This window comes from Vulpes vulpes, chromosome 12, assembly GCF_048418805.1.
Source record: "Vulpes vulpes isolate BD-2025 chromosome 12, VulVul3, whole genome shotgun sequence".
NCBI classification, from domain to species: Eukaryota; Metazoa; Chordata; class Mammalia; order Carnivora; family Canidae; genus Vulpes; species Vulpes vulpes.
Window position 1 is genome coordinate 178,829,638 of NC_132791.1, and position 216,346 is coordinate 179,045,983.

The 216,346-nt window shown below is 40.3% G+C and overlaps 5 protein-coding genes, 1 long non-coding RNA gene and 1 other non-coding gene across 11 annotated transcripts; 3 read left to right on the forward strand and 4 right to left on the reverse strand.

Moving 5' to 3' along the window:
• Positions 1–6,528: 6,528 nt before the first annotated feature.
• Positions 6,529–14,750, forward strand: LOC112929493 (MARVEL domain-containing protein 3). Its single transcript, XM_072731578.1, has 3 exons — positions 6,529–6,980; positions 9,751–9,878; positions 13,995–14,750. The coding sequence occupies exons 1-3, from the start codon at positions 6,598–6,600 to the stop codon at positions 14,603–14,605; spliced, it is 1,122 nt and encodes a 373-aa protein (XP_072587679.1). The 5' UTR covers positions 6,529–6,597; the 3' UTR covers positions 14,606–14,750.
• A 468-nt stretch (positions 14,751–15,218) lies between these two features.
• Positions 15,219–20,070, forward strand: LOC140594800 (MARVEL domain-containing protein 3-like). Its single transcript, XM_072731579.1, has 2 exons — positions 15,219–15,322; positions 19,281–20,070. The coding sequence occupies exon 2, from the start codon at positions 19,316–19,318 to the stop codon at positions 19,916–19,918; it is 603 nt and encodes a 200-aa protein (XP_072587680.1). The 5' UTR covers positions 15,219–15,322; positions 19,281–19,315; the 3' UTR covers positions 19,919–20,070.
• Positions 20,071–22,909: 2,839 nt separating this feature from the next.
• PHLPP2 (PH domain and leucine rich repeat protein phosphatase 2) lies at positions 22,910–96,398 on the reverse strand. The gene is made up of 19 exons (XM_072731577.1): positions 96,261–96,398; positions 89,306–89,574; positions 77,966–78,099; positions 62,728–62,918; positions 55,659–55,784; positions 54,208–54,362; positions 51,868–52,014; positions 51,255–51,485; positions 49,833–50,035; positions 46,784–46,844; positions 43,196–43,291; positions 41,203–41,358; positions 38,171–38,371; positions 35,155–35,317; positions 34,809–34,939; positions 34,082–34,192; positions 33,073–33,267; positions 31,210–31,441; positions 22,910–28,034 (listed from the first exon to the last, which is right to left on the reverse strand). The coding sequence occupies exons 1-19, from the start codon at positions 96,357–96,359 to the stop codon at positions 26,880–26,882; spliced, it is 4,056 nt and encodes a 1,351-aa protein (XP_072587678.1). The 5' UTR covers positions 96,360–96,398; the 3' UTR covers positions 22,910–26,879.
• Positions 96,399–103,097: 6,699 nt separating this feature from the next.
• Positions 103,098–179,967, reverse strand: AP1G1 (adaptor related protein complex 1 subunit gamma 1). 3 transcript variants are annotated; one of them, XM_026011631.2, is made up of 23 exons: positions 179,461–179,967; positions 157,061–157,264; positions 144,488–144,612; positions 137,014–137,155; positions 135,133–135,229; positions 133,695–133,771; positions 130,111–130,206; positions 129,586–129,666; positions 129,086–129,184; positions 126,615–126,670; positions 125,424–125,537; positions 121,444–121,584; positions 120,630–120,684; positions 116,880–117,002; positions 116,617–116,706; positions 115,905–116,032; positions 114,463–114,567; positions 113,664–113,805; positions 113,344–113,470; positions 109,779–109,886; positions 109,537–109,697; positions 106,393–106,491; positions 103,098–104,387 (listed from the first exon to the last, which is right to left on the reverse strand). In XM_026011631.2, exons 2-23 carry the CDS (start codon positions 157,259–157,261, stop codon positions 104,286–104,288), a joined length of 2,469 nt encoding a protein of 822 aa, XP_025867416.1. In that variant the 5' UTR covers positions 157,262–157,264; positions 179,461–179,967; the 3' UTR covers positions 103,098–104,285. The 3 variants fall into 3 exon arrangements, with proteins under 3 accessions (XP_025867416.1, XP_072587681.1, XP_072587682.1); XM_072731580.1 differs by having other exon boundaries at positions 179,206–179,484; XM_072731581.1 differs by lacking the exon at positions 179,461–179,967 and adding an exon at positions 157,730–157,762.
• LOC112929548 (small nucleolar RNA SNORD71) lies at positions 125,063–125,147 on the reverse strand. The gene has a single exon (XR_003236944.1). It is a non-coding gene; the product is annotated as a small nucleolar RNA SNORD71 (small nucleolar RNA).
• A 7,762-nt stretch (positions 179,968–187,729) lies between the features above and the next one.
• LOC112929509 (uncharacterized) lies at positions 187,730–191,641 on the reverse strand. The gene is made up of 3 exons (XR_011996128.1): positions 191,471–191,641; positions 188,494–188,539; positions 187,730–187,898 (listed from the first exon to the last, which is right to left on the reverse strand). It is a non-coding gene; the product is annotated as an uncharacterized lncRNA (long non-coding RNA).
• A 12,389-nt stretch (positions 191,642–204,030) lies between these two features.
• Positions 204,031–214,957, forward strand: ATXN1L (ataxin 1 like). Of its 3 annotated transcripts, XM_026011614.2 has the most exons (4): positions 204,048–204,179; positions 206,086–206,153; positions 206,961–207,048; positions 207,289–214,957. In XM_026011614.2, exon 4 carries the CDS (start codon positions 207,406–207,408, stop codon positions 209,467–209,469), a length of 2,064 nt encoding a protein of 687 aa, XP_025867399.1. In that variant the 5' UTR covers positions 204,048–204,179; positions 206,086–206,153; positions 206,961–207,048; positions 207,289–207,405; the 3' UTR covers positions 209,470–214,957. The 3 variants fall into 3 exon arrangements, with proteins under 3 accessions (XP_025867397.1, XP_025867399.1, XP_025867398.1); XM_026011612.2 differs by lacking the exon at positions 206,961–207,048 and having other exon boundaries at positions 204,031–204,179; XM_026011613.2 differs by lacking the exon at positions 206,961–207,048 and having other exon boundaries at positions 207,286–214,957.
• Positions 214,958–216,346: the final 1,389 nt, after the last annotated feature.

The window sequence follows — 216,346 nt, forward strand, 5'->3', positions numbered from 1 at the left end:
GGCCCCTCCCCCTGCTCACAGGCATGCACGCACACAGGGTTGCTGGCTCTCGCTCTCTCTCTCTCAACTAAACAAATAATGGGATCCCTGGGTGGCGCAGCGGTTTAGCGCCTGTCTTTGGCCCAGGACGTGATCCTGGAGACCCGGGATCAAATCCCACGTCGGGCTCCTGGTGCATGGAGCCTGCTTCTCCCTCTGCCTGTGTCTCTGCCTCTCTCTCTCTCTCTCTGTGACTATCATAAATAAATAAAAATTAAAAATAAAAAATAAAAAAGGAAAAAGTCTCATTCACTTAGGAGTCCACACAGTGCCTGATAAATAATGGGACAGTAGTAACAGCAAATACTTTTATAGCACTAATATATCCAACCACTGCTTCATGTGTTTTACACATATTTACACATACTTACCTGATTTAATTCTAGGAGATGGATACAATTACCCCTATTCTGCAAACAAGGACACTTGAACACAGAGAAGTTGAGAAATTTCCAGGTCACTTATTATTCAGGGAATACTGAACTAAACTGAACTGTTTGCTTTCTGTATCACACCTGAGATGAGAGAAATAGAGTTACCCAGGCCCAGGTGGGCAGGGAAAGGCTCAGGCTGAGGAACAGGGACATGCCGGGGAGGCCCCAACCTGAGCCTGTGCTGCCGCCTGCTGGCCAGCTCTGCCCTCGCTGCAGGCTTAACCAGGTCACAAGTCCCTCCGCCACCTGAGCTGGAGTCTGGAGTCTGGTGACCAGCATAGGATGTTCTAAGAGGGAGAGGGAGCCAGGGGATCATGCAGCGACTATGCAAGGATTGCCTCTGGATCCACTCACCTGAAGGACTTCCTCCTGTTAGGGATGGCTGAAAGAAACCACTCAGAGTTAAGAACAGAATTGGCAAAGTAAACCCTCTGCTCCAAATTGCCTTAAAAGGTACCCCAAACCAACAGAGATGTTTATTTTTGTTTATTTATTTTTAAAGATTGTATTTATTCATTCATGAGAGACACAGAGACAGAGGCAGAGACACAGGCAGAGGGAGAAGCAGGCCACCTGTGGGGAGCCTGATGCAGGACTCAATCCCAGGACCCTGGGATCACGACCTGAACCGAAGGTAGATGCTCAACCACTGAGCCACCCAGGTGTCCTGAAATGTTTATTTTTTAAGAAAAAATTTAGGTGAGAATTTGGATTAGTCTCGCATTAGGTTAGGCTCTCCTTTAGGATGGAAAATTGAATGCTAATTTATATTAATAAATTAGTTCTCAAATGGGATGCTTCATGGAACTATTAAAAAATGCAGACGCACAAAAAAAAAATGCAGATGCACAGGCTTTTGTGAGCCTGCTAAGTCAGAAGAGGCCGGGTGTACCATTTCTCCTCAGGGCTAGCCTCTCAGCTACATTTTCCCAAACCCACAAAGCATCCCACTTTCCCAGTTTAAGTGGAGGCAATGCCCTTGCCTTTGTGCTTCAGCAGAAAACTGTTATTTTACAACTCTGCATTGCAGATAATCGATAGCAATGCAAAAGAAAAAAAGTTTTGCCTATAGAGATGCAAATTCTATTTTGTCTGGTAAAGATTCAACTGATTTTCCCTTTCTTCCTTGCAAGCAATCAGTTTTGCCTCCTTCGTATGCTCATTTATCATTCCTGATCTACACTGGGCATGTTCTTCGGATTTTCTTTTGAATCTGTTGTAACACCTGCCTGATTCCCTCAGTGATGACTGAGTTACATAAAATGTTTAGCATGTGTCCATCTTATATCTGAATGAGAACTGTGATCTTACCTTTTTGGGACATTTCTTGTTAACACACCAATGGCAGGTACTTTCTTTTTCTGCTCTTTGGCCGTCTGCTCATGGTGCTCTTTGCTTTGGTTGAACAATCAAGAAGTTACCTCAGAAAAGGGCTCCCATCCTTGTTACCTTCCACCATGTGCATAATGTCAAGGGTTCTGGGAACACGGTAGATAACCCAAAGGTTTTACACTTCTAACTAAGGCAAAAGAGATGTCAGAGTATTGGTTCCTAATCTGTCTACAAAAACAAGAACATACACTAAACTAAAATTAAATAAACTCATCAGATTTTCATTGGGCTCTCACTCAGTCACCTTACTTACTCTTTTCCTCACTTGTGTGGTTGACTGATTTATCAAAAATTACACGTAGTTGGAAACTGTTATGCAGATGCTATGAAACATAAGGTCCCTGTCATCCTTCTCAGAACACAGATTCATCTGTAAGAACTAATGTTATTTATCAAACGATTAGTTATTGAGCAATGCAAATTCTCTGTGCAATGAAAATGGCAAAAAACATGGGCAGCCCCAGTGGCTCAGTGGTTTAGCGCCTGCCTTTGGACCGGGGTGAGATCCTGGAGACCCGGGATCAAGTCCCACATCGGGTCCCTGCATGGAGCCTGCTTCTCCCTCTGCCTGTGTCTCTGCCTCTCTCTCTCATGAATAAATAAATAAAATAAAATAAAAACATATCATTCCAGGGAGTTGACTGGCTAGGGAGACAGACTATACAAATAAATGTAAGTTTTCAAATAAAATGCATGTATTGAACCAAAACTGCAACAAATTTTTCAATTCAAAAAACTTCCCTACTCAGAAAAGGGAGAGGCCAAGATGAGCTGGAGTCAAGGAATGGACACTGGTTATCCTCTGCTAAGTAACAAATCCAATTTCTCCCCCTTCCCAACTTTGAAGCATAAGACAACCATGTTCATGGATCCTGTGGGTCAGGAATTTAGAAACAACCAGTGAAGATGGCTTGTCTCTCCTTCACAACTGAGTAGGAACTGAGCAGGAAAATTCAAAGGCTGGAGGTGATTCAAAGACTAGGAAGGGAATCATTGAGCCTTCATTCAGGAACCCCTGGCAGGTGACATGGGCGATCAGTTGGGACCACAGCTGGGGCTAACAGCCACAACACCCACACATAGCTTTTTCATGTAGCCTAGGATTCCTCACATTACTGTGACTGGGGTCCAAGAGGCAGGATTCTCAGAGAACCAGGAGGAAGCTCCATGGCCTTTTATGACAGGCCCTAGAAGCCATGTTGTCTCTTTTGCCACATTCTATTCAGGGCCAGCTTCACAGGATGTGACCCACTCAGTCACCTAGGACCCCATGCTTAGAACAGCCCCATCCCTGGTTTAATACTCTGCCTTTACCATCTTGAAATTCCTATTAATATTTACACAAAGGGCTCCCCATTTGTATTTTGCACTGGGCCCCACAAACTACATAGCCAGCCCTGAATCTCTTCATCCAGGTAATCACAAAGGCCTGCACAGGCTTGGGGTGGGGGCATCATTAGATAGAGACTTTCTTTTTTTTTAATATTTTATTTATTTATTCATGAGAGACACACACAGAGAGAGGCAGAGACACAGGCAGAGGGAGAAGCAGGCTCCATGCAGGGAGCCTGACATGGGACCTGATCTGGGGACTCCAGGATCACACCCTGGGCCGAAGGCAGGCGCCAAACCGTTGAGCCACCCAGGGATCCCCTAGATAGAGACTTTCTGTCTTGATGGAGCAGTGGCAAGGTTCTGGAAGAGTATGTGGGACTAGAGTTGTGACCTTTTTTAGAAAAGGTAAATTTGCCATAAAAGTTTTGTGGAGAAGTTAAGGCACTATGTGGACTTTGGAAAGACTTTGCTCCACAGCCTCCCACAAAGATATATCCAGTCCTCCTCGTTCCACAAAGCATCCAAGGAGAGTAAAAAAGGAATACTTATCTGTCCATCCTTCCACTCAGCAAACCCTTACTGAGCACATAAGGGGGAACATTTACAGGTGACTCTTAGAGACCTCAGTAGACCCGGTGTTCAGAGTGACAGGGTCTGTGAAGGCAGAAGAAAAAGCAAAGGGTGAATCACTGCTTAAAAAAAAAAAAAAACAGAGAGAGAGAGAGAGAGAGAGAGAGAGAACTAGGGGCCCCTGGGTGGCTCAGCGGTTGAGAGTCTGCCTTTGGCTCAGGTGGTGGTCCCAGGGCCCTGGGATCAAGTCCCGCATCAGGATCCCCACAGGGAGCCTGCTTCTCCCTCTGCCTGTGTCTCTGCCCTTCTCTGTGTCTCTCACGAATAAATAAATAAAATCTTTAAAAAAGAGAGAGAGAGAGAGAAAAAACCCAAATTGGAGTCATCTGCCCCCCCTCCCTGGCCTCCAGTAACAGACCAATAAGAAGTGGATCAAGGTAAAGATACAAAACAAAACAAAAACAAGGGAAATAAAAAGGTGAGGTGGCAAGGGCATTGGTTTATTTGAAAAGAGGGTTCCAGGGCCCCAGCACTTTGCCACCTCACTAACCATTCTGCGTCTGCTTGTTCGCCAGGTCTCCTACACAGTCACACCTGTCCCAGGCTCAGAACAGGCTGCTGCTGGAATAAACCCTGGCGGGAGGCCCTAGGATCTGGCCCCCCAGTGCTTCTCTAAGATAATGTCGGGCAGGTAGGCCTGGGACCACCCCCTCCTGGGGTTCCTCCTCCGTCACTCAGCACTTCTTAATCCTTTTCCAGTTTAGCTCCAAGGGCCCCATTTCCCTGGGGCTCTGCCCGAGGCCTTCCTAGGCATTCTAGTTCCTCCCTCAATAGGCCAGCACCTTTACAACCGCGGGAGTACCTCGCCCGCCCTGACCCGCTCCAGACTCCTTCATCCATCCCTTTGCCACCGGACGTCTACACCGGCATGAATCCTAGCCACATCGAATTTAGCACGTCCAAAATGAAACTCCCCACTTTTCCCCCTACCTTCTTCCCTCGGGCTTCCCATTTTGGTAAGCAGTTGCTGCCACCGCTCTCACTCCTCCACATACTTTAAGTTCTTCCTCCAAACCACAACTAGGATCCACTCACTTCTCACCAGCAACTGAGTCACTATCTCCCCTCACTCAGTTGCTCTGGTAACTTCTTAATTTTATCTCTTGCTTCTAAGCTTGGCTCCTTACCATTCAGCCTCTACACAAAAGCCAGACTGGTGTTTAAAAACCGTAAATCAGGGACGCCTGGGTGGCTCAGTGGTTGGGTCTGCTTTTGGCACAGGTGTCATCCTGGGGTCCTGGGATTGAGTCCTGCACGGGGCTGCCCCGGGGGGGGGGGGAGCCTGCTTCTCCCTCTGCCTGTGTCTCTGTGTGTCTCATGAGTAAATAAAATCTTTAAAAAATAAAAATACAGAAATAAAACCATAAATCAGGGGCACCTGTGTGGCTCAGTGCAGTAAGTGACTCTTGACCTCGTGGTCATGAGATAGAGCACCTTCGAGCTCCATGCTGGGTGCGAAGCCCGCTTAGTTAGGATCGTCACTCTCGGGCAGCCCGGGCGGCTCCGCGGTTTGGCGCCACCTTCAGCCCAGGGTGTGATCCTGGAGACCCGGGATCGAGTCCTGCATCGGGCTCCCTGCATGGAGCCTGCTTCTCCCTCTGCCTGTGTCTCTTTCTCTCTGTGTGTCTCTTGTGAATAAATAAATAAAATCTTTAAAAAAAAAAAAAAGACAGTCTCTCTCCTTCTCCCCTTCTCTAAAAAAACAATAATAATTTTCTAAAAAGTGAATCAGAGCAAGTCACTCTCTTGCTCGAAATCCTTGTGTTTCCCCCTTACTTACTGAATGGAAATGTGGCCTCTTCGCTGTGGAGACCCTATACGACCTGCCTGCTCTCACCTCTCAGCCTCATCCTATTCCCCCTGGCTCCCCTGGAACCTCGTTTCAGCTCTCTGCGTTACTCAGCTTCTCTTTCTGGAACATTCTCTCAGCCATCCCCACGGCTGCCCTCCGGGACTCAACTCAAAGATGCCTTCTCAGATCTGCAGAAAGAAACCCGCCTTCCTCGTTAACTTCTGGACAGTCTCTTCCCTTCGTGCCTTCTCGCTTCTTCTCGCTTTTCCCACACACGCTAAGAGGGAAGCTCCTCGCAGCCGCTGGAGGCCGCCACTGCGTCCCCGGGGCCTGCTGGGGGGCGCTCGCGCGTTCTGGTCTGAAGGATCAACTAACAGGCGGTAGTTCTGTGCGCTTCCAAATGTCCTCACCTGGCAAGAAGGGCGAGCCGCGTGTCCTGCGTAGGCGTTTTAAAAGTCTAACACTGTTGTAGCAGATGAACTGGCCTCAGGCCCCCTGGACGACGCAGTTAGAAGGATGGGGGGGGGGGGGGGTAGCGGGGAGGGGGAGAGCGAGAGGAAAGAGACGGCTGGGGCCGGGGGCAGAGAACTGAGCGAGGCAGCGCATGGGCACGCCCCGGGGACGCACACGCCCGTCCAGGGCCGTCCCTATGCCGCCCACCTTTCGGGGTCACCGAGAGGATGCGCCAGGGAAGACGAGGCGCGGCGGGCGGAGAAGCGAACCGGTCCCCGGGCCCCGCCGCGCGCTCGGCCCCCGCGCGCCCCCTGCCGGCGCGCGCGCCCAGGTGAGCGCCTCCGAGCCCTTCGCGCCGCTCGCACGCGTGCGCGCAGGTGAGCGCCCCGGCCCGGCCCGCCCCGCTCGGGCCCGCCCCGCCCCGCCCCGGCCCGCCCCGCCCCGGCCCTGGCCACCTGCCCGGGAAACTCGCGGTGGGTTGTTGCCCTCGGGCGCTCCGGGGCGCGGACGCGGAAGCGCGCCATGGGGGATACGCCGGGGGCTCGCGAGCCCCGGGCCCGGCCGGAAGAGCGGGACCCCGAGCGGCAGCCCCGCCCGGACCGAGGCCGTCACCCCGAGCGCCAGCGGGACAGACCCGGGGACCGGCGCCGGGAGAGGAACGGGGCCGAGCGCGGGGACGGGCACCGGGGCAGGGGCAGGGGCAGGGGCAGGGGCAGGGGCCGGGACCGGGACGCTCGCCAGGACGGCGGCCGCGGAGCCGGGGAGAAGGCCCGCAGGAGCCGGGCGCGGGACGCCCCCCGGAGCCCCGCCTGCGCCGCTGCCCCGCCGCCCTGGCCCGCGCCCTGGGAGACCCCGGCGCCGCCGCCCCAGAGGAAGGAGCGCCTGGGGCCCCGCGGCCCGGCAAGGTGAGGGGGGGTGAGGGGGGGTGGGGTGAGGGGGGTGAGGGGGGGTGAGGTGAGGGGGGGTGGGGTGAGGGGGGGTGAGATGGGGTGAGGGGGGGTGAGGTGGGGTGAGGGGGGTGAGGGGGGGTGGGGTGAGGTGAGGTGAGGGGGGTGAGGGGCGCCCCGGCCCGCGGCCTACGAGGTCAGCGCCGCTGCTCCTTCTGGCACTTAGAGGCGGCCTGGAGGGACGCAAGGCCTTACGACGCCCCCGCTTCTCGACCCGAGCCCGATTAACAAAGTAGAAACCACGGCTTTTAGCAGTGGCCGTGCGGGGCACCGGTAAGGAGGAAGAGAACCTCAGCACGGGAAAGGGAGGGGTGGAAGGAGGTTAGGCAGGTGGGGTTAACCTGAGGCTCCTCCCGACCTCCCCACACCCCACCCCGACGCGGCCCTGGGACTGCCCGGGGGCCTCAGACCCTTGCCCTGTGCTCCGAAACCAGCCTCCCGAAGTCCTGGCAGGGCCTGATAAAGTCAGCCCAATGAGGGGTTGATAATAACCAGGTGTACCCTCTTCTAGGGGCAGCTGGGAGAAACGACATTAACCAAAGAACTAAATCTCCCTAAAACTCTCCACTGAAGGACAGAGATTCCCCACCTTTGTCGGAGAAGTCTCTCTGGGCAGCCTCGTTCAAACCCCAAGATTGTCTCAGATCCCACTCCTCTGAATGGACAAACTGCCATCTCTATCTTGTAAAGCACAGAACTCCCTTAGGGCCTTGCGAGGTGAATGCATCAGCTGTTCTGGAAGACTCAGTGAGCGGGTGAGCGTAGGGATGGAAGGGAAGAGAGGAGGCAGGCCTCGGCTCCACGCTCCCTTGGAAAGTCCATCTTTTTTCCATCAAGCATTGCATCCAACTCCGCAGATGTTACCGAAGGCCCAGGCTATGTGCCAGGCCAGTAAGGAGACAGGTACTGGAGTGATGACTGCCTTCTGGCTTTTGACACCTGCCCTCTTCTTTAAGGAAGAGTCAGGCTCCTATCTGCTGTAGGGATTTGGAGGCTTAAGCTCAGTCTCTTTCCATGTTGTGTCCACACAGCGGGAAAGCTGTTATCCTGAGTTTATGTTACATTATCTAAAACCAACTAGCCAGACTTGACAGAGGTTGTGCCCGGATACAGTCACAGGCACTACCTGTTGTTCATCCCTCACCGAAGCCACATTGCATTAGTAGCTCCAGAGCTACCTTTTGAATTTCCTTATAAACCAGGGTCCTAATCCCCCCAGCCCCAAGGTGAGTGAAGGGAATGCTTTTGCTTTTTTGGCTCATAGCCAGTTGGTGGTTTGAAACCAAAGGACAATTTATCTCCACCTTTCTTCCACACAATAAGCTTTTATTTAATGAGCAGGATGAAGGGGCTAGGGCTCCATTACTTAATGGGTGAGATCTACTGACAGAGTCCACACTCTGGTAGGAGGCTGACAGGTAAACATGCCACTGCAGGGGAAACAGATTTGGAGAGAACAGATCCCCTGCCTGAGATCTGGAAGATTTCCTGGAGGATATTGACTTCAAAGCTGAGTTCTGGAAAAGGAGTAAGAATGGGAAGATCAGGAGAGGAAATGAAAGGAGTTCCAAGCAGAAAAAGAGCTTCAGTGACCTAGAGCATGGGAGTGTAGGTCATCTTTTGGGGGTGGGGAGAGCAGTTCTCTGTGACTGGATCTGTGAATGTCAAGTTGTGAGTGAAGAGAGATGAGCCAGGGCCTCCTGTGTTGTGCTAAAAGTTTGGACTTTATCCAAGGCCACGAGAGTTTAAGGATTTCAAATCCAAGAGATCCATAATGAGAATACTGGAAGGATCCTTGGAGCCCAGCAGATAGAATACAGCCCCCACCACTGCATCCCAGACAAAGCTCAGGGTATGCTGGACAAAGAGGGGGAAGGAAGGAAAGTGCTAGCACCAGCAGAGGAAGAGGGAGAGAGAGGAAGACATCCAAAGGTGTCTGTGTTGCCCATATGCCTGGAGAGTTATTGTGGATTCAGCCCTTTCCAAAGTAACAAGAGAAGGAAGACAATGTCAGCCTGGGCATCAGAGCCTAAATAAAGCCTAGCTTTATTTTATTTTATTTTATTTTATTTTATTTTATTTTATTTTATTTTATTTTATTTATTTTATTATTTTATTTTATTTTATTTTATTTTATTTTATTTATTTATTTATTTTTTTTATTTTTTTTTTTTTTCATAAACTAGCTTTAAAGAAGGCCTGGTCCATGCCGAACCGAAAAGTTAGGCTCACAAAGGTGGGTCCCTGGTTACCTGGTTAGATAGCTCCTGCAGGCGGACAACCCATCATCCAATCAGTGCTCAGAATTATTAGCACAGTGTCTTAGCAGTGTTGGGCCCCGTGTTTAGATGCCCTCTGGGGCCACTAAACCAGAGAATTCTCTGGAATACAAAATGCAGCGGCAAATTTTGTTTCTGTTCTGCACGTTTCTTTCTTTCTTTTTTTTTTTTTTAAGATTTTATTTATTTATTCATGATAGAGAGAGAGAGAGGCAGAAACACAGGCAGAGGGAGAAGCAGGCTCCATGCCGGGAGCCCGGAGCGGGACTCGATCCAGGGACCCCAGGATTGTGCCCTGGGCCCAAGGCAGGCGCCAAACCGCTGAGCCACCCAGGGATCCCTGCACATATCTTTAATGTCTGGGCGCAGCATGAAATGTTCAGTGTTCCAATACTGAACAAGCTATTGAATTTGAAACCCGTAATGGCCGTGTGTGTTTTTGGTTATAGTGAACCCACTTCAGGGAGATACCTGCCCTCGAACCCCAGGTCTGGACTAGAGGAAGTGGAATATTACCAGTCAGAGGCTGAAGGACTCCTGGAATGCCATAAATGCAGATACCTGTGCACTGGGAGAGGTGAGCCATTTGGGAGGCATTTTGACGTTTTACTGTTTGCTGATGGTTCTGGAAAGAGTCTGAGCTGGTGAAGCAAAAGTTCAAGCAGACTTCACTTTTGGGTTCTAACATTTTTATTTCTTTTTTAAGATTTTTTTTTTTCATGAGAGACACAGAGAGAGAGAGAGACAGAGACAGAGACACAGGCAGAGGGAGAAGCAGGCTCCATTCAGAGAGCCCGATGCGGGACTCGATCCCGGGACCCCAGGATCATGCCCCAAGCCGAAGGCAGGCGCTAAACTGTTCAGCCACCCAGGGATCCCCCTCATTTTTATTTCTAAAACAGGAGGTTCTCATTTAAAAAAAAAAAAAAAGGAATATCTGAAAGGTACAGGTAGATTTCCAGTGCTGCTTTTCAAATGTGCCCTGGGGGCTGAGGGCTGGGGGTCTGGTGAGGCAAGGAGCCATGCGAAGGCTTCAGATTCAGGTGGAACTGCAGGTAGAACCAGCTTTGAGCTGCCAGCTGTAGGAGGACTGAGTTAGAGATGGAAAGCCACCTGGAGGGGCAGCCTGGTAGCAGTTCATGCCACAGATGTCTTAAAATTTGTTGACTGAGATCCATAGTAAGAAATATATTTTAGGTTAAGACCAAGTTCATACACATACGCACGTAAAACGGTACTTTAACATTATTATATGCCAAGTATATGGGTAATTTCTACCCTCTTTCATTGAGAACAAACAAAAACAAAAAACCAGTTTTTAGAATGTGCACAGTTTGCAAAAACACATAAATAATATCATGTGTTAATTCCAAACATGGTACCCTGAGTTCCCATCCAAGCACAAGTCCTGGCCTTGCCAGCAAAGAAGAAAATCTGGTTTGCCAGGGTGAGCCCTTGTTGCTCACATGATTTGGTGAGAAATTTTTCTAGACTGCATATGACTAAGGGGGAAAACCTCTCAGCCTAAGGGAGAGAAATCAAGGAACTTGTACCTGTAAATCTGTTGTAGGATGATTCCAATGGTGCACATAATTAAGGGATTTTGTGGACCTTCCGTTAAAGAGCTCTAGGCAATCCAGATACCAGAATCTGCACTCTAATTTATACTTATTGGTACAACTTAATTGCTTCTAATTTGCTCAATAATTCCTGAAGCTCAGAGAGGTTGTAAGATAACCAAAGCCACACAGCTATTTAGAAGAGCTGGAATTGAAACTTAGAGCCTAACTCTAAAGCCTGAAACGGTTTACTTGCTTGACCTTTTTTTTTTTTCTTGATGATAAAAATAATAGGAATAAGCCAGAGGCTGGTTAACAGATTTCTCAGTAGAAATATGTTTTCCTCTGTGTTTATTTTACCAAGAAGCGAGGGAGGCACTTGAGACTCCTGACTAAAACACACTTTGATTTAGCTTTGACTGCTTCTGGCTATTTGGCTTTGGGCCTACAGGTTGTTTCTGAGTCAAGATAGTGAAAGGCTGGTTTAGCAGTCAGAAGCTAACCATTGAAGGCTTACAGAGGACTCTGGATGTTCAGAGACTCACATCAGGACACAATACTTGGTGTTGTGTTCAGAGAAACAGTCACTGAACACCAGGAACTTGTCTCTAGCAGGAAATGCATGCCTGGGTAAAGGTCACCCAAAGATTTTCAGCCCTCTTAGAGCAGATCTTTTGTGACTCTTTTTTCCTTATCGGTGAGATCATGTCCTCTTCCAACAAACTGGTGGAAGCAGGAGGCAGCCTATGGCCCTCCCTGACTTCCTAGGGAGACCCTGAAGTTTGGGCAGTGAGCCATACTTTTGGAAGTTCAGTGAAATAGGACACTGGTACTTACGAGCAAGTCTCCTCAGATACTAAAATCTTTAGGGGTTGAGGCTAATGATCAGATTAAAAGTATGTACAACTGTCCACGTGTGCATATCAGATCCGCAAGGGATCCTGTGCGTGTACAAGTTGTGCTCATTTATTATTTGGAGGGATGGGTGAGGAGTTGCAGGTTCCTTGGGAAGAAGGTGCATTTCCTGCTCCCCTCCTTGGCTCCCTGATTTGGTTGGAACAGTTTCTTTTTCACCTTTGTTCTTTCCTTTTCCCTTTCGACTGGTAGTGTTCAAACCATGATGTTTGCGTTCAGATTGTGGCCTGAATTGCACATCTCCCCCAGCCCTGCTTATTCTTTCCTAGTTTTATTAAAGTTAAAACAGGAACAAGGGGTTGTAGCAGCTCTGCCTTCCCCACACTGTATTAAAAATATATATATATATTTGTCCCCATACAACAAGACATTGGGAAAACTCTAAGTATCCTTTATCTTGGAATTATTTAAATTCATTGTGGTGTTACTATACTTCCTTTAAAGATATGAAGTATATTTATATTTGCTGAGATAGAAATGTTCATACTATATTCTTTTTTTTAATCACTTAGTTTTTTGGTTTCTTTTCTTTTTTTTTTTTTTTAAGATTTTATTAATTTATTTGACAGAGAGTAAAAGCAGCGGGAGCAGCAGGCCAAGGAAGAAAGAAAAGTAGGCTCCCCCGCTGAGCAGGGAACCCAACGTGGGGCGATCCCAGGGATCATAACCTGAGCCAAAGGCACGTCACTTAACTGACTGAGCCACCTAGGTGCCCCCATACTATATTCCTTAGTGAAAAAATAGATTATATAATAGTAGATAGGGTAGGACCATATTCTTCACCTACAAGCAAAAAACAGCAAAAATTATGCATATATGACAGAAGTCCAGAAGAAAAAATAATGGTCACAGCAGTTATATTTTTAATTGGTTGGATTTTAGGTAATTGTTACATTATATACTTTTGTCTGTATTTTTTTTACAATCAGTATATATACCACTTTTATAATTACAGAAAACAATAATGCTCTCTGCATTTTGAGGAAAAATCGAAGAGTGTATAGACAATACTTGAGAGCATATCATTCTGATTGGAGAATGTGTAGATGTAGCACAGCTTCATATGTAGACCAACTGGACAGAGGCACAAAATCTGGTTCTCTAAACATCAGGAAGCTGCTAACAGTCTACTCCGTGTCAGCTGACCTCCTAGAACTGTTCGGAGCATATACAATTTCCAGCTCAGAAGCACCCAGCTTTATAGAGTCCTGAGAAAAGCCACACACAAAAGAGTATGTAACTGTATGATTCCATTTACATGAAATTCTAGAAAGGCTAACCTAATTCCTAATGGCAGAAAGCAGATCAGTGATTGTCCCAGCAGGAGGGTAAGGGATTGACCACAAAGTCTCTTGGGAACTTTCTGGGCAGAAGAGCATGTTCTGTATCTTGACTCATTGTGTGGCTGGTATATTTGTCAAAACTCAACAAGCTGCACACGTAACGGTCCTTTTGTTCCATAGCAGTTATATCTCGAAGTTGCTTTTAAGGAAAGCAGCCAGCTTTGGTGCAAAAGCTGCAGCACTGTCATCCAAGACAAAGAAGCCGAGGGTCCCCAAGAGAATCTAGCCCTGTGAAAGCCTCACAGCCCAGATTTGCTCTTTGGGGAAACTAAAAGAAAACAAGTTAAATTTTAAGCAGACCTACTTAGTTGAAATCTAAGAACAATGAAACCAATTTCATTTAATTCAGGAAGCCCTGTGTGTTCAATTAACTTAATCTTTCCTGTTTCTGATGTATGTCAACCATGGTTAACAATTTGTTGTCCCTTCCATGCTTTTTTCCAACTTCACTGTATACTTTAAGCTCTGTGTCATTTCCTTCAAACTTGGAGAAGTTTCCTCTCTCAAACGGGAGAAAGCCACAAAAGAGGAGGTCACCCTTTCTTAAGTCTTTTTGGCAGGGAAGGCCTGGGGCGAGGATGTGCCTGCCTTCCATGTAGGGTGCCTTTCTTTCTGGGTGGTAACTGGCCCGATCCCTCCCACTGCCTCCCTGGCCCGCAGCAGGGCAGGTGCTCTTTTGAGGGTCACTCTTCTTAGCCCAGAGTCCCCGCACAGACATCCTTTCCAGAGACTTCGGGGAGGGTTCCCCGCTGCATCTCAGGCCTCCCGGGGCGGAATAGAGGGCCTGCGAGCTCCCGCAGGGAAGCTGAGCACCCCGGCCGCGTCTCCGGGGACCCAGGGGACCCCTGAAAGTGGTAACGCGCCCTTCTTTTGCAGCCTGCTGCCAGATGCTGGAGGCGCTCCTGAACTTGTTGGTCCTGGCCTGCAGCTCTGTGTCTTACGGCTCCACAGGGGGCTACACGGGCCTCCCCAGCCTGGGGGGCATTTACTACTACCAGTTCGGAGGGGCTTACAGTGGCTTCGACGGCGCGGCTGGGGAGAGAGCGCAGCAGCTGGACGTCCAGTTCTACCAGCTGAAGCTGCCCACCGTCACCACGGCCATGGCCTGCAGCGGGGCCCTCATGGCCTTCTGCTGCCTCCTCGTGCTCCTGGGCGTGCTGCGGGTGCCGTGGCACTGCCCCCTGTGGCTGGTGGCCGAAGGCCTGCTGGACGTGCTCATTGCCGCGGCCCACGTCCCCGCTCTGTACTTCTACTTCCAGCGCCTTTCGGCCGCCTACGCCTCCCCCGTGTGTAAAGAGAGGGAGGCGCTGTACCAAAGCAAAGGCTACAGCGGCTTCAGCTGCAGTCTCCACGGGGGGGACATAGGAGCTGGAATCTTTGCTGCCCTGAGCACTGGGGTCTTTGCCGTGGGGGCCGTGCTGGCCATCAGGGGTTACCGAAAAGTCATGAAGCTGAAGGAGAAGCCTGCAGAGATATTGGAGTTTTAGGCTTTTTAGACCGTCCTGCCCCGTGGGAGTGGTGGAAGTTACTCTCAGGGAGTGCTTTGTGGCGGGACTTGCCAGCACGTGCAGTGACGCGCCAATCGGGCATCCTGGGTGAAGCTCTGGGTTACACGGGGCAGGATTCTCTGATGGAGCAGGCCCTGGTTCTAGAGCCCTCTGTTGGTGAGCGATGAAGCAAAATGATTGAAACAAAGCAAAACCAGAGGTCAAGGCGTGGGCTGCAGCAAAAGGCCCCTGTGATTAACTCGAGGGAGAGAACCAAGTAGATCTGAAGAACTTTATCTTCAAAGTCCATGAAAAGCCATATACCCAGGAGACAACATTCCAACTTGAACTTTTCTAAACACAGCTGTCTGAAGCAGACGAGCTCCAGAGTTTTTCCACACTGAGGCCTCCGATCCTTCACCTCCTTACTGCTCTGGATGCAGGGTGTAGGGAGGCTGGGAGACTCTGCCTGTAAGTTGGAGGTAGGCGTGGGCCAAGCAAAGAGGAATCAGATTAATTCACTGGATTGCAAAAAGCTATTCTAACAAGCCCCTCACAGTGGCTTTGAAAACTCAGTAAGTGTTTTGTACCTCTTGTAAATGTACCATTGTATGAAGAATTAAACCTGACATCTGGAATTCAGGATCCATCCATTATAAAAGAATGAAAAATCTGTTCCAACAGAAGAATGCTACTTTTGGCCAGACAACTTCACGGGTCCGTATTGCATGTTAAATTATGACTTCTGGAACATTACAATATATTCTTGGTAGAAGTGAATATGTTCTTTGCTTTACATGAATCTTCTCTTTACTTCTCTTTACTAACACTCTACCCTTAAATACAGGCAACTTGTCACATTTAAAACGTGAATTCCATTTCGGTCTAGAGAATGAAATAAATGCTTGTATATGATTAGGCAATTTTTTAAAGAATCCTTAAGAAAGTGTGAAGAGTATTTGTTTCCAAAGAGAAGGAGATTTTATTTTTCATTTTAGCATAGCTTGACTGCATGTTTCAGTTTTATTTTATTTTTTATTTTTTTATTTTTAAAAAGATTTTATTTATTTATTCATGAGAGACACACAGAGAGAGGCAGAGACATAGGCAGAGAGAGAAGCAGGCTCCCTGTGGGGATCCTGACATGGGACTCAATCCCGGGACTCCAGGATTATGCCCTGGGCTAAAGGCAGGTGCTCAACTGCTGAGCCACCCTGGAATCCCTATCTATCTATTTATTTTAATATTTTATTTCTTTATTCATGAGAGACACAGAGAGAGAGGCAGAGACATAGCCAGAGAGAGAAGCAGGCTCCCTCTGGGAAGCCCAGGTTGTGGGACTCCATCCCAGGACCCCCAGATCACATCCTGAGCCAAAGGCAGACGCTCAACCATTGAGCCACCCAGGTGCACTTCAGTGTTATTTTAGATAAATAAGAACATTGATTTATTCCCCTCTTTTTTCATATTTACAAAGGCAGAAGTAGATGTATAAGCAGAGTATTACATGATCAGCCACAGAACCAGCCTCACCCAGAAAGATCCCATTTATAACAGAAATCTCATGTCTGCTCATATCTGTTCTGGCCTCCACTTCCCTCTATAGAGCCCTCTGCTCCCTTTCTGGACACTTGTCCCATCCTGCCATCGAGATAAACTGCCAGCGCTAGCAGTCACCCTTGTTCTCTTCTGAGAGCTGTGAATCATTCCGCATTAACAGCAAGGGCGGAAATATGTGAGCCTGTTTGAGGTTAGTAGCGAAGCCAGGTACTGTGCTGATCTTTAGTGGCCATATTCCTTCCACAGACCCAAGAGCACTGGACCCGGCGACAGAACATTAATCCTCTCAACTGTTGTAGCTAGTGGGGTAGTTGACAACATCTAGATTTATTTCATTTCAGCCTAGTGGATACATGCATGGATCATGACTCTACTGTTTTGGCAAAATCTGTCCCAGAAGGAAGACAAACGTTCAGCTTTCCCCATCTTGTAGTAGGACAGTATTCCCATCTCCCTTTGAGGGTGAGACGTTAACATGTTTGCAGAAGGAAAACCTAGGCAGGGACGCCTGGGGTGGCTCAGGGGTTGAGCATCTGCTTTTGGCTCAGGTGGTGATCCCAGGGTACTGGGATCAAGTCCCACATCAGGCTCCCTGCATGGAGCCTGCTTCTCCCTCTGCCTGTGTCTCTGCCTCGCTCTCCGTGTCTCTCATGAATAAATAAATAAAATCTTTAAACACACACACACACACACACACACACACAACCAAACCAAAAAACCCAAAGTAGAGAAAGATATTGGATGTAGGGGTTAACTACTCCCCCTGAATTCGAGTGATGTTTGGGCCAAGTCATTGGCTCTGCTATGGGGAACAAGTGGCCTGTCACGCTGCCTGGGTAGAGAGTGGGCACTTCTGATGTTATTTTCTGATTTAGCTTAGAGGAATGTAGCTCCTCAACTGTCAGGGCCTTTGGCTGCTGTGTCCCGTGGACCTCCTAGGAATTTGTGTGGGCCCAGCAGGAGTTAGAATCAGCAACCCCAGGAGCTGGTGCCCCTAAGTACGTTAGAGAGCTGGATTTAGCTGCCCAGTTTTTAAATGTTGAGGTACTCCCTAGGGTGTTAGGCTTCCTGATTTCTGAGAAACCACACTCCTCATTTGTCCCATTTCTTAAATCTCCCCCTAAGCCCCTTCCATTGTACAAAGGTTACAGAGTAGCATCACCATCCCCTTGTATTAACGTTTTATGATTTTCCAAGTATTTGCATGTACTTGCTTTCATTGGGGCACCCCAGCCCCTCGGGATAAGACAGGCAGCCACTACCTTCATTCGCCAGGTGAAGTGTGTAGACCCTCGAGTCCGTGACGGAGGCAAGATCACCAGCAGTGAACCGTTGGGGACGTGAACCTGGTGTTCCCCCTCTAGGGTCATATGCTTTTCTTTTCTCATCTCTGAATCCTGGAGAATGACAGGAGACAGGAGACATTCTAACAGAAGTATACCTAAGCCAAGGCCAGGGCCTCTGTCAGTGATGAATGAAAGCTGACCTTGGACAGAAGATGATATTCAATCTCCATTCACCTGTTGGTTCCTTAAACTCATCAGAAACCCCCAGGTGAACAGCCCGCATGCCCATCAGTTGCATAGACTGGTCCATCCACATAGTGGCATTGGAGCCCACGTAACAAAGTCTGTGGACACTGTAGGACCTGATCTGAAAACATCTCCAGGAACAGTAAATAAACAAGACTCGGAGCAGTGCCTGTGCTATGCTTCCTGGTGAAAAACGCAGGGAAAGGGAGATGAAATGCAGATTTGAGTGTGCTTTTATTTGCATAAAGGAACACTGGAAAGTTACTTTAGGAAGTAATGAAAGCGGGTGGGGGCAGAGAACAGGATGGACAGGGACAAGAATGATTTTTCTCAGTTCATTCCTTTTTTATGTCATTTTTTTTAGTTTTTAAAAACTTGAAACTCTGAAATAATTTTAGATTCACAAAATGTTACAAAACTAGCACAGAGATCTTGAGTATCCTCCACCCAGTTTTTCCACAGAGCTCACAGCTTGCATAACTATGGTGCGGTACCACCAGCAGGGCATTGACCATCCATAGAGCTTTAGGTTTCACCAGTTTTACATGCATTCATGTCGTCACCATGATCAGCTGTCCCATTGTCAGGCATGGCTAGGGCTTCCCCCTTATAGTCACCTGCAACCCCTCCCTGCTTAGCCCCATTCACCGACAACCATGGATCTGTGCTCTATCTCTGGAATTTTGTCATTTTGAGACTGTTACATAAATGGAATCATACAGCGTATAACCTTTGAGACTGGCTTTTTTTCTGCTCATCACAATTCCCTTGAGATCCATCCAAGTTGTGTGTATCCATAGCTCCTTCCCTTTTACTGCAGAGTAGAGTTTTCCATGGTACGACTATACCTGTTTAACCACTCGCCTACTGAAGGACATTTGGGTTTCTGATACTAGGCTATTACAAATAAAGCCACTGTGGGCTTTCATGTACATGGTTTTGTGTAGACTTTTTTTTGTTTGTTTCTTTAGGATAAATACCCCAGGAGTCCAGTTGCAGGGTCACAGGGTAAGCTTATGTTCAGGTTTTGAAGAAACTGACAAAGTTTTTTCACAGTGTCATTTTGTTTTTCAAACATGAATATTAAAAATAAAAAACTGGGGTTCCTGGGGCACCTGGATGGCAGTGGTTGAGCATCTGCCTTTGGCTCAGGTTGTGATCCTGGGTCCTGGGATCGAGTCCCATATCGGCCTCCCCTGGGGAGCCTGTTTCTCCCTTTGCCTACATTTCTGCTTCTCTCCCTGTACCTCTCATGAATAAATAAAATCTTAAAACACACACACACACACACACACACACACAAAAAAAAAAAAAAAAAAAAAAAAAAAAACCCTGGAGTGCCTGGCTGGCTTGGTTGGAAGGGTATACAACTCTTGATTTCAGGTTCTTGAGTTCAAGCCCTACATTGGGCTTGGAGCCTACTTATAAATTAATTAATTTGTTTAAAAAACAGAAACCAAGGATGTTAATGTTGAATCAGACCATGTCCTTAAAATCAGGGCACCGGTGGTACTTCTGTGGTCTGACCTAGTTTTCCTGGGTGAGTGATGTCAGTGTTAAATCCCGCATCTCTCTCCTCCTAGGTGTGGTACAGATAGTGGAGGTGATACTGAATGGGATGGTTCTCATGTGTGTCGTGGCCTCCTACTTTGTCCTTGCTGGATTCAGCGCCAGCTTCACCAGTGGTGGCGGCTTTGGAAACAACTACTACTCCCCATTTGAGGGCACGGAGCTGGAGCAGGTTCGGCAGCTGGACCAGCAGTATACGGTCCTCCGGGCACCTCTGATTTATGGTGGCGTGGCTGTGTCTCTGGGGCTGGGTGTCCTCACTATGGGTGTTTTACTCCAAGGAGCCAAAAGCCTAACCAAACTGTGGGGGAAGTGGCTCCTCCTGGAGGCCGCCTTCAGCCTCCTGGCGGCTCTGAGCTACGGCGCAGGCATTGGCATTTACCTCCACGTAGCCTTGCAGATCAATTCCACCGACACTTGCAGAGCACGAGCGAGGCTCTATGCCCGCAAGGGTCTCACCTGGATGAACTGCGAGCTGGCAGGCACGGACGGAGCAGCAGCCACCTTTGCCTGTCTCCTGGTGATCATGTATGGGGCCAGCGTGGTGCTGGCGCTGCGGAGCCACCGGGAGCAGCAGCGCCGCAAGGAGGGCCAGGCGCAGCCCCGAGAGTACCATGAGGGCCCGGAGTACCTGTGGTCAGGAACTCTCTGAGACCTTCTGGAGCCCAACTGGCAACCCACCTCCCTTGTTTCTCTCCAAAAGATGTGACCCTTACAATGACACATTAGACAACCGTGGCTTCCGCATCCTTGAGTTTCCGTACGTTCCCTTGGGTCCCAGCACGAAGCTAGATGATCACATCAGTCTTCTATCAAAAAGTCTTTGTTGGCTGAGACCTTGGAAAAAATACCTCCACCTCTGCAGCAAAGAGCAACATCAGAAGCCCGGGGCCGCCCCGTGGTGTGGCTCCCCTATGGGATGGTAAGATGATAATGACACAGAACTAAGGAGTCGGGCATTCGGAAAGGGAGGCTGCACGTCAGGGGTAGGCAGGCCCCACCGCAGAAATAGCGGGCCTGTCCTATCAGAGTCACCCAAAGAAACATGCCATTGCTCCCTGGTGTTTGGTCCCAGGGGAATGATTTTAAATCGGTTGTATGACTGACTTCTGAGTAATTACATTCTGACACTCCTAGAAGGAAACTGGCCTGACTGCCTGGCTGCCAGGGAGCCTTCCTCCCTTAGAGACGGGGGCGATGCTTGGAGGCGATGCTTGTCCCATGCATGTTCTCCCTCCCGGGCTCCTGCATCAGGGCAGAGAGAAAATGCGGTTTTGCCAGCATTCCAGGTTCCTTTTTTTGTTGCAAGTCATTCATTTGGATTTCACACTCCAAAAATATGTTTTAATTTCCTTAAATGAGGCTTTCAGAGAGCAAGAAAATTCATGAACTTCTTAAATGCATTATTCAGTTGATTTCAAAATAAGAACAGTTAATTTTACTAGACTAGGAGGACGTATCAGAGGCTTCCTCATTTTTGCCTGCCCTCTAGAGTAGGCAGGGTGTGATCTCTCATGACCCTGGATTGTTTTTGTAATATAACAGATCATTAATGCTGAATAATAAAGTTCTTTCAATGATTTTAATCTCAAGTTTTATAGCTGTTCGTAGACTTTTACAACTGGTCTCAGAACTTCAGTTCACGTCGGACGCACCTCAAAATTCAGATTATCATGAAGTTTTCCCCTAATTGCCCTCTTGCTTTTCGATACCTCATCCTTTTTTATTAAAACAGTAATATCACTGTTTTACTTTCATATTATAAATGAGGCTAAACTATAAATAAACTCAAATATTTAGTACATCTCCAAAAACAGTATTTCCACAATGCAATTTTGACAATTTCAGATTTTCTAAATATAGTAAGAAACTAGCAAACATAAGCTCTTTCAACATATACCAAAATGGCTGTTAAAAGAAAATTAAGTCACTGTCATCCCCTACCCCCTAACTGCTCTCCCCTCTGGAACATATTACCTCTCCTCACCTCTCACATCCTTTCAAAAGCTATTGCTCAGAGAATATATCCAAGCCAAAAGATCAAAGCTAAACGTCATGCAGAAATGGGAAAATATCTAATTCTACTTCTATAAAAAGTAAAGCTTGGAGGAAAATAATCAACTGAAAATCTACATTATTAGGTTAACATACAAACGTGCCACAGAAAGTTGCTTCTGCTGTCACCATCAACCTTGAGGCAGTGGCCAGCGTCCCACAGTTTTTACCAAGTGGTAGACAAGGAAGTTTAACAGCAGCAAAACCCAAACAACCCATTCCTCATACACCCCCAGAACAGAGTATCTTCCTCTCCACCCTCCCAACTATTTTCCATCTGGCATTATTCCCTGAGACATGTCCCTATGAGAGCTTTACCTACGTCTGGGTCTTCAGCTTGATAAAATGCGGACTCTGGCCTATCCAAACCCCAAGACTACGCCCAGAGCAGCTATGCTACTGCTCCAGAGTTTCCTGAGGGATCAGAGTCCCCTGAGGGATCAGAGTCCACCTGTCACCATAATCATAACCTTCCACCTGTGGAGTTTCAAGTCCAAGGCTTGAGCAAACTTCGTCTTATTTACTATCACTTGTCTGATACACAAGTCAGGATTTATTGTTCACTTGTTACAGATGAGGAGATGAAGGTTCGAGGTTAAGCGGCTTACCTAATAGCTGGCATTTTATTGGCTGCTCACTGTATGCCAGGTCCAGTACTGGGCTGAGGCAGCATTTGCACCACCATCTCATTCATGCTCACAACTGATGGGAGATGGTATTATATCCATTTAGCAGTTGAGGAAAACTGAGTCTCAGGCTATTTAAGTTCCCTGAAGTCAATAAAGTCAAATCTTTTCTTTTTTTTTTAAGGGAGGGAGGGTAGGGCAGAGGGAGGAGGAGAGAATCTTAATCTTAATCTTATATGCCTAGCTTGGAGCCTGATGCAGGGCTTGATCTCAGGACCCTGAGATCATGACCTGAACTGAAATCAAGAGTTGGGACGCTTAACTGACACTACAGCCCACCCTGGGGCTCTAGTCAATCTTTTAGGTAGTAGAAACAAAACTTATCCATAATATTCAGAACATGTTCTGAGAGACTTATGTACTCTAAGTGGTTTTTGGTGAAATAGGGAGTATCACGTGAGCTAGAGAACACACTCAGAGGATCTGACTGCCATCCTGGTGTAGAGGGGAGTCTCAAAGTCTTGAGGCATCAAAGCATATAGACGGTGACTGAGTCCAGCACATTTAAGGTGCTCACAAACAGCTAATGTACCAAGGTTTTAAAATGTCGTTCTGCTAGATAAGGGAGAAACCTAATCTTGCTTGGAAACCCAGAGATTATAGGAGACAACCTGCAGGGAAGGGAGGGAGTGGGAGATAATTTAGAGGCTTAGCTGGATTTTAAGTATTTTGTGAGTCAAAACGCATCCCAACATCTGAAGTTCTGACACCAAACCTTTACATTAGGACAAACACAACGGGTAGATTATCCAACTGGCTCCTCTGTGTCATCATCTGCTCTAATTTAGGAGCTGTAAATTACTTACGATAGAGTTTCCTTTAGTCAGCTAACAACCTGCGTGCAAATAAGGGCCGTTTCCTGTCTTTAAGATTTCTTTAAACATATAAGTCAAGTCAAAATGTTTCTTAACATGAAAAAATCTTTATTGCTATTTCAGCTGAAGAGGTGATCAAAAATATTTATTCTTGCTGTAACTCATAGCTTCATAGAGTTTCATGGAATGTGGTTTCATTTATTATTTTCCTCTAAAGCAAGAAGAAAAAGGGCAAAAAAAAAAAAAAAAATCCTAAAGGTGCTTTTGGTTAAGAAACTAATTCTGTATACAAGGTTAGAGAAAATTACAGTTTCATGCCAAAATAAAGTATTTATAAAATAACAGGTATTCCATTTTAAAACAAAGCCATGAAAAAGATATTCCATTTTATTTAATTTATTATTATTGTTATTTTTTACAAACAATAGATTTGCTGCAACATGCTCTGGCTCATATTATTGAATTAAAAAATTTAACACATTTCAAAAATATCAAAAATACACTATAATGAGTCTTAGGACTACAATACAACAATGATTGCACAAAACCGTAAGATATGGACTCACTGTCTGGATGATATCCACTGGCAACAGTGAGAAAAACTCTATAGCATCTGGGAGAATTGCGTGAAATTGAGAATACAAGGAGCTTATGTGTGATTGAATGGTCACCAAATGAAAGGAACAGCGGGGTTTACTGTAGCTGTTTTTCTCAATCTAGGAAGTGCTTACCCGACTAGGGGGCAAAAGTCACTAACTAGAGAGAAAGATGAGCTTGCCTCCAGGACTGGGGGAGTCTGAAAAGGCCCCGCCCAGAGGGAAGTAAAAAGTGACGCGACACAATTCTCTAGTGATGCTGCAGGCATCACCGAATGGCTTGGAGACTAATTATTTAATAATTGATACATTTATCGATAACAGCCAAATGCTCCCTTATGGAGGTCTCTTTGTTAGTAATTATTGAGTAGATAGAGAAGGTGAGCCTGTGGCTTCCAAGTACCTGCTTTTGCTGAAGGTCTACAAGGGAAGAGCAACGTTTGATAGTCAGTAGATAAACCAAACCTAACTGGCTCCATCTCCTGGAAAATAGCACTCACGACAAACAACTATAATAGCACCCAGTGATTACCAAGCTGCTTGTGTTGGCTCTTCCATATGCCAAGAAAATGAATTCATCAACTTATTGCACACATACACTCTACAGTAGTAGTACAAACACCCTCGTTTGTAGTAGGAGTGCCAATTCAATGACTCTACGGTAGACTCCTAATGACATAGTGGCACTCAAGTTTTCAAACATACTTCCAATCCATTTGGATAAAAATAAGAATACCATGGCTGCCAAGACTCATGTATTTTTCTTTTTTCCATGGGACTCCCAAACTGCTCCCAGAAGGAGTGATACCCTTTCACAAATTCTCTTAAAAGTTCTCTACGAAATGGGAGGTACTCACAGAGACCTGAGAATCCTGCAGAGGCCAGACTCTCTGGGCCAGAGATCAATGGAACTCTGCCCACCTGGGGGAACACAGCCTCTGGGTAAAGTCCTGGGAAGCAGATTACATTCACCTGGAGACAGATTCCTGGATTTCACCACCTGACAACCTAATCAGACCACACAACTGTAAATGACCTTATAGGTCAAGAGTTCTGTATGGTATTTTTGGTAATGGACTATGGCCTTTTTACCTTGTATCTTAATACAGAGTAATTATAGAGGGAAATGAATGAAAGGAAGTTAGAGAACAGAGTGGTTAGTCTGGTACAGCTTCTATGAAAGGTTTTCAATGCAACCTAGTGTTTCTTGAAAATAAATCTACCACGTAAAAGAACATACGGAATTTTAGAGTTCTTCTGATGAAAGGTAAATACGTTTACTTTTGGTAAAGTCATTTCAGAACTGGGTTTCATGTCCAATAAGTAGGGTGGGAAACAAAGACAAGAAAAGTGTTCACAGAGAGAAAGGACGATTTTAAAGAAACTATACTATGAAAGTGGTACATTCCCAAAGTAACTTCTGCAGACAGCACCAGTGTTCGGTAACTCAGAGATTCTGCTGTCTGGGTAGCAAGACGTTTCACGTCACCCGTCACTATTAATTATCTTGGGCTTTTTATTCATTTTCATTTCTCTTTCATTTTTTCCTCCCATTTCCCCATATAAAGATAGGGCAGCAACACACAATTTGTTCCCCTTTTTCTAACGGCACCTAAACCTTGTATGAACCATTATATCCCCCACTTCAAATCAAGACCAGAGTTCTAAAACTTTTTAATAGCTGACCAGTAGTTTGATATAGAGAAGTCAAGAATTTTCCTGACAATATAGGACTCAAAGTCAGATAGTTGCTGGAGTGGCATGGAACCCCTCAAGAGTGTACCACACACGCCATGCGTGCATGTGTGCGAGCATGGGGCCTCTGAAATGAGGATACACAATCATTTGTGGACAGGTCATCTGGTTTCCTACTGTTGCTTTAACAAAAACTTCAAAAACCCCCTCAAAGATATAAATAGATGGACAGATCTATATATATCTCAACCCTATCTTTAACATTTTGTTTCTCAGAAAGCAAATTAATGGTTCCACACTAATTTTCTTTTTAATTGTGAAAGTATTCTAAAAATTCAAAGCACATTCCCCACTGGGTAAAATCAAGCAATGTCAAAATTTTATAGGAATAAGTAGGATTCGTTTCCTAAGTAAATCTTTTAAATGGAAAAGGCAACAGAACAGAAATAAGGAAGGAACTGCATTTTGCTAGGGTCATGTGGAATGTGCAAACAATAGAGTAAACCAGGTTTTCTGTAAGCTTAAGATTTTCTCAATTAAGTCTTTCTTCTATTAGTAATTGAGCCCAGTACTCTGAAACCATGTGATGTGGATAAGCAGATTCCAGAATAGTACCCTGTTCAGCGTTAAAGACAAACTCAACTCCTCTCTGACACTTTAGAAAACCATCCCTCTGCTCTGGACTAAGAGAAGGGACGTGTCTAACCCACAAGCTCTGTCCATCCATCTGCTCTCATTCACCTGAGTCTGTGCAGAATCCCCTGCTACGCTCAAGGCTGCTTGGATTCGAGTAGCATCAGCCATGGCCCTACACCTGAGGAGGATGGCTGCCAACTCCATCACCCGTCATGGGAAGAGGCCAGTCCCCAAATACTTCTCCGGTGATCTGCTGGGCAATTCCTCCCAGTTGTCACATTTGCCAAGGAGTTAATTCTCTTTTTCTGATGGGGGTTGGGGAAAGCAAACTTAGTCTTCTCTCCTTCCCCATCTTCATCCTCAAAGATCCCACCCCTTCAAGATTCTCAGGAGCTTTCCCAGTCTGACCTCCAACAGTTCAAAGATTTCCCAGGGCCCTTCCTAGCACCCTCACAGAATGCTCCAACACCTGATGATCATTCTGTCTACAGACAAAGGTGCCGGGCTGCCTTTAAGAAGATTGGCTCGAGTGCAGATTCAAAAATAAAAAGTTCACAGTCAATGAAAAGTGCTCTCATTACATTACATACATAAATTATCTGTTTGATTGGTTCTACATTTCCAATAAACATCATTTCGAAAGGCTATATTCTCGTAGAGAAGAATGAAAAGCCATGTGACTAGTCACATCACATCCCATCAGTTAGGTTGAGATATAAGGTGATTTCTCTGTCACAGAGATCCATCAGCAGCAATTAGTAAAGAGAATCAATCTTCAGTTATTTCCTCCACAAAAAGAGTCCCTTTCCTGCCCAGGCAGGCAAATTCTCAAATTATCCTAGGAGAGAAAGGGTTAATGGCAGGTGGTAGGACTGATACAGAACAACATCTGCTTTCTTCCCAGTAACTCTGGGAATTCCAACGCAGGTTACACGTGAAACTTAACACTGATGGTGTTTACTAGCTTATCCGGAGCAAGACCTTGACAGCTCTCACCATGTTGGCTCCAAGTTCTACACCCCCCTCCCACCCCAGCTATGGTTTAGAAATGCAGAGGCAAAGTGCCTCTGGAAGGATCCCTACCCCAACACTACACAGCCTTCCCTAATGCTACAGCTCCTAGGGGAGGATTACAGTGCTGTGTCAAACTCCTCCGGGAGCTCGGTCCGATCCTCTTCGTTGGGCTCAGGCTCAGGCCTGCTTTCCTGGTGTTGTTTCATTTGCTCTTTCACTTCCTCTTCCAGGTCACGAGGTACGACAAACTGATCCTCTGGCTCCAGCTGAGTTGGGGCAGCGAAGTAGCCAGTTTTCTTCTTGGGTGCTTCTGTGGCCACTTCAATGAGGTTCAGGCTATCTTCTAGGGGCACAATAGAGCCATTGGAGAGTTTCTTTCCATAGAGACAGGAAGTGGAGGGGGACTTCTGCAACTCCATCCTGTCCTTGCTCACTGGCAGAAGTATGCCACTATTCACACTGTTCTGTCTTCGGATCCCAAAAAATGATCCTCTAGCATGTTCCTCAGGACATGGGGTGGGAGAATTCTCTGTAAGAGTCGGGGAGTTCTCGAGATCCCTGCCCCTACAGCAGTGGATATCTACTTCTACTTCTACTTTGCTGCCATTTGTTATGACACCTTCAACAGGCTGGTCATCATCACTGTCCAGGCCATTGTCAGACTGGTTACTTGAGAAAGTTGCACAAGAAGGCTGGCGCTGAAAAACCCCCGAGGTGGGTGTTGGATGGAGGCTGCAGCGCCTCTCTGGCCTTGGAAGCAAGCCAGCATCCAGCCCAACAGTGTTGTGTTCATCAGAAGCCGTGGACCCCACCTCGCTGCTCACCTCTGAAGTGGACATCTCGCTGCCGAACTCAGAGGCAATGCCACTACTAGAGGAAGGAGTGGTTGGCTTCGGTGGGTCCTTGATGATGGTGGTGGAAGCAAAGCCCACAGGACCCGGGAGGGTGAGCCCATTCATTTCACACGTGCACCCTTCCTCACCAATGTTCAAATAAACCACCATCGCCCCCACATTGTCCTGACAACCATAGCTCTGGGCTAATGTGCACAGCTTCTTGGCAGCTGCTAAGGGGTCTTGCACATGGCGTACTGCGTTGACAGCTTCTGTATATGACAAGTGTTCCCACAATGCTTTGTTTCCCAGAATCAGCAATTCATCTTGAATGGTAAGTGGAGTGGCACATATGTGAGGTTTAGGGAGGATCCAAGGGTAGAGGTATGTACAGCCCAGCATCCGGGTACAGCAGGTTACCCCATTCACTTTGTTGTCCTAGAGACAAGCAGAATACAAATTCTGAGACACAAGCAACAAGGTCATATATATTTTTTTATCTTTCTAGATCACAGTGCCTAGGGCTCTACAGTAAAAGAAAACAGACTTGTTATATGGTTTCCCCTCAGATCTCTGTAATTTAAGTGGACTTACAAAAATGAATGTACAGAATTCTTAAAGGACAAGATATCATGTGGTTAGTAAACCAAAGAGTTCACAGGACCTAAGTTAAAAAAATTACATGGCTAAAAGTTTAGCACCTCCATCTCACATGAAGTACAGGCCTCAGCATGTCCTTAAATAGAGAAACATTTGTTAGAAAAACAATAGGCGGAACTATCATTAATTCTCCATCACCAGTATTCTCACAGAGGCCAAAACTCAGGTGGGTCACCAAAAATCATCTCTCATTGGGGCACCCTGGTGGCTCAGTTCATTAAGCAGTTGCTCAGGTCATGATCCCAGGGTCCTGGGATTGAGCCCCATGTAGGGCTCCCTGCTCAGCAGGGGTTTGCTTCTCCCTCTGATCCTCACCCCTGCTTGTGTGTGCAAGCTCTCTATCTCTCTCTTTCTCGTTCTCTCAAAAATAAATAAAATCTTAAATTATTTCTCATTAAAGGCACAGTTGGGACAGAAAATGGCTAAGAGAATTTTCACTTTTTTAAAAGATTTTATTTATTCATGAGAGACACAGAGAGAGAGAGGAGAGACACAGGCAGAAGGGGAAGCAGGCTCCATGCAGGGAGCCCGACGTGATACTCTATCCCGGGTCTCCAGGATCATGCCCAGGGCCAAAGGCGGCGCTAAACTGCTGAGCCACCCAGGCTGCCCTAAGAGAATCTTCATAACTTTAGCATAACTAAAACATCTCCAAAGCTATTTAGCCTAGAAAAGTAAAGTCTGAAATCCATAGCATAATATAGCTGATCTGTAAGGATTGTCCCAGGAATGAATAGTAGATCAAGTCACAACGGATATAATTCTAAACTTAGAGGAAAAGGAGTAATACTGGTCACAGGTTGGGAATGGTCATCTGCCAAATACTTTGTACTGATTTCTTTTCAAGATAAAATCATACAAAACCTCTAAAGCCATCAATATATTTGTTTCAGAGTTGTGGTCATTCTCTGGGTGAAAATCTTAGTTCTCTCATTTACCAGAATTTGTCACAAACTCTAAATTCTATTTTCCTCATCTGTAAAATGGAAATAAAAGGACTTCCTTCATGGGGATTATTGTGAAAATTAGATAAAATAATAGGAGTCAAGTGCTTAGCAAACAATAAATGCCTGTGGTTAAACTGATATTTATAAAAATAAATCCTGCTTGCCTACGACACCCCAAGAAAACTAAAACATTATCTAAATTCTGGAAAAACAGATTAATCAAACAAAAACTTATCTTTTATCTTGCATTTGTTTTGACTGAAAGACCTTCCTGAGACTACTGCCCCAGCATTCCAGAATCTTCTTAGTATCAACCCACATTGTAACGGTACTTTTTTTTGGTTTTGTTTTCCTTGGGTGGAATCTAATCTGGGTATCCTTACACAGGATTCTGAAAGAACAGACAGCCCAAATATGGACCCACACAAATATGGTCCACTGACCTTTGCCAAAGGAGCAAAGGCAGTTCAATGGAGAAAGGGCTGTCTGGTTAATGAGTGCTGCTGGAACAGCTGAATAGCCACACGCAAAAAGGGAAAAGGAATCTAGACACTGAGCTTACATCTTTCACAGAAATTAATTAAAAATAGACCACAGACCTAAATTAAAACATGAAACTTCTAGAGGATAACACAGAAGAAAATCTAGGTGACCTTGGGTTTGGCAATGAGTATGTAAACACCAAAAGCATGAACCCGTGAAAGAAAAAAATATTTGGTAAATGGGACTTCGTTCAAAGTACAAACTTCTGGGGATCCCTGGGTGGTTCAGTGGTTTAGCGCCTACCTTTGGCCCAGGGCATGATCCTGGAGTCCTGGGATTGAGTCCCGAGATCAAGTCCTACATCGGGCTCCCCAAACGGAGCCTGTTTCTCCCTCTGCCTGTGTCTCTGCCTCTCTCTGTCTCGTGAATAAATAAATAAAATCTTTAAAAAATAAAAATAAAAACTTCTTGGGGTACCTGCATGGCTCAGTCAATAGAGCATCTGACTCTTGATCTCAGGGTCATGACTTCAAGCTCCACATTGGGCATGGAGCCTACTAAAATAAAATTTTTTTTAATTAAAAAAAATTCATACTAAGAACTGCTTTGCAGACAACACTGTTAAAAGGGTGAAAAGACAGACACAGACTGGGAGAATGTGTGTACAAAACACTTATCTGATAAGGACTTGTATCCAAAATACACAAAGAACTCTTAAAACTCAACAACAAGGAAACAATTAAAAATGGGCAAAGCATCTGAGCAGAATTCTGCTTTGCAGTAAACAATGTGTTTTGTTTTGTTTTTTAATTTTTTTTATTTATTTATTTATTCATGAGAAACACAGAGAAAGACGTAACATAGGCAGAGGGAGAAGCAGGCTCCATGCAGGGAACCCGATGTGGGACTTGATCCTGGGACTCCAGGATCACGGCCTGGGCCGAAGGCAGGCGCCAAAACCACCGAGCCATCCAGGGATCCCCTGCAGTAAACAATGTTAAATGCAATTGCTTAAAGTCTCTTTGAAAGCAAAAATGTGATGCTAATTTTACTAAAAAGGAGACAAGCTATAAATTACTAGAGATACTGATGCTTCATTATTAAAAACAAACAAAAAAAAAACCTAAAAGCCACCAAAGCATACTAAGACTTACATAATATAAACGGTTAAAATATTTTGAAACTTTTCATTTCAGAACAGGATTTCAAATTGTAGAATTTTTTCTTTTTCTGGTTAGAATAACAAAACAGAGGAGTTGGAAATTAACCAAGGGAGACATTTACAATCATTTTACATGCCAGCTATACATCTGAAGGGTCCTAAATTAGGATTTTTAGTTTCTAACTTGCCTTTTTTTTTTGTTAGTCATTACCTATTTGTTAGATTTTCTTCTAGTACTATTATCTGGATTGGATACAATTTACAAGGCTTGATAGGAAGAAAATGAACCTTTACTGCCTGTACACAGAACAGCATTCACTAGATTTGGGAAGCAGAAGTAACTAGTGGGAGCAAGATTCACCTCTGTTATGATGGCTTTCTGGTCTTTCACCCTTTGAGCCTCCTCCAGGTCCTGTTCTAGGCTGAAGACTTTTGAGAGTGGCACTGGTTTCCCACTGCGGCACAGGACTGCCTGGCATGTGCCAACGTTGGCTACAGTCAAGCTAAAACTACTCGCTGGGTCGGCAGTGTCAGGGCGGATATAACAAAGGAGAGCAGAGGAGCCCAGCTTCTGGCCAGCCATTCCCAATTTCCTGTTTAGAAAAAAAAAGAAAACAAAGACGTGGTAGCCAGAGTTTTAGAAGTAGCAGTTCTTCATGCCCATGATTTCCTTGTTTCTCTGCCACAGGACTATGAGCCAGCCTCACCCATATTCACCTGAAGGCTGCCTCTTACTACAGGAGATGATGGTGAAGAGTTTTGCCTTCCACGCTTAGCTGACCGAGAAAAGACATTTTATAAAAAGATTGAGGGTAGGGGAGACAGTGAAGACACATCTTTCTCTACCGCTCCTGCCTGTGTCTGATCATGGACTGCAGTGACCTCATTCAGTCATTTTTCAGCTTCAGCACATCAGTCACCTAGAGGGCTCATTCAGAGTTTTTGACTCAGGGGTAAGGGGCTAGTCCAGTAATTTGCACTTCTAACAAGTCCCTATTGATGAGGATGCTGCTCCTAGAATAACACTTAGAGAACCACTCACTTAGGCTGTAATTTTCTCAAAAGAGGGACCACACTCTTCCCTATCTATCTCCATACACATGGCATCCATCCCCTAGCACACAGCATACAATGCTAAGCACAGAGCACATACTATGAGTAAGAGCTGGTTGCAAATTCCAGCTCCCCCATTTGCTCACTGCAGATCCACAGTGAGATATTTCTCTGAGAAACTTTTCTAATAAAATACCCACTTCTTTGGCTTGTTTGGAAAATTAAAGATATGGTATGAGAAAGGCAGATTCGCTTCTGCCCAGCTCTTGGGGGGTGCTTCATAAACTGAGTTTTCTTTCCCAAACTCTTTATTTTGCCAAGTTCCTAGCTCAATTCTATTACTGAAAAAAGGCATCCTTTCCCCACATCTTCACTTTGTGTTATAATGAGAGATAAGACCAGCTTGGGCTCCAGGCTATTCCATCCCGACCTCGACCTCTCATTTGCATGTGTCCTTCATGCAGCCCACCTGATGTACATGACGCTCCATTAGCTACTAAGAGGTTTTCAATAGTTTGGTTATATATAGTTTTTGCCCTTACGTGGCTGAGAAGATTAATTGGTAAATCCCCAATACTATGTATTCTAAACACATGAATCTGATCAGTGCTTAACCTTTTGAAGGTCACTGCTCTTTGTGAAGAATCTTACAAATGCGTATACCACCTTCCTTCCCCTAAATGTACAAATGCACTTATACATACACAACCTTCTACACATGATTTCTGGGTTCTCCGGATCCTCAGCAGCCTCTGAGTTCAACAGGGAAAAGAGATGGCTTCATAGGCTCTCTAAAGGACCAAAGTCCCCAGGTGCTTCGGTGGCTCAGTTGGTAAAGTATCTGCCTTCAGCTCAGACTGTGAGCTCAGGGTCCTGGGATCGAGGCCCAAGTTGTTGGGCTCCCTGCTCAGCGCGGGGGTTGCTTCTCCCTCAGCCTCTGTACCTCCTCCCACTCATGCATGCAAGCTCTCTCTCAAATAAATACAAATCTTAAACAAAGGACCAAAGTCCCCACATTCCTCCATGCTGATATAGAGACCAGTCATAGCAGAAGGAGCAAGATCTCACCTTGATCCTGTACCTATAAATTTAGACCCCAACCTTCTGACTTAGCAAGATTTATTTTCCGAAAGTAGAACTGAGTTAGGGATTATTCAACCCACCTGCTTACCTGTGAGATACCAAGAAGGTGTTAGCCATGAAAACTGTGTCATTTGTTGACTGCTGGACTTCTTCCAAAAGCACATCTGCCATGGTACACTGGAGGAGGCGAGGGAGCTCCTCGTTTCGGTCCCCATCAAACATGCCATATACAGCTCCCACCCCCTCTGCACAGTTATCCACGGCTAGGGCAGATACACATAGCCTAGAACACAAATATGAGAGAAACAAACATCAAAGAAAGTTATGGTAAAAGGATTATTCTCCAGGGAGTCTTCTTTGAAAAGTATTAATCGAGGGTGGAAAGAACAGTAGTAAATTCTAATCTACACATGAAAAAAGTATTAGGTAATTAAGTAGCACATGAGAGAGCTGATGTCGTAAGACCTGGAGGATTTCAGCCATACTCAAGAACAGTAGGTAGGAGCTGTGCAATGCTGCCAAAGGCTGGAAAGATTCAATGCTTTCCCTTAGTGACTAAGGACTAGTACAGTCAACGTGCTTCAGCCAAAGAGCCCCAGGGGCACAACTACGGTGGAACAAGCTGGGTTTATTATGCCTTGCAGTAAGAGAGAATGCATACCATGGGATTCTGGGGTGAACAGGTAAGAGTGTGGAAAGAACGCATTACAGGATTTGGGTTTTGGCTAGGTCATTTTGAGGAAGGTATAATGAAGTGCACCAAGATTAGATGCTATCGGAAAGTGGAGCCATTCTATGGTTGGGTATCTCAGTAAATCTTATCTACAGGGAAAGAAGATTAGCCTGTGGATAAAGCTGTAACTGGTCAAGAAAGTAGCAGTCACCATTTTAGCCATGAGAGGCGGTGTTTGGTATTCTGTGGTCTGTGCATTCCCATCTTGTTTGTGACTCACTCCATCATGGTCTGAGGGATTTTCTCTGATGCTGGCATTCAGTGATGTGTTTATGTCCCACAGAACAGGATGGCCTATCTTGTAGCATCAGATCAGATGTTAGGTGCTGCCTTGTAAATTTCTCTCCATGGCCAAGATACTCACTTATTTCTCTGCCCTGCCATCTCAGCCAGTCCATGGCTCCAGAAGGTTGATGTAACAGTAGAATCAGTGGTTGGTAGAGGTTTCTGATCAATTTTCAAGGTTGTGATATGGCTGTGAGAAGTGCAGAAAGGGAAGATTAGACCGCATATGCTTCTATGTTTCACAAAAACTATCCCAACAGGAACATGTGTTTATATAAAATCACCTGTTGACAGACCAAGGTTCATTTCCAGAGAGACTAAAGGAAAGTAGTGTGTTGATCCACCAGCCAAGGAGGAGGAGAAAGAAAAGAAGTAGGAGGAAGAAATAGGGCCAAATATTTTGACAACTGATACTATTAATCTCAATGTAAAACCAAGCACATCCAAAGATTTCAAAGTCTTAATCAATTGTCTACTTAAATATTCTGATACAATGAAGGCTTGGTACAATGAGTGAACCTGCATCATCTCTGAGACGATGTAATGTAATGTGATCTATGGCACCTAAAATGTCTATGTAAAAATATTCAGTGTGTGACTGAGCAGTACCCATGACACGGAGTTCTGATATAAATAGACTATCTACTATCTATCCAGTAGATATCTATCCAGAACTGAATTAAATAAAAGAACTGAGGAGCTCTATGGCCTAATTCATTCTATTCCTTAAACAGACTTTTACGAGATCCATACATGGCAGGTGGAACTAATAGCACATATAGACTCAATTTCAAAACTTTTCCTACCTAAATGTGTCCAATGTCTTGTGTTCCAAAACCAGATTTGTATTTCCAGTTAGGTCAAGGTCTTGTAAAGTGGCAGGCAGTGCCTCCGGAATCAGGATTTCTGTCAAGTCATTGCAACTTAGGTCTACAAACTGGGAGGAAAATGGGGAAATCAAAAGTAAATACATCACAACGACTGAATTCTTAACTCCCTAATAGTCCCCTACAATATCCTCAAAGGAAAGAGTATCTTCCCAGGAATCAATTAAATCTGTTGTGATCCCAAACTGCCACCTTATTTTTTTCTGTGAGAAGAGAAATACCTGCCATTTCCCCAGGAGGACCCCATTCCATCACACAGAAGTACCTGGATCTGGGGCAACTGCAGTATTTCTGGGAAGATGCTGATGTTGTTGGAGTGTGCCACAAGGGTATGAAGCCTTTTGCAGTTGGCTATGGTCGTGGGAATGGTTTTAAGCTTGTTGCCACTTAGGTTCAGTTCCTCCAATTGCTCCAATTTATTTAGTTTGCTGAAAAAAAAAAAAAAAAACAACACAGAGTATACCACACTCAAGATGAGCAGCTGCCAAGCCAATTTTACAGCAGCCACAAACAGAGTACAGTGGTGAGCTGGTCCACTGCCAGAGGGCTGGTCAAAATGAAACAGCCAGACACTGGCAGGGGGAATGGCTCCCCAAAGGGAATGCTCTCCTTGGGTCTCAGTCTAATCTGTCTCTCACTGGGTTTCAAGGACGGAAGCTTCCCTTGCTTCTCTTACAGCTGTTGGATCTTGTGAATATGAACATCTTCCTGTTACTTGACTTACAAGAAGAGACTAAATCAGTGCTGGCCTATGGTTACATTATTATAGTACTTGCTTGGGCACTAACTGGCTGAAAGATACTGCAGGATTTATTGTCAGTGGGCATCAACCTCCTCAGCTGTAAAATAGACAAAGTGTACTAAATCATCAATAAGATTCCTTTCAGTGTTAAATTTCTATAGTTCTCTATTTATAAACATAATTCATCTTAAGTAAATATTTCATGAGTGCTTACTATGCATACAGCGATGTGCAAGTGACTGTGATATGAGTCGCATTGTTCTGTGGGACTAAGCAAAGCTTTCTACACAGAAAGCAAAGTATCTTCAGACAGCCTAACATCTTTATCTATATAATTACAAATTGTTCTGGCTTATTTATAATTTATTAATTAAAAATTATAATAATAACAAACTTCTATAAAATGGAGAGAAAGTTTGGAAAATAAAGAAAATAAATAAATCAACAATACCACCAATCTGAAATTACTATTACTTCTTTTGCTAAATAAAATGCATATTCAGAATTTTCATATGTCTATGTTTTACATAAAACTTATATCCTGCCCTTTCCAAGTATAGTTTCTATTGCTAGAAAATTAATAATTTTTAATTACTAAGTTTAGTCAATTAAAACTGTTTTTTCCTATTACAAAAGTAATGCATATTCATTGAAAAAAACCTGAAAAGTAGAGATGAACAGAAAAACATCCTTTATTCCTACTACCAGAGATGATCTCTCATAACAGTCTGGGGAAGGTATTCTTGACCTTTTTAATGCAATAAAAAATTATATTTTTCAAATTAAAAAAAATGTTATATATGTTGTTAATAACTTGCCTTAAAAAAAAAAAAACCTAACAGTACATTTTATAAGTGGTCTCCTGTCCAAATCTCATGCTTTTCTATTATCCTACTCCTTGCTTGGATCTAACTCATAAACAGAAACACAGGATCCCTATCTCAGCCAGCCTCTTACTGAGCACCCAGGCCTATACCGGATTCCGAAAGCAGTCCAAAAGAAACAGAAGATTTGGACTGTGCCTTTGTAATTAAACACTGTTCAGGTGATGACTTGACAGTGGGTTTATTATTCACTATAAAACAAACATTTTCTTTAACATACTGTTGCTAAATTCCATTTAGTTTTATTATCTGTATTCAGAGTACTGTAATTTTGTGTCACCTCCTATTAATTTTTATCTTTACTTCTAACCTATTTTCATAATCTTTGATGTTTTAAAGTTTTGTATCAGTCTGCTTTTAATACTTCCAGTAAGAATGTCATCAGATTAGGAGGAATTCATCAGCTCCAGGGCATTCCATCTGTGATCTCCCAAAAGCTTCATAAAACCAATGATTTGTCACTGTCTGTTGTTTCCCCTTTACAGGAACATATCTGAGGCCAATGGAATTTATCTGACAGGATTTCAAGAGATCTATCACATGCTGAAATTAAGATTCTGCCTACACGTTAAAAGCCACCGTTCAAATTCTTTGAAGGAAGCAATCCAGTTTATCCTGCTTGTTTTTTATATAAGGTCCAAATACCTCATTTCATAAACATTAACAAAATTATCATCTTTATAAATTTTCCTAAGTTTATCACATTTCTAAGAAGATCTGTAAAATAAAATTAGAATCAAAATATAGTTTTGTTTTCAAATTATATCAAACATATAGTTTCAAATTATAGCAATCATAATATAATTTTATATGACATGTATAATTTCATTCAAATTATGTCAAATATCATTTCCCTATAGTCTTCATTTTCTAAAACATCACTTTTAATGACTACTTTCATGGTTTAGATGGATTCTTCTGACATTAAATTTTCCAAAAAAAATTTTTTAATCAAATGTATTTTGGAAGATACTTATTTCTCCACTGACACTGTTTAAAACTTTGACAGTATTAAATCTCTCTCTTATGTTTTCTTATAGGTATAGTGTAACTACTAGTAGTTAACTACTATTCACCTTTCTCCAGGAAGGCCAACCCCAGACCTAGGCCCTATGCAGTGCAGCTAGCTACCCTTGTGTCTTTAACATTCTGCATTTATTACACTGCACTGTAATTGCCTGTGACTTGTCTATTTCCCCAATTTGACTGTAACTTATTTGAGGACAGAGACTGCTAACCTAACCACCACTGCTTTTCCAGAACTTATACACAGTACTTGACATACAGGTGTTCAAAAACATATATATAATGAATAAATTAATGGACTCAACAGTATATCATAAAACAGTGTTGACAAGGGAAAAGAAAAAATTGTTTTCAAAATGCATTTCTTAAGCTTGTAGTTTTCTAGGTTGAAAATTCTCAGACCATTATTAAATCATTGTAACAAAGAATTAAATGCATTTTAGCTACCATTTCTCTGGTTACTGATACTCAACTGGGTATAGATTTTCTTCATTCAACTAGTGGAATCATAGCACCACCAAGCTGCTCAACATAAAGCAAGAGGATCCAGAAAGAGAACTGTAATGGAGACTGGTAAATGCAGATTTCATGCTGTGTATCCGAAATGACCAGTGTCTGCATTTGCTTACCTTGCAGGAAAGGTCTGTAGCTGGTTGTTCGCAAGATGCAAGATTCGCAGGTGCGGGTGCCCCACCAGAACGGGCACACACTGGTCTGTCAGAAGGTTGTTGGTCAGATAGAGCAGCTGCAGAGCACTCAGACTCTCCTCTCCAGCACTAGCAGATGGCAAAGATTCCAGACTGTTTGCAGATGCATTCAAGTATCTGAGACTGACAGAACACATACACAAATCACCATTTCCTTACGGTTGTTACCATCATACTATCTCAGTACAGGACACTGCCATTTCATACTCCCAAACTTATGACAAGTAATTTCCTCCAGGATTTTTTCTCTAATTGATTCTATCCACCCAACCAAAGTTCCTTTATTCAACTCATGCAATTGAAGCAGAGAGGAAAGAATTCAGGCTTGTTTGTGTTCCCAGGCTTTTGTAGTGGTCTGATTCTAAGCTAGTGTCCTCTTTTACTGTCTACTGTGCACAGAATTGTTGAATGTCATGTTCACTAATATCTCACTTGTGAAGGCACCTTTCAGAAAAGCTTTTGTCTAACTTTAGCAGGATCATATTTATTTAGCCAATCCACTTATAGTCTTCAGACAATAGCATATAGGCTGTTGGCAACTATTTACTATTACAGACATTGTGATGCACAACTTTGTGTCCTTATCTAATTATTCCTTTGGGTTATATTCCCAGATGCAGAATTTGTAGGGTCAAAAGTACATTTATCTTTAAGATTTGTATATATAAATATTATCAAACTGAATCCCAGAAAGGCTATACCAAGTTATACCTTCCACAAGCATAATATAAGAATGTTTGCTCAATCTTCTGTCAAAGCTAAGTATCATACTTCATTTTAATCTCTGCCAATCTAACAGGTAAAATATGGTATGATTTAAAAATTTTGCATAGCATGGTGTTTGGTATATGTGAATATGCTCAATAAAAGACAGCTATTATTATTAACCTTGTGTGCTCTTAAGTCTTCTTAATATTATGTGATTCACATCCCTCATTAGCTTTTTAGCTGTTGAGGGTACTATTTACGTGTGTGTGTGTGTGTGTGTGTGTGTGTGTGTGTGTGTGTATGTGTGTGTTTGTCCCAAAAGTGTTCTGGGCAGAGTTAGTATTAGATTAGTTTCATTGATAGTTTGCTACAGCTACTAAGTAGCTTCCTTACTACAAATTATAAGGTTGTAAACTAATTTTATTCAGGCTATCATTAGAAATAAATGCAATGAAAAATAAAGAGCTACACCTGGCTGGTTCAGTCTGTGGTGTGTGTGACTCTTGATTCTGGGGCTGTGGGTTCAAGCCCCATGTTAGGTGTAGAAACTGCTTAAAAATAAAAACTTAAAACACACACACACACACAAAAGGACGCCTGGGTGACTCAGTCTTGATATTGGGGTTGTGGGTTCAATCCTCACATTGGGTGTGGAGATTCCTTAAAAATAATATGTAAAAAAAAAAAAATGAAAAAAAGAAAAGTAAAAAGAAAGCGTCTGGGTGGTTCAGACAATTAAGCATCTAATTCTTCATTTCAGCTCAGGTCAGGATCTCAGGGTTCTGAGATAAAGTCCATGCTGGGCATGGAGCCTGCTTAAGATTCTCTCCCTCTGCCCCTAACCCCCCTCTCAAAATTAAAAAGGGGGGGCTAGAGGCAGTGTTATACATTACTAACAAATACTTGTTAGTTACCAAGTTAAATGTTACTGCATTAAGATCCCATATAAACTTTCCAAAAAGAAAATTTCCCTCAAATATTTTCTAAAATTTCCAAAGATTCTACTTTTAGGAAAATCCAACCAAGTATATTATACATTAAGAGATACATAAAACTGCCAAAGAACATGCCAGACACCTGTGAGCTACATGCTTTTTGTATATATCCTGTAGCCTTATGTTAAATTACTACTGCTTATCTCTGTTTTCTCCATTTTTAAACTGAAGACAATAGTACCTTCTCCCTATTGCAGAAGACTATAATTAAAACTAGTTTTCACTTAATGGTGACATATGCATGAGATAAATCTGGCTATAGGAAGTAATAGGAAGACACACTATCTATTGGTTAATTCACAATGAGAACACAAACACCTTTTGGAACAATGTTTCCTTTAAATGCTCAGTTTTCAAACTAGGTAGTAAAAAAACACTGCACATTAAGAATGTAACTTGATGATAGCTTGGTAAACAAAGCAAGAAGCAAAAATAAATTAACTTTAGTGATAAGTCTGTCCTCTTTCCCCAAATGCAAAAGCTAAAAATCGCTCAAGAAAGCTTTATCAGAATGCTATAATTATTTTTTATGAGGCCATGAATATATTCATTTTTGGAGATGAAAGCCTGTTTGAAATTTCCCAACCTGCTCGAAAACTGTCTACAACATTAAAACTTAAGTATTTGATGGTTATTTCAACTTTTGAGTGAAAGACTACTGCCTCATCCAACAGTGTCATCTTTTATTTCCTATAAATTACCCGTATAAGTCAGTCTCCACCCACACACAGTTGGACCAGGAGGCAAACAATGTGAATATAGTTCCAAAGATCACTCCAATGACCAGTCAGTATAGTTGGTTGTGTTGGACCCTGGCTCACGGGTGCCAACGTGTCCCGGTGGACGCCCCAGAGACTCAGACCCCAGACAGGCAGATGCAACAAGCAAGAGGGTTTATTGGACGTTTGCGCAAACGGGCTCTCCGCCTCAGAGGTGGCAGAGCCCCGATTAGCAATTACAGGCATCTTTTAAAGGCAAAAAACTGCGGGAGTAGCATAGCATTCGGGTTATGACATGATTGATTTCTTTGAAGGTCAACACGACCATGTTCAGGGACTTTTCCAGTCAGGGCGAGGGGGGATAGTTTTTTTATCTTGGAAAAACAGAATGTTTTTGTTGCTTGAATTCATGGGAGGCGCCTGGATGGGCTGCCTCTGGGTTAGGCCTGGTCCCACTCACGGGGGCGGGGGTGTGGGGTTTCTTCAGTTGCACCAATGATTCTCTCCTCTAAATAAACTTGGTGGCACTTACTTTAAGGCCTTGGAGAAGAGAGTATCTGGCAGCCTGGTGAGTAAGTTATGCTGAATATCCAACACTTCCAGAGGGATGTGCTCCACCAGCATGGGCAGGCTCTGCAGCTGGTTGTGTGACACTGTCAGCTTCCTAAGACTCAAGCTACTAAGGATTCTAAGGGAAACAGTACAAAGAAATAAATGAAAAACTTACTTAAATCATTCTTTCTGAGTCTGTCCTTGGCCACCTCCCTGAAATGAGTAAACTAACAGCAGCATATTCTAGACAGTCTAATCACTGGCAAGCACCTGGGCCAACAGAGCAGCCATGACCATATGCTTATCCACCACCCACCAGGAAGAAGTCATTATAAAGTCATTTTGGGAAAAGGTGACTTTAAAGCAAACAATACAGAAGAGATCTAAACCAAAAAAGCCATTTCTAGAATAAACTGATTTATATTTTAAGTCTAGACAGTACCACAAATGCAGTGAGTTTATTAATATACAGTTTATCCTTGAACAACCTGGGTGCGAACTGTGTGGATCCACTTACATGTGCATTTTTTTTCTAACTTCAGTATAGTATTGTAAATGTATTTTCTCTTCCTTACAATATTCTTAATGAGATTTTCTTTCCTCTAGCTTACTTTAAGAATAGAGTATATAATACATTTAACATACAAAATATGACTGTTTATGTCATCAGTAAGGCTTCCAGTCAATAGCAGGCTCTTAGTAGTTAAGTTTTAGATTGAGTCAAAAGTTACACGTGGAATTTTGACTGTGCAGAGGTCAGGACCCATAACCCCCATGTTGTTCAAGGATAACTGTAATTGATGTTAATAAATAATAAAATATAACAAAATATACCACTTATTTAGTGCTTATAATGTGCTAGGCCAATTTTACTATTAAGTTCAGAAGGGTTAAGGGGCTTTGATTTGCCAACAATCTCACACTGAATGTGAGAAAGAGTATGGTCAGGACTTGAACTGAGGTCTGACTCCAAAAGCTGTATTCACACCTTGTACACTGCAAGCCTCTAGTTGTTTTTTTTTTTTTAAAGACTCCACTAAGGGACTACACATTTTACATCTCAGTGATTTTGAAAATCCCATTCCCTCACCCATAGCACCTTCCTCTCGCCCCCTCACACTCAGAAATCTTACCATCCTATAAAAAGGTCAATTCAAACATGCAAATCTCTCAGAAAGCATTCTATAATTGTTCAAAGTTGTAAATTTCTACATTTGATTCATACAGTGTAATAATGAAAAATGAAGGCTCTGGAGTAAGAATGACTACATTCAAATGTCAGCTCCCAGCATTTCTAGTCAAGTGTGACCTTGGGCATTACCTAACCATGGCAGGCCCTCATTCCCTCATTTGTAAGATGACCATAAGAGGGTCTACCTAATAGATGGTTAAAGGATTAAGTAAGATAATAAAAGCAAGGTTCTTAGAATACTACTCAGTTCATAATAACTTATCCAATACAAAATATCTATTATCACAATCAGATCCCTGATCTATGCCAATAACTCTTGTTACGTTTTATCACAGTTATCTGTGCGCAAGTCATCTCAACTATCCACTTACCAGTTCCATGTAGGCGGAGACCGTGGATTAGCCATTACTGTATTCCTTACGGCACTTCACACTGCCCTGCACTCAGTTAAGTACTCAATATTTAACAAACAAATGAATGAAAGTACCTTTGTAAAGCAACCCAAGGGGTGCCTGTATGGCTCAGTCAGTTAAGTGTCTGACTGTGGCTCAGGTCTTGATCCCAGGGTCCTAGGGTTGAGCCCCATGTCAGGATGACATGGGTGAGGAGCCTGCTTCTCCCTCTGCCTCTGCCCATCACCCTGCTTGGGCTCCTCTGTCTCTCAAATAAACAAAATCTTTTTAAAAGGGGGGGGGGGCGCAACCCAAATCTAGGAAAATAACTGCACACACATACATGCAAATACACGTAAGACTACACACATACATTAACATACACATACCTCATGGGAACTTCTGTCAGAAGATTATAGCTCACATCTAATATTTCCATCTTCTTTGCTTCACAGGCCCAGTCAGGGACACATTCTAGCAGATTTCTAAGAAAATAATTAAAAGGCATTGCTGAAGATGACAAGTTGAACTCATTTCACTGGTCTGTAATGTATGTTAGCCAGCCCGTGAGCTCCTTGAAGGCAGGAGCACTCTCCCAAGGCATCCCTAGCATACTACCTGGAATACAGCAAATGCTCAATGAATGTTGTTGACAGGCAGAGAGAGACAAACATACAAACATGTAATAGTATATTGGATCAATTATGCTACTCACTCAAAGAAGACACAGAGGTGTTATGCAGTAAGGAAAGCATGAGGTAGAGAGATGGCATGAGGAAAGACAATGAAAGCAGGGGCATTTTAAACAAATTTTCAGAGACAAGTAGGATTTGCACAGGTAATGAATGCCTGAAGGAGAAGAGAAGGAAATTGTGGAGAAAATGAACCAAGTGAACACAGGTGAGGAAGCAGGGACAAAAGGTAAGTGGTGGCAGAGTCTACAAGCCACTCATAACGTGAGCCCAGCCATTTAGTAGGGCACCAATCAGGCAGATACTTAGCAAAAGCAATTCTACGTTCAGATGCTACTTAGCTTTGCTAAGGCTTAAAGTGTCTACTGATCAACAGATTACACAAGGCAGGAAAAAGCAGGCACTGAAGCAGGGGATGCACAGAGGCTGTTAAGACAGCCACGTGAAGGGACCACCTTGCCTGACATGGATCAGGGCCAGCTCCCCAAGAAATATGACATCTAGGTCAGAATCTGAAGAATGCTGTCCAAAGACCCAAGATGAGGAAGACATACTGAGGAGGAGGTGACAACATGAGCTAGGGTAGAAACAAGAAAAGAAATGGCTTGGTGGGGCAGCCCTGGTGGCGCAGTGGTTTAGTGCTGCCTGCAGCCTGGGGTATGATCCTGGAGACCTGGGATAGAGTCCCATGTCGGGCTCCCTGCATGGAGCCTGCTTCTCCCTCTGCCTGTGTCTCTGCCTCTCTCTCTCTGTGTGTGTGTGTCTCTCATGAATAAATAAATAAAATCTTTAAAAAAGAAAAAAAAGAAATGGCTTGGTGTGTATAAGGGATAATAAACAGTCTGGTGATACCAGAGCAGCATATATGGAGCCAAAGGTAAAAAAAACGACCTGGAAAGACCTAAAGACCTAAATCATGTCTATAAGGGTGTGACTGTATCCTGCAGGTATACCGGGATCACCGAAGGAGTTTGTAAGCAGTGGGAAGACTTGGTCAGTTTTGCATTTTCAACAGCTCACTCTGTGGATACCCAGAGGTCTGGCTGAGGTGCTTATATTAGTAAAAGAAAGCTGTTACGGAATTCTAGCCACAAAATGATATGGGCTTCAAAGGGGGGTAATTAATACACATGGAAGGGAGGGGAGGGATATCAGAAACCCTTAGGAAGCAAATATCAAACAACTTGGAGGTGAATGAGATGGGAGTAGAGCAGAGGGAAGAATAAAAATGATGTTTAGGCTTCTTGCCTAGACAGCCAGGGAGAAAATCATATCCAGAGAAAGGACTGGTAGGCTCCAAATGAGGTTGAAAATTTGAGTCACGAGTGGTGTCCATCTGATAACGACTATCTTACAATAATGCCCAAGGCTGAAACAGACACAAAACATCAAGCAAAGCTAGGGTTGGAGGAGTGGATAAGGAGTTTCATTCTGCACATGTTTGAGGTACTTGGAGACCGGCAGGCCAAAAATGCCTAATGCAAAACTGGACATGTGGGTCTGAGGCTAGAAGAAGAGGTCTGGGCTGGTGACCCAGGTGATGCTGGTGCTGAAGTGTAGCTAAAATCACTGGACCAAATGAGACCGTCAAATGAAATGTAGTAGGCAAGGACAGACCAGAATAAGTGACCTGTAAAAGGCTGGCTGAGGAAGAAGAGTATGTGAGAGACAAGAGTGGTCGGAGAGGCATTAAAAAAAAAAAAATCAGATGGTATTAGCCAGCTGAGGAAAAAGCATGCTTAAAGAAAAGAGATCAAGATCAACACTATCAATATAGAAAAGTTCCATATGAGAGGGTCAAAAGCAAGCTGTGATGGGATAAACAAATGGGAACTGTGGAAACTGAGCCAACAATGAAAATACTGAGAAACTAGGACAAAAAGGAAATGAGAAGAATGAGGTAGTACCTCAAGGGGCTGCAAAATAAAGCAAACTCTGTCAAGACAGAAGAGGTGTGAGTGTACGTAGACTGAGAAAAAGGAAGACCCTGACCATACACGAGAGGGGAGAAAGTGAGGACTCACAGAGCAAGGTCTGGAGCAGGGCAGGGGATGCCACCCTGAGCCCAGAGGCAGGATTGGACTTCCCAGAGGAAAGAAGCTGAGAATGGATATGGATCTACATGCAAGGTGGTAGGAAGCTGAGCAATGTGGAGCAGATGCCTAAGACGCTGGAAGGAGCTGACAAAAGAAAAAACTGATAAGCTCCAGATGAGGATGGAAACTGATTTACAGGGGTGTCCATATGATTATCCTTAGCAAGGATCAAGCCCAGAGGAGAAGGTCAATCTTAGTATTGACCCATGCTGGGGTTTTGTGGGGAAGATATGAAAGAAATCTAGAACAACAGCTTAATAATCATGGTAACAGGGATGCCTGGGTGGCTCAGTGGTTGAGCGTCTGCCTTTTGGCTCAGGAAGTGATCCTGGGGACCAGAAATCAAGTCCTGCATAGGGCTCCAGGCGGGGGGCCTGCTTCCCCCTCTGCCTATGTCTCTCATGAATAAATAAAATCTTCTAAAAAAATAATAATCATGCTAACAGAGTAACAACAACAAAAAGAAACCTGGCTACAACAGTTAGTATTTCCTGGAAGACTATTTTATGCCAAACACCATGCTAATACTTTGCATTTGTTACCCCATTTAATCTTTATAATAACCCTGACCATATAGGACCCTTTCTCTTTTCTACCTCTCTATAATCACAGCATCTAATAAGCTACCCTGTAACTGCTTATTTGAGTCAAACTCTTCATTAGGCCATAAAACTCAACCACTGAATCCCGAATGTCCAAGAGTGTTAAAAAAGAAGGAAAGAAAGCAAACCTCAGTTATCTTTGTCCTGACCACCAAAGGAAGTAATAAAATCCTGAATATAATTAGTATCTCTCCAACCATCAGACCAACACAGGTCATAAGAATACCCCAAAAATTAAGAGAATAAAATTAAAAACAAAAACAAAAACAAAAACAAAAACAAGAATTATCTGATTTCAGTCAGCAGAAAGGAAATCACTGCCATGAAGGAGATAAAAGGTCTTTGTTTGCATCTCATTCTAAATCCCCAGACTTTAAGAATGAGTAATTCACAGGCACCTTTCTGTTTCAAGAAGACCCTTCCTGAAATAGATGGTATTCTTCTACTCATCCTTTCTCCCTTCTCCAGGCTATCCAAATATTTCAATGTATTTAGATCTCTTCTACCTCAAAATTACCGGAAGTATCCACATCCATCTCTTAAATATTAAGAATCAAACAGGCACCATTCTCATGAGACACACTCACCGGGAAAGTTCTAGAGAAGTGAGTTGACTGGGTACTGGATAGACATTCACTGCTGTCAGCCCTAATCAAAAAACAAATAGGTGTTAGTGACACTCTCCAAAGAAGAAAGTAACTGAGAGTAAACAAGGGCAGAGTGGTTCGGTGAGATCACCAGGAGGAACACTGATGTCATCTACTGAGATGAACTGAAGACAAAAACCTGGGTAGCTCAAGATGACTAACTTTACCAGATCCTGATCTGAAAACCAAATAAAACAACTAATTGAAGGATCCTGTGTACTGGTCTAGATTCACCCCAGCTCAAGCAGTTGTTAAATGTTGGCAGTGACTACGAAGCTTTCAAACTTAAAAAAAATAAAATAAAATAAAATAACAATTGGATTTTTACTGGCAAATCTTACCTTTTAAATAAAGTAAAACATAAATGCAAGTGCAGAATCTTAAGAAAAGTGCAAAAATCTTAAGTGTATAGATGAACAAATTTTTACAAACAGAACACTGTGCAGTTACCAGTACCCAGATGAAGCAACAGAGTGTCACCAGCTGCTCCCGAGTCCCCCCTTACCATCACTTCCTAGCTGGGCAACCCCGCCCTGACTCCCAACACCACAACCACCTTTGCCTCCCTATATAAATACAGTCTGCATACTGTTCTGCCTGGCTTTATTCACTCCACACTGTGATTGTGAGATTTGGTCATAGACTACACATGCTGTAGTTCATTCATTTTCATGGCGATATCAAATTTTTTATGTAAATATACCACAGTCTATTTAACCATTTTAGAGTTGGTGAGCACTCAAGTCTTTTCCAGTTTGGGATTACTCTGATACTGACTGCTTCCATGAACGTTTTTTGTCCATGTCTTTTGTGGATTAATATAATCAGCATTTATCTGAAGTATAAACTAGGAGAGAGAGAGTGTGGATAATTCCACGGTTTTCCAAAGCGGCTGTACCAATATACACTCTCCACAGCAGACACTGGTGTTGTCAGTCATTTCCATTCTAGTCAGTCTGGTGGGTGTGCAGTGGCGTCACGCTGGGGTTTTAATGTGCACGTCCTTTTCCTACATTAACTGATCACTTGGATAACCTCTTTTGCGAGGCTGAGTTCTTTACTTCTGAGGCATCCGAGCTGCAAGTGTTGGTGTGAACTCTCCCAGGTTGTAGAACTTACGGATTCTTCCTTCCCATCCACAGTGGCTAACTTCAAACAAGCCCCATTTAGTGCAGTCCTGTGAGGGAATCTCAGCTCCCAAATACAGCGGGTACCAATGAGGCCTTTTCTAACAGGCCACTCATTCAGGTTCTCTAGATACTTTAGAATAGAGAAGGGGCCTGATAACAGATATTTACATGACAAAAGACTGACCACCACCTCACAGTAATACCTATAAACAGCACCCGGTGACAGTCAACTTTAACACTGTTTTGATCTAAGCAATTATTCTAAGCTACAATTGGAAACTTCTCTAGCATGATAAAAGACAATGAAAAGTTCTTAACTTTTATCCTAATAATATATTTTAGAGATATTGAAGAGAATAAAAAAATGAACATTCTTTCAACTCATCACCCAGCCTTTAACAAATCTTCACGTTCTGCCTTATATGCTTCAGAATTTTTTTTAATTAAAATATTGCACATACCAAGAGGTAAACATCATCCTGAATATGATTTTCATCCTTCCCATGGGTTCTCTTAACTGTTATGGCATACATATAGCTAAGGAAATAACATTTCTGTGTGTTGGAATATTTGATACAACTATCTTGGTGTACATAAAATTATGCTTTTTCCCCCCTCACAAAATGTTTCTAAGATTTATCCATATTAATACACAAAGCTTTAGGGCATTCATTTCCATTGCTGTGCAATATTCTATTGTATAAATATGTCACTGTTTAGTTTACAAATCTTCCTATCAATAGTCGTATTTTTTCTTATTTTTTTTTTAGCACAAATAACAACACTGGGATAAACATTCCTCTACACATCACTTTATGCACATGCGAGCGTGCCCGGGAGACATCCCAAGCGGACGAACTGGTAGAACGTGAGCTACATCCATCTTTGACTTTTCCTAACACTAATTGCTCTCCAAAATGAGTTGACGTACTGACCCTCTCTCATTGACAATGTAGGAGAGCTGCTTTTCCACATATTCAGTAGCACTCAGCATTATTTTTTAAAAAATTGATGAGTATACAGTGGCATTATCAAAATTTGCATTTCTCTGACACTTAATGATATCAAACATCTTTCCCCATCCCTTCCTTAAACAGAGAAAAAGTAATCACAATTTCCTTGGTAAGTATGCTCCATAAAAAGAATGGCCCCAACAGATATGGGGACTTTTATACTGAGAAATACTTCTGGAGCAAATCACTACTGAAATAAGGGGCTTCTCTTAGAACTGAGGCTGCACAATATTTTTGTCTAGAGATGAGCAAAGGTTTTCTGTAAAGGTGTAAACATATAGTAAATATTTTAGGCTTTGCAGGCCCTCCGATCTCTCTTACAGCTACTCCATTCTGCCATGGTCTTGTGAGATCAGTAATATATAAAGAAATGACTGTGGGTATTATTTCAATCAAATTTTATTCACTGGTATTTGAATTTCACAGAACTTTTCCAAGACCAAATCATTCTTTTGATTTTTTTTAACCCTACCCTAAAAAAAATGTAGAAACCCATTCCTCAAGGGCCAGGTGGAAGGCCAGATCTAGCCCCTGGGCTGTTGTTTGTCAACCCTTGTTTTAGACTATTATTGATACTCTATTTTGAACACGCTTGCCCTCCCTCCTACCCCTTGTTATTTTGCAAAATGCTTCTTATCATGCTCACTTGGCGAATCTAGCGAGGTCTTTTTATGCATGTCTCAACCATTTGAATGCTGACAGCAAACTTAAAAGACAAAGCTGATCTCAATGAGCTTCAAATCACACTTTGCAGAGTGGCTGAGCAAAACCACAGATGCCACTGTTCTTAGAAAGCTCTGGCGAGAGCTACAAAAGAAAAAACAGGAGGCTGGAAGGAGAACTCACTGTTGGAACTGGCGTAGAGAGTCCGAAGGGAGAAGCCACTGAGTGTCAGCTCTCTCAGCTGGTTCCGCTCACAGTGCAGCTGCTCCAAGCTACACAAGGAGCTAAGATCTAAGTCAGCTAGTTGATTGTCCCGCAAATCCATGTGGGTGATGTACTTATTTCCCTCCAGATTTTCAGTAACTACAGTTTTCAAATGGTTCATCCTTAAATATTCAGAAATAAAGAGATCATAGAAATAAATTATACTAAATACACTTACCAAAAGAAAAATAGGAATGATTCCTTTCTTTCCTAAACAACTCGAAAAGTTCACTATTAGCTTCACTTTGCAAGGTATTACATAATCACAGCCAACTCTACCTTGAGTTGTTTATAAACTTAGACAATCCAGACTTGCAAATACAAATACAAATTAAATAAAGAGAAAGGGAAAAGGGACCATGCTTACAAGTTGTTGGTTAAAAACTTAAATCCAAATACTTAATAAAGTTAGGCAGGGGCGAAGAAGCAGGCCAAAGGAACAAGAAGATGAACATAACCTTTTAGGTTAGGGAGTAGCAAAGCAGTCATGGTGTATCATGTGGAGAACAAGAGGAAGCAGCCATATTTTCTCCCGTTGCTCAGCCTACTCTTGTGCTAAGATTTACTTTACGTTTATTAATGGAAGGGAAAATAATCTGTATCTATATGGAAATGTTCAAGGGAAAATTACAGAGTATGGCTTCTTGGTTCTCTACTTTACTTATAGAGAACACACAGGCATGTTCTCATTCCCCTGTATTTCAGTACATTTTCCTGTGACTGTTTCTTTACAAGGAATGTCAATGGCTTAGTGTAAATGACAGAACACTATGCATATGTGTCTTTTACCAGCTTTCTTTAGGAAAACATTATAACTAGAAAATAAAAACTATAAAAAATTCATAGCAAAACCTTTAACATTCTAATTGCAATACAACAGATATCAAGAAAAAACCCAAAGATTCAATAGAAAAATGGTCAGGTTTAAGGAAAAATACAAACTACCAGTGAGCATATTAAAAAGATGCTCAACCTCACTCATAAATAAATGCTGATTAAAATAAAACACTGTTTTCTCCTAGGACACTGACACAACGAGGAAAAATACTGCTAAAATCCAACATTGGCAAGGACGAGAAGAAATGGGAATTCTATAAAATGTTACTGGGAGGGTAAGTCAGAACAACCTATGTCAAAGGTAATGTGAAAGTCTCTATCATGTGGTACACTTACCTTACTCATAATGTCTCTGCTACTGAGTAAAAAATGAAGCTTTACTACAGTTTGGAAAACATACACTGTTCTAAAATCCATATGTTTTAGAGAAGTCTTAGTAAAGAGAAAACATAAAAGACCATCAGAGGTCGATTTAAAGGAAGACATGGTGGAGAATGGCCTCACCTTAAATCCACATGTCTGATATGGCTCATCCTGTTCAGCACCCCAAGGTTTAGGACTTTCAGGCAATTTCCTGCCATAACCACTTTATCTAACATAGTGAGCTTCCCATAAACTTCAGGTATTTGACTAAAGTTGTTGAAGGAAATTCCCAGGGAAGAAAGCTGTTGCAGATTTCCCAATTCTTCAGGTAAAGTTGTCAGAAAGTTGCCATCAAGACAGAGGGTTTGAAGACTGTGGAAGAAAACAGAACGACACTTTGTGAGAGCTTTTAATCGGAATGGACAGAATTAGAGGGATGGACTCTGATTTATGCCACTAATTCATTAATGAATGAATCCAATAATGATAAAATACCCTATCTACAGAGACTCAACGACACACATCACTGACATGGATGGTCCCTCCAACATCAAAAATTGTCAAAGCTTCTACTGTTGAAACTGAGGGACTAACTGGTCACTCGTGCAAGCAAGTAACAGCTGCTGACTAGAATCCTCATAATTACATGATTTATTTCACTGCAAGAGCTCATGCAACTACATGCATTCCAAATCCCAGACAAGCTCCTTATTCTGCAAGTAAAACACCAGCCCAAAAGAAGTCAGACACTTACTTTAGCAGACTGCCAATCTGACTCGGCAGGTCGTGAAATCCATTACAGGAGAGGTTGAGCTCAGTCAGGGTAGAAATCTCACATAACAATACAGGAAACAACCCAAGTTTATTATGGGACAAATTCAGCCCCTTCAGCTGAGAAAATCTAAAAAGCAAACACACAAATTCTAGTACTGAATGAAAATGCCATCTGCTTTAAACGTCCACTGTAGAATTTGTTTTACAAATATCTATTGAGCACTCACTACACGCCAAACATTGTGCACAGCACAGAATGTGGAGATGCCTAACAGAGGCTCCATACCAACAAGGAAATCGGGTCTAGGGCAGTGGAGTTCTTCTCTCCTCTCTTTAAAAAGGCACAAAATCTTAAAGAAAATTCATGCTGGTATAATTATATCAAGTCAAATCATCTTTGAAATCGCTTCACCAAATTTCTACATATAAAATAAAAGACCTTAGAACTTACAAATACATGATATGGAGTTTTACATAGAAAACATGAAATAGTAACTTTTAGTGCTTCTGCTTCATTCCTGAAGGAAAAGTATACTGTCTTACTCAGAGACAGTATCATCATACACTGGATCCACAGGAATCACTCTGGGAATTTTACTTAAGAGTATTACACTTATGATTAAACTAGTGCAAGAGGCTAAGGCTGAAGTGGTGTTCTCCACGATGATGATATGTACCACCTGCTTCTAGAATGGAGTCATTGGTACCTCATTCTAATGCTCCTTTTTCAAATTTACAACTTTTGATTTCCAATTTTCCTGACCTTGAGTACTGATTGTTCCTTTGGCTTGGTGCCTTGACTTCGGAATTCCTAATCCAACCCTCAAATTAGATTAACCCCATTTCCATAGTCACTCAGAAGAAAATGCTAGAAACCCACTTCCTTAAAATTATAGCTTGTGTTGTTTTTACATACCAATAATTATTCCAGAAATATCAGTTATTAAGTAAAATATGTAACTTTAATGTGTATTAACCTTTTTTTTTTTAAAAAAAAGATTTTGTTTATTTATGAGAGACACACAGAGAGGGAGAGAGAGAGAGATTGAGAGAGAGAGAAAGTGAGAGGCAGAGACACAAGCAGAGGGAGAAGCAGGCTCTACGCAGGGAGTCTGATGTGGGATTCAATCCTGAGACTCCAGGATCATGCCTTGGGCCAAAGGCAGGCGCTAAACCGCTGAACTACCCAGGGATCCCCTGTATTAACCTTCTTAAAAAGATCTTATTTATTTATTTCAGAGAGTGAGCAAGCAAGAGCAAGCACGAGTGGGAAAGGGGCAGAGGGAGAGGTACAGGAACAAGCAGGCTCCCCACTGACTGCAGAGCCTGACACAGGGCTGGCTCCCAGGACGCAGAGATCATGACTTGAGCTGGTCAGAACCTTAATCGACTGGGTCACCCAGGCACCCCATGATGTGTAGTATCTTTTTAATCACCATTTAATTTGAATGCTTTAATTTCCAACTTCTCTTCTGCTCACAGGAAACCCACACAATTACTTCTATCAAATATTAATTCACTTCCATCTACTTTTAAAGGGAGGGGGGGAGGTAAGGTGGGTGGAAGGTAGGAAGGGGGAATATATTCTAACAAAGAAATTGGAAAATAGGGATGCCCGGGTGGTTCAGCAGTTTGGCACCTGCCTTTAGCCCAGGGCATGATCCTGGGAACCCAAGATCAAGTCCCACATGGAGCTCCCTGCATGGAGCCTGCTTCTCTCTCTGCCTATGTCTGCCTCTTTCTGTGTCTCTCATGAATAAATAAATAAAATCTTTAAAAAAAAAAAAAAAAAGGAAAATATATGGGCCATAGTCCCTTAGGAGTGAAATGATTCTTTTATCATAAAAGAGAGGTTTCATAGCTGTCAAAAGGCTTAGAAGTTAGCATTAGCAGGTACACAGGAAAGATAAAAGCCCTGAACTGGGAGTGGAATTCTTAAAATTAGGCCTATTTCCTTTAAGTTATTTAAATTTGACACTTATGATCCAAAAACTTGCCATATACTCAATCTCTCAATTTACCCTGGCTTCAGATCATGCATCAACTGCCAGTGATTTATGTAACAAGAGTAGCCAGATCAATGGCAGCTCAACTTTGCCTCTATAACAGAACATTTGCATCTATCTTCTGTTTCATGGAGGGGAAAGGGAATACTAAAAAAAAACTGTATGAATAAAAAAATTTACTTCCTCTTCAAAATGGAGAGGAAATTTTCAAATATATATGATGGTAAACATGCTCACTTCCAGGTACAAATGACTAAGACAATGATCACAACTTAGTTTGAGTAAGTTAGTCTGGAAACCCATTCTCCACATACCTGTACAGAGTGTCAAGGCCCCCCGGTCTTTCCAACTGCATGAAGTTGTGTCGCAAATTGAGGTAGGTGATATCTTGACTGTAGAAGAGATGCTCAGGAACCTCCTCAAGGCTGTAACATGAGAGGTCAACAGTGCTGATTCGCTGGGACACCACCTGAATACAGTCAAAGACAAGAGCCATCTGAGCTAGCACCAAATGTCTCTCATCCAGCACAGGAACAAATAACATTTACACAAAAAAGGTGGTAATTTTAAAAATGGGAAAGAGAAATAGGTAATGACATCTAATTATTCATTTATAAAAATCCGTTTTTGTTTTTCCTAAAACCATAACCTGCGTGAAACACACAATGGTGTAAGTTACAGTGCCTATAAGTAAAAACTCAAAAAATACAAATCATAAAAATGGAAAGTTAACATTTCACCCAAGAAGTTGACAGCATTAAAAATAACTACACAAAACTTTGGGAGGCAGTGTCATTTTGAAAGCCATGGCCTTCTGTATCCACACGACTCTGCTATTTACTAGTGCAGTTTCTGCATCTGGTGTGAGGATAAAATTAAATAATCCAGCATACAGTACATTGCTCAGTATGCAAAAGATGCTCAAAAAATATTAACTTCTCTTTGTAAGGTCAACAGAATGGAATGGCTACTTAAAATTGAAACTAGTTTTATTTTGAAGAGATTTTATTACCACTACAATATATGTACAGAAAATTCAATAAAACCAAAACAAGTTTTTATTTCTATAACGGCATGCTTATAAAAGATGGGTTGTGAAAATTGGTCTAAAAATCAAAATAACACTGGAAAAGTCGTTCATGTTTTATGGCATCTCATTACACAAAATGATCCTTTATGTAACTATTTAGCTCCAAAAGGAAAAATGTGCTAAAATTCTGCAAAGATAGCTAGGAGAACAAGAGAATTTGAAAGTGCAACATAATTTTAGAGCACTTCATCTTTAAAGATTAAAAAAGCAGAAATGATGTTGAAAAGCTAATCATCCTCAGCATACAGAACAATGCTTTGTGACAGGAGCACAGGTCACATCCCATGATAAGTCCAAATTTAAAGGGGTTCGTCACAGCTATGCTAAATACATACAGGCTGAGAAGCATGAGGCTAGGAATGATGAAATGGCTCCATCTATCACTGACCACAGTGGTTCAGGCAGTCAATTCATTCAAGACCCCATATTCTTATCACAGAGATGGAGGAAAGGTAAATGTACCTGGAAACACTTTTAAAAGCTTTTTGTACTACGCAAATATAACTAATTAGGACCTATGGATTTCATTATTTCAGCCATTACATACTTACAGGGACCTAAAGTAAGATACATAAAAATTATATTTCACACTCTTGGGAGTGAGTTCTGTTTCAAAATACATTTCTACTGGACTTTCACATTCTCCCCACAACAAGATGTCTGACAGCTTATCACCTTGGATGCCTGTCGCTGCCATCTCTGGCACTCAGCCAGAGTCTCAAAGCTGACATGATAGGTCTGAGCTTGGGCTCCAGCTGAGCTGAATGCGAGGGAATGCTGCCGCCGCTTCACTTCTTCTACCTGAAGAGGAGGAGGGAAGAAAACCAGAACCAAGAAAAAAAATACTAGTCAGAGAGCAAAGGACAAGACAAGTCAATTTTTTAAAATAGGCAAAAGATGTGAATAGACATTTCTCCAAAGAAGATTGAGAAATGGCCAGTAATGACGAGAAATGATGTTCAACATCACTACTTATTAGATAAATGCCAATCAAAACTGAAAGATACCACATCACATTTGCTAGGATAGATAGAATTTAAAATAGTAAACAACAAAAGTTAGATGACAAGTATTAGCAAGTTATGTGGAGAAACGGGATCCTCCATACACAGCAGTGGGAATGTAAAACGGTGCAGCTACTTTGGAAAACAGTCTGGTAATTCCCCAAAGGGTTAAACGTAGAGTTACCATGTGACCCAGAATTCCACTCCTAGATATATACTCAAGAGAACTGAAAACATACACCCACACAAAAACTTGTACACGAATTAGAGCAGCAATTTCCTAATAGCCCAAAGGTGGAAACAAACCAATGTCCATCCATCAACAGGTAAATATACATACAAAATGTGGTATATTCAAACAATGGAATATTACTTAGCCATCAACAGAAGTTACTGATGCACACTATTATATTAACACATGTGAACTTGAAAAGATTATGTGAAGTGAAAGTCACAAAGAACAGTATACTGTGATTTCATTTATATGACATATCCAGAGTCAGCAAATCTGTGTAGACAGGAAGTAGATGACCAGGTGCCTCAGGGCTGGGGAAAAAATGGGGGAGATGATGGCTAAGGAGAGCAGGCTTTCTCTTCAGGATCATGAAAGTATTCTAAAATTGATTGTGGTGATGGTCACAAAGCTCTATGAATATACTAAAAGCCACTGAATTGTACCCTTTAAAAAAGCAAATTATATGGTATATAAATTACGTCTCAATAAAGCTGTTTAGAAAAAGCAAAGGCATACTTAGCAAGTATGTCAAAGCAACAGAACTCGGGGCATACTCATAAATGTAAATGTATTTATTAATTCTTCTGTAAGTCACAACATAATCTCAATTTGATAATTAAATATTTGTTGTGTGGATACATTCTACTGTTCTGTGTGCTGGGAACAGGCAGGGGAAAAACAACAAAGCCCCTGCCCTTGGTGGAGTTTGTATTTGAGAATAAACAAACACTCTAACACCAAAACAGTAACATAATGTAGCATAACATATGAGTAATCTCAAGAAAAAGAAAACAGGGGAAAGGCTTGGAGAATAGGGCAGTCAAGGAAGGACTCACTGAGATAACACGTGAACAAAGATGCTAAGGGGGTCGGGGTGGAAAGCTCCTGGGCAAGGAACATTCCATGCATAGCAGCAGCAAGCATAAGTCCCTGTGATGCAAGGCCTCATGCCATATTTCAGAACACAAGAGTCTCTAGACCCACGTGGCAAGAGCCAAAGTTTCCACTGCAAAAGGAAGACAGTTCCAACCCTCTCCACCCACACTGCAGTGCCATGGAGGTAGCTGCCTACCTGCAGAGTGCCCTGGTCTGCTTTTTGCACTCCTTTCCTCTCTTACTTAGCGCTGGGCTAGATGTCATTTTTTACTTCCTCCAGGGCTGAAGTAGAAGGGGGAGGAATGACAGGAAAGAGAAAAGCCCAAAGGTTCTTACTAGACAAGCAGAGTCATAACCTGACTTCACAGATCTGGCCCTAGCAGATTTTAAACGGAGGTTTTTCCTCAATAGGTCTTTTTAAGGGTTCTTTTGGTCACCCCCACCCTAATCCAAACAACAATGGCTTCTCACTTACAGATCCCTTGACCTGGCTAATGTATGCTATTCCAGCAGTTGACTACTCCCTCCTCAGACATGAAGGAATCCAGTAGTCCACTGACAGCCTGTCCTCAAGGGAAGTCTATTTCCCCTTCAAGATGGACCTACTAGACAAGTTCTAAGAGAATCCACCCACTGGCCTTTTTTCTCTCAACCCATCTGGGTCACATACTAACAAACCCAAGGAGCACACAATGATCCCAATGGTGAGCTAGGTTCTTAGGCTACCTGGCTGCTCTGGTGACAGACTCATGTCTTGGCCTCAAGACTTCTTGGTCAGAGGGCAGGATACCAATCCACTATGGCCCCCTTACTTCAGGGTACCCATATTTAGCTCTCATGAGTTCTGCTGAAACCTCTTTCGCTAGACTGAAGAAAAAGGCAGAAACCTCCTCCATTTCCATTGAGGTGGCTATAGGGATTCATAGCACAATAGTCGTTCTCTTCAAAACAATTCTCCCCCCAAATCCAACAACCCAATTCACATAGCTTTGATGAGGATGAAGTCTTTATAGTTATGGAACCACTTACATCTTTGTCTGACATCTCACTTTGATATGTCGTAACTATTGAATCTTGATGAGTCAGCTGCAAACTTCCAAATTATACTCATAAATCATTAGGTTTCTGGTGCCAAGTAAAGACTGAATCAAATAGTAGAAACAAAACAATTTAAGCAGAAAAGATCCCAATAAGGACGACCTGGCTCTGTCAGTGAAGCATCTGACTTTGGGGATCCCTGGGTGGCTCGGTGGTTTAGTGCCTGACTTTGGCCCAGGGCATGATCCTGGGGTCCCGGGATCAAGTCCTGTATCAGGCTCCCTGCATGGAGCCTGCTTCTCCCTCTGCCTGTCTCTGCCTCTCTCCTCTCCCTCTCTCTCTCTCTCTCTCTCTCATAAATAAATAAATAAAATCTTAAAAAAGAAAAAAAAAAAAAAAAACATCTGAATTTGGCTCAGGTCATGATCTCACCAGGGTCCTGGGATGGAGCCCTACTTTGGACTTCGTGTTCAGCAAGGAGTCTGCTTGTCCCTCTCCCTCTGTCTCTCCCCACCACTCTTGCATGCACATGCTTTTTCTCCAATAAATAAAATCTTTAAAATTAAATAATAGTCATAACATTCAATTGCAATGCTCACAATAGGATCATTTTGTATTAGTAATAAATCATGCAAATGAGTGTCAAAATAAAGGATCTTATTGAAATGAAGAACAGATACTAATGACTGTTTTAGAACAATCTTTTAAATATTTTACTATGGGATATTTGACACAGAAAAATATACTCATAAAATCAAATACTGAGAAAGGTTTGTAAATCTGAGATTCTCTTTCTGCCTTTCCCTCTGCTTCCCCCCACTCCTGCCCTTGCACTCACTCTCTCTGTTTCTTTTTCCCTCTTTTGCACACACGTGCTTCTAAACTAAATAAGTAAATCTTTTAAAAAAATGCTTTTGAGATTCATCCTTATTTTGATGTATATCAGCAGTTTATTCCTTTTTATTGCTCAGTAATATTCCATTGTGTGGAATGTGCCACATTTGTTTATCATTTTCACCAGTAGTCAATGAACATATGGTTTTTGACAATTGTGAATAAAGCTGCTATGAACATTCACTTAAAGTCTTTGTAAAGACAGATGTTCATTTCCCAATACCTAGGAGAAATGCTGGGCCATCTGATATGCATATGTTTAAGTTTATAAGAAATGAAAAACTGTTTTCCAAAGTGACTGTACTCCCACCAATGATGTAGGAGCATTCCAGTTGCTCCTCATCTTTGCTAAATTTGGTACTCATCAGTCTTTTTAGTTATCCTAGCAGTATAGTAGAATCTCTCTGTGATACTGACTTGCATTTCCCTAATGACTCATAATGGTGAGAATCTTCCTATGTACTTACTTGCCATCTGAAGATCTTCACTGGTAAAGGATCTGCTCAACTCTTCTGCTTTTTTACTAGGTTATCTGACTTTGTCTCACTGTGGTATAAACGTTCTTTATGTATTCTGGAGACAGTCCTTTGCTGCAGATAAACTCTCATAAAAATGTTTTGTATGGAGACATCTGGATGGCTCAGTTAAGTGTCCGCTGTCTGCCTTCCACTCAAGTCATGATCTTGGGGTCCTAAGATCAAGCCCTGTGTAGGGCTCCCTGCTCAGCAGGGTATCTGCTTCTCCTTCTCCCTCTGCCCCTCCCCTGGCCCATGCTCTCTCTCTCCCAAATAAATAAACATCTTTTTTAAAAAATGTTTTGTATGATGTTAATATAACCAATTTTCTTTTGGTTGCTATTTGATTAGCACAATTTTCCCACCATTTCACATTCAATCTTCTAAGTGTTGGGAAGATCTCTTGTAACAAGTACTGGGATTTTATTTTATTTTATTTTTTAATTTTTTTTTTTTTTTTTTTTTTATGATAGTCACACAGAGAAAGAGAGAGAGAGGCAGAGACACAGGCGGAGGGAGAAGCAGGCTCCATACACCGGGAGCCCGACGTGGGATTCGATCCCGGGTCTCCAGGATCGCGCCCTGGGCCAAAGGCAGGCGCCAAACCGCTGCGCCACCCAGGGATCCCAAGTACTGGGATTTTAAATGACAACTTGACAATCACAATTAGTATGATTACTGATATATTTCGATATGTTCCTGTCACTATAATTTATGATAATTCATCACCTAATCATTTTGTTCCTTTCTCTCCATTCTTTTCCTGTCTTCTTTTAGGATTACAAATTTTTGATATTTTCTTTTCCCACTCTACTTTTAGTGGCTATCCTATAAAGTTTTACATTCATACTTAAGGTTTTTCCTAATAAAGTTAAAAGTTACTTGGTGTTTCTACTCTCTTATTCCAAGACTGTATCACATGTTACTCACTGAACATACCACTACATCTTAAATATCATTCAGGGTAGTTTGAGCATTAGTAGCTTAAATTATATTTAAAATACAAAAGAGCTCTTGGGTGGCTCAGTGATTGAGCATCTCCTTTTTGGCTCAGGTCGTGGTCCTGAGGTCCTGGGATCAAGTACCACATCGGGCTCCTCACAAGCCTATATCTCTGCCTCTCTCTGTGTCTCTCATGAATAAATAAAATCATTTAAAATATATAAAAATAAAAAATAAATAAAATAAAATAAAATATATAAAAATAATAAAATACAAAAATTTAAACTTTTTACAATCAGTATTAACTTTACCACTATATTTTATCAATATCTGCACTCATCACTGTTTCTTTTTTTTTGTACCTTCCCTTTGAATTTCCTTTCCTTTGTTGTATCCTTTTCTTTTTGGGGGGCAGGGGGCTGTCTTTTTTTTTTTTAACCTATTTTTTTCATTCTATCTTTTAGCCTCCAAGACTAAACCAGGTTCCTGCCCCCTGGTTGATACTGGAGTATGCACATTCATTCAGTGGGGGCTTGTTCACTTCCTGGTCACAGATCTGGTCACAGATCACATAACTGAGTCCTTCCACCTCTCTAGGACCACAGCTAGAACAAGACTTGGTTCCAGTAAGTGGTTAACAGCAGTTTTGGGGCTGGTTATTCTTTATTTTTGTTATCTCCAGCATTCCTTTGGGAGCAGAGAATCTACCATTCATCTCCTGTTCAAGGAATAAGCCTAGTCCAGGTTCCTCTCATGAACAGAGGACTTTTAAACCCAAAAACTTATATAAGACTGGCACAACCTTTCAGGCCCAGAACCCAGGAGGCCCTCAGATTCAGACCCACTCACCACATACATTTCTATTTTATATTCTATAACCTAGCTATGTCTTTTTATATATTTACATTTTGAATATATTTTATCTATATTGCTGTGCATCTGGACCATTTTGGACATCTCAAAGCATAAATTCACTAGGTCACTTTGTCTGGAAGTTCTCTAAAATTCAGACTGTTTTGTGATATTCAACATGGAAAATAAACAAAATGATGTATAGCTTCATATAAATATTAACATATCTGTTTCCAGTCATCTTTCAGTTTGACAGACTTGCAAGTGAACTCTCTGCCTAGGATGGGGAATTCTCTAGCACAGTCCAGAAATAGACTAGAGAGGTCTAGAGAGGTGCTTGTGACCACTCCTGACTTTCAATTTTATTCTAATGAGGAAAAAGGAGAAGCTGGAAAGAATCTGTTTTGGGGATGGATGTGGCAGGAGGTTGCAAGTGGCAGCACACTATCTGGGTGTAATCAGTGCCTACCTAGCAGTAGAGGCAGAGGTATCAACAAATGGGTTCCACAGCAGAATTTGGGGTATGGACAGACTTTGGACCTCCCAGAAAATCTATGACATAAATAAACTTGTTTTATGTTTAAATTAGCCTGAGTGGGTGGCATGCCTGGGTGGCTCCATCGGTTAATCATCTGACTTGGTTTCAGCTCAGGTCATGATCTCATGGGTCTTGAGGTTGTGAGATCATGAGATTGTGAGATTGAACCCAGCATTGGTTCTGCACTCAGCAGGGAGTCTGCTTCTCTTCTCCCTCTCCCTTTGCCCTCTCCTTGCTTGCACACTCTCTCTAAAATAAATAAATAAATCTTTTAAGTTTTTCTAAAGATTTTATTTATTTATTCATGAGAGACACAGGAAGAGAGAGGCAGAGACATAGGCAGAGGGAGAAGCAGGCTCCCCAATGTGGGACTTGATCTCTGCACCCCAGGATTACGCCCTGAGCTGAATACAGACACCCAACCACTGAGCTACCCAGGTGTCCCAATAAATGAATCTAAAAAAAAAAATTTAGGGGCAGCCCGGTGGCTCAGCAGTTTGGCGCCACCTTCAGCCAAGGGCGTGATCCTGGAGACCTGGGATGGAGTCCCATGTCGGGCTCCCTGTGTGGAGCCTGCTTCTCCCTCTGCCTGTGTCTCTGGTTCTCTCTCTCTCTCTCTCTGTCTCTCATGAGGAAATAAATAAAATCTAAAAAAAAAAAAAATTTAGCCTGAGTAGGTTTCTTCTGGTTAAACCTAAGAACTCTAAAAAACAAACTTTATAATGCAATCTTAAATAATATTAATTCTGGCTTCTTTAAAAAGATGTGGGTAAAGTGCTGAAAAGCAAATGTGATTTAAATTAAGAAGATCAAACAAATGAAGAATAATTCATTTTTTTATGAGTCTTACCTTTCCCCCAACCAGAGGCAAAATGTGCATCTTTCCAGTCTGACAATCCTTCACTGAGGAAACGATGAGGCAGGTGCCACAGAGAACAACTAGGCGTTCAGCCCACTTATGCAGCTGGGTCTTTCCCTTGCGTACGTTATAGATGCCAGACAGAAGGATTCGATCCAGATGATCCATCTGGCATGGTTTCTCTACAAGAAAAAAGAACTTCAGAAATCACCATTCAAGTAATAGACTCTTGTAAGGAAAAAGAAAGTATTGTGCATCAACATTCAGCAACTTTGTTTACAGATTTAAGTTATCAAAGCAATATAAATGTTACAAAATAAGATCTCAGTCCTAAAATGTTATCCATCACTGAAGTTATACAATGGAAGTACTGTGGATTTAGTGCTAGGGACCAAGATTTTATTTTGGATGCTACTGTTAATTCTTCTTCCAACACAGTCCCACGTACAGAGAAAGGCATAGACTTGGGGGCCAGATATGCAAACCTGAGTTTGAATTCTGGTTCTGACACTTAGCTTTGTTTCTCTGAACTACTTAACATAATCACTGAGGTTGACTTTCTTCACTTACAGTTTGGATCATAATACTACTTTAGGGTTTTCTTATTTTAAAAAATTAGGATAATTAATGTAAAGTACTGAGCATAGTTCTAGGTAACAAAAGTCACTGAAAGGGACACCTGGGTGGCTCAGCAATTGAGCGCCTGCCTTCGGCCCAGGGCATGATCCTGGAGTCCCGGGATCGAATCCCACATCAGGCTTCCTGTATGGAGCTTGCTTCTCCCTCTGCCTGTGTCTCTGCCTGCCTGCCCACCCCCTCTCTCATGAATAACATCTTTTTTTTTTTTAAAGTACTGAATAAATGACCGTCACTATTGTGATTAGTCTATTCTAGAAGGAAGAAATTAATAAGTATGGGAGCTTTCTGGTTCTGTACACATTACTCCATTTTCCTGTTCCTTGTGAGGAAAAGCTTATGGCTGATATTTCAATCCACTATCCCAGTCATGGTGGCAGAGGCTCATATGTGCATTCAAGAGCTGTTTTCTTTTTGTATTTCTTAAAAATCTTTGTAAGGCTGAGATAAAGTGAACAAAACAGCACATGATGACAGAAGACAGGTTCTTGATTAAAGCCCAGCTAAAACCAAACTAACTCTACACAGAAATGAATACGAGCAGCACATTAGTATGAGGTGGTACAAACAGCAATAAACTGGGAAGGGAGAAAATCACATTGTACTTGATATTATTAGAGAATTGATTACAGAGCCTGGGCATCAGGTTGCTCTTTTAGGTATGTGTTTCCCATATATAATCTGAGGAAATGGGTTAGATGGCTTCAGAGCTTTCAAACTTTGTATGCGATCACTAGCCCTAGGAGAAAACCAAGTCTCCTTGTATTTAAGTCCAGTTCTTTCATCTATATTCCAAACACCACCTTTCTCAGGGAGTTTGGTTCTTCTCTCTTCTCACTCTTCAACTCCACCCTCTTCATTGTTCCTGCCAAAGCTACAAAAACATTCGTGTTTTCTCCCATGCTCTCTCAGGCTCAACTGTGGAATTCCTTTAGTCAGTGACTCCAATTTCTGTGTGCCTAAGACTTACTATGTGAGAACAGTTTAAAATGTGAGACACGGGCAGCCTGGGTGGCCTAGCAGTTTAGTACCGCTTTCAGCCCAGGGCGTGATCCTGAAGACCCGGGATCGAGTCCCATGTCAGGCTCCCTGCGTGGAGCCTGCTTCTCCCTCTGCCTGTGTCTCTGCCTCTCTCTCTGTGTGTGTCTCTCATGAATAAATAAAATCTTTTAAAAAATTAATTAATAAAAATAAAATATGGGACACTGACATCCACCCACAGACAGTCTAATCCACAGGGCCTGGGATGGAACACAGGAAAATATATTTTTAACAACTATTCCAAGTAGTTTAAATGCAGGTGGTCCACAAACCATATTTTGAAAAACTATAAGCTTACTCTTTTGAGGCTCTTTTCTTCTCATTTGTCCCTCTATAGTAGCTAGCTGTCTCTGTTATCTCACCTCCAATTTACTCAATTTTTTTCAATCTGGCTTCGAGCCTCTAGACTGCCCTATCCGAAAGATGATAATGGCCCTCAGATTTCTATCTCCTGCCTCAGTCTTCCCTTGGTTCCAAACTCATATATCTAATTCTGTCCTGGACATGTCCAACAGATGTCCCCATTCACCTCAAATTTCCAGCATCAGACTGGAAAGAAACAAAACTATCTTTATTTGCAAACGAAAGGATCTTGTATGTAGAAAATCCTAGAGCCACAAAAAACACAATTATAACCAACAAATGAGTTCAGCCAACTTGAAGGATATAAAAATTTTTTTTGCTGTATTTTTTTTAAGATTTATTTTTATTTGAGAGACAAAGGGTGAGAGAGAGAGAGAAAGAGAGAGAGAGAGAGAGAGAACACCTGAGCGGGGGGAGGGTAAAGGGAGAGAAATCCTCAAGCAGACTCCCTGCTGAGTACTGAGAGCTGGATGCATGGCTCAATCCCAGGACCCTGAGACCTGAGCAGAAATCAAGAGTTGGAAGCTTAACCAACTAAGCCACCCAGGCGCCCCAGATAACAAACATTTTTAAAAAATCAATTGTATTTCTAAGCACAAGGAATAAACAATTCAAAAGTAAAATTAAGAAACTAACTGCATCTAAGATAGCATTAAAAACAATAAAATAAAAATAGTATAGTAAAAACTACAAAACATAGTTGAAGGAAATTATAGACCTAATTTCAAAACTATAAAGTATGGAGCAAGCACACAAAGTACAGTACTTAGGGCACCTGATTTTTGACCTTGGGGTCATGAGTTCAAGCTCCACATTGGGTGTAGAGATTACTTTAAAAAAAAAAGTACAGTACTGACATAAGGATAGACATAGAGCAATGGATTAGAATTCACAAATAAAGCCCTACATTTATGGACAACTGTTTTTTGAGCAGGGTGCCAAGATAACTCAATGGGGGAAATAAAAGTCTTGGTAAATGGTGAACTGGAGCACCAAAGGCAAAAGAAAAAAGTCAGATCCCTAACCTCACACTATATACAAAAATTAATCCAAAATGTAAGAACTAAAACTATAAACTCTTAGAAGAAAACATTGGAATAAATCTTACGATCTTAAGTCAGTAAAAGGTTTCTTAGGTATCAACACAAAAAGTTAAAGTGACATGGGATGCCTGCATGGCTCAGTTGGTTAAGCATGTGCGTTTGACTCAGGTCATGATCCCAGCCTGGGATTGAACCCTGCTTCAGGTTCCCTGTTCAGTAGGGAGTCTGTTTCTCCCTCTGCCCAAACCCCACCCTCTGCTTGTGCTCTCTCTCTCACTCTTTCAAATAAAGAAATAAAATCCTTTTATTTTTTTATTTTTAAAATATTTTATTTATTTATTCATGAGACACAGAGAGAGAGAGAGAGGCAGAGACACAGGCAGAGGGAGAAGCAGGCTCCATGCAGGGAGCCTGACGTGGGACTTGATCCTGGGTCTCCAGGATCACACCCTGGGCTGAAGGCAGGTGCTAAACCGCTGAGTCACCCGGGCTGCCCAAGAAATAAAATCCTTTTAAAAAATAAATAAAATTGACAAAAAATAAAATACAGAAAAATGTATTTCATCAAAAATAAACTTATGTGCTTCAATAGACACCATCAGAAAGTAAGTAAAACAATGACTCACAAAGTAAGGGAGAATATTTGCAAATCATAAACATAATAAGAGACTTGTATCCAGAATTAAGAACTGTTACAATTCAGCAATAAAGACAAAGAACACAATTAAAAAATGGGCAAAGAATTTGAATAGATATTACTTCAGAGAAGATATATAAAAGGCCAACAAGCACATAAAAAGATGCTCAATTTCATTATTCACCTGATAGATACATATCAAAACCACAATAACAGTTCACAAGCAATAGGATGACTATAATTGAAAAAGACAAACACTAAGAAGTGTTGGCGATGATGTAAACAAACACTGCTGTTGTGATAATAAAATGGTGCAGCCACTTTGGAAAACAGTCTGGTAATTCCTCAAAAGTTTTAACATAGATCCACCATATGATCCAGCAATTCCACTCCTACACCTATATCCAAAAGAACTGAAAACACATGTCCACACAAAAACTTGTACACAGGTGCTTGTTCATAGTAGCATTATTCATAATAGTCAAAAAGTAAAAATAGCCAAAATGTCCATCAACTGATGAATGCATAAACAAAATGTGGCATTATCTACACAATGGAATACTGTTTGGCCATAAAAAGAAATGAAGAACTGATAATATACTACGACATGGATGAGCCTTGAAAACATTAAGTAAAAGAAGCTAAAGCCAAATATATATGATTCCACTTAAACGATTTGTTCAGAAAAGGCAAATCCATAAAGGCAGGAGGTTCATCACCATTAAACAAGATGTGGGGTCTCGTTTTATGGTGATGAAGCAGACTAAAATCAGACTATGGTGATGGCTGCATAAATCTCCAAATATACTAAAAAGCACTGAATTGTACACTTTTAAAAGGGTGTTATAGGATATGAATTATGTCTCAATAAAACTGCTTTTAAAAAATCTCATTATTACCCCCAAACATGCCAATGGCTTTTATATTCCCCATCCTGGTTAATAGCATCACCTACCACAAAGTTGGCTAAATTATGTAAAAAAAAAATGGGACTTCATATGGTTTACCATGCTTTCAAATTGCCTAACAGTCTTTTTAAAAGTTTACATGAAACATGTAACAAAGATGTTCTTTCTATCTTATAGTGGATATATAATTCTCTGAGTATCTTCTTTCTTGGCCTTATTTCTTTATATTTTATTACAGAAAAACTCCTAAATCGATCCATCACCACTCTCAGAAGGGAACATTCAACTGTGTTCTGGATAATTTATTTGTATATGAAATAACATGCTGCTTGTTAATTTTAGGGTTTGCTAGACATTCAGAGGGCCTCCAGTCTCTGATCTTCTGAAAGTGATTTTAAAAAATTAATTAATTAAAAAGAAAACAAAAACAAAACAAAACAAAAAAAACAGAATGAGGGGCACCTGGGTGGCTCAGTTGGTTGAGTGTCCGACTCTTGATCTCAGGGTCATGAGTTCAAGCCCCACACTGGGCTCCAAGCTGGGCATGGAGACTACTTAAAAAACAAAAAACAACAAAACGAGAATGAGAAAGTTCTAATATTCAGAACGTGTAACAGTTCTAATTAAAAAATAGTTTCAAAAGCCAAGGTTCTAAGTGGAAAATTAAGGGTAATTTTAATTTCCTTATATATTTATATGTCCAAATGTTCTATAAAGAAAATGGAATGTTTCTGTAATTTTAAAAGTTGCTAAAGAAACAATCAAGGGCAACCCTGTAGCAATGAGTTCCTTTACTGCCCAGAGTACAATCTCTAAACATCATTTTTCATTAAAATGAATCAGGAGTCCTTAGAAAAAGAGTTTATTTCTGGTCTGAGCCAGACAATGAAAAGATGAGCTTAGGACATCTTGTTGTGCCAGAACTTAATGGAAAATCCAGAATGCTATCAAAAAATCCTGGAATCATGCTGGAAGGAGAGTAGCCAATGTAAAGAGCTCCCACTAGCTGAGATGGGACAAACTGAGCAACAAAAGAATACTGGCTGTAATGAGTCAAAACAAACAGATACAAGTCCATGAGCTCACAATGATAGACAAAAAAATTTTTAAATAGAAATCATACAGACTGTAATGGAGCAGCTATACAAGGAGCCCAAAAAGTAAACAGCTGCAGGCAGATTAAAGAAGAAGAACACAATTCAAAATACCACCTAAGCAGTGGCAAGCTTCCCACTGTTTCCTCCTCTGACCTCCCCCAGCCCAGTAGAGGCAGGTGCTGGTGTGGACAGAGAGCTCTAGGAGAAGCCCTCAGGTTGTGTCTTGAGGAATAGAAAAGGGGTCTCCTAACACTCAGAGAGAGTGGAAGAAATTCCTCATTTTTTGCTTTCCCTCCCCTTTTCTTCATTTTCTTATGTCCCAGCCCCAAGGAGTGGGGACATAGGCACCTAAAACTCTGAGGGGTGTGAACCTCCCTCTCTTATTGGAAGACGTGCAGTCCCAGTCCTATGAGAGCAGAGTGAAAATCTGTTAATTTCTGGTTTCCTCCTCCCATTGGCAGCCCTGCAGGGTGGATGCCCTTGAGGGAAAAGCCCAACAGGGCAGGCTTTCTAAAGCCCCAGGAAATCGAAAAGAGGAAGGAGCTCTGGAAAATGACCCCTGTCAAGCTGTCTAGGAATTCCTATGCTCATGCTTGAGGTATACAAATGTGGCTGGGACCCCAAGCAGCATGCCAAAAACGCTGAAAACTGAACTAATAGGTAGTGCCAAAGGTAGAGAAGAAATGCTGAAAAATTATTTGAAGAAATAGAGGAAAACTCCTCAACTGAAAGATACAAACTTATGGATTCAAGAAATTCAGTGAACTCCAAACAGGCTAAACCCAGAGAAATTCTAGCCTAGAGACTATATAATCAAAGTACTGAAAATTAAAGACAAAGTCTTGAGAGAGGCCACAGAAAATGGAAGCACTACTTCTACCAGAACAATTCAAATGACTGCATGAAGGACCTGCAGGAGCTCTCTCTACTAATCTCCCAACTGCTCTGAAGATCTAACGTTAGTTCCAAATAAAAAGTTAAACCAATAAATATTGGCTGATACATTACGAGATAAAAATGAAGTATCTACTTACATTTAAAGAACAAAACAGGAAATTTCACAATAAATTTCAAACTTTCAACAGGCTCTCATACAAAAAAAAACAAAAAAAAACAAAAAAAAAAAAACAACTATTTGAAGTATTTCACTAGAACACCTGGCAAATCAGTGGTGGCTAAAGTAATTCCATCATCCAGTTTCATGAATCGAAACAAATCCTTACGTCTTCCGGTCTTAGTTTCCTGAGTTTAAGACCAAAGAATTGGATTGGATGATCCCCAGCCATTCTCAGTTCTCATTTTATGGATTCTTCATCCTCCTCGACACTCTCTCTCCAACAACTAAAAGGCGGTGTATCTTAGATGTTAAAAGGATAAGGTTTAGAAGCAGACAGGTGTATCTGTTTCCTGGTTCTGTTATTTGACTGGGACATAGCATAGCCTCTCAGGAATAATAACATTCATCTAGAGGGTTGTAAATATCACCCAAGACAAGGTATACAGAGTGCTCAGCACGTGAGAAAGTGCTCAGCATACAGTAAGGGTATAAAACAAATGCCAATTATTATAATGAAAACTGCTCTAAGCCTCCTTTTCCTACATATAAGAATTTCTTTCAAAGATATCATAACAACTCTTACAGCTTTAACATCCCCGTTTACCCTACTCCCATATCTGTATGTCCTGAGCTCTAGTTCCCCATTTCCAATGACCTGCCAGACATCTCCAACAGGATACTCACCAGCACTTAAATCAAATATTCCCAAAACCAAGTCAGCACCATCCCCACGAACCAGGTCCATCTCACAATTCAAGTCCTGACATTCTCCTGATGTAATCCTGGCTCCTAAGTTCAGGGTCAGTGTCAACTCTTAGGTTTTCTTCCTCAACTCCCCTTTTCATTTATATGAAAGATCTTTATTTTCTTTTGAACAATATTAAAACAAATAAATTATTGTGAAGTTCAGTAACACAATGGGCACATGTCAGAGTGAACCTCGTAAAAGTCATTTCCGGTGCAATTACAATAAAGCAATAGATAATTTGATAGTTATTTATCTTACCACCTTATAAAATTGCCTGCTCATTTCACATTGTTCTTTTAATGTTCTTCAGTGAATTGTTGCATTTAAAAAAAAAAAGTCAAAGTTCCATCATGAAATGTACTTCTGCTGATTGACGTATCACCAGTGAATCACATTTTTTTGATTTAAATTCAATTCACCAATGTATAGTATAACACCCAGTGTTCATCACACCACGTGCCCTCCTTAATGCCCATCAACCAGTTACCCACCCCCCCACCTCCCTTTCTGCAACTGTTTCCCAGAGTTAGGAATCTCTCGTGGTTTGTCTCCCTCTTTATTTTCCCCACCCAGTTTCCCCTCCTCTCCTTATGGTCCCTTTCACTATTTCTTATGTTCCACATATGAGTGAAACCATATGATAATTATCTTTCTCTGACTGACTTCTTTCACTCAGCATAATACCCTCCAGTTCCAACCATGTCAAAGTAAACAGTAGGTATTCATCCTTTCTGATGGCTCAATATTATTCCATTGTATATAGAATACCACATCTTTATCCATTCATCTGTCAAAGGACACTGTGGCTCCTTCCACAGTTTGGCTACTGTGGACACTGCTGCTGTGAACATTGGGGTGCAGGTGTCTTGTCATTTCACTACATCTGTACCTTTGGGGTAAATACCCAGTAGCACAATTGCTGGGTTGTAGGACAGTTCTATTTTTAACTTCTTGAGAAACCTCCATACTGTTTTCCAGAGTGGCTATACCAGCTTGCATTGTCACCAACAATGCAAGAGGGTTCCCCTTTCTCCACATCCTTACCAACATTTGTTGTTTCCGGTCTTGTTAATTTTAGCCATTCTCACCGGTGTAAAGTGGTATCACATTAAGGTTTTGTAGTTCCCTGATGGCAAGTGATGTGGAGCATTTTTTCAAGTGCTTGTTGGCCTTGTGTAGGTCGTCTTTGGAGAAATGTCTGTTCATGTACTCTACCCATTTCTTTTTTTTTCCTTCAATAATTTTATTTATTCATGAGAGACACAGAAAGAAAAGCAGAGGGAGAAACAGGCTCCTGGAGGGAAGCCTGATGCAGGACTCAACCCCAGAACCCCAGGATCACAACCTGAGCCAAAGCCAGATGCTCAACCACTGAGCCACCAGGTATCCCTCTTCTGCCCATTTCTTGACTGGATTGTTTGTTTTTTGGGTGTTAAGTATGACAAGTTCTTCTTACTTTGAAGAAAGATTAGTTGACTATAGAGTTGAGGATCCATTTCTAGGTTTTCTATTCTGTTCCACTGATCTATGTGTCTGTTTTTGTGCTGGTACCATGTTGTCTTAATGATCAGGGCACTATAACACAGCCTGAAGTCAGGCATTGTGGTGCCCTCAGCTTTGGTTTTCTTTTTCAACATTCCTCTAGCTATTCAGGGCCTTTTCTGGTTCCATACAAATCTTAGGATTATTTGTTCCAATTCTGTGAAGAAAGTCCATGGTATTTTGATAGGGATTTCATTAAATGTAAAAATTGCTCTGTGTAACATAGACATTTTCACAATATTTATTCTTCTACTCCATGAGCATGGAATGTTTCCCATCTCTTTGTGTCTTCCTCAACTTCTTTCCTAAGTGTTCTGTAGTTTTTAAGAGTACAGATCCTTTACCTCTTTGGTTAGCTTTATTCCTAGGTATCTTATGGTTTTTGTTGCAATCGTAAATGGGATCAATTCCTTTTCTTTCTTCAGTCTCATTGCCAGTACATAGAATATCTGATATCTGTATCCTGGCACACTGCTGAACTGCTGTCTTGAGTTCTAGCAATTTTGGAGTCTTTTGAGTTCTCCATATACAGTATCAAGTCATCTGTGAAGAGTCTGACTTCTTAGCCAATTTGAATGCCTTTTATTTTTTTGTTGTCTGATTGCTGAGGCTAGGACTTCTAGTACAATGTTGAACAACAGTGGTGAGAGTGGGCATCCCTGCTGTGCTCCTGACTTTAGGGAAAAAGCACTGTTTTTCCCCATTGAGAATGACATTTGCTGTGGGCTTTTCATAGGTGGCTTTTATGATATTGAGGTATGTTCCCTCCACCCCTAAACTCTGAAGAGTTTTAAGTAAGAAGGGATGCTATATTTTGTCAAATGCTTTTTCTGCATCAATTGAGAGGATCATAATGGTTCTTTTCTTTTATTGATGTGATCTATCATGTTGACTGATTTACTCATTCAACTCCCCTTTTCAATCAGCCATCAACTCATACAGATCATTCCTTCAAAAAGTCTCTCATATGAATAATTCCTTCCCACTCCTCACTTCAGACCCCTATCAATTTACATCCATATTATTATCCACACTGGTGCCAGATTCACCTTCTCTGGCTCACTTGGAACCTGTCACTTCCTGCTGTCATCTACCAAATGAAGACTAAACTCCCGATATGGCACTCAACGCCCAGAACAATCTGGACTCAAATTATCTGTGATTCATAGGACATACGTTGAAATGTCTAATCTCCCATCCCATGTCCTCCTTTTCCTTTCTGCTAAATGAAATCCTGTCAATTTTTTAAAAACCAACTCAAATACTACTTCTTCACAAAGACTTCTCTGATTCTAGAGATCTCCCTGATTTTTCAGAGAACAGTGATAAGGTACTTCCTTACCAGCTATCAAAATATATCATATAGGCATATTAACTAAAATAATTTTGGTATTAGCACAAATTGGCCAATGTAACAGGATAGAATCTAAAAATAGACCACTGCCTGTGTAAGAACTTAAAAATAATAAAGATATTTCAGATCGTAGGAAAAGGATAAGCTATTCCATAAATGTTGCTGGGACAAATGGCTGTCTACCTACAGAGAAAAAGTAAAGTTAGATCCCGATCTTATGCATATTTTAAGAATATCAAAGTATTGGGCAGCCCCAGTGGCGCAGTGGTTTAGCGCCACCTGCAGCCTGGGGTGTGATCCTGGAGACTGGGGATCAAGTCCCACATCGGGCTTCCTGCATGGAGTCTGCTTCTCCCTCTGCCTGTGTCTCTGCCTCTCTCTTCACTCTCTATGAATGAATGAATAAATAAATCTTTAAAAAAAAAAAGAATATAAAAGTATTGAAAATACTGAATATATTTATGACCTAGGAAAAGGAAGGATATAAATGCATTAAAAGAAAGGACTCATCAAATCTAAATAGGACTTCTACACAATAAAAAACAATAAATTTAAGGATAAGTTATAGGCTGAAAAAAATTTTGTCACAAATATAGTAGGCAAAGGATGTGTACTAAGAATAAATACAGAAGTCCTTTAGATCAATATGAAGGGACACCTGGGTGGCTCAATGGTTGAGCATCTGCCTTTGGCTAGGGCGTCCAATGTCTCTGCTTCTCTATATCTCTCATTGAATGAATAAATAAAATCTTAAAAAAAAAAAAAAGAAAGGAATATGGTATAGAAAGAAATGCTCAGGCTGGGACTTATTCTGAGGCACAGAGCCCTAGAACTACAACTTCCCTAGTAAATCACGCTTTCTGGACTCCTTTTTTTCATACACAAATCAAGAGTTCACTGATGTGCTCTCTTAATCTCTGACTGATCATGCTACCTACTCATCTTTAGTCAATTATGTTATTTCCACAGCTTTTACCATGAATTTCCACTGAGCAGTCATCCCACTAACTTCACTTTTCCCCAGAACTCCCTTTCCAGAAAGACTGATAATGAACATTTGCATAAGAGCTGCTCAGCATACTGGGTACCTTTTAGATCCAGCAAGCACAGCAACATTAACTGGTTTGAACTTAGGCCCTAATGACTCTGGCCTCATTAACACTATATTCTAGCTAACTTACCAGACTCTATACATAAAATATTTAAAGCTGACTACTAAGCTGTTTGCTGCTAAGAGAATATTTCACAGATATTTTTCCTTCTGTTAACAATGGTTATCTCTGGATTTGGGAAACTGAGAGGTGGGAGGATCAGGTGAGAGGGAAGCATTCTTTTTGTGACAGTTTTAAGATATGTCCACAAATTCTTTGATAGTGCTCTCTCTAGAAGGTAGGGCCAAATTAATTTCCCTCTCTATTGGGTGGGCTGTAAATGGTGGCTCACTTCTACTAAACAGAAGGTGGCAAAAATGCCAATAACTTATGAGGCTAGGTCATAAAAACACTGAGGCCTGTGTGTGTGTGTGTGTGTTTGCATGGCCATCTGTCTGTCTCTTACCGACAGAAGCTAGTTGTCATGTTATAAAGACACTCAGGCAGTCTTAAAAAAGAGGTCCACAAAATGAAGAACTGAGATCTCTGGCCAAAAGCTGGTAAGCCATTCAAGTGAGCCATGTTAGAAATGATTCTTCCAGCCCATCAAGCTTTTGGATGGCTATACCTTCAACCAACAGAGTGAATATAATCTCATTCAACCCAAACTAGAACCATCCAACTAAATTACTCCTAGATTTCTGACCCACAAAAACTATATGTGATAATAAATATTTATTATCATTTTAAGTCACAAAGTACTTTTTTTTTTTTTAGGTTCTTATTTATTTATTCATTCATGAGAGACACACAGAGAGGCAGAGACAGAGGGAGAAGCAGGCTCCTTGCAGGGAGCCTGATGCAGAACTTGATCCCAGCACCAGGGACCACACCCCGAGCCAAAGGCAGATGCTCAACCACTGAGCCACCCAGGTGTCCCCACAAAGTACTTCTTTAAAGTTTATTTATTTATTTATTTAGTAATCTCTGTGTCCGACATGAGCTGCATGTTCTACCAACTGAGCCAGCCAGGTGCCCCGTAAGTTACTTAGTCTTTTTTTTTTTTTAAGATTTTATTTATTTGAGACAGAGAGAGAGAGAGAGAGAGAGAGAGGGAGGGAGGGAGGGAGGGCATATGCACACAAGCAGGGGGAGGGGCAGAGGGAGAGAGAGAGAATCATAAGACTGAATAGTGAGCACAGAGCCTGATGCAGGGCTTAATCTCAACCTTGAGAACATGACCTGAGCTGAAACCAAGAATCAGATGTTTAACCAACTGAGCCACCCAGGCACTCCCATAAGTTTTGAGGTAATTCATTACATAGGTAAGAGATAATTAATACACTTATTGATATATATGTTTTTTTATTTTTGTTTTTGGTACCATAAATATATACTGTCCAGTTTCAAAAATAATCAGCTTTATTTATTTTTTTTAAAAGATTTTATTTATTCATGAAAGACACACACACACACACACACACAGAGGCAGAGACACAGGCAGAGGGAGAAGCAGGCTCCATGCAGGGAACCCGACGTGGGACTCGATCCCAGGTCTCCAGGATCACGCCCTGGGCTGAAGGCGGTGCTAAACCACTGAGCCACCCGGGCTGCCCAAAAATAATCAGCTTTAAAACCTCTTTCTTAAAACATAATTTTTTCACTCAAATTATACTAAGCTTCTCTAAATTAATAGAGCCCACTTTTGGAAATGTTCTCTTAAAGACCCTCTTCCTCCCAAAATATAGTATGTACTACAAACTGGTACTCTTTTATACTCTACTAGAAATATCTTAAGGGTATATGAAGACCCTGGGCATACAATTTAACAAGTGGTGGCAGAAAATTAATGAATCAGTGCCAACAGTTGTACAATATACAACTGAGTGCAAATGTGTCTCAATGGTTCAAAAGGAGTTCACTGGCACTTTAAGGCTCATCTTTCACCATAGAATAAAACATACAATGAAGAACTCACTTTCAACTACAATCACAAAAGGAGCAAGTTACTGCTTCAAGTTGTTCTTTTTTTTAAACCAAGTTTTATAGGCTTAAACAAGCTGTGCTCCTCAAATTAATTTTAAAGGATTCTCCTATTTAATTTTTTTTTTTTTTAAGAGGGGGCTGAGCAGGGCAGCCTGGGTGGCTCAGTGGTTTAGCGTTGCCTTCAGCCCAGGGCCTGATCCTGGAGACCCGGGATCGAGTCCCACATTGGGCTCCCTGTATGGAGCCTGCTTCTCCTTCTGCCTGTGTCTTTGCCTCTCTCTCTGTGTCTCTCATGAGTAAATAAATAAAATCTTAAAAAAAAAAAAAGTGGGAGCTGAGCAGAGGGAGAGAGAGAATCCTAAGCAGGCCCCATGCTTACCATAGGGCCCAATATGGGGCACAATCTCACAACCCTGAGATCATGGCCTGAGCTAAAATCTAAAGTCAGGTGCTTAACTGACTGAGCCACCCAGGCACCCCATAGATTTTCCTATTTAATTTCAATCTAGCAACTATTTCTCTTCCATGAACTAGCAATGAAGAAAAATTAATGGAAATAAATGAAAATCAACTTTTAAGGAACATGTCACAAAATAGTGTTATGATGAAAAATTAAACATAAAATCTTCTGTGAGGTACATTAAATAAAGCCAGCTTGTGATATTATGTCACAAAAGTTGTATCAAGAAGTATACAAAGAGGCCTCTGGGGGCTCAGTCAGTAGAATGTGCTACTTTAGATCTCAGGGTCATGAGTTCAGGCCCCACACTGGGTACAGAGATTACTTAGAAATAAACAACAACCAAAAAAACCCCAACAACAACAAAAGAAGTACACAGAAATTTAATCAATTTGGGAAATGAGAGCAGGGAATTTTAGTAAATGATTTTGCCTACATACACTAATCATTTAGTTATTAGTTTAATTGTTTGATAAATGAGTTATATTAATTCAAAATTGTTAAGTGTTAAAGGGCTTTGTCATTTACTAGCTGTATGACTTTTAACAAGTTGCTTAAGTTGTCTCAGTTTCCTCATCTGTTAAATGAGGTAATAGTTCCTACAGCATAAGGTGGTTGTAATAAACTGGGTAATTCACAAGTATAAAAGCACAACAGTAAACAATCAATGGTACTCAATAGGAGTAGTATTAGTAGACTGTGTATATTTGGAAAGCAATATTCAGAAAGTATTTAGCTTAAATAAGTCTAACTACATTATTGAAGTGTCCAGTGAAAAACAGTGGATGGGGGGAAAATGCACGAAGAGGAGACAAAATTTAAAAATTCTAGATTTAACAACATGTATAGATTTGACAAATGTATTCATCAAATGTCAAGTCATGTGATGACAACCACCTAGCTCTCAACATTCTTGAGCTATCCAGAAGTTCATGGTTCTTACAAGGAGCTTGAAAAGAAACTGATACTGAAAAGCATAATTTGATCAAGATTCTGACAAAGGGATATGATTCTAGTAAATTAGCAAAAACACTACAACCAAAAGAGCAAAAATATAAAGGGGAAGGTATTTTAGCTAATACTTCTAAGTCTTCCCTGAACCACACCACCTTCTTGTTTCTGTTGGGTTTTTTCAACCACATTAGTTAACTGGCTTAAAAATACCTTTTGCTAAAATACTTTTTAAAAGCTGAAGACAGAGAGAGGCACAAATGATCAACTTAAAAGCAGTTAAACATATTCACAAAGCCACTGATAAATTCTTACCACCATAAAATCGAAGCATACAGCCGAGGTCAGGATCTGTTGCCTCCTCCTGTATACGCACAGGGTCATCAAATCCCAGCCTGGACAAGTAATCATAAACGATCTGAAGAGGTCGTTCCGTAGGTTCTAGTCTCCTGCTTACACAATTAAAAGAAAAGTATTTAGTAAAAATAAAAATGTTTCATTTTTAAAATCTTTTAATATGTTCTAGATTATTACTTCTGTATCGAGATTTTCTTTAATATCATATGATACAACTAATCTAAACAAGAGGACCCCCAAAGAGCTTTTATTTACATGGGGGTATATCTGCTGATATTTACTGAATAAGAAAAACAAATTAATAATTTCCAAATGGTGGGGCACCTGGGTGGCTCAGTCAGTTAAGTGTCTGCCTTTGGCTTAGGTTGGGATCCAGTCCCACATCAAGCTCTCTGCTCAGAGAGGAGTCTGCTTCTCTCTCTCCCTCTGCCCCTTCCCCTGCTCATGCTCAAACACACACTGTCTTATAAATAAATAAAATCTTTAAAAAAAAAAAAGGTCTCAAGGAGCATTAGTCTTTAGGTTTTAAAAGGATTGTTTAGAAAACTTGAGGAATGCCTGGCTGGCTCAGTCAGTAGAGAGAGCAACTCTTGATCTAAGGGTCATGGGTTCGAGTCTCATGTTTGGTACAGAGATTACTTAAAAATAAAATATTTAAAAAGAAAAAAGAAAACTTAAGAATTGTATTAATTAGAAGAAACATGGTACACCTCTCATCAGTGTAAAAAATATGAAGGCCATCTGTATTTCATGGTGAAAAGAGAAGAAAATACAGCTGGCAGTAAAATTTAAGTAAAAATAACATGAAATAGTAATATTCCAAAGCTGAAGATAAACAGCTCCAAACTTGTAGAGGCTATCTTTAGGCAATAGCCCTGAGCAATGGAAACCTGAGCAAGGTGAAAGGGCCCACAGCAACCAAGCTGACACTAACAGACTCATTAAGCCACAGGCCCTCACCAACCAGCCAATGGGTCACTTACAGCCAGACGCAGTTTTTTTTTTCCTTTTTGATTTAATTTATTCATTTATAAGAGACAGAGAGACAGAGGGAGAAGCAGGCTCCCAGTGGAGAGCTCGATGTGGGACTCCATCCCAGGACCCCGGGATCATGCCCTGAGCCAAAGGCAGATGCTCAGGTGCCCCAGCCAGGCATAGTTCTTAAGATTACCAAAAAAAGGTAAGTTCCATGAGTCCCATGTTCCCTCATTCCAACCTATAACTATAACCCCGCACCACCACCTTGTGGTAGAGTCTCTCCTTTGCTCTCCTGCCCACTACTCCCTTGCAGTGTATTCAGTAAATTTCTACCTTTTTTGCTCTGCCTTGGTTGAATTCTTTCACGGGCCCACCACCAGCCCCCATCAAATCAGAACGCCCCACAAAAAAATGATAATTTAGGAATGTATATCATAGTGATGAGAAAATACAAAAATAAAACAACCACTTGGCCCCTCCTGACTGCTCAGTGCAGACTTTTATCCATAAACTCAGAATTGCTACATGAAGAATGACCAAAGAACTAAAACCCTAAAAAGACAAATAAATACGGAATTTAACAGAAACAGAATATAAACTTTACGAAATAATTACAACTAATCTCCAGGCAAATAAAATAAAAATTCACAAAGGGCTCCAGCAGTATTAGACATTTTCCCAGTATACCAGTAGAATTCTTCTAAGGAGAATATATTTTAAGAGAGACTTCTAATAACCTGTATTCTAGATGGGTCAATTAGCCATGTAACCTGAACACTGAAGGATTAACTAGATGACAAGGGCATAAGGAGCTATCTCATCTTCCAGTGTCAAGAAGGATTAGACTTACTCTGGATCACTCTAAAGAATAGGACTAGGAACAATGAAAAGTTGCACAGGTAAACCTGGATCAAAAATGAGGAAGAGAGAAAAAAAAAAAAATGAGGAAGAGGGATGCCTGTGTGGCTCAGTGGTTGAGCGTCTGCCTTTGGCTCAGGGCATGATTCTGGAGTCCAGGATTGAGGCCCACGTCAGGCTTCTTATGAGGAGCCTGCTTCTCCCTCTGCCTGTATCTCTGCCTCTCTCTCTCTCTCTCTCTCTCTCTCTGTCTCTCATGAATAAATAAATAAAAATCTTAAAAAAAAAATGAGGAAGAACTTTAATAATTAGAGATGCCCAATAATGAAACAGACTGCCTCTCAAAAGAGCTCATGGAAAGCTAGAGAGCCATCTGTCACACACATTTAATTTAGATAAAGAGTCTCCTTAAAAAAAATCAGGCTGAGAGGTGTTTGGGTGGCTCAGTCAGTTACATCTGACTCTTGACCTCAGCTCGAGTCTTGATCTCAGGGTTGTGAGTTCAGGCTCCACACTGGGCTCCATGCTATGTGTGGAGCCTAGTTTAAAAAAACAAAACAAAACAAAACAAAACAAAACAAAACAAAAGAAAGAAAAGAAAAGAAAAGAAAAAAGAAAAAAGAAAAGAAAAGAAAAATAGAAGAATCAGGTTGGGACAGATGATGTTTAGGGTCTTTTTAGAACTCAAGGGTCAATGAGATATCCAAGATACCTTCCTAATGCAATACAAATTCTGCCTGAATCCTGCTATTATTTTTAGATACAGAGTTCAATGTACTTAAATATCATAATTCCACATAATGATCGCATAGCCAAGACCAAAGAAATAAAACTTTCAGGATAACTCTCACTAGTTCAATTTTTCAATTTCTGTCTAGAAAACCAAAAGAAATGGAAACATCCTAATTCTGACACATTTTACTTGATCAGCTTTCCCTCCTAAAGAGGCTCTGTAGATTCTGAAACCCTCTTTATACATTTCCACCTAATGAAAATATTTTTCCTGGTAGGACAGAAAAAAAAAAATCAGGAGAATCTCAACATCTGCTCTTATTACTTTAGCATAAACGAGTAAACAAGAACTATTTCAAGAACTGCAAAAACAAGTAAAATGGGGGACTAATTCTATTTACTCATTAAACTCACCTGCTTAAGAGAGTAGAGAATATGGGGGGGGGGGGGGAATGGTATTATCTGCTTATAGATCAATTTTATGTTTCAAAGTTCCCAAACTTTAACAAGCTGGTACTTAGCTATTTGTTAAATCTCTCACAAATCAAAGGAAAATTATATACTGCTAAAAGAGGTGTAGGAGAAATATTGGTCAATGCAAGGTTCTATTCAGCATTTGAAATACTTCTGCTACTGCTTTAAGGAAAGACAAAGCAGGTTATAGTTTTAGTTTGCTTCTAAGGCTTCTAGGAGCTACTAGGGTCCCTGTAAATCTGAATATATACAGTTATTTCTCTCCAAACCAACCAACCAATACCTTAATGCTATCAACAGCCATTTAGAGCTTTTAGCCAGGAATAGCAGTCAATAGTTATTCTAAATGATGCCCACAGGTAAAACACAGATAAAACTACATTTCATTCCATGTATCTTTTCACAAGAATTCTAGTTAACAGGGGGAGGCAAAAGTACACATTATTAAAATATAATACGGGTAATAGTACAATGTATCAAAGACCCTAACAAAGCACAACAGCATTCTCTACATTCAGATTAAAACTCAATCTCTGGCCACCTAGAAAGGTAAAATCTACAGATGTTAAGATCAACAATACAGATAATACAAACATCAATAATAAGGATACTTCAATAAATATCTATTTCATGCCTGACACTATGCTGAAAAGTGCTCAACATTTTATAAAGCTATGCCTGTTTTGCAAATAAGGAAAATGAGATCCAGTCATACCATTAGTACATTGTGGCATCAAGGTTTGTTGGTTTCATTACAAAGCCTAGTTTCTTTTAGGTAAACCGCATTATTTTATATAATTAAAATAATTTATGCAGAAGAGAGCTCAAAACACTTTATATTTTAACTTTGCATGGAAGAACCTAAAAAGTAATGTTTTTAAATTACTGTATTCCAGTTTAATACACCATCATTTGAAAGATACATTATTTTGTGCCTATCATTGTTGTATAATACAGAATCTTACACTAGTCTTCGTTCCTGATTCCTGGAGGGAAATTTTAAAGCCTTGGAATTTCCTGAATATTAGGAGTGTCTTAGTCATTCATGAGCCCCTGGCATCACCCCTAACAGATGAGATGACTCAAGATAGGGACTGGTAACCATAAAGATCAACCAAGTGAAGAGAAGGTTGGGGTTTGGAGCCAGCCTGAATACATAGGGAAGGAAGAGAGAGTTGGAGATCAAAGGCCAAGCATGTGGTCGTTGAATCAATCAAGCCTACTCAACGAAATGCTACTAAAAACTGTACTGAAGGGGTGCCTGGATGGCTCAGTGACTGAGCATCTGCCTTCGGCTCAGATCATGATCTTAGGGTACTGGACGGAGTCTCGCATTAAGCTCCGCACAGGGAGCCAATTTCTCCCTCTGCGTAGGTCTCTGCCTCCCATGAATAAACTAATAAAATCTTAAAAAAAAAACAAAAAAACAAAAACCAACTGTACTGAAGTTCCATGGAACTCTGTGGTCAGTGAACAAGGGGAGATGTGCTGGGAAGATGACAAGGGAGAGGGCATGGAAGTTCTGTTTATCACCCTCCCAGACCTTGCCCTATGTGCGCCCTGCTCATTAAGCACATATATTCCAATAACACGAATGAAGCATTGCTCATCATTCAACCTCTCCTCAATAACCATTTATACCGCTTCCTATTTAATTTCTCCAATTTTTGTTAAAAATTTGTACATGTTTGTCATGGAACTTTGATGAGACACATAAGTACAGCAAGAGGAGAGTAATCTCATCCTTCCTGGCACCCGAGCTCAGGGACTTCGCACACAGATTTGTAACCACGTGGCCAATTTGATGGATAAGCCTTTTTTTTTTTTTTTTTTTTTTTTTTACATCGTCATGATCATTTCTAATGTAACAGTATCGGCAGGGTCCTTTCTAACCAGGCTTATTATTTTTTTTAATACTTGTCATTTCTCGTGGTAGTGGGTTTGGCTAGTTCTGATTTGTACTTTCTTTTTTTTAAGATTATATTTATTTATTCATGAGAGAGAGAGAGAGAAAGAGACACAAGCAGAGGGAGAAGCAGGCTCCATGCAGGGAGCCAGACGTGGGACTCGATCCCGGGTCCCCAGGATCATGCCCTGGGCTGAAGGCAGGCTCTAAACTGCTAAGCCACCCAGGGATCGATCCCTGATTTGTATTCTTTATTATCCTTTACTAAAACTGTAATCATAATTACAACACTTTTTTGAGTCTGAATCATTCTAGTAAATTATTAAACCTAAAAGGGTCATGGGTACCCCCATGACCAACCTCCAGTTGGTCAGAAGTGTGGCTATAATCTGAAGGGCAATCTTGTTGGGGACCATGACCTTTAACTTGTGAAGTCTGTGAAAAGTTTGGGTGGTTAGTATCAGAACTATACTGTAGTAAACCAAATGGTATTGCAATAACCATTAAGAAAAAAACACTGCCAATTAAACTATGACCCATCAACAACTATAAAATACAAGCTGATTTCATTAGTATTAAAATGTAAAAACGGGCAGCCCAGGTGGCTCAGCGGTTTAGCACTGCCTTCAGCCCAGGGCGTGATCCTGGGGACCCAGGATCGAGTCCCACGTCTGGCTCCATGCATGGAGCCTGCTTCTCCCTCTGCCTGTGTCTCTGACTCTCTCCCTGTGTCCCTCATGAATAAATAAAATCTTTAAAAAAAAAATAAAATGTAAAAAAAATTAACAAAAATAAATGTATAACAGATTTTTAAGTTTTAAAATATCAGAAATATGAAGCAAAAAAAAAAAAAAAAAACCTCCTTTCCTTCCTCAGTAGCAATCAAGGTCAGTACATATCCTGAAACAGTATCATTCACTCCACTTTTACAATGTCAAAATATGGTAAACAGGATTTTAGTAACCTGCACAAGGTCACTCCGTTGGGTCAAGGACAGAAAAGTAATTAGAATGCAGGATCCCAAACCCCAAGGGTATTTTCTGTTATAAAAATCTTACTGTCTCCTAGCTTATCTTAAAAGATAGTCTATCAAACACAGAAATCTTACTCAGTTTGAGGACTAAGAATAAAAGTAAATATATGACCATGAACCAAGGGACACTCCACTGTTGTCATATATGATCTAGTTACAAATTTTCAGGTAGAAGGCAATGATTATACTAAACTTCACTAGTGAATCAGTTATCACTCAAACAGTTCAATAAAAAAACAAACCAAATATTATCATCTAAGAGTAATGGACTAGGACAGCAGCAGACCAGGCAGCGGGAGGAACATTCTATCCCCCCACCCTTTCCAGGTCTGTTTCACATTTATGAAACAACGGGAAATGGTCTGTTATTCCCATTGGGAAGTTACTGGCCTTTTGGGCAAGACAATTCCTGGTTGTAAAAGTCTATCCCACATATTGAAGACATTAAGCCTTTGTGGCCCGTGCCCCGCTAAATGCTGGCTACTCTCCCTCGTAGTTGGGACAATCAGCAAACCCTGCCCCAGATATATTTCCAAATGGTGAGGGCAGGGGGTGAGGGGTCATGAAGTTGAGTAGACTAGACTTTGTCTAATAGAGGACCTCTTCAGGTTCCTTCAAGTGCTACAATTCTATAAATTAGCAATCCTTCAGTTTTACTGAAGTGACAAGTCCATGACTGAAAAACAGTACGGAAATAAGGGAAATAAGGAAGTCATGGGTGATTTAGAAAAAAAAAAAAACATGCGGTAAATTTCATCCCAGTAATCCCATTTCTAGCACGGAGCCCAGGGAGATCAACAATATAAAGATTCATGAACTAAGGTTTAGTCATCACAACACTACTTCTAAGATTTGAATGATTTGAAACAATCTAAAGAGGTAACATGCACTGAGCACTTACTGGGTGTCAGACATGATAGTCAGCACTTTACTTCCTTGCCACCCAAAGTGAAGCACATTACTTAGAAGCTTAAAACAGAATCTCAGGCCCCACCCAGACCTTCTCAGTCGGACTCTGTATCTTAACAAGCTCACCAGGTAAGCATCATAGAGTTTAAGAAGCACTATTTTACAAATATTAATTCATTTGATCTTCACAAGGTGTAATTAATTTCCATCATGATAGCTCTATAATGTAAATACAATTATCCTCCATTCTACACATTAGTAAACTAAGGCATAGAGCATCATGTAACTTGCAGAGTGACTGCCAGGGCCAGGATATGAACCCACACATGCTTGTTCAAGAATCCAAGCTCTAAATCATCACTGCCTATTATTTCTCAATTTTTAAACAAGTTACAGTATTTCTGTAAAATGGAATACCCTGTAGCAAATAAAACTGATGTCTAAAGAATTTTTCATGACACAGGAAATTAACTGAAGTATGCAGTAAATAAAATTGAATATATGGTATGGGCCCCAAAATCTAATTTTTAAAAATTACATACACGTTCACTTTGAAAAAGATCGGAGTGGCAGGGGTGGGGGGGAGTAAGTATGGGGAGTCAATATAGGAGATCTGGTGTCAGAACACAAGAGTTCAAATTCCAGCTCCACCGCTCATTAGCTCAGTGAGCTTTGAGGTAACAAGCTCAAGCAGTGGAAGCTGAGTAAGGAGGAAGGGCCCATAGGGACCACGGGGCTGAACACAAATAGGCGATGCAAACAGGCTCAGAAGTGACCCCCCTGAAATAACCATAGGCCCTAAATGACCAATTACAGCCAGGCACCCTTCCTAGATCACCAAGAAAGGGAAAATTCTTTTTTTTTTTTTTGAAAGGGAAAATTCTATATGCTCCCATCCTCCCTCACTCTGCCCTGCAGCTGTGGGCCTTCACCACTGCCTTGGGGCAATCTCTCTGCTGCTTTCACTGCTTCCTTGCAGTGTTTTTAACCAACTTTTCTCTCTTGTTCTGCCTTGAGTGAATTCTTTCACAGCCTGCGCTGTAGATCGGAGCACCCCACATCTGGTGGCTCCCCCATCTGACTGCCACAAGCGATCTTGGGTGAGAGGGTTTAACCTTAAAAAGTTTCTTCACCTATGAAAAGAAAATTTTCTTCATCTATGAAATGAAAATAGTATCTACCTCACAAGATCGTTGTGAGGATTAAGTGAGGTAATCTACAAAAAGCACAAACACTGAAGATTATTATTTCTCTTTATACTTTTTCATTTGGCAAAATTTCTACAATAACTATACTTCAGTAAGTAGCAAAAAAAAAAAAAGTGCCTTATATTGTCAACTATCTCACAGGCTATTATGAAGAAAGTATCTATTCTTCTGATTAGATAACACAAGACTGAACTCAAGCAATAACAGTTGAGTAAGAGATCTAAAAAAAGATCTTTAAATCATAAGATTAAGGAGTGAAACTGAGTAAAGGACACAGTACTAGTTCCTCTCCTGGAGGGCCTTTCCTCGAACAAAGTTCACCACCTCCTTAGTCCAACTCCCTGGCAGTACCTGCTTGACCTTGAACAGGTTGTAGGACCTCTTGCAAAGCCTCGCTTTTCCTCCTCTGAAAGAAAGGATGCAACTGCTCTTGGAATTAATTACTGTGAGGATTTAATGAGATTACGTACATAAAGAACTAAGCACACTGGACCTAGCAAAACGAAGCCCTCGATGTTAGCTCAAATCTATCCTCATCACCAACGTCATCTTTCTGGCTGAGTGACGATACCTCTTGAGCTTCTCCTCCAGCAATGAGAACATACTCATTCTTTTCAAAGAGCAGTTCAATAGTGTTTTAATTATTTTCTTTTTTTTTGTTTTGTTTTCATTATTTTCTAATCAATTAGATCTATGAAGAGCCATTTCATTACAAAATTATCAAGGCCACAGGGCTAAAAAGAAACAAACTCTCAAAAGAAAAAAAAAGAAAGAAACAAACTCTCGGGACCCCTGGGTGGGTGGGTGGCTGCCTTCGGCTGAGGGCCTGATCCTGGGGTTCCAGGATCGAGTTCCACATCGGGCTCCCTGTGTGGAGCCTGCTTCTCTCCGTGCCTATGTCTCTGCCTCTCTTTCTGTGTCTCTTATGGATAAATAAAAATCTTTAAGACAAACTCTCCATTTTAAGTAACTTAGATTCACAAAAATATATAATTTCACATTTGGATTAACTACACAATTAGTAGTAGCAAGCAAATTCAGATAGGAGTTTCGTTCTAGTATCTCTGTATCAAATACATTAGTATACAAATGAGTAAGTCTTAGGTTTAAATACATGAACTCCATCAGTCACTACCAGCTCTAATGTAGGTCAAGGCTTTCCACCTGATAAAATTAGATCGGAATCAGTGTTAAGATTTAGAAAAGCCTAAGGATCACCTAGTCTGATCCTTTCGTTTTGCAAATGGATTTAGGAAATGTAGTTAACTGGTGAACAAAGAAAACATTCAAATGCTAATCTACTTTTTCAGGAATTAGTCCAAATCCTAAAAGGAACACATAGTAAATAAAACTCAGTTTAGACTTTTAAAATTACATCAATTTTTAGCTCAGCTAAAGGTGTTACTATTATTACCACATTTTGAGATGTAAGTGGGAGCTTCCTTTCTCACTTTCAAGAGTACTGAATCTACAGCTTTGAATTCTGTTTCGGGACATTTATTTATTACAGGGAAGAGTGAGGAGAGAAAGTCAATGGTCAGTTGCATTAGCTCTTATTCGATGTCTAATTCAAAAAATAGTTTTGTTTTGTTTTTTAACATTGAAGCAAAGAGTTCATAAGCACAGTAAAAGATACTATGAGAACATTCTCCTTCAGTCATATAAAAATTTTTAAAGGAACACAAATGGCATTTGAACCTATGAAAATATGCTCTACTGGGCACCCGGATGGCTTAGTGGGTTAAATGTCTTTGGCTCAGGTCATGATTCCAGGGTCCTGGGATCCAGCCCTGCAGCAGGGTCCCTGCTCAGCAGGGAGTCTGCTTCTCCCATTATCTGCCCCTCCCCCCATTTGTCCTCTCTGTCAAATGAATAAATAAAAATCCTTAAAAAAAAGATTTGAAAATATGCTCTACTAAGATAAATGTAAATTAAAATGACAAAAATAAAATTCCTATCAGATTTGCAAGAATCTAAGTCATTAGGCTAGAAAAAAGATTTGTCCTTGGAATGCTGACTTTATAATTCTCTAATTTAAAAACCACTAACAATCATTTCTACCCACAAGCAAGTATCATGCATGAGTATGTATCTATATTTATATATAAAATTTAATGCTAACATGTTCTGGAGAAAGGGGAAAACAGTCATACTTTCATATTATTTGCTGAAGTTTAACTTCTACAAAAAGAAATGTTGACAATATGTATCAAAATTATAAATGCATACATCCTTTGACCCAGTAATTCCACTTCCAGGAGTTTTATTTTACAAGATTACTTCCACAGAGGCGAATTATCATAGGTAAAAGAATATTCACTGCAGCACTGCTTGTAGAAGTTAAAAACTGGTAACAACCTGAATGTTCATAAATAGGAGATCCACTAAAATGATGTAGCCTCATAAAATGGAATATTATGCAGCCATTAAATAAATGAAAATTAGATGGAAAGATCTCTAAGAGATTTCAAGTCAATAATGTGCTGCATATAGCACCATTGATTCTTTTTTTTTTTTTTTTTTTTTAAATTCATGAAAGACACAAAGAGAGAGGCAGAGACACAGAAAGAGGGAGAAGCAGGCTCCCTGCAAGGAGCCTGATGTGGGACTCGATCCCGGACCCCAGGATCACACCCTAAGCTGAAGGCAGGCACTCAACTGCTGAGCCACCCAGGTGTCCCTAGCACCATTAATTTTAAATTTATATATAGTCACATACTTATTTATGCACGAACCTCTATACTTATTCTATTTCTTTCCATACATTTCAATTTCATTCAATTTACACATATTATTTTTTAAAATAACTCTTTTAAACAGGTTCCATTCTCAGGTGTTGGGGCTTAAACACATGACCCTGAGATCAAGACCTGAGCTAAAATCAAGAGTCAGACACTTAACCAACTGAGCCACCCAGGCACCCCTATTTTTTTAAATAACCTTAAAATATTTATTTTAAATTTAGATATTTGACCCGTGTGTAACCCAAATGAAGTAACTATCAAATTTTCCTTCACTGATAGCTTTTAAATTCAAAACCATAATTTCAGCATGCCAAGGACAAGTCTTTATTTCAAGTCTAGTGACCCATAATCAATTATCAGTTCTAAGCACAATTAAAGTCCTAAAGCCCACTTCCAAGCAGAAATGGAGATTACTTACACTGCGACAGAGTTAGAGGGGTAAAACTGAGACCTTACCTGACTAGGTCTCCATGAAGCTGTAAATAAAGACTTTCCCTTCCCTCACCAGCACAGATTTCTGATGCTGGTGTCTCCACGGTGCACAGGACAAGATGTAAGTCAGAGGAGGCGGAGGCAGAGGTGGTTGTGGCGGCAGTGGTCGTGTCTGCTCCATAAAGGTAAACACAACCTCTGTTGACATCTTCTCTCAGCCAGTCTCTTTCTCGAGAACCAAACCTACTTCGCCTAGTCAAACAATTCCTGCTCCCATTGCGTTTCATATTTCTCTAAAAAAAACATCAAGAGAAAGAAATCATTAGCTAGAATGTCTGGCTGAGTTAGACATGTTTAGTCCCCAACCCACCTTTCCACTCTCTATCCACTACCACCTCCTGTCATGAGGCCTTCCACACCTGCCATGCCCATTCCTAAGCTTGAAAACAGTTTTCTCCCCTGCCAGCTGCTTATGGCTCTGTCCAACACTTTGTCTAACCCTTTCTTGTTCTTATATTTTCAGAAAAATGTAAGAATAATAAAACATCTGTTTACCTACGACCTAAGTTTCATAAATTTTGTCATATTTATTTCCATATTTAGATCTTTATTCTAAAGAACATACACACAATATATTCCTACACATTTAGCTCAAGTCACCTAATACCCCACCTAAGTCTCATTTCCTTCCCTCTCTCCCCAGAAACACTCTACTGTATTTGTTTTCACCATTCCATGCATTTTTATATGTTCACTATATAGGTACATATCTATAAACTAAACACAATTATTTTCCATGACTTAGAACTTTAAATCCTACCATACTTATGTTTCACCCTGCCATTTTTTAGATTTGGTTCAACACTGGTCATGCTAATACACCCAGCTCACTCATTTGAATAATATCCCATTATATGAATACACTGCAATTTATTCATTCTCCTGTTGATGGCATTTAGTTTGTTTCTAATTTTTCACTGTTAGAAATTATGCTGCATTAAACATTTTTGTACATGTCTCTACAATGCAAATTGCAAGTTTCTCTAGGGTCCTGACCCTCTGCCTCAGATCCCAAATAAGTACAGAATACTGCACAAATATTCTTTCCATTCTCATCATTTCCAAACAAATTAGTGTTGCATCTGATAATTTAGGTATGTGAAATTCACACACACTGTGGTTATCCCAAAATAAAAACAATTGCTACAGCAATATGACAAATCTCTAAAGATCAGTATTGACCTGCTCTATTTTTATGATGGGCTATTTCTGTTCCCTTTTCTTTTTCAAGATTTTATTTATTTGAGACAGAGAGTGAGCAAGAGAGGAGGGAAGGATGGAGAAGGACAAGCAGACTCCCCGCTGAACACGGAGCCCTGCACCTGCTCACAACTGAGATGATGACCTGAGCTGAAACCAGAAATCCCACGATTAACTGACTGAGCCACCCAGGGGCCCCTGTTCCCTTTAATATAAAGACATTTCCTCTAATACACTGCTGTACTTCTCTATGTCATTCTCCATACCTATCACTGCTTCAGTCATATCCCGCTTTTAACCCTCCCAATATACCACGATTCCACAATTCTGTGACTTGTCTGAAATGTCCTTCTCCATCTTGTCCACCTGACTAGATAGCCTTCAAAACTCTACTCACGTGTCACTCTTCCCTGTGGGGCCTTCCATGTCTCCCATCCCCATTTTCTCTGCATACCTAGAATTAGTGACTTTCTTTACTCTCTCCACAGCAGAACCTCTTCACGTTGAACCCCCATGTTTTCTACTACAGGGATCACAATGTGTTTTAACCATGCATTTGATGTTTCCTCCTCTCTTCTACACTGAGAATCTATTACAGTCCTGCCTTAATACTTGAGTGGCACACTGATGCACACAGAACTCACAGAAATCACATCACATCACATCACATCACATCACATCACATCACATCACATCACATCACATCACAGAATGTATCCCCAGTCTGTACTTTAGCCCAATTTGCTCTGGCAAGAAGTTGAACAAACTTGGGGGGAAAGTCTCCTTTTTATACAGAGAACCCTAAAATCTTTTTACCAACCACAAAGTAAAAAAAAGATTTTTGCTACTATTCCTCATTGGAAGTCAGAAATACCTATAAATAAAGCAAATATTATTTTTGTGATTACTGAGATTATGTACTTGAGGGTAATTGTGGCATCTTAAATTCAATTTCTAATATGATAAAGAAACATGAAGGAAAAGTGAGAAGGTATTTCCACGTGGGAATAAAGAAAAATATGAGTGAGAATGGCTTCGTTGTTTAAATTAAGGATAACAGGCAAATCCACTGTTTTACAGATATTAAGGATTTGAATATAGCTATTCAAAACCATGAGGATTATTACTGATTCTAACTTTAGATTAAGTAGGATAAACCCCTGTTACAGGTAGGAACTAGGTCTCTCTTCTCCACAAAAGCATTTTCTCAAAGCTGAACATCTCAGAATTAACAAAGGGATTTCAAGTACTTTATATAAGACAAAGGCCATCATATTTGTATCAAGTAATTTTAGCTACTGAATAATTTATCACTGATTTTAAATATTCCTTCTTTTTTAGTCTTTGGGAAAGATCAACTGGCCCATCTAAAACAGTATTCTACACAGTACAGTAATATTTATACAAAGAAGCTCTCCATTCTGCACTGAGCAGAGAGAAATTTTGCTCACTATTACTGAGAACAAGTAGATAACTATTCCACAGAACCACCAAAAAGCTTCTTTTAAAAAACTTTTTAAGGTCAAATAATGGCCCAATGATCTTCTCAATCTTAGAAAAGTCAAGAAAAAAATCCCAGGAAGTTATTATATTAGTTCACCCATGATTTTTCTTCTGTGAGGATCTTTAAAGTCATTTTTAGGGGCACCTGGGTGGCTCAGTTGGTTAAGCATCTGCCTTTGGCTCAAGTCATGATCCCAGAGTCCTGGGATGGAGTCTGCATGGGACTCCCTGCTCAGTAAGGAGGGAGTCTGCTTCTCCTTTTCCCCCTGCCATTTCCCCTGCTTGTGCTTGTTCTCTCGCTCAAATAATAAAATCTTTGAAAAAAGAATTTTTTAAGTCATTTTTAAATGTGTTTAAAGGGGTGCCTAGGCGGCTCCATTGGTTAAGCAGCAGACTTTGGCTTGGCTCATGGTCTCGAGGTCCTGGGATCCAGCCCCATGTCAGGCTCCCTGATCAGCAGGGAATCTGACTGTCCCTCTCTCTCTGCCCCTCCATTGCTTGTGCTCTCTCTCTCTTTCAAATAAATAAATAAAATCTTTAAAATGTGTTTCTCCATTTTCCTTAAGACCATAAATCCCTTAAAAAAAAAAAAAAAAGGCGGCAATAAATCCCTGGCAGCTCTTTGTGCCCATGGGTTCTGTCCCTGTGCTTTAATAAAAACGTTTTTTGCACCAGAAAAAAAATAAATTAAAAGACTATAAATTCCTTAAGAACTTTACTGAAACACATGTGTTGTTGGTCAAAGAATGTATCTCCTATTTATATGATATATTCCATCCTTTAAAGATAAACTGCTGAGTTAGACCTTTAGTTGGTATCATTCTCTTAAACCTGCTCAATGGGCATTTTAAAAAGGCCTAGATACCAAGCAAGCATAGCCTTCTGGCAAAGATCTAGATGAACTGTTCAGCTATTACTAGCTATTGCTGAATTACCTAGTGCTTCCTTCTCCACTGTGTAAAGCATCAGATAACTGCTGGAAAGGCCAGTACTGTCCTGATGCTTTCAGCTTTTAGAATCACTTTTCCACTGAAATTGTTAAGATTTTAAGAAGATTCTCTTGCTTCCCTTACTCTTACATAAAAACTGTTGACAAACTTTTCTAAAAGGAACAGGTCTATAATCACCTCTCACATCAAACAAGTGTAAAAGCACATTTAAGGTTTAAAATAGGGGCATCTGGGTGGCTTAGTTGGTTAAGCACGTCTGACTTGATTTCAGCTCAGGTCCTGATCTCAGGATGGTGAGAGGGAGCCTCATCAGGCTCTGCACTGCTTGAAATTCTCTCTCTCCGTCTCCCCTCCCCCACACTCTCCCTTAAAAAAAAAAAAAAAAGATTGAAATATAGTTCTAAAAACTGCAAGTCTTTAGAAGCCATGAATAAAGTACCCACTTCAGTTTTAAGCTTTTAACTCTCTAAAAATGAAAATAACATGAGGGCTGTGATCAGTTCAAAGGTGATAAACTATTAAACACCCACATACAATTAACTCTAAGATATGTATGGGAAAAAGTCTGCTCAAGTAACTCTCCCTACTGAGTTCTATTAGAATGTGAAATACCGTAAGGTAGGAGATATGCTCCTGCATTCAAAACTTTAAAACAATATGGGCTCATCTCTAGGAATAGACATGTTAAGCAATATTTTGGAAAGAGTGGGATCAGGTAAGGAGAAGAAGAATATTTCAGTTTATTAAAAATCTTGGTATTGATTTTTAAAAACCATAAACGCACATTATTTGGGTACAAACTTGAAACCAGTACTGACAAAAATGGATTTCATGGCACTTGCAGTCCAGTTTATGATCTATCTTCTATAGTCTAAGTAAAAAAATAATCCCAAAATTGTAGCAAACATCTGGAAAATTATTCTTCAAAGTTACTCCCAATAATCTTAAGAATATTACAAATACTACACCTATATTCCAACCACAACAGTAAAGGAGTACACTCTAATTAGTAATTCACTAAATACATCTGGAATTAGATTTTGAGGTTAACTTTCCAATACCCCATATAATGGACCTAGATCTAATCTGGCTAAATTATACTGGCTTAGTTACAGTAGCCTTTTTATGAAGATCTATATTACTTGACAATAATGCTCATGACTTCACAGTTAGTATAAAAGCATTACAAAAAAGAACGATAAGCCTTGTCCAAAGAGTCTTCAAAGAACAGGTAGGAAATTATGACTTCTATCCATATATTCTTTTCCAGCTTCATCTGGCACAAAATTCAACCACTCAGCTACTTAAGGAAACTTTTGTATGTAGAACATGCAGCACCTATTCTCCATAGCCAATCCCATTTATTTGCAAGGATTATTTAAAGTGTTGACCACATGCAATAAAGCAAGAGATGTAAGAGCATTTAGACACTATCAACCTCCCATAACACCAACTCAGTACTATAATCAAGATCAATTTCTGGAATCTTTGTAATGGTTCCCACATTGGAACCCAGGGAAACCAGTGCTAAATCTAACCACTTCCTGAAAGTCTAGGAAGGCAGGACCCTTGAATCAAGAGCCTCCTTTCTCAGTTCCTTCCACCTCTCATCAATTCATTCCTTCCCCCACAAAAAGTTGTCATAAAAAAAGCCAAGGTTGTTTATCTTCTAGTCCAGAGGCCATTACCTATCTCTCAGTCCTGCCATATCCTGATAAGCCACAGCAGAACTTTTTTTTTAAGTTCACTGACAATTTACATTTGATGACCTTATAGTTTTAAATAAGTATCCAAAAGGCTTAAAGTCATTATATTTTAAACTTATGGTTAAATAAGTTAAAATAAACATGTACAAGGTTTAGGCAGAAGTAAAGAATAAACTATGAAAAGTTACTGCTTTAAGTCTGCATTAAGACTGGGAGATGACAGCAAAAAAAAAAAAAAAAAAAAAAAAGTCTTATATTTTACAGAGCTCTATTTTATGTTGTTTCATGGATGGGTTCACCAGATGCTTCACATCCATTTTTTTTTTCCAGTGTTCCCATGTTGTAGTAGTGTCCTACGAATAATCTCAATGTACAGGGCTCATCCTTAATTCCAACTGACAACTATTACTTAATTTTTTTTTTTTAACATCGTGTATTTTCACTGTTTTTGCAAAGTATTTCTGAAAGACACCAAAACCTCTAAATGTTCTTTTCTCTCTTTCATCTCGGTGGCCAAGTTTTAAATCCTGCTCATTTCCTCTTCTAGAACTCTGTTATCATCAGGACATCTTGTTTACACACTTGACCTACAGAAAAATTCCTCTCCCACTATTTCAGAGGCCAGCAGAAAACTCTACCCAGTTGGTCTCCCTACAACTCCTTTAAGCCATCTTTACTGTCGCCCTCCCGACCCTACATTTCTTGTGCATCGAAACTTCTTGCCATCCCCTCCAGGGCTCCACCGCTCCGCGCCCCGCCAACATCTGCTTTCATTTTCCTCCCCCCCCCCCCCAGGGCCTGCCCCCAGGCCCCGCGGGCGCCTGTTGCATAACCGCTCCCCCACCGCCGCCTCCCGGCTCCCGCACGCAGGACTGCCCCTTCCTGCCGAACCCCTCCTCCCTGCAGCGACGCGCGCGGGGCCTCCCCGAGACCCGGCTGCTGCGGGGATCCTCTCCGCAGACGGGCAGGTGGAGCCTCGGCGCGGCGGCCGGGTCCTAACTCGCGCGGCGAGCCCCGCGGCAGAGCCGGCCCGCTCCACCCGGCGCAGCCCCGAGCACACGGCGGCGCGCGGCCAATCACCGCCGCCATCCTCCCGCTGGGGTGATGTCTTCAGGTGTCCGCGGAGAAAGCCCTGCGCACTCCCGGCGCGCTCTCGGGCCCGCGCGACGGCCCCCGGCCCCGGCCCCGGCCCCGGCCCCGGCCCCGGCCCCGGCCCCGGCCCCCAACGAGCCCGAGGGCGGCCGAGGCGGGCCCCGCTCCCGCGCAGCCGGGTGGGCGGCGGCGGCCGGGCGGACGGCGGACCGAAGGCGTGGGCCTGCGAGGCGGGTGGCGCGCGGCCAGGGATGGGCAGCCGAGGGGCCGGAGGCGGCTGCGGCCTCGGCGGGGCGGGGCGGAGGCCTGGGCCGGGGCCGCGGCGCCCCCCGCCGGACTGCGGGGCCGCGGGCGGCGAAGCGCACAGACTGACGCGGCGCGGGGGTCGCCGGCCGCCCTGCCTGCGCGCGGGGCGGGGGCGGCCTCTCCCCGCCCCGGGGTCCTCCCCAGCCCGCCCGTCCGCCTCACCTTCAGGACCCGAATCCCGCCCGGCCGGCGGCTCGCGGGCGCTTCGGGCGGCTCCGGGGGCTCGAGCGGGCCCGCGGGCCCCGGCTCCACCTCCCCCATCGGCGGCGGAGGCTGCACTGGGACGCCGGGCGGGCGCGACGGCGCGCGGAACCTCGGCGGCGCGCGCGAGCAGCCCGCGGCCCCGCCCCGCCCCCGGGCCCCGCCCCGCCCCCCGGGCCCCGCCCCGCCCCCCGGGCCCCGCCCCGCCCCCGGGCCCCGCCCCGCCCGCAGCCCAGCGGGACCAGCGTGGCTGCGGGCCCCGCGCAGCCCCGGCTCAGCTCGGCGAGCCGCAGCCCGGCTGGGCGGCGGTGCAACCCCGGCGGGCGGAGCCGGGCGCCTGCACAGGCTGGGCCTGCGCCCCCAGCCGCCCTCCAAGCCGAGGCGGCCGGGAGGGTCATTCGCTGCTACCACCGCCTCCGAAGTACCGGCTGGACGGACTAGGGGCAGGGGGGAGTCTGCGCCAATTAGTAGTGGCCGGACGCTGCCTGGCGCTCAGGGTGGCTCTCGTAATTTACCTCTCCCTGGTGTTTCCTCTTTCTGCGTCGAAACTGGCCTGTCACCCTCACATGCAAAGCCACGGAATGGATTGTTGAGGATATCCCTTAGCAGGGCCTTTTCTCTTCCTTATTACAGATGCTCACGATGTTCTTTAGCAAATTCGACCCAACCTCGTGTGCAAGATGTCAACTCACCGCCCAGCCACATTTTAATTCACTTTTCTCCTCCTTTCGGTAAAAGTACCAGAATTCCTTACTCTGCCTCAAGCCATAATATGGTCCAAGACCATTTTATTATTTGCAAGGCTAATTCAGAAAATCCTTAAAAGCTAATTATTTTAATTCCTGCAGTGATGGTACTTTTGTGACTAGCCAGACTGCCAAATTCGGAGTCAGACAGCCTGATTCCAGACCTGAGCTCTACCTCTTATTACACCTATACTCTTGTGCAATTTACTTGATTTGAGCCTTTGTTTCTTAGCTGTGAAATAGAAATGAGTAGCAGTTACTATCAAGATTTTTTTCAATGTACACAAAATGCTTAGTAGGGATTCATAGGAGCCATTATAATTCTGATCTTCCAAATTCAAGATTTACTCAGTTTCTCAGGTGGAGGAACTCTTCTATTCTTAATTCTACTCTAAATTTTCCTAGGAAACTTTTTAGACTTCTGGATTTTAGGGCTTTCCCTCTTACACAGGTGTTAATAAATCTTCAAGCAACATGTAAGAAATTAAGCACCAAATAATCTGTAATCCCCTGACCTTTGAACAATTGGTAAAAATGGTTATCACCTATCCACTGCTCCTGCTTGCCTCGTCCATACCAACTGTATGTTTAAAATATTTTAATTATAGGCTTAGTACAAGAGAATTTGAGATCTAACAGTCAGTCTGTGTCCCCTCTCTACTATAGGATATGTATCCATTTGGAGATCTTTTAAATCCCAAGACAAAATTTGACTCCTGTAGATTCCAATTCGATACAAGTTTGGTCACTACTTTCTCCCTTCACATGAGCTACTTTGCCTATACCAAAATCCCGATCTCCAGTAGTCTTCGTTAGTCTCATTTTAAAATTAAAAATGACTTCTGTGAGTCTATAAAGTGAAAAAAGCTCTTAGGTTGACTACCTCCTGGGTCTTCCTTCTTCTACCTTGAAACTACTTTTAAGAAAGCTACTTAAAGGAGTTGATTCCCGGGCAGCCCTGGTGGCCCAGTGGTTTAGCGCCACCTTCAGCCTGGGGCGTGATCCTGGAGACCCGGAATCAAGTCCCACATGGGGTCCCTGCATGGAGCCTGCTTCTCCCTCTGCCTGTGTCTCTGCCTCTCTCTCTCTCTCTCTGTCACTCTCTGTGTCTATCATGAATAAATGGGTAAAATCTTAAAAAAAAAAAAAAGATTGAAAACAAAAAAAGTTGATTCTCATTTCAATGATTCCTGGATAACTTCTTCCAGCAAGAACACTGGTATACAAGCTATAGGTACCCATATGGGATGAGAAGTGGACTTTGACCAAGGGCAGAGCGGAAAGACCAAAATATGGTCCAGAATTAGTGTTTCTAAAAGCCTGTTTCCTGAGGTTTTATACATTACATTTTCCTGATCTTATAAGAAGCTTTTTATTGATTGATCACCTGCACGAAAAGGATTTTATCCCAGGACCAGCATTTTGAGTTCGTGCTGGGGAATAGTGGTGGTAGATTGGTTTTCTCCATTAATGTAATAAAGGCTAATGCATCAATTCAGAATACAAGCATATGCTGAAAGTTATGTATTCACTACTTCTTCTTTCATCAACAACAGTAGTACCTTTCAAAAGGAAAACCAAAACAAAAAAACTACCAGCCCAGATGCTGCGGGAAATCATATGATGTAGCTCTTTAAAGGTCTCCATGTTTTAAGATCCAATTCAGGAATCAACCAATTGATTCTTTTTTTTCAAGTCATGTACTGCCATTAACATTTTATACTGTTTCAAAGGTCACATATTCATGTTCTTCCCCAGTTCAAGGCAATGTGCATTATGTATGCCAAGGGTTATGTAACTACAATTTCTGGAAATGGTAAACAGCTGAGACTAACCCTAAAAATAAATTCCTCTGGGAATTTCTGTGCAAAAATCCATCTGCCCTCACTGCAGGTTCATCGTTACAAAAATTACTGTTTAGATCAAGCCAAGAGACAGAGAAGTCATTACTGCCTCCTCTTCTGTATCGTTCCTGTAAGCAGCTGCACATACCTCTCCCTCCACAGAGAGGAAAGGACATACATACGTTTTATCACAGGAGCTTTTCCTAACCCTCACTCTAAAATCAAAAGAAAGTCTGGAGAAGAAAAGTTCATCTGCCAAAATGTGGTAGAAGAGCCATAAGGTTTTACCACATTCACTTATTTATAGCTAGTTCCCACTCCTTTAATGATCACAAAGTTATCTTTAAGCCTAAATCTCTTATTTCTACCACAGATTAAACAGATTTAGATGTTTTTAGTTCCAAAGAAACAGGTAGTATTTACCTGGCCTCAGGGTTTTAAAGAATATGTTTTCAAAATATGGGGACAATTGAACTAAGAGAGGAAATAGCATGGAAAACCCTGAAAAGTGATAAAATTAATTCGGTCCTTCTGGAATAAAGTTCGAATCTGAACACTATTCTCTGTATTTGCTGAGTAAATGAAGTCTATTACTGGTTGAACTTTTCTATTGTAGTTTTTATATTTCCTGCTACATGAAATTATATGCAGATAAACATGTTAACTAAATTTAATATTAGAAACAAAGATGAATTTTAACTAAGCCACATACAAGGAAAGATTACAGAAATGTCAGTTATCAAACAGTGCCAAAGGGCACTCCTGCATAAACTAAATAAATGCCAAGGCTTCGCTTTTTCTCCTCACTTAGGGGGCTTTCACACGCTCTGCCCCTTCACAATCAAGGGAAATCAGGGATCACCCCTGATGGATAGAAAACCTACATCCAACCACTTTTACTTCTATGGAAGAATTCATATAAAATAGATCATGAAATAGAATTAATTTTTTGGCTGGTCAAACCTTCTTCCCAGTCACAGATATACTTAAACATAATTTACAAATAGAAACTTGTAACTAAAAACCATGGCCACCCCTAAATACACATTTCACCTTGATACAATTTCTTTGCCTTGTTTGAAAATTTACCCATGTGGAGAAGTAAGCATTATTTAAAATTCCCAATTGCACTTTTGACTGTAAACTGCAAGTATTTTTTAGGTTGCTCAAATTTCTCTAGGTGAGATTTCTGTGTAAAAAACGTTAACAGGTAAGTTTAGGTCAAAGCTCTGGAATAAGAATTCATTCAAGGCTTCTCTAATGCACTTGTAAGAAGCAAGGAAGCAAATTTTAAATCATTGAGTATTGACTTTTTATTATTAGTCACTGTTCATAATTTGTTTCAACCAAAAGACAATACACACAGCAGAATTCTAATGCATCCCAATGTAAATGTTTACATCCATTTTATTCCTCACTCACCTCTAAGACTTATCATTTAATTTTAAATTTTTTTTACATCTCAAAAATATGTCTGCAATAATTAGAATTAGCCGTCCCACTTAGAAACAGCCTTTTAATATTTTTACAGTAAAGAAGATGTGATGGGGCTTAATGAAAATGTAACTTACAACAATTATGAAAGAAAAGGGACTTTACAGGGACACAATGGGAGTTCACAAAGGAAAGAGTTCAGAAACTCTTTCCCATGCGCCCTGCCCCCCCAAATTGAAAACAAAAACAAAACACACAAAGCGCAACAGCAGGTTCCAAAAACAAAAACAAAAAAACTCCAATGCTCCATCCCGAGGCCAGAATCAGCCTCAAGGAAGTTCATGAAGCAACTGTGCAAGCTGCTTCAGCACGTTCTTCTGTTTAGGTGTCCTGGGTCCTGGAACCCTGCAGATGGAGCCCACTCACTACTATTGCTTGAAAAAGAGTGATTGACTTCCACTTCTACAAGCAGCCCCACCCTCCTGAGCCAAAGCTGGTCAAAGTGTTTTCAACTTCAGGACTTTCCTTCTTCAAGTGACCCTCCCCACCCCCAAACACTTGAGTATACAGTCCTGTACCACCTCTCTACCAACCACAAATTCGTGACTATCCATTTTTTGCTCTAATTCTCACTCGGTGTAGGACAATGTAGATAAAATACATTCACTAGGAAAAAATATTCACAAACTCTTTCTTCCCCCTAGTTGTCATGGCCCAAGTATTTTCCAATGCAGAAAGTAATAAAGTTGAACCTCAAAAACAGTATCCCCTAACTTCCAACCTCTTCTAAGAGAACTGAAAATGAAAAGCATGTTATACAGTAGATGGAAATACTCAAACTGTTAATCCTGAACAGCTTAAAGGTCTACTCTCTTTTATATGAATGGGACAAAGGGCATGTACCACATCTTTAACCAGTAAGAGGAAAGAATTCCCTCCTAAAAGTTACACTGAGGAATGTTTCTTTAAATGAGAAAGACCTTAAAATGAACAGATGACCACTACACACAGCATAAAACATTCCATGACTGTCCAAATCACCTCAAGGTAACAGCCCTGCAGAAGCCCCAGCCATACTGTGGGAGAAGCTTCTCGGGTAGAGCACCCTTCCTACAGTTTTTTTTTTGTATTACTTAGATGAATTCTCCCTTAGGATTACTTGGGTGGAGGGGTTGGGAGTGATAGGATACACTACTCTGAAAGAAGGGGGGAAAAATGAGGTAAAAGTGCATGTGTAATTGTCCAAGTATGTGGAGGCTCACTGCTTATCACCCTAGGGTTATTAAAACAGCCATGGAAATCACTCTTTCCTTACAATGGCTCTGATGCTGTAAATCTATCCAAATTTGCTCCCCCTTACATGGTCATACCAGGGAAAGAAAATTACTGAAATGTGTTAAGTATTCATAGAAATTAAGAGATTTCTCCTTTTAGCAGCAAGGCCAAGCACAAGGAGAACTAATTCTGATCCTAGAAACTAAGGCACGCTGAAGCCTTCAAAGATCCGATCATTTGCAAAAGTCTTCACAACTGTCAGGATCCTAGGCAGCTTTCTGGCTGCTAGTTCTTCAGTGTGGTGCTCAGCTTCACTCTCCAAAATCACTTCAAATATTCTATGCAGCACCCTTTGCGTTAAGGCCATGATTTGTATTCTGTCTAGACAAAGCCATGGATAATCATAGAACTCCACCTCAAAAAAATTATAATCACCCACGGAGATGCTTTGTTACTAGAATAGACCCTTTCTAGCTCTGCTAGCTAGCACTGTCTGATAGCATGCATGGTCTTCGGCAGATTTCTGATATTCAATTCAGTCCAACTAAAGAAACTTGAGCTGGTCAACTATTAACATGAGAGAAAATAAAGCCTCTAACCCAGAGGAATGTTAGATAAATTCTACTCGAGAAATCCACCAATATTATGTTAATCCTATCATGTTTCACAGCATTAAGTATCCATCCAATGAAATCAGTCTGCAAAGAATTCTTTAAAGGCTATTGTTCATTGCACAGGCAGAGCAAGTTGTCTGAAACATACACTAGTCCACACTTGCCTTTACTGAAATCTGTGCACAAGATAATATCCTGTTCTTGACTCAACCATTTGCCCAGTAGAGTAAGTTTTTGGAAATCTTGCTCTTTTATACACTTAAGACCAGAAAGTTTCCCTTTGGAGCCTTTTAGCTCAATCCCAGTTTGTCAAATGTTAGAAATAACCTAGCATCTGATACAGAGCTAGATATGACAAGACACTGATTTTAAGTAAAGGCTTGGTGAAATGGGGGGGGGGGGGTATCTGAATCCAAGTTTAAGACGAAAGCCAAAGTAGTCAGCATACTGTACTCAATACAGTAATGACTGCAAACATTTTAAGAGCAAGGTGGACCTGACTTTTCCTTTCTTCTTTAGTACATGAGACATGGTGCCCGTGTACCTGAACATACGCAGTACATTCACCATGTGCCACCAGTCACCTTACCTCATTCTAGTAACTCGGTGTTAAAGTTTAATAACACGAGTCCTTTCTAAACAGCACTTGGCACTCTCACTAGTTTAAAAAACTCCAGACCTCAGGTCTTTGATGCAGATATTCATGAAACTGGCCTCTCATGAGACCAACTTCTCAGACTCAGGAAAGGATATGACTACTGTATGGTGTCCCTTTTTTTTTTTTTTTTTTTTTCCATATGGTGTCCTTAAGGACTTCCTCTCACACTGGGGGCAAGGAAGCTACAAGGCTTCATTCCAACACCATAAAGTACAATATAGGAAAGATTTCTTTAACCGCGTGGTCTTTATTTCAGTGCCAGTGTTACAGATACAACACAAATGTTCCAGTTAGAAGAAGGAATTCAAACGGAATGCCAAGGTCCAAGCCAGGCTCAGGAAATAAAAAGGAAGATTTGGAGTAATGGAGAAGATGACTCCAATATGCTCTAGGGTGAGTCTGATACTCTTCCTATGGGCAAAGATGCTTTTGTTAAGGAGTCTGGTCTTAAAAAGCAAACTCCTCTTTCCACCCATTTACCACAGTTCAACAGGCAAGTTATGGGCTTAGGAGAAACTTTAAAATCTGTTGTGGGAACAGGGGCATTAATAATTATTAATATACCTTTTAGAAGTTGTCCACTTTGCACTTTCAGGGGAATCAATTTTGAAAATCATGGAGAGTATTTGTGACTACAGCTAAAGTATGGAGAGAAAGGGGAGCTGGAAGAGCCTTGGGAGTTTCTATTACAAATAGAGCACCATATCCTTCATGCCAAATCTCTTTTTAACTCCATCTGTCCAGTGTTTACAAATAACCTCTCCAGGTCTGCCCAGGTCTTGGTAACAAACATACATACATGTGTGTGTCTGTGTGTATACAGCAATGCACAGAAAAGGCTACCAGGAGCCTAATGCCTCTTTCAAACACTGGGGGAACCAGTAGAAAAAGGCAGGGCTCCCTAATGTCCATTGTTAACATTTCCATTCTGAATGCCTGATGTAAAAAGCGCCTGAAGATGGTAACCCAGCTAGTGAGGAATGAATACCCCACCTCGCCCAGTCCACAGAACAACACAGTAGAAAGAAGGGATAACTCTTTGCTGCAGAGACAGAGTGAGTGTTTTCTTGCCATGGATTCCAGTCCTCTCCTCCAGACCAGCTGCTTATTTCCTCAGGGGCCCAGGGAATGTTGATTCTGGCTGTAAATGTGGGAGGGGTGGAGAAGTGCGGACAAAGGAGAAGAGGAGGAAGAGTGCAAAGTAGCCTCCAGAAGCAGCCGGCCTCAACAGTGGAGGAGAGGAGATTCGTCTTTGACAATGCTTTAAGGTCAGCAATAACTTCAGGAAAATCCTCAACAGTTCTCTTCAGCTCCTCATGCCCATGGTACAGTTGGGGGGGACTTGCCAGCGATCACAACCTCCTTCCCAGAGTTCCTTTGATTGAGTGGGACAAGAATGAGAATGGTGCCAGCCCTCATTGCCAGGACTGAGGGGGAAAGTTGTTCACCTCTGCTAGATCTTGCATTGCTGAGCCCTTGTGGTTATATGTGAGCTTGATCCGCATTCGCAGCTGTTGCTATAGAACAGAGAATCACAAATTATGCACTGAAAGGAAATCTCTAGAATCTGTGTGGTCCACAAATAGACTTTTAATCTCAGAGAAATTATTTTAGGGCAAAGCGGTCTCTTAAAAATGACACACAGACAAAAAACCATAACCACCACCACTACTGCCTAGTACTCTGGCCAACTCCATGCAGTCAAGTAGAGAAAACATATTTACAGAACACATTGTCAGCTTCAATCCTAAAACTGCATAACAGGACAGAACCACTCAGGAGCATTTTCAGAGTAATGCTGGCTAAGTGCTTCTCAAAAAGATTCAACAATTGTATCCAAGTTTTCAGGAAAATGAGGTAAACATACTCATCTTATGCTCTACACTCAGAAATACTGTTGCTTTGTCTGTAAAACCAATAGTAAATGTGAACATAAACTTATTTTGTTGCCAAGACATAAAGAGTTAACTTAGAGTAACAGAATTTGTTTTAAGAGAACTAATTATAAATCCTTTTAACTTTATGTGGCAGATTTCAAACATTAATGCACTAAGGAAATTTTTACTCTATGTATCAGGTCATCAAAGGAATCTGTGCTTGTACTACAGGCAGATACTCAAAATACAGTGACTAGCAGAGGAAAGGCAAACTGTTATAAAAGGAAGAAATCATACTGGGGTTATGAGACACTGCTAGAAATCTTTCAAAGTGAAGAAATTCTCTGAACCATTTTCAAAAACTGAAAACTAGTCGATTGCTATTAAAAGTGGAGTCAATTTACTTCTTTGAGAAGATATAATGAAAATATTGCTTCATCTCAGTTTCTTCCTTTTTTAAAAGATTTTACTACAGAGGAAGAGAGAATACAAGCACATGCAGAAGAAGAGGGAGAACCAGGCTCCCCACTGAGCAGAGAGCCCAACATGGGGCTCAATCCCATGATCTAGAGATCACAACCTGATCCGAAGACAGACACTTCACTGACTAAGCCACCCAGGCTCCTCTTAATTTGTTTCTAAAGCTACTTTTCATTTGGCTAATACATTTAAAATGCCTCCATTTTTACTGTGCACACATAATAATTATAGTAGTAAATGTAGATATATGGGGACCTACAGATACTCTTTACCCTAGATTGCAACTTGTGTAAAGACTAAAATGTCTAAGGGGCATTTGAGTGGTGTAGTTGGTTAGGTATCTCTTAGTTTCTGGTCAGGTCATGATCTTAGGGTCATGAAATCAAGCCCTGTGTCAGGCTCTGGACTCAGTAGAGAGTCTACTTGAGATTCTCTCTCCCTCTTCCCCTCCCCCATGCACACTCTCTCTAAAATAAATTAATAAATCATTTTTCTTTTAAAGATTAAAATATCTAAGCTTTCCCTCTTCTACAAAAAACTAGACCTTTAGCCTCTACATAGACAATTCCTTAAAGCAGCATTTTAGTGGTGCATGGGTGGCTCAATCAGTTGAGTGACAGACTCTTAAGTTGAGGTCATGAGATCAAGCCCCACACTGGGCTCTGTGCTGGGTGTGGAGCCTCCTTAAGATTCTCTCTGCCCCTCTTGCCCCCTCCCTCTCAAAAAAACAAAGAGCTCCATTTAAAAAAAAAAAAAAAAAGAGCTCCATTTTAAAGCTACCACTAAAATAATTTCAAGTGTCTAGGTTACATTTATTATCTAATCTACAAAAGAATAAAGAAGTTAGACTAGACATTTCCACATATTTCTTCTACAACTATAAGTCAGAAAAAAACCTAGAGGGATCCCTGGGTGGCGCAGCGGTTTAGCGCCTGCCTTTGGCCCAGGGCGCAATCCTGGAGACCCAGGATCGAATCCCACATCGGGCTCCCAGGCATGGAGCCTGCTTCTCCCTCTGCCTGTGTCTCTGCTTCTGTCTATCATGAATAAATAAATAAAACCTTTAAAAAAAAAAAGAAAAAAACCTAGAGAAACAAAGCAGAATTTTATTTCAGGAAATATGTTTACACATCACTCAGATACTGTCTTCAAATGTGCTACTCACCTTCTGTGGGTTCAGGACTTTAATGACTTGTGTGATGGTCCCCGTATTAAATGCTGGGACAATGCTGCTGCTAGGAGACAGAAGCTGCAGCTGGAATGTCTGTGGGGAACAAAGGGCATGCTTCAGAAAAAATAATACACTCAACACTATGTCAGAGATGTCAACAAATATAAAAGTCAAGTAAAAGATTGACCTACTACTACGTTGTTTGTTTTCCAGATTATCAACAATTCATAGCATGTGACTATAATCTTCATCTTATTTTAAAAACCCCACTGTTAGAGGAGGTCTTTGATCATGAAAAACTAACAATGAGCCACTCACTGTCTTTCAGGCAAAAGGAACTTTAGCCTACCATTTTTCAAAAGGTGACCAATTCTTGTTCTGGCAACCTCACTTAATAGTAACTGATCAACTATGCAGGTAAAAAAAAAAACGGGTGTATGAGGCTAAAAAAAAGCCAGAAAGAAATGAAAAACAGAAAGTGCTTTCTAGAAATAACCAACCAGCATACCAATAGCCAACTACAGGCCTTTATGCTTGTATATATCTGGATGGTTGGGGTAGGGAGACTTAAAGTTTTGTTTTCTCATGTCAACATAATCTGGAATGTGTCAATGGCTACATGACAGAGGTAAGGAAAGGCTGCAAAGAGCCAAGCTGTTAATATGTATGTGAAATACATCAAGATCTCTTCATCAGCGTCACAGGTCTTAAGTGAACAATTTCATGCAAAGCTAGGCTATACAGCAAAAAACCTGGAAAAGCCAATTGCCATAATGTGTAGTGTCAGTGGGTTTCATTTGTTTGTTTACAAAGAAGAGAAACAAAAGTGCTATCAGCAAGATAGGCAAACCATAACTGTTGGCACAATGTAGTACATATGTAGCTATTCTACATACTAAGATTTTACTTTTTTTTTTTTTTTTTTTAAAGTAGGCTCCATGTCCAGCACGGAGCCCAGTATGGGGCTTGAACTCATGACCTTGAGATCAAGACCTGAGCTGAGATCAAGAGTCAGACACTTAACCAACTGAGATACCCAGGCACCCCCATACTATGATTTTAAAAAATCTCTCCTGAAAGGGTAGTCTTCTAAAATAATTGAGAGTGAGAAGAGAAAAGAGAGAGGGGAAGAGAAGCAGAAGGAAGAAGAAAGAGTAAAGGAGAAAGGGGGGGGGGAAGGGGGGGAGAGACAGAAAGATGGGCGGGGAGCAGGGTTGGTGGAAGACAAGAGGAGGAAAGTCTATCCAGCCTTCTCTTAGGACCAAAATTGTAAGAGTAAAGAGACTTAATATCAACTCACAGACTTACTATGTTGGGTCTTATCGTAATTCTATTGTCAAGATATATTATATAAGCTGAAATATTAATATTTACATTTATTTAACCAAATGTACGATGTCATTAGTTGTTTGTTCCCACCATCATTTTATGTACCACTGAGAAAGAAAACAGGCTACCAACTAAACTATGACAAATCATCAATTTTATCTCAATTTCAGAGACAATAAAAAGTAATAGTAGAATCTATGAAATATGATATTTTGAAGTTCAAGATACATGACATGCAAATAAGTATTGTACAGTATAGCACCAAAACTAAGGCCATGCTTTAATGGCATAGATGCTATGTTGCTAGAGTATAGACTAGAGCAACAAATGTAAAACCCAAAGTTGCAGGAGTTAACATTTGCTGAGCAATGAACATATGAAAAGTACAGTATACAGTACATAGAATGCATCTATTCTTCAAAGGAACTCTAGGAAGTAGGTATCACTATCACCATCCTCCCTTTGTAAATGAAGAAACTGAGACATAGAGGTTAAATAACTTGCCTAATGTCATTCAACTAATATTGAAACCACCCCATTCTAGTGATTCTGAAACATCTACATCATTCTGGCTCCTAAAAAAATGCAAGTAAAGGAGGCTGCAAAGTCAGCAGTAACCACAAATAAAAGGTCTTCAATTCCTGAAAGTGTGCTGTTTGAGTTATCATATCTCACATGGTACTGCAAAAATTAGATTAGCTTAGTCTAAACCAAGGGCTGGCAAACTATGGCCCATGGGCCAAGAATGACCCAACATCTGTTTTTATAAATGGTTTTTTGGAACAGAGCCACATTCCTTCATTTACGTATTAACTATGGCTTCCCCTCCCCGCCACTATACCAAGAGATATGAGTAGATGTAACAGAAACCATATAACCTAAAATACTTACTATCTTGTCTTTTACAGAAAAACTTTGCCCACTCTTCATTCTCAGTATTTCTTTATACAAAACTTTTCATTATTCTAAGACAGACCATAAATATTCCTTAAACTAAGGTTTCATATATAAACAAACCTTCAATTTATAAAAACAAGCAATCATTATATCAATACTAAACTAGATACTAATGAAGAAGGAATGTTTCTTTCACTTAAATAAATATCAAGAAATAAAAACGTTTAATTCTGATCTAATGACTAAAGAGAATACCAAATAGATAAAGTCTTCATCTTAATGACTTTTGATTCCATGTTAGATTTTGTGTTTTTTAGGTTTTTATCACTGTATTACTGAACCCCAACCCATCCTTTTTTTTTATAGGTTTATTTTTTTTAATTTTAATTTATTTATTTATGATAGTCACAGAGAGAGAGAGAGAGAGAGAGAGAGACAGAGACAGAGACAGAGACAGAGACAGAGACATAGGCAGAGGGAGAAGCAAGCTTCATGCACCGGGAGCCCGACGTGGGATTCGATCCCGGGTCTCCAGGATCGCGCCCTGGGCCAAAGGCAGGCGCCAAACCACTGCGCCACCCAGGGATCCCATCCCCAACCCATCCTCAATGGCCTGAGCATTAGCAGACCACCTTGCAGAATTCTGCTGTCTCACTATAGCTACTACTAGAATATACTTTCTTTACCCTATAGTGCTAACTATAAGAATATTTCTGACGAAGTAAAAGGCTTTCATTAAAAATGACATGCTTCAATGAACCATAATAGTTACATTATTGCTAATTTGGGTTAAATCTGCAAAATCACTTTAACCTCTAGACATTAAAATGTATCCCTTGCCAAGTGCATGAAAGAAAAAAAAATCAACCCATCTTTAATCAAAGGAAACAGGCAAAGAAGACACTGTAGTACCTTTGGTACTGCAGCCTGGAAAACAAAGTCTGTCATGTCCAGCTCTGTGCTGTTAGAGGCCTGTATCGTTATCACTGTGACGCTAGGATTGGTATTTGACCGTTCAAAGGTGAATTCTATCTTCAAGCCATTCTTACTGTATGCTGTGATGGAGGGGATGCCTGGAAAGTACAGAAAGATCAGTCTAATTGCAGTCAGCTTAATGCTTACAGAATTACACCTCTCACTGATGGTAATCCTACCTGTAGTGATGTCATTGAAGAGAGGCTGTGATGAAAGCCCATCCAACAAGAAGGGGGGCTGGGATATCTGTGGGACTGAGGCAGGGGCAGGAGCAGCAGCTGGAGCACCTAAATGAAACATTCCAATGGTAAATCAAATAGCCAGCATGACATAGCTCACACACACACAAAAAAAATACAGGAGATAATTATTTCATCTCAGGTTAAGAGAAGGACTCCTTAAACAAGATGCAAAAAGCATAAACCAGAGGCATCTGGGTGGCTCAGTAGGTTAAATGTCCAACTCTTGGTTTCCGCTTAGGTCAAGGTCATGAGACCAACCCCCCACATCAGGTTCCAAGCTAAGTGCACAGAGCCTGCTTAAGATTCTCTCTCCCAAAAAAAAAAAAAAAGATTCTCTCTCCCCCTCGCGCCCTCTGCCCCTCTTCCTCCTAATACTCTCGAATAAATGAATACATAAATAACTACTCCTCTTTTTTAAAAAAGCATAAACTACAAAGGGAAAGAACTAAATATTCAAATACTTTAAAATGAGTAACTTTTATTCATTAAAAAATACTATAATAAGATAGACTACAGGCAGGAGAAAATGTTTGCCACAAAATAGCAAACAGATGAGTATCCAGACCTATAAATATTTTCTATAAGTCACTAAGAAAAAAAGATGGTAAGAGAAAAAGATAATAATAAAAGTTGTAAGAGACAGAAACAAGCAATTCACAGAAGAGGGGAACCTGAATGAAAAGAGAATCAGTTATAAGAGATAGTGAATATTACCAACAAGATACTACTTCACACTAATAGAATGGTTAAAATTTCAATGTCTGAAAATACCAGATACTGTTAAGAATATGGAACAATGGGGACTTCTAACCTCTGCTGTTAGGATACAAAGTAATACAAACCTGGAGAACAATTTGCAATAGGAGAGTTGAATAGGATTATACCTCTAAAGTTCCTCAACCTCAAAACTAATGAAATTTTATGCTAATTATTTGCTGTAGGGGGCTACCCTGTGCTTGTAGGATATTTACCAGCACCCCTGGCTGGTACCCATTAAATGATAGCAGCAATCCTCCCAGTTGTGACAATCAAAAGAATCTCCACATAGTGCCAACTGCCAACCCCTTGTGGGCAAAATAATATTTTAATAATAGTAATAATTTAATAAGATTTCATTTTATAAGCTAAGTAGATCAAAGCATTTAAATTTTATAGATGTTAAATACTGCATACTAAAATTTTAACACACATACACATTTAAATACCCTGGGAGAGGTGGTATGAAGTGGAGGAAAGAAATCACCAAATTACCATCTTTATTTGATCCCTCCAAATAAGAACAAGTTGAGAATCATTTAAGTGATAGGAAATGATCATGAACTGAGAGAAATCAGGATCCCAAGAAGAGGCATAAGAAAACACAGTAAAATAAAGAGTACATTTTAGGTTTAAATATATTTCAAACTACTTATAAAATTATCTAGAAAATATACCAGTTTTAAAAGGATTAACAAAGTGAAGTAAGGCTAAAATAAAAAAAAAAAAAACCCAAGTACACAAGAAAAAAAATGACATACTAAAAATTAGCAAAGAAGGTAAAAATATACATGGCTAAGCAAAACTCAAGAAGCTGAAACAAATGCGAACAACATTACAAGTGTAGTAAAGCAGAATACCAATAAAGGATACAAAAAATATTCATACAATTCTAACTTTTATAACTCTAATCTAGTAATTTTCCCACAATTTCCATTTCCAGAACAATTTTAGAAATGCATTCCTATGGAAAATCAGAGGCTACTCAAAACAAGGTGGCAGCATATGAGTCCTTAAATCCCTCAGATTTTAGCTCTTTTCTCCTGTAAAGGAACAGTAAGTAGTTTTGGGAAATAACAAAAACTCACTGCTCCAGTTCCCCTAAAAGCACACATTAAATTTATTTCCTAATTTCTACTTACTTAAATTACTCTGCATTAGGATATATGACTGTAATGATGGCTTAAAGAATGTAAAACTCAAAAATGTTTAACCTAATAAAGAAAATGTGTTTGTTTTGTTTAAGATTTTATTTACTTATTTGAAAGAGAGATCATGAGCAAAGAGCAGAGGGAGAAGCAGTCTTCTCACTGAGCAGGGAGCCCAATACAGGACTCAATCCCAGGACCCTGGATCATGACCTGAGCCGAAGGTAGATGCTTTAACCGACTGAGCAGCCCAGGTGCTCAGGCAAAGGTATTTAAAACACACTGTGAATAAGGAAAATCCAGGCTCTTTAACATTTTATTAGTCTTCTTCATATAACAGTAGGAAAATAAAGTAAAAACAAAAACAAAACATTAAGACCTCCTGACAGGGCGCCTGAGTGGCTCAGTCAGTTAAGTCTCTGCCTTCTGCTTGGATCATGATCCCAGTGTCCTGGGATGGAGCCCCGCATCACATTGCAGTGCATTGGGATCCCTGCTCTGCAAGGAATCTGCTTTTCCCTCTGCCTCTCCCCACTGCTTGTGTACATTCTTGTCTGAAATAAATGAATAAAATCTTTAAAAAAATGTTTTAATTAAAAAAATTACAATTGTGAAGATTATGAACTAACATGGAAATGCTAATATATTAATAAGTATATCATCTATACACTATGTTTTAACCAAGGAGTTATTTTTGCTTTTCCATGTATCTAGTAGAGCTGTGGCATCTGGGGGATTGAAACTATTTGTGGAAAAAAAAAAAAAAGAAAGAAAGAAACTATTTGTGAATGTCTCAAAAGTGTGTAACAAGTAACATTTTGAATTTTATTAAGACATAAATATAAACCATAAGCTCTGGGAGGAAGCTGTTACAAAAAATCACTTAACCTCTGATAGCCAGGCTAGATAACCGTCCAAAATCCTTATCCTATGGCTATTTTCTATTTGAGGTCATAATACGTAGTAATTCACCATTATACTTTTAAAGAAATCGCTTTAGAAATTATGTGCTACAGTGATACACTTGGACTCAGGGGTTCATAATGTCACTGAATACATCAACAATTAACTAATGTCTACTACATATAAACAAACATGAGAAAAAAACATTCCCAAATGTAAAGTTGTATTTGAATATCATCATCAGGGACAATTTTTCCCTTCATTGCTTTATTAAGAGGAAGAGAGGAAAATACCTTAATATCTCTCTTCCCTCCACAAATGGCCTTGGCTCCTGAAACCAAATTATGAGTAGAAAGAAACATAGAAAAACTGATGTTTTAGGACACTAACCAAAAGCAGAAGTGACTTGGGATATATTTCTTTTTAGCCTGAAAGTCCTTTCTATCCTAAATACTATGAGAGCAATTTATCCTCCCGACATTAAATACTGGACTTTAAAGAATCTCTGTGAATTATCTCTAGAATACCAGCATGATAGTTTACATTCCAGATATTGTGAAGATTCTCTTCCCACTTCTGACTCAGCCTCCCCACTCTTTAACTGATTCATGTGCCAGGAAGTCTATGTTCACTGTAGTTTTTCCCCAAGGCCTTTATCTCCAGCCAAGCATTAAATAACTCCAGTTTGGTCTCACCTGTAAGGTTGATGTCTCCCAGCAAATCAAGAAGTTCTCCACCAGCAGAAGCTGGTTTGCTTGTAGGTGCAGTTGGAATAACAGGTGTTATGTCATTTCCTCCCAACAAATCCAATAAATCATTGGCCTAAACAAGGAATAATATCTCAATTCATTAGTCATTTATCTAATCTGCATCTAAGGCAAAGCTCTTTCAACACTTAAAAATAAGGAAGAGAATCCTCAATCAATCCAGGAACATGGAAGGCAATCAGCTGAGATACAGGTTATAAGGAACTGTAAGATCATGAAGATTCCCAGATAAGCAAGTGAAAAGCTACCTGGCTGGTGGGCTGTGGCCCAGAAGGTGGTGGTTTGGTCTCTAGTGGAGCAGGTTCTGTTTCTCCATTTGTCTGCACAATCTCAGTAGGGCCATTTGTGGTCACTTTTTCCATGACAGGCATTCTCTCAAGCAGGGCAGACCTGGAAGAATCTGAAGTGGTTAAATTCTAGGCAGTTAACCTAGATTCCCTACCCAAGACAATCAGTGTTACTATATTAGAGTCAGACATGGACAGTTATCTCTGCTCCCCACCCTCTAAAACACACACTAGAATAGAAGGTGGATTACAAGAATACATGACCTAAATTCCTGACTGGATTAAGGGCAGGCGAGAAACCCTGAATAGACAAACTGTCCACCTAAATCCTGAGAGACGGGGATTTCTCAGAGGTACAGAAATTGGAATGAAAGAAAGGTAAATAAGTAGGTATTAGCCATTTCCAATCAAGAAGACACTGCATAACAGAAGTGGAAAAAAGACCGTGCATCACAAAGTTAAATATTAGGATGAGATTCTCTTGAAAAAACACAACTCCCACTTCTTAACCAAATAACATGGAAAATGAAGCAAATATTTCACACCAAAAGAAAGGGGAAAAGGTGAATGAAAGGACACAGATAATTTACAAGGTAGACAGAAGAGAAGATGGACAAATAAAAGCAGACAAGCAATTAGGATTAAACAGAGTTGTGAAGTCCAGTAATAAAGCATGAGGAAGGAGTCTCCTTTGTGGATTATCAAGACAATCTGTTCACATGCTAACAGCCATATGCATTGATTAGTTTCTTCCACTTACCTCATATGGTCATATTTCTTAAAAAGTGCATTATATTCTACTGCCCTCTGTTGGAGTTCCACATCAATGCTGCTCCCATAGATGGAAACCACTTTCTTAATTCGGCTTTGGGATAAAATGACAAAAAAATTCAAATACCCAAAAGAAAGTTCGTAAACAAGCAGAGAGAACAAACAAACCAGAGTTTTCTGTTTAAAAATCTGAAATACTCCTCTTTCCTTAATTTACATATATTTTCAAAGCCAAAACACCTTTTTTAAAGGTATATTTTTCTGTTGGAGTTCAATTTGCGAACATACAACACTCAGTGCTCATCCCTCAATTGCCCACCCCCGTCAATTGCCCCCCACCCAGTGCCCGTCACCCAGTCACCCCATCCTCCCCCACCTCCCCTTCCACTACCCCATGTTCATTTCCCAGAGTTAGGAGTCTCTCCTGTTTTGTCTCCCTCTCTGATTTTTCCCACTCATTTTCTCTCCTTTCCCCTATAATCCCTACACTTTTCTTTTATCTTCTTACATCCAACATACACCTGAACACCATCATCTACCACTAGTACTTGTTCTGTTAGATGTCCCATACCTAAAATTTGCTAGAAAAAAGTATCAATTATTAATTTGTTACAAAACAAGTATATTAATGTTCATTCTCTTCTTTAACAACCTTACAATAAGCTTTTATCAACAAAAGGTTATTACCTGACAACAAATTCTTCTAGTTCACCATTTAAAGGGTTAGTTTTCACAGCATCTACAGAAAGTCTAAGAGAACTAAGTTTGCTTTAAATATGTCTGGCTGAGAAACTAATCCAATTGACTTTCATTCCAAATAGTGAAGAGCAGAATTTAAACATTTAACGAACCACCCAAACCTTTGTGATTTTCTTCCTCTTCAGATACCTCAAAATATTATAACAAACCAGAACCCTTATAGAGGGAAGTAACTACTCTACTTTAAAAAGAGAAAAGGCATTAGATATCTGATTTTATTTTTTGTAAGATTTTATTTATTTATTCATGAGAGACACAGAAAGAGAGAGGCAGAGATACAGGCAGAGGGAGAAGCAGGCTCCAGGCAGGCAGCCTGACAAGGGACTTGATCCCAGGTCTCCAGGATCACGCCCTGGGCTGAAGGCGGCACTAAACCGCTGAGCCACCCAGGCTGCCCAGATATCTGATTTTAAAAACAAAAACAAAAACAAAAACAAAAACAAACCATAACTTTTTACCTTTAAAATAATAAATGATGGGATGTGGGAAATAAGGGAGTAAAGTATAGATAAAATAAGGATGAACCATAAATTAATGATTATTACTGTGGAATAAGAGTTACATATGATTCATTTTACTACCCTATTTTGCCTTTCCTTTAAATTTTCTATAATAAAGAGTGTTTAAAAATTACAAAATAACATGTTCATCCTACTTTTTCTCCATACTCACTTTACAGTACAGGTGAATCGGGTAGAAAGCTTCATAATGGCAGTGAGAGCATAACCTCGGGTCACAGAGGTGGACATATTAGAGATTAGAACACTCTCTAAAATATCCAACACTTCATCTTCTGTTACCTGGGGAGAAAAAAAAAGTCAGTATCTAAATCTGATATCAAGTCACAGGATGCCACCAGAAAGACAACCCTACCATCGTTACTAAAACTCTAACAACTATCTGTGCTTTGCCACAGTAACTGTCCAAGCTGATCCATCAATCAGAAGCAGGTAGGAGATTTAAAAAAAAAAAAAAAAAAGAGAGTGGAAAATACCCACTGGAGGCTGAGAGCCATATTATATTAATTGCAAGAGGCAGAAGTAAAGAAGAAAATAAAAAGATAGAGTACAAGTGTTGTTGCTACCACATCTCCTAAAACCCAGTCTTTTAATAAGCAAATGCTGATATGGATAGGTCTCATTTCTTATCAAGCCACAGCGTAGGAGAAACAATATAATTCAGTCTCATATGGTAAGGAGTAGGTTCTATCCCGACACAGTAAGGATAGTAAGTTCTATCACAAAAACTGCTAAGTTTCCCAATAGAATTCTGGCATTAACTTCTTTAACAGGTTTCCACGGAATCGACCTCAACTCATTAAACATTATCCTCCTATAACCAAAAACACTAGTTTCTCCCCTCCTGAGAGAGTAGCAAAGGGTACCTGAATAGGTTCTTCCTCTTCACACTGGCCTGATACAAGAAGATCTCCATATTCACCTATACACCATGCAGCCACTTGTACCAAAGGTTGCTGTCAAAACAAAGACACCATTTGTCAAAGGCTTTCAATCCTTGCAAAGATTAATGCAAATCCCAGGTCATCTAATCATAAAGGTCAAAATCAAGGCACATCTAGAGTGTTAGTAACAAGAACACACCAGGAACGTAATGGGTAATTTCCCTACCAAAGCAAAAAGTACCTACTTGAGAATAATCACCAAGAATTGCTTTGTACAAGCGCTGGACAGTATAGGCATGCATCTCCACACTATTGGTTATTAACTGGATCAAGTTGGGGACTGCATCATCACGAACGTAGCTTCCTGCCTAAAAAGAAATGCAGTTATCCTTAAAACACACTACAATGATAAGAAATGTTAGCTATTGCTTTTATTCAAAGAAGACTACTACGAAATATCCTCAAAGATAAAACGGGTTCCGGTTCTCAGGTTCATATGCAGCTCAAACTTCAAAGTCTTATTCAGATGACTTCCTTATTTAAATGAGTATTCTAAGTTTTCAAATTTTAAAAAAAGTAAAAAAAAAAATCTCCTTTGTAAAAGTAAAAAAAAAACAAAGGATTACAATTTTAAGAACTTTTCTATTTCAAAATAGATTATTAGGTTTAAGATTTCAAAAATGTAAGAAATGCAGTAACTGGGAACTTAATTACTACAACCTCTCCCATCTCACAACTCTTCAACACAGTTAAAATCATATGGGCTAGCTACAGAAACCAAACTACTCTGGAGGATGGAGAGGAGAGTGTACGTCAACAGTCCAAAAGGACAGCATGTTAAAATAAGAATTAAATAAACTGTAACCTTTTTAAAACATCGCACTGTCCTTTAGAACTATAGTTTATAAAAATTACAGAACCATTCATCCCAGAAAGGTCAAAAATATTTTGTATTTAATCATCCACACTTTAAAAACAAAAACAAACCTAGTCTCTTTAATGTCCTCTTTACTAGTAGAATCTAAGATACTATTTGCAACCATGGAACAAAGTAAAGTTATTCAACCTGTGAGGAAACTAAATCTTGGCCTTGTCAGAGCATTATGATAACCAAGTTGTATAGGACACAAACAGTGGAATCTGTGCCTGATATCAGCCCACCTTGATCAAGCTCCCATTACTGGACAGAGGAACAGATCTGATTTACAAGAATGAGACCAGGAAAAAGAAAAGGAAAAGGAAAAGGGGAGATGGGGGGGGGCGGGGCAGAGAAGAAAAAGAAAAAACCTCAGGTGACTGGGATGCCCACACCTATTAGAAAAACACAAAGAGGAAGAAGTTTGGGAAAATGGTCAAAAAGGAACAGAGAGAAGCTAAAAAATACGTAATTTGTTTTATATTCTTCCCCAATGGGAAAAAGTAGTGTTTTAAATAAGAGAAAGCATCAATATGATCTAAATGACATTTATACACCACTTTATCCAATAGCAGAAAACTCCTTATTCTCAAGCTCCAATGGAACATTCACTAAAGACAGACCACATTCTGGGCCATAAAAAAACCCATCTCAAATTTATTTAATTTATTTAATTAAAGTAGGTTCCAAGTCCAACATGGGGCATGAATTCATGACCCTGAGATCGAGAGAGTCACATGCTCACTGACTAAGCCAGCCGGGGATCCCAGAAACATCTCAAATTTAAAAGAAAAAAGCTGAGGGGCACCTTGATGGGCTTAGTTAGCTAAGTGTCGGCCTTGGGCTGAGGTCATGATCCCGAGGTCGATTAAGCTGGCAGATTGGGCTCCCCACTCAGCAGGGAGTCTGCTCCTCCCTCCCCCAGCTTGTATTCTCTTCTCCCTCTGCCCCTACCTCCCCCAGCTTGTATTCTCTTTCTCTCTCTCAAATAAATAAGTAAAATCTTCTTAAAAATAAATAAAAGAATAAAAGTCATACAGGACTTAACTAGAAATCAAAAACAAAGATAGCTAAGAAACCCCAAAATATTCGGAAATTAAACAACTAAACAACACCTTAGGTCAAAGAAAATTATAGACCAGTATCTCTCATGAATACGGATGCAAAAATCCTTAAAAAAAATATTAGCAAATCAAATACAACAATGTATAAAAAGAACTGTACACCACAACCATCTGGGATTTATTCCAGGTATGGAAGGTTAGTTAGTTCAACATTCAAAAATCAATTAATTTTTGATCCAGCACATCAATAGGTTAAAGAGGAAAAATCACAAGACCATAATAAGATTACCTAAGTCAACTGGAAAAATGAAAAGTAGGAGCATTAAAAAAAGAATGGTTTAAATTTTGACAACACTTTTCTTCAGGAGCTCTAATTGTTCTCTTTTGAGCCTTACAAAAACTAATAAACTGTATCCTGATTCATAGCTTTTGTTAAAATATAGTTTTCCCATTAAGTGCATTTATTAACTTTTTCACAAAATTAATTCAAATAAACTAGAAAACTAGCATGTCACAGACAGAATTCCACAGCAACAAGCATACACACACAATTTTAACGATATCATTCCTTCCTACAGATGTTTTATAACTTGCTTAACCAAGGCCCATTTGCAGACTTGTAGTTTTTCCCAGTTTTCTCCCATTAAAAAACAAGATTGGGATGAACATCTTTGTATATACATTTTGGTTACTTATTGTCCTTGAATTTTTCCAAGATAAATTCCTAAAGAGAATTGAGGAGTTAAAAGGTACAAAAAAAAAAAAAAAAAAAAAGGTACAAACTAGGGGCACATGGGTGGCTCAGTGGGTTAAGTGTCTGACTCTTGATTTTGGCCCACGTACCCGAGTATAATTCTAGAAAGGTGGCAACATTTTATACCCACTATGAAGTGGAGAGTACTGCCTATTTCTTCATTTCCTAATTAACACTAGGAATTAGATTAAAAAGTATGACAAGTAAAAAAGGATACCTCACTTATAATTTTACTATTTCTTTATTAATAAGGGTATTTTTCAAAGTTAATTAGCCATTTCTTCTTTTGTGAAATGTCTGTTGAAATGTCAATTTTTCCATTACAATGTTTGATTTTTCCTATTAATTGTAAATTATTTATAGATTAAAGATATTAACATGCTGTCATATGTTACAATGTTTTTCCCCTAATTGTCTTTTGCCTTTTAACTCTGTAGGTTTTTTTTCCTTTTGCTATGTGTGTTTCAATTTTTATTTTTTTATTTTTTTTTTGTTTCAATTTTTAATGTGATAAATCTGTGAAAGTTTCCCTTTATTGTAGCTATTCCTGGTGGCAACAATTACACATAGCAGTTATGTTTTCTTTAAATGCCACTATTCTTTCATTTTGATTAAATCTGTAATCCCTATTAACTGAATGATAAACAGGGAAGCTCTAAAACTCTGGACAACTGCCAAAGAAAGAATATCTTATAAAACCATAATTTTAAATCCAGAATAAATTTATTCATTCAAAACCCTCCAATGGCTTCTTATATACATTTTTAAAAAAACAAAAAACAATTTCCAAACTCCTCTGAGGACCTATATAATCTAGTCCCTGCTTCAGTCCTACTGTTCTCTGCCTCTCATGCTACTGGCTTCATTCATTTTCTTAAAGCTCTCCAAGCAGGCCATACTTGTTGCTACTTAAGGGCTTTGTAACACTTGCTGTTCCCCCAAACCTTAGCATGGCTCCTCATTTCACTGAAATCTCTCCTCAAGCGTTTCCTTTTCTGAGTGACATGCCCTAACTTCTCCACCTAAAAAACTTGGCCCAATTCCCCATATTCTTACTCTCCCCACCATCGCTGTAGTCCTTCACGCCGCTTCAGTGTTTCTCACAGTATTTTTTTTCCTGCCTAACAGGATACTACATATTTCCCCATGAATTTCCTACTCCCTCATTAGAAGTAAAATGTGTAAGTTTCATGAGAACAAGGGCTCATTAACCAGTACATCTAGTGCATAGTATATGTGGACTAAAAAAAACACTACTTACCGTTGTCAGAACACGCATAATCGTGTCTATATGCCACCGTTTGGAAGGTGCATACCTGGGAAAATAATTGCACCAGATGAAACAATTGAAATCTGGGAACTATTCTATGCTCAGTGACTTTCAAAAGTCCTGTCCTATATCTTCTTTAGGTTGACTGGTAAAGTGATTATTTTTGGACACATTTTATCTTCAAATCTAGCAGCTACCTCATTTCAAAGGGTAATGAAATGGTACAGAAACTCAGAAGTTTCACATTATAACTGCAAGAGGAGTTACTGAGCTGAGACATGGGACTCCATCTCCACTTTTTCAGAAAACAAATCATAACAATAAAGCAGGAGGGCAGAGAAGAAAGAAGAAAAAGGACTGTTCCCAAACCCAGGCAACACTAGGACTAGAAACTCAGTCCCTTAAATTCATAGGGCAGAAGGGAAAAAGAAATAACCATTCTACTAAAATTGAGGTACTTCTTCCTAAAAGTTTTACAAAAAACCACAATTTAGGTGCTATGATGGTATAGTTCTTCTATTCTCTACCAAAAAAAACACAAACAAAAACTTTTCTATCCTCTCTTCATAGATGAGAAATTAAAGAATATAAAAGATTTTATAAAAGTAGAGGTTTTTGGTTTTACTTAAAACCAAAGCATACTTAAATACTGACTAGAATGGCCTTCTAATGAAGCAAATTTCTAACTGGGAGCCTGAAATAAACATTACACATTTTAAATAGGTTTACAACATTTCCCCCCATGTTGTAAAGGTGCTTTCCAAAAGTTCCAAGCATCTTTTACCAATAAAAGTAAAAATCTTACTTTTCTGCAGCAAGAAAGATTCCAGATGCACAGTCTGCTTTAAATTCTGGCTCACATGAATCCAGAAAATAAAGTAATTCCTTCATCATGCCTCGTATATTATTCCCATTTACCAGGGCAAAACTCAATTCCATAGCACGCCTTGCAGAAGGAAAAAGTAAAAAATAAAAAGTTATGATATTTATAGTAAGAAAGAAAAAAAGACCCAGGTGTGTTATTTCTGAACATCAAGTACTGGCAGATGTATTGGATGTTCTTCCACGATCTTGTGATTCCAATCTCATACACAAGATAACCTAAGTTATCAAAGTTAGTTTTAACATTTTGAATTTTCATTCAACACTTTTCTTCAAAAAGCTCTAAAAGATACCTAACTCATGACCAAAAACCTAATTTAGGTTCAACAGTCTATACTATGAAGCGGAAATTCAGAATAGTTAAAAGGCTCAAAAAGAGAAGCAACAAAATTACCCAATGATAATACCTCTTTGCATTATTCCTTAAAAATGTGATAAAGCCACCATATTCTCCTTTTATTACACCCACTTCTGTTTAAAATTATAGTCTACATCAAGATATAGAAAATTGGAATAAAAAGACACCTTGAGGACATTACGGCAAGCAAAATAAGTCAGAGAAAAACAAATACTGTATGATGTCACTTACAGCTAGAAGCTAAAAAAGCCAAAAGCACAGAAACAGACTAGAATGGTGGCTAATTACCAAAGTCTCAGGGTGAGGAGAAAGAGGACATGTTAGTCAAAAAGTATAAACTTCAGCTACAAAATGAGTAAGTTCTGGGGATCTAATGTACAGCATGATGGCAAAATTTAATAATAATAATACTAATGTATTATATACTCAAAGTTGCAAAGAGAGTAGATCTTAAATATACTCACCACAAAAAAGAACTATGTGGTATTACACAAGTGTTAATTAATGCTATGGTGGTAACTATTTTACAATATATATCAAATCAATGCAATGTACATCTCAAACACAATGTTGTTGTTGTTGTTGTTGTTGTTTTTTTTAATTTATGATAGTCACACAGAGAGAGAGAGAGAGAGAGGCAGAGACACAGGCAGAGGGAGAAGCAGGCTTCATGCACCGGGAGCCTGACGTGGGATTCGATCCTGGGTCTCCAGGATCGCGCCCTGGGCCAAAGGCAGGCGCTAAACCGCTGCGCCACCCAGGGATCCCTCAAACACAATGTTTATGTTAATTTTACCTCAATAAAGCTGCAGGAGTGACAATGAAAGTGAAAATGAGGGCCATGGCAAAGGGAAGAAGGGCATGTGCTATGTGGGCAAATAAGAGTTTCTGTAACTGCCTATCAAACTTGGCTACCAAGGCAAAACAGAAATGTTTAACATATAAAAGAAGATTACAGCATGCATCTTTTTATATTTGGTTAATAATTTCAAACATGGTATATAAAAAGGCTTTCAAAATACCAATTCAGGGATGCCTGGGTGGCTCAGTGCCTTTGGCTCAGGGCATAATTCTGGGGTCCTGGGATCAAGTCCCACATCAGGCTCCCCGCATGGAGCCTGCTCCATGAATTTATTTATTTATTAGCACCTTCATATTTATTCTCTCATGAATAAATAAATAAAATCTTCAAAAAAAAGGGTGGTGGTGGGGGGAACACCTGGATGGCTCAGCAGTTGAGCATCTGCCTTTGGCACAGGGCATGATCCCGCGGTCCTGGGATCAACTCCCACATCGGGCTTCCCTGCATTTAGCCAGCTTCTCCCTCTGCCTACGTCTCCAGCCACCCCCCCCCTCGCCCCGCACCTCTGTTTCTCATGAATACATAAATAAAATCTTTAAAAAAATATACCAATTTAATAAGTAGGAAATACTTTCTAAGCTCATCTATAAATAACATTCAATCTTAACAGGAATATAATAGTAGCTAATTCTCACATAATGAACAAGTACTTTATATATAATAATCTACATAATCCTGCATAACCTTTACAAATGGGTGCTCTTCTATTTGCATTTTACATATGTGAGGCAGAGAAAGGGTAAGCAACCAAACCAAGTTTAATAAGGACAGAGCCTGGGATGCCTGGGTGGCTGAGTGGTTGAGCGTCTGGGTTTGGCTCAGGGCATGATCCTAGTTTGGGGATCGAGTCCCACATCAGGCTCCCTGTGAGGAGACTGCTTCTCCCTCTGCCTATGTCTCTGTCTCTCTCTGGGTCTCGAATGAATGAATGAATGAATGGACAGAACCAAGATTTGTAATGAAGCACCTGGGATCCAGAGTCAGAGCTCCTTTTTTTTTTTTTTTTAAGATTTTATTTATTCACTAATGAGAGACACAGAGAGAGAGAGAGAGACAAAGAGAGAGGGCGGGGGCAGGGGTAGAGACACAGGCAGAGGGAGAAGCAGGCTCCATGCAGGGAGCCCGACATGGGACTCAATCCAGGGTCTCCAGGACCACATCCTGGACCGAAGGCAGCGCTACACCGCCTGGCCACCTGGCTGCCCTTTTTCTTTTTCTTTTTGTTTTAAAGATTTTATTTACAGAGTCAGAGCTCCTTAAATAGACTGTCAAGAAGACACAGGTTTTACTTTTGAAAAGCAAAGCCCCGTCACAAGTAATAGAAAAACAACACAGGAGTCAGAAGGTCTAATTTTTATTCCCAGGTCTGCCCCATACAGGGGGGCAGGTTTAGAGGAAATCATTTGATTCCTTTGGGACTGTATTTTAACTAATCTGTTAAGTGGGGGTAGAAGTAATTGTCTGATCTGTCTCATTGGCTTGCTCTGAGAATCAACGGACAGGCTTATAAATCCTGAGCAAAGCACTCCCTACCCCAAAAAATCCTGGGGCACCTGGCTGGCTCAGCTGGTGGAGCATGCAAGACTATAGGGTTGTAGGTTCAAGGCCCACAATGGGTATAGCGATCACTTAAAATCTTTAAAAAAAAAAAAATTTTTTTTTTTTTAATTAAAATAAATCCTATGCAAAGCACTAGGTGAGTTAATGTTGCTGAGTTTAGGTCTACCTTTTTTTTTTTTCTTTTAGTTTAGGTCTATCTTTAAATTGCTCACACACTTAGCATCTGCTTTCTAAAAATAAAAGGAGGGCAGCCCCAGTGGCTCAGCGGTTTAGCACTGCCTTTAGCCCAGGGCCTGATCCTAGGGACTCAGGATTGAGTCCCATGTCGGGCTCCCTGCATGGAGCCTGCCTCTCCCTCTGCCTGTGGCTCGCTCGCTCTCTCTCTCTCTCTCTGTGTGTGTCTCTCATGAATGAATAAATAAAATCTTTAAAAAAAAATAAAAAATAAATAAAAATAAAAGAAAAAAAAATAAAAGGAACTCAATATCAATAGATATTTGTTAAATGAATGAGTTCAGAGATCATTCCAAATCTAATTTATTCTGAATTTGAACACAGAACCAAAAGTTCACTGAAGCCAACTCTAACTAGGTTTTACAAACATCTCCAGTTCTTCCAATAGAATCAATAGAGTTAATCCATCCAGGAAAAGAATTTATGCATTTTCAAATTGCCACCTGCTGCCTAACAGTCATTCCTAACACACTGTCCTAAAAAACATGGCTGCTTCTAGTATCTTGGGGTGTGAGTACTGTGAGAAAATGTGTGCTGTCAGCAACTGAGTTTCAGCATTGTGATAAAACACTTAGCCGATGGATCACTCCGTATTTTCATCCTCCAGCACACAGAGCACAGCACCTCTGTTAGGCAGACTTCTGCCAGCTTATCTGTACCTGTTTATCATAAAGAACGAAGGCAGACTTTAGTGTGCACTTCAGTATTCCTGATCGGCTCCTTCACTGACCTAACCTCCTACTTGCCAATCCTTTCTTAAAAAGAATTTACTCAGCAGAGTTCATCTGTGAAAATAATGACTAAATAAACAAATGTCAACATCTTCATTCTTAAAACTATTATGAAGTTATCAGGTGGAGGGGGGGAAGAACTATCAATAATCTGTTACCGTTTTATTGAGACATCCAAATCCTTTAAACAGTCCACAATTGTGCTTCTGTGCCTCTGTACTGCATTATGATCTGTCTGCACAGTCTTCAACAAAGATGTCAAAGCTACGTATCTGGATGAAACAAAGTTGTAGAAGACAGAATTAAAATGTAAAATTCAGGATAGTTCTTCTCTATTTAAATAATGACAAAGATGATTTAAATATATTTTAAGCATTTAAAAGACAAGACAGAATTAGAGAGTATAATGGTAACATCTTAAAGGCATAAAAGACATTATAATATAAAGTTGTGGTAACCAAGAGGATTTAGATTTGCATTCATGGTCAAGTCCATTTAAATTCTAAAAGTACATGATTCCATTCTTTCAAATTCTTCCAAGTAGTACAAGAAAAGCACATAGTATGCCTTTCCATAGCCCCAAAATGCAAGAGGAATTGATTTCAATGTTACCATTTGTATTTTCTTTCCTTTGATGCTAGCACCAAAACTGCCCCTATTAAATCTGAATTTAAGATTCAAGTATTTAAAAATTCTTTTGGAAGGGGGAGATAATTCAGGGTATCATAATGATTATTTACACATTTTTAAATGCTCAACATGATAAGAAACAACATTTTCTCCTGATTAAAACAGGAAAAAGGGCAAGCAGGGTATACTACACAAAGTAACAAAATAAAATACTGATAAATTCACCTACTTAAAAAAATTAGCTGGAGTTCACAAACACATTCCAAGTCTGTGACACAAAATGTTATATTTTTCTTAATTTGCAAGCCACAGCCTCAACCTACAAGACTCTAGCCCCTCTGCTGTATGGTTCTATAAATGAGTTTTTTTGGAACACAGTCATTCATCACTTACATAGTCTATGACTGCTTTCATACCAAGATCCAGAGTTTTGAATAGTTGCCACAGAAACCCTAAAGCCCACAGAGCCTAAAATATTAACCATCTGGTCTTTCACAGAAAGTTTGCTGACTCCAAAATTGACAATGTAAACAAAAGTAAGAGTTAAGTCATAAGGCATATCCTCAAATTCTTTATAAAATAGTAGTTTTAAGACCAAAAATAAAAATCCTGAGTTGAAGTTCTAGATATGTCACTCAATACATGTGCAATCTTGAGCAAAGTCACTCTTGAAAATACCATGTAATACCAAGATACACAATATTTTCCAATTGACTTACCTAATATTCTTGTCGTTGTTCAATAAGAAACGACCCAGGATATTTATGGCTAGGACCTAAAGAGAAATAGCATAGGTTAAAAATCTAAGAAAACTAAACATTTATATTGTTTAAGGATCACACCTCCTGGCCTCTGATCGTGCAAACTATTTAAAAGTGAAATAGATGCTATTTCTATAGATGGCTAGCACAAAACAAAACAAAAAATCCGAAGGCAAACTCTTAAAATCATATTCTATTTCAACAGTAATTGCTGGAAGATTATGTTTTAAATTCTTGTTAGTGGAGGAATAATATTGGCAAAGCCTCACTGGAGAAAAATCTGGCAATAATTATGCATATTCTGAGTATCTCCTCTGCTTCAACAATTCCACTTCTAGAAATTATCTGACAAACACACTTGTACATATGCACAAGAATCTACTGCAACACTATCTGTAATCACAAATGATTGGGGACATCTTAAGTGTCCATTTATAGCAAATTTGCTAAGTATACCATGGTACATCCACACAATGGAATATCATGCAGCCATTAGGATTCTGACACATGCTACAACATGGATGAACCTTGAAGACATCATGATTAAGTGAAAAGTCAGCTACAAAAGGACAATACTGTATGATTCCACTTACATGAGGTATCTACAATAGTCAAATTCACAGAGACAGAAGGTAAAATGATGGTAGACAAGGTGTTGAAGGTAGGGAATAATGGAAAGTTATTGTTTAATGGATACATAGTTTCAACTTGGGAAGACAAAAAAGTTGAGAAAATAAACAGTGGTGGTGGTAGTGGTTGCAAAACAATGTGAATATACCTAATGTCTCTGAACTACAGACTTAAAAATGCTAATTTTTATATTATGTATATTCCACCATCATTTTATTTTAATGGGAATGGTCTCTATAACATGAATATGGACTAGCTCCAAGATAATGTTAGGGAAAAGAATAAGGTGCAGGACAATATATATGATACATTATCATTTTCCTTGAAAGGGAGGGAGAGGAAGAAAACTAACCTAAGTAATTTTGGTTATTTGGATACTGGAATGTTAAAGACAAAAAGAACTGTATACAAATAATGGACTGTATTTAGTAAATCTGTTTCTTACAAGGCTATGACTAGCAATTCTTATATCCATTAAGTGATTAAGTGATTGAAAGAACAAATAAATTCATGAGGGCGAATTCTCCTTACAGAAAAATTCCAATTATTTAATGAGGAATAAATAAGGTGAATAGAAAAGTATCATTGGAACACCACCCTAATAACTACAGCAGACAAGATTCTCTGATGGATACTAAAATTGGTGGGCAAAAAGTCTAAGACCAGGGTATTTGCATAGTCCAAAGTGTCTCCCTCAAAGTATTTTTAACTACAAAGGAGAAAATAATAACTCTACAGTGGAGAGACACAAGAGACACCACCTTAACCAAATGATCAAGGTTAATATCACCAGTAATGAGAAAGATAGATAGCATGTACCTCCTGATATGATACTGAGAAGGGCACATCACTTCTGTGGTGGTCTTGCCAAAAAAAGCATAACCTCAATCTAATTATGAGAAAATCAGAGAGAGCCAAATTGAGGACATTCTACAAAGTAACTGATCAGTACTCTTCAAAAGTGTCAAAGTCATGAAAGGCAAGGAAAGACAGAGGAACTGCTGCATGTTGGAGGATGCTAAGAAGACGTGACAATTAAATGCACCGTGGGATCAAGGACTGGCTCCTCAAACAGAAAAAGGGCAGAAGTAGGCAAATTGTTGAAATCTGATTAAATTCTGTAATTTAGTATGGTACCAATATTAACTTATTAGTTTTGATAATTATCTCTAGTTATGCACAATGTTAACACTCATGAAACTGAGTGAAAGATATATGGGAACTCGGAACTATTTTTGCAACTTTTCTAGAACTCTAAAATTATTACCAAAACAAAGGTTTTTAAAAGTGAGGAAGAGAATATACATATACAGACACATTTTTAAATTTCTGAAAAAAAATACATGAGAAAAGGATAACTGTACTCCCCACTAGAACATGAAAGCAACCAGCAAACATTTCCCTCCCTACATACCTTTGTTACTGTTTAAGTGTTCATTTCTTTAAAAAAAAAAACACAAATACTTATGAAAAACAAATTAGCTCAAATATGATGTCTTGTTTGAAGTGATGAATATAATTCAAATCATGGCTCTAGTAAAAGCTTCTTTGAAATATTCCCTTCACCCAATAGTTTGTATATATCTAACTATATGTAAGAGCTTCCAAACTTTATTATAATCAGTATTAAAAACCGTCAATGGAAGAAATGTTACTTCAAATACCAAAACACAGCATTATACATTCTGCATCACTTTCTTAAAAGATAATTTCCAAATGCAATTCATTTCTAAAGTACTCATGTCTAAGCTATTTATTTTAATTGAAATGTTTAGGAAAAAAGTTAAAAAAAGACTTACTCGCAGTCCACTCTCTGACTTAATATCCATGATAGTCAAAACCGTTTCATAAAGAATAGCATTTCCTACATTTTTACTAGTCTCCGTATTTGTGGCAACCTGCAAAGTCACAAGAAGGCAGTATATAAGTGATAAAAAAAAAAAAAAAAACACTTCCGAAAAATATCCAGAAGTAACAAGAGCCATTTTGTGACTGATTACAGCCACCAATCAAGAAAGACAAATATTGTTCCATCCAACCACCATCGCTCTACTTCCCGCTCCACTAATATGAAGATTTAATATAATGCAGATTGAGGGATGCCTGGGTGGCTCAGCAGTTGAGCATCTGCCTTCAGCTCAGGCCACGATCCTGGGTCTGGGGATTGAGTCCCACATCAGGCCCCCTGTGAGGAGCCTGCTTCTCCTTCTATGTCTCTGACTCTCTCTCGGAGTCTCTCATAAATGAATAAATAAAATCTTTAAAAAATAATAATATAATACAGATTGAATCTACTCACCTGTGCTAATATATCATTCATAGCTTCACTTGAGTCATCATCATTTCGTCCTAAAATTCTTAATAACCGCAAAATTCGTACCTAGTATGCAAAATATGATTAGTGTTTACTAATTATGGCTGGCACAAAGGAACTGACTTGGTATGAAACTCAAATAACTTAAATGAAGTCTTAGATCTCACTAGAAATGGTCATAATTCAAACAGAAGAATTTTAATTATTATCTTTAGAGAAATAATATATACTTCTATGTCTGAATGAAGTAATTAGACAACCCATATTTTATCACTCCACAGCTAAAGTATACTACCACCTGTAGACATATCATATTGATAAGTCAAGTCTCTATGCAGCACTTATTACATATTACTTATTTTATTCTATTAATGTAGAACTGTCACTATTTACTATATCAATGTAATTAATCAGTTAACTACCAAATTTCTGACACAAACTTAAGACGAAAGAAACAGTCTATTCCAAAGGTATTACATTCATTTCTCCAAAATTTTCTTACAACCTCACCTGCAAAAAGGGGTCACTGATACCAGAAACATCATGTTCTGGTGAATATCCCGACATGATGAGGTTCTTTAGAATACGAACTAATTGGGGCACAAGCTGCAGAAAAGAAAGATGCATCAAATAACAGTGAACATCAAAGAATTTCTCATGAATAGGCTTTTAAAAAGGGTCAAGGGTTTGAATCCAAAAAATTCTACTGATACCATATGCTGGTATACTGCTGATGCTTGATAAATATAACTTAGGAGTATTTAGGCCAAGAACTCAAGAAGGAATATGTATTTTATCTCAAGGAAAAACAAACGACTTTTTTACTCCAGAGTTATATATACAAAGAAACTACAAATAACAGGAGGTCAGAAAGCCTATGGAAACCAAGTCAAACAGATGCCTACAGGGCATACTGCATTTCTACTTCTACAGAATTTGACATACCTAGGTAACACAAACATGTTCAGTTTTTATCCAAACATCTGAATATAAAAAATTATTACCAAAAATACTGATGATCTTATTAAAATTACAGTCTAAAAATAAACTTCTCTTAAGTTAGGGCTAGTTATATTCTTTTCCAACAAACAACAGGGAATACAAAAGCCTCCAACACTAACCAAATGGAAAAGACACATGAAACATTCTATTTTTCACCTTAAGAAGATACCAAGGCCATGAACAATTTCCTACTCTTAACACATAAGATACAATTTTTGGTAAAATTTTATTTCAGCACTGAATTATACACACCCTGTTGCCTGCTTTCTTGTCTCATCTTGTTAATGATATACATTCTTTACAGTCAGAATTCCCCTCCTGTCCTTTTACTTTGCCCTTAGAATCTTAACACATGGTAGTGGCGATTTTATGGCTACGCTGAATTTTTTTAAATGCTTTAAATATTATCATTCATTTCATTCTGTTAATCAAGTGCTTATTAAACTCTATTCCAAAATGTGCCACAATAGAAACGTACAGGCTCTAACTAAAAACTCAACTGAGCTATGTTTATAAAAACTCTAATCACCTAAAATTAAGAAAACAAGTGTCCAAAGTGAAGCGAATAGCATCTCTTTTGGAGGTTATCAGGACAGCCCCAACCAATTTGCGGTAACTCAGTTACTTCTTCTGTGTTCTGGCTCTGTTCCTCTTTACTGCCCAACTCTAAAAGGGGATCACAATTGAAACAAAGACCAAGGTATGCACTCACAACATTGAGGCCACTTTTAAACATAAGAGAACATAACCTGTATGAATTTAAAGAAGTATATTCATAACATTTCAAAGTAAGTGATCCATAAGCCATTCAAACAAAATTCTAACTTCAGTAGCTCCAAGATTAAAACAAATCTAAGTTATGGTGGTGACCTATAAATTCTAAACAGAATCCCCATGAAATCTGCCAACTGTGGGGAGATTTATATTAGAGGTAAGAATAGTATAAATTTGCAAACTCCTTTACAATGTAATAAAGCCTGGACCACCTAGTTACAAAGCTCTTCACAAATAGTGGCTCACTCTGCATACTTCCCAAAGGTCTACTTTTTTGTATTACACATATCCCTAATTATTTGTTTAATCTGATTTCTTGGAGAAGTCTTTTTTCCTTGGGCTATTAAATTTAGGAAGTTTTTTTATTCACTGACAAAAGACCAGCACACCACATAAAGTTGCCCTGGGACAAAAAGCACAAATGTCTAAATGCTTAGCATACAAATTCTTGGAACCCAGCTTTATTTTTCAGACAAAAATGCAAGTTACTAAAACTGATGACAAGACAAACAAAATAAGAGGACAAAGGGAAAGGCTGCAGCCATGAAAATCAGTTGATGCCCACCCACTCTACCTCAAGATCCTTTTCGTATTTCAAAATTTCCAGGCAGATTAAGTGTAGGTAAGGGGGAAATAAAAGCTCTAAGTCTGAACTGAGGGATCAGAAGTACATACAGAGCTTTTTATAAAGTATGAGGTTACCCACACATGGCTCTAAAATATCTACTTCAAAAAGAAGCAGAGTTTTGTGCCAAGGCTCCAAACTGATCTGGAATTGCCATCACCAAAGACACTGGGAAACTGTTCAAAGTTTCTCAAGTGAAGATGAAGAAAAGGCAGAGAAGGAGGCTTAGAATTCAGGAAAGGCTGCAACTGAAATCCAAGGCTGACTTTGGAGTGAGAAGTGACAAGACAAACTGGACTAGGGAGTTAGCCAAAAATGCTTGAACAAATAACTCATAGTATTAAGCACAGCTTCAGCATTAGTATATTTTTAAAAGCCACATTTGTGGATGGATGCACAAAAGCTACTAAGGACCTAATGCCAGCATGCACCATCTAGAAGAGGGTTAATTCTTACCTTTTCATTCTAACATACAGCAGGATTCCAAACAGACAACAGGAACAAAACATACAAAGCAAGCATTAGGGACAGATACAGGCCTCATACTATTTTACAATAATTTAATAAAGACATGAACATCTAAGGGGGGGAAAAAAAGCCAAAAAAGAACTGCTTTCAGAATCTCATTAGATCTCAAATACAAAGTAATCCCCATTGACTGAGTGATCAGCACCTTATAAAAGGAATTAAATGCATGTCACTACCCAAAGAACAGTCTTTCCCAGGCCTCCTTACTACTGTCTTCAAAAGCCAGTGAAAAAAACAAAAATTTCCATTTTATAATGCTGTAAAAAAAGGGAAGAGGAAACTTGGAAGAGCCAGACTTCCATCACTAGTCAACAGCCTAAAATGAACAGAGAGTGACCCTGTGTTACATAAAAGTAATGTCAAATTTCACTTTGCACGGGAAGCCTGGGTGGCTCAGCGGTTTAGCGCCGCCTTCAGCCCAGGGCGTGATCCTTGAGACCTGGGATCAAGTCCCACATTGGGCTCCCTGCATGGAGCCTGCTTCTCCCTCTGCCTGTGTCTCTGCCTATCTCTCCCTGTGTCTCTCATGAATAAATAAATAAAATCTTTTTTAAAAAATGTTTAAAAAAAGGGATCCCTGGGTGGCGCAGCGGTTTGGCGCCTGCCTTTGGCCCAGGGCGCGATCCTGGAGACCCGGGATCGAGTCCCACGTCGGGCTCCCGGTGCATGGAGCCTGCTTCTGCCTGTGTCTCTGCGCCCCCCCCCCCCCCTCTCTGTGACTATCATTAATAAATAAATTAAAAAAAAAAATGTTTTTAAAAAAAAAAACAAAAAACAAATTTCACTTTGCAGTTTTCACCTTTAAAAAAAAAAAAAACCTGCCTTTAAACACACACACACCCACACACACAATTCCTGCTTGTAATTTGACCTCAGGTTACATTTCCTGACTTCAGCGTAAAAACAGCAGATAAAGGACATGAGAGCTTGGTAGGTCTGCCAACACTGAGAGAAGACTTCTATTATGAAAGGGAAAACAACTGTATTACTGCCAGTTCTTATATGCCTAAACCTGGCTTCCAGCCCTACCACACAGCAGGGCTGGTCAAGTCCTTTATTCAGCTCTGTAACTTCCTTTCAAAAGAAAATTCATAAGTGAGGAAAATCATATACTTTTCAGAAAAATCATTTTTCAATCAAGAAAGGCATAGAGAATGATACCTACCTTTCTGAAATGTGCAAGCATGTCTGGGCTTCGTTCACACATTTCTGTGAGGAGGACTACAGATGTGTGAAGGACACCTGAAATAAAAGAGCAAACAAAAACTAAAAATGAGGCTATATATTATTCAACTTCATAGAACAAGGCTTTGAGTTCTGAAGGTCAATTCCAAAAGGGTAATTGCTACTTTTATTAATTCCCAAAGAAGCTAAGCATTGAGGCGAATACAAAGGAAGTATTTAATAGATGCCTGATTTAATACTGGTCAAGTCAATCAAATCAGAATATTTTTAACAATTACGTGAGCATAACTGCTAAAAAATGAAAACCAACACAAGTGTCTCTCCATCAGAGAATATCCATAAAGACATGCTCACAGTCCCTATAAGCTAGGTATCATCTGGCCCATATTTAATAAGCTATTAGCTGAGATCTGATCACTTAAAAAGCAAAAATCTTAATAAGATTTTAAATTTCCAGATAAAATCAATCAAAACTCCAAGGTAATTATGGATTACAAAGTGAATATGCTTGTTCCAGGGTGAGTAAAAAGGATCTCACAATAGTCTCCACTAATAATAAGTACCCTAACCATTTATTTGTTCAACAAGTTTATTCTGAGCCTTCTAGGCACAGGACTGAATTAATCAAATTATATATACCTTACCATTTTTTTCTCTTAGCATTTAGTAGGACACACGCATTTTCTTTTCACTAACTTGTTTCACTAACTTCAAAACAAGAATAAAATGTTTGAGGGGTGTCGGGTGGCTCAGTCAGTGAAATATCTACCTTTGGCTCAGGACAGGATCTCAGGGTCCTGGGATAGAGCCCCTGTCAGACTCCCTGCTCAGCAAGGAGTATGCTTTTCCCTCTCACTCTGCCCCTCCCCCTGACTCATACTGCCTCTCCTGCTCTCTAATAAATAAAGAAAATCTTTAAAAAATAATAATAATAAAATGTTTGGGAAAGGACATCCATGTTCCATTTAATTTCTCTCATTTTATATAAATATCTGAGTGCCCATTATCAATTCCTATTACAAGTAACACAAAGGATTTTCATCAATCTTATACTCCTACAATGCAATTAAAAAATAACGTTTTCTTCTATTATAAAACAGCCAGGAAATCAAAGTGTTTTACATATGGAAATCAAGGCTAGGATCACTTATTAGTTACACTGAGGATTAGCAACTTAACACAGTATTTTTAATATAGTAAAAGAGGACCGAAAATGAAAACTGAGTTTACTATGAAGGAATCAATCTCTAATTATAAAAATAGGATATGAGAAAACAAAGATTTGACCCATCAGCCCTTCCTGGAAAAGCCTAAGCACAGTAAAAAGGCAAGTCCACTGCACTGAAATAGAAGGCCAACACTGCCTGAGCCTTTCTCTTTTCCCTTAATACTTCACAAGTGCATCCAAATCACATTACCATGGTTCTTTTCATTCAATAAATTTTTTGTTGCTGGTAAAAACATCTCCATAAGTTCAGGAACCTTCCTGATGACATGAACAGCACATAGTGCTGCCTATAAAAAAAATAAAAAGGACAAAAGATTTATTTCAATTAAGTCAGGGCAACTAATCTTACAAAAAAACACCAACAAAAAACCTTATCATCTAGTTCACCTACTAAAAAGAATAAAGAAGAATGAAGTTAGACATCAGATTTATTATATATTAACTGGTTAGGGCTTTCCAATTTATACTATTTCATGAATGAGAACTTTTAGCTCACCTGTCCCTTTGCTCATAAATCCACTAAATAAGTGGACAAAAAGTTCCTAGACTATGGTTAATATGAATTTATCTAACAAATTAAATATAACTTATGTGGAGTTTCGCACAGTAAAAAATAGACTTAATCTGTGATACTCATTCTTCTAAGATGACCAAAAGGTTTCATAAAAACACCATGCAATTGAATGACATATTACTGCTGTTACTTTTAATAATATCTATATCTACCCCAATTCATTCTTTGCTGCTATCAAGAAAATCATTTGATAATTAGATAGTCTCTACTAAAGAAAAGGATGGTTTTGGTTTGTTCACTGGAAAGAAAGGTACAAAGACTGATTTTGATTATGCCGGCCAAAAATTAGTTTAGTTACTATTTGCTGGAGTTATATACCACAAAACTTTAGATATAGTAACAAGAAAGTATTTCAGCTAATTCTCCCCTAGTTATATTTGTGGGAAAAATTTTTTTTCCAATCCACAAAAATGTTTTATTTAATGAAATAATGTACTTTCTGAACAAGAGCAGCCCACTGATTCTTTAAGAGAAAGCACTAGGGATCCCTGGGTGGTGCAGCGGTTTAGCGCCTGTCTTTGGCCCAGGGCGTGATCCTGGAGACCCGGGATCGAATCCCACATTGGGCTCCCGGTGCATGGAGCCTGCTTCTCCCTCTGCCTGTGTCTCTGCCTCTCTCTCTCTCTGTGATGACTATCATAAATAAAAAAATAAAAAATAATTAAAAAAAAAATTAAGAGAAAGCACTAGCGGTGGTTTACAATCATCATTAACAGTCCATGATCCTGGAAAACAGCATGGCCCTTGCAACATCTCATCAAACACCATTAATGTGGAGGCACAGTGAGTATCAGCCAGGCAATAGTAAGTGTTCACTTCTTCAGAGTTCTATATTTTACACCTCTTGTTTACGGAGATTACAGGGTTCAAGAACAACTTTCAAAAACAAAAAATGTTTCTATCGACATATAAAAGCATAAGAGTAAGATCATTGTATTCCATTACTATTCCATTTAAATACATCAATTTAGAAAGTGTATTCTAGATCATTCTCTAATAATTATCTAGGTCCCAATGGAACTGCACTTCCAGAGATTCAAAGGCACTAATACAAAGACATAGGCACTAATTAGAAAAAAAGTAAATTCTTAAAATTCTGTTATCACTTTGTTTAATACTGTTTAGAATCTAATAAATTAGGAAATAATCAGGTATCTAGGAAATTCAGTAACATTTGCTTGTTTATAAATCATTTCCTCGAAAAAAAAAAAAAGAGGAATGAAGAGAAGAATTAAAGTGTTCACAATTATCAACTGAAGTTAAACACCAATTAAAAAAACCCACCTCCAAAATTAGTATAAAAATAGATTTGTAAACACTTGATTCATATATAATTATTTAGAATATATTTACTGCAGAGAAAGATAGGTTATATCATCAGACCTCTCAAAAATAATTTTGCCTCAAAAAACAAAAACCAAAAAACAAAGAAAATTTGCCTCATCTCCATAATATTCCCTAATCCAAATGCAGACATTTGTTTTCATTAAAAGTTACCTTTTTTCTTAAGTAAGAATTGGAGGTTTTCAGGAGTTTCTCTACCTCTCCTGCAAGATCTCTGCACATCTCTGAAGAGCCCATGCAGCCGAGGGTACAAAGTGCTAACCCCTGTACATATTGCGTGCTATGATTAAGATCACTGCAAAAGAAAGGAAAAAGGTAGAAATGAATATGCTTTGCCTGGTGCTCAGCATAAAGAAGCTTCACAATCTAATGAGGTAGCTCTGAGTGATTCACAATTTTTCCAGTAAAGAAAATAATGAATACGATTATTTTGCAAAAACATGTTTAACTTAATTACAAATCACCAATACAGTGAACTGACTGACAGTGCCTCCTACAGGCTTACAACTCCACGTTTCCAAATACCAAAGATAAATTAAACAGCATGTTATCTGTTGAAAACTAGCTAAAGAAAAGAAAAGAAAAGAAAAGAAAAGAAAAGAAAAGAAAAGAAAAGAAAAGAAAAGAAAGAGAAAGAAAGAAAGAAAGAAAGAAAGAAAGAAAGAAAGAAAGAAAGAAAGAAACTAGCTACCTTCAGAATATTCCGCAAACCACTGAAAGTGAAAATCAACAAAGACAGAAATGCGAAACACAACTGTGTATTGTTTGTTTAAAAGATCCGTGGGGCGTCGGGCTCCCGGTGCATGGAGCCTGCTTCTCCCTCTGCCTGTGTCTCTGCCTCTCTCTCTCTCTCTCTCTCTGTGACTATCATAAATAAATAAAAATTAAAAAAAAAAAAAGTACATGGTACATTAAAAAAAAAAAAAAAAGATCCGTGGGGGTGCCTGGGTGGCTCAGTAAGTTAAGCACCTGACTCTTGATTTCATTTCATGTCATGATCTCAGGGTTGTAATATCAAACCCTGCATCAGACTTCACACTGAGTGAGGAGGCTACTTAAGATATTCATTCTCTCTCTCTCTCTCCCTCTCCCTCTCTCTCTCTCTCTCTCTCTTCCCTCCCCTCTCCCCCAACACCCCCTCACTCCCCAACCCCCACGTGTGAGTGTGAACATTATCTCTCTATTAAAAAAAAATTAATATGCTCTACCACTTGGACACCTGGGTGGCTCAGCAGTTGAGCATCTGCCTTCGGCTCAGGGTGTGATCCCAGGGTCCTGGGATCGAGTCCTGCATTGGGATCCCTGCATGGAGCCTGCTTCTCCCTCTGCCTATGTCTCTGCCTCACTGTGCCTCTCACAGAAAAAATAAATAAAATCTTAAAAAAAAAAAGCTCCACTACTAACTACCAAAAAATACGACAATATATATACATGAACCAAATCTTAAAAAAAAAAAAAAATTCAGAAAACACGGTCCCTACTACTAGAGAAAGCATACTTAAATATCCTAACAGAAATACTCTGAAACCTCTAACCTTATGGTATAGTATTAACCTTGATGTCTTAATTTTTACACTTTTATTTTTTGTAATCAAGAGGAAAATATTATTAACTAGAAAAAAATTGGCTGGGCAGCCCAGGTGGCTCAGCGGTTTAGTGCAGTCTTCAGCCCGGGGTGTGATCCTGGGGACCTGGGATCGAGTCCCGCGTCAGGCTCCTTGCATGGAGTCTGCTTCTCCCTCTGTCTGTGTCTCTGCCTCTCTCTCTCTCTCTCTCTCTGTGTCTCTCATGAATAAATAAATAAAATCTTAAAAAAAACTGGCTAATTAAATCATCTTTAACAAACCACGCTAGATATTTAGTGAGGCCCTGTATCTGGTAATACAGATATACAAGGTTCTATTTCTAACAGACATTGATTACTGTATAAAATTATTTAACAAATCAGCCAGGAAGTATACCTTAAGAAAAGCTGAAATATTAAAAGCTTGAACTAGTAAATTCATTACATATTATAATCAACTTTTACTATTCAGAAGGTAAATTATTGTATGAGTTATGCTACTTCTATCAGCTTTAAGAGCATTTTAGTATCCTTTAGTTAATGGTCCTTAAGGATTTCAGTGGCTAAGGATCTCTGGAAGCCCTAAGACAGTTTCATGGGGTCCAGGAGAGCCAAACCATTTTCATAATACTAACTCCAATACATTTGCCAAATGTATTGACAATTGAACTAATGATGCAAAAGCAGTGGTGGGGAAATTACAAAAAATTACATTACAAACCAGAATAATGGCACTAAACTATACTAGTAGTCATTGTATTCACTACCACACAAGCACAGAGGATGGAAGGAAGAGAAGAAAGGAAAGAAGGAAGGGAAGGAGAGAGAGAAAAGAGGAAAGGAATGTGTCTATTTGTTTCACTTAAGACTGTCTGTGACAAAGCAGCAAAAAAGATTATTTTATTAAATCCTGACTCAAATGCATACTGTTTAATATTATGTGACCAAATAGGAAGCATGCATAAAGAACTTCTGCATCCTCAAGTGATGATCTGAGAGAAAAGTACTTGTGCACTTGCAAACTAAACTATGAACTTTTCAAATGTGTATGCTTTTTAAATGAAAAGTAACTGACAGACAACTATAATTATTAAGATTTGGGTATCTGATAGACATCTTCTGGAAAAAGAGTCAAGTTTAGCCTTCACTTCAAGAGCAAAAACCAACAATATTTGTTGCCAATGATAAAATCCAAGCTTTGAAGTAAGAGAATTTTGGAAAATTTGTATTGCCATAATGAAATTCACAGTCTATCAGTACTTTAATTCATGAGCCAATTTTTTCCAAATGACTTAGCCATGGTGTTACAAACCCATACATGAGTAAAAGATCCATTCAAAGTGTGAGACAGAACAATGGGTTTTAATATAACAAAGTACCAAACTTCACTGATACAGTTTGAAATTCTACATTGTAACTAATCCTTAAGGAACTACCACTTATGGAGTTTTGGTATAGTATCAAAGAAGAATATCCAGTTATTTGAAAGGCTATTAAAGTCCACAAGATATTGAAAGCAGAGGCAGGGCAGCCCCGGTGGCTCAGCAGTTTAGCGCCGCCTTTGGCCCAGGGCGTGATCCTAGAGACCCAGGATCGAGTCCCACGTTGGGCTCCCTGCATGGAGCCTGCTTCTCCCCCTGCCTGTGTCTCTGCCTCTCTCTTTCTCTGTCTCTCTGTCATGAATAAATAAATAAAATCTTTTAAAAAAAAAATTAACAGTGACCTTGACTTAAAAAAAAATAAAAAGAAAGCAGAGGCAAATATGATATCTAGCTATCTTCCACTAGGCCAGATGTATAAAAGACTTACAAAAATGTGAGATAATACTATTTTTCTCATTTGAATAGTTTTTGTTTTGGACATTTTTTTTTTTTTTAAGATTTTATTTATTGGGATCCCTGGGTGGCGCAGCGGTTTGGCGCCTGCCTTTGGCCCAGGGCGCGATCCTGGAGACCCGGGATCGAGTCCCACGTCGGGCTCCCGGTGCATGGAGCCTGCTTGTGTCTCTGCCTCTCTCTCTCTCTCTCTCTCTCTCTCTGTGACTATCATAAATAAATTTTAAAAAAAATAAAAGTTAAAAAAAAAAAGATTTTATTTATTCATGGGAGACACAGAGAGAAAGGCAGAGACATAGGCAGAGGGAGAAGCAGGCTCCCCAAAGGGAACTCAATGCAGGACTAATCCCAGAACTCCGGGAACACAACATGAGCCAAAGGCAGATGCCACTCAGGCATCCCTGGAAAATATTTTTTCATTAAAAAGCATTACTGATGTTACCATGTAAGGTGTTTGTTACTGATCATTTTATTTTTTTTTTTATTTTTATTTACTTATGATAGTCACACAGAGAGAGAGAGAGAGGCAGAGACACAGGCAGAGGGAGAAGCAAGCTCCATGCACCGGGAGCCTGACGTGGGATTCGATCCCGGGTCTCCAGGATCGCGCCCTGGGCAAAGGCAGGCGCCAAACCGCTGCACCACCCAGGGATCCCCTGTTACTGATCATTTTAAATGAAATAATAAACAGTTTTAATCTTCCCTGAACAAAGAAAGGAAAATAAAGAAAAGCATAAATTAGCCAGGTTTGCTACTTTGTAAGAATTTGAATTTTGAAGACAAAAATTACTGGTCAGGGGTCCCTGGGTGAGTCAGTCAGTTAAGTGTCCAACTCTTAATTTTGACTCAGGTCATGAATCTCAGGCTCATGAGATCAAGCTCCAAGTCAGTTTCAAGCCTGGCATGGAGCCTGCTTAAGATTCTTACTCCCTCTCCCTCTACCCTTCTGCACCCTATCCCCACCCCTACTTGCTCTCTCTTTCTCTCAAAAAAAAAAAAAAAAAAAAGTTTTCTTCTGGTAAAAATGTTTAAGTCTTAACTATGATTTTATCATTTTAGGCTCCCAGTTACCAAGATATTTAGCTGACTTTTTTTTTTTAAGATTTTATTTGTTTATTCATGACAGACACAGAGAGAGGCAGAGACATAGACAGAGGAAGAGGCAGGCTCCTTGCAGAGAGCCCAATGTGGGACTCGATCCCGGGACTGGGACCACACCCTGAGCCAAAGGCAGATGCTCAACCTCTGAGCCACCACATGTGCCTTAGAGCTGACTTTTCATTCATTTTTTTCAATGATTATGAATGTTTGGGCAGCCCGGGTGGCTCAGCGGTTTGGCACCGCCTTCAGCCCAGGGCATGGTCCTAGAGACCCAGGATCGAGTCCCACGTCGGGCTCCCTGCATGGAGCCTGCTTCTCCCTCTGCCTGTGTCTCTGCCTCTCTCTCTCTCTCTCTCTCTTAAAAAAAAAAAAAAAGAAAAGAAAAAGTTTGCATTAATACGGGTTCTTAAAATATCATATCCAATTTTTAAAGATTCCAAGATCTTTAATCACTTGGAGCTTTTCTAGGCCAATGAACAATGAGGGAAACGTTCATTAACATAAAAACTGCTGGTACACTATGATGCCCTATAATACAAACAAAAAGCAAACACACACACACACAAACAAAAACAAAAACCACTGAACAAAAAAACTCTTACAAAACAAAGAAACCCATTTGTTAACAAATATTTTTTAAGGGACACCTGGGAGGCTCAGCAGTTAAATGTCTGCCTTCAGCTCAGGCATGATCCTGGAGTCCCGGGATCGAGTCCCATATTAGGCTCCCTGCATGGAGCCTGCTTCTCTCTCTGCCTGTGTCTCTGCCTCTCTGTGTGTCCCTCATGAATAAATAAATAAAATCTTTAAAAATACATAATTTTTAAAAAACAAAACTAAAAAACAAAAACAAAAACAAAACTAAATGATCCAAAGTCAATTAACTGGAGCTTGGACTAAAGTGCAGATCATTTCCCAACTATTAGTTCTCTCTCAAAAAGTTCATTTGGGGTCTGGCTAGGTCTCATTAAAATTCAAAACAAAGGGGTGCCTGGGTGGCTCAGTCAGTTAGGTGTCTTCCCTTGGATCATGTCATGATACCAACTGGGATCAAACCTTGAGTCGGGCTCCCTGCTCAGCCAGTAGTCTGCTTGTCCCTTTCCTTCCCTCTGCCCTGCTCGTGCTAATAAATAAAATCTTTTTTAAAATTCAAAACAAAGATTTCTTCTTTGCCTGTGTATCTCATTCTTCAATTTTTATCAAGCTACAAACCTATACTTGAGTTTGGTATTAACTCTTTAATATGAACCTGCTGTAAGGCAGAACTGCCAAATCATCAGCATGTGATTGAAGGCTGAAGTAATGAGGGCAACAGAGCATGCAAGAAAAAAATTAAAATAACTCTCAAAGGCCTAGCCAGAGTAAATGTATAAAAGAGTCATGCTGAACATGTAAAATGTAACCTCTACGATACCAAGGATCTCTGCCCATTTTTTTTCATTCTCCCTCCCTAGAGCTTCTAATAGCTCCTGGCTGTTAGAAGGAATACAATAATAATAGGTATACAATAATACTTGTTGAATAAGCCAATCAACTTAGTATTTTCATTAGTATTTATCTCAAAGCCATAAAATAAAATTTTCCCAAAATTAAGTTTATAGACTCAATGTATTTACATGACACACACTACATTTACAACTAAATCATAATTCTCATTTTGGAATTTTCCATTATCCATTGGAAAATTTTTAAAGTAGAATGTTATTGACCACAGAAAAGAAAAGTGTAACAGTTCAATAACTACAAATGTGATCACCTATATTCCCTGCTTCTACTTTGTCAAACAAATAGTGCAAACAAAAAAGAAATCTACAAAGGAGAGGAAATCAACAGACACACCAAAATCATAAAACAAACCATAAAGTACTTTTAACCAGTAAGGCCATCAGAACTTCCATAACTTTCTAATAGACATTTGCTGGAAGAAGGATGCTAGAACTAATTCCCTGCTTGGCCACTCCTCCATACAGCAAGCATTTCTCAATTTGTAAGTTCAACAAACATGACTGGACTAGTAAAGTACCCATGAGAGGAAAAAAGACACAAAAATTCACAGGGCTAGGTATAATTTCGTGCAACTGAAATCTTGAATTGGACCACTGACAGGCAAGACCTCTCCTTCTACCTTTCAATGGTATTTTTTTTTTTTAATATTTTATTCATCCATTCATGAAACACAGAGAGAGAGAGAGAGACACAGGCAACGGGAGAAGCAGGCTCCATTCCATGCAGGGAGCCCGACGTGGGACTTGATCCTAGGTCTCCAGAATCATGCTCCGGGCCGAAGGCAGGTGCTAAACTGCTGAGCCACCCAGGCTGCCCCCTTTCAATGGTATTTACTCAGAACATACACTGGTGATTCTTTAATAAATGTAACATTTTAATAAAATGGTATTCAAGGACCTTATAGTATTCAAGGTCCTGGAAATGTAAGAAAGCTCTGATATACCAATGCTTTTTCTATTATTCTATGTTAGCCCAAATTCTTGTTTCATTACTAAACTATGTTCCTATGATTGAAGATGTATAGCAATGCCTTCATTTAATTAAATTATTCCCTACAGGTGCACCTGGGTGGCTCAGTCAGCTAAGCATCCAACTCTTGATTTTGGCTTTGGTTATGATCTCCAGGTGGTAGGATGGAGCCCTGTATCAGGATCTGCACTCAGCACATGAAGTCTGCTTGAGATATTATCTCCCTGCCCCCAGCCACCCTGTGCTTGCTCTCTAATAAATAAAATTTTAAAAAATAATAATAAGGGCAGCCCGGGTGACTCAGCAGTTTAGCGCCGCCTTCAGCACAGGGTGTGATCCTGGAGACCCAGGATCAAGTCCCACGTCAGGCTCCCTGCACGGAGTCTGCTTCTGCCTGTGTCTGTGCCTCTGTGTGTGTGTGTGTGTGTGTGTGTGTCTCTCTCATGAATAAATAAATAAAATCTTAAAAATAATAATAATAAATATTCCCCTACAGAAATTTTAATCCTTTGCTTATCCTCTTTACATATAAATAAGAGCAATTCAAATATATTCTAGATAGTAAATAAAAACAATAAATAGAAGCCTTGATGTCATTAGAAAACTTTAAAAGCACAAAGCAGTCATTAAAAGAAGGAAAGGTAAGACTTACTTCTTGATACAGTTGGTCATAAGAAGATGGACATCTTGTCTTTCATCTAACAGCAGCATTGCCCCTAAATAACCAATGCGTTTGTCTGTGAATTTTTGAGAGGCGATAAGCTTGAGGCACTCCAACTGCAAATTAAAAAAAAAAAAAGAAAGAAAGAAATTGCTACCACAATCCGGAAAACAGTGTTTTTAACCCAGAGTCAGTGGATGGCTAAAATAAGTAGTTACCAAATTGCCTAAATAAAAGGCAAATAACTAAAATCTTTAGATACCTTAATAATAGATAACCAAGTTCCAGAATTACCATCTCATTAAGGTCCTGTGATATATGCTATCCAAAATAATCTGTGAAATTTACCTTACTTCCACAGATTGAAATAAATATTAACTAGTAAAGTATTATAATCAAATATAACTCAATTCTTAATTTAATCCTCAGGCTGTACTAAATTAACACCTAACTTATGTGTATATTTAAGGTCTGTTTCCTATTTTGAATTAAAAAAACCCATAACTGGAAATCCTTCAAACTGCCAAACACTATCTTAGACGTCAGGAATATACAACTGAAAAGCAGAGACAGACAACAACTAACTTTAATGTGGAAAGTGTTACATTTAGGGCTTGCATCAAATAGTAGGGAAAGTAAGACTTTAGGATATGAGGAATAAAAATACAGAGAAAAAAGCCAAAGGAAATTTCAGGAGTGGAATTAACCTAAAATGTTTTATATGATTTTTTTCTTTACATAATTGATAAAAATCCTCAGACCTCAAGACTCTTTGTAGTTAAACAGTCTCTCTACTTAGCCTTTCTTGATCACAATCATTTTGATATACTTTATCATTCCATCTTGACTAACATGGAAAAGGCCAAATGTTCCCTCAATAGCAATTGTTTTCAAAGGGTGTACATAAGTTAGACTCTCTAAGAGGAGTTTTGCAAACTATGCTCCCATTTAGAACCACCCCATCCCAAGGAAAGGAGCTCAAATGCAGACCCGTGTACAATAGCCTAAAATCACGTGAGACTACTCTCCATCTGAATTTGCCTTAAGTTCATAAATGAAATTGAGGAAAGTAAAAGAATTTACAAATAAAACTTTTCAAGCTATTTAAAAATTGCTCTCTCGATGTATCTCCATTAAAAACACCTAAAGTTAGCAGAATGACTATACTATCATGAAATCAAAGAAGCCTCCAAGAATAACCATATCCAAAAGGGAAACTGAAATGCCTTCTAAAACTGACAGAGATTATATAACAAGCCTTCCCTTCCTTCTATGCATTCAATTTAAATTTTAAAGAACAATTTCTGAAATAGAAGATGAAGAAAGTCATTTTTACAATGTCAGCAGAAAAATCACTGCTGAGGTGAATGAGAAAATCAGGAACTAAAATACCATCAGAAAATCTTACTTTTTTCAACAAAAGGGTTTTTAATCTTCCTATTTAATAATCCTATAAGTGAGAATTTTAGCAGTGAAAAAAAAGTTCTAAGAATCAGTTATTACTGAAATTTTTATCATCCTTAGAATCATGCTTTCAAAAAGTAGGCATTACACAAAAAGAGTAACCAAAAATTTGTTATTAAGATACACTAATAAGAAGACAGGCTTTACTCTTAGGCATTAATATTACTTTGTGTTTTTTAGAGCCAAGTTTTAAGATAGTCACACTAAAAGTCATTAGTGACTAGTGAGTACAATTTGTTGCTTTTTGTGGTACTTGCTTAAAACTTGCCCAAAAGTAAAACAGAAAAAGAAAAACCACAATTTAAAAGGACAAACACTAAATTAATTCTTTTTAATATTCCCCATTGGTACAGTGACTTTGCTTCAAGAATAAACATTTGCTTTATAAAGGTGGCAAATCTGAGAGGAAATACAAGACTAAAGACTGGAAATACCATTTGAAAACCACCCTCCACTGAAGGATTAACTCTCATCATACTCTACAGGTAGGTGTCGGTAACCAGCAATAGGCTAAGAAAGGACCATGTTTCATCTTTAAGAATATTATCAAAGGGGCAGCCCAGGTGGCTCAGCAGTTTAGCGCCGCCGAAGATCCTGGAGACCCAGGATCAAGTCCCACATCGGGTTCCCTGCATGGAACCTGCTTCTCCCTTTGCCTGTGTCTGTGCCTCTCTGTCTCTGTCATGAATAAATAAAATCTTACATTAAAAAAAAGATTATTATCAAAGTTTTCAGATGTTAAAAAGGATGAAGGGGTGTTCAATGGGGTTATGAGTAAATACGAGGGGAGGGCATCTATTTTTGAGCATCAATCATTAAAAATACAACTCTGGTGTGAGTTACAGAAGAAAAACAGTACAACTTCAAATCAGTACTATTTCCTTCTCACTTAAAGCTACTTGAAAATCCCACTTGAAACATTGCTAACCCACAAATCTAGCATATGCTTTAAGACCACGGTAAACAGTCTAGCTTTTATATTCACACAACCACAGAGACAAAAAATAACGTTTGCTTTTACTCCAAATTCCGTGAACAAAGTCAAAAATGACAAACTTGGAAAAAATATTTGCAACTCATTTCACAGATATAACAGGATTCTACAAATTGATTTTCTTTTTTTTTTAATTTATTTATGATAGTCACAGAGAGAGAGAGAGAGAGAGAGAGAGAGAGAGAGAGGCAGAGACATAGGCGGAGGGAGAAGCAGGCTCCATGCACCGGGAGCCTGACGTGGGATTCAATCCCGGGTCTCCAGGATCGCGCCCTGGGCCAAAGGCAGGCGCTAAACTGCTGCGCCACCCAGGGATCCCTACAAATTGATTTTCAAAGACCAACAACTCAATATAAAAATGGATAAAAAACATGGGGAGTTCTAAGAAAACAAAAATAATCCAAACCTATGAAATGGGTTTCAACCTCCTCATAAAACAAATGCAAACCCATCTAGGTAAATTTACTTAAATCACTGAACTGGGGGCACCTGGGTGGCTCAGTGGTTGAGCATCTGCCTTTGGCTCAGGTCATGATCCTGGGATCCCAGGATGGAGTGCCACATCAGGCTCCCCACAGGGAGCCTGCTTCTCCCTCTGCCTGTGTCTCTGCCTCCTTCTCTGTGCGTCTCTCATGAATAAATAAATAAAATCTTTTAAAAAATTAAGTAATACAGTTGAATAATAACCATTATTTTGCACATTAATACAAAGGTAGTGTAAGTTCCTAAAAGTGGAATTTCTGAGTCAAAGGGTACGTGTATTTATAATTAAGATAGTCCAGATCTTTTCTCACTACAGCTTTTGTCAGTTTACATCCAATCACTAACGTCCTCGCACTGTTATGACTAACTTTGCTAATATAATAGGTTAAAAAGTAGTATCTCAATATGGTTTCCACGTGCATTTCTTTTTTTTTTAAACTTTATTTTTTTAATTTTTTTTTAATTTTTATTTATTTATGATAGTCACAAAGAGAGAGAGAGAGGCAGAGACACAGGCAGAGGGAGAAGCAGGCTCCATGCACCGGGAGCCCGACGTGGGATTCGATCCCAGGTCTCCAGGATCGCGCCCCGGGCCAAAGGTAGGCGCCAAACCGCTGCGCCACCCAGGGATCCCTCCATGTGCATTTCTTATGGATCCTGGGATCATGCCCTGAGCTGAAGGCAGATGATAGAGTCGATTAGTCAATAGAGCATGTGACTCTTGATCTCAGGGTTCTGAGTTCGAGCCTCACAACAGGTATGGAACCTGCTTAAAACTTTAAAAAATAAAATAAAAAATAGATACATAGTAAGATTGGAGAGAAATGTCCATTAACAAGGCATCAGTTTAATAAATTATGATTCATAACATCATGATTCATAAACATCAAGGAATACTATACATTACCATGAGTATGTCAAAAAGCTGGAAAAAGAATGAGGGCATGGGCTAATCTTCAAGACAGATTATTAAGTAGACAATGTACACAGTGTGATACAGTATGTATTTTACAGTGGAGGGGCATTTCCATTGCCTAGAAATGTATAAAATATCTCCGGAAGGATGGACATGGACAAAAAGCAGAGTTTTAATCATACATTCTTTTGTACCTTTCAAATTTTAAATGAGTGAACTGTCATTATCTATTTCCAAGATAAATAATATTGAGCTAGCAGGAAAAAGTTTGAAACTTCAGGATAAAGGGAAGTTACATTTAACTTGTAGTTAGAAAAGTTAATATAATAATATTATCATTTAAAAGGGGGTATGGGGATCCCTGGGTGGCTCAGTGGTTTAGCGCGTGCCTTTGGCCCAGGGCGCAATCCTGGAGTCCCGGGATCGGGTCCCGTGTCAGGCTCCTGGCATGGAGCCTGATTCTCCCTCCTCCTGTGTCTCTGCCTCTCTCTCTATCATAAATAATAAATAAATAAATATTTTTAAAAAATAAAAAAATAAAAGGCGGGCAATTATTCCCTTCTCAAAATTGAGTAGTATGTAATTTCAAAAATTAACAAAAATGCATGTAAGTCTTAGGATTGTTTAGGAAAAGATTAAAGACCAAAATCTTATGAAAATACAACTCAGTAAATGAAAACAATCAGTCCTTTTTAAATAACTTAAATTCATAATGAGTGATTATTGTGCTATTCTATTATACCTCTAATGCTATATGAGCTTAAAAAGTATGTCCATTCTTTTTTTTTTTTTTTTTAAGATTTTATTTATTCATTCATGATAGACACAGAGAGAGAAAGAAGCAGAGACACAGGCAGAGGGAGAAGCAGGCTCCATGCAGGGAGCCTGATGCAGGATTTGATCCTGGGACTCCAGGATCAACGCCCTGGGCCAAAGGCAGGCATTAAACCGCTGGGCCACCCAAGGATCCCCCCAAGTATGTCCATTCTTTACCTCTAATCCCCACAATGGCTATGCTTTCTTCTGTTGGCATTTGTATTTTTCACTATCAGTTTCTTCCTTATCAACAACATTCTTATAATTGGCTTTCTAACAGCAACCTTCTCACTGTCCCTACTATCTTCCATCCCAAAGGTCTGTTTGCAGTAACTCTTAGCTATTCACTGATTTCCTTTGTATTTACTTTCCAATTGTTTTTGAGATGCTGTGGTTTTGCTTTAACTTCATAAACTCCTGCTACGTAAAAACCAATGTGCTAGACATTCTCACTGATACCCAGTTAAAGGGCACACAAAAAGAAACCAACATTTGGATATATATCAGAAGTATGATACATATATATACATCATATATCACATATATATATACACACACATATTGTAACAACTATGCACAAGCTACTGTGAAAACAAGTCAGGAAGGGCACTCATTCAGGTGAGAAACAGAAAAAAAATCAGAGAAAGATTCCTATCTCTTTACATAACACATAGTGGAATAGAAACGATTTGATTTAGGAGCCCTAATCCCGGTTCTAGCTTAAGAGACCTAAGCAAGGGGCACCGGGGTGGCTCAGTGGTTGAGCATCTGCCTTCGGATCAGGGCGTGATCCTGGGGTCCTGGGATTGAGTCCCACATCGGGCGCCTGCATGGAGCCTGCTTCTTCCACTGCCTGTGTCTCTGCCTCTCTGTCTCTCATGAGTAAATAAATAAAATCTTTAAAGAAAATTTTTTAAAAAGAGACCTAAGCAAGTTACTTCACCAACCTGGGCCTCATTTTCCTCTTCACTGAGATAACTGGGCCACATCATGAAAGACAACCCTAAAGCGGCCCTCCATTCTCTGCTTTCAAGGCAGAGACAGTAGTCACTAATTCTCTACAGCTGACTCTTGAAGTGACCTAACAATTTTTCTCAGCAGAAACATTCAGGCAGCCATTAGCAACAAGCCTAAGAGAGTGAAACTATGGGGTCCCTTTGGAATAAATATAATGTCTTAAGGAAGTGGCTTCCAAACCTGACTGATCAAAATCACCTGGGAGAGTTTTGAAGTATGTAGGTCACCCCCAAAATATCCTGATGGAGTAGGTTTCAGGTAAAGCCTGACAATTTGATTTCTATAAACATTTTCTAAATGACTCAATATTCAAATTTTCTCCAAGTTTCAAAGCAATTTTTTTTAAAAAAGGATTTTTTGGCCTTGTTACATTTTTCTAACGGAGTAAAATATTGCTCTTTATCAACATTTAATCTGGTTGCCCTTGAAAAAAGCCGCACCTATTTTGTTAGCTTTTAGAACAATTTCCCACAAGGTCAAATGCATATATACATTTGCTTTTATACTGAACATTCTGCTTTATGATGTGATCAATTGTCTTGATGAAAAGATACAATTAAACATTAATGCATCTACAAGTGATTGGTTAGGTCTTTTAAAAAGTTACCTTTACTTCAATTTAATATTCAGAAATAACTTTCTAGTCTACACACACACACACACACACACACACACACACACACACTTGAAGAATAAGCTTGTAACTTGCTTTACACACTATGTAGTATGGCAACATAAAAATCCATATGAGACCAGTCTGTTTTTTCATTCTTCTGGCAGAGGGGACAAAAAATAAAACACTAAACATTGCTATTGCATCCCATTTTTCCTCGAGAAAATTATGAAATATTTCACTCAAAAATACACAAAAATCATGTAACACTCATTGAGCCACCAGTCAGCTTTATCAAATCATTCATTTTGTCCTACTTATTTTTACATTTTTTAATATTACAAATTCAACTGAAGCACTCTGCATACTCTGCCTCAATCCCATTTCCCTTCTCTCCATCCCAGGAATAACCAAAACTCAAAATTGCAGTTTATCATTGCCATATGTCTTTACTACATATGCTGAGGCAATTGTTTTAAGCTTTATATAAGTATCATACCATATGATACTTTTCATTCAACGTCTTTCTGTATTGCTCACATTCAGACAAGAAATTCTAATACAGCTATAGTCACTGCTAATACAGTGACTTTGGTATATACCACAACTTACCTATTCTTTTTGTGGATAAATTATTCCCAAAGTTTTCAGATTAGAAACAATGATGCAATGAACTCTGATAAATGCCCGTTGTTAAATGGACAAGATTGTTGATTAGATTCAGGTTTTTCGGTTTTTATTTTGATTTAGCAAATACACTTCATAGGTGGTAGTATGAACTTTCATCAGGAAGTATATAGTTATTTCTGGTGTTTGTCTCTCTTGTGAATTGATGATGACCATCAAGGATTACAAAATGTATGTAATATTCTAATTCTTTTATTCTTTCTTCATTTATCAGCTGTACTCTAAGGAGCAACTACTCTGTACATACTGTTGGGTTACAAATAGTTCCTTCAGAAGAAACTACTGGTAGGAAAGGGAGGATAAATGTTTCTTTCCTTTTATTTATCAGTTTTCAAAATAAGTCCCTAGGATTCTCCAAAGATGATCAATGGAGTTGTTTGTTTTTTTAAAGATTTTATTTATTTATTCATGAGAGACAGAGAGAGAGGGGCAGAGACACAAGCAGAGGGAGAAGCAGGCTCCATTCAGGAAGCCCGGCGGGGGACTCGATCCGGGGTCTCCAGGATCACACCCTGGGCCAAAGGTGGCGCTAAACTGCTGAGCCACCCGGGCTGCCCTATCAATGGGGTTTTTTAAAGTTTAATACTTATGAACTCACTGGAACGCCTAAGTAGCACAGTTAGTTAAGCATTTTAGATCAGGTCATGATCTCTGGGTTATGAGACGGAGCCCCATGTCAGGCTCCACGCTCAGTGAGGAGTCAGCTTGCAATTATCTCTCCCTCTCTCCTTCTGCCCCTCTCCCTGCTCACTTATGCTCTCTAAAATGAATAAAACCTTTAGATAAAAAAAATTATGAACTCACTGATATAAACTTACTTGGTATTTCAACTACAATTATTCTTATTAATGCGCAAATTTTCTTATTTTGGGGCACAACAAAAAGCCCCTTCTGATGGCTACTAAATCCTTTTAACATGACTTCTGTAGTTTTTCCTCTGTTCTGGAACAGTAAGACAGGCTTATTTTGGGCACAATCTGGCCTTAAGGGTGCTCAAGACAAGGATGCCTATTATCACCATTCAATTACAGGTATGGTGCAGTAAAGAAACAAGAAAAAAAATGATTACAGGGATCCCTGGGTGGCGCAGCGGTTTGGCGCTTGCCTTTGGCCCAGGGCGCGATCCTGGAGACCCAAGATCGAATCCCACGTCGGGCTCCCGGTGCATGGAGCCTGCTTCTCCCTCTGCCTGTGTCTCTGCCTCTCTCTCTCTCTCTCTCTCTCTCCCTGTGTGACTATCATAAATATATTAAAAAAAAAAAAAAGATTACAGATAGAAAGTTAGGGAATTATCACTGCTTACAGACAACAGTACTGACTATATGGAAGAAATGGGTCTATAGGAACTCTTGGAACCAAATCCAATAATGTTGCAAAAATTATTTATTTTCTGTATATAAAACCTAATTATTGAAGTTTTAAGAGTGCTATCTGCAGTAAGTAGAAGAGCTCCACAGAACCTATAAATTTCACCAAAAGTTTTTAAGACCTTATAGAGAACACTGTAAAACTTTAAAGAGCAGGGATCCCTGGGTGGCACAGCGGTTTGGCGCCTGCCTTTGGCCCAGGGCGCGATCCTGGAGACCCGGGATTGAATCCCACGTCAGGCTCCCAGTGCATGAAGCCTGCTTCTCCCTCTGCCTGTGTCTCTGCCTCTCTCTCTCTCTGTGACTATCATAAATAAATAAAAATTTATTTAAAAAAAAAAAACTTTAAAGAACACAAGAAGTGGAGTGCTATCCTGTATTATAATTGGAAGGGAAGCAGGATGCCTGGGTGGCTCAGTGGTTAAGCATTGTGATCCTGGGGTCCCAGGATTGAGTCCCACACTGGGCTCCCTTCATGAAGCTGCTACTCCCTCCGCCTATGTCTCTGCCTCTGTGTCTCTGATGAATGAATAAATAAAATCTTAAAAAAAAAAAATGGAAGGGAAGAGTACTGTGGATGGGTACCTGGGTATAGCAGGCCAGTTTGGAATGGGGAAGAAATAGACAATGCAAGCCCAGCCTAAAGAAGGTCACCAGCCTACCAGTGCCATGGAAAATGTGGATCCAGTGTTGTCAAATCATCTGATTTTCTAAGAGAAACTAGAAATCCAGATTTCCACGAAAAGTTCCTTGATTTTTGTATCAGTAGCAAATTCAAAACAATTGAACATATAGTGCAAAATACATCTGTGGAAGAATCTGGCCCCCAAGCTACCATTTTTTACTTCTGCAATCTACCCACTTCTTTAGATACTCAACTTTACTTCTGGATCATAGTTAAGCTGAACACATGAAAGGTTACAAATTCTACAAGAAATTTATCACGGCTTTTGCTGTAAAAGTGTTGAGGATACAGTCTTTTACATTATTAAGAGACTCCTAGATAAAAGACCCCCATAAGAAAATCTATTTCAGAGGTGCCTGGTTGGTTCTGCCAGAAGAGCATGCAACTCTTGATCTTGGGGTTGTGAGTTGGAGCCCCATGTTGGGTGGGAGATTACACACATACATATGTAAATATATAAATAAATGGAAATCTATATTAGAATTCAATGATTTTTCAAAAAAATATTTTGCTGTCTTTGAGGAACCAGTAAAATCAGTAATATTTGAGATTTTAATGTATAAAACATAAATGTTTAACATTTACTAATCTAATTATTAATGTTCATAACCCTATACAGTGGTATGAAGACTGTCCCTATTTTACAGATGAGGAAACCGAGAAAAGAAAGGTTAAGGATCTTGCTCAAAATCATAGATAGTAAAATAACAAAGCCAGAATTCACATCCAGGAAGTCTGGTTCCTGTAGCTGCACTCTTAAATTCTAGTTTTAACAAGCACATAACTGAATTCTTTTTCTTGCCTTAGCTGCCTCACCAACAGCAAGTACAGTCACTTTGGGTTCTGAATTCTTTCTTTCCCCAACTCTTATTTTCTACTATTATTTTTTTCTTTTTTTTTAAATAGATGTTGGTAATGTATGTCACCTCAAATCCTCTGTACAGCAAGTCAGGGCTAAAGTAATTAAATAGTTAATAAACTTATTTACAGATTTAAACATACCCAAAGAATGAATAAGTTTTAGAGTTACACAAAGTTGAGCTCTAATCCTCGAATATTTGTTAGCTGTGTAAATTTAAACAAGGCCCTTAATCTCTGAATCTCAGTTTCCTCATCTGCACTTTGAGAATATTACCTACTTCATGGGTTTTATCATAAAATTTGAAAGACTTTTCGAAAGTGGCTACTAGAAATTTTTAAATTATACATCTGGCTCATATTTTTATTTCTATTGAACAGCATCATACTAGATACTGCAGTAAAAATTAAAGAAACAGATGAAATTAGTTTTAATAATGTATTTTATTTAACCCAATAGCTCTAAAATATAATTTCAACATATAATCAACACAAAAATTATTTTACATCTTTTTGTACTAAGGCTTCTAAATACAGTATATATTTTACACTTACAGCACATCTCAATTTGTATACTACATAACTGTCTGTATTTAGACTTCATAAAATTTACAATTGATAGATTCACATACCCAAGTTGTCTAAAACATAAGTTTTCCAGTAACTGCATCAAATATCTTCCAAAATTTATTTTCCTTTAATATTCACCTCAGTTGAACTAGCCACATTTCAAGAGACCAGTGGCTACGCAGTTACTGGCTATCATAAACAGCAGCAAAGTCTAACAAATCTAATAAAATGCAATAAACAGTAGCTGTTGTTACACATACTTAAATGAAAATGGCACTGTGAGAGAATGCAGATTGGAATCTTTTTATGGGTACATTATAAAGGAAATTCTGATGGGCAGGGTACCAAATACTGACTGGATAGGACCCTGACTTATTCAAATAGAGGAAACATATTAAGGGACTTTAAAATTATGATTCCTATTCCCACTCAGAAAAATATTTTAAACTGTACAATTTTAACCAAAAAAAAAAATAATAAAATAAACTGTACAATTTTAGTACAGTTTCCTTGAATAGTAACATTTTCCACCTAAGAATTAAATATTTTATCAAATAGTTAAATTCCAGAACACCCAGAAAACACCATCTAGTAAAGCTGGAAAGCCCATTTTATTTAAACATAGTATAGAAAAGACTTTTAGAAATATAGACTGATCTTTCACAAAATAAAATATCCTGTCTTAAATCTATCGTATATTTTAAATTCAACAGTTGGTCTTTTTAGAACTCCTTTAACTCCATGATGTTAAATAGTGGTTATCTCTGAATGTAGGCATTAAGAGTCTCCCCAAACCCTTGACTATCTTTTACAGCCCAATATATCAGATTTCTGTAAATCTAACCTAAATGTATCTACTTAAAATCAACCAACAAAAATATATGAACATCTATTTACTTTATACTATGACACGCAATAAATGTATATCTACCTGAACTGCTTTTTGATGTGGTAAAAGCATATAACGTGTTTATTCAGAGGAAACAGCTGTTGTTTTTGTCTGCCTAGTACCTGGGTCCTCCTTTCCTTTGATATTAACACCTCAATTTTCCTTTGGGAAATTAATGCTCTCCCACTCTCAATCATGTATTTCCAGAGAAAGTGATCTCATTCCCAGCCCCAAAATAAGCATAAAACTAACCCAAGTCAGTCTGATAAGATTCAATCCCATTACTGTTTTAACTCAGAGATGGGGGCATCTTTCACTGGACTTACTAAGCTGAATAAAAGATACACATGGCCATCTTTCCAGGTAAATTAAATATATCAAAACATTAACAATAGTTATCTTTGAATAATGGAAACATGGGTGGTATTTTTCTCCTGCCTAATGTTGCACATTCTTTCAATTTTGCAGTCTTTTCCTTAAAAAGACTCTTTAGCATATAATTCTGAAATTGAGATAAAATTTAATAGCATTAATAAGAATTAAGAACAACCCGCTATACTCTTTCTCTGTAACTCATTCTCCCTTATCATTTATAAACATGGAAAGAAGAAAGCACTTATCACCAAGAGTATTATTCTCAGAGCCTAGACTGGCTATATATAAGAATATGCATTTGTGTGTAGAAAAAAAATCAGGAGGCAGACCTACACAGTGGCTATAACAGTCAAGTAATGAACTAATTATGACAAAACCCATAAACGCCATTATGTGGCAACCACTTAATTTGTTTTACTTAAAAACATGTTCTCAGTATTCCTCCTTATTATCATTGTGCATACAGAATATAATTAAGAAAACATTCAGCAAACATTTCTTAAATATTCATTATCATCCAGCCCCTGTGACAGACCAATCACAATCTACTGGTTAATCTTGATCAATCTCTAAGCAAGCTAGATGCCACCATCAAAACATACTCTAATACACATAATAAGAGATTTCCAATGGAAAGCACAACTGACACCAATATGATGCCTTTCCAGGTCTACAACTTTCTTAATTCTACTCTTGATTCCACAATGATGGGACTATATGGCTATCAAAAGTATCCTATCCTCCTTGACAAGAAAAGATTGACCCTCCCTGAGCTACTGTCATTCAAACAAGAGAGTACCCTTGCTAGATGTAGTCTCAGCCCAGCCTACCTGTCCAAAGTGAGCAGGGTAGCCCAGCATGTGCATATATAGTAATTTTGCCACATTCCGACACCGGTATGTATTGTCTTCTTCTCTAAAAGATGATCGAATTGCAGCACATTCTTTCTGGATCATTTCTCGTTCTTCTGCTTGGGTTCGGGCTGTCCGGATGGTCCGGATCAGCTCCCGCAATCTGATGGGGGCTGGCATCCTCTGGATATGGAAAGACATTAAATAAAAATGTTCATATTTTTTACTACCAAAACTATTCACAGAACTTCTAATTTTTAAGAATTCAAGATTTGCAATGATACAAAACTTCAGCAAAACTATTACATATATAATCTCAACTCAGGAAATTTCTGGAAAGAATACAAACAAAAGTATTAAGTATCAAGTAAAACAAGATAAGACACAGAATATATCAATGTGTAAAATCTATCATTAATATCAAAATATCTTACGAACAAACTCAACCCAAATCTTAGGTAGGTCAATCCTTAAAGTAGTAAGAAAAGGTCTATGCCTAACCTTAGGGAAGACAGGTATTTTCTGCTCAACTGTGAACTCAATATAACTCAACAAATTATCAGATGAATACTGAATATGATCACAATCAAAGTTCAATTCAACAAAATGAGCAATTAGGAGAGAAGACCAATTATCAGACTTAAATACTTTTCCAAGAAACAGTAATCATCTCAGGACTGGGCACTCTGAAAATTGTGATAAGGAAAAAATAATAAACCAATCTTAGAGTATTTTTTAAGTTATAGTCATAGTCTCATGAGTTGTTTTTAAGTTAATAATAATGAACCTATAGAAGCCAAAACAATTAAGGGAAAAAAAAAAGAACAAAGTTAAGAGAAACTGCACTATTTAATTTCAAGAAATACTATAAAGCTACGGTAATCAGGACAATGTGGAATTGAATTTAAGGGTAGACTCAGAGAATGGAGCAAAATTGTTTAGGAATAGACCCACACAAATAAGCTCAAATTATTTTCAACAAAGAGGCCAAGATTAGTCAATAGAACAAAGGATATTCCTTGAACAAATGGTTCTGGCACAACTAAATATCTATGAAGAAGAAATTAACCTTGGACCTTAACCCCATATAATATACAAAAATTAACTCAAAATGAGTCACAGCCCTAAACAATAAAGCCAAAACTAAAAATCTTCCTTTAGAAAACGAAGGAGGAAATCTTTCAGAACTTTTGTTAAGCAGAGATTTCATATATAACAAGCACAAAATATGAAAGAAATAATAAATTTAACTTTACAAAAATTTAAAACTTTTGCTTTTCAAAAGATGAAAATAAAGCAATCCATGGAAAGAGAAAAAAATAAAATTCCTATCTTACAAAGGACACATATTCAGAATATTACAACTCAATAATAAGACAATACTATTTAAAAATGAGTAAAAGATTCGAAGAGACACTTCTCAAAGAAGATGTAAGAATGGCCATAAACACATGAAAACACACTTAACGTCATTAGTAAACAAGAAAATGCAAATTAAAACTATAAGATACCACTTTACACCATTAGGATGGCTAAAACTTTAAATCTAAAGACTGAGGATGCCTGGGTGGCTCTGTGGTTGAGCGTCTGCCTTTGGCTCAGGTGGAGATCCTATAGTCCCCAGGATGGAGCCCGCTCCACAGCCACTCCACAGCCACTCCCCTGCAGGGAGCTAGCCATGGGACTCGATCCCAGGACTCCAGGATCACACCCTGGGCTGAAGGTGGCACTAAACTGCTGAGCCACCCAGGGATCCCCAATAAAATCTTTTAAATAAATTAAATTAACAAAATAAAATGAATAATAATGGTATACCCACATAAATGAATACTTTTGAGAATAGAACCAACACAACAGGGAAGAGTTTCAAAAAAATTACGCTGAGCAAAAGAAGAAGGAACAAAAAAGTCCACACTGTATGATTTCACTTATATGAAACTCCAGGAAAGACAAGGCTAATCTGTAGTCATGCTAAAGAGATCAATGATTGCCTGCAGCTGAGGATGGGGCTGGGGTGAACTGGGATGCAAAGAAACCTTCTAGGATGACAGAAATGTTATGATGGATATGTAAACCTCTCAAAATTCATTGAACTGATGAACAAGTGCATTTTACTACATGTATATTATACCTCAATAATGTTAATAAAGATGATAAAAATTAGATAAAAACATCATTACTCTCATCATCAGTACATACAAACTGTGGAATCCTTAAACCAATAATTCTCAGTGTCATTCTAATTGCAAAACCAGGATGATATCCCAGTCCCATTAGTTCACTATGGCATCACTCCTCAAGACAGGGATATAGTATATTAGGAATTAGAAAAGTTCTCTAGGTATTCGTTATGTTCCTCCCTATTGAACCTCTTAAGACCCCATGTACTAAACTATATAAAGCTACCTGTATAACATTTTGTTACTTTTAATAGTAATATTGTGGGCCTAGTGTTTGAACATTTGTACATTCACTATTTTCATTATTTCATTTGTTCCAAACCATTATGAAAGGCAGAGATCATTTGCCTTTCAAGAAACCTCAAGTCAGAGCAATTATGCAACCTAAGATCACAAAGGTGGTAAGTGATAGAGCAAGTAAGTACCTGATCACCAAGGCTAGACTTCCTCTCAATACTTCAAAAAGGAACATTATCTTTACAGATAAAATTATATGATTGCTAGGATTTGTTTCAAAATACTCCAGGCTGGGCAGCCCTGGTGACTCAGCGGTTTAGCACCACCTTCAGCCCAGGGCCTGATCCTGGAGACCAGGGATCGAGTCCCAGATCAGGCTCACTGCATGGAGCCTGCTTCTCTGCCTGTGCCGTGTCTCTGTCTGTCTGTCTCTCTCTCAGGAATAAATAAAATACATTAAAAAAAAAAAAATACTCCAGGGTGTGATCCTGGGGACCCTGGATTGAGTCCCACATCAGACTCCCTGCATGGAATCCTGCTTCTCCTCTGCCTGTGTCTGTTCCCCTCTCTCTCTCTGAGAGAACAAAAGATGTGTGGGGAACAAAAGATGACTATGGCAACTAAAATCAATCAAGATTAATCTCTGCTGGAAAATATCTTTTCTCTATGAAGACCTCAATGTTCTATAGGGCAAAAAAGACCAACAGAAAAAGCCTAAATCTAGTCCGAAACACTTAGTCCAACAGGGGGAAAAAAACTTAAGAGTTTAAGCCAGCTGAGAGAAAAACAAGTTACCAGGAGCAATTTCTCAGCTCTGCCACAGAATCACAGAAATAAAGATTATGCCACTAGCTTTTTATGGAGAAAATTGAGGATCAAGGCTGCTAACTACCTTGTACAAGGTCAAAGAATTAATCACTGGCCTGACTCACATCTTGCGATTCCCCCAATCAGCACTCTTTCTCTAGGACCAGGCTACCTCTAGAGGAAAGCAATAATTTTTTCCCTTGGCTATGACAAGTTCTACTTATTCTTTTTTAATCACAAGAAAATGTATTAGTAGGCATAAACAGAAAAGTTAATTTACATGACAAAGAACCCGGTATATTTCAAAATACATTAAATTCAAAACTAAACAAAAAGTTCTAGTTCCAGGGGAGGATGGAGTAAACACACTCTATGGAGACTTCTGTCTCTTCCTCTAACCATAACAGTATCCTGAATAAAATGCATGTCACAGCTACCCAAGGACTCTGAAAAGTAAATGACAGCAAACAGATTCAAGAAAAAGAACAGAATTTGAAGTTCCATCAAAAAAGGCAAGACGTTATCACTTTTCCTCCACTACTGCCCAACTTTGACACAATGGCAGCTCAAAACCCAGAAATGCTCATATAGTACAGAGGAGGAGCTCTAAGAAAAACCCTCTCTCTCTCTGGTCCAGGAAAAGGAAGATGGAAGAAATTCTCTCTTTTGGCCTTTTATTTTTCCCCTCCCTCCACCCCTGTCTCTACACAACACTGCAATGGTGGCAGCTATGGCAGAAAAAGTAATGGCAGTAACAGCCAGGCAGGCATCTAAAAACTGAGGAAGGGGATCTTCTTTCTGACCAGAGGAGCTGTGATTCTAAGAGTATGGAGTTAATCTCTTTATTCTCCCACTGCATGATAAAAAGAGTGAATTTGCCAAAAAAAAAAAAAAAAAAAAAAAAATACAATTCTAATTGCAAATGTACATAATAGAGCTAAAAGGTATATAAAGCAAAAATTAACAGATATCAAAAGAAGAATAAACTTCCAATTATAGAGACTTCAAAAAAAAAAAAAAGACTTCGGGATGCCTGGGTGGCTCAGAGGTTAAGCATCTGCCTTCAGCCTAGAGTGTGACCCTAGAGTCCTGGGATGGAGTCCCACATTGGTCTCCCTGCATGGAGCCTGCTTCTCCCTCTGCCTATGTCTCTGCCTCTCTCTGTGTGTCTCTCATGAATAAATAAAGTCTTTAAAAAAAAAAAAGTAGACTTCAACATGCCCAAGTAAATGATAAAATTAGAGTATCAGCAAGAATATTAAAAGACCAGAAAGCCGTCATCAACTGACTCTAACCAATATTTATAGAACACCTCAACTAACAGCAGGAGAATATACGTTTTTCTCAGGTGCATACAGAACACTCACCAAAACAGACCACGTTCTGGATCATAAAAAAAAAAAAAAGTTAATAAATTAAATAGAAATCATATAAAGTATAATCTCTGACCATTAACAGAATTAAACTAGAAATCAGTAACAGAAAGCTCACTGGAAAACTCTCTATGGACTTCAAAATTAATACATTCCCAAATAATCCATTGGTGAGAGAGGATATCAAGGAACATTTGTTAAGTATACAGAACTGAACAAAAACATAAACACATTAAAATTTGTGGTACACACTAAAGTAGTGCTTAATGGGAAATGAACATTAAATGCTTGTGTCAATAGAGAAGAAACATCTCATGCAATCTAAGCTTATATTTAAGAAACTGGAAAAAGAAAAATCCAAGAGAAGTAGAAAAAAGCAAGAAATAAAAAAATAGAAATCAATGAAATTAAAAACAGAAATTAGGTCAAGTCAATGAAAGCAAAAGTCAGTTATTTGAGAAGACTAAATTGATAAACCTCTGGTTACATGATAAAAGATAACACTAATTACTAGTATCAGTAATGAAAATGGTATCACCACAAACATTAAAAAGATAATTAGGTGATACTATAAACAATGTACATCACAACTGGACATACATATCATACATATGCAAAAAGCCCTGAACCTCGACCTAAATCTTTTTTTTTTTTTTAATATTTTTTGGGGGTTAATTCTTTGACCTTTATATTTTTTTAATTTTTTTTTTATTTATTTATGATAGTCACAGAGAGAGAGAGAGAGGCAGAGACACAGGCAGAGGGAGAAGCAGGCTCCACGCACCGGGAGCCCGACATGGGACTCGATCCCGGGTCTCCAGGATCGCGCCCTGGGCCAAAGGCAGGCGCCAAACCGCTGCGCCACCCAGGGATCCCCCTCGACCTAAATCTTACACCTTATACAAGTATTAACTCAAAATGGAGCATAGCTCAAAATGTAAAACATACAACTATAAAATTGTTAGAAGATAACAGGAGAAAATCTTCCTGACCTGGGGTTGTGCAGAGTTTTTGGTCATTATATCAAAGTCATACCCATAAAAGAAAAGATTATACAACTAGACTTCATAAAAATTACAAACTTTTGCGCTATGAAAAACATTAAGAAAATGGAAAGATAAGCTACAGACTGGGATATTTGCAAATTGCATATCCAACAAAGGAATTGGAACCAGAGTATAAAAAGGAACTCTCAAAACACAGCAGTTAAACCCAATTTTTAAAAATATGCCTTAAGGGACGCCTGGGTGGCTTAGCAGTTGAGCATCTGCCTTTGACTCAGGGCATTATCCTGGAGTCCTGGGATGGAGTCCCACATCTCCCTCTGCCTGTGTCTCTGCCTCTCTCTGTCTCTCATGAATAAATAAAATCTTTAAAAAATAAAAGTAAATAAAAATTAAAATATGACTTAAGGGGCACCTGGGTGGCTCAGTCAGTTAAGCATCTGCCTTTGGTTCAAGTCATGATCGCAGGGTCCTGGGATCAAGGCCTACAACTGGGCTGCCTGATCAGCAAAGCCTGCTTCTCCCATTCTCTCTGCTATTCCCTCTGCTTGTGCTGCTAAATAAGTAAATAAATAAATAAGGCACCAAGGTTTGAGAATCTTGAATTCAGAAAGCAGTACAAAGCCTTTCATCAAGAAAACGAAAAAGTTTAACAAGTTCAGGGTTTAACAGTGCAGGGTCAACTAACTACAGCCAACAGAAAAGACAGTATCATAAATGATACCAACATAAGCATCATTTATATCCATTTCAAAGGGAAGAGGAAGAATGTAAAAAAATATGGAAGTGAGCTTCATGCATCTCTTTTTTTCCTCCTCATTCAGTTCAATTCGTCACACTATTCCATAGATGACCTAAATAAAAGGGAAACACACCAAAAAGTTGCCAACCACTCATTCAACAAATATTTGCTAAGCCTTCTCTATGTCAAGCATTTCAATAAATGCTGGCAACTGCCAAGGTCATGATCCCTACCCTTAAGAACTCAAAATTCTAGGAAGGAAAACAGATTTTTACAATTCCGGCATTATAAAAAAGTAGCAAAAACTGCCTTTGCTGACCAATGACAGAACATTTTATTTATAGGTAAACTAAGGCTCACTGCTGAGCACCCCCCATCACAGGAAATTGTCACCACGCAGAAGTGGAGGGCCCAATGCTCTCCATTCATCCCATTTTCCAAGGAAAAGTCAGTACTTTTATCTCCCGGTTTCAAACAGTTTTCCAAAATAATGTGTGGGGCAAATAAACATGTCTAAGAGCACCATTTTGTCATTTCCAGTATAAGAGATGGAGTGACTCTCTAGGGTAAATGTGGGGGAGGGGGACGGATGCCACAGTGGACATCTGGACAGTCACTCAAGGGAGCAGCTGATGGGAGCAAAGGCGGTGGTAGCTCTAGCTAATACTAAAAATAAAAAGACATGATTCACCTAGTTACCTGCAGAAATGAACACACAAGCAGAATTGCCCAATTAAAAAGGAAACTGACCATGACAGAAACCCACTTATTATTTACTGAAGAAGGCAAAAACTTCATTTAAAACTGTGATTTCCTGTTTTATTTGCTATTCACTTTTCCATTTTTAACTCCCACAAGTTCTTGTACTGTCATATTTGCCAGCATTAAAAAACAAAAAAACATTAAAGAGCACAAGGTCTGCTCTTTAATGTCCTGTAACTGCTGTTGCAACTTTTGCACATCAGCATTGACATTGGTATTATCCTTGTCCTTTTGTAACACTGGAATATTTCCACTTGAGATGTCATCAGTGGCATCTTCTGAACTTTTCCCTCCACAACTCATAATGAAAGCACTCTTCGTTCAACTACTGCCCGACACTGCACACACTTTTTCATCAGGCTAGCACAGTTCTCACAAGCACACGTGTCCACAAGGTTGAAAAGTGTGTGTCATGACCAAACTAATTCAATATATTTAGAAATTTTTTCTTTTGCAAAATTAAGTGCCTTCTGGATCAGGCCAACAACTCCAAAATCCCACATAGGAAGAGATGTGTAGTGCTAGTCCACAATTTCTCATCCAAAATCCTTAAAAACATAACTCAGAATTTTCTAAATTTTAGAAAGGTAATACAGTGCATATTATAGGTCATAATGTCTGAGGCAACAGTTCCATTATCAAACACTCTTTCTGCAACAACATATATGAACATTCACACCAAATGAGAAAAATCAATACTACAGCCTCATGTTTAGTCACGACAGATTTTTAACACCAAAGGAATTCTGAAGAATGCCTGGGTTTTTGTTTTTGTTTAATTTCAGAAACTGAGTTAAAGGATTGTAGAGCCTTACCCTTATCCAATGACCCTAATCGTTGTTTAAAATGACGACCCTGGAGTAAAATTACCTGAGTTTGAATCTCAGCTCTACCACTTATCAGCTGTGTGTCCTGAGCAAATGACTTTAACATCCCAGAGCTTCAATTTCCTCATCTGTAAAATGGGGAGTACCTACCTCAAAGGACTGCTACCAGAATTAAATGAGAATACATGTAAAATTCTTATAGCACAGTGCTACACACATAGAATCCACTAAACAAATATTGGCCATAATTGCTGGCTATCCTTGAATAAATTAATCTTGAGCAAAAGTAAGTTACAGGAAAATACAGTACTTGTATTTCATCAAGGTTTAAAATGTGTAAAAGAATCGTTCTTTAGAGATACAAAAATGCACTAAGAGAATAAGAACATCCATGTGAAATACAAAGATCAACACAGAGGCACACTGGGGAGAGGGGAATATGATGAAGAACAGAGTACTACACAGGAGGCTTCAACCATATTGGTGATGCTTTATTTCTGACACTAGGTTGTGGGTAAATTGAGTATATATCATTATTTTCTCCATATACTTTATGTGTGAAGTGTTTCATATTAAAAATTAAATTCAAACATATATATGTAAGTGAATGCCATAGACCACATAATCTGGAAAACAAAACCTACTTGCTCTTATTACAATGTTGAGGATTTCTTTACTTTTTAAGAGTTTTTACTTGCCTTTCAAAATACTCAAAACCCATAAGATTCCTTAAAATACAACCTTTTAGGGACACTCGTGTGGCTTAGTCGGTTAAGCATCTACCTTCAACTCAGGTCATGATCCCAGGGTCCTGGAATAGAGACCTGCATCAGGCTCCCTGCTCCTCAGGGAGCCTGCTTCTCCCTCTCCCACCCCCCCTGCTTGTGCTCTGTCAAATAAATAAATAAAATCTTAAAAAAAAAAAATACAACAGCTTAAATATCTATTATTAGTAACAACTATCCTTTAAAAAAAAAAGGGCATGAATATGATGTATACTGATGACTCAGCTAAACAGGACATAGCTGAGAATCCAAAACATATTTTTATAACTTCATGAAGCATTACAGAGAGCATCACATCAACATACTAAAACATCTACTTTACTCTATTTGCAGGCTCTATTTTTTTTTTTTTTTTTAAGATTTTATTATCTACTCATGAGAGACACACAGAGAGAAAGAGGCAGAGGGAGAAGCAGGCTCCATGCAGGGAGGGACTCAATCCCAGGTTTCCAGGATCACGCCCTGAGCAGAAGGCGGCACCAAACCGCTGAGCCACCTGGGCTGCCCTGCAGACTCTAATTTACAAATTAAAAAACTGGAGGGGAAATAACGGAGGGTGGGGACAAGGAGACAGGCTGTTTTAGGGAAGAACACTGACAGTCATCAAAATGTCATCTAACGATAAGAAACAGAAGTAACAAAGCAAACAAAACCCATATATAGCAGAAACAAGTATCCAAACAACATACCAGCAAGATTAATATATTCTACAGATTTGATATACAACACTGACCCTAGAGACAACAGTACTGTATCGTGCAACTAAAAATTTGTCAAGAGTAGAAATCGACTTGTATTCCTACCACAATTTTTAAAAGTTTGTGCCCTTTAAATCATAGATTTTTATTTTATAAAAATGTTTAAATGATTAATCAAAAAGAAAACACATCACTGATAATCTCTACCTCTGAGTTCCATAATCTTAAATTATAATTTTTTTACAAATCCAAAATTAAAGTCTTTATCTTAAATACACACACACACAGAGCATAGTAACTTGAGCTTATTTAGTGTACTAGCAAAAAGCATTTGACTCTCCCTAAAATCTTAAGAGTTTTAAATAACAAAGAGTACCATAATTAGTTTTTATAAGACCCTGATTACCAAGAAATGGTTCCAGAACTTCAACATTTAACATTTAATGCAAAGGATAGAAAACCCTGAATATAAAATTGTACCCTAACATCAAACTACATACATTTTGTGCATTCCTGCATTTATGTATATATTATATATAATTTATAATCCAATCCATAATGCATTTACAATCCAATTATAGGCATTTTATAAATACTGTGCATACCTCAATAAGGCTGTTTTTAAAAATTAAAATGACAATTACATGAAAACAAAAACTGTACTTATGGAACAACCAATTTCTAAAAATTACATAGTTCAGAAACTGTTTGCTCTTATTAATTACCTGACCCATCCACGTCTGAGAAAGGTATGTTCAAGTCTACCACTATAGGGATGCCTAAGTGGCTCAGTCAGTTAAGCATCTGCCTTCAGCCCTGGTCATGGTCCTAAGGTCCTGGGATCAAGCCCTACGTCCAGCTCCCTGCTCAATGGGGAACCCGCTTCTCCCTCTCCCTCTGCCCCACCCCCGCTTGCACTCTCTCCCAATCCCTCTCAATTAAATAAATAAAATCTTCAAATAAATAAATAAATAAGGGTTCCTTGGTGGCCCAGTCAGTTAAGCATCTGCCTTCAGCTCAGGTCACAATCTCAGGTCCTGGGATTGAGCCTCACACGGGGCTCCCTGCTCAGTGGGGAGTCTGCTTCTCCCTCTCCCTCTGCCCCTCCTGGGCCCTGTCGTGCTCTCTCCCTCTGTCAAATAAGCAAATCTTTTTTTTAAAAATTTTTTTAATTAAAAAAAATAAAGCCTACTACTACAATTGTGGTTCTGTCCATTTCTCCTTTTATATTTATTCACATTCAGCATTTCAATACTTTTATTCAATCCCTAAGTGTCCCTCTGTTTTATATTTACATGGCTTGTACACTTCATAAAAATAAGACATCCTTTTTTGTCCCAAAATACTTACTAGGGCAAGGATGGAAAAGGAATACAGAACTATTAAAATTTTGACTTGTTAAGATACAGAGATTATGGATAAGTGTATTTATTTCATTAATGGTTACCTGATAAATAATCCTGATCAGTTAAAGAGATGTGTGTGGTAAAAAAAAAAAAAAAAAAAAAAGAGATGTGTGTGGTACCTGAGTGGGTCAGTTGGTTGTGTCCAACTCTTTTGAAAGTTTTTATTTATTTGAGAGAGAGACAGCAGAAGAGCACAAGCAGGGGAGCAGCAGAGGAAAAGGGAGGAGGAGAAGCAGGCTCCGCATAGAGCAGGGAGCCCAATGTAGGGCTGATACCAGGACTCTGCGATCATGACCTGAGCCAAAGGCAAACACCCAACCTACTGAGCCACCCAGGTACCACACCAATCTCTTTGATAAAGATTTTCTTCATACTGCAGTACTAATCTCAGGCCATGAATTACCTTTTTTTTTTCCTTGGAAATGTGTATTTTTCCCAAATATAAGCTCCTAAAGGCCAGATCCTTGTTAGTCTTATTACTCTTGTATTCCCCTTATGTAAGGCTAGGAATTTGATAAATACTGTATTTAACTGAATTCTAAATGCTAGAAGAGTTTTAGATAAAATGCCCTTGTCCTTTCCAAAGCAAACAAAGTAAAGGCGCACTGGCTACTTACCAATGGCCATGGGAAAGGCATCAGGCCTCAATCCGGTCCTAGATTCTACCCTGCTCAGTTAACTTTCTACTATTGAGCTCATACTACCTGGATGTGAGCTCTGAACCACTGACAGCCCAGTTAAGAACATATAACCAAAAAGCTGGGGCTCTTGCTGTATGATGTCCTTCCTCCCCTAAACCTGAAGCTATGTGAGCTCTAATCTAAAAAGAAACCCTAAATTAAAAGCAATTTCTCAATATTAAAATTTCCTCCTTTTCTATCACAAAATCTATACTTGAAGTGTTTCTTGCTAAACAATGAGATTCAAGAAACTAGATTTCAATTAACTTTGCCAGTGATTACTGTCTAACATCCAGTCACAGATGTAAGTATGGCTAAGAACACTCAAGGGACGTAAGTTAACACTAGGCAAACCCTCCAAAAGAAGTTACTGCACTCTCTCACCCACATTCTCCACAAGGCCTTTTTTTTTTTTCAAATTAATAACAGCAGTGCCTTTATTCTGTAAAAGATTTTATTTATTTATTTGTTCATATGAGAGGAAAGGAGAGGGACAAACAGACTCCCAGCTGAGCACAAAGCCAGGTGCAGGGCGCAGGGCTTGATAGCACGACTCTTGAGATCATGACCTGAGCCAGAATCAAGAGTCAGAGGCTTAACCGACTGAGCCACCCAGGCTCCCCTCTCCACATGGCCATATTTTTTAGATTATGCTCCATACAGAAACCCTATTTCAGATTTTTATTCCATGTATCTGAATTGCTTTAATGCATTTACAACTTACAAAACACTAAAACCGAAAGAGTAAAGCTTACACCAAACTGGCCCACAGTATTAAAAGCTTTGATCAGACCTTTACTTTCCAGTATATCTTATAGATACCAGCTGTCATTAATCTGACTTAGATTCTTTTCACCGTCTTTGTGGATTTCTTTCGGGGGGGGGGGGGGGGGGGGACAGTACACATGTATCTTCCCTGTATGAAGAAATGTGCTTAGAGAAGGGAAATGTTCTACAGAGTGAAGAAAAGGGGAGAGTGCTGTTAATACATCACTGTTTGAAAAAGAGAGATTAAATCTGAGGATAAGTATTTTGGTCACTGCAGAGGTAAACACCATTGTGGAACAGGGATAGTTCTTTCATCAGGACCTACAGAAATGAATCATTCAAGACCATTCAACTTTATATGCTGTGGTTTCAGGCTCATAATCCAACTTTGTCATTATCAATTGTCTTCCCAAGTATCTTGTCTCCCAAATTCCTCCACACAAGGAAAGAGGTGACCTGGAAATCAGACAGGTAATTCAGAAGAAAAGCATAGCCCCTTGGGAATTACAACACTGTTATTCTAGTTCACACATCAGTGAGTTTGATTAGGCTAAATCATCCCTAGATGTAATACTAAAATGGAATTTTTCCATCTCCAAGGCTAAGCAACAGGCTGTGAAATGTGTGACCACATCAAGATACCACCACACCCTGTCTAGGCAGCCAGCTGGCATTCTTCTAAGAAGTCTTAAGCTCAATTCTCCCTAAAATGCGAGGGTAATTACAAGAATCTTCTTTTAAAAGTATCCATAACCAAAATTCACTGAAACTGAGAAAAAAAAAAAAAACCAGATGTATATAAATGCAAATATGCCTTCTGAACAGTTCAATGGCATAAAGATGCAGAATATAAAGGCCAAATAAGGGGTGCCTGAGCGGTTCAGTCGGTTAGGTGGCTGACTCTTAATTTCAGTTCACCAGTCGGTTAGGTGGCTGACTCTTAATTTCAGTTCACGTCATGATCTCAGGGTCCTGGGATCACGCCTTACATCAGGCTCCACACTCAGCAGGGAGTTTACTTGAGAATTCTCTCTCTCCCTCTCCCTCTGCTCCTCCTCCTCTCACTTGTGTGCACTCTATCTAAATAATTTTTTTTAAAAAGGCCAAATAAACAAGGATAAACACAATCAGTATCTAATTTGACACTAATAAAAAGCAATATTCCACTCTCATCCCTAATACTATTAGCAAAAACGTCCTAAGGAGCCCACAATTATGAACAATTGTCACAAAATTTTCAAAACAAAAATTTTGTTTTAAAAAAAAAAAAAAAATTTGTTTTTAGAGCTATGCCCCAAAGGATATAACAAATAAACGTTAAGGGAGATAGACTATCTGTGCCTTGTATAAATACAGATGCCTTTTAAAGTTCTATATATTTTCTGCTACCTTTTAAGTAACAAACATTTATTTGAGCAATAAATCTTGATTTAAAAATTCAAAAAAATATAAATCAATAATGGATTAGAAACGAAAACTATGAACTTTCCAAATAAGACAGCATTCATCCTGAAAGGACAGTCACTTTTACCTAATGGCATTTTCTACAGGATGACATTAGAAAGTTTATTAGAAAGTTATGAGAAAATGATTTCATATTAAGATAATAAAGTTTCCCTAGCATATTCTTCATAAATCCAAGTTATGTTAGTTCTGGATACCAAGAAAGGAAGGGAGGGGGATCAGGTCCAAAATTAAAGATCCATTTTTTTTATTTAATTTTATTTATTTATTCATGAGACACACACAGAGAGAGGCAGAGACATAGGCAGAGGGAGAAGCAGGCTCCCTGCAGAGAGACTGATGTGGGACTCGATCCCAAGACTCCAGGATCACACCCTGAGCCAAAGGCAGATGTTCAACTGCTGAGCCACCCAGGCATCCCTAAAGATCCATTTTTAACCCACGTTTCTGACATCAGTTAGAAATAGAGGAGGAAGGGCCACATGGATGTCTCAGTCCATTAAGCATCGAACTCTTGATTTCAGATCAGCTCATGATCTCGGGGTTGTGAGGTCAAGCCCCATGTTGGGCTCCACACTGGGCAGGAGTCTGCATAAGATTCTCTCCGAAAGAAGAGAAAGAGAGAGGGAGGGAGAAAGAGGGGAAGTGAGGAGCTGAGGGAGAGAGGGAAAAAGAGAAAGAAAGAAATTAAGAAGAAAGAAAAAAGAAAGAAGAAATAGGGACACCTGGGTGGGGCTCAGTGGCTGAACGGCTGCCTTCAGCTCAGGGTGTGATCTCGGGGTCCTGGGATTGAGTCCCACATTAGGGTCCCCAAGAGGAGCCTGCTTCTCCCTCTGCCTCTCTGTGTGTCTCTTATGCATAAGTAAAATCTTGAAAAGAAAGAAGAAATAGAGGAGGAAAAGTCCCATTGACAATAGTATCAAAAACTATAAAATACCTAGGAAGGCCTAAGAATTACATGAAAACTATTAAATTTATGAAACTTTTATTGAAGGACTTAAAACTGAAAAAGGACCTGAATAAATGGAAATTAGTCATAAGGAAAAATTAAGATAATTAAAAACATCAGGCCTCTCAAAATTAATATATGAATATAGTGCAATTCCAAACAGTGGGCTTTTTCTGAGGTTTTCTGAACCCAATAGAATTATTTTGAATAAGGCAGCTCAAGTGGCTCAGCAGGCTCAGCAGTTTAACGCCACCTTAGGCCCAGGGTGTGATCCTCGAGACCCGGGATTGAGTCCCACGTCGGGCTCACTGCATGGAGGCTGCTTCTCTCTCTGCCTCTCTCTCTCTCTCTCTCTGTGCCTCTCATGAATAAATTTTTAAAAAAAGAATTATTTTCAATCAATAGATATAAAAATGAATGTTTAAGACTGTCAAGAAAATGAAAAATGGCAGTGATAGGAGCTTTTCTTAACAGAGTGCAACTTTTTACAAAGTTATCACACTCAAAAAAGTAAAATAATAGTACAGAGAAAAAAAGAACCAGAAATAGAGCAAACATATATGGAAACAACATATAAGATGGCATTTATTTGGGGCACCTCATCGGCTCAATTAAGCATCTGCCTTTGGCTCAGGTCATCATCTCAAGATCCTGGGGTCAAGTCCCCACATCAAGCTCCCTGCTCAGTGGGAAGTCTGCTTGTGCCTCTCCTGCTACCCCTCTTTCTGTATATGCTATCTCTATCTCTCAGATAAATATTTTTTTTAAAAAACGGCCTTTAATTCACTGAGGAAAGCAAGATTTGTTTAATCCTCATGTAGCTGGCTCTCTCTACAAAGCAAAACCATAAAAGACCCACTGCTTTTTATCATATAAAAGTTAATTTCAGATGAATAAATACAGGTGTCATACAACAAAGAATATACCAAAAGGTGTTCCTAGAAGATAAAGGGGACAAACCACGTAAAAGAAAAATGAACTAAGGACATGAACAGAAGATTTTCAATAAAGGAAATCCAAACAGCAAAAACCACAATAAAAAAAGGCTAGCTCCAATAATGGCCAGGAAAATTAAGACAAACTGAAAAAGGATTCATCATCTAGCAGACCACTAAAAATTATTTACATCTAATGATATGATGATACAGAAAACCCACTATTAGTGGAGGTGGACACTACTTAAAGTAGGTGACGACCTACTTAAAGAATAATATGGCAACAAAAACATTTCAGGGGGAAAAAAAAAAACCACATTTCAGGGACACCTGAGTGGGTCAGCATCTGCCTTCAGCTCAGGGCATTATCCTGGAGCCCTGGGATCGAGTCCCGCATCAGGCTCCCCACATGGAGCCTGCTTCTCCCTCTGCCTATGTCTCTGCTTCTCTCTCTTGGTCTTAAAAATAAAATCTTAAAAAAAAAATTTTTTCAAGTATATTTCCTTTAACCCAGAAATCCCACTTTGGAGAATCTAATATGTAGAAATTAAAATAGCAGCAAATAAGGTAACATGTACAAGGATGTTTACTGTATCACTGTTTATATTAACAAAATCTTAAAACAACCTAAATGTTCATAAGAAAGTAACTGAATAGGAGCCCCTGGGGGGCTCAGTCAGTTAAGTCTCAGAATCCTTTTCAGTGCAGATCATGATCCCAGGGTCCTGGGATCAAGTCCCACATTGGGCTCCACACTCACCTAGGAGTTTGCTTGAGAATTCTGTCTTTTGTCTTTCCTCCCCGACCCCACTCCCCACACTACCTCTCTAAAAATAAATAAATCTTTAAAAAAAAAAAAAAAAGGAACTGAATAAATTCCATATAGTACACATCCATGCTGAGACATAATAGAGATGTTTAAAAAACAAGATCTAATTATATTTACTGACCAGGATGTGTTAAGAAAAGCTTATTACAGAGGCGCCTGGGTGGCTCTGTTGGTTAAGCATCTGCCTTTGGCTCATCCTGGGATTGAGCCCCAAGTTCATCTCCCTGTTCAGCCGGGAGTCGCCTTCTCCTCCTCCCTCTGCCCCTCAACACCTCTCATGCTCTCTCTCTCTCTCTCAAATAAATAAAATATTTAAAAATAAATAAAAATAAATAAAAGCTTGTTACAGAGTAAAATAAAAAGTATGATCTCCCTTATGTATGTGCATATTTGTGTTACTATATACAACACTTGACCAAACATGGGAGAGAAATACTGAAGTATACCCATAACCTGGTAAAATGGCTAGGGAGTAACAATGAAGAGATTGAGAGAAATTAATAGCTCTAAATGTTTTTAGATTTTTTAGCACTATATAAAAGTTTATAATTCAAACAGGAGGAGAGAAAATAACAAATCATTGAACTGTATCAACCAATTTTCATTAGCGGGGAAAAGACTGAAGTTCTCAACTTACTATCAGTTTCTTTACCATAATGAATTACAAATTAGATATTCAAAAGAAAGAGCGAAAAGAGTGATTTTTTTTTTAATTTCTTTGCTGCCACTTGAAACTTTTGCAAAACAAAGAGTCCGAGTAAATCACAAAGAGAAAAAAGAATGATGTCAATTTCAAAGTTAAACATCTAAATAATATTTCCAAGGACAAAGACACAAGGTTTTATGTTTTCTAAATCTGAAAATAAACTTCCCTGACATCAACTCTGCACTTCACAAGTAAATGACTTGCAGTAGCTTGTCATAGCTCAGGATCCTGACTGCTATTGGCTCTGGTACCAACCAATTATCATATCCCTGAGTACTTGAACATTTTCCCCATATTATTTTCATTCATATCATCTATTCCATGGAGTAGATAAGGGCCAGGCACTGTGCTATGTACTACGGATGTCAAAATGAAATAGTCCTTATCCTCTGAAAGTTCAAGGAAAAGTAGACAATTCAAGTACTTTAAAGAAAATGGTACACCCCTTTGCCTGGGGGTGAAGAGGAAGGAAGAACATGTTCACTAGGTAGAAGGGAAAAAAGAAAAGCATTCCAGGTATAGGCAGAACAGGTACAAAGAAAATGAAAGAACATGAAGTATTGGAGAAACAGTAAAAAGTTTAGTGTGCATAGAGGCGCCTGGCTGGCTCCACAGAGCATGTGATTCTTGATCTTGAGGTTGTTGAGTTCAAGCCCTACACTGGGTGGAAAGCTTACTTTAAAAATTTTTTATTTGTTTTTTTTTTTTTTTTTTTTTTTTATAAATCTTTTTTTTTTTTTTTTTTTTTAATTTTTTATTTATTTATGATAGTCACAGAGAGAGAGAGAGAGGCAGAGACACAGGCGGAGGGAGAAGCAGGCTCCATGCACCGGGAGTCAGATGTGGGATTCGATCCCGGGTCTCCAGGATCGCGCCCTGGGCCAAAGGCAGGCGCCAAACCGCTGCGCCACCCAGGGATCCCTAAAAATTTTTTAAATAAATAAATTTCAGTGTATGTAAATAAAAATAACAACTAAAAGCTAGTAAGCTACTTCCTCATTCTACTTTCTTAAATATTCAACACCATTTATTATGCTTTTGCCATGGGATGTTTCTAAAGAAAATAAAAAGCTCAACTTCCACTGGTAGAAACAAACACACGTTTAAAAAACAGGGCAGCCCCGATGGCCCAGCAGTTTGGCGCTGCCTTCAGCCCGGAGTACGATCCTGGAGACCTGGGCTCAAGTCCCACATCAGGCTTCCTGCATGGAGCCTGCTTCTCCCTCTGCCTGTCTTTCTCTATCTCTCTCTCTCTCTCTCTCTCTGTCATGAATAAATAGAATCTTTAAAAATAAAAAATAAAAAAAATCACATATCCAGTGTACTATCTGAAAAAAAAAGCTCTTCTCACAACAGCTTACCTTCAATAAATCATACCCAAAACCTAGTTTCTACAAAAACTTTGTCACTTAATTTCTCTATTCATCTCAAACCAGTATTTTCAGCATATTTTAAAAGGATCGTGTTTTCAAAAATTTTAAAAAGTGGGAAGGACACCAAATCCTTTGTGCAGACTTTAAAAAGGAATTTTAAAAAATTACTTCCCTTCCTTTTCTTCAGCTTAAAACAGAATAATTTCCCAATAGTGAGGTTTAGTAAATAGCTTCACTAAAATGAGCTGTAAAAATACTAATAGAATTCCTTTTGGGTTGTACAACTATATGATCATTTACTAAAGCTAGCTCTTTTAACCCAATAGTGTACATCATCTATTTTGTCAGTCTCATTTTTAACTCAAAGATTTATAAGAAAAGGGGAGTGCAAAGATTTTACAGCCTCAAAGACCTAAGATCATGTCATTCTAATGTTTGCTCTTCCCAGAAGTCCATAACATTAACCTCAAGGCCAAACAAGCTGAAAAGCCTACAATGCTCAGTAAAACATAATCACAATCAGCTCCAACAAGAAAGCTGGAGTGAGCAAAGCAACTACTTATCAGGTTACACTTTGCTGCACTGTATCAACAGAGAAAGGAGGTAAAAACTACTTGCCTTTAAAATGTCTTCATTTATTTATAAAGTACAAAAGTCACATATGTTTCCATCATCTTTTTAAAAACTATGATTTTTTCCTTTGAAATCTATTTTTCATTGACAACATTTATCCCTTATCTTCCCTCTCCAATTGTGAGTAAGCCAAAACACAAAACCTCCAAGTACCTAGTGAAAAAGCATTTCTCGTGTCAACCATATTATCTTAAACCTTGTCCTTTTTACACATAAAAAGTGTTAGTTAATGCTGACTCAAATGTAAAGTTCTGCGTTGTTTCTTTTACTTCTGGACTCTTCAAACTTTGAAGAGAGATTATTGTAGTAACCAAAACTCATGCCAAATTAAGTGTTTTGAAAAAAAAATTAAGTATTTTGTGTTACTCCTTCAGTGAAGGGGGCAAAAAAACTTTACATGTATTTTCAAGAGAGAAATGAATGCCTTCACGGATATAAAATTTTCTATACAAAAAAAGCAAATGGGAAAATCCTAATACTTTTTGAAAAGGTACAATTTTGGAAACCTAGAAGCCAAGAAATATGAGAGCTTACACAAATCTCTATGTTCTCTTAATTTTAAAAATAATTGTTAAATCTTATCCTGCATGAAAGAAACTGAATAAAAATAAGAGATGAAAATGCCAAAATCAAGAACTCTAAACAATTCATAAAGCTGAGAATTAATGAATTTTAAGGACCAAAAATAGCTAAACAAGTAGTTGCAGTTTACAGAAAGGGAAAGTAATAGTTTTTAGAGTCTCTGAAGTTAAACCCAAGAGTTTTAAAGTTCTATTAGTTAAGTCCTGCTTTATACACAAAATTTTTAAATCCTCATCAAATGCAAGTAAGAGGATTAAGCATTTTGAAAATCTGTTTTGGTATGTAGTTTCCTAATTCTTTTTTTTAATTAAAAATAGTCTTTTGGAAAATATTCAACTTTTTCAGTATGTAAAGAGTTTTTATAAATCACAAAAAACTTGAGGGTGCCTGGGGTAGCACAGCTGGTTGAGCATCCAACTCTCGGTTTCAGCTCAGGTCGTGATCTCAGGGTTGAGTTCCAGCCCCAAGTTGGAGGTAGAGTTCACTAAAAAAATAAAATTAACTCTCAAATCTACAAGGAACAAGCAACTGCTCCCAGAAGAAAATGAATTGAGATATCCTAAATAATGTTTCTTACAAGTATAATCCCACCACCTTAGACAAAATAGACATTCAAGTATGTGATTAATCAACAGTGCAATCAACAGCACTTTGCTTATAATTTGTAAGGCAAAAGGACACTCTCCAATTGAATGTAAACCACTTAAGAATGAACGACGTTTAACTACCAATAATTATAACAAAATGAATGAGTTGGGTAACACCTGATATTTCTTCCAATAACCTTTTAAAAAATTTAACTCAGAAAAAAATATATATAGCTCAGAAATGAACATTTCAATAACTACATGGGGATACTTGGTAAATGAGTTAGGTATCCCATACACGTTCAGGGGTTCGACAGTTCCTTCAAACCAAAAGAGAAATTCCCTATCTCAAGAGTAAATACACAAATACTAACATACTTTTGAAAAGTCTCTTTAAAACAAAGAACACTATTTACAATGAAAACATTCAGTCTTCTATTGAAACATCATATGACCAGTACAGGAATTTATCTACCTGATAAGAACAATGCACTTAGACATGGCTTAGAAGTATTAAAATGTTTGATTCAAGTTATGTTTTTTTTTTTTCATTTTCCTCTTCACTCCCTACATCGAGTCCGTCAAGTTACAAATTTAAATTTCAGCAGTCCCTAGACTGTAATCTTAAATTATTTGTCTCTCGCAGATTTTAAAACCCAGGCTGCGATAAAATAGAGGGGATTCAATCACACTCGCCTAACTTAAAATGTAGGAAATAATCCGTGAATTAGTGTGAAATGCTTTTTACTCAAGCACGCTACACTGCAAACATACTTTAAGAACAGCATAAAAGTAATGAGATCATGGACACCTGGAGAGCCTATATTTTTAAGCCAAAAGGTTAAGGGTATAGTATAGTCTGACAAGTATTATGGGGAACAGTAGAAGCGAACATTTAAAATTCAACGAGCTCCCCCCCCCCCAAAAAAAAGAAAAAAATCCCACACACGAGGTCTAAGTATTTTTAAGAATCAGCAAAGATCACTGCCGTACGAAACACCTGCAAGTTGAGACCACTAAGAAATCTTCCGTCCTCTCTTCTGTTAACTAATCGCGACAGGAGCCAAAAAAAAAAAAAAAAAAAGTTACTTCCCTTACTACGGAGGTCGGATTAAGATCCTTCCTTCTCAGGCAATTTCCCTGCCCCGGGACATACACCACACCAAGACAAGTACAGAAGTGTCAATAAACACCCCCTCCCCCCCCAAAAAAAGCCAACTGTTCAGCACAGGAAGAGAATTCACAAATGAGAAACCTCTGACAGCCTTCTCCCTATCCCTCCCCAAAAGCCATTCAATCAGCTTTAAAACTGCTCAAGTGTGCTCCGAGCGAACGGCTCGACGGACCGCCTTCATCAAACCTTAACAAGGAAACATAAGCAATCGTCCCGACTCGTCCAGACAGTCGAGAAGATGGAATTAGTAGGAACTGACGTCCGCAGGGTCAGGGCTTTGCGAGAAGGCTAAGCAGTGGGACTCGCGGGTGAGTTCGGGAGTTGGGGAGGGACCCCGAAAATCGGGAAAGAAGTTGGTGGGAAGGTTAGGGAGAGGCGAGGCCGACGTCCGGTTCCGAGGGGCCGGCACTGCGGGGCAGACAGCGACTAACGGAGCCTCCGAAAGACCTTTAGAGAGTTCTACGAAAGACCTGACCCGAGTGCAAGACACGAGAACGCTGATACGTAGCTCCGAGACGACACGCGGGGGTGGGACCCGCCCCGCTAACCCCGGGCTCCCTGAACGAGCCCTCAAGAGAGGATCGAAGCCCGAGAAAGTCAATGGGTCCAGAGGAGGCCCGCACCGGCCGGGCAGCGCCACGACTCCGAACGCAGCCGCGCGGGGAGCCTCCGGGTCCGAGGCCTCGGGTCGGCCCTCAAGAAGTCGGAGCAGCCCCTGGGACTCCGCGCCCCTCCTGGGCCAGCCTCTGTCCTCTCTTCTCGCCCCCCGAAGCCGAGGACCGGACCTCCGGTGTTGACAGGAAGCTTCCGGCCGAGCGCTCCCAGCAGGCGCGGGGCAAAAGAAGCAATATGTTCGTAGCGCCGCGAGTGACACTCACCGGCCCGAAACCTCGAATGAAACCAGCAGCTCCGGGGGCGGCGGCAGCAGTGGCAGCAGGAACCGAACATCCAAAATGGCGGCTCCCTCGGCCTCACCACCGCTACTGCAGGCGGAAGGATCCTCTTAGGAAGCGAGGAGTTTCTAACTAACTTCGCGCAGTACTGCAGAAACTTGGGTCTCTATCCCCCTCTCCTTGTCGATTCCGTGTTCCCTAGCTGCAACTTCTTCTACCTCCCCTCTCCTATTAACCAAGAACTCGGACCCCGCCGAGGACTATTTGCCAAGGAGGAGGTGACTGCTCCTAGCAGAGCGACGCAAAGCGTAGCAAGGTACGGGGCGGTCACTGATGACGAGAGACGCTGCTGCCGAGTCACCGCTGCGAAGAGTCTGAGCGAGAAAGATCCGGCTGACCCTGAAAAGCCTCCGAACATTGGTTCCGCGGGCGGGGGGAGGAGCAGGCTGAGCTACCAGGAAGCGGCGGGGGCCACCGAAAGGGGGCGGGACTACCGCGGAGGAAGTGGGCGGGGCGAGGCCAGGCAGGTGGGGGGGCGGGAACTTAATACACAAATAGCCCAAACTGCTTCCTCCGGTGTTTTGAGACCTCACCTTTCTAACTTGAGGGACACGCCCCAAGTGGTATTGGGTTCTATACTTTTGTGGTATCTCTGCAAAGTATCTTATAAAAAGAGCAAGAGGATGATACAGAAGAATGGATTCCAGACCCAGTACCAGCCCTCAACCTCCTGCATTGGACAAGTCATTGAATCTCTCAGGGCTTCAGCTTCCACGTACGTAAACACAAAGGACTTGGACTAGTGATCCAGATTGGGCTTTCCTCACTGTCTCCATCAGCTAAGGACCTGAGCCAAAGAGAGTCTACCCAGACAGTCCCTGGCTTGATAAATAATTACTAACACCTGACACAACTATTTTCCACGTGAACTTGCTAAAGAGGGTCATGATTATCTTAGCCCATTTAAGGGAAAGGTGACTTACCTAAGCTAAAATCCTTCAGGTAGATTGGCAGTAAAGTTGTCCTGAAAGTGAATAAAGCACAGCACCTGGCTAGATGCCAAAAAGAACCCAAATAACCATAAATCTGGAGTTTAGGACCTGTCAGAGACAGGAGGTTGCACTGTCTTCCTTCGACAAGCCCTTTCATGCAGAGATTTCAAAACATTTTCCAGAAATTGAACTGAGGAGGTCCGCCTGTACAGTTTTACTCCTTAACTACTAGGATTTAAAAAGTGACTGGACACAAAGGCCTGGGGGCGTGATGGTAGTAATTATCACTTTTTATTATCAAATATATCATATTTTTTATAGAAGCATCTTCCTTCTGTAATCTAATTTGACCCTCCCACCAATCTCCTGAATCAGACTAAACAAGCATAACTAACTTAGTTTCACAAGTAAGGAGACTGAGAGTCACAAACTATTGCTTACTGCAAGACCCTCCTCCCCTCCCACATTGGGATTCTGCTGTTCAGGGCCACCTCCTGAATTAGAAAAGGGTACACACCTACCCACCCACCCTCACACTCACACTCGGGGGAATCAGCCCAAATGGAAATGATCTGAGGAACAGAATGCTTATGGAATTCAGTTGCCTCCTACCCTGCAGTGCACTACTGTCCAATGCAGCCTTGGTTCACGCAACTACTAAGCAGTAGCATAGAACTAGAACATGATGGGGCGCCTGGGAGGTTCAGTGGTTGAGCATCTGCCATTGGCTCAGATGGTGATCCTGGGGTCCTGGGATTGAGTCCTACATCCAGCTGCCTGCATGGAGCCTGCTTCTCCCTCTGCCTGTCTCTGCCTCTCTCTCTGTCTCTCATGAATAAATAAATAAAATCTTTTTTTAAAAAAACTAGAACATGGGCAGCCCTGGTGGTGCAGCGGTTTGGCTCCGCCTGCAGCCTGGGGTGTGATCCTGGAGACCCGGGATCGAGTCCCACGTTGGGCTCCTGGCATGGAGCCTGTTTCTCCCTCTGCCTATGTCTCTGCCTCTGTGTGTGTGTGTCTATGAATAAATAAATGTAATTAATTAATTAATTAATTTTAAAAACTAGAACATAATGTGACAGCATATTCCTCTGAAGTATAGCTAGACTTGAACACACATTAAGAACAGCTTGGGGCTGGGGATCCCTGGGTGGCTCAGCAGTTTAGCGTCTGCCTTCCGCCCAGGGTGTGATCCTGGACTCTCTGGATCGAGTCCCACCTCAGGCTCCCTGCATGGAGCCTGCTTCTCCCTCCGCCTGTGTCTCTGCCTCTCTCTCTCTCTCTCTCATAAATAAAAAATCTTAAAAAAAAAAAAAACAGCTTGGGGTTCCCATGAGAATAAGGAGTTTGCAGGTTGCAAAGTAGTTGAAATGTTTTGTTTGCAACATCACAGAAATTTGCTCAGAGGTTTAATTTAAGTGTTTGCCACTGCAAACCACAAAAGAAAAATTATCTTCTTCAGAAAGAGGAAGGAACTTTTCTAGTACCATGCCAAGTCATATATCTCCCCTTCATGTATCTTTTTAATTATGTTTATCTTTATAATTACCAAACTCCAATGCAACTGAAAAATTAAAGCAATTGACCCAGTATATTAGCATGGTCACCATTATCCTAAGAGCTTTGGTTTCTGTGGTTAGCCATTAAAGTTAGGGAAGACTTACTACGCATCTAGTTAAGCATAATTCTTACTACCAGATAAATTACAGCACATCAATAAAATAGAATGCTATGCTGCCAATAAAAATGAAGCTATAGCTCTATTTTTATTATCATGATATGACATATTAGAAAAAACAATTGTATTATATATTATATTTCATATAATAATTATTATATATTATAATAATGTAAATTTATTTTTTAATATTTATTTATGATAGGCATACAGTGAGAGAGAGAGAGGCAGAGACACAGGCAGAGGGAGAAGCAGGCTCCATGCACCGGGAGCCCGACATGGGATTCGATCCCGGGTCTCCAGGATCACACCCTGGGCCAAAGGCAGGCGCTAAACTGCTGCGCCACCCAGGGTTCCCTAAATTTATTTTTATTATGATATAAACATTTCAATATTTGTATTTAATATTATTTTATTATTTGTATTTTATATTTACTATTATATAATACAATATAATAAATTATAATAGTACAATATTGTAAATTTATTTTACATTATATTATATATTATATATTAATATATAATAATATTGTAAAAAGTGTATATAGGCGTGTCTGGGTCAGTTAAGCTTCTGCCTTTGGCTCAGGTCATGATCCCAGGCTCCATCCTGGAATCCAGCTCACTGCTCAGTGGGGAGCCCACTTTTCCCTCTCCCTCTGCCTGTTACTCTCTCTGCTTGTGCTTGTGCTCTCTCTCTCTGTCAAATAAATAAATAAAATCTTTTTTTTTTACAGTGTATATATATATATACACAGAAAAAAGTTGAAGGATAAAAGTAAAATATGAAAATGGCTACCTTTGGATGGTAGGATTATGGAGGATTTTTACTTTATTATGTTTTGTTTTTGCAATGAACATACTGTACTTTTTGTGGGAAAAAGGCATACTTTTTTTAAAAAATTCTTATAATCAAGTTTTATAGATCCAAATGCTAAGGAGATCTTTGTTTTATTTATTTTAAAGTTATTATTATTATTATTATTTTTTGGTAAAACTGTATACCCAGTATGGGGCTGGAACTCACAACCCTGAGATGAAGAGTCACATGCTCTTCTGACTGAGCCAGCCAGGCATCCCAGGAGATTTTGTTTTTATACAGCAACATCCTGAAGGAATTAACAAAACTTTTAGGAAGAAAGAATGCTGGGAGAAAAGATCATTATTTTTATAGTTTTGTTTACTATTAATAACTCATATATCAAATTTAACAAATAATAACAAAAAACAAAAACTAAAAAGGCATCAGCCAGGAGTCAGACCATTCACATGCCAATCCTGGCTGGGTTACTAACTTCATGCTCTAAGAAAGGTGTTTAACATTTCCTGTTACTTCAGCTGTCCAATATTTATTTATGACTAGCCTTGTTCGAAAATGGATTCAAAGTGGCTTATTGGCAGGCTGGGTTGCTCAGCGGTTTAGCGCCGCCTTGGGCCCAGGACATGATCTTGGAGACCCAGAATAGAGTCCCACTTCTGGCTCCCTGCATGGAGCCGGTTTCTCCCTCTACCTGTGTCTCTGCCTCTCTCTCTCTCTCTCTCTCTCTCTCTCTCTCTCTCTGTGGGTGCCTCTCATGAATAAATAAATAAAATATTTTTTTAAAAAGTGGCTTATTATCCAAAAGGATCAAATATGTGAAAGTACTTTGGAAAGTATCAAGGATCATTAGAATGTAAGTGTAAATACTTTTTGTGCCACCAAATAATTCACCTAAGCCATTTATTGATTGTCCACTACAAGTCACAGTAGTGCATTGTGTCTTACAATTTACAAAAGTGTTTTTATATACATTGATTCATTTGCTCCTCACCTGTCATGAGCTTGTAAATTATACAGGCATTATACCACAGTAGTTAAAAGTGTTGGTTTCTGGTGCTAGATTCCCTGGGTTTAAAAAGCTGCTCTTGGGGCAGCCTGGGTGGCTCAGCGGTTTAGCGTGCCTTCAGCCCAGGGCCTGATCCTGGAGACCTAGGATCAAGTCCCACCTCAGGCTCCATGCATGGAGCCTGCTTCTCCCTCTGCCTGTATCTCTGCCTCTCTCTCTTTCTGTGTCCCTCATGAAAAAAATAAATAAAATCTTTTTTTTTAAATGCTGCTGCTCTTCCTCTCTTTATTGTGTGACTTGCAGCAAGTTACCTAACGTATCTGAGGATTTCTGAACCTCATTGTACCCATCTATAAAGTGGAGTGAATAATAGTAGTGGCATTGGCATCTTAAAGCTGGTGTCATTATCAAATGAGCCAATACACTTAAAGTACTAAGAACAGTGGCAGGCATATAAATAAATGAGCTCAATAAATATGAGCTTTCTCTAGGATAAATATCTAAATTTTAGCATAGTTCTCAGGGAACTTGGCAGGGCCACTCTCACTGTTCGGTGTGCATGCTGCTTCTGTAAAAGCTCACTGAAAAACAAACACTGAATGCCATTTTCACTTTTCACTTTTTTTTTTTTTTTTTTTTGGTCGAAGTGAAAATCTTCAGATCTCCTTTGGTTATTGAAAACAGGTACTAACATAGGTCATTCATAAAAGTGAAGTGGTCTAATGTGAACTTTTGAAAAGTGAGTGGTAACTGTATATCTTATAGCATATAATCATTTAATAAATGTACTGCCCAAGACTTTTCACTATACCACATTGTCCTAGGTGCACAGAATCTGTAATAGACTTTTCAAAAGAGACTGTCATACCTCTCTTAACCTCACTAAGGAAAACTAGATTTAAAAAAATCCTCAAACACAAAAATATCATGATATTATCATTCAGCAGATAAATCCTAGTCTTAAAAGAAGCAGAAAAATGAGGTCATTGGGCACCAAAACAGTGAAAGAGGTCTTTTTTAAAGACATCTGTGGTACCAGAAGGGGACCTTCTTTTTTGGGCTTAGATGTAGTGGGGTTCTCAAATGACTCAGTATCAGCAGCTGAAACCATACAATTTTACAGCAGATAGGGAAAGCTCTCCCTGCAGAAATGTGGTGAACATCTTTCATGAGGAACTTTTCCTGCTTCTCCACGTGCCAGAGACCTCAGCCGAGAAAGGAGAGTGAAGGAGATACAACCCTGTAGGAAATACAGTGACAGTGACGTGAGTCAAAGAGGCAGCTCCACTCCTTTGAGTCACCCGAATCTATAAATAAACCTGAAAGTCAGAGAGAAATTAGTCCCTCTGTTGTTTATGTAATGTTTTCACAAAAAAAGCATTTTTACAATTCTTTTAAGCATGGTTCCCTACTCACAATTTATCCTGCCTTGAGAAAAGGCTTTAGGAATTAATCTTTCAGTGTAACAAAAGAGGTAGAAATGATGTAAAAATTGAAACCCTAATAGCCAACTCCATATGGTCTTTGACCTCCTACCAAGACCATTAGGAAATGTAGTATATACATACTCCTTCAAAGTAAAGACCAAAGCCCACAGGATACAAGGTTCACCCAAGCTCCTTCTTTGCTTTAGACATTTCTTAAAAGAGGCAGTCCAGAGGACCATTCAAGAAGTTTCATGTCACAATATTTTCTTTTTTGTGGAGTACTTATATTTGGTGTAAATGATTCTGTATTATGTTGGCACTTTTGGAGTGAAACTCTCACCAGATATGTGAGATTGCAACCAATTCAAACCCCAACTTGAGGAAATAGTGCCATTCTCTAGTTTAGGAAAGACAAAACTGTGGCCGCCAGAGAGGGACGCACCGTCCAGAAACACAGCAGGGCTCTGACTCATTTCCTACTCAAGTAATTTTAGTTTCTTAATATGGGCACCATTCTCAGTCCTCCCTGAGAAAAAGAAAGAAAGAAAGAAAGAAAGAAAGAAAGAAAGAAAGAAAGAAAGAAAGAAAGAAAGAAAGAAAGAAAGAAAGAAAGAAGAAAGAAAGACAAGGGTGCCTGTGGTTCAGTTGGTTAAGCATCAGACTCTTGATCTCAGCTAGGGAGTGAGCTGGAGCCCTGCACTGGGCATAGAGGCTGCTAAAAACAAAAGCAGCTGTACAAGAACCAGAATAATTAATCTGACCATCTAGTTTTCTCAGCCTCTCCTTTATCCAATCTCATAGAGTCACTAATATTTAGCCCACTAGAACTTAGCAAATAGAAACTGAAAAGGAAACTAATATCTATTGAGTACGTACTAAGTGCTAAAGAGCTTTACATACATTATTTCTTTTCATTCTCATTATTGTCTCCATTTTACAGGTAAGAAAAAAGAGGCTCACAGCTAGTAAGTGGCAGAGCCCAGATATACCAGATTCCAAGGATTTCCTGACAACACCTCTCATTCACTCTGTGCTTGCACATTCTTTCTTTAAAATACTCATTTTTGTTTATTTATTTTTTGTAAAGATTTCATTTATTTGTTCATGAGAGACACAGAGAGAGGCAGAGACATAGGCAGAGGAAGAAGCAGGCTCCATGCAAGGAGCCTAATGTGGGACTCGAACCCATGAATCCAGGATCACGCCCTGGGCCAAAGGCAGGCATCCAACCGCTGAGCCACTCAGGCATCCCTAAAATACTCATTTTAAAAAAATATTTTATTTATTTATTTATTTATTTATTTATTTATTTATTTATTCTAGAGGTGGGTAGAGGAGCAGAGGGAGAGGGACAAGTAGACTCCGTGTTGGGCTCTGTACTCAATCGCACGACCCTGAAATCATGACCTGGGCCAAAACCAAGAGCCGGACACTTAACCAACTGGGCCACCCAGGCACCCCCAAAATACTCATTTTTAAAAAGATACATATTTCTCTAGTTTCTTTGCTCTCTTATTCACATCCAACAGGAGGTACCATTTACCAAAAATCTTACAGTTAATAAGTGGGTAGGGTTTAAATACACACCATTCTGCCTCCCTGAGAAAAGTGATACTTATGAAAGAAATAAGGACCCAGGAGAAAACAATTTATTGACTATAATTAATAAAACTTTTTAGGTCAGGAATCTTCATCTAATATTTAAATTTTTTAAAAGACTTTATTTATTTGAAAGAGTGAGGGAGAGAGTATGAGGTGGCGGGGGGGGGCAGAGAGAGAGGGAGAAGCAGGCTCTCTGCTGAGCAGGGAGGCCCATGTGGGGTTGGATCCCAGGACCCTGGGATCATGACCTGAACTGAAGGCAGATGTTTAACCAACTGAGTCAACCAGGCGCCCCTAAGATTTATAAATTTTAAAAGACGGGAATAATTTTATGTGTATGTACAAACAGACACACACACACACATTATTACAGACAGAGAACCATAGACTTTAAGAGATGGGAGGGATTGTAAATGAGAAAACTTCAGACCCACACATGTGTAGCCATATTAAAATTTGTGCTGAATAGCTCTGATTCCCAATTAATTGCTCAATCCAAGACCAAGGAATTATGTGGTTTTCTTCAGCATTTCAAGTCTCCGGTTAAGATCTTCAAAATCGACTTCCTCAGAACCATAAGGGTCAATGGATAGGCTCACTTGAGGGTTTATATTGGGCAAATCAGGTAGCATAAAGTTATCAAAACCAATCTTGGATCTTGATTCTGGCTTTGGAAAAGTTGGGGGGTTGAGTCTTGGACCTGTTCATTTCATTTTGTTTTTAAAGATTTTATTTCTTTATTCATGAGAGACACAGAGAAAGAGAGAGGCAGAGACACAGGCAGAGGGAGAAGCAGGTTTCTTGCAAGGAGCCCGATGCAGGACTCAATCCCGAATTCCGTGATCATGCCTTGAGCCAAAGGAAGACGCTCAACTGCTGAGCCACCCAGGCGTCCCTGGACCTGTTCATTTCAATACATATAATTAAAAGTCACAATAATACAGTCTTCCAGAAAGAAATCCCAGCCTCAAAAACAGTAGGCTATTATGACTTTTGAGAGTGCAGCATATAATCTGGCTGGCGAACAACATAACTCTTCTATCATGCAAATGGTGGTAATGGTAAAATCTTTTTGGCCCTTACTTCAAGGACAATCTGGACTTTTTAAAAAGGCACACTTTTTCAAAATATGTGCCATTATGATCCAGTGTGGTAGTGGTTTTAAAACTTTTTTGTGCTCTCTCTCAGATCTACATCCAGTTTGAAAACTGTTAGCTATTATAAAGGAACCCACTGTACTTCTAGTGAATCAGTAATAACCTTCTCTCACCTATGGAGGAACAGTCTTTTCCTCCATAGTTTCAAGTGAGTTTCAAATGGGGCTTACACTTACAACTCTGAGATCAAGACCTGAGCTGGGACCAGGGTCAAGACCTGAGCTGGGACCCTTAACTCTCTGAGCCACCCAGGCACCTTGAGGAATAGTCTTATAACAACTGGAAAACTTCAACAAATACTAAGCAATTCCAGTTTCTACGAGAATTCCCCATACTTACTAGGAACCAGTGAAGGAAGCAAATCGTTCTTCTTATAGGAGTTACTCTGAAAGAAAAAAGATCACTGGGATATGGTTGGAGTTCCCAACATATTTTTTCATAGTAATTTTTCAATAAATATTTCATAAAAATAACTTTATCACAGTCAAGCTTCATTCTTCTGAAGGTGAATTTTTTTTTTTATGCCTTCTGGAAATTAGCTTTAGGAGTGGCTATGAGTTTTGCTTCTTCTGTCACCTGTGGTCGCCTACAAGAATTGGGAAATCTTTTATCTTTAAGCTTGGAGATGCTACTTGTGAAAGATGATTCAGTTTAATAAAGTCACTAGACTTTTTCTCCATCAAATAAATGGCAAGGAGAAAAGGACAAGCAGGAAGAAGAAAGTGTTAGGATGAAAAGATTAAAAAATATATCAACCAAATAAAATGTGAGATCTTTTTGCATCTTGATTTCAACAAAATAACTGTAAAAATGCATTTTTGAGACAATCAGCAAAATATAATGTGGATCAAGTATTATATAATACTAAGGAACTTTTCATTGTATTGGGCATCATAATGGCATTGTTTTATATTATAAAAACAAAAGGTATGTGTTAGAAATATACACTGAAGTATTTACAGGTGAAATTATATGTCTGAAATTTGCTTTAAATTCCTTCTTCTCCACCAAAACAAGTGTCAGGAAGAGAGAAAGAGAAAAGAAATAAAAGAAGCAGAATGTTGACAACTGTTAAAACTGACGGGTATATGGAAGTTCATTGTATTATTCTAATTTTCTATATTTTTAAATTTTCCATAATTAAGTTTTCTTTCTCATTTTTTAAGTTTTTTAAAAGATTTTATTTATTCATGAGAGACACACAGAGAGAGAGAGAGAGAGAGAGAAAGAGAGATGCAGAGACATAGGCAGAGAGAGAAGCAGGCTCCATGCAGGGAGCCCTATGTGGGACTCAATCCCAGGACTCCAGGACCATGCCCTGGGCCAAAGGCAGATGCTCAACTGCTGAGCCACCCAGGCGTCCCATTTTTTATTTTAATTCCAGTTAATTAATATACAGTGTTATATTAGTTTCAGGTATACAATGTAGTGATTCAACACTTCCATACATCACCCAAGGCTCATCACAAGTGCACTCCTTAATCCCCATCACTTATTTTACCCATCCCCCTTATCTCCCCTCTGATAACCAACAGTTTGTTCTCTATTGTTAAAAGTCTGTTTCTTGGGACATCTGTGTAGCTCAGCAGTTGAGCATCTGCCTTCAGCTCAAGGCGTGATCCTGGAGTCCCAGGATAGAGTCCCACATCAGGCTCCCTGCATGGAGCCTGCTTCTCCCTCTGCCTATGTCTCTCTGCCTCTTTCCCTGTGTCTCTCATGAATAAATAAATAAAATCTTTTTTAAAAAGTCCGTTTCTTGGGGTGCGTGGGTGGCTCAGTCAGTTGAGCATCTATCTACCTTCAGCTTAGGCTGTAATCGCTGAGACCTGGGATCAAACCCCTGCGTGGAGCTGTCTGCTTAGTGGGGAGTCTGCCCCTCCCTCTGCCTCTCCTCCTGCTTGTGCCCTCACTCTCTCTCTAATAAATAAATAAATACATCTCTTAAAAAAAAAAAAAGGAGTCTGTTTCTTGGTTTGTCTCTCTCTTCTTTTTTCCTTCTGCTCGTTTTTTTCATAAATTCCACATATGAAATCACATGGTATTTGTCTTTCTCTGAATGACTTAGAGCAGCATTATTTACAACACCAAGATATGGAAGCAGCCCAAGTGTCCATCAACTGATGAATGGATAAAGAAGATGTTTTATACACACACACACACACACACACACACTAGAATATTATTCAGTCATAAAAGGAATGAAATCTTGCCATTTGCAGTGACATGGATGGAGCTAGAGATTATCACTCTTTTTTATTTTAAATCAGAGGACTTGCATTCCAAGACTGGAAGTTGAGCAATACACAATGTGTGGTTCAAATAATTTCAACAAGGAAAATCAGGGTTAAATTATGTTGAAATATAAAATCTTTTTTTAAAATATTTTAATTTATTTGAGGGAAAGAATGAACACTGGGGAGGGGCAGAGGGAGAGAAGAGAAACAGACGCCCCACTGAACAGGTAGCCCAATGTGGGGCTTGATCCCAGGACCCTGGAATCATGACCTGAGCTGAACGCAGATGCTTAACCAACTGAGCCACCCAGGCACCCCTACGATAGAAAATCTTAAAAAAAAAAAAAGAGCTTCATGGCCCAGAAATGCCTACCAAGGTAAAAAGAATAAAACAATTTCTCTTTACTTCATAGAGAAGGAATAGAGAATAAAGAAAATTAATGTCTATGGCTCTTAAACTTTTATTTATTTATTTATTTAATTTTTTATTTATTTATGATAGTCACACAGAGAGAGAGAGAGAGGCAGAGACATAGGCGGAGGGAGAAGCAGGCTCCATGCACCGGGAGCCTGACATGGGACTCGATCCCGGGTCTCCAGGATCACGCCCTGGGCCAAAGGCAGGCGCAAAACCGCTGCGCCACCCAGGGATCCCTTTAACTTTTATTTATTTGACTTCTCCAGATTTATGTATACAAAGTTTTGAGATTTTTTTTTTTAGTTTTGAGATTTTTATATTATTTTCAACAAGAGAGTAAAGTGTTTTCACTACAAATAAATTAATATTGAAACATGAGTCTAAGACACTGTATGTTAAAGGCTTTCAGATTTGTCCAGCTCATAAAAATATTCCTTGCTGTCCATATTGCGGTATTGTCAGGAGGTTGATAAAAGACTATAGGCCCATTTCTCATGAGTTCAGCATAAAAACACATCAAATGTCAGTTAAATGACTGTAAATATGCCCCCAGGTTTACAAAACTTCACAGAGATTACTGTACCATTCAAAAAGCTCACATAGAAATATACACTACCACTACTTGTAGTATCATTCCAGATTCAGTTTCTCTTTCTGTACTGACCTGTCTTTCAGTAGGAAGGCATGAGAAACAAGGTGCTAGGGATCTCGTAGGAAAGGGCCCCGGTACAGAGACTGGTGATGCCCGAAGTGGATCAAACCAGTTCCACCTGTTCTCCTAGAGCACCTTCTTGATATCCTCAGTAAATTCAATACTGACCAGGTCTGTTGGTGCTTCAGCCTGAGGCAAGAGGGTAAGAATCATATTACATTCTCATTTTATCACACATTTGCTTATTGCATACCCACTACATGCAAAAATTCTTTTTTTTGAAGGGTATAACACATGTCTGTTAATTAATTAATTAATTAATTTTTAAAGTTTTTTGTCTATTCATTTGAGAGAGAGAGAGCGGGTACATGAGAGAGCACAGACTAGGGGGAGGAGCAGACTCCCCAACGAGCAGGGAGCCCCCTGGAGGTAGAGCTCAATCCCAGGACCCTGAGATCATGCCCTGTGTCAAAGGGAGACACCCAACCAACCTAGCCACCCAGACGCTCCCATGAGCAAAGAGACGTGATTCCTGCCTTCATGAAGCTTAGACTCCAATGTAAGTCAATGACAGTTAAAGCAACCTTCAAGCTTCTGGCCCACAAGCTTCTTTTTTTCTTTTTAAGATTTTATTTATTCATGAGAGGTACAGAGAGAGGCAGAGACACAGGCAGAGGGAGAAGCAGGCTCCACGCAGGGAGCCCGACGTAGGACCTGATTCCCAGACTCCGGGATCATGTCCTGGGCCGAAGGCAGACACTCAACCGCTGAGCACCCAGGTGTCCCCCACAAGCTTCTTCTTTCTCTCTCTTCCAATAACTATATTTTGAGTGCCTATGAGATCAGACCCTGTGGTACATCAATGATTAAGAGCTACACTTAAATATGTATAGATAGGTCTACGAGAGAGTTTATCAAACTTTAGCAGTGGCAAACTCCAGATTTATTCATTTGCTTGACAGAATCTATTGGCCACTTACTGTAAACCCAGCACAGTGCTAAGGATGCTACAGTGAACAAAACAGACAAGAGTTTCTGTCCACATACAACTGATATCCCAGTGGAAGAAACAGATAATAAACAAGATCACTAAGTGAACTGTACAGTACGTCAGAGATAAAAGCAATAGAGAAAAAACATAAAGCAGAGAAGAGGGAAGAGGTGACATTTCAGAGAAGGTAGCTAGGAAGTGACTTCCAGAGAAGAGAACATGTAAGTGCAGACCTGAAGGAAGTGAGGGAGAGATGGGGCCGATTAGCCAGAGAACACAGAGTACTGAAAGTACAAAGGTCCTGAGGTGGGAACCAGCATGCGTGTTTGAAGAAGCACAAGGAGGCCGGTGTGGCTGAGGCAGAGTAAATAAGAGGGAGAGTAGAAAGAAAGAGGTCAGTGAGAAGAGGTGAGAGTGCATGTGGGCAGCCTCCTTGATGAGAAGAAAGTTGCTGCCTGTCATTCTAAGTGAAGTAAAAAGCCAGTTGACAGTGGCGCCTGGGTGGCTCAGTCAGTTAAGCATCTGACTTCAGCTCAGGTCAGCATCTCAGGGTCCTGGGATTGAGCCCCACCCCAAATCTGGCTCAGCCAAGAGTCTGCTTCTCCTTCTCCCTCTGCCTCTCCCTCCCAACTCATGCTCTCATTCTTAAATTAAAAAATTAAAATAAATAAATAAATAATAAATATTTTAAAGCCAAAGGAAAGGCTTTAAATGCATAAGAGTGAGATGATCTGACTTAGGTACTAACCAGGTCTCTACTATATTGAACCTCAGTTAATGGGAAGAGGAGCAGAGGCAGGAAAACCAGTTAAGAGGCTATTGCAGTCATCCAGGCAAGAGATTATTGTAGATTAGATAGATGTGCTGTGAGTGGAAGTGGTGAGAAGTAGTAGGATTCTGGATAGATTTAGAAGGTAGACTGGTTACTTTACAGATTTGCTGAAGATTGGTCAGTGGCTACAGGTAGGGAGAAGGGGTAGAGTCAAGGAAAATATAAAGATTTTGCCCTAACACAAAATTGCCATGAATTATAGAATGAGTAGGTCCTTGAAGGGGTGAGAGAACCTTTGGACATGTTAAGTTTGAGATGTCTCTGAAACATCCAGGTGAAGATGTCAAGAAGGTGAGTGGCTATATTAGCTTGGAGTTCATATCAAGCTAGAGGTCTTAGCTAGTAATATATATGTGGAAGCCCTCACCCTAAAGATGGGATTGTAAACCATGAGGTAGGATGAAATCACCTAAAGAAGAGAGAAGAAAGAGAAAAAGTCTAGAGACTGACCTCTTGGGTACATCTCTTATGGCATTTCATGTGGCTTTTACTTCGTCAAAGTCTTTTTCTGTGTTGTCTAAAGTTTTATAAAGTGTCCTCTTTCAAACAAACCATAGAACTCTTTGGAAGAGAGAGAACAAAAAGAGAGAAAGTAAAAGAGTCCCGATCAGATAACCACCAAGGAGCAAAGCATCAGAAAAGTGTGCCCCTTAACCATAATCCAACATGGTACATGCCACCTCAGCAGTTCAAAGGTATTAGGGGCATATCTTTCTTGCCCCGAAACACTCCATGACCACCTTTTGGAAGTTTAAATCATTCTCAGTGATGACGATGAAAGCAAAACTTGATTACATTGGCTACGTGCCCCGTATTGCATTTAACTTCCTTATTCATATAAACCCATTTATTTTTTTTCATATTAGCTCACTTAATCATCTCAATAAACTTATGAGTCTTGGTAATAATTATTAACTATTATTATCCCCTTTCTTAAAGTTCAGAGGACTGAGTCTTTGAAGGGGTAATTCACTTGCCTGAGGTCTCACGGTTAACAAATGGTGAATCTATGATCTGAATATGGGCCATCTCACTACTGAACCCATACTCTCAACCAACACCAAAAGAGAAAGTGCCTTACACCCTAGGATCTTGCAGCTTTTATTCCAAGAGCTCTTTATTAAAATGCAAATTATCCCTGGGATAAAATTGAGGTCTTAAGAACTAAAAATGTTTATACACTTCTTCATGCATGTGTGTGTGTTTTTTTACACACTTCTAAATACATAACACTTCAGATATCTTCATCTTTGTTTTCTACGTTGTTGTTACCAGCTTAGAAGGGTCATGTGACAGCAGAAGTCAAGCTCTGTTAGGAAAAGTATGTAGGTGAAGAAAAGGTGCAAATGTCACCTGCTTTACAATCCTGCCAGAGCTACTCTGGAAGCCACATTCCTAAGCAGAGAAAAAAATATCCTGGTGCACAAAAAATTCTCAGCTTTAAAGTCAAGTCTTCCTTCTTGAAAGCACTTAGCATAATGGTTGCCTCGGGTTTATATGGCACATTATAGTTCTTAGGAATTTCTATCAGGTACTTTTCTACTAGCACCTGGGGTGGAGTGTTCACATTTAACTTATACAGCAGCTGGTGCACTAGGGTGGCTCAGTTGTTGAGTGTCTGCCTTTGGCTCAGGACATGATACTGGGGTCCTGGGATCGAGTCCCACATCATGCTCCCTGTGGGGAGCCTGCTTCTCCCTCTGCCTGTGTCTCTGCCTCTTTCTGTGTGTCTCTCATGAATAAATAAATAAAACCTTTAAAAAATTTTACACATTAGCTGCAAGATAAAGAACATAACAGATTTGGTCACACACATCTCTACAAACTCAGAAGCAAAAAGAGTTTAGTTTATATATAAGTCAGCCCTATCCTGGGAAGAAAGAACCTCAAGCCAAGTAAAATAAGGGGAAGAAAATAAGCATAAGAAAAAATATTTTGAATTGAAAAATATTTTGAATATTTTGAATTGAATTCAATATTATTGAATATTTTGAATATTTTGAATTAAGTATTTGAATTAAGTCAGAGGTGGTATTCAACATACTTAACCACCAGTACAGTAAGGCACCATCCAACCAGAATGGATACCTTGAAGGCTGAGAATGTCCACAAGCATGAAACAACACTGTAGCTAGATCTCTGTGTCTCAGCTGAATGTCAGTCCTGAATTCTATGTGTGTGGTCACGATGTAAGATGTTCAAAAGTTGAAGCTTCTAAGTATATTAACTTCCTTCATATTAACAGGCCAGTTACATTTGGGAAAATGGATGCTTTCTTCATAAAGACACCATCTCAGCTTGCTTGAGACTAGCTTATCTAAAAGCATCTAAGTCCCCTAGTCCAAAATCTTTATTCAAGTTGCTCTACCTCCAATGCAAAACTTATTTCTAAATATCTTTCAGTCTGCCAAAATTATGTGCCATAAGTTTGTTCATATTTGCTTTTCTTGGACTTACTGGCTTAGAAAAATGTATGTCTCTGGAATGATACTACCTGAGAACTGATGGTTCCAATCTAATTTGTTCAACACAGTTGGCCATATTCTTGGCTATACTTTACACACACCTGATTAGATACTGGAGCAGACCATCACCAAGAAAGAAATAAAGGTGAAATTCATGAAGTTATGTATGGCAAATGTGCTGGAGATGAAGAGCCACCAAAAGAGCAAAAATCACTTTCATCTTACCTCACTGGAAGTACATTCTTTTAGCATCAAAACAACAGCAATAGCAACAAAACAAGTGCTTTGCTTTGCTTTTAAATATGTGATAAACGTGATAAACTTAAAAACTCTAATTCTAAGCACCTCATAAATTATGATTTCTGTCTCTACACAAAAGAAACCCAGTTTCAGATTTTGTTTTTGTTTTTAAGTAAGGTTTATTTATTTTTTTCTACCATTGCCATTAAAAGAAAAATATTTTTTCACTTAAAGTTGAAGAGAAGGGGAGCCCGGGTGGCTCGGGGGTTTAGTGCTGCCTTTGGCCTGGGGCCTGATCCTGGAGACCTGGGACAAGTCCCATGTCAGGCTCCCTGCATGGAGCCTGCTTCTCCCTCTGCTTGTGTCTCTGCCTCTCTCTCTCTCTCTCTCTCTCTCTCTTTGTCTCTCATGAACAAATAAATAAAATCCTTAAAAAAGAGAGAGAGAGAGAGAAGAAAGGATTCCTCTAACTAATCCCACAATTCCTTTTTTTTTTTTTTTTTTTATGATAGTCACACACAGAGAGAGAGAGAGAGGCAGAGACACAGGCAGAGGGAGAAGCAGGCTCCATGCACCAGGAGCCCGACGTGGGATTCGATCCCGGGTCTCCAGGATCGCGCCCTGGGCCAAAGGCAGGCGCCAAACCGCTGCGCCACCCAGGGATCCCTAATCCCACAATTCCAAACAAGTAGCACTAGGGATACCCTTACCTATAGTCGTGCCACAGGCAGTGAAAACTTATTAGACTTACTATTTTCAACTCAGGTAACTCTGAATGGATTTGAGGAGATGCTCAGATTAGTGTAGATATAGATTGGCCAGACCAGAATCCAGTTTCCTAAGAAAAACACAAAGTTAAGCGACACAGCATTTTATGCTTCTCTCTCGCCCCAACCCCCACTTCAAAGGTAGCCCATCAGGGCACTTGGGTGGCTCAGTGGGTTAAATGCCTTCAACTCAGGTCATGATCCTGGGGTCCTGGGATCCAGCCCCTTGTGGAGCTCCCTGTTCAGCAGGGAAGCTGCTTCTCCCTCTCCCTCTGCCTCTTCCTCCTACTCCTGCTTTCTCTCTCTCTCTCTCTCTCTCTCTCTCTCTCTCTCTCTCTCTCAAATTAATAAGTAAAATCTTTCATACAAATAAATATTTTAAAGATATTATTTATTTATTCATGAGAGACACAGAGAGGGAGAGGCAGAGACACAGGCAGAGGGAGAAGCAGGCTCCCTACAGGGAGCCCGATGTGGGACTGGATCGTGGCACCCCAGGATCACGCCCTGAGCTGAAGGCAGACACTCACTGAGCCACCCAGGCATCCCAAATAAATAAACAAAATCTTTAAAAAATAGTCTATTGACAATGTTCAAAATATAATGCCAAATAATGTTTAACTGATATTAGAATATGTACATATAAATATATATAACTATATGTGCACCTACGTATGTGTTTATACACACATAGAAAAATACAGAAATACATATATAAACTGAAAGAAATATACCAAAATTCTTGGTTCCAGATTTGGTGATTTATGGATTCTTTTTTGTCTCTTTTCTACAAGTTTAGTGGGGAAAAAGACAACCATATGGTTCTAAAAATGGCTCTTTAGACTGAAACAGTATACTTCTTCCTATAAAAATTAGAGGCAATGTCCTTTGGCACGGTCCCAACAAATTAAAGCCCACCTTCTCCCTCACTAGAGGGCAGGAAAGATGGAAACATCTTTCCCAGCTGCTAGATGGTCAACAATCTCTTTCCTTGCTTTCTGGGACTGCTCAGCTGCAGCACAAAGCACATTTATAGAAAAATGCATGTACGAAGCGGAGTTCGTTGAATAAAAAAGGCAGGTTGTGTGATAAGGTAAAACTGTTTTTACAAAAACAATACAGGGATCCCTGGGTGGCGCAGCGGTTTGGCGCCTGCCTTTGGCCCAGGGCGCGATCCTGGAGACCTGGGATCGAATCCCACATCAGGCTCCCGGTGCATGGAGCCTGCTTCTCCCTCTGCCTGTGTCTCTGCCTCTCTCTCTCTCTCTCTGTGTGACTATCATAAATAAATAAAAATTAAAAAAAAAAAACAATACAAAATGTAAACCATATGTGCATATATTTTTTTAAAAAGTATTATATAATAGGTCAGTGGTTCTTAAAGTGTCATCCCCAGATCAGCAACACCAGCATCACCTCGGAACCTGTTGGAAAAAGGTAAGAGATAAGTCTTAGCACCCTGTGTTATGTACCTGATGACTGAGCCTGGGGAAACAGGTGTTCCACAAGTCAGGAGAACTTGAGCCTCCAATATGTGACCTGTCTGTTCATCAAGTTATGATCACTCTCTTTTTTTAATTTTGTTTATGGTCATTTTCTAATCATGAACAGAGTTACTCTGTCAGTGCAAGCTACTCTGTCATTGCAAGCAAATCTTGACATGGGACTACTTTTGAATCTGAAATAAACACAAAACTCGGTTCTCAAAAGGTTGCTTAACAACTCCAAAGTAGGAAAATGTTCTCTGCTCTAGACATCACAGGGAAAAGAAATTATAGTAGAACTGGACTTGTTTCAGATTAATACTGGATTGTTGTTTCATAGCTACAAATATTAGCAAACATTTATGTTGTGCCCGGATTATAGTTTATGTTACAACTAAAAGGACGCATGGGCATGCAGTTTAAAGTTCACAAGTTCAAAAAAAAATCACAAATTCTATCTACACCATCAATGCCATCATCATTGTTCATGGTAACAATGATGGGTACCAATGGGTTTGCCTAAATTTTATTTGCCTAAGGTTTCTTCTTTAAGCCCCTATTTTCTAAAGAATGCCCAAAAATCAGTTTTGGAAGTTTAAGTAACAGCTGCCTCTCCATCAAGAGATTATAGTAATTCAGTAGTAAATACTGCTATTTATGGAGCACTCAGAAAACTGCATGCACATGCAGTATTTATTTTACCCTCCTCATAATCAGAGATCATCGATTTTTCAGTTTATTAAGGGTTAACAGCTCATGTAACCCATTGAAATGAGGAAAAAGCAAGAGGCAACAGAAAATAAGTTGTATTTAAAGAAAAGACTTTTGTCAGTTACTACCCCCACTCATGGGTGTAATACTACTTGAACTGTCACCTGATAGAAGAAATAGCTTCTCTTGGAGGGGGGGGGGGTTGAAAAAAGGTAAGGAAGCCCTTCCAGAAAAATTTGCCCATCAGCTCAAACTTAATAGCTCCTGCACATTTGAAAAAGCTTGACTAGATAAAGTTCTCTGCTTTGGTGAAGAACAGTCCGGTAATCTGGACATTGTTTTGCATTTTAAATCTTTGGAAACTCCTTTTTAAATTAAACTTTTTATTTTGAGATAATTGTAGATTCAAGTGCAGTTTGTAAGAGGTAAATCAGAAAGATCCATAGTACCCCTTGCTTAGTTTTTGGCAAGGGTCATATCTTGCAAAACCAAAATACTGATATTGATACAATCAAGACACAGAACAATCTTTGCAAACTTTCAAGTGATTTGATCACCATAATCATCATTTCCACAAGTCAGGCACATTCCTTTGAATTCCAAAATTGCTAAGTAATGTCTTAGGAGATCTATGGGGTGAGGGAGGGTAGTGCTCAGTGATGAGAGGCAGCTTGCTGTGCTGTCTGGAGTATTTACTCACTTTTTCTTTTTTCCAGGAGCTTTAGGCGATTGACAACAAGTTGCAGGTTGACCCGAAGGCAATCAGCTTTGAAGGCAGAGGTGAACACGATGATTTCACCACAAGGCAAAGCAGCTCTCCACTAACCTTGCTGAGCCAGTTTGACAGAGAATGAGTTATCAATGTCATGGGGGCATTAGTTTTTCCATATCTACTTTACTCATTTACGAGGCCCCGTAAGGAATTCCTGGCTGCTCAGCAGTGGCCTAAATGAACTTCCTTCTCTGTGGCCCAATTCCCCAGATAGGACGCTTACAATTCAGAGTTAGGTTTCCTTTGGTTTATTCTAATCATCAGTCTTCTGACTGCAACTTTTCAGAGTTCTACAGGAAGTTTCTGATAAAAATGAAAGCTTTTGGCAAGTGTCTGAGGAAGGAGACAACAGATCAAGATTCCTCCCCCCAAAGGATATATTAGTCACTTATGGAGAAATTCCAAGACCTCCTTGCAAATAAAATATTAATGAATTTGAAAGGGAGATCCCCATCGGAATCTGTAGTGGGCACATAACATTAAAAGCGTGTGGAAATAAGGACAGAGAATTGTTCAGAGAAGCAGGTAAAGCAGAAGCTTGAAAACTGCACATTTCTATGTTTGAACATCTAGAAAAGCTTTTGAAAAATAATCTAGGGGCACCTGGGAGGCTCAGCCGGTTAAGTATCTGCCTTCTGCTAGGTCAAGATCTCAGGGTCCTGGGATGGAGCCCTGAATCTTCTCCTTGCTCAGCTGGGAACCTGCTTCTCCCTCTCCCTCTGCTCCCCCTGCTTGTGCTCTCTCACTCTCTTTCTGTCAACATAAGTAAATAAGGTCTTTAAAAAAAGGAGTCTAATGGTAGGCACCAACACATTTCTTGGGAAAGCTAAATCTGCAAATTATTTCTAGAATTTCAACATATACTTGAGATTAATTGTTATTTCTGCCATTGGCATTCAAAGATAAAGTTCTTTCCGAAAATGACACCTTTACATGCTGAGTGATAAAAGCAAAAAGACATGACAGTTTGAAGAAAAAAAAAAAGAACACACCTATTCCTCTTGTTATGACACACATGGTTTCCCAAAATGCTAGAACTTCTTTTTGGTCTGATTCCTTAACTTCAAAAAAGAGTTGGGATAGTTGTCTGAACATCCTGCTGTCTGTACCAGAGGTCTAGAAAAATCACAAATGAGGAATTCGGCAAGCCAGAGAACTAATTTGAAACTCATGCCTGCTTTGGGAGAAGAACCAGCTCAGCAGGGTTTTGTGGTCATTGGTTTTCTTTCAACAGAGTAGCTCAAACTCTCCCATCACACAAATTCAATCTACACACATCGAAGGAATTCATTGGGAACCCAAGGAAAGAGAAGAGCTAGACAAGACAGATTGAAGTATAACACTGTAGTTCCCAAATGTCTCAAATGCCTTTAAAAGTATCCTTCCGTGGGGGAGGGAAAAAATTTTTTTAATGAAAAAAATCTCCTTTCAGTTCAATAGCTCTTAAAACTGTGTGGAAATTAAACTTGGTGAAAAAAAAATGAAGGACCTTCAACTGAGAGAGATTGAAAACAGGTAACAAATAGGCAAAACCACAGAAGAGTAGAAATGAGGAAATGGGACCAAAAAAGAAAATTAGCAACGAGAGTCTCCCAGTTTGAGTATCCTTGTGAAATGTCATTCAATAACTACATATTAGGCCAGTTTACAGTGAATAAGGCCCTGGGCTTAACTTACCATAAATAACTTACATAGGGAATTACCCAGATTCCAGAGATTAGTACAGAGTTTTGGAGAAATGAGGTAACTTTTAGTTATTTTAGTCTTAAATCTAAAAACTATGTTAGTTTACTCATCACTAATATTCCTGTCAAATTGTCACCTTGGAGCTTCCTACCATCAATATGTAGGACCAAACAAATGAAGATTGCTTGGAATAAAGAGTTCTAGAAGAGAATACAGCAGAGATATGACCCATTCTTTTGGGACTGCCCCACCAAACGAGGAAATCACCTGTGTCTCACCAATCAGAACATCCTGTTTTTTGTGGGTTTTTTTTTTTTTTATCAGAAACACCTTTGCACTATGTAATCATGTTAACGGCTGGTAGCCAAAAAATTCTTTTTGGTTGCATCTACCTGAGTCTGCTCTTTCAATTTTGTCTGAAACCCCAGGTGTCTGAGAGCATATCTTAAACCTGGAGGAAATGGCTTTCCTTGAATACACCTGGATGATTCAAGGGTCTATATCTTGGCAAATTTTTAAAATATTGATTTGAATTTGTTGATATGGGGAAAAACTGGCAAAGACAGCAGTATGTATTGTCATTTTTTAAAGATTTTATTTATTTATTTGAGAGAGAGAGAGCAAGGTGGGAGGAGCAGAAGGAAAGGGAGAAGCAGACTCCCCATTAAGTAGGGAGCCCCATCCCAGAATCCTGAAATCATGACCTGAGCTGAAGGCAGCTGCTTAACTGAGTCAACTAGGTGCCCTGCATATATCATTTTGATTTTCAAAAAAGAGTATGGACTTGTTTTTCTATCTTGGTAGTTTTTGTTTTATCTTGGTAGTTTTAATGCCAATTTAGAGAGCTAAGCAACGACTTAGAAGCCAGATGCCAGTTAGTGCTAAAACGGAATCACTGAGTGACCACAGGACTTCCTTCTTGGCCAAATTGAGAGAGAAGATGACTGTCATGAATCATACTAACATCCTCGAAGCATAGCCCTCTGCTGATTTAGCTGGCTGCAGATCAGTAGCTTTATTGTTTCACCCACCGGTGCAAGGTGTGTGTGTGGGGGGGGCATTCAATGGTTTTGATGATCCTTTGTGTGTATCGAAGTGAGAAAATATCAAAATTGAGGTCAACTGATTCCCTAGAAGGAATCTTAAAGACCATATACTTTATTTGTATTTTAACTTACTCATCTTAATATTTCTAAGATAATATCCCATAAGAAATCTAAACAATACGTCCTTTTTGTTATCTTTTTGGTCACCACCCAATGCTGCTTTCTTCTCCCGAGATAACCAATTTTTTTTCTTTTTAGAAGGAAGGGCAAAGTCTTCCTTTTTTTTTTTTTTTTTTAAGATTTTATTTATTTATTCATGAGAGACAGAGAGAGAGGCAGAGACACAGGCAGAGGGAGAGGGAGAAGCAGGCCCCACGCAGAGAGCCCAACGTGTGACTCGATCCAGGGTCTCCAGGATCACACCCTGGGCTGACGGCAGCACTAAATCACTGCGGCCACCCGGGCTGCCCGGAGATGACCAATGTTAACTAGTTGTTACATAGCCTTCCATTCCTTTCCTGGTACAGGTACATAATATGTCTTTATATGTGTTACATATGTCTTTTTGCATTAAATACATGATATCACACTGTACACACTTGATTATATTTTCACTTAAAATGTTTAGAGAGAGCTCTTTTATCTACATCTTACTCCCACCGTCTTATCTAATTTAAGCTCCTCATTTTGCATACGTGGAAACCTAAGTCCAAAGTAGGAAAACGATTTTCCTAAGGTCAGACAACTATGGGCTAGGGACCAGAGCCCAGCCAATCATTTTCAAAATCAAACCAAAAAATCAGTTGTTACTTAGTGAACAAAGTCTGCAGAAACTGAAAGGGGAAAACCCACTCGGATTCCACCTCTCTAATAGTTAAACTTAATTTTCTCTCTGGTCTGGACGCAGAACTCTTTTACATCGGTGTAACCGAAGCACAAATTCGACTGGGGTTGGCTTTCCCACTCGCTGTTAATCAGATGTCCATGCCATTCTGGACTTGACTAGACGACTGGCAATGACCTTAAGTGACCTAAGACTTGATCGAGTTAGCCAAGCCCTCTCTCCGCTAACCAAACGGCTTCCCACTGTACTGAACCCCTTTCTCTCAACCCTCAAGTTCCCATCCCTTGCTTCCCCTTCCCCTGGATCCTGGATCCGGTCCATTCTCATCCCCCTCAAAGCCATTTGTCAACGCAAAGCGCTCCCTCATCTCCACCCTGGGTCTCCAGGGGCATCTTCTTACTCCCCTGGACAGGGGTCGCCGGGGGGCTCCCCGAGGTTCCCAACAGCAGCTTCACCCGTCAGGCCTCGGCCACGCCCCGGGGCCCTGTTTGGGAACCCCCAGAATTTCCTGGAGTAGAGGGATTGCGGGGGTCACGGTGGGGTCAGGGCGAGAGGGCTAGGCCCGCCTTCTCACGTGACCCTGTTTCCCGCCCCCCCCCCGGGAGGAGTTCGTTTTCCCACCAGAGGGGGCGCTGGGGCCGAGGGGCAAGGGGCTAGGGGCCGCCTCCCTGCCTTCCTGCGTGTTCCTGGGCGTCGCTCTTGGCCTGGGCGGTGACGCTGTCTGCCCGCGCCGGGGGCGGGACGCACGTGACGCCATCTCCGGGCGCCCGGCTAGGGGGGCGCTGGGTGTGGGGCGGCTCCGGGGCCGGGGATGGCGGCGGCCGCGGTGGCGGCGGCTCCGGGACGAGCGGGAGGAGCCCAAGGAGCGCCGTGAGATGGGCCGGTGAGTGTCGCGGGAGTGGGGGCTGCCGGGCGGCCTCTCTGAGGCCGAGCGGGCCTGGCTCGGAGCTTAGGAGGAAGTGGCCCCCTGCAGCCATGGCCCCGCCGGACCGGGGCCCGAGAACCGCGGACCCGGAGAGCGAAGGAGGCCGCACCTGGAGCCCCGCGCGCTTTTCTCCGGCCCGGCCCGGAAGGCGGCCTCAGGCCCCGGCGCCCCCGCGGCCGTGTCCCCGCGGGCCGGGGTGTCGGAGGCTCCGGGGCGAGAGGGGCCCCCAAACAAGGAAGCATCCCCTGCGGGGCCTTGCCGCTGCTCCTCGGCTTCACGGATCGCCCCCCCCCCGCACCCCTAAGCGTTAAATTCCCAGTTTGGGGCCCTACCCTTGTCTGAGCAAGGAATGCAGGATCACGGGAAGCCATCACCCGTACGTAGTCTCTCCCGAGCTCCACTCTCTGGCGGGCGCACCTCTCGCCCTCTCGCCCTCACCGAATTTCGGGTTCCGTCTCTTGCTTGTGGGCTCTGACCGGCAGCATTGGCAGCTCTCCGGAACAGACCCCCGGCCCCGTTAGCTCGGTGGGGTCCCAGGCTACGTCTCCCCCCCCCCCCCCGACAAGTGCTCTTTGAGCCCCCCACTCCTGAGGAAGAGGTTTCAGATTCTGAAATTGTTTGGCGTTGTTGGAACCTGGTTGCACAGGCTTGGCTCTTTGTCGTCATTCGCTCAGACCCTTTGAGCGAATCTTTTATTTATTTTATTAGGTCGTGTTTGGAGAACCCAGAGGCAGGTTTTGCTTAAGGTTTTAGTTGGCAGGAAGCAAATGTAATTCAGAGACTGGAGATGTGACCCCAATTTCTGTTGCGAATGAGGGAGAAAGCTAATTGCCTCTCAGTTAACCGGGGCTGCTACCGAAGAAGGGATGCAAGAGTCGTGCCCACTGTGTAATTTGTTTACAAAACTGAGGATTTTTCTTTCCCCTCGTTTTCCTATCTCATCACCTTTTCTTGTACATACACCTTGCCAATCTTAGATAAATGTTGCTTCGGTCTGGATAAAGGCTTGCAGTTCTGTAGGACTTGGATAGGGCAGTGGGTAGTTTCTCGGTGCTGGTCAATACTGCTTTATCTGGCGTCCGAGATTAACGCTTTTCTCTGGTCCTTGATGTTACCGGCATGTGTAGATTCAGATATTGATAGTTTAGCGAGAGTTTTGTTTCCTCATTGTTAATAAGCTACATTAGGACCCAGGCAGTGTTTTCATTTTCTGTCACACCTGATTCAGCCCTTGGTACGAAGTTGTCACTCAGAAATTTTTACACACACATACAAGATTCGTTTTGTTTTTTTTTTACCCTGAAAATCTGTTAATAAGGCTTCCCCTCGAATGACTCCCCCTTGACCTCTTTTTCTGCCCCAGAAACATAAATAATTGTTCTTTTTCCTCTAGTGCCACTTTTCTCATTTAAATAACCTCCACATCTGTGTTTTCATCAGCCCTGAATAATAGTGAAATCCATGGAGTTGATTTTTCCAGCTTGCCATTGTTCACATGGGAATAATGTTGAATCTTCCATTTTTAGTTGTGCATTTACCTGGAAATTGGGATTGGAAGTCAATTTAACCTTTGGGGAATAAAGTACAGGGAGAGAGTGAAGAATGTGATGTTAAGGAAAACAATGAAATTTGACACACATTGAACATTTTTTTCAGGGATGTCTTTCTATATATTTAAAGCTTTTTCCTCTATTCAAATGTCTAGACACTCTGCATAAATGTGCTATTACCTCTGGAGCAGAGGATGAGGCAGGGACTTATGGACTTTAATGTTTTTGTAGCTTTAGAATTACCTTTCTTGATGACCCTGGGGAAAGGGAGAGGCTAGGCTCCTGCTTACTTTATTCCTATTTCTGTCTTCTAGGCTCCCAAGGCAGCGGGGAGGACACTGCTTCTTACTCCAGCTGCTCAGAGGCACCACTGGAAGCTCAGGTAAAAAAAGGAAATTTGGATACCTTGTTGCAGAAAAATACATCTGGGATTCAACAATGGAAAAACAGAACAGAGTGTAATATCCAGATCCAAAGATCTGGAGCCTTGTTTGGAAGAAATAGGTGACAAAGTTCACATGCATTGAAATGTACAGATTGAAAGAATACTTTATGACAATGGATAAAAGCATGTATGAAAGGTGACAATAAGAGAAAGGGGATAGAGAACTTTTTTATGGATCATGGAGACCTAGACATGTTTGAAGGAATAGAAGCAGAATTTAGGAAGTGTTGCCTAGAGTAGACCTAGGGCAGTGGAAAAGGAGCCATTGGCAAAAGAAAACACAGGAAAAAAGAAAGAGAATGGATGAAGAAAGTACATTGAAGATAGTCGACGAGAAGAAAGGCAATCTTTCCAAACTAGGGGGGGAAGGTCTTTGTGTGTAGCCAGAGAGTTTTGTTGCTCTTTAGGGAGGAGGAGAAACAACTACATTATAGAACACAGAAGTGCAATCACTTTCCTCATGGGGGAAATGTAGTATTTCCTGGGGCAGAGAAGATGCTATTTTTCACTGGCATCCCGGTCTTTGAGGTAGTAGTGATATGAGGCAAAGGAGGATGAAGGTTTAACTAGGCCTGGGTTGGGGGGATGGGAAAGGTGAGATCATAACCCGAATTGGGCTGGGGAAAGGAAGCGGGGATGAGGTCATATGTTGGAAAGAAGATAGCACGGTAGTCTTTGGTGACAAAAGGAGAAGCTTAGGAAAAAGAACTGGCAGCAACAACCATGTGGCAAATTTTCTCTTAGGGGAGAAGGCTGGGAAGAGTCAGGATCCCTATCAGAGGCACAGCTAATCATGAAACTGTTGGTCTTGCTGGGATTGCAGAGCCCACAGGTTGTTGACCCATCAATGAATGTTTGTTCTTGGAGCTCTGTGCGGTTTCCCTGACTGTTTTCATATCCTGGATTGGATGAATGAGGGGAGGGTGGCATCCATGTTTGCTCCTTTCTCATGCTTTTTTCCCCATTGATCCCCTTTGTTCCATCTTCCTCCATGGGCACAGTTTCTGCTACTTCCTTTGCCTTGGTTCGCCCCTAGGTTACTTTTCTTTGCTTCTGATTTGTTCCCTAGCAGATGTGGGCGCCCCAGCCAGCAGCAGAGAGGGGTGCAGGGGAGCCACAGAGAAGCCCCTTCTGATGCCCCAAGGAGCAAGCCGACCCCTTCCAGGCTCCAGGAACACCACAGAGCAATATGAAACCTGTTCATGAGAGGAGTCAGGAATGCCTTCCACCAAAGAAACGAGACCTCCCCGTGACCAGCGAGGATATGGGGAGAACTACCAGCTGCTCAACTAACCACACACCCTCCAGTGATGCCTCTGAATGGTCCCGAGGGGTTGTGGTGGCCGGGCAGAGCCAGGCAGGAGCCAGAGTCAGCCTGGGGGGTGATGGAGCTGAGGCCATCACGGGTCTGACGGTGGACCAGTATGGCATGCTGTATAAGGTGGCTGTGCCACCTGCTACCTTCTCCCCAACTGGCCTCCCATCTGTGGTGAACATGAGCCCCTTGCCCCCCACATTTAATGTAGCGTCTTCACTGATTCAACATCCAGGAATCCACTATCCCCCAATCCACTATGCTCAACTCCCGTCCACCTCTCTGCAGTTTATTGGGTCTCCTTACAGCCTTCCTTATGCTGTACCACCCAATTTCCTACCAAGTCCCCTCCTTTCTCCTTCTGCCAACCTCGCCACCTCTCACCTTCCACACTTTGTGCCATATGCCTCGCTCCTGGCAGAAGGAGCCACTCCTCCCCCCCAGGCTTCATCCCCAGCCCACTCATTCAACAAAGCTCCTGCCACCTCCCCACCTGGGCAGTTGCCACATCACTCAAGTACTCAGCCACTGGACCTTGCTCCAGGCCGGATGCCCATTTATTATCAGATGTCCAGGCTACCTGCTGGGTACACTTTGCATGAAACCCCTCCAGCAGGTGCCAGCCCAATTCTTACCCCTCAGGAGGGCCAGTCTGCTCTGGAAGCAGCCGCTGCCAACGGACAGAGACAGCGAGAACGAAATTTAGTAAGACGGGAAAGTGAAGCCCTCGACTCCCCCAACAGCAAGAGTGAAGGCCAGGGACTGGTGCCAGTGGTAGAATGTGTGGTGGATGGACAGTTGTTTTCAGGTTCTCAGACTGCACGGGTAGAGGTGGCAGTGCCAGCACACCGAGGGACCCCAGACACCGACCTCGAGGTCCAGCGGGTGGTTGGCGCTTTAGCTTCTCAGGACTATCGTGTGGTGACAGCTCAGAGGAAGGATGAGCCCAGCCCCCTCAACCTGTCGCATCATACCCCTGACCATCAGGGTGAGGGGCGAGGTTCAGCCAGGAACCCAGCAGAGATGGCCGAGAAAAATCAGGCCCGAGGGTTCTACCCTCAGTCCCATCAGGAACCGGTGAAACATAGACCTTTACCCAAAGCAATGGTTGTAGCCAATGGCAACCTGGTGCCCACTGGAACTGACCCAGGTCTGCTGCCCATGGGCTCGGAGATCCTGGTGGCATCAAGTTTGGACATGCAGGCCAGAGCCACCTTCCCAGATAAGGAGCCAACGCCACCCCCCATTACCTCCTCCCACTTGCCCTCCCATTTCATGAAAGGCGCCATCATCCAGCTGGCTACAGGGGAGCTGAAGCGGGTGGAGGACCTCCAGACCCAGGACTTTGTGCGCAGTGCCGAAGTGAGCGGGGGGCTGAAGATTGACTCTAGCACGGTCGTGGACATTCAGGAGAGCCAGTGGCCTGGATTTGTCATGCTGCATTTTGTGGTTGGTGAGCAGCAGAGCAAAGTGAGCATCGAGGTGCCCCCCGAGCACCCCTTCTTTGTGTATGGCCAGGGCTGGTCCTCCTGCAGCCCTGGGCGGACTGCACAGCTCTTCTCTTTGCCCTGCCATCGGCTGCAGGTGGGAGATGTCTGCATCTCTATCAGTTTACAGAGCTTGAACAGTAACTCAGTTTCTCAGGCTAGCTGCGCTCCCCCAGGCCAGCTGGGTCCCCCCCGAGAAAGGCCTGAGAGGACAGTGTTGGGACCCAGAGAGCAATGTGACAGTGAGGGGAAGAGCCAGCCGTCAGGTGAGGGCTCCCAAATGGTAGAGCCCTCGCAGCCGGAGCCTGGTGCTCAGGCCTGCTGGCCAGCCCCAAGCTTCCAAAGATACAGCATGCAAGGGGAGGAGGCGCGAGCCGCACTGCTCCGTCCCTCTTTCATTCCGCAGGAGGTAAAGCTGTCCATCGAAGGGCGTTCCAATGCAGGAAAATGAACCTCTCTCCCAGACCAGGACTGGGGCTTTACCCTGGAGCTGGGCCTCACCGTGCGCAGGCAGAGGATTTGCACATGCCGAGCAGGGAAGGCGCTCTTGGCAGTGAGATTGGGGGGAAGGCGGAGGCGTGAAGGCAGCCTCCCGAGGCAGGGTCTGTTGCTCATTACCGCACAGCACCCTTTCAGGACAGCCCCAGAGGGTGCTGTGGTGGGGAGCAGCAGGCCTGAGCCAAGGGAGGATGGGGGTGCACACAGGATAAGAAACATTCCAAATATCAGGGCCTCCCTGTTCTTTCCTCCCCATCCCTAGCTCCTGCAAGGGGAAAGTCAGGCTTTGGTGGCAGGTGGCAGAGGGAGGGAGCAAAGAAAGAGCCAAAAATGATGATCCACAGCTTATAGTAGCAGTTCAACTGTCTGAAGTTTTTTTCCTTTCTTTTTTGTGGTGGGAGGGCAGGAAGCCCCATGATCGGGATTAAGAGGGTTCCCACCCAGAACTCTTCTTTTGAGAGCTGTGCACTTTAAAGGGTGATTTTGTTACAGACGTCTGTGGGTTTGTGAGGGAGAAGCACTCATCTGCAGGACTCTGCTTGATCTGTGCTTCAGCCCTTTCCCATCTCCCCACTGTTCCTCCCACAAGGCTTCTAGCACCAGGAGAAAGAGAAGCCCCTCCAGGGTTTGGAGTGAAGTCCTGCTTTGGCGGGGACCCAGGCAGGGGACTTTGGGAGAAAGACCTGATGGCCAGGTAACTGGGCTCTAGGCAGGGCTTCTGGAAAGGTAGCTGACCTAGCAAAGGTCCTTGTACCCAGCATGCCAGACCTACTTCGAAATCGTAACGAATTTCTAGTTTATAATGGTGAGTTTTGAAAGAACCAGTGGACCTTTGTCCCCAGTCCCCTACTCTCCTCCTCTGTCTATGTTGTGCCTAAGTGCCTGCGCTGGCCCCACCCTTCTGCTGCCCTGTCCTCTGCATGGTGTCTTGACCTGGGCCTACTTTGTAGCTGCACTGCCTTTCCTTTCCCCTTCTGCAAAATTGTTTTTGTCCACTCTGACCAAGACCTCTAGTTTTTAGCGTGTAGGGGTCTCTCTGATTTCCTCTTCAGTTATAGTCCCTGTTTTTAAAAACTCATAAAGAATCATGTCCCCTCCTCTCTGCAGCTGAACAGCTTGGTAGTGAAACAAGAAGGGAACTGTGCCCTGGGTCAGGGCAAATAGACCTGGCTGGGCAGTGCCCATCCTGGTGTTTTTACACAGCCCCTCCTATCTCACTCCACTTCCCATCAGCATTCAGGCTTCTCCAAGCCATCCCCTCCCACAGCCAGCTTGAAGGTTCTGGGATAGTCTCGATAAGTTTCCGGTACCTGAAATCTTCTACATCGTATTTTGTGGTGGAGTGTTCCTCTGCAAAGAGCATTCTCAATCTTAGTTGCATTTGCCCCCTTGTGTGTTAAGTCCATGCTCTCCACAACTTTTAGCATTGGCTTGGACTGTGGGTTTCCACTGGGTATTGAGAATTAGGCTCCCCCACCAGCTTTCAGGTGGGTGGGTGGGTTTTTTGTTTGTTTTTCAGGGGTCTTCAGACTCTTGAAGCAACTCAGGGTATTGTCCACCCAGCTCTCTGATGAGGCTCCTCCCAGCATATGATCCTGGCATTTCCTTTAGAAATGTACTTGGACTGGCTGAGGCCTTGCCCGTCATCAGGAGTCCCAAACCTCTGAGGTCTGATCTTTGCTCTGTCGAGGACTTCAGGCAAGTCTTGTGACCTCTCGCTCTTTCACTTCCTCCCCAGCTGCCAAATGGGGATAAATAATCTTACCTACCTCCTAGGGGGAGGGGGAGTTCTGAGAATGGAGTCATTCTTAGTGTTCAGGTGCTAAAGGTTGTTCTCCTGGGGGAACAAAGTGACTGAGACTGGCTTGTTTGCTACAAGCCCAACACGCCACTGTTTCATTCCTAGAGAGCAGTCAGGTTTTAGAGGCCCATACAAAGGAAGCTGTTGACCTGACTGTGAGGACTTCAGTCTCCGGGTCACCTCAGAACCAAACGCCAACTCTGGTGAACACTCAACCTTGTATGCTTTTGGGATCCTCACCTTTCCCTTCTCTGACCCCCATTTACTCTGAATGCTGCTTTCTCTGGCTTGTCTCCTATAGAGGGGGGGCCTGTGGGGCTAAGTCTTAGGGGAATCTTCTCAGATGACAGCCCTGGGGGAAGGCCTCATCTCTGGCTATTCTGTGATCGACTCATTCCTAGAGATTATTGTTTGCACGGGTTTCTCAGAAACCTCCTTCCTCATTGGGAGGCTCACCAACTAAATACAGTGGCATGCACACAGTAGACACTCAAGAAGTGTCCATCAAGGACACCAATTGAGCTTCCTCCTGGTGGGAGCAAACCTATGTCCAACCAGATACAGTAGTTTAAACTGAGTGACCCTCCACTTCCCAGCCTGGTAATGTCCACTTAACCCTGGAAAGAGAACATCTTGTGCATATTGGCAAGTTGTGCCCTGACCTTTCTGCTGCTGTTCCTCTTTTGTCTCTTGCCGGTGAAGAACATCAGCAGCTCTTCTCATGTATGTGTATGGAATATATTAATACTCGGTTCTACTAAGCTGCAGAGGTGTCTTGGAAAGTATGGGCTCCCAGGAATAGAAGCTCTGTGCTCTAAATCTTGGTCAGAGCTGTGTCATTCCACTTGCCTTTTCCCTCTGGTTCAGTCTTCTCATTGAGGCATGAGAAATAAAAGGAGCCTGTGGTGGTCTGTTCTTCCTTAAAGGAATTTCCTAAGTTGGCAAGAAACCGAAGAGTAGTTTTCAGATAGCATTATAGTGGGAAGCTGTCAGCTTTTTGAGAAAGGGGCAATTGAAGAAGGCCAGAGCCGTTTCCTTGGTGGTTTGAAATTCCCAGAGTTCAGGAATAGAAAGGAGGACTCCAAACTCTGGCGCTAAACAGGAATGGCTATACCAGTTTGGGAGTAGAGTGACCAAGTGAAGGATGAGTAATACATCCAAGTCTTGGATCATCGTTCCTATCAAGATTAGTGTACATGAGTGTGTGTGTGTGTGTGCGCGCGCGTGTGCGTGCATGGTTTGTAGTGGCATGGGGGAAGGGAATTCAGAGCTGAATACTTGTGCCCAGGGGGAGGGGCCCTAGCAGATCTGGCTGACCCTTCCACAGTCTTGGTCCCAGTTGGTCATAACACCAAGGGCTTTGCTCTGTGCTGCTTCGCCACTGCTGCTGTCTGCTCACTGTCCTGCTGCCTGCTACCCTTTAGAGCTCCCTGTCCTTCCATGTCTGAGCATATAGAGGAAATCCAGGCATCCTGTGCATTCTTACCTGTGCAAGTGTTACTTTATAGCAAAGTCTATTGAATAGGGATAGTATGAAATGCTGCTGGTGGGCTGGCGAATCCAAAGGGATGTGGCTTCAGTGCTTGTCAGGAGCCTTTGGCTCCCAATATCTGTCTTGAGGGAGAAGCAAGCAGGTCTTATTAGTGGGCATTTTCTATGTATTAACTGCTTTCCTTTGTGGTATCTTGTATCCTGTTTTTAAAAATAAATGATGGGGAACCAGGTTAGGGCCTTTGTCAGCATCCTAGGGAGGTTCATCTGGCTCCAGTTCTGTGGATTCTGGGGTGAAGAGGGTTCGGAGTGTGACTGAAAGAGCCCCTCTGTGGGGTTTAGGGTTTTTTTCGGTGGACATCGTAGGAGATAAACAGGGTGGTGGGATGATTTAAACCTGCAACATGCAGACATATTGAAGAATTGAATGATCACACTGGAGATGAAGGGTGGACATGGGCTGACTGGGAAATGGCCTGGGTCTTTTGGAGTAAAGATACCTGATTAACTGAATTGGCCATGGAGATAAGGTTACAGTTTGAAGAGCAAAGTCAGTTGGGTAGAGGCCAAGTTTTAGGGAGACTTCCTGGCCTCTTAGGGCTAAGTTTACTAAACCACACTGAAGCTACAGTACTTTCCAGATGGGAAAAAGTGTACACTACAGTTGAAGAGCTGGACTGTGCAAGATTGGATGTTGACCAGGAACCTATTAGCCCTCTGCTGGGAAGCCTTCGCCGTCCAGCTTCCCTGGGCTAGGGAAGGCCTCCCACATTATGCAATAATAAAATAAGCATCTGGGTCTTTGCAGCTATCAGTTGCTCTTTCAACTCTAGGGTCCATCTTTGGGCCAGAAACCTGATCTGGGCCTAGGATGACACTGGCCCTCGAGATGCTAGAGTCGACTGCACTCTCTCCTTACCTGCAGACTATGCACAGTGCCTGGGGTGGAAGGAGGAGAGGTGGTGCGGTTTGCCCTGCTGAGCCTCCCCAGCAGGAACAGTAGTAATAAATGCACTTTTCACACTAAGGTTTCTTTATTAGTTCTCCTGTTAAGCCTAGATCCTCCCCCGGTAGATTGCAAACTTAAAGTCTGTGTGATCCCAAAGCCATTCTACTGCAAATGCCCAGCAGTGAAGATGGCCTCAAATTGGGTTCCTGTCTGCAGTGTATGGCAGCAGCCCATGTGCCTTTACCTATTGTCAAACTTACAAGCATTTATTTCTGTCTTTATGACTGTCACGGGGACCGAGGTTCTTCAGAGAGTGAGCAAGCTGGTGACACAGTGGTTTTACACCCACTCCCTGGACAGGGAGTTTGCACATAGTTGTGAGCTGTGAGTGGTTAGTGCATTGGTGGTATTGCTGAAGGCAGGGTTCACCCCTATTTGCTTGACACTCACACTCAAGAGAATATAGATTGTGCTGGGAAGAGACTGACTGTACTCGTGGCAAACTTGAAGTATTAAAATAAGGCTGTCCCCCTACATCCTTCCTAGTCACACACAGGATCCCTGTAGCCAAAACAGTATATGTTCCAGCTGCAGAGAGCAGATTGCTCTCAGCTTGCACAGCACCTTAGGGGAGGGAAGAATATATGGATAGGGAATGGGGTGGAGAAAGGAAACGGGAATGTTGTCATCAGGTGGCTTTAGGGTCCTGAGGAGTAAAGAAGGACGGCACTGGGGAGGTCTGGATGGATCTGATTTGTGTAGGAGTTCCCTGTAGATAAATTACTGATCCCCCAACTACTACCCCCAGTATGTAATGGCTGAATTAATATGTAATCAACTGCATTGTATCTAAAGCCTTAGAACTAGTCAGGTGCTCCCCCCACCCAGTACCATTTCTTACCCTCTAATCCTACCTGATCTTTAACAAAGCATTAATAATTCTAAGGATAATCTCTATTTTGTTGTGCTTTTTTGTAACTGTTTTAAATAAATCAATTTGTACTGTATATTTGTACTTTTGTGAGATCCTTTTTGCTGTTTTACCATTTTAAGTCTCTGTACTTGGCTACACACAGATTGTATTTTTATTGTTAATGCTCTTCTTATGGATACCTGCATTTAACTTGTGGACTATGTAAACACAATATATATCAATATCTATATATCTATATATCTATCTATATAAACTACTAGCTTTTCCTTTTGGTGTTTGCGCCTTCTTCTTATCCCAGCCTTAGGTGGTGGCTGTTGGGTGGGGGATAGAAACCCTTCATGGGAGAGCTTGTAATGGCAAATAGTGCCCATCTTTCTGTGGTGGGCTCTGGGCAGATTTGCACATTCTGTTGGTGTGTATATGTGCTGCCGAAGTGAGCATGTGCACGTTCTCTTGGTATTTCAGTGACCCAGAAGTCTACCTATAGACTTAGATATTAGCACAATCAATCACAAGGACCTGTAGAGGTCCTCACTGCTGGCCTTTTCTCCAGTTCTTTTTTTTCCCCTCAGGAATGCTGCCAGAAATTGCTGAAATACATCAGCTGCAATCATAGCTACTGCTTCTAAACTAGAAAGCTTGCCAGGAGGAAGAGGCAAAACACTCAAGATACAGGACTGTGACTCAGATACATTTATTGAGCACTTACCAGGTGCCACAAACTATCCTAAGTTACATATATTAATTATCAATGTTAATTATATACTTTGTATATTAATAGTCATTTGTTGCTGATACTATTAGATCCATTTTGTGTTTGTTTGGGGAAACCAAGACAGGTTAAGTAACTTGCCCAAAGTTAGTTTTCCAATGGCAGTACAGCATTTTAAATCCAGGCATTGGGGTTCTGAGTGTATTAACTCCTAGTTTGTTGTGAAAATTAAATGGAGATAATCTATGTAACATGCCCAGAAAAATCTTTGACACATAGGGAGTGCTCAACCATTTTGAAACATCCCAAGTAGGACTTCAGTATGGAGCTCTGTGAGACAGGCATTTGACTTAATTTTAAGTACTCTCTTTCAAATGTCCAGTACTTTGGAATAAGCTTATTAAAATTTTTGTGTTCCCATAAGAGAAATATTTCAGCCTGCCTGGTAGGAATTAACTCTAGCTTGGTGGTGGGAAGGGGGTCAGTTAACACTACCAAATAGCCTTAAACCGATGGAGGTCAGAGAGGAGTCCAAGTTTCCTTGTTATGATATTGGAAGAGGTCTACATTCCTGGCATAGTTATTTTTCTGGCTACAACTTAACTAGGGCACTTCCTTCTGGACCTCAAGATCTATAATTATCTAAACTGTACACAACCTTTGGTGCAGGCTAAGGAAAGTTCTGTACTTGTTCTGTACCATCACAGACACTTTTTAGAAATGACCTCAGCTCTTGTCTCCTCCTTGGTTTGGCAGACATACAAACTGGTCATTTTGCTCTGGCTTTGACCACTGTCAACTTGGGCTCTCATCTCACTTTAATTCTGGATTTTTCTCAATGGGTTTTATCCTACTTTGGCTCTGGGGAAAAAAAATTTAAAAATGGATCATCTCTTCTCTCAAACAAGAGTTCCTTGGTGCTATAGACCTTAATATTAGAGCT

Bases quoted from the DNA above. Each gene is read 5' to 3' on its own strand.
- LOC112929493 (XM_072731578.1), top strand. From the start codon at position 6,598: ATGGGGGATACGCCGGGGGCTCGCGAGCCCCGGGCCCGGCCGGAAGAG. The intron at 6,981-9,750 runs GTGAGGGGGGGT...TTTTGGTTATAG, and splicing joins GGGCCCCGCGGCCCGGCAAG to TGAACCCACTTCAGGGAGAT. The intron at 9,879-13,994 runs GTGAGCCATTTG...CTTCTTTTGCAG, and splicing joins ATACCTGTGCACTGGGAGAG to CCTGCTGCCAGATGCTGGAG.
- LOC140594800 (XM_072731579.1), top strand. From the start codon at position 19,316: ATGGTTCTCATGTGTGTCGTGGCCTCCTACTTTGTCCTTGCTGGATTC.
- PHLPP2 (XM_072731577.1), bottom strand. From the start codon at position 96,359: ATGGGGGAGGTGGAGCCGGGGCCCGCGGGCCCGCTCGAGCCCCCGGAG. The intron at 89,575-96,260 runs GTGAGGCGGACG...TGTTTTTTTTAG, and splicing joins GCGGGATTCGGGTCCTGAAG to AGAAATATGAAACGCAATGG. The intron at 41,359-43,195 runs GTATGTGTATGT...TGTTTCCCTTAG, and splicing joins CTGACAGAAGTTCCCATGAG to AATCCTTAGTAGCTTGAGTC.
- AP1G1 (XM_026011631.2), bottom strand. From the start codon at position 157,261: ATGCCAGCCCCCATCAGATTGCGGGAGCTGATCCGGACCATCCGGACA. The intron at 126,671-129,085 runs GTAAGTCTTTTT...ATTTCTCTTTAG, and splicing joins AGTCAGAGAGTGGACTGCGA to GTCCTAGCCATAAATATCCT. The intron at 121,585-125,423 runs GTAACAGATTAT...TCCTTCTGCAAG, and splicing joins TTGGATGTCTCAATAAAACG to GCGTGCTATGGAATTGAGTT.
- ATXN1L (XM_026011612.2), top strand. From the start codon at position 207,406: ATGAAACCTGTTCATGAGAGGAGTCAGGAATGCCTTCCACCAAAGAAA.